Consider the following 287,990-nt stretch of genomic DNA (forward strand, 5'->3'; position numbering starts at 1 on the left):
CCAATTACATTGGACTTAACCGAACATCAGCGAAGCTGCCAGAGTTAACATCCAGCGTGCAGCATAGTGTGTTGGCCTGAGAATCGGCCCTGTCTCCTCTGTGGTGGCCTTCTTAGACCTGGGTTGCAGAACACCTGACTTAGTCTTTATTCCATAGGCTGATTCACTCTAACACATTTATTGTCCTGTATGGGACCTAGAGAACACAGCGCCCCACGTCTATCTCAGAGGCCAGGTGGGGCCAACACGCATGTTTGATGTTCTGCAAACCTCTGTGGATGCTCTAGATTCTTTTGAGAGCCTGGATGGAAGGAGTTCACCAAGGTTCTTCAGAAGTCATTTGGTCTGTTTTACAGACTCCCCTAAAGATGAATCTTATTATATGCCAGTTGATTCTCCACAGCTGGAAGATTGGGAAATATGTGACATGAGCTCCAGCCATGTTTGAGTTCTGTACCAAATATAAAAGCCTTCTTTCAGGCAAGGTGTAACATATATATATATATATATATATATTCATATATTCATACACATATGTATATGTAATATATATATATATATTCAATGGAATGTTACTCAGCCATACATAAAAATAATTTGTAGCAATGTGGATAGACCCAGAGATTATCATACTAAGTGAAATAAGTCAGACAGAGAAAGACAAATATCATCTGATATTACTTATATGTGGAGTCTGAAAAATGATACAGATGAACTTATTTACAAAGCAGAAATAGAGTCGCAGACATAGGAAACAAACATGGTTACCAAAGGGGAAAGCAGGGAAGGAATAAGTTAGGTGTTTGGGATCAACAGATACACACTACTGTACATAAAATAGATAGATAACATGGATTTACTGTATAGCACATAAAATATCTTGTAATAACCTACAATAGAAAACAATGTGGAAAAGAATATATATACACACATATATATAATGAGTCACTTCGCTGTACATCTGAAATACCATGTTGTAAATCAACTACACTTCAATTAAAAAAAAAAGATACTTACAGAAAATAAATTTTGAAAACTTGAAACACACAGAACAGGCTCCTCAGTGACTGTCTTTCTCTGAAGCTAAGGTGCCTGCATGGATCGTATTAAAACTTAAACCATATCTTCCATACTATGCTGCTGCTGCTGCTGCTAAGTCGCTTCAGTCATGTCTGACTCTGTATGACCCCATAGACGGCAGCCCACCGGGCTCCCCTGTCCCTGGGATTCTCCAGGCAAGCTTTCTTTTCTAAAAAGCAGGCATGCCCCACAGAACATAAGTGACCCATTCATCTTGTGCTCCATCCTGTATTCTTAAAGTCATTCTTGGTATAATTTGATACTCTGCTCTGTGTTTGAATTTTCTTTTTCTTTTTTTTTAAAATCATATGAGGCATGAAAGTTGAGGTGTCCCCTAGATGTCCATTTAAAGAGAGTTCAATATGCAAAATTCAACAGGTTAGTTTAGGAGTGGTTATGCATTGTTAAAAAGGGTTTCTTTACTTTTCAAGAAAGTTTAATACGATTTTTTTAATTCATCCAACAACTTTGGTTTACTTTTTTAAATTCCACTTTAAAAATTCAGTTTCTATTAAGTGTTTAAAACTGAGGTCTATTATTTATGTTGTGATCTAACCAGAATGATATTAATATTTCTTTGAACTCAATGGCTAAACCAAGCAATAGTACAACCAAAATAAAGCAGAAGTAAAGTATTTCCTCATCTCTGAATTCTATGTTTTTAGGTTAAGTGTATCAAGGAAGAACATTGATAAACATTAAGGAATTAATGAATTGTCAGACAATGCAACAGAGGCCAGCAGAATGGTGACCAAATGAAACAAAAAGAGAAAGATCTCTTTTTATGTGTCTTTGATAAGTTTTATCTGCAATCCTGAATATAAGACTGGGTATACTGATGCCAGAAAAATAATAGGTTTACTCGAGGGAGTTAAAAGAACAGGAACATATATGATTAGAAATAGGGAGAGTGATTTATGAGCAAAGACCCACAGAACTAAATACTGTCCATGTAGGTTACTCAAACAGGAGGCCAGGCGTGGAAGTGACAGCTCAGTAATTGAAGAATGCAGGAGGGAGAATAATCTTTGAAGGGGGTAGAAAAAAAGGTTAAGTAGGGGCAATGGAATGGAATAAAATGCCTTTGTTTATGTATTTAAAAGACCCTCAGAGACAACCTTCTGAGTTCCAAATTAGCTGAGTCATCACAATGATCCCTCAAACTTAAAAAGATCAAAATACCTAACCATAAACCCTTGAGATGATTGTGTTTGCAGCTCAGAGAAGAAAAAAAGAGGTAGAGAAGAAAAATTCTGGTTAGATGTCGGGAAAAATCTTTCCACTTCCAGATGGTGAGAAATATTAGATCATGAAGGTGGTCCCTGAGGGAATGGACAGAAATCACTGTGAAGCTCTTAAAAATCAGGCTCCCCAAAGCGATAGAAAATCCAGCAGGGAGAGAATGAAATGACTGTATTAATAAAGAGATGAAACAGACTCAGTGATGCCCTTCACTTCTCCCCTCTTCTAAACCACTGGTCCTTACTGTCAGTGGCCCCAGCATGTCCCCAGACACCGAGTACTTTAATGTCCTTTCCTCTGGTCACTCAGCTGCCAGCTCCAGGTTCCATAGTGCATTTTGGTGATCAGTTTCTTCCTTTTCATCATCATCCTTTTTTTTTTCAAGTCACCCATTCTCTCTCACAGAGATAACTTATAGGAATCCTGAACTTGTCTTTGCCCCCAGTCTTCCTACCTACCTACCCATTTTTCATGTCACTATCAGATTTATCCTCCTAAAGTACAACTTTGATTATGTCACCTTCTGCAGAAAACCCTTTTCCTTAAAAGAAGCATTCTGGCTAGTAAATCATGAAAGTATGATGGGATATATTTTTAAAATATATCTTGGAGCCTGTGCTCCCCAACAAGAGAAGGCACAGCAATGAGAAGTCCCCGCACCACAACTAGAGAGTCGTCCCAGCTCACCGCAACTAGAGAAAAGCCTGCCCGGCAACGAAGACCCCGCAGAGCCAATACATAAATAAATAAAATATAAAAGAAGAGAGACAAACAGTGATACTGATGGAAGTATACCACTTAACTTACGGAGAATTCTTGCCAGTAATGAAAGCTGAATCTAATCAAATATCTAGATATAACTACCAGTTTCCAAGAAAAGATAGGGACAGAGAACTGTGTTAAACTAAACCCTGGTGGTGCAATCAGTAAAATCCAGAATATGGAAAAAATTTAAGGGATCAAGGACCCAGTTCCAGCTAATAAAAGGCAAGTTAAATGAATAAGAAATAGATGATGAAGCAGAAGACAAACCATACATAGATGCAGAAGGATATAGAAGATTTGCAAAAAGGAAAGATACTTTTCTTTCCCTTAGTTTATAATATTTGAGTCTGAAAAGAAGCAATAAAATGTACTGAAATTTTCATCACAGCTGCCTCAGTTTTGATGGGTTTATCCATAAGAAAAATTTTCTGTGTATTCCTTACTGCCAAATCCTATGTTTATGAAAACTAGAACTTGATTTTTCTAATTTTTATGCTGATAAATAGTTTTTGAATTCTTAACAAGAGGTTATTCTTTATTTTCTGTGTGGTCTGTCCAGACAGCATAGATTCCATAGCTTATCGTATAGTTTCCTTTAAATGTATTTAGACAAAAACATTAGAAGATGAGCTTTATGTAAGTTTTCTACTCTTGTTAAGCTTTTGTATTTGTGTGTCTTTGAATAGTAACCCACTACTGTCAAATCCAAACAGTCATCAAATAGGAAGAAATAAAAACAAGAAGAAAATGGGATTTCCCTGGTGGTTCAGTGGTTAAGTCTTTGCCTTCTAATAGAAAGGGTGTGGGCATGATCCCTGATCAGGGAGTTAAGATCACACATGTCTCAAGGCTGACAAACCAAAACATAAAACAGGAGCAATATTGTAAGAGATTCAATAAAGACTTTTAAAAAAAGAGAGAAGATGATGAATTAGGAAATACAGGCTAAAAAGGCAAGAGAAATAGGAGGAGTCATTTATTTCTCTGTATCATTTTGATATGAAGCTATAATTAGTAGCTTCTGGAAAGAACTGTAGTAAAGAAAAATAGTTATTACCCATGTAGAAAACCAACTTGCATTTTGAAAGAGAATTTAAAAACAGTAATAGACAATAACACTACTTAGTCCTTAATTTCTTAGTCAATATGGATGTTAGTGGCACATTTGTTTCAGCTGTCATCTATGGCGTAATACTTTATGGAGAGCCAGGAGAAGGCCCTTGGCTGTGTGCTGGAGGACTGCACACATAATTACTCCCGAGTCCTATCACCACCAGTAAACAGAGCATCAGTGTAGATCATCAAATTCACATAACAATCTGTTGTGCTGAGTTTTCCTGATGCATGTTAAAGGCAAATTGCTTTATAGAAAAATCAGAATAAATGAGAAAGAACTCATGGTTTTCATGTTGATAAATCAAAATTATACCAAATATCTAGAGACTTTCCTGGTAGTCCAGTGGTCAAGACTCCTAGGTTCCAATGCAGGGGGTTCAGGTTCATTCCCTGGGCAGGGAACTAAGATTCCACATGGTGTGCTGTGCAGTCAAAAAAAAAAGAGAGAGAATGAATGAAAATTATACCAAGTATCTAAAACAAACTCATCAGGCTAGTTATATGCAGTTTGGTACATCAATGTCATGGCCACTGCTATAAATAATTGTTTTGATAAATACAAGCTTTTTCACAATAATTTGCTATGCCTTTGCCATACTATATCCTGAAATGACACAAAAGGAAAAAATATATATCAGATTTCTTTGAAAGCTAGAGAGATTTTGGAAGATTCTCCTCAACCACTCATATAATAGAAAATAAATGAAGTCCAGAAAAATTAGGCAACTATCCCAAGGCTATGTAGCTAGTTTTGTTTTTTTTTTTAACGAACTCCAGAGTTCATTTTATCTGTTCAAATATGGGAGTGAGAGCTATATAAGAGTTTTAAGATGTTTAGTCCAATAATTTATTTTTTCTGAGAACTTAAAGAGATATGACATAATATAACAATCATCTCTTCCCTCATACTTCAAAATTGGAAACTGTCAACCTTTTCCCTTGTATTTGCTCCTATTTTTCTTTAATACAATTAAATCTTACTAAAGTAAACAATTTGTTAAATATCATTCTAACTGCTACTTCCTCCCCCTTCTGCTAAGGGTAACCAGTGGGCTGGATTTGAGATGTAAACCTGTAGCCCAGCACTGTCCATAATAAATATAATAGGAGCCATATATGTAAATTTAAATGTTTAGTAGCCATATTTTAAAAAAATAAAAGAAACAGTGGAATTTATTTTAGAAATATATTTTATATTTTATTTTATTTTTTTTTACTGCTATAATCATTTTTTTTAATTTTATTTTTTAACTTTACAATATTGTATTGGTTTTGCCATATATCGAAATGAATCCGCCACAGGTATACATGTGTTCCCCATCCTGAACCCTCCTCCCTCCGCATACCATCCCTCTGGGTCGTCCCAGTGCACCAGCCCCAAGCATCCAGTATCGTGCATCGAACCTGGACTTGTTTCGTATATGATATTATACATATTTCAATGCCATTCTCCCAAATCATCCCACCCTCTCCCTCTCCCACAAAGTCCAAAAGACTGTTCTATACATCAGTGTCTCTTTTGCTATCTCGTATACAGGGTTATTGTTACCATCTTTCTAAATTCCATATATATGCGTTAGTATACTGTATTGGTGTTTTTCTTTCTGGCTTACTTTGCTCTGTATAAATATATTTTAAATTACCCAATATGCTTAAGCTATCATTCAGCAGGTAATCAACATCAAAAGAGTATTAATAAATTATTTTTAAATTAATTTATTTTTTCATGAAGGATAATTGCTTTACAGAATTTTGCTATTTTCTGAGTATTAATAAACTATTTTGACTTCATTTTTTTGTACTAAGACTTGAAAATCGGTGTGTAGTTTCACTTACCACACATCCCACTTAGGATTAGCTGCTCAATAGCCACATATGACTAGTGGCTAGGAATTGACTAGCCCAGCTCTCATCCATTTTTAAAGTGGCCATATATATATATATATATATATGTATGTATAAAAATGAAGGAAATATGAAATCTTATAGGGGCAAGTAAAGGAGGGAGTCAGGAAGAAGGATGCACAATAAGTCTCACAGGATTCCCAAGGGAGGATAGTCTCATCTCACATATGTGAGGGCATCATGGTCCTCCATGGTGAACCATGCTATGCTATGCTAAGTCACTTCAGTCGTGTCCGACTCTGTGCGACCCCATAGACGGCAGCCACCAGGGTCCCCTGTCCCTGGGATTCTCCAGGCAAGAACACTGGAGTGGGTTGCCATTTCCTTCTCCAATGCATGAAAGTGAAAAGTGCAAGTGAAGTCGCTCAGTCGTATCCGACACACATATAGACATTTATGACGTAATGTTGTTTCCGTATTGTGAGTTAAATGTTCATAAATAGTGATAGATTGTTGATATCACTTTCTACTTTTCTTTGCTTAACATTGTCAGTTTAAGACCTATTTGTGATCCTGTGTGTAAGTGAAATTAATATATTTAACCTGCCATATTGTATCTTATTGTGTGAATATAAAGAATTTGATATGTTAATACCCCAATGACATGCATTTACATTGTTCCTGGTCTTTTGCCTTTTATGGACAAACATACAATGAATGTCATTGTGCCCATCTGCAACCTTCACATTTTGCTGGCTAGGAGAGAGATGCTGAGAGAAATGGAATATCAAATGTCATAGGTCAAAAAGGGACATGACTATATAAATTGCTGACTTTAAGGAACTTAAAGGATAAGAGATTTTAATTTGAGAGGTACTTTTCCAAATTAAACAGCTCCACTTTTTCATATGTAGCCCAGACTCTAAGCCCTGACACCAGGTAAGATCTACTAGAAGGTGGGAGGTGACTTTGCTTACCTTTAGCTGAATCCTTGGGTTTGACAGGGTTCTGCCCATTCGCTTTGCTGCACAGTAGAACCCAACTTAACATTGTAAAGCAACTATGCTCCAATAAAAATTAATTAAAAATAAAATAAATAAAATTAAGTCAAATTGTGAAAAAAAAAAAAGAAGAAGAAAAAGCCTGCCCGGTTGTTTATGTTTTGGGAAATAGCTCACCAAGGAGGACCACAATGCCCTCACATATGCGAGATGGGAATCCCATGAGACTTACTGTGCATCCTTCTTCCTGACCCCCTCCCTCAAGTATTGCCTCTAAAGATTTCAGATTTCCTCCATCTCCTTTTCAATGTTCCTCATTCATGAATATTCTCCCCATTGCAATAGCCTGAGTAAAATCACCCACTTCATTTTATAGTACATTTGCCTTTCACAGTTCTGGTGTAATATCTTGAACAGCCTTGTACCTTGCTTTCAAATCCCTGTTTATTCCACCCAAGCTGAGAGGTCTCATGGAGACCTCTGGGCTCCGTTCCCACCTGGGATCCCCAGCAGTGTCTGTGCTTTGTGCGCTTATCCACTGGCAAGGATTTGACTTTGATTCCTTCTGAGTAGTCACTTGATTTCTGGTTTTGGCTTCTTCAGGTTTCATGACCATTCGGTGATTTCTGTAAATGAATGAATGGTTTATAAAGACCTTTCACTTGGGTGAGAAACAGCAGATAATCCGGTTTGTTAGTCTTTTCTGTTTGTCTACCTGTCCATATTGAGCTCAGATAAATTAAAAATTCATACCCACTGTGAGGAGAACGACTCTTTGATATGGATCAATGAGTTTTGTAATTATGTGTTTACGCTTGACTCATGGCTGAAATTTCAGAATTGAAGCTATTAGGTATTTCTATGCCTGCAAGATTATGCATCTGCAATTCAGAAAGGCTTTTACCTCTCATTGTTTGTGTAATATTTCTCTACCTCAAGATGGTATTTCTAAATTAGGTTATAAGATTTCCTAAAGGAGTGCAATCTGATGGCTTAATGCTAAATTAGCATTGTATAGATTGAATATTCCTTAAATTCCCAGAAGTTAAGGAAATTGAGTTTCAAATACTTTCAATGTACTTGATTTAAAAATATCTTTACAGGAACCAACTTGAATATGTTTTAGGAATTCAAGTATATGTAATTTGGATACAGTTTTGGCAAATAAGAACAGTTTAATACTTTAGGTTTAATAAAAACAGCTCTTCTCTCATTTATTAGGATTAAGCATAATATATACATAGATTTTTATTCTACTTAGGAATGTTCTGTGCAGACAGACAGGTTTATGGGTTGATTAAGCTAGCATTACTAGTGGTTAAGATTGTGAATGTTTATAATTCTGAAAAACATAAATTTGTGTTTAACCAAATAAAGGCATTATAATGACAAGTTGCATTTCAACTTGTAATGGTATTTTATAATATGTGGACAGGAAGATCTTTGGGGAACTTAAAACCTTAGATTTACGCTCAATTGAGTTGATAGTTATTAATTAAATACATAGATCACTTCAAAGTAAGATGGAATACTGAAGCATTAATTTATAAGCATCATTTTAAGTTTCTATACTTTTATCTTCTTATGTTATATGGTGTAGAGAAACTATATATTTGAGTCTGTCTGTGAATATGTTCATTTTTACCACTTTGAGAAGTTGTACTATGGGTGTGTGTAAGATTATAGATGTGTATTCATGAGCTCAGTTTGCTGAAAAGTATTGGTGTGTGACAGACAGTTCAGAGTTATTTGCCTCCCAGTTTTCTTTGTGAAACAGAAGTCATTGTGGTTAAATAATACATGTGCATGAAACTCTACCAAGAGTAACTGTGGCAGGAGGCACAACTTTGTGTTGAAAATGTGTAGGATGTGTTTCTGTTAAAGAAGAAGATTGTGGTTTTGTCCTAAGGTAGGTTTTGTCCTAAGGTAGGGCTTCCCTGATAGCTCAGTTGGTAAAGAATCTGCCTGTAATACAGGAGACCTGGGTTCGATCCCTGGGTTGGGAAGATCCCTTGGAGAAGGGAAGGGCTACCCACTCCAATATTCTGGAGAATTCCATGGACTGTATAGTCCACGGGGTCATGAAGAGTTGGACATGACTGAGCGGCTTTCGCTTTCACTTCCTAAGGTAACCTGCCTGGCTCCTCTGTCTGTGGAATTCTTCAGGCAAGAGTACTGGAGTGGGTAGCCATTCCCTTCTCCAGGGGATCTTCCTGACCCAGGGATCCAACTGGGGTCTCCTGCATTGCAGGTGGATTCTTTGCCATGTGAGCCACGAGGGAAGCCCTCAGTCTTTCAAGACAAAATCTGAGTGGCTATAGAGAGTTCATAGAAAAGGAATTTTATTTACCATGGTTAATAAAGCTAATGTATGATGGTTCATTTATATCAAAGAGCTTGTGTTTACATTTGTTTTAGCCAAGAGATTATAAAATATGTCTTTTTTTTTTCTGTGTCCTTCTGAGTAATCTGATAAAATGAACAATGATATTCTTCCTGAACACAAGGAGAGGCCGATAATATTGAACTTTAATCCTCAGCCCCTTTATGTTCTAGGGAATGACAAAGTAAAAGGACCAGTCTGCTCACTCATATTCCAAAAAAAGGAAGGCCTCCACCGTCTTTTCCAGTCCTGTAAGACTCACCGTCAATCCTTCCTTATGGCTCTTGTTTACTTTACCTGCCTCTGTAAATCCCAGGTTTTCTCCCTCTTCTTTGAGAATCTTTATTAATGAATAGTCCCCCTTTGAAAAAAAATCATAAAATCATATCTTTAGGGACTTCACTGGCAGTCCAGTGGTTATGACTTCGCCTTCCAATGCAGCGGGTAGGGGTTGTATCCCTGGTCCCAGAGCTAAGATCCCACAGGCCATGCAGCCAAAAAACTGAAACGCAAAACAGAAGCAATATTGTAACAGATTCAATAAAGACTTTAAATATGGTCCACAACCAAAACACAAAAATCTCAACAAAAATCATCTTCCTACTCATCTAGGGTTACAAACCTTAAATTAAGTGACCTCACAAGTTAATACATGTAGCAGGTAATGCATGTAAAAAAAGATGACAAAATGGCATATTTTGTGGCAACTGTAGAAATGAGCTTCAGAAAAAGGGTGACTCTGAGGTGGGGAAGGGGAAGTTTAGCCCACTTGTAGGCCCAAAGAAAAACAAAACCATCTTCCATACGGACCACCACTAGGGAAGGTCCAAAAGAGCCAGAAACAAATTATTACTGAAATTCCAACACCTAATTAGAAATTTTCAAAATATCTGAATAATAGTCTTTACTGCAAGTTCTTCCACAGTATGAGCTGGAATTTTTGATTGAGAAAAAAGATTTATTAAGCTCGAAAGTGTTGTTAGCCACCGAGGACTCACAGCAGAGCATTTATGTCATGAACCACAGAGTAGGGCATTATAAGTAATGATCCAAGAGCAGTTTCCTGCCCTAAAAACAAAGGTTCATCCAATGTAGGAAGAATCAGGGGATCAGGAATAATGGGTAGGGTTTCCGGGTGGTAAAGAATCCTCCTGCCAATGCAGGAGATGTAAGAGACTAGTGTTAGATCCCTGGGTGGGGAAGAGCCCCTGGAGTAGGAAATGGCAACCTGCTCCAGTATTCTTGCCTGAGAAATCTCATGGACAGAGCAGCCTGGTGGGCTACAGTCCACGGGGCTGCAGAGAGTTGGACAAGACTGAGTGACTAAGCATAGCACACACTTTAGAATGAATCCACAGTTGAGGATGGATTTACATAAGCATTGATAGAAACCCTAGGTTCTAGAAGAAAAAGCACATTGCCTGGGCTACCAGGGTGTAGCCTGGGGAACTGGAGGCATCAAAGTAGAGTGCCAAGTCAAGTCTAATGGAAGCTCAGGGAGGTATCTGAGAGGCATGGCGTGGATGTTAACACCCACAGTGTGGCCTGAAAAAGGCAGGTGAGAATTCTCCAGCCCCCAAGAAGGACCACTTTCCTGTTGGGCAGAATGTAGTCTGAGGTCCAGGCAGGGGTGTTGATAACCACCATAGATGCAGCAGGGTTCGTAATGGATGGCCCAGACCAGGTGAGACAAGGGACAGGCCAAGAGGACACATGGCAGCAGGTGGACCAGACAGCCCTCATCAATCCCAGAAGCGTAATTCACAATAAGTCAGCTTCCTTGAAACTTACGTAACCTCCAGGAAGAAAGGCAGTGAATTTCTGGATTGATTCAGTAGGCACAGAAACATACAGTTTTTATCCAGAAGGAAATGAATGACTGAAATCACAGGATTAAGTTTTTGCCTACCTGGTGGAAACAGGTACTTACAAGCTACATTAGATTCAGTTAAAAAAAAACAAAAACACATCTTTTCACACTTGCATATGTGAATGTGAAATGTATACCCACTGCAAATTATCAGGAATGAGAGAGATTGTTTTTGATGGAAATAAGGTTAATCATAGCATCCATAGCATAGGAATGATACTTAGGGCTTTCTGGATCATGATCCTAGATAAAGGTCCAAGTCGAAGGAATTTAACTTTTAAAAACGGCATGGTGCAAGGTTCATAGATCTCTTCTCTAGGAGAGGAAGCATAGAAGACACAAATGATGGATGGATTGGTTGGATCACATTCTAGTAGACGGTGTTTCTTTTTCTCTGACTCCAGGATCACCCAATAAACCTCTGTAGCTGGGGTGCCTTCCTGAGTAGATAACCTTACTAAAAGCATTGTGCTAAGTATAGGGTTGACATTTTCTGGACATTCTACCAACAATCTAGACATGTAGATCTATAGATAGAAGTGCATTATATAGAAGACATGACTTAAAACTCGAAATTCAATATAATCCTTGAAAATCCAGGCTGTCTGATTATTTGACCCATGCAGATAAAAGATCACAGTTCTCTGGCCAAATAAGCATAAATAAGAGAGCTATCAATACAGAGAGCTGCCAATACAGGAGACACAGATTTGATCCCTAGGTTGGGAAGATCCCCTGGAGAAAGGAAACAGCAGCCCACTCCAGTATTCTTGCCTGGGAAATCCCAGGGACAGAGGAGCCTGGTGGGCTACCGTCCATAGGATCACAAACAGTGGGACATGACGTATGACTAAATAACAACAGCAACAACAATCTGATTTGTAGACGGTCCCTTGGATGCTTGGTTTACAAGCATGTGTTTCTGAAATTATTTCCCTTGAATTTTTGTGTAAATTGGAAAAATGATTGGGTTTTTTGGTTGTTTATTTCTCAAAAAATATATATCTGAACACATAGAAACACACAGCCACACACACATCCTACCCTGACTGTTGCAGGGGCTTCTTCACTGACCTCAAGTCCATCATATTCTGTAGACTTTGGTCTGTAACACCTGCCCTTATAAAAATCTTCACGTTGATACACTGGAGTGTAAATTGCAAACTGTTTGAAATGCACACCTCTTAGGAAGAGAAAAACCCTTTAATAATCACACAATGTGAAACTAAAGGAAGAAATGCTAATAATGAATTAGTGGGCTGCCTCCAAGTAGGTGAGAGAAGTCTCTGGAGACTATACTTACCCAGACCAGCCTGAAATCATGCTACCTATTTGGTAACCTCATCCATGAATAAGTTGGCCCTGGTGGGATCATGAAACTTTTGTCTAGTTAGGGATCAATGTAAAGCTTGTTGGGAATGAAGAGAAAAGTGAAACAAAGTGAAAGTGAAGTTGCTCAGTCAAACTGACTCTTTGCGACCCCATGGACTGTAGCCTGGTAGGCTCCTCTGTCCATGGGATTCTCCAGGCAAGAATACTGCAGTGGGTTGCCATTTCCTTTTCCAGGGTATAGTGTGTACAGGGATCGAACCTGGGTCTTGCACACTGCAGGAAGACTCTTTACTGTTTGAGCCGCCAGGGGCTCTTATGAAGAGAAAACAGTAGTGCATTTGATGGGAGCTTGGAAATATATGACATAGAGTATATTAATGAGTCCACTGGTATTCATGATCATTTCCTAAATAGAAACAGAACTCTAAGAAAGAGTTCTTTATGCAAAAAACAGATCAAAAGGAACAGTGGTTGATGGCAGACAAACTAATATAGCACGTTTCTATTGGGGCATCTATACAGTTCTGTTGATAGACTCTCCATGAGTCAAGTCCCTCAGCGCAGCCAGGCAGGCTTCCTTCTTAATAGAAAATTCCATGTCTGTGTTCTCTTGCCTAATGATGACTTAGCCACAAGTATCCAAACTTCTGTGATCATTTTGATGTGGAAAACTTAGATTTTACTGGAAAAGGAAGAAGATTCCATGGTATCAATAATAATCCTGGTGGCATAAGACAACACAGCAACAGCCCTGGGAGACAGGTCCCATCGCATCATCAGAACCCGAGGCTGCGTCACTTTGGCTCTGAGCCTCCTGCTCATCTTTCTTTTCTTTCTCTTTTTGAATTACATTGGGAGCCCAGTGCCATTAAAGTGCACTCCATCTGAGCAGCCTGTGACAAAGATGTATAGGCTCCTCGTGCAGGCTAATAATTTAACACTCTGAGCCCGCTAATACACTCACCCCTTCACACTTGTATCCTTGGGTCATTTGTTCACGTTATTTGGAGGAGAGGCTGAGAGCTTCTTGGGGGGAGGTCAGAGGAGGACCCTGCAGCTATGGTCAGACTCTCTGCCTTGTCCTGCACAGTTCTGAGCCTAGGCTTGTATAACTGTCATACCAGCACAAAACCCTAACCATTCCTGGGCCGTCACTGCTTAGCAAGGAGTTAAATGAATATCTTAAGTTTCAGGAGCATAACCTTATGGATTGGGAGGGTCTCAAGCACCTTTCTAAGAGGTTTTTGAAGTACTTGTTCTAACACCTACAATTTCTCCATATGAGATTAACTCTCCTAGCTCTGTAACTCTGGCCAGTTATTTAACCTCTCTGTGCCTCAGTTTCCTCATCTGTAACATGGGAATAATAATAGCAACTCCATCATGGGGTTGTGGTGAGATTAATATAGTATATGTATGGCTGAGCCCCTTTGCTGTCTGCCTGAAACTATCACAACATTGTTAATTGGCAATACTCCAATACAAAATAAACAGTTTGATAAAAAAATAAAATAAAATGAAATAAAACAAAGCAAAACAAAAGACATTTATATAGTTAATGCCTGGCACAGATTGAGCTACATATGGGTGTTTGCTATTATTAAGGCAAATATTAGCAGTATTATTATTATTATTGTTATTGTTAGGAAGAAGAATTGGGGTAATGGCTATTTTCTCAACCTCCTTTCATTTCTCGAAATGTCTGGTAATTTTTGTTGCTCCATATATATTTGCATCCTAAATATCTGTTTGACTGGCCCATCCTTTAGGTTGCCTCTGAGTCCTAACAAACTGCCATGCAGAAATATTTATGTAAGAAATAATTAAACAAGACAGAAAGTACACTCTCTTTTCAGAGCATGGGGCATTAAAACGGTTATACAAAGCCAGTAATCCTTTCATGGGTGTAGGAAAAATTGGGAGAAAACCATTGGTGGTAGCAGAGTGAAAGGTCTTCAAGGGGCTATTTATGAGAAAATAAACCCAACCGTACATATTAAAATACTGACAACAAATTTATCTCTCAAAGGCTAGACTCTTCTCAGTGATGCTGCTATATTTAAGAATTTTTTTTTTTGAAATATGGACATTTTCAGAAAGCCAAATTGGAAATTGAAAAGATCACTATTTTATTTTTTCCCCCTGATTTCTGTTAGGCAGTGGGGCTATTCCCTGTATTCACTGGACTTGTCTCTGAATTTCCTTTGGTTATTTCTAAAAAGCCAGAGGATGGAGAGGCACTTCCACCCCTGAGGCTGTCCAAATCCGAGTTCTGAAAGTGGCAGCAGAATTTGAATAAGGATATTTAATTAGTATTTTAGGTTGTGGTATAGAATCTCTTGAATGTTTGTAAGGAAAATGAACTGCATACTCTTCAGTCATTTTTGCAGCTTTTGATATCTTTAAATGGCTATAGTTGACCCTGAAACAACACCGGTATTAGGGATGCTGATCCTCTGTGCACAGTTGAAAATTCCAGTATAACTTAGAGTTGATCCTCAATTTATATGCTTTTCCCCTGTACCCATGGTTCTGCATCCTAGGATTCAAGCAACCTTGGATTCACTGCTGCTGCTGCTGCTGCTAAGTCGCTTCAGTCATGTCTGACTCTGTGTGACCCCATAGACAACAGCCCACCAGGCTCCCCCGTCCCTGGGATTCTCCAGGCAAGAACACTGGAGTGGGTTGCCATTTCCTTCTCCAATGCATGAAAGTGAAAAGTGAAAGTGAAGTCGTTCAGTCGTGTCCGACTCTGTGCGACCCCATGGACTGCAGCCCACCAGACTCCTCCATCCATGGGATTTTCCAGGCAAGAGTACTGGAGTGGGGTGCCATTGCCTTCTCCGTGGATCCACTAGTACTGAAATATTTACTGAGCTTCCCTAGTGGTCCAGTGGTTAAGAATCTACGCTGCAATGCAGGGGACACCTGTGTGATCCCTGGTCTGGGAAGATCCCACATGCTGTGGGACAACTACCGAGCCCGTGCTCTGGAGCCTGTGAGCTGAAACGACTGAAGCCCATGCCCTTAGAGCCCGTGCTCCACAATAAGAGACTCCATTGCCGTGAGCAGCCCTGGCAGCACAGTGAAGAATAGCCCCTGCTCACTGCTACTGAGGCTTCCCAGGTGGCTCAGTGGTAAAGAATCTGCCTGTCAAGGAGGAGACACAGGTTGGCATCCTTGATCGGGAAGGTCCCCTGGAGAAGGAAATGGCAACCCACTCTGGTATTCTTGCCTAGGAAATCCCATGGACAGAGAAACCTGGTGGGTTACAGTCCATGGGGTCCCAAAGGGTTACTCACAACTGAGCAACTAAATAACCACACTGCAACTAGAGATTGTGTGCAGCAACGAAGACCCAGCACAGCCAAAATAAATGATTTTTTAAAATTACTACTGAAAAAATTCCTAATATAAGTGAAACTGCGCAGTTCAAACCCATGTTGTTCAAGGGTCAACTGTGCTTTTTAGGTAGATCAAACTCAGTGGCATGTGGTCCTGCCTAGAAAAATGAACAAAATACAATTAACCAGTTATTTATTTCACAGCAACAGACTACCTTTTAAAGGAAATAAATATTTGCAAAGTAATTCTGAGTTCTTACTCTATGCATGTAAACCATCAATATCAAAGTCGGCAAATAACACAGCTGCCTCAAATGGAGGCAGTCAGGGTAAGAGCTTTAAGAGAAGTGTTTAAGGAGCTATTTCTCTTCTCTCCTTTGTGGAGAATAACTTATCCTTTGTACTACCTAGCTGACAGGAATGGAAGCGTGCTGCTCTGGGAATGCTGACTGTATTGCATTTAAGTCATTTGTGACTATTAAATGGTTTGCATCCTAGTAGGACTGAGACGTATCAGATCTGTGTGGGCCCACACATTTCCATGGCAGAGATGCTGCTCAGTGGACTCCTAGGCTTTTGTCGTTATAGCTTTCACCCTGATGAGGTCGTGAGCCAAGATTTGCCTTCAGATTCTGACTGGTATTGAAACCAGGAGCCTATGGTGCTTGACTCCCATGTGCTCCACCTGCCTTTTGTATGTGGAAAAACTTTAGTCAAAGAATAAGTTTAATGAGAAGTAAGAACATGCAGAAACAAAGGAAAACAGAAGAGACCACATGGTAATAATTTAGCCATGAAGCAAAGTCAGGGACATTTAATTCCTTCTCAAGGGCTATAGATATCTTCCCTGGTAGCTCAGTTGGTCAAGAATCCACCTATAATGCTGGAGACTCCGGTTCAATTCCTGGGTCAGGAAGATTCCCTGGAGAAGGGATAGGCTACCCACTCCAGTATTCTTGGGCTTCCCTTGTGGCTCAGCTGGTAAAGAATGGGCCTGAAATGTGGGAAATCTGGGTTCAATCTTTGGGTTGGGAAGATCCCCTGGAGAAGGGAAAGGCTACCCACTCTAGTATTCTGGCCTGGAGAATTCCATGGACTCTATAGTCCATGGGGTTGCAAAGAATCAGACATGGCTGAATGACTTTCACAAGGGCTATAGATAGTATTCTGAGCCATATCCTGTGAGCTGTCTTGTATATACTGAAAACCCCACCCCCATTCGAAAAAGTTAACTAACTGATGACCAGACTATACCCATGACATAAGCTTCCACAATTCTGAGAACTGGCTCAAGAAATGGAAACAAACTGTCCCTGGAACTGAAGATTAAGTGTACTTAAAACAATCAAGATGACGTTGATCAGACCACCGATGACCAATTTCAAGATGACTGTCAGAGCTAACTGTACTTTTTCTGCATGTAGCCCCCTCCCTCAGTCTATAAAAGCTCCAGCCCACTGATTGTCGGTGGTGGGGGGAGTTGGCCTTTGGACATGTGTCTGCCCACCCACCACCACCCCTCTGGGTGGCTAGCATCCAAAATAAAGTGAACTTCCCTTTCCACTAACCTGGCCTCTTTAATGGCTTTTGATTGGCTAGCAGCCAGACCCCATTTTCGGTTACAGTGTGAATTTGTGGAAACAAAACAGGCAGGGCACATGTATTAAGATGGCAGACCTGAGGAAAATTACAAGCAAAATCCACATCTTCTCATGCCCAACACCAAGTCTAATTCTGGAAAGTGTGAAGAACATGCATCATTAGACTGCTGTACAAACATGTTGGGACTTCTCTGGTGGTGCAGTGGATAAGAGTCCACTTGCCATGCAAGGGACACAGGCTCAACCCCTGGTCTGTGAAGATTCCACATGTCATGGAGCAGTAAGCCTGTGCACCCCATCTACTGATCACGGGCTCTAGATTCAGGCACGGCAACTACTTAGCCTGTGTGCCTAGAGCCTGTACTTTGTAACGAGAGGTGCCACCAAAATGAGAAGCCAGTGTACCACAGCGAAGAGTAGCCCCCCACTCGCTGCAACCAGAGAAAGCCCGCACAAAGCCAGTAAGACCCAGTGCAGCCAAAAATAAATTTTTTAAGTGTAAAACAAGAAACCCAAAACAACAAACACCCAAGGGTTGACCCTTGGAATGGCTATACACTAGCCATAAAGCTGGAGACGCTTCCTCCAGCGGATATATGGCTAATTTTAGACACTGGATATAAAAAGTGCCATCAGTCAGTTTCACTAGTAGGTTGTATATTACTCTCTTAAATTAGGTTCTCCCAGATGTAAACCTTTAATGAAGGATTTGCATGCATGTCTTTTCTTTGGGAGGTGATTCTAGGCAGGCTCCTTAGGGAAATGGGGAAGTGATATGAAGAAGGGAAGAAAGCCAATAATGCCCAAGTTGATGAGCAGATTATCTCTCAGAGTAACTGGGGCTCCATCCGCGCGTGTTTCTGGGAAACTTACAGAGGGCACTTGTCAAAGCTGGAGTGAGCTAGCTGGGGTGTCTGCCACTAACTCCCGTTAGTTACTAGTTGAAGGTTGTTCCTGACAGCCTTAACTCCCTGGCTTAAATGGCCACAGAAAGCCCTCAGGCAAAGAGCTGAAGGTGCTTGCATCCTGAAGTCCTGTGGAATGGCGAGTTCCAAAATGAAAAGGGGGTGGGCAAAGATGCATGGGGTTTGCTGCAATTGTTATCCTCATTTCACACACAAGGCAACTGAGGAACAGAGAAACTAAGCGTCTCACCCGGTTATTCGGGGATGATGAATATGCAGACGCTGACAAACACTGTTATGTATGCCCCCAAAATGTGTGTGTGTGTTTGTTTTATTTTATTTTTTGACCTTGCTGTGCCTAGTTCCCCAACCAGGAATTGAACCTGTGACCCTTGCAGTGGAAGCTCAGAATCTTAACCACTGGACCACTAAAAAATATATTTTCAGTGGTGGAAAAGGATAAATGTATTAACTTCTCATGGTGTTTCCTTGTGAACACATTTACTCCCCCTGGTGAGAAGTTGTTTCCATCTCCTCATTCTGCTTTCCTTTCCGTTGTCAGCTCTCAGCTCATCAGCTCTCCCCAGCTTATGGGACACTCCACACAGTCTTCACAGGGCACTTTCTCTGCCTTTTGTAGGATCACCCCCACCTGTTTTAACTCATCACCTCTGTAAAGATCTTTGCTCCAAAAAAGGTCACATTCTGAGTCACGGAGGGTAGGAGATGAACATACGACTCTGGGGGTGATACAATTCAAGCCATAACAGTACATACCTGAAGAAGTAATTTAGACCCATGGAATGATCATTTATTTCAAATTTAGGAATAATCTTCATTTTTTGGTATTTCAAATGATTATAGTATTTCAAAGGATTTGGCATTTTGAAATTCTGAACGATTAATGTTACAAATCAAATGTAAACCATGTAACTGAGTCATTGATTTTGGATTTGGAATTTTAAGTTGAAAAGTATAAGTCTTTGGCTAAATTTGTAAATAATATTAGAATGTTTTAAAGAGCTTGAGAGTCCCTACATTTTAAAGTATAAATTAATAGATGTATATGGAATATCAAAGTATCTGGGAAAGTTTTGTTTGTTGAACATTTATTTTAAAATATGTAAAAATAGGATCTATTATGTTACAGTTATAAATGAAGTTTAAAACATTTTAAGACAGTGTAGCCAAGTTTGTAAATGGTACAGAATATTTAAGAGAATGTAAAGATATTAATCAAAGTTCCTGTGGAAGTGATCATTGAATGGTATTAAGCTTATAACCATAATAACAGTTTTCTAGGTTGAGCTTAAAAGCTTAAGCAAAAACGACATTTTGCAATTTCTCACTTCATTAAGTTGAATATTTGATTTTTAAAAAGCAGCCACCAATAGTATTTTCTGTGTATCAGTCTGCCCTTCAGAACACAAAAATCTCCTATTGGTATTAAGAATATCATGTAAAAAAAAGAGTTGCCTCTTTCATTTAAAATTATAATCTTCTCTTATTACAAAAGCAACACGTCCCTATTATAGAAACCTTTGGGAATTCTTTTCAAAGATTTGAAAACATTCATAAAAATTGTTACCATCCAGGAGACAATTACGACAGTAAACATCCTTGAAATAATAGTGTCTGCATGTGTCAGTCTTCGCAGTCTGTGGTTTCCAGGTCAGGGCAGTGGGGGCGCTGGGGACTAGTAAACTCTTCATCTCTCCCCGACATCCCAGATGTACTGAAAAGATTCTGGGAGTGGAGCCCAGCAATCTGGTTATCATAGTGCTTCCAGGTGATTCAGCGGTATGCTAAAGTTTGAGAACCACCCATACACATCAGAATTGTATACTTACAGGATAAGTACCTGGGAGACATATTGTTTGGTCAGTGGAGTATTATTTTTTTTAATTAAACCAAACATTTTATTTAGATTGTACCAATTTTTCCACTAATGTCTTTTCTCTCCTGCGATCTAATCCAGGATCGTATATTATCTTCAGTCATCGCGTCTTTTCTGTCTCCTCTGGCCTATGGAAATTTCTCAGGCTTTCCTTGTTTTTTTCGCAAGACCTCAATATTTTTGAAGGGTATTTTTCAGATGTTTGTTGAATGTCCTTTATTTAGGGTTTGTTTCATGTTTTGTCATGATCAGATTGAAGTTATGAGTTTAAGGGAAGAATACCAAAAAGGTAAGGTACCCTTTTCATTGTATCATATCAAAGGGTGTGTGATATCATCCTGATTTATCCCTGGTGATGCTACTTTAACCAAATGGTTAAAAAAGTTACTATTTTTCTTTTTCTTTGAAAGCAAGTCACCAAGTCCAGTCAACACCCAAGTGAAGGAACATTAAGCTCCACCTCCTAAAAGGTGCATCCTGCATCTGTTCAACCTCCTGCATCTGTTGTTTGGAATTGTTCTCCCAAGAAGTTCCTCTTCCCTATTGATTGACTGGTTAGTTAGTTTCTATCAGTATGGATTCATAGTAATTTATTTTATTCTTTGGGTTATAATCCAATACAATCTTTATTTGTTCTCATTCTGTTCTAGTTTTGGCCAACTCTTTCAGATTGGTTCCTATCAATTTTTTTTCCAGTTTTATTGAGATATAATGGACAAGCTAAATTTTAATATATTTAATTGTACAATGTTATAAAATGACATTTAATAACATGCATATATATTGTGAAGGGACTCCCAAGATCAAGTTAATCAACACATCCATCACTTGACATAGTTACCTATTTTTTTTTCAATGAGAATGCTTAACAGTAACTCTCTATGCAAATTTCAATTTTATGATACAATGTTATCAGCTGTAGTCACCATGTTATACATTCAGTTCAGTTCAGTTCAGTCGCTCAGTCGTGTCCGACTCTTTGCGACCCCATGAATCGCAGCACGCCAGGTTTCCCTGTCCATCACCAACTCCTGTTGTTTACCCAAACTCATGTCCATCAAGTCAGTGATGCCATCCAGTCATCTCATCCTCTGTCGTCCCCTTCTCCTTCTGCCCCCAATCCCTCCCAGCATCAGGGTCTTTTCCAGTGAGTCAACTTTTCACGTGAGGTGGCCAAAGTATTGGAATTTCAGCTTCAGCATCAGTCCTTCAAATGAAAACCCAGGACTAACCTCCTTTAGGATGGCCTGGTTGGATCTCCTTGCAATCCAACGGACTCTCAAGAGTCTTCTCCAACACCACAGTTCAAAAGCATCAATTCCTTGGCGCTCAGCTTTCTTCACAGTCTAACTCTCACATCCATACATGACCACTGGAAAAACCATAGCCTTGACTAGACGGACATTTGTTGGCAAAGTAATATCTCTGCTTTTGAATATGCTATCTAGGTTGGTTATAACTTTCCTTCCAAGGAGTAAGCGTCTTTTAATCTCATGGCTGCAATCACCATCTGCCATGATTTTGGAGCCCCAAAAAATAAAGTCTGACACTGTTTCCACTGTTTCCCCATCTATTTGCCATGAAGTAATGGGACCAGGTTCCATGATCTTAGTTTTCTGAATGTTGAGCTTTAAGCCAACTTTTTCACTCTCCTCTTTCACTTTCATCAAGAGGCCTTTTAGTTCTTCTTCACTTTCTGCCATAAGGGTGGTGTCATCTGCATATCTGAGGTTATTGATATTTCTCCTGGCAATCTTGATTCCAGCTTGTGCTTCTTCCAGCCCAGCATTTCTCATGATGTACTCTGCATAGAAGTTAAATAAGCTTAGATCCTCAGAACTTACCCATCGTATAGCTGACAGTTTGTACCATATTACCAACCTCCCCATCCATTTCCTTCTATCCCCATGACAACCACCAATCTACTGTCTGTTTCTATGAGTTCAGTATTTTCCCCCTAGATTCCACACATAAGTGATGCTGTGAGGTATTTGGCTTTTTCTGTCTTCTATGACTTTGGTTTATTCTTTCTTTTTTATGTCATAAGATGCTCCAGACTTCTAAGAATTCCAATTTTTTCAGTCCTACAGTCAACCATTTCTCCATGGAGCCTTGATTCCTTTTAACTGGAAAATTGTGTTTAGTGACTGAGATCTGGGCACTGGGTGTGTTTGTTGCTATTAGGATGTTACTCATCCTAGATCTTCTGAGTGGGCAGAGCTAAGAGATAGATACTTTTAAGGATTCCAATATTTTTCCAAATTGCCCTCTAATTTTTTTTGAGTTTACATTACATTACATACCACTAATATATGATAGAGAAGATTTTCCTATCAAAATTCCTATCAAAGGAATTACATAAATCTTTGCAAAAAATTACTATGATTTATTTTAACTTTATCAATAAGGTGCATTTTTTAAAATGGTGTGACCATGCAGTTTATATTTCTGTGCCAATTAAATACTATCCATATACTTAACTGGATATTTTATTTTCTCCTTTCATTAATTTTTTCTTTGTGGCATTTTCTTAATATATGTATATGTATTTTAATTGAAGTATAGTTAATTTCCCTACTGGCTCAGACGGTAAAGCATCTACCCAAAATGCAGGAGATCTTGGTCTGATCCCTTAATCGGGAAGATTCCCTGCAAAAGGGAATGGCAACCCAGTCCAGTATTCTTGCCTGGAGAATTCCATGGACAGAGGAACCTGGCAGGCTACAGTCCATGGTATTGCAAAGAGTCAGACATGACTGAACAACTAACACTTTCACTTTCATAGTTAACTCAGTGCTGTGTTAATTACTGCTATACAGCAAAGTGATTCAGTTGTATATATATATGTGTATATATATATATATGTATTTTTTAAAATATTCTTTTCCATTATGGCTTATCATAGGATATTTAGTATAGTTCTCTGTACTATACAGTAAGACTTTATCATCCTATATATAAAAGCTTTCTTTATGGCATTTTCTTATTCATTTTTCTACTACTGGTTATTTTCTAACTAATGTAAAAGAAAATATTTAAATGTATGCTCTTCAGATGTTAAGATGACAGAAAATGAACATACTAATAGCCATGTCTAATAGACCTCAGGGCTCAACATATTTAGGGAATGAACGGACAGCCGTTCAGTTATCTGTTTGACCTGAAGCTCACCTGGAAAGACAATTGTTAGAACAGACTCCAGAGTAGAATGAAATACTGCGGCATCTCTGGTTGAGCTTCCGCTGCACTGGCCACTGACAGCAACCACTAACATCTTCTGAGTTTGTATGAAGTATGGGGTGATTTGAAGTTCTTCTCCCCTCTTGGAGAAAAGTCATGATTTAGCCGATGGCCTCATTTATAAGGATTGGCAGTCTGTACACACTTCTTCTTCTGAACCTACCTGGGGCACATGAATTTTGCTATACCTGCCAAAGAAAGTTAAGTCGGAGTCTGAAGCATAAAAGTGCGGTACAGAAGATCATAACCAGATCTTCATTTCATTTTTATTATAGTGACTTTGGTATAACATACTCAAGGTAATAATAAAATTTAGCATGGGCTTTAAATATGAAGATAATGGGTGTATAAGGTACAAGAACAGGTCCAGAGCCTAGAATAGTCTTATACGTTTCTCTAGTCCTGAAAAATCAGGCAGTACCTTTTTTAACTTAATTCATCCCCTGTTCTTTGATCCAATTTTTTGTTGTTGCTCTGTCCCTAAGTCGTGTCCAACTCTTTGCAGCGCCATAGACTGCAGCATGCCAGGCTTCCCTGTCCTTCACTGTCTCCCAGAGTCTGCTCAAATTCATGTCCATTGAGTTGGTGATGCTGTCTAACCATCTTATCCTCTGTTGCCCCCTTCTCCTCCTGCCCTCAATCTTTCCCAGCATCAGAGCCTTTTCCAATGAATCAGCTCTTCACAGCAGGTGGCCAAAGTATTGGAGCTTCAGCATCAGTCCTTCCAATGAATATTCAGGGTTGATTTCTTTTAGGATTGACGGGTTTGATCTCTTTACTGTCCAAAGGACTCTCAAGAGTCACCTCCAGCTCCACAATTTGAAAGCATCAACTTTGGCATTTCACATGATATACTCTGCATATATGTTAAATAAGTAAGGTGATAATAAACAGCTTTGTTATACTCCTTTCCCAATTTTGAACCAGTTCATTGTTTCATGTAAGGTTCTAACTGTTGCTTCTTGACCCACATACAGGTTTGTCAGAAAACAGGTAAGGTGGTCTGGTATTCCCATCTAAGAATTTTCTACAGCTTGTTGTGATCCACACAGTTAAAGGCTTCAGTGTAGTCAACGAAGCAGAAGTTTTTCTGGAATTCCTTTGCCTTCTCTGTGATCAACAAATATTGGCAATTTGATCTCTGGTTCTTCTGCCTTTTCTAAACCCATCTTGAACATCTGGAATTTCTTGGTTCACCTACTGCTGAAGCCTAGCTTGAAGGATTTTAAGCATAACCTTACTAGCAGGTGAAATAAGCGCAATCGTCCAGTAGTTTGAACATTCTTTGGCATTGCCCTTCCTTGGAATTGGAATGAAAACTGACCTTTTCTAATCTTGTGGCCACTGCTGAGTTTTCCAAATTTGCTGGCATATTGAGTGCAGCACTTTAAAAGCATCATCTTTTAGCATCAGCTGGAATTCCATCACCTCCACTAGCTTTGTTCGTAGTGATGCTTCCTTCCTAAGGCCCACTTGACTTCACGCTCCAGGATGTCTGGCTCTAGGTGAATGATCACACTATCGTGGGTATCCTAGTCATTAAGACTTTTCTTTGTATAGTTCTTCTATATTCTTGCCCATTTTTCTTAATCTCTTCTGCTTTTGTTAGGTCTTTACCTTTTCTGTCCTTAATCTGCCCATCCTTGCATGAAATGTTCCCTTGATATTTCCTATTTTCTTGATGAGATCACTAGTCTTTCCCATTCTATTGTTTTCCTCTACTTCTTTGCATTGTTCACTTAAGAAGGCCTTCTTATTTCTCCTTGCTATTCTCTGGAATTCTGCATTCAGTTGTGTGTATCTGTCTCTTTTTCCCTGTCTTTCACTTCTCTTCTTTCCTCAGCTATTTGTAAAGCCTCCTGAAACAACCGCTTTTCCGTCTTGCATTTCTTTTTCTTTGGCGATGTTTTTGGTCACCGCCTCCTGTACAATGTTACAAACCTCTGTCCATAGTTCTTTAGACACTCTGTCTACAAGATCTAATCCCTTGACTCTATTCATCACTTCCACTGTATAATTATAAGGTAGTTGATTTAGGTCATACCTGAATGGCCTAGAGCTAGCTGTAGTCCTGGGACGATGCCAGGTCATGCTTCTGCCTTAAGGCTTTTACACATGCTATGTTCTCTGTCTGGATCATTATCTTTGATTTCTCCCATTTAAAGTATGAAGTTTTAAATTTTTATTAACATTGGAGTAGAGTTGATTGAGGGGCTTCCCAGGTGGCCCTCATGGTAAAGAACCCACCTGTCAATGCAGGAGACACAAGAGACACAGGTTCCATCCCTACAACAGTAAGATCCCCTGGAGTAAGAAATGGCAACCTACTCCAGTATTCTTGCCTGGAAAATTCCATGGACAGAGGAAGTTTGTGGCCTACAGTCCATGGGGCCACAAAGAGTTAGACGATTATAGCCACGAAATTAAAAGACACTTGCTCCTTGGAAGGAAAGCTATGACAAACCTTGACAGTGTATTAAAAAGCAGAGATACCACTTGTCCAGCAAAAAGTATAGTCAAAGCTATGGTTTTCCCAGAAGTCATGTATGGATGTGAGAGTTGGACCATAAGGGAGGCTGAGTGCTGAAGAATGGGTGCTTTTGAGTTGTGAGGCTGGAGAAGACTCTTGAGAGTCCCTTGGACTGCCAGGAGAGCAAACCAGTCAATCCTAAAGGAAATCAACCCTAATATTCATTAGAAGGACTGTTGCTGAAGCTGAAGTCCAATACTTTGGCCACCTGATGTGAAGAACTGACTCATTGGGAAAGACTGTGATGCTGGATGGGTTGAAGGAAGAAGGAAAAGAGAGAAACAGAGGATAAGATGGTTAGATAGCATCACTGGTTCAATGGACAGGAGTTTGAGCAAACTCTGGGAGACAGTGAAGACATAGGAGCCTGGCATGCTGCAGTCCATGGGGTCACAGAGAGTTCCACATGACTTAGCGATTGAACAATACAAGTTGATTAACAACACTGTGTTAGTTTCACTTATATAGGAAAGTGATGCAGTTATGCATATACATGCATCTATTCTTTTTTAAATTCTTTTCCCATTTAGGTTATTACAGAATATTGAGCAGAGTTCCCTGTGCTCTACAGTGGGTCCTTGCTGGTTACCTATTATATATATATAGTAGTGTCTATATGTCAATCCCAAACTCTCAATTTATCCTTTCCTCCCACTTTCCCCCTTTGGTAACCATAAGTTTACTAAATAAAAGATGCTTGCTCCTTGGAGGAAAAGCTATGACCAACCTAGACAGCATATTAAAAAGCAGAGACATTACTTTGCCAACAAAGGCCCATCTAGCCAAAGCTATGGTTTTTCCAGTAGTCATGTATGGATGTGAGAAAGAAAAGTGAAAGTGAAGTCAGTCGTGTCTGATTCTTTGCGACCCCATGGACTGTAGCCTAACAGGCTCCTCCGTCCATGGGATTTTCCAGGCAAGAATACTGGAGTGGGTTGCCATTTCCTTCTCCAGGAGATCTTCGCGACTCAGGGATTAAACCTGGGTCTCCCTCATTGTAGGCAGATGCTTTACCATAAAGAAAGCTGAGTGTTTCTTTATGCTTTTGAACTGTGGTGTTGGAGAAGACTCTTTTGAGTCCTTTGGACTGCAAGGAAATCAAGCCACTCAATCCTACACGAATTCAGTCCTGAATATTCATTGGAAGGACTGATGCAGAAGCTGAAACTCTAATACTTTGGCCATCTGATGTGAAGAACTGACTCATTAGAAAAGACTCTGGGAAAGATTGAAGGCTGAAGAAAAAGGGGACGGCAGAGGATGAGATGGTTGGATGGCATCACCGACTCAATGGACATGAGTTTGAGCAAGCTCTGGGAGTTGGTGATGGACAGGGGAGCCTGGTGTACTACAGTCCATGGGGTTGTAAAGAGTTGTACACGACTGAGCGACTGAACTGAGCTGAATCGTAAGTTTCTCCATCTACGTGGTCACAGGGCTCCCTCCCTCTGCTCTCAATTGTCTGCTCACATGTTACCTTCTCAGTAAGAACTCCCTGACCTTGATGTTAAAAATGACAATCCATTACTCTCAGATTTCTTTATTAATTGGGATTATGTTAGCAGCTATTACAGATACAACCTTAACTCTCAGCAGTTTACCATAATAAAAGTTTTATCCACTCAAAAGTCCAAATGGTGAATTGCCCTAGAAATCAATAAAGAAAAGAAGGAAACTGATCATTGTAGCTTTTATTTATTTATTTTTGGCTGTGCTGGGTCTTCAGTGCTCTGCACAGGCTTTCTCTAGTCACTGCGAGCAGGGGCTACTTTTTGTTGTGGTGGAAGGGCCCTGGGGTGCATGGCCTCAGTAGCTACAGCTCACAGGCTTGGCTGCTTTGTGGCATGTGAAATCTTCCCAGACTAGGAATCGAACCCATGTCCCCTGCATTGGCAGGCAGATGCCCATCCACTGTACCATCAGGGAAGTACACAGCAGATTTTTATGTGCCAAGAAAGAACCCATTCAGCATCACTCTACCCACATATAATTGGCCTGAATTTGGTCCCATGATTGAATGTAACTATAATACAAACTGACAGATGAAGGCTAGCTGAATGCACAGGAGGAATAGCAAAAAGGATGGATTAGCAACTAACCAGAGTCTTCCACAGACATGCTGCTGCTACTGCTGCTAAGTCGCTTCAGTCGTGTCCGACTCTGTGCGACCCCATAGACGGCAGTCCACCAGGCTCCGCCGTCCCTGGGTTTCTCCACTGGAGTGGGTTGCCATTTCCTTCTCCAATGCATGAAAGTGAAAAGTGAAAGTGAAGCCGCTCAGTCGTATCCGACTCCTAGTGACCCCATGGACTGCAGCCTACCAGGCTCCTCCGTCCATGGGATTTTCCAGGCAAGAGTACTGGAGTGGGGTGCCATTGCCTTCTCCAAACAGACATGCTAGGGTTTCTTTAAATATCTCCTGATAGATTGAATAAGTGAATGGATCAAGGCTGTGGGTGGTTCATCCCAGAAGGTTCAAAGGGGCTTTGAGAGATTCAATAATAAGCATGATTTCAGATTATTTCTAGGAATTTGTGTTAAAGTAGAAAAAGAACATGTGCTCCCTTGAAAAATTAGCACACCAAGCAGTAGATGAAAAACTAAAGAACTTTCATCATCAGGACTTCAGGAACTCAGAGGAAGGATTTAGCTCTGAGTACTGAAATGGGCTTCCCAGGTGGCTCAGGGGTAAAGAATCTCCCTGCCAATGCAGAAGACGCAAGAGATGCGCGTTTGATCCCTGGATCAGGAAGATCCCCTGGAGAAAGAAATGGCAACCCACTATAATATTCTTGCCTGGAAAATCCCATGGACAGTGGAGCCTGGTGGGCTACAAAGAGTCAGACATGACAGTGACTAAACCACAAATGAAATGGCCAAAGAAGGTTTGGGAGGAGGTAGGACGCTCACGTTGAGTCTTTACAGAAAGGTTAAGAATTCAGTGAGTGGAGAGGAAGAAAAGGATTAGCCAGGTTAAGGAGAAAGCAAAGAACGTTGAGGACACGGGAAACTTGAGATGGACCTACTTATATACGTTAGGTCAAGAAGCATATCCATCAAGAGAAGCTACGTAATCTTATGGTAATACAACACCAACATCTCAGAGCTCTTAGACAACAATGGTTTATTTCTAGCTCATATAACATGTCATTGAGGTCAGCTGGGGGCTCTGTTTACTTGCCACTGTCTGCTGCGGGGTGGGTGGGTTGATAGATTAGTCACTCATGGGAACATTGTCAGTCACTGTGGCAAAAAGAAACACAGAGAGTCTTACTTTTCCAGTTAATAGTTCTGCTTCAAGGTGATATATGTCACTTCCACCTAAACTCATCGGCTAGAACTAAAGTCACGTGGCCTATCCCCAAACGGAAAGAATCTGAATATTTGGCGAACAACGTCAAAGACCATCATAGAGGGCAGTGGAGACTCAGGTTGGATCAGATGTACCAGCATTGCCTATGTCTGTACAAACACCATGATTGGGCAGAAATTAGTTCAAGTCGAAAAATCCGGGGAGAATCCCAAACATATCTTTTCACCTAGATCACTTTTTAAATTCTCCAGCTATTGATCTGTCTCCTCACTACAAATCTCCACTCAGGTATGTGTGACTGTTTCAATTTATCAGTTGATTATTCAGTAAATATTTGCATACCGATTACGCTAGGTGCTGGGAACACAGCAATGAATAAAGCAGTGATATTCCCTTCCTTGGATGAATGTGATAAACCACAGGTGACTTTGTGGGTAAAGAAGGCACTGGTGAAAAAAACAAGACTCGTTGGAGAGAGGCACAACCTCGTTGCTCACATGTGCGTGGTGACCACAGAAGATGACCGTGCCATCTGTTAGGCAGGCTGGGTCTTTACTTCTTCCACATTCCCTAAGATTCTAAACAGGATTCAAGGCACAGAGCAGATGCTTGTTGCTGCTAACTGTTCCCTCATGCACCCTCATTTCTTTTCTTTTGCTCTCTCCCTTCCTCTCCACCTTTCTCATTCTCTTTACTTGCAGTGACAGCACCATCCCCGATGAAATTCTGTTTTGCGAAAAGTACTGATCGTTTTCAGAAAAGAAAAACAACAAAAAAACTGGCCAAGAATTTTGGTTCAGCCTTTTCATTCCTTAAGTTGGCAGAGTGATGAATTTACTTAGAAAAGAAAGTGCCAAAGACAGATTTTGTGGATAATAAAAGTTAAAAGCAGGTGGATTAATTTGGGTTCTGCCAAACACAGATGTCTTGAGGACCTGCCCTAATTCTACAACTCAGTGCAGAGGGAGCCATTTATCCAGTGTTAGATCAGATCAGTCGCTCAGTCGTGTCCGACTCTTTGTGACCCCATGAATCGCGGCATGCCAGGCCTCCCTGTCCATCACCAACTCCCGGAGTTCACTCAGACTCACATCCATCGAGTCAGTGATGCCATGCAGCCATCTCATCCTCTGTCATCCCCTTCTCCTCTTGCCCCCAATCCCTCCCAGCATCAGAGTCTTTTCCAATGAGTCAACTCTTTGCATGAGGGGGGCCAAAGGACTGGAGTTTCAGCTTTAGCATCATTCCTTCCAAAGAAATCCCAGGGCTGATCTCCTTCAGAATGAACTGGTTGGATCTCCTTTCAGTCCAAGGGACTCTCAAGAATCTTCTCCAACACCACAGTTGAAAAGCATCAACTCTTCGGCGCTCAGCCTTCTTCACAGTCCAACTCTCACATCTATACACGACCACAGGAAAAACCATATCCTTGACTAGATGAACCTTTGTTGGCAAAGTAATGTCCCTGCTTTTGAATATGCTGTCTAAGTTGGTCATAACTTTCCTTCCAAGGAGTAAGCGTCTTTTCATTTCATGGCTGCAGTCACCATCTGCAGTGATAGAAGAGTGGCTTAAAACAACAACAACAACAACAACCTCGTGACTGGAATTTGGAAAATAAGCTTGCATGGAGAGAAAAAGAACTTGAACCTTATCTCCTTTATTTAGGGAAAAAAATGCTAGATCTCATTCTTTGTCAAATCTGGTGAAAAACCTGAACTTGGTGCCCAATGGCTGATCAATATTGTTTGTTTCTCTGAATTTATGTTCTTGTTTTTATTTCCCATAAGAAGTATTTCCCTAATACTACACACACACATTAATACACACTTTTCAAAGGGCTCTTGAAATAAGAACCTAATATGTAATTAGGAACACCATGACAAAGTACCTCCATCCCATCCCTAAGAATCGGTAAGTACTATATTGCAGTAATGTCTTTTGAAGTCTAATTTTACAAAATTTACATTTTGAATTTTAGCCCAAGAGGTTTAGAAAATTACAAACTGAACTTCTCAGTTTTCCAAGATTCAGATTCATTTTCCAAGCAATGCTGTGAGTCAGCAACCTTAAATCTGTCACGTTAGATTACTAGAATATGTATATTCATGTTACTATTGCTCTAACATTAGAGTACCAGTTCCCTGCTATAATGAGCTAAATGTGAAAAACAATTAATTCCAAACAAGACAAATACGCACAACTTTCTAAAGGAAGCCCATGCTGTGTAGCTTACTTGTCATGGTCACATTTAATAAAATAAATCAGAGCATAAATAAACAAATAGACAAGCAAGCATACGACAGCCCTTATGTTCAAGTTTCAGCAAGAAATAAGGACTTGGGTTGTTTATGGGGTACATGTTTATCCCTGAAAATCCTATAGCAAGGTCATCTGTAATTTCACTCCTCATAGGCAGAGATTTTTGTTTTCTCTTGTTTGGTCTAGTTACCTCAGCTTTCTTTACTTCTGTAAAGGTTTTCTGAGCGCTGAGGACTAGTGGGTGCATTTATTAGCAGTGGGCAGTTTTAGAAGTAGGTGCAGTGGAGAGAGAGGTGGACAAGGGACCAACGGTAACGAAGGCTCACGAACCCTCAGCTGAATACAGAGACTGGAGAAGAAAGGAAGGAGCTCAGCGACGGGAAACAACAGGGACAATGGATTGGAGAGGATTTGATGAGGTCCAAGTACTGTTGGTGGCTTCCCTGGTGGTTCAGTGGTTAAGAATCTGTCTGCCAACGCAAGAGATGCGGGTTCGATCCCTTGGTCTGGAAGACCCCCTGGGGAAGGAAATGGCAACTCACTCCAGTATTCTTGCCTGGAAAATCCATGGACAGAGGAGCCTGGTGGACTACAGTCCTTAGGGTCTCAAAGAGTTGGACACAAATTAGCAACAAAACAGCATCAACAAAGTACTGTTGAAGTGAAAGGTGCCTTGGGAAGGTAGGAAGACAGATGCATGATGTATTAGGGAGTGAGCATCCGTGAACAATTTTAGAGGCAATGAAAGCTGGAGTGCTTCTGAGCACAGATAACACAGCATGAGTGGGAAAAAGAGATGAGGATAGGGTGCCTTGTCTGTGCCATCCTCACAGCTGCTAAAACCATGAGCTTCTGTGGAGAAGAGAACAGTGGTCCCGTGGACCAGGCATAGGATTCCTCAGTGGACAAGGAGAATGTGTTTGGACAGTGAAATAATGAGAGGGTACCCCCTGGCCAGGAGCCCTGCTTCTGCATATTGCCCCAGATACACTTGAAGGTATGACAATAGACAGCATTACTGAGAAATTTCCACAAGCCAGACACTCACCTAAAAGCTTTATATTCAACTTCTCACTTACTCTTCCCAACAATACATACAAAGCTATATGGGGAATTCTCTGGGGGTCCAGTGGTTAGGACTCTGCGCTTTCACTACCGAGTGTGCAGGTTTGATGTCTGGTTGGAAAACTAACATCCCGCAAGCTGTTCTGTCCAATTTTAATAAATAAACAAAGCTGTTTTCCCCCTCAATTTTGCAGGCTAGGAAAGGGATCTAAGAAAGATGAACTTTGCTCAGTCAACAGGATTACATTCTGGACTCGTAATCTATTCCAGATTCTGTGTTCTTAACCATTAAGCTGTATTGTCACTCAGTTTGGGACCCCATCTAGGTGAGGCTAGTGACCTTGTGTGGAGACTTTTTCTGGAACCATCGTGAGAAACTTCAACCACCTAATCACTTGATCAGGACCAGTTTGCTAGATTTCAGAGGCAGGTGCTTAAACATGAAGCATAGAGACCGTGGTGCTAAGTAGTGTCCATCTCTTTGTGACCCCATGGTCTGTAACCTGTCAGGCTCCTCTGTCCATGCGATTTCCCAGGTCAGAATAGTGGAGTGGGTTGCCCTTTCCTCCTCCAGGGGATCTTCCTGACCCAGGGATCTAACGTGCATCTCCTGTGTCTCCTGCATTGCAGGTGGATTCTTTACCATTGTGCCACCAGGGAAGCCCTCAAACAAACCAAAGTGCTTTATGATAAATAACAGGAGAGAAGGGAAAACCTGCTTCCCATCCTCCCTGGCAGGCATCACTATTAGCCTGATGAAAGTGTGGGGATGGAAGAGAACACCATGTTGACCAAGGAAATTGCTTAAGTGGCCGTGTGGTTGCTGATTTGGCAATTCTGAGACTACTTGCAGCCCAGAAAGGGAGGAATAGCTGTGGAGGGGCATGGGGAGGGGAGGTTCCCCAAGCTGCAATATGCTCAAGCCTGAACTAGTTCAGGTTATTGAAGAAGATGATATTTGCTGCCCTAAGTGATCTCTAAATGGCTATGAAAAGCTGTGGATTCATATCTGAGTCCTATTTTACATCTGTATAAATTTGAGAAAGTCACTCTCTTTTTTTGCCTTTGAAGATTTTTTTAATATGGACTATTTTTAAAGTCTTTTTTGAAGTTGTTACAGTATTACGTCTATTTTATGCTTTGATTTTATTGGCCCCGAGGCATAGGGGATCATAGCTCCCCAACTAGGGGTGGATCCTGTGCCCCCTGCATGGAAAGTAAAGTCCATGGAAGTCCCAGAAAGTCAGTCTCTCTTAGTCTTCATTTCCTCAGTGTAAAATAATAATAAAATTGCCTATGGTTGTTGTGGTAGTAGAGTCGTATATGTGAAAGGACTTGGTTTGGTCCCTGACACCAAGGATCTTAGACTTTAATTTCAATTTCCCTGCTAGCGAGCAAAATTATAAGTGAGTTTTATTCAATCAAAATTAATTACTTAATTTGTTGGATACCAACCATCAGAGAAAATACCAGAACCGAGGTTTGAGTCCTGGAGGCCCTGTCCAGTGACCCTACCTCTCTGGCATTAATTTCCTATATGATCTTGAGAAAATTGCCAGCGCTTCCCAAGGTCCATTTTCCTTGCCCCTAAGACGGTAATGTGTTCTAAATCAACAAGTCTCAACCTAAGGCTAGTTTTTATATATATGTGCTTTTTAAAATAAGCTCAATGCAAATGTAGAGGATGGTCTTGTAGACACAGCAGGGGAAGGGGACAGTGGGATGAAGTGAGACAGTAACGCTGACATATACGCAGTGCTGTGTGCAAAACAGAGAGCCAGTGGGGAGCTGCTGTGTAACTCAGGGGCACTCTGTGACACTCTGTGACAATCCGAGGGTGGAATGAAGGGGTGGGAGAAAGGCTCAAGAGGAAGGGGATATATATATATGGCTGATTCGTGTTGTATGGCAGAAACCAATACAGCATTGCAAAGCAATTATCTTCTGATAAAAAAATTAATAAAACCTATAGCTGTTAGCCAGTTTTCAAAGAGCTCTGTAATGCAGTCATGGATAGTAGTATCCTAGAATCTACATAGCCTCTAAAATTTCATCTGCTATCTAACACTCCCATTCTAGCCAGGCTCCTAATTGACTCATCCTTTCGGTTCAGTAGTATCCATCAATATATTATAAGGTGATATAATATTTTATTGGTTATTTTCCAGTCAAAATGGAAAGGTTCTTTCCTGGCCTCCCTTCCTTCCTGCAGCATTCTCATAGCTTCTGGGAAAATGATGTAGTCCTGGTGTTTCTACACCAAGGGTTCTGATTACCCAAGCGGTTTCCTAAACTTGTTATCCTTCTTATCCATCTTGGTTCATTTTTTTTTTTTTTTAATGTTCTCTCTTTTGGCTAATTCACCAGAATACAGATTTAATTAAAAGGTGGCAACATATTGCAACTCTCACTGCCAAGATACATGATTAATAAGAGAGCCTGTAGGCTTCCAGATCATTTGATTGTGTTTATTTTGAACATCTTGAAATGCACAAGATCACATTGAGATCAGTGTCAGATTACAACCTCACCATGCTAAATAAACAACTGCTAATATTCAAAAGTAAACTGAAGACAAAATACTAGATGTAAATGAATGTGTTAGTAAGCAATATAGTAATTTGAAATGAAAATTACAGTGTTAAACAATTGCATCGTGGAGTTGGAAGAAGTAAAACATTCATTCTGTTAATATTTACCGAGTCAACAATGTGCTTTGCAAGGAGATGTAATGCTGAGCTTGAATCCTCCAAGAAATTAGTTTATTGCGATGTACAAGAATATGGTATATGTATGCAAATAACTAAAATATAGGGTTACAAGTGTTAAGTTCTGGCTCAATACTGATAGATAAACTGCTGCAGTTGTCAAAGGTCAGAGAGAAAACTTTAAAATGTGGAAAGATCTCACACAGACATTAGCCCTTAAGCTGATCCTTGAGTCACAGGTTGAGTTTGGACATGTGAAATACAGGTGTTGGCATTCAAATAGAGGCAATACGTGGACAAAGCAAAGAGAGAAATCTGGAAGGTTACAGGATTCTTCAGGATGTGCATTTACTCCTGGTGTCGGTACTCCTTGACTTCCTGGAGCTGGGATTCAGAAATGGGAACAGGCAGAAATAAGAGAAGCCTCTGTCTACTCATCTCAAAGGGAGACTTTGCTTGTGCTCTCATCTCAAGCACTCTGATGGGATCCCTGTCTATAGGGACCATTTACATGATGAACTGCCGTGGGGAAGGTATCCAGAGGAGAGATGGTCCCTAACACTGAGAATGCACAGTCTCTGTCTGGAGATCACCCTTCTTGTTACTTCCTGAAAGGCAGGAGTGATGAGTTAAAGGGACCAGTGACAATGGAAAACGTAACTCGGGAAACTTCAGCTGAAACCTGAGCTTCTTTTTTTTTTTAAAATAAAAATTAATTTATTTTAATTGGAGGCTAATTACTTTACAATATTGTATTGGTTTTGCCATATATTGACATGAATCCGCCACGGGTGTACACATGTTCCCCATCCTGAACCCCCCTCCCACCTCCCTCCCCATACCATCCCTCTGGGTCATCCCAGTGCACCAGCCCCGAGCATCCTGTATCATGCATCGAACCTGGACTGGTGATTTGTTTCACATATGATAATATACATGTTTCAATGCCATTCTCCCAAATCATCCCACCCTCACTGAGCTTCTTTAAAAATAGGAAGACCTAAGGACTTCCCTGGTGGTCCAGTGGCTAAGACTTCTCCCTCCCAATGCAGAGGGCCCAGGTTTGATCTCCAGTCAGGGAACTAGATCCCGCGTGCCCACAACTAAATACCCCACACAACAGCAATGAAAATCGAAAATCCCGCATGCCACATCTAAGACCCAGCGCAACCAAATGAATAAATAAATATTTAAACAAAAATTGGAGGATCTGGAAATTCTGGGCAGTTTCCCTCATGTATGTTACTTCACTGGCCTTTATAGGAATTTGAGGTTTATCTCCACAAAATAGAGAAATGTGACATCATATGGGCCAGACTCAGGGGGAAAAACTACATGGAATGGGTGGGCTACATGTGTTTGAAGACTCACAGGCTGAAAAAAGGGCTTCCCGAGTGGTACTAGTGGCAAAGGACCCGCCTGCCGGTGCAGGAGACATAAGAGACGCTGGTTCAATCCTGGGTCAGGAAGATCCCTGGAAGAAGAAATGGCAACCTACTCCAGTATTCTTGCCTGGAAAATCCCATGCACAGAGGAGCTTGACAGGTTACAGTCCATGACGCTGCAAGGAGTCAGACACAACTGAAGCAACTTAGCACATGTGAATTGAAGAAGCTTCTGTGATAAATGGTGAGCAGATCAGATCAGATCAGTCGCTCAGTCATGTCCGACTCTTTGCAACCCCATGAATCGCAGCACGCCAGGCCTCCCTGTCCATCACCAACTCTCGGAGTTCACTCAGACTCACGTCCATCGAGTCAGTGATGCCATCCAGCCATCTCATCCTCTGTCGTCCCCTTCTCCTCCTGCCCCCAATCCCTCCCAGCATCAGAGTCTTTTCCAATGAGTCAACTCTTCGCATGAGGTGGCCAAAGTACTGGAGTTTCAGCGTTAGCATCATTCCTTCCAAAGAAATCCCCAGGGCTGATCTCCTTCAGAATGGACTGGTTGGATCTCCTTGCAGTCCAAGGGACTCTCAAGAGTCTTCTCCAACACCACAGTTCAAAAGCATCAATTCTTCAGTGCTCAGCCTTCTTCACAATCCAACTTTCACATCCGTACATGACCACAGGAAAAACCATAGCCTGGACTAGACGGACCTTTGTTGGCAAAGTAATGTCTCTGCTTTTGAATATGCTATCTAGGTTGAAAAATTAAGCACCTTGGGACAGAATAAGAGTAAATCTTCCCTTTCTGTCCACCTTCCATTATAGCTGCTGGCCTCTGTTCCTTCATAAACAGGCACACTTTCACCATACACACTTCCTATGAACTGCTGCGGCCAGAAATCCTGGCGAAAGTCCGAGTGATCAGACAGTTGTCTGTTGTTTGCCTGTTCTAGAAAAATATTCGCCAAAGGCCAACGGGGAACTTTGCTTGGCCCTTGGCAGCCACCATTGATTGCAAACTGCCTTTATTTGCCCTTGGCTAGCATCTCTCTCTCTCTCTCTTTTTTTCCCTTTCTGTATTTTTGGCCTGAAATTCTAAATTTAATGAACACGATTCAATTGTTCTTTTTCACCACTTGCTTTTTTTCTAATGAATGATTTCACAGCATTCTTTTTTTTTAATGGGGAAATTGTCAAAGTTTAAAACAAAGCTTCCATTTTGCAGATCCATTTTCTAGGTTAATCTCATTAGTAGGTCTAGATAAGGCGTAATATTTGTGTCAAAGAAAGGAAGTCAGCAAGCTCCCGTATCTTAAGAAAATTACATTCTCTGAAAGCAAGTTTGCCTCTATCTAATCACCAAAGACACCTTTTTTTTTTTTCTAGACAACCAAACACAAATTGGCTGATCCCTTGAAAAAAATAATTCAAGGGTTAGAGAAGGAGGTTAGAGTTTATGTAAAATAAAACAACCAGAAAAACACATTGTCATCCAAGTTACCAGTCATCTGAATAGACAGGAAATACACGCACGTATCATCTAGACTCAAATAGTAGAAGTGACGGCCAATATTTAGAAACACATAATTTCTTGGGTAAAAGTCAAAGCTCAGATTCCAAGCCAAATTGTGCTGCACATGTCATGATTTGTTATGGAGTTGAAGGGGGAGGTTGTGCTCATAAAGACCCACAACTTCACTGGGAGGAACCTTATGTCATAGAGAGTGAGGAGCAGACTATAGATAAAGTTGTGATGCTTGGCTGTGGGTTTCCCTGTGTTGATTTTTGAAGATGCCTGCTGGCTGAGTCAGAGTGGAGAGTGACAGCTAGCCACTCGATGGGGTGGGGAGTGCTCATGAAAGTCCAGGCAAACCAAAAGGAAACAGAGGACCAGACCCTAGAGCAGATGTGAGCGACTGGAACAGCCCCACACCATCCAGGAAGGTCCTGACTGCCCTGGGCATCAACTTGTAGGATGTGCTAGGGGGGAAGGGAAGGTTTTGGTCTTTTTTTTTTTTTTAAAGAGCCATTCTTTTTTCTTAAATTTTACTTATTTGTTTAGTTTTATGATTTGGCTGTCTTTGTTGCTGCCGGGGCTTCTCTCTAGTTGCGGAGAGCGGAGACCACTCTCCAGTTGGAGTGTGTGGGCTTTTCATTGCAGTGGCTTCTCCTGCTGTCAAGCACAGGCTCTGGGGCTTGCAGGCTTCAATAATTGTGGCACGTGGGCTCAGCAGTTGCAGCTCCCAGGCTGCAGGGCACAGGCTTAATAGTTGTGCATGGACTTAGTTGCTCTGAGGCACGTGGGATCTTTCCGGAGCAGGGACTGAATCTGTGTCTCCTGCAGGCGGCTTCTTTACCACTCAGCCACCAGGGAAGCCCCAGGGCCTTGGCCTTGGCTAACATTCACTTCTTACTCTTTCTTTCCTTCCCTGTGCTCGTAGGAGCTTCCCCAGTGGCCTGTGTCACTACGTGTGTTACACTGAAAACTTGTGAACACTTATACTAACCCTTATACTGATGAACTGTAGCAGTAACAGCAGTCAGTGATATTAACAGCGAATACTCATACTGTACCCACTATTTTTTATTCACTGTTCTAATTACATATATTAATGGAGCTAACCCTTGTAGCCACTCCGTGAGATCGGTACAATTTTTATTCCCACTTTTCAGATAAGGAAACATGAGCCCAGAAGTGTTAAGTGACTTACCCAAGGGTGCACAGCAAGATTCACCACTGCAGGGGAAGTGGGATGGTAGCTGGGAATATCTAGCCTCTGCCGTCTACTCCGTTCACTCAGTTGCCACTCATGGCTGGAGTGGGGGGAGCATGAAGCCAAGCTGATGTCCGTGAGGACCTCAGAGCTCTGTCTTGTCATACCCCTGCCCTCGCACTCCGGACACCACCGTCATCTCCAGGGTCCATTGGCCACGTGAGATGGAAAATGCCAGGCCTGGAGAGAGAGCCCTTAAGGGTGGACGGAACAGGAGAGCTGACAGGCACGTGAGGATGAACGGAAAAGCAGGGCTCTTGGATGGCAAAGAAACACCACAGAGAATGGATTTCATGTGCTGAGAGAATAATACTGAAGTCTACTGTTCACAGGGAGATCACAAACAGGACACAGGGTCACGAACAGATCCGAAACAGGACACACGGTTTGAAACAACATCTAAAAATGAATGAAGCAGGATATTTAGAATTGGGACTGTCCCCCCAGTGTCCTCAGGTTTGTTTTTTTTTCACTTTATTCTTTTTTTTTTTTAAGTTCTTTTTTATTTTATTTTTTTAATTTTATTTTATTTTTAAACTTTACATAATTGTATCAGTTTTGCCAAACATCAAAATGAATCCGCCACAGGTATACATGTGTTCCCCATCCTGAGACACAGACACAGGGTACACAGGTTGAGAAGCAGCCTGACACCTCCCAGTGAGAAGCAGGACAATGGTAGCTGGAGTCAGGGACACCGCAGTGGCCAGGCCTAAGCCCAGCTTCCCCAAGGGAGGAGAGGAGGTAGAACCTCCCACCACCACTGTCCTGCCTTCAAGTCACCTCCTGAGTGGCTGACTGCCTTCAGCCAAGGAACCAGGGGTGCCTAGTAAAGGTGTGTATGTACGCATGGAGGCATAGGAGGTTCCAAAGGGCTCAGCCAGCCACCAAACCAACCAACAAACCAATAAACAACACTCTTGAGAACTTGGGGCTTCCCTGGTAGCTCAGGTGGTAAACAGTCTGCCTGCAATGCAGGAGACGCAGGTTCGATCCCTGCGTTGGGAAGATCCCCTGGAGAAGGAAAGGGCAACCCACTCCAGTCTTCTTGTCTGGAACATCCCATGGACAGAGAAGCCTGGTGGGCTACAGTCCATGGGGTCGCAAGAGGCGAACACGACTAACACGTTCACACAGTTTGTGAACTGCAGGCTGTGAGACACGTCTTTCATTTGCTCTCATAGGCTGTTTGACTCATACACGCCATCCTCACTGCTGAATCTCTACAAATGTGCAGCGAAAACTAAAACCAGAAGCCAAAGCACTTGCCTCGTATTCATGGCACACGTCTCTCGGGCTTTCGGGAACCTTAGGAAGATTCTTTAATTAATTACGACAGAACAATAATCCTGACTGACCTCTCTCCCCCTGCAACTGCCTGTGGCTTCCGCCAGCAGCGTTCTGGAGAGCTTTGTCTTCCGATAATAAGAGACACTTCAAAAGAAACGTCCCCTCTGACATGGAGAAGCGCCAGGGGAAATTCCCTTCAGAACATCTCCCATAAATGCTTCCATTTCCTGAAACAGGGACAGGAGGCCACAAAAATGAGCTCCCCGATGAGGCGCCATGGTGGCATTTGTCACAATCTATTATCATCATTTATGTGGTTTTCTGTTTCTCCTGCATGGGCCTCTGTACTAACCTGCATTTCACAGGGTAGCAGGCACAGAAGAGGTACTCTCTGAATTTTTTATCCAAAGGGATGAATGCATTCACTGGTTCTGACATGAAAAAGGATTTTAAGCTCAAGTGAAACACACACGCGCACATACACAAGGTACAAAACTGAAATAAATCTTTTACTTCGTTAATTGTAAAGAAAGTCAAATTAGTAAACACAATAATTCCCACAGCTATGACAACATTTCTTTCTGGGTTATCTTCCTCATTTATCCCCTCAAAAAAAAATCTGGCTGATAGCTTTAAAAATTAACTTTTATTATTAATAGAATACTTCTTCTAAGAAGTCCACAGTATGACTCTTCTTCCTCAGGGATAGGAGACTTTCAGCGAGTGCTAACCAATGACAGGTCAGTTCTCATAAAGAAGGCTCAGCTATGTCATTTGGTGACTGAGAAAGTGGGTCTAAGAGACTAAGACAACTTCCTCTTGGTCACAAAGTGAAGTGGCAAAGTTGTGATTCAAACTCCAACATCTTTTTTTTTTAACTTTTTATTTTGTATGGAGAATAGCTGATTAACAGGGTTGTGATACTTTCAGGTGGACAGTGAAGGGACTCAGCCGTGGATATACATGTATCCGTTCTCCACCAATCTCCCCTCCCATTGAGGCCACCGCATCACATTGAACAGAGTTCTCTGTGCTATACAGGAGGTCCTCATTGCTTATCTATTTTAAATACAGCACTGTGTACCTGTCAATCCCAAACTTCCTAACTATCTCTTCCCCACTTGTTACCGTAAGTTCATTCTCTGAGTCTGTGAGTCTCAAACGCCAAGGTCTTGGTTTCATCATTGCAAGATATGTCTTTGCCAGTTTAATAAACTTGCCTTTTTTAATCTCAGAGAAGAAATGAGAGGGAATCAGGAAGGGGTGAGGCGAGGGAGTAGAGGAGTAGTCAGAAACAAGAACACTGTCTTGGAGGAAGATCACCTTAATAGGAAGCAGAGCAGACAGTAAGACCTCAAGAGCCAGAGGCCATGGGTCATTTCTGAAACTGCCAAGGAGTCATTTTAGAATGAGTGAATTTTAAACCTGGCCATAAGGATAAAAAATACTGGAGTCATTTCCTCCAGGAGGGCACAGGAGAGATGATGACATCAAACAGCATTGAGCCCCAAACTTACTGAATGGTAATTCAAGCGCAAATAGTAGGGCATTGAAGCTGTGTGTTGGCTGGAGGGCTTAGAAACATAAGGCTCATGTCAAAAACCTGAAAAGCTCCTTTAGAAGCGTAAGGCACATAAGAACAATCCTTTGGGAGGCAGAGTAAGTAACTAAAACAATTACAGAGGTGCTAAGATATACAGACTTCAGCACTTCTTAGAGACCACAGCTTGTGGGGTAACTGGGTCTCCTGCGGGTGGCACTGTCTGATTTCATAGGTTTGGCCCAATTGATCTTGGACACAGACACAGGTGGGTTTCAACCTGGTACAATTTTAAGGATGTCAAATGTCAGTTTCCAAGCTCAACTCCCCACTCCCTCCCGCCCACCACAGCTTGCTACAGCATTAAGAAGTCCATATCGGGAATCATTGTGGGTTTAAAGTATAGGATGCAAAAAACTTGTGTTGCTTTGCAAATTCCCAAGAGTAAAAACACACTAAATTATTTGTCAAGTAATATGGCCGTTTCCAAGCAGAAAGTAAGTTGCTGATGCAATTGGGCAAGACAGGTGGTTTCTGAAAGAAGCCAGAAAGTATCCAAAGTACCCAGCACACAGCTGTGTCAAAGAGAGCAGGAGCCAGGCGAGAGCGTGGAGTGGGAGGTAGCTTAATGCAAATCATTCAGTCAACAGATATGACGGTCTTGGTGCCAAGAACTCTCATAGCACTGGACATATGTAATGGACAAAATAGGCAAAAATTCTGGCCCTCATATAGTTTATGGTTGCTTGGTTGGTGAATCACTAAGTTGTGTCTGGCTATTTGTGACCCCGTGGACTGCAGCACACCAGGCTCCTCCGTCCATGGGATTTCCCAGGCAGAATACTGGAGTAGGTTACCATTTCCTTCTCCAGGGGATCTTTCCAACCCAGGGACTGAAGCTATGATTCTTGCATTGGCAGGCATATTCTTAACCACTAAGCCACCAGGAAGCCCCAAATAGCTTATAACCAAGGATAAATGTAGATAGACCTTTCTTACTTGGCCATTTCCATTTGACTAAACCAACTCCGTGATCTCAGAGTCCTTGACAGAGAACACCAATGATAATAGCAAAATCATGTATAAACCTGATCCCCTTTAAGCTGCCAGTGGTCTGTTAGTTATGTATCACCCCTGTTTCACCAAAGAGAAAACCAAGGTTACAGTTCTCATGAGATTATATAGCGAGCAGAGCTGGAGTTACCTATCAGGACTTACTGGATGGAGAGGCAGCCCAGAGTGGGACATGGACTCTGGGGTCAACAGAACTAGATCTGTGTTCTGGCTCTGCTGCTTATGTGACCTTGGACAATGTATGCATTTTCTCCTTCACTCAGCATCCTGATAGATAGGCATAGTTGGCATGATAAAACCTACTTCAAAGACTGAAGATAAAGCTAACATGAAAAATGCAAGGAAAGTACATAGAAGAGCTCTTGGCATGGACTAAGTGCTCAATCAGTGATGGTTATTGTGAGAGCACCAATTAATCAGCGTTTCTTTTCTTGTTCATTACTTGGCACTTGGTACCTGGATCAGGGTCTCCATCATCCCCAGACCCACTTTGATCATCTCCTTCTGCTTCTGTGATCTGCGAACCCAGGAGCAGACTCAAATATGCCCAGCCATTTTGAGGCTCCATTTCCCAGGCACAAGGAATTACACAACATCAGCCAACCTGATGTGCTTTTCTGTGGGCTAGTTTTGAAAGCTTGTCCCTTTGAACACACAGAAGTCAGGAAATGCAAAATGAAGGTTCCCAGAGTAACCACAACTCACCCGCATTGCACATCGAGGCATAAATTTCCCGGGAAGTACAATAACATAAAACCCTGAGCTTACCAGTGTGGGTGAAGTTAAGGCTGTTGCTGAAGTCGTAAATTTGAATGTCCTGACTGGGGTGTATTTTCATTGTCACCCATGATACTGCATTAGCATAGTATTCACACTAGAAATGGCAACATAATTCAGAGGCCATTGTGCCTGTGACTGAGATAGTTATCTCTAGAGGGACCTCTCCTCAAACATTCACAAGGATTTCAAGAAAAGAACCCTGAGAAGAAACATTAGTCCCCTGGGGGAATGCAGCTAAATCCATCCAGCATGAAAGAATTGAGCCACATTTATTTTCTAGCAAATTCTGGAAGCAAGCAACCTCTTTCTTTGCAAGTGCTACATGCCTGAAAGAAGGTAGCTTACCTGATTGCTGCCTTTATCTGAATCCTCCACCTGGGTCTTGAGGGATTGTGGGCTATAGATATTCTATCTCCTTGCCTGGGATAAGGAAGATCAAATAAAAGAGGAATAGATAAATTGGTGCATGCAAGTTGATGATTTGTACATTTACAGAGAAATTGATCCAACGTTCCCACAGATGTAAAAATGAGAGTAAGAACTGTGCCCACTGGTCCTCATGGTTTACAAACTCTGGTGAAGACTCATAGGATTAAGGGATCTGAAAACAAGTCACTACTTCAGTTCCGGCTCTTCTACCTGGGCCTGGGGGCCTTGTATCAGGAGGTCTAAGGACAATAATCCTTCATCTTCATAGAAGGAAGAAATCACAGGAGCTCTTGGACCTATTGTCTCTGTGATCAAATGTTCTTTGATCATAATGTGTTTCTTAACACCCTCTTTGCACAGATTATATTCTGAGACTCGCATATCCCCTAAAAGTTCACTACTCTTTATCTTGAGCGTTCTCTGTGTCTCAGAGAAAACACACACTTCCTTCATAAAGAGAATGCTTATTTCTCTCCGGAAAGACTTTCCAAGAACTCTTAGCAATCAAAACAGTCAATGGGGTACTTATTGCACTTATCTCAAGTCTCACTCTTCCTTGTTGGATTTTTGTAAGATTTAAATAAGACAATGTGTCTAAAGTGCCTGACACCCAGTAGAAGCTCAACAAATGTCAATTTCATATAAGTTACCTGCCCCAGGTTAATTAGTTCCTTCTGTACCAAGAGGAGTGGCCTCTTGTTCTTCTTCTGTATACTCCCCTCCCCATACAGAGCATGGACAGAAGAATTCCATACTATACCTTGGGCTTCCTCTGCTCAGAGTATAAGCTCATCCTTAGAGGACTTCCAGAATCAAACTCTGTGATAGTCACTCCAGTCCGTTTTGACATTTTCCTCTTTCGTTTCAGTAACCAGAACACAAAATCTACTTGAGATGTACTTTCGGTCTTATTTGCTCTGTGCTCCATCAGGAGTGCACCCTTGGTTTTCATATTCCCTTCCATGGCTATCACACATCTGTGCTTCTCGTATAATAAAAAGATGTGACAATTGAATGCTGGTTTGTTTTTGTTTTTTCCTCCAAGTTGCACCTGCCTGAGGACTGGGGCTGCTAAGTGCATTACGAAGTCAAGGAGAGTTCAATCCCTGATATCTCATCCATCACCAAGCACTTTTCCAAGCTCTGCAATCCTTCCTGTCCAGCATTTCTCTGGCTCACCCTCTCCTTCTCATTTCCACTGCTCTGCCCCAAGACTGGTCATAAGAGACTTGTACTTGGCTTTTTCCCAGTCTTTTCACATACAGCCTTGTGACTCAAAATCTTCTTCAGATTTTTGGTTTGGGTCATGATACAACGCTTATTCAGAAACGGACAGAGGCTCTTTATTTCCCCTCATGTCAAATCCTGACTCCTAATCCAGTTCTCTGAGGCTCTTCGCTAGAAATAGCCTCCTCCCTAAGAACAAGGAACTCTTAAAGTTGGAAGCAAGGAGGTCAAGGAGTGTCTGAATAGTCATCCTCAAACACTTAGGCACTTCGTATGTGAAGGATGTGTTTTTACTCAGAAGACATAATAAGAAGAATGCTTAAATAACCATAAGAATTGCCTTTGGTTGTGATAAGAGAGTATCTTGACCCTCAGATGTCCTGTCACTTCCATAAGGGTTTCCTTAAACCTCTAGCTGTCTCCATTTGTGTTTTACTTCATTTGACCTCATAGCCCTTTTCTGCACCATTTATTTTAAAGGGTCTGCCACTTGGCTTTCTGACAGCTCTTGTATTGTTGCTCTGCACACCATTTACTGTGTTCGATATGTATGTTGCATTTCTTCTAGGCATGTTATAAATTTTGTCATATGAAACCTTTCCAAAGCATTTGAGCTGCTGCTGGCTCCCACCATTTCAAATTGCCTTCCACCAAATTCTGTCGCTGTGGACTGCCCAATTGTCCTTAGAACTCCATGTCTGTTTCTTTTCATCCCTCATGCACCCTAAAAGCTCATGCACCTTGAGTGTCCTCTTATTAGTCAACATTATCTTCTGATCATATACAAAGAAAATGTGAACTTTAAGATTGTGGGGTTTGGGGGAATCCGTGAACTATTATAGACCACCTTACCTGAGAATTGCACTTACTCACAAAATTGGGCTTCTATGAAGTCAGAAAATACTCTGTGATGAGATGGATCCCAGGAAATGAATGCCTGCTCTGACCCTGCTGCTGCTGCTGCTAAGTCGCTTCAGTCGTGTCTGACTCTGTGTGACTCCATAGACGGCAGCCCACCAGGCTCCCCCATCCCTGGGATTCTCCAGGCAAGAATACTGGAGTGGGTTGCCATTTCCTTCTCCAACACATGAAAGTGAAAAGTGAAAGTTAAGTCGCTCAGTCGTGTCCGACTCTTAGCGACCCCATGGACTGCAGCCTACCAGGGTCCTCCATCCATGGGATTTTCCAGGCAAGAGTATTGGAGTGGGGTGCCATTGTCTTCTCCCTGCTCTGACCCAGTTCCTACTGATTGCATTCAAAGGACAGTCAAACTTATCTTCCTTCACGATCTCGCCTTTATGCTTCAGACACTCAAATGGCTTGACCTTCTAAAATATGGTATTTGACTCCTGTCTTTGGTTAGTAAAGGATTTTTCTAATATTAATTTAGTTACTGCATCATCCATATCTTGGCATTGTTTCTATACCTTAGGTGACAGGGAATTAATTTAATCCTTCTTCTATGTGATGCCTCTTCCCATATGTAAAGACATCTATGACAAACCCAGCTGCTTCCATCTCTCTTCTTAAAACGAGCATCCCTCAGATCCCTCATCTTTCTCTGACTCAGTAGTTACTTGTCAACTTCCCTCTTAAAATTGGGACCTACACTTGATCACAGCATTCTAGGTAGGTTTTGACAGTGTAAAGTGTAGTATGACTGTCATCTCTTACATGAGACATATAATGTCTTAAAATTACTCTGTTTTTCTCACTTGTCCTTCCTATTAAGACACCAACCAGAACTCCAAAGTCTTTTTCACAAGTGTTGCTTTTGAAACACATTTCTTACATCCTGTATTTTTATAGCGTGATTCTTTTAAAATTTATCAAATTCATCTTGGTGATTTCCACCTAGTTGTCCAACAGCTAAAGTCTTTTTTTCCCCCCCTCAGTTTTATTGAGATATAATTGATAGACAGCACTGTATAAGTTTAAGGTGTACACATAACAATTTGACTTATATATACTGCTAATCATAACCACGATAGGTTTAGTTAACAACCACCATCTCATGTGAATACCAAAAAATTTCTTTTTTCTTGTGCTGAGAACTTTTATAATCTCTCCAAGCAACTTTCAAATATACCATACAGCAGTGTTAATTATAGTCATCATATTGTATATTATGTCTCTAGTACATTTTTATCTTATAAAATATCTAGAAGTTTTATATCTAGATATATTTATATGTAGAAGTTTGTACCCTTTGACCACCTTCATCTTATTCCCCCAACCCCCACCCAGGAAACTGCCAAAGTCATTTTTGAGTTTTTATTGTCCTTCAGGTTTGTGCTGAAGCCCTGTGACATGCCACTAGGAACATCCTCCATTCTGATGCTGATTCACTGACCTCTCAGTTCTAGCAAAGAGCTTCTCTCTAGGCAACAGTTGTAAAACCAGTTTGTCAACAGACATAGAGTGAAAGAACTTTGCAAGTAGCTGGTGGGAAAACAAATACACCGAAGGCAAAACTTTCTCGGTTTATCAGTTAAGAAATTCTCTCCCAAAAAAGAAATTGCCCATCTTGTTCTTAGTGTTATTCCTATAATCACCACTTCACAGATAATGAAAACATTAATCAATCATTCCTAGAATTTCACAAGAGATCCATTGCAAGCTCCTCAGATAATAGGTGTCAGAAATTACCTCCCCACTGACAATTCTAAAATTATTTGTCCACATGTCAGTCTTCTGATACCATTCTCATTCTCCACGAATTCTCAGAAATGTGGTCACTGATCATAAATTCTCATCTGCAAACATTCGGGAAGGCTGGATAAACTCTGCATAGGACCTCTCTACATTTGTTTGTGCATTCCTGTGAATCTATAATTATTTCAAAATAAAAATAGTTTTTAAAGAAGTCCCATCAGTTTTGTCAATATCTTGGGATATAATATATCTGGACCTAAAGCTTTAGATGTAGCTTTTAATTGAAGTATAGTTGATTTTTCAATACAACAATGTGTTAATTATTGCTGTACAGCAAAGTGATTCTGTTATATGCATATATACATTCTTTTTTAAGTATTCTTTTCCATTATGGTTCATCAATGGATATTGAATACAGTTCTGTGTGCTATACAGTAGAGCATTGTTATTTATCCATTTCCTATATAAAACCTTACGTCAACTAATGACAACCTACCGTGCCATCCCTCCTCCAACCCCTTGTCCCTTGGCGACCACCAGTCTGCTCTCTATCTCCATGATTCTGTTTCTGTTTCATTGACATGCTCATTTGGGTTATAGTTTAGATTCTACATGTAAGTGATGTCATATGGTATTTATCTTTCCTTTTCTGCCTTACTTCACTTAGTATGATCATCTCTAGTTGCACAGTGCAGTTTAAAAGTGAGAAGCCTTTTGAAGTAGCTCACTTCTCTGAGGCTTCAGTTTCTTCTTCACCAGATTTGTTTTCTTTTTTCTAGTTTGAAGGCAATTGTGTTTTTTTAGAGAAGCGTGAACTCCATGGGAGGAGGACAGCCCAGCCCCTTCCATGCCATCCACTCTCCATGCGATGCACCTTGCCTCCCCTGCCCTCAGTATCATCTCTTTATCTCTGATTCCCAGCTGACACAAGTTGGAAAGGGCTTCCCAGATGGCACAAGTGGTAAAGATCTTGCCTGCCAACGCAGGAGACACAAGAGACGCAGGTTTGATCCCTGGGTGGGGAAGGTCCCCTTGGAGTAGGAAATGGCAACCCACTCCAGTATTCTTGCCTGGAGAATCCCACAGACAGAGGAGCCTGCTGGGCTACAATTCATAGGGTCGCAAAGAGTTGGACATGACTGAAGCGACTTAGCACACAGCACACCCAGTTGTCACATCTTCCAATAACTTTTCTCTCCCTCTGGACCATCCTCTTGACTCTGTTTCTACCTAATTTCATGTCATTCCTTTTCATTTTGTCTTGACCATGTGCTCTTCACTCTGCCCTTGACCTACATACTTTAAAAACTCAACTTCTTCTGTGACCTTCCTGGTGCTGAGGACACCATGACTTACTTTCCAGGTGCCGTGACCTGCTACACCCGCTTTGCTTCCCTTCTGTTACCATTTTAGTAACTCTTGGGTAAGGGTTATCTTTTTATCTGTGCAGTTTAAATTATTTATATGCTAGAAAATTGCTCTGGCTGAAACGAAGAAAGAGGAGATTTTAACATTTTGTCAGTGGGCCAAGATTTAAGGCCTCCTGGAAATGGTAATTTTTTCTTCTGAAGCTTCAGACTGCTTTATCTAGACCCTCTTAGAGACCTCTCCCTCTGAATTCAACTTGTTCATGCGCATGTATTTCTGACTTCATCATTCTCTCTCATTAGGGGTCTGTGAAGCCCAGCTGAGACTCTTTCAAATGATTTCTCACGTGAAACTGGGTGTAACCTATTAGAAACCATCTGTCACGCCATCCCACAGCCACACATGGAATACTGAGAGACTTCTTTCTTAGCTAGACTTCTCCTGCTATGATTCCTGCTTTAGAGTGACTTCTCCCAAACATTGAACTGAAATCATTTCATTCCATCCACGTCCCAGTTGGGCTGTGGAATTCCTTACAGTGTATACTAAGGAGAGTGTGAATGGAGAGTTTCTGATAGGCCTTTATCTGAACTCCTTAAGAGCTTGATACTAGAAAAGTACAGATTAACATGTAGCAAGAAAATAGGTTCAGCAAACATAATCCCATCTGTAACTGCCAAAATCTTCCCTTTGCTTTACCAACATCCTTGTAATAACATTGTTAAATGGCTCTGGCACTTCTTAGATAAGCGCTTCATTCAGCTCCCTGCCTCCTTCCAGGAGGAAACAGGAAAATTCCAAATACAGTCAACCTGGTTATCAAGTTCTGCTTATCCACTCTGTGAAGTAACCAGGCCCTTTGTTTCTCTTCCTCCTCCCTTTGACCCCCTCCATTTGGGATGTATTAGTTCTACTCTGTACCAGCACTTCAGGGCACTTTGAGAGAAAAGAATAGGAGGTTGCCAGAAATGTTTGTATTTCACTTTTTATTAGCATGCCTAATAAAGGGCTGGGTGAGCGAGGTCTTTGGAACCAAAAAGCAAAATGAAGCCTGATGGATCCAAGTAAATTTGACTTGAAAATGCTTGGTTCCAAGATATTGTGACTTAGCAACAATAATAGCTACCCTAAAGGGGCCTCCTTCCCATAGAAATTGCTGGAGATTTTTTTTTCCCTTTCTCTGCTGTGCCATTTTCTTGCTCTTTTCTTTGTCAGCAAAGATAAACTGTGCATAGTGAAGCAAAACTTTATAATAAATAACCCGTGTCATTAGTCTCAAACCCTCGAATGGACTCGCCTGGCGACCCAGTGGTTAAGAATTCACCTTCCAGTGCAGGGAGCGCGGGTTCAGCCCCTGGTCAAGGAGCTAAAATCCCACGTGCCTTGAGGCACAAAACCAAAGCATAAAGCAGAAACAATATTGTAACAAATTCAATAAAAACTTTAAAAATGGTCCCCATCAAGAAAAAACATCTAAAAAAAAAATTAAAATTAAATCCTTGAGGATGTGGGCATACCTCAATCAGGCAATCCCCTCAATTTCCACCAAGCTCTTATCCTGTTCTAATTAAGGGATAAATGGAGGGGGAATAAACCAAAAGAAGTTGATTAATTCTAACTCCCTCCCACTCCACCCCAGTCCATGTTCTGTGTGATTCTGCAACTGTCGTTGAGTTTTTATATAGTAGAGGGGGTTTGACCCATATGTGGTTTATATTGACTTGGGAAGGTTTTGGGTTTTCCCAGGTGGTGCTAGTGGTAAGGAATCTGCCTGCCAATGCAGGAGACGTGGCTTGAATACCTGTCCTTGGGTCAGGAAGTTCCCCTGGAGGAGGAAATGGCAACCTACTCCAGTATTCTTGCCTGGAGAATCCCATGGACAGAGGAGTCTGGTGGGCTCTGGTCCATAGGCTTGCAAAAAGTTGGACAAGACTGAAGTGACTTAGCACACAGCACATGGGAGGGTTAGGAGAGCCAGAGAGCCAGCCAAACTGTGTCTACCTGTTTCTTTACATAAAATGTGCTTAGGTTTCCAAAGAAATGATTCATAGACAAAGTCTGGGACACAATTTGTTTATCACGTGGAGTCTACCTAGGTGCTGGGTTTTTCCTTGCTGCCGCAGCCCCTGTAAAGAGAGAGTCCAGGGCTTCAAGTCCCAGTAGAACTGACTCTGAAATGTTTTAAAGAAAAGTTAGAAATTGATTTAGGCAGTTCGTTAGAGCATGCAGGCTAGGATGTTGCTAGAAGTTGTATTGCTTCCTATGGCACCTGGGACTGAGTTACTTTAAGTACATAAATCAGCCTTTTGAGAAATAGTATTCAGTTTCCTGAGCTTAGTTTAAGCTGAATTACAAGTGACCCTATAGAATTATTTTATTCCCCTTTTGCCTGAATTCCTGTGGAAAGGATTAAAAAACCACGCTGTCTGTTTTTATTGGCATGTTTTCGCTCACCCCACCCCTTTTTAATAACTTCGGCCCTTTAAATCTATATTCTCTATGCAGCATTTTATAGAATTTTGCCAAACATGTAAATGCCCAAAGTGAACTAGGACCTCACTGTTTCTACAAAAACTGGTGCATATACAGAAGATGTGATGGCCCTTGGGTTACCAATAACTTCTCAGGAACATAAAGATGAGAATCGCTGCTTTTACCAGGATCTCCCAGGGCTTTATGACATCACCAGGCATTTTGTGACACCATCACTTTAAAATACAGACTTTGGCCCTAGACTGGAAGCAAAGAAACATGTTTATTGATGGAAGCAGTGGAGTCAGAACTGGAAATTGGAAAGGAAAGACTCTGAAGGTGCCTGGAGAAATTATCCCAAGGAAAATCAAGACCTGGACACTTACAAACAGGAGACGAGGCAGGGAAGAGCAGAGAGGGTTGAGGGTTAGGCAACACTGAGTTTAAAATCATCCAATTTGGAAAATTCCAATTAAATACCAGTGCTTCATGCTGGTGGTATTTTTGTTTTTCTTTTTTTCCCCTATTTTAAACAAGACATGCATGAAAGTGTCTACTTTGTTACCAGCTCAGATTCTAAAAGAAGCAATAAAAGAGAGGTATCTGCAGTAAAATGTCAACTAACAAAAAATCAACTTTGCTCTCTCCTCATTCACTCTCCACCCCCGCTCCCCATTAGTTCGAGATTCACTGGGTTGTGGACAGAACCCCTTTCATTGTGGGATTTCTGACCTCTACGTTCTGTGACCCTCATCAAGAATGAGGTTTCCCCTTCCTATCAAACTAAAGTTGAAAGTCTTTAAAGAAATATTGCTTTCCCCGTAGCTCAGATGGTAAAGAATCTGCCTGCAATGCGGGAGACCCAGGATGGATCCCTGGGTTGGGAAGACCCCTGGAGAAGGAAATGGCAACCTACTCTAATATTCTTGCCTAGGAAATCTCAAGAACAGAGGAGCTTGGTGGGGCTACAGTTCATAGGGTTGCAAAGAGTCGGACATGACTGAAGAGACTTAGCAAAGTATTATTTCCTAGAAATAAAAGCTTAAGAATTTATGAATCACATAGAGCACATGCAAACGTGTATAAAGTGTTGGTCTGTAATTACAGTTTTTTTCATAAAGTAGCCAAAATTTACCATGGCTGGTAACCATTGAAGAGTATCTGGACTATGAACCTTTTTCTACAACACAGACAAATGAAATGAATATTAAACCAGGTCCACCCTCATTTTTTTTTTTAAACCAGAAGGCAGGTTACAGTTAATGTATCCAGATTTTATGAAAATGTCAGTTTCTCTCATCATATTCTAGATATGATTCTGGATTATGCCACCTATGGAGATGCTGCCACTGAAAGAGCTCTGTACTGTAGAGAATGGGCATCCGATCGCTGGGGTAGTTCTTAGACTTTGTGTGTCATAAAGAAGAACCTCTAAAGTCCCTGGGTCTTTCAGTTACAGACTCAGATTTCTGCCATCTCTCAGTCCAATCCTGAAAACAGGTAACAACGATAAGTATGAGAAAAGATGAAAAACACAATAGCCTCCACACAACACCCAATACTCATTCCTGCATACTACTTAAATCTGCTTTACTGAGTGAACCCATCAATTCCCTCAGCTATTGAACCTCAGATAAATCCATATTCCTTGTATTCAAATGACAGGTTGAGGGGGGTCTCCATTTCCATATATGCTAAGTTGCTTCAGTCGTGTCTGACCCTTTGTGACCCCATGGACTGTAGCCCACCAGTCTCCTCTGTCCATGGGGTTCTCCAGGCAAGAATACTGGAGTGAATTGCCATTTCCTTCTCCAGGGGATCTTCCCAACCCAGGGATCGAACCCACGTCTCTCATGTCTCCTGCATTTGCAGGTGGGTTCCCAGTAGCACCACCCGGGAAGCCCCCATTTCTGTATGGTTGTGCCCTAATCCCGGTCTTACTAACTCATTACTAAGAGACCCCAGCTTCTTGGTGAAATATCAGTGGACAGAAGGAGGAAAAAAAAAATATGCAGAGCTTTTCAGCCAGTGCTATGAGATTTGTAGTCTGGTTACTTTTCTCCCCTGCAATGAAAATAAACTGGAAAGAGAAAACCGGTAAGTGAAGTAAAATGATGATGCGGTCTCGCCTCTTGATAGACTATCTTCAGGGAATAATAATGAAATTCACACTGGAGAATTTTATGACACACGATTTCCATTTGGGAAAATATGCTCCTTGGAGCAACCAGTTTAAGGTTTGTTTGGAGTTAATTTTCTTCCTTTTTGAGGGGGAGAGTGAAATGCTGGTCTAACACTGATGTTATAAAATCCTGGGAAATACATAAAGTCTAAGAACCATAGCAATTAGAGATGGAGAAAGCCCATTATATCATCCCTCAGGCCCAGGGGAATCAGTGGAGAGTCTGTCCTAGGATAGATTTTCTAGTTCTTTATCCTGTTGACTTTCAAACAACTCCTGGGATGGGGTTTCCACCACTTCCTTTATTACATGTTTCCCCAATCTCATAATTTTTGCTGTCATAATTCTTCAGGATGCTTAGTCTAAATCCTCCTTTTCTGAAAATTACAACTGCTCTCTTTACTCAAAGTTGTGTCCACTTGTTGGAATGAACACTTCACTCTTTTGAAGCTGCAAGCATTTTCCTTTTTTTTTTTTTAACTGGGATTCTCTGATTCTCTCTTCTCTAGAAACCACTGTAGCGCAGGTGGGGCAGGGAACGTGTTCAAGGAATCTTGGCAAATGGAGTGTTAGCCTGTTTTGAGCTTCGATGTTTCAGAATTCCAACACCAGAGCTCCTCTGAATGTTTCAGGGAGTACGGTGCCAGGCTGAGATTGCTTAGTGCCACATGTGGAGTGTGCAGTTCACACTAGCATCCCTAGCATGAACCTCAACAAACGTACACCGTCCTATATAGGGTAGCCTATCCCTTCTCCAGGGCATCTTTCCAACCCAGAAATTGAACTGGGGTTTCCTGCATTGCAGGTGGATTATTTACCAGCTGAACTACCAGGGAAGCCCATGCATATATACGCCCCCCCCCCCCTTTTTTTTCAGATTCTTTTCCCGTATAGGTCATTACAGAGTATTGAGTAGAGTTCCCTGTGCTATACAGTAGGTCCTTTTTAGTTATCTGTTTTGTAATAGCAGTGTGTAGATGTCAATCCCCATTTCCCAATTTATCCCTCCTCTTGGTAACTATAAGTTTGTTTTCTATATCTGTGACCCTATTTCTGTTTCATAAATAAGTTCATTTGTACCATTTTTAAAAATATTCCACAGATAAGTGATATTATATGATATCTGTCTTTCTCTGTCTGACTGTTTCTGATGCCCTACGTCCTGTGCCTTTGAGAGTGTCTTTCCCCTCCTCTGGTACTCAAGTTTCTTAAAGTCTGAAACAGAGAAGTTTTGCAGATAAGAGGTGGCAAGGGAATTTCCACGGAATGACTTTTCCTGCTGGGTTTACTCTTTTTAAATTGTATTTATTTTATCTCTGGTTGTGTTGGGTCTTCCTTGCTGCATGCAGGCTTTCTCTAGTTGTGGCCAGCGGGGTTTCCTCTCTAGTTGTGTGCACAGGTGTCTCTGGTTGAGGAGCACAGGCTTTAGAGCACTCAGGTTTCAGTAGCTGTGGCACACAGGCTTAATGGCCCCATGATATCTGGAATCTTCCTGAATCAGGGATGGATCCTGTGGTCCCCCGCACTGGCAGGTCAGACTTTTAATCATTGGACGCCACCTGGAAAGCCCATGGTTTTTTTTTTAAGTCAGTAGATTTTTCATATAACAATCTGGCTTTTTCAACTCTCCCCGATGCCCCCTGCTCACCTCCTCACATTCGTCTCCATCCCCGCTCCATCTTGTAGCACCATAGCTCTTGCCTCCACACTGCAGGTACCCAGCTCTCAGATTCTGGCTGTATCAGCTCCTCCTCTTTGAGCAATTTTTTTTCATTATTTGCTGGTGAAAGCCTTCTGAACCACTGGCTGATTTTCTAGATGAAAAGATCTGGCAACCCCTAGCCAAAATTTGCTCCTGGCCACAGTGAGCTGGAACCCGTAGGGGCTGCTGGCTGCTCCCTTTCATGGTCCATGTGCCCTCCAAGCTCGGGGCTCAGTCCTCTCATTTGGCGACTTGTTGGCCCTGGGGGTGGATTTAGTCTCTGACTCCTGGTTAAATGATTACGTGCTACGTGATTTTATACACTTGATGGATGTAGCACATGTGGATGTGACTCTGGGTGGGCATATTGGGATTCGGTTGTCTATTCGATTAGGACAAATAGCAAGTTTTTCCTGACATGACCAGGCTGTATTTTTAACTGACCAAACAGACTGGTGGTTTTGGCACCTTGCCGAGGCCGCCTGAGTGAGGCTCTGCTGAGCTTTGTGGAGAACTAGGTGCCAAATCATATGCAAATTTGTGTTTTTCATGGGAGCTGAGAGCTTTGGTGCTTAATTTTGATTTTTTTTTTTCATAGCTAAGTATGTAGCATTGGCCAAGTTCTGCATGTTTAATCCTTTTAATCATTCAACATAAATCATGTTCTCAGCCCCTTAATCATTTTTGTTATTCTTCTTTGAACCTCCTCCAGTTCCCTTACATCCTTCATTGCATAAAGAAGAGTTTTTTAACAGGCCTGTTTCACTTCCAAGAATCCACTCCGTGATGGAAACAGTGGGGGTTCAGAAGATCCAATGCTGGGAGAGACTCCGAGGGAAATTCAAGGTTTGGTGCTTGGAAAGTCACAGACCTTCATGGCACATGGATTCAGAGGTGACCAGCGCCCACTTCTTTGCCACATCTGACACAGAAAAGTGATTTTTTTATCCTTTTTCTCTTCAGGAATGCAGAGAAGGGTTTGTAGGGTGACCCTTGGTGACATAGTCTAACATTTTTCATTGGATCATTTTTTTAACTTACTGAGCATCTACTATATGAAGGAGAGCATTGTTGCTTTTCCCATGTTGAGTGAAGAGAGGGAAATAGCTAGTGGAAGAAAAGCCACTTGTCACATATCTTAGGATCAGAGATTTATCATTGATCCACAGTTCTCCCTATAATCTGCCTATTTATCATGGTGCCAGAGAAGAGTCTCTCAGGGAAACTCATGGAGGAAAAAAAAAAAAACGACTCTAGAGGAAGTGGCAGAAAAAGTTGATGGAGAAGGGTTAACATGCACCCACTTTTCCTTGTATTTGCCTTTTCTTCTGTCCACAGATCGTTCCTTGCTTCCAGCTAGAATGCAAGCTCAAGAGGAATTTTATCTTGCTCATCAGTCTATCCCAAAACCTAGAAAGGCGTCTGCCCCAAAAGAAGTGCTCAACAAGTGTTTGTAGAATGAATAAACAATTGCCTTCAGCTATCAATTCATACTTTTGAGACAGGGTGGGACCTGGGACCCATTACTGAGGTGCTTGCACCTGGACGAACGTCTCCTCAAGAAACAAAATACAAAGAAACTATAACGTATTAAAATAATTGCATGTGTGCCCATTTGGGGAAAATTATGGACAATAAGATACTATGAAAAGACCAAAGACCCTGAGGAGGAGCTGGGAGCAAAAGCAGGGTACTGCATACTGCACTTGTATGCTGCACACAGCAGACCACCTAAACCACCCCTCTGACCTGATCCCTGGGCCCACCCCTATCCTTACTCCATTTAAGAAACCAGCCCACCCCCTCTTGGAGAGCTAGGGAGCAAAGGAACCTGTTACTTGTTCTTGTTTCCCCCCTGCTGCAACAGAGGCCCCAATAAAGCCTAGCCTAAATTTCTTGTTTGGCTTCTTATCAATTTCTATTGATTCTTAAGAGGCCAAGAGGGGCTTCCCTGGTGGCTCAGCAGTAAAGAATCTGCCTGCAGTGCAGGAGACATGGGTTCAAAATGGTAACCCACTCCAGGATTCTTGCCTGGGAATCTCCATGGGTAGAGGAGACTGGTAGACTGCTGTCCATGGGGTCACAAAGAGTCAGACATGACTTAACGACCAAACAGCGGCAATGAGAGGGCGAGAACCCTGGTCGGTAACAGTTTGATAAGGATAATTGGTACTTAATTTTATGTAAAGCACAATGCAAAATGGAGCTTCAAGACAGTTATGAAAGCCACACTTACTCTCCAATTTACCTTTTAAATTGGATTTTGACCTAAAGATCCTCTTACAGAGAAATTTAAAGCCACCACTATCGAAGGCCATTTGGTCCAACTGATGCACGGATCCCCTTCTTGGCCATCCTGCTAGTTACCCTTCAGCCTTTGATTGAATACCTCTAGAAACAGAGGCTCATTTTTTTCAAGAGCAGCCTTCTTTGCGGCTCTGACTGTCAGAATGCTCTTGCTTGAATTTAACTAATTTTTTTTTTCTCTAGTCTTGGTTGTTGCTGCTGCTAAGTCGCTTCAGTCGTGTCCGACTCTGTGTGACCCCATAGACGGCAGCCCACCAGGCTCCCTCGTCCCTGGGATTCTCCAGGCAAGAACACTGGAGTGGCTTGCCATTCCTTATCCAATGCATGAAAGTGAAAAGTGAAAGTGAAGTCGCTCAGTCGTGTCCAACTCCTAGCGACCCCATGGACTGCAGCCCACCAGGACCCTCCATCCATAGGATTTTCCAGGCAAGAGTACTGGAGTGGGTTGCCATTGCCTTCTCCGAGTCTTGGTTGTTAGGAGCAAATAAATCTTTCTTTCCACTGGGCAATACTTTAGATATCTTGAGACATGTAACACATCCCTCCCAAACTTTCTCTTCCATATGTGAAATGTTCCTTGTTCCTTTCTACACCTAGAAACATACCGCAGATCCTCCAACTCAGGAGTCGCAGGTATTCACCTTGAGGACCCACCTGTGAACAGCAGGAATGGCCCTGCTGGGCATCTGTTTATGGGAGGGACTGAAGAGCGTTATAGGGAAACTGGTAAGTAACTAGCTGACCAAGGACTAGTTATCTGTCCAGAGCTATGAGTCAGAAAGAGGGAGGAGGAATGTTAGAGGCCTTGATTCTGGGATCAGCTTTCTTTCCTCCATGAACTGTAAGCAGACAAGGTGAGCGGGTCCCCGAAGACAAAGAACTGGGCAAGGCTTTCTTGACAGAAGAGAAACCATTTTTAGCCTAAGCCATTTTGTGATCTAAGCCTGCCCGCACTGATTGCCTTGAACAAGTCTTGGTAATTAAAGATCTTAAGGGAAGCGAGAGAATCCAGAAACAAAGACAAAGCAGTCAAGAAACAATAGTTCAGCGATTAAACAGAGTCCCAGTTCCTCCTCAAGGGAAATACACGACAGTCTGATATATGCCTTTAGGCTCAGTGGGAACAAAAGCCCTCACCCACGTGAGGATGGAAAGATAATGTTGGCCTTTTCTGACCCTCTTGACTTCAGTCAAATAAAGCTTGGACTCTGTTGACCTTTACTCTATGCTGAGTTTTCTATCCTATGCTGAATTCTCCTGTGCTCAAGCCCCTTCAGGAATATGCATATATCCTTAGCCTTAGATGGCGGGGTCCAGCCCCGGCTGATCCAGGGTATTCGAAGTGGGGACGGCGTCCGCGACCTATTTAATTATTTATTCATCAAAGATATAAAGAGTAATAGAATGAGGATAGCTCAGTAGGAAAATTCAGTGGAGAAAAGAGGCTGAGTAGCTTGGTTTACGCGGGGGACCAATAAAACTTCAAGACAAGAAGCTTGCACCACTTACGTTGGCCACAGGCGTCCTTCCGTTCTCCCGAAGGAGAGGAGACACTGAGGCCTCCCCGGTCGGATCTTAGAAGCCCAGGCATAATTAGTAAGCATGGTGGGTTCCGCGCTCCAGATGGAGACTCAGCCAGAGTGAGAGAGAGACATGGGGAGACCAGTCTTTCGAGGAACTGATCCCAATTCTTTATTTTCCATGGTCTACTTTTATACACTGAGATGTTATGCAAAAGTCACCCGGGGTCAGCAGTCCTGACTTTTATCAAAGTCAGGTGCTTCATACAAATGTATACAGAGGTCTTAGGGGTGTTACATCATCTTCTGGCCAGGGGGCCTGCTGACAATTTATGACCCTCTCCTTGTGACAGCGGTCAGTCAACCAGGACACTTATTTCTCCTGGGGTGATTATTCTTAAAACAGACGCCACCCAAATAAAGTTACATTCCTATAGGGTGAGGGTATAGTGGGTTTTAGTTAAGGAAAGAATTTACTTAGCCTAAGGTCTAACGTGATTTATATCAAAGGTTAATACTTATTTCTTCTATATATTCATTAATGTGTGTAAGGGCAGGGGATATGGAGACTTAGCAACAAACATTGGCTCAACAAATGAAAAACCCTTCATCAATACAATTTCTAATCAGCCCGTTACACTTATACTAATAATTTTCTAACTTTTCTAAGGAACCTGTTTTTAGAAGGTTTAAAGCATCTCGTGCCTCTCACGGTTGGGAGGCTGTGAGCAATCACATGTGGCCGGACAAGCCTGTCAAGCAGGCTAGAGAACCTTCAGAGGAGTTTGTAGGTTAAAACACTCTTGTCATGCCCAGGAGTTTTTATTAACTGGAGCTCTAGGTTAACGCCTTCTCCAAAAGAGGTGGTGGGGGTTACAGTGCTTTCAGAAAGATCTCCGGTGTTCTCTTTACTGGCCGCATGTGATAAATCCTTCCTTCTTCTGCTCTTTGGCTTGGTTGTGTCTTTTGGCTCAATGCCCACCAAGGGGGTAATTCCAGTTTTTCAGATTCAGGTAACAGAATCCAAAATCTGCTTTTCAGGTAATAGAACTAGTGCCACACTGGGGCAGAGGCAATATTGGGCATCAAAGGACAAAAATCTTTGGTCAACCTTGTGCTGACAAAGAAAATGCACAACATGAGAGCTGTGACTTAGGTTTTCTTTGGATCAAAATGAGGACAATAGCCCGGGAGACAGCATCTCAGATAGATCTCAGAAGCTGCTCCAAAGAGGTAGGGGGAAAGCTCAGCGTATATGTGATTTTGGTGAAGGGGGAGTACAGGCAATTAGGTGCATATATTTTTTGCAGAAGATTTCTTCTTGTCAAGAGCAGACATCACCATGAAGGAATTTAGTGCTTTTCTAGATATGAGATGTAAGATTTGGGCTCTTAAGCAGCTCCTGAAAATACCTGACTATCTAAAGAATGTTCTGCCAGTTTTTCCAGAGCACAGAGTGCCTCATTCCTGACCTCCACCCTGAACTCCCTTCAGGGGGTGTTGAAGGTTGGTAGCTAGAGCAGCACGTAATTTAACCCTTGCAGAGGTGGATGGCAAGTACCCAAGGTGAGTGCCAGTGTGTAGTTGACCCTGAGAAGCAAGGGGCACAGTTTTGAAACTGGGTGATGTTACATACCACTGTAAGTGGAGAAGTGGAAGAGAATGTCAGATCATATCATATTAGAGTAGGAACGAAGACATCAACTTGGCAGCAAGGCGGGAATGAGGATGGAGATGTGGTGGAATAAACAGCATCACAGCGGCAGGTGATGGTTCAGGAACAGCTGGAGTAGGAACGGGAAATGGTGGCTGGGGTGACCGCTAGGAGGAAAGGAGTCTGCATGTGGCAGGCACAGCTGGGTAGGGTTTGAGGGGGTCTGGGGTCCTCATAACTCTGCTATGAGAGATGCTGGTTTGTTACTATTATTCCCCCAGCACTAGGAAACTTGATTATAAGTCATAATGATTCACAGTCGCTTCTATTCACTCTATTGAGTCTGTTTTATGTGGCAGGCACTGCAGTAACGCTGGGGTAACTCACAATCAACCTATCCTGTAGATACAATTCTTATTCCCATTTTACAGATGAAAAAATTAAGACAAGTTATCACAAATTACACAGTGTGTCACGGCAGAGCTGTGAAACAAAGCTATTTTTGCCTAACTTGTAAGCCTGACTTCTGAAATGAGATTTAAAAGTCTTCATTTTAGTACCATTTCCTTGACTCACAGCTCAAACTGCAATAGTAAAGTGTTTATATTTCAGTTAAACACATTTGGTGTCCTAACCAAAGTATATTTTTTTAATTGCTGAATCTAAGTATTTACATACAGTGCATCTTATGGAAAAACCCAAATGAACTTTTTGGCCAACTTAGTATATTCAGCACGTCGAGAAAAAGACATATGCAGGGAAGTGAGGTTAGTTGGTTTCTATAGGAACTGTTCTCATCAATGAAGAGTACGGGGTAGCCATCCCCTGTCCCTGAGCTCGAGGTTAGTGACGTGAGTTTTCGCATCAGTACAGCCCTTTCAGCCCCAGAACTAGCAGTTTGCAACGTGCCATTTCTCTAAAGCAGCCTCCGCTTGTTACCAAGGCAACAAAAGGAGGGAGGTAATGAACCTGGTTCCACATCTCACGTTTCCATCACCATCTTCTACTCCCTCAGCGATCCCCTGGACTGAGAACTTCTCGCTCTAGCCTAATGAAATCTGAATCTTCTCATGAGTATTCTGGGGCATCTTGTTTTATAAAAACCTATCATGGGACCATAAAATGCTTCACCTCACTGCCTAAGAAGTGAGTCTCAGAAATCTTTCATAACAAGGCTTCATACGATATTGGTCACAATGTAAACTTTGTTTCCCTGAGCTAGACAAGTTCAGTAAATTGACATTTCCCTGACTGAAGCACATCCAATGTCCTCATTGGATTACATGTGAAAGAAAACAATATTGTTTTAATATTTAAGTTGTAATATGCCTATAATTGTTGAACTTAAAAACTTCACGGAACTATAAAACTTATCATATAGGAAGTGAATCAGAGATCATTTATTTAGGTCCCCTCCGTTGTATGGCCAAGGAAAGAAAGACCCCAAGAGTTTAGATAACTTCTACAACGTCCACAATCTACCAGTAGTAGAAAAGGAAAGAAAAATTATTTTTTAAAATAGGAGAATTCAGTAATAAGACTAGAATTTTCTATGGTTACTTGATAACCAGTTTTTGAAGACAAGTTTGCTTAGGAACTTCCCTGGTGGCTCAGATGGTAAAGCGTCTGCCTACAATGCAGGAGATGTGGGTTCAATCCCTAGGTCAGGAAGATCCCCTGGAGAAGGAAATTGCAGCCCACTCCAGTACCCTTGCCTGGAAAATCCCACGGACGGATGAGTGTGGTAGACTACAGTCCATGCGGTCGCAGAGTTGGACACAACTGAGTGACATTCACTTCACTTCACTTCACTTGCTTAGGAAACAATGTTTTAATTGCAGATTTTTCTTTGCAACAAGCAGATCCTTTTAAGACTCGCATAGTAAGACAGGAGAGACTCCGGTATACAAAGCAGAAGGTTCTAGACGTGCTGATACTTTACCTGCCAAAGAACAGGGCCAATTACAACCCAGAGGTACTTTACTGCTAATGATCTTTGAAGTTAACAAGATTTGCGGAAGCTTCTCCGCATGATTATTACTATTTATATTAATAGCATTAGTGATCCCTTTTATTCTACTAAGACTTAGCACCTCTAATTGGCATCAGTATAAACAGAGATATTAATGTTCTCCTGCAATGCAGGCAGAGCCGACTCTGGCAGTTTCACAGGTTTAATATGGAAATGTTTGCTATCTAATGAGGACACAAAATGTTAATCTGCAGAACAAATTGTATTTATAGAGAGACTAATTATCATATGCAAATGTGACACACAGCACTTGCAAAATTCCTGTCTCCACTGGGCCAGGCCTCTGTGACCTTTTTGAAATGCCGCACCTTGGAAGCAGTAGCTGATGGTTTCGTGCACTGAGGCTGGTTGCTTTTATTTCCATACAGAAATTAGCTAAATATGAGAGCCTTGGGATACACACAGCAGAGTCATCCCTTCTGCAGCTATCACTTGCACTCTGCTGATGTTTTATCCTTTCCTTTAAAATTCAGAATTTTCCTGCAGTTTTTTCTGTATCTGAAAAGGCAGATAATAGAGACCAGACAGAAATAACAAATATATAGATACCAAGGGGGAAGGAGGAGGGGGAGGAATTTGGAGATTGGGATTGACACCTAGACACTATTGATACTATGTATGAAATAGATAATTAATGATATAGTGTATACAGATGCCCAAGGAACTCTACTTAATGCTCTGTGGTGACCTAAATGGGAAGGAAATTAAAAAAAAGAGAGGTTATATGTGTCTGTATGACTGATTCATTTTGCTGTATGATAGAAACTAATGCAACAGTGCAAAACAGTTATACTCCAATAAAAATTAATTTTAAAAGAGAATTATTATTGATCCCATTAATTATGTTATGAACCCCATTAATAAAAGAATTAAGGTGTTCTTATAAATGGAGTCTTATTGGGTAAAAGCTATTTTGGTATTATTTCCATAATTAGTTTTGGGGGGATTTTTTGATCTTTCGTCTTCCTTGAATAAGAAGTGATTCTATGGCACAGATGGTTAAATCTAGTGAATATAGTGTTAATGCCTTTTCTTGATACTTTTTCCTCTTCTCTTTCAAATATTGCTGTTTAGTCGCTGAGTTGTGTCCCATTCTGTGTGAGTCCATGAAACATACAGCCCTGCCAGGTAAGTCCTTTTATGGTTCCATTTTATAGGTACAGAGAGGTTAAGTTAGTTGCCAAAGGTCACAAAGTAGCAAGTGGCAGAGCCTTGATTCCACCCAGGTGTCTGGCTGTGCTCTGACCGTCTGGTGTTCCTGCCTTTAAGCACACTAACAAGTCAACGTGGTTTGGCAGGTCACCATGTATAAAATAGATGGCTAGTGGGAAGCTCCTGCATAGCACAGGGAGAGCAGCTCTGTGTTCTGTGGTGACCTAGATGGGTGGGGGGGACCCAGTGGGGAGAGGGGATACATGGATACATATAGCTGATTCACTTCTTGTACAGCAGAAACTAACACAACATTGTAAAGCAATAATACTCCAATAAAAAATAGTCATCCCTCGTGTGATTCTTAGGGGAAGCACCCTGATTGAAACCGCCCACCCTGGCCATGCACCATAGTAACCATTTGCATGAGTGGTTTTATGACAGGAGGTCCTGATAAGGAATACGGAACTAATAAGCCACCACCAAGCGGAAGAGTTCGGGAAAGGTCGAAAGGAGACACCGCCTGTCCGTCCACTTCCCAGAATCCCTCTCGCTAGGATCCATCTTGGCTGAGCGATGTGTGCGCCACCAGGAAAGACTCTGAATTAGAATAATTGGCCAAAGACCACCCGGAACCTAATCCCATCAAGGTAAAACCCGAGACTGCGAGCCACGCGGCAGAGCAGTTCTCCTGGGTTCCCTTACCCTACTGCTCTCCACCCGGGTGCCCTTTCCCAATAAAATCTCTTGCTTTGTCAGCACATGTGTCTCCTCGGACAATTCATTTCCAAGTGTTAGACAAGAGCCCAGTTTCGGGCCCTGGAAGGGGTCCCCCTTCCTGCAACATGATGAGGGTTTGAGAAAATAGGCACTCTCCTTTGCTACCTGTGAAGATGGAAACAAACCCTTCTATAGAGGTTTTAATAATATATATCTGAAAAAAATTTTTTAACCACATAGTCTTTAATGTAGCATTTCTTTCCTGCTCTTTTATCCTGATGAAGATATTAGGTATGTATAAATATTTAATTGGCTTTTTAAGCATAGCTGTCAAGTTCCTCATAATAGCAAAAAATCAGAACAATATTAAAAATGGAAACAACAAACCAGAAGCTACATCAGTTATGTTATATTCATTCACTCAGTGAAAGTCTATGCAGTTACTGTCACCATAGTTTATATTTTAGAGTATTAACAGGAAAAACTGTACTGTATATTAGGAACCAAAAGCAGATTGCCTTATAATATGTAATTGTCTTTTTTGTTTTTAAAAAGTCTGCATATATGAATACTAAAAACAAGGTCTGGCCTGGAAATACATTCACCAATTAAGTGTGATATATTCAAAAAGTGATAGAATTATTAGTTCAGTTGAGTTCAGTCACTCAGTCGTGTCCAACTCTTTGCAACCCCATGGACTGCAGCACGCCAGGCCTCCCTGTCCGTCACCAACTCCCATCACTCAAACCCATGTCCATGGAGTCGGTGATGCCATCCAACCATCTCATCCTCTGTCGTCCCCTTCTCCTCCTAGAATTATAGGTGATTCTTTTTAAAGAAAAATTTTATTTTTGAGTATCCCTTTATTCAGTACGTGTCATATAGTAAGAAAAAATAATGTAAATTTAATTAAATGCTCTTTAAAAGTCCTTTTATAGTACAGTTTGAGATCTACATTTTATAAGTTGTTCTGTAAAAGCGGTTCAACTGCATGCTGTGACATCAAGATTGAACTTAGAGTCTGGTGATCCATCCTCTGTCCTTGGCCAGGTTACACATTAAGTCCAAAAAGTTAAAACTGGAAGAGATCCTAGAAATCAAGTGGCCCAACACTTCTGTTTTTCAGATGAGAAAGTAAAGACCACAGGGAGCAGGTGACTTTCCCAAGACTGACAACCAGTGTGGGGCTATCCAGGACTTGAAGGCAGGTCTCCATGCTCACAGGTTGGTACCAGTTATCACCATACTCTTTCTGGGTTTGAGTGTCTTTAGTTGTGAAATCAGACCCCCGAGTCAACAGTTTCTTGGGGCAGAGTGTGATCCTCATACACAGAGTTCAGGATCAAATAACCTAGTGCAAGGGCTTCCCAGGTGCCTCAGCGGTATAGAATCCACCTGCCAATGCAGGAGATGCAAGAGATATGCGTTCCATCCCTGGGTCAGGAAGATCCCCTGGAGAAGGAAATGGCAACCCACTCCAGTATTCTTGCCTAGGAAATCCCACGGATAGAGGAGCCTGATGGGCTGCAGTCCATGGGATCACAAAAAGAGTCAGGCACAAGTCAGTGACTAAATAGCAACAACGCATTCCTATGCCAGCTCTTCTGTTTCAGAGAGATCTTAAGCAAGAAGATTGACTTTTTTGAGCCCTTTTCTCAACTGCACAATGGTGATTAAAATAATCACCTCTTCACTCCACTGTTCTTGCCTGGAGAATCCCATGGACGGAGAGGCCTGGTGGGCTGCAGTCTATGGGGGTTGCAAAGAGTTGCATACGGCTAAGCAACTAACACACACAGTTAGGATATAGTGATGATTCTAATATAATAATGTGTGTCAAGTTTTCGGCACAATACCTGGCTTTCTTGAAGTCTCAAGAACACAAGCTCTTCTCCAGCTATTTGGATCTCTGGGCATGGACCCCTGTGCTGACTCTGTCTTCTGGCAGGAGGAACACTGGAATGATGATTGGCTGCCAGGACCACGGTCCCACTTCCGCATCTTTGCAGACGATTAAAAGCCTCATCCATCTTCCTTGGTGGAGGAGAAGTTACATTCCGTCTACTGCCCGCCCTCTGGGGAAATCACTTTTGCCCCACCACCGCAGCATACGCCATCCAGATTTACAAGGAACATAATTTATGATGTAGAGGACGTCAGCTCCTGGTGTAAATAAGTAATGAGGTTGGCTAGTAAAACAGTCACTGAAGTTGGCGACTCTGGAGAATACGGCTGATGCTCGGGTCACTGCCTGCAGGACCTGTGCAAGTGGATGCGTGGATGAGGGTCCCACACACTCACAGCCCTTCATGCACCCGCCACTCCTGGCTTGTGCAAAATCACAGCAGTAACTGGTGGTCAGAACTAGGGTTACAGGGCAGAAGGGAAAGTGAAGGTGAAAATGTTCTTCACTTCAGTCGTGTCCGATTCTTTGCGCCCCCATGGACTGTAGCCTGCCAGGCTCCTCTGTCATGGGGATTCTCCAGGCAAGAATATTGGAGTGGGTTGCCATTCCCTTCTCTAGGGGATCTTCCCAACCTGGGGATCAAGCCTGGGGGAGGAACCTTGTCTGCTGCTTTGGAGACAACAAAACCAAACCAATGTGATGCTGCGTGTGTGTGCTCAGTCGCTTCTGTCATGTCCGACTCTTTGCGACCCTATATGGGCTGTAGTCTGCCAGGCTCCTCTGTCCATGGGATTCTCCAGGCAATAATACTGGAGTGGGTTGCCACGCCCTCCTCTAGGGGATCTTCCTGACCCAGGGATTGAACCTGCACCTCTATGTCTCCCACACTGGCAAGTGGATTCCTTATCACTAGAGTCACCTGAGAAGCCCATGTGATGTTGTATCACAGCCCTACCCTGTCTTCACTTTGCTCTGTTGTGTGGGTAAATCTGGTGACTTGAAGATGCAGGAAGTAGGCTCGATGGTAGAACAAGGCATCTTCTGATCATCTTCTGATCTAACATCTTATGATCGTACGACTCAGGATCTAAGGGTCCGTCCCAGGGCACTCAGAGTATGCACTGAAGTTAGAGGGCAAAAGCCAGTTGCTATGGGGCAGAAAATCTCCCTCAGACAGTTCCCCAGCCTTTGCTGGCCTGCAGGTCAGATCTGTGCTTCCATCACGGAGAAGCCGGTAGAGTTTATCAGGATCTCAGATTTCCTAATCCCATTAGCCGCCTGTCCAAGGATTAGCCTTCATTCTCCCATTGCCCCTTGTCCAATATCTACATGCAATTAGCTTCCACTTGGTTGACTGTTGAGCTGCTATTTGGAAATGGTGATAAAAAGGACTCATCACATTTGGCTAAGTCATGTTGCAAGTTTTCCAATTGTTCAGTTATGCCTCTTATTGGTGCTCAGAGGAGTCAGAAGCTCACACCGCTGCCCCCCCACCCCCACCCCCCCTGCAACCCTGTAATGCAACCCTTAACGTGAGAGGAAGGAAAGCACTGTGGTCCCTGAACATTTGGGACCTGTTATAACCAGATGACTTCCAGAGGGTTTGGGCCATCAGAACAACTCTACACATGATTCTGATATGTCACAAAGATGCTATTTTTCATGGTCATTTCAGGTTTAGAAGAATTGACTATTTAACACGTTTGTTGCTTGTTTTCCAGGTGAAATCATCAGTCAGACCCATTGCCTTCAAGCTCAGAAAACATAAAAAACTCACCCCCACCAGAGACTTCCTTGGTGGTCCAGTGGTTAAGAAATCTGCCTTGCAATGCAGGGGACATAGGTTCTATCACTGGTTGGGAAACAAAGATCCCACATGCCTTGAAGCAACTAAGTCCATGTAGCCCGTGAACCACAACACCATGACGAAAGATCCTAAGACCCGACACAGCCAAATAAATCATTTTTTTTAATGCACCCCTGCTGAAAGGTGAGCTTTTTAAAGATTCACAAGAACTTATAACCTTCTATTGAACTTCCAAGGGGCAAAGAAGATCAATTTTCACACTTCATGGAGCAGAGCAAAAGGCAAAATAAACGACTACCTGATAAGTGCCCTTGAAAAATGTTCAAATAAAAGCTAAATGGTGTGAAGACTGCAGCTAATCCCCTTATCAATTCCAAGGTCCCAAATTACTAATGTTCTGGAGAAAGTGGTCCAACAAAAGCCATCCAATCCAGGTGAAGGGAAACAGAGACACAGGGTCTCCAGGCCAGCATAGTCCTCGAGATGGTCTAATTAAAGAAGACAGTTAGGAGGCTGGCTTCTGTCCTGCCATGATTCCCCCACTGATGAAATCCCAAGGAATGGCAGGGAGCCAGCATTGCTCAAGTGACTTCTTGTTTAACTCAGCCATTTAAGTGCTTGTCAAGTGTTAAATTTAAATGTGTGTAAAGATTATTACCAACCCCACCCCCCAAAAAACCATCAGGGGGAAAGTGGGAATATGTTCACACACAGCCACACATATAGGTCAAGGGGGAAATAGCTTCAGGGGTATTTAGAGATTTCGCTTTTAGCAAAAGTCATTTTTCTCCCTCCAGTAAGCCTGTGAGCTTTTAATAGCCACTTTCCTTGATTGCTTTCTAGATCATCGTTTGCTGCCAAGTGGCCCAATATGAACGCACAGACTGGAGGTCTTGAGGGGGAAGGGGGCTTTGAGAGGCTCTTCAGACCAGAATTCTGAAAGCTTGCCCAGACTGAGTCAACCACGTCACTCTCCTAAATCATGTAATAAAATAAAGTCTTGAATATTTTTTGTTTTGTTTTGAATATTTTTCTATTCTGAGTAGCCCAAAGAAGTTTGGAAAAATGCCCTCCTCCAAGTTCCTTATACATTTCTGAAAATACAATGATGATATTGCAATTAAAATAGTTTAGGAATATCATGAGATTGCCTAGAGAGTGAATTAGTAAAATAATTTATGATCTTGAGAACTCCGGATACTAACGTGCTCTTTATTTTCTTATTAGTAATTTGATTTTGGGAGGGGTAGAAATTATTCAACCTTGGACAGTTTTTTGCTTAGCTGTTAAGTATGTGGTTGAACTAGATTCTGTAATTTGGCCCAGGTTTTTTTAAGAGTAGAGAAACTCTGGCATAACGTTTATTTATTTTTTAAAAATATTTATTTATTTATCGAATTTTATTTATTTACTTGGCTGCACCAGGTCTTAGGCACACAGGCTCTTCCATCTCTGTTGCCCAGACCAGAGATTAAACCCGGGCTCCCTGCATTGGGAGGGCAGAGTCTCAGCCACTGGACCACCAGGGAAGTTCAGTGTTGTTTTAATACAAACACCAGTCAGTAAGGAGGCAGGGGACCTACCGAAGATCAAAGGCACAAGTAATCAAACACATTATCTCCTCTCTTAGCTCCTCCCCAAAGCACATGACTTACTTGCTTATTGACCACTGGAGAATTCTGTGGACTTGTGCTCATTTATACCGTTTAGTCCACATATCAGAGTAGGCAATGGCACCCCACTCCAGTACTCTTGCCTGGAAAATCCCATGGGCGGAGGAGCCTGGTGGGCTGCAGTCCATGGGGTCGCTAATAGTCAGACACGACTGAGCAACTTCACTTTCAGTTTTCGCTTTCATGCATTGGAGAAGGAAATGGCAACCCACTCCAGTGTTCTTGCCTGGAGAATCCCAGGGACGGGGGAGCCTGGTGGGCTGCCGTCTATGGGGTCGCACAGAGTCGGACATGACTGAAGTGACTTAGCAGCAGTAGCAGCAGCAGCCCACATATCACTTCCAGCCGCTCCAATCAGCACTCAGGTGTTCAGATGTGCATCCTATATCCAATAAGGGTTTCCTTGATTGACACTATTATATTCTACCCCTGCTTTGTTTTTTACCAGGACACAACGGGTTGGGCTTCAGCAACCACTGTGGTGAAATAATAACCACCTTTGAAGACTGCACTGTTCTTCCTTTTGAAACACTTGCTCGTATTAGTTTGCTATAACCACTCACATCATAGAAACAGCTAACAATTCTCAAAAGGACTTGGGGCTTCCCTGGGTGGCTCCATGGTAAAGAATCTGCCTGCCAAGGCAAGAGATACTGGTTCAATCCTCTGGGTTGGGATGATCTTCTGTAGAAGGAAATGGCAACCCACTCCAGTATTCTTGCCTGGGAAATCCCATGGACAGGGGAGGCTGGCAGGCTTCAGTCCATGTGTGCATCCTAAGTCACTTCAGTCGTGTCCAACTCTATGTGACCCCATGGACTGCAGCTCCTCTGTCCATGGGATTCCCCAGGCAAGAATACTGGAGTGGGTTGCCATTTCCTTCTTCAGGGGATCGTCCCAACCCAGGGATCGAACCCCCATCTCCTATGTCTCCCGAATTGACAGGTGAGTTCTTTGCTACTAGCACCACCTGGGAAGCCCATTCATGGGGTTGCAGAAGAGTTGGACATGACTTAGCAACCAAAGCAACTGAAAAGGAAGTCAATATTTGGGTCTGTGTCTTAAATGCTACATTTACTGAATACCTGGCACTAGAATGGGTATTGAGTTTCCTGCCAAAGTATCCTGAAGACAGATCTTACCTTGAGTACAGTTTGGAAGAGGAGCATTACCAAAGCCTTAATAAGAACCTAACATTGCAAACCAAGGGGCCCACTTTTATTGAGCACATAGTACGTACCGGGTCCTGAGTGAAGCACTTTCCATATATTATTTCTAGTTTCCCCATCAATTCTTCACAAGTTATAAAGGCCACTGGCTAGATGAGACAAATTACATTCTAAGAGACTGTGACTTTTCAAATATCACACGGAAGATATCACTATTAGGATTAAAATTAGGAATATTTCATCCAAAGCTGATATATCCTCCACTATACCCTTGCCTCTACACAGAGTTCACAATTCACTTTCCTATCTGTCCTTTTGAAAAAAATCAAATAGTGTAACAAAAAGATGTTTAAAATTTTTATTAAAATATTCTAGTTAGTATTTACATACATCAAATCATCATGTTATATACATTTTTAGTTTATTGTGATTTTATTTATCAAATATACTTCAATAAAGTTAGAAAAGAAAGTTGAAAATAAAGCTTTATATATGTCACTCAATAACTGATTTTCAGTTATTGATCCTCAAGCATTGAAGATTCTGTGTTATCCTCAAATGATGGTTAGTTATGCAACCTTCATTTGTTCTCATTTAGAGCCAAGGGTCTTTTGTCCTTCTTATTACTGATGGATGGGAAAAAGGGATTCATCCTTCTGAAATTTTATAAAATGTGTTAATAGGGATGTGACCAAATATTCTAGACTCCTGTTTTGGAACTTAGAACATAAAATAACTTAAATCATTGAGAGGATAGTCAGATACAGGCAGAAACTAAGGTCAGCAATTGTCCTGGGCTTCCTGGGACTGAGGCAAGGGACCCCTGAGGGGTTCCTAGGACACAGGACTTCCAGAGCTAAAACTGGTAATGTGTGTGTGCTAAGTCGCTTCATTTGTGTCTGACTCTGCAACCCCCATGGACTGAAGCCCGCCAAGCTCCTCTGTCCATGGGATTCTCTAGGCAAGAATGCTGGAGGGGTTACCATGTCCTCCTTCAGGGAATCTTCCTGACCCAGGGATTGAACCTGAGTCTCTTACGTCTTCTGCACTGGCAAGTGGGTTCTTTACCACTAGCACCACCTGGGAAGGCCCAAAACTGGTAAAGTCCCAGGCAAACCAGTTTAAGGTGATCACGCTTACTGAAATATGTGAGACTTCATATAATTCTGAACCTAGACAGGACTAATAAATGCAATGTTGAGATGAAAGTCTATAAGGAGATTAACTTACAGTGCAGTTTAAACAAGAACAAAAATAATAGCATCCCACCATTAAAGTATTAGGCATCTTTTATATTTATGAAATGTCAAAGAGTTTATATTTTCTTATTCAAAACTGTTCTCTATTTTTCTGAATTCCACTTGCCCTTTTGGGACTTTGGGATTAGATACCTCTCCTGGTGGACCCCACACTTATATTCATGCATGCTGAATTGCTTCAGTTGTGTCTGACTCTTTGTGACCCCATGGACTATAGCCCGCCAGGCTCCTCCATCCATGGAATTCTCCAGGCAAGAATACTGGAGTGGGTTGCCATGCCCTCCTCCAGGGGATCTTTCCAAACCCAGGGATCAAGCCCAGGCCTCCCACATTGCAGGCAGATTCTTTATCATCTGAGCCACCTGGGAAGCCCACACTTATATAACAAATGGTAAAATAAGTGCTAAGATAAAGTTTGGCAAAGAGAGGGGCTGAATTGATCTCGGGGACTTTCCTGGCTCCTGCATTGCATGGAAATCATCTGGAAACTCCCATTCATTCTGTGAAGGGATGTGGAAAGTAGCTGATGACATTTGTCTGAGGAGCAGGGCATGTGTCCTTATAGTAGGGAAGAAGGTGAGGTGTTATTGCTAGGGAGTGGGTGTTGAATGGCAACCTTATGCAGACCTCAAGGTTATATAACACTTCTAAGAGAAGAAATCAGGAACAGGCCGCCGACCAGTTGAGAGAAAACAGGCTCCTGGGCTGTTTATCAGCAACAGACAGCAGCGTGAGGTGAGACAGGCAGGGGCCACCACCTTCCAGAGACTGTCATCAACAGACTCACCCAATTCTCACTTAAAAGAGGCAGGACCCTGCAGCATCTCAACAGACTGAAGATTCAAGGCTCTCCTCCATCCCCCGCCAAGGACACAAGCCCCTCCTCACCCAGACATCGAGACTCATCTTGGGAAGAAGAAAGATGGAAGGCTCAACTCTGAAAACTTGGGTTTTCAACTTATCACTACGAACTAAAGAAAATCGTTTAAAAAAGAAGACACTGAGATACTGTCAATTAACAAAGTTGAGCTCCTCAGCTATCCAGTAGGAAGGGGAGCATGTAAGGAAGAAGATGCAATAATAAAGAAATAAGCAAATAGATGAAGGAATGAATATAAAATTTGTTTTGATATTTGCATATCTAAGTAGCAGTGAGAAAATCTGCCTACTTGCTACAGAGCAATTCATTAGAGGATTTGGAAATTAAAGAAAAGTATAACAAAATTTTAAGAATTGTATCTCAGTGATATTTTGGACAAATGGACAGATAGGGATAAATATATAATATATATGTAAGTAAGCTCTATACACAATTCTGTGTCTTAACTTTCACATATTAAGATTATGGAACTGCATAAAATGTGCTGTAATAATTATTATTGGTTTCATAGCAGTCAGTCATCTGGAGGGACCACAGTTCATTCAGTTATTTTATTATTGCTGAGCATTTGTTTGTTTACTCCCACTATTATAAACCATGCTGTAATGAACTTGATGGGGCTTCCCTGGTGGCTGGCTCAGTGGTAAAGAACGTGACTGAAGTGATTAAGCAGCAGCAGCAGCAATGGACTTGATAAATAGATCTTTTCCATATATTTAACTGAAATCATTGAATGAGAGGATATGAATTGATTTTAATCTCTTAATGGGTTTGGCCATGTATTTCCTGCAAGGCTGTACCAGTTTCTCTGTCAGGAGTGTACAGATTTCAAGGTATCATTGTTACCAATTCTAAAATCCCTTGATGGGAGGAAAATAGTATCTAAGTTTTGTTTTAATTTATACTGTTGGCTGTGATTGAATATTCTGCTTATTAGAAACTTGAAATATATGAAATCATTTTTCTACATTTTTTGAACAGCTTTTTTGTTTGAACAGCCTAATTAAAAAGTGCATTGATCCTTGTTGCATATATTTTTAATATTTTCTTTCTCAATTTCTGACATGCTCATTTTTATTTCCATGTGGTCAAATCTCATCCATTGCCTTTTGCTAAGAAAAATCTTTGTTCTTAAATAACCTAAATAAATGTTCTTCTATACTTTGCTTTTCACATATAGCTTTTTAATCTATCTAGAATTTTTTCTTAGTGTAATGAAGATTTAGTTTTCTCTAAATATTTAATTAGTTGTGCCAGCTGCTTTTACTTCCTTCACACCCAGTAATGTGAGATGACTTCTTTATCAGATAATGAACTTGTGTATGGGTTTTCCCAGCGGCTCAGTGGTAAAAAATCCACCTGTAGTACAGGAGACACGAGTTTGATCCCTGGATTGTGAAGATCCCCTGGAAGAGGGAATGGCAATCCACTCCAGTGTTCTTGCGTGGGAAATCCCGTGGACAGAGGAGCCTGGTGGGCTACAGTCCATAGGGTCTCAAAGAGTCAGACATGACTGAAGAGACAACCGAAGCAACTCAGCAGTCAGGCAAGCTCGTGTATATGGAGGTTGTTTCTATGCCCTTTACTTCATTGATCTGTCTGATGATTTCTGTTCTAGCAGGATACTATTCTATTTATTTTAATTTTATAATGTACATCAATACCTTCCATTGCTGTTCCTTTTAAAAAATTTCTTGGGTATTTATGCCACTTTATTATTTTACTTTGTCAAATTTCAGGGGAGAAAACAAGCTTTTAGGCTTTCCATTAAAAAATTCATCTGGGAAAATTTTTGTCTACTTATCAGTTAAGAACATGTTTTACCTCTCCAGTAACTCAATTCTCCTTTTATTTCCATCAGTAAAAAATTTGAGATATTTTTATATTTGTTTGTCAGGTCTCACATATATCCCTTGAAATATCACTTAATATTTTTGGCAACTATTGTAAGAATGAGAATTTGAAGATACGTATTATTGGCTGTATCTGTTACATAGAAAATACTTTTACAAAGTCCTTAACTTTATATGCCAGACTTTCAGAACTCTTCTTATCAGCACTAAGGGTTTTATGCAAATTTTTGAGATTCTACTCTGTATTTTCAACATGTTCCTGCTATAATCACCATTTAATTTTCTTGTTCTCTAGTGGATGCAAGGTTTTGCTACTCATTGAATTAATTACAACAGGACTGTTGATGCTAAACTGTGTGTTAAATATTGAAATTTTAATTTCATATTCAGTTCAGTTTAGTTCAGTTCAGTCGCTCAGTCGTGTCCGACTCTTTGCGACCTCATGAATTGCAGCACGCCAGGCCTCCCTGTCCATCACCAATTTTACTCATATATAATAAAAAGAACAACACTTTTGTATAGCAAACAAGTAAACTAGCATCATTATTTCAAGATTAATACTTCTCTAATCATTCATTGAATTTCAAGTAGACTGTGTGAAAAAAATAAGCCCCAATTAAATAGAGCTGGGATACCAGAAGGGGGAGCTCTCAAACCCCTGTGAAGTTAGCTGAACCCAAAGGGAAGAAGAAAGACACCTCTTCTTTCCTGGCTAGAACTCAGCCAAGGAAAAGTCACTGACTCTGGTTACTAGAGCCCTGCCAACTGCTTTTTTCTCTCTATAAAACTGTTCCCCTTTCCTTGTCCTGTGGAGGAATCACGTGTGGTTGACTGTGCCTGCAGACCCCAAATTGCGTTTCTCTGCTGATCCCAAATAAACCCATTTTCACTGGAGAAATATCTAGTAGTCTGTTTATTTCAGGCCACTAATTCTCACAGCAGAGTTTCCTGAAAACAAACTGGACATGCTTTAATATTCTGATGACAAGATATAGAAGAAATAAAAATCTACTAGAAGGAGCTTCACCCTCATTTTTTATAAGAGATGATACAGATTGCTGTTCAGCCAACATGTTCATTCATTTAACAGATTTCTGTTTTTAACCCTCTGACCTATTTCATCCATTTCTCTCACCCACATTCCCTACCTCTGGCAAGGCTGCTGAAATTTGAATATTCTTCATATTGCCTTTCAATAAATTTATAAATTTGCATGTAAATATATATATGTATTTGTTGAATTTATAATAATTATCTAGACTTCATGCATTAAGCTTCCTTTCAATGTTTCTAAGAATTGATGGCACAGTTCAATAATAATGCCAAAGATAATAATGTGAAATTTAGGGCAAACCATGAAATTTTTGAATATGTTTAGTTTCTGATGAATTATATCCATAAGACACACAATTAGACATATTTTTGTGTATTGGGATATAGGCAGTTAGAGTGAAAGATCAATATCAAGGCAAAAGGTAAACATCCCTGGAAAGAAGCTTGTGGTCACTCTTTACAAGGCAATCTGGTGAATAACCCAAAGGCATCATGTTTACAAGGTCATGAATTATTAATGTCTGGATCTAATTCTAGAAATCTGTTGGAAGTTCAGGTTACCTCTACCTGGACTAATGCTCATTGCGGCTCATGCTGTATCCCATTGTACATGCATCGATGGAAAAATATACCAGTGGACCTCAGCCAGAGATTCTTCATGCATCCCCTGTGCATGGTAGACAGCAGAATTAGTTTGGAACATGCCTCTGTGTTCCTAATTTATTCAATGTGTGTGTGTGCTTAGTCACTCAGTCATGTCCGACTCTTTGTGACTCCGTGGACTGTAGACCACCGGGCTTCTCTGTCTGTGGGATTCTCCAGGCAAGAGTACATGAGTGGGTAGCTGTTCCCTTCTCCAGGGGATCTTCCAGACCCAGAGGTTGAACCTGGGTTTCCTGCATTGGAGGCAGATTCTTTACCACTGAGCCACGAGGGAAACCCAATTTCCTCAATACTTTCCTGCATAATTCTTTTTCTGTTGCCACTTGTTTGTTGGTTTGTTTGCTTTTGGCCACACATATGGGATCTAAGTTCCCCAACCAGGGACTGAACCTGTGCCCCCTGCAGTGGACGAGTGGATTCTTAGCCGCTGGACATCCAGGAAAGTCCTGTCCAGAATAATCCTTCATTGAGCTTGATTTTTCTACATGTAGCTATCTGGACAGAAAGATGATTAGCTAAGATGCTAGCTACATATGGACATTAGCCCCTCTTTTTATCAAAAGTTTATCAAGGCAGCTTTTGCTGCAATGGAGCTGCATAAAGAAACGTCTCAGTTGATGGTGACAGCAGACACTTTTTCTTCACTCTCAGTTCTGTGAGTTGGTGATGGTTGCTTTGCTGGTTTGGATCAGCTTTATATGCCTGGTCCTTCTCACTCCACAGTAGTGTGAGTGGCTTCTATCCAGGGCATGCTATTACCAGGATAGGGGCTGGAGTGTAGGAAGGCTGTCAGAAACCATCAATGTTGTGTAAAGCCTTCCTTACAACTAGTACAGTATCCCTCCCTATACTGTTCTTAGTGAGTCATATGGCCACATGGCCAAGCTGACATCCATGGGGCTCAGCAGTATTTTCTTCCTGTAGGGGTGGATAAGGAGAGAGTAAATGTTTGCCAGTGGAGTTCCTTCATCAGCTCAGTCTTAGATGGAACAGAGGGGTCTTGGGGGAGGGGGCAACTGGGCCAAATGAGGGGGGGGTGGGGGGTCTACGGAGACCTGGCACCCCACCGTCCACATTTCCCAGCCCACTGTGCTTTGGGGAACGGATTTGGGATGTCAGTGGAGGTGAGCAGAGCTCACCAGAGTCTACCCTCTTGGTCTCAACTATCGATAGACCTCTCTGCATTCAAAATAAGCTCATGCACTTCCGGAGGCAGGAACTCCAAAGGGCATCTAATTTTAAATTCAGGATCTTGTACTAGCATCTGCAGCAGGTCCAGATTTGATTTCTCTTGATCCAGACACTTATGAGCGGAAAACAAAATCTATTTATATCCTCTTTTGACCACATACACCACCCCCTCCCCGACACACACATACACATATATCATATAAAGGTGAAAGGAGACCAGGATGACGGCAATAAACTGTCCTATTCAAAAAGGTGAAAAGTGGGACAGACACAGCAATCAATGAGCCATAACAATTCTGAATGGCCACTGGGCAAACATTTCTTATGAAAATGCTTCATAAGAAGCAACCCCAGGGGACTTACATGGTGGTCAATGGTCAAGAGTCTGCGATTCTACTGCAGGGAGCACAAGTTCCATCCTTGATTGGGGAACTAAGATCCTGCATGCCACAGTGAGATTAAAAAAAAAAAAAAGTCCATCTGTATAAAATCTGCCTGCAATGGAAGAGACCCTGGTTCAATTCCTGGGTCAGGAAGATCCCCTGAAAAGGGGATAGGCTACCCACTCTAGTATTATTAGGCTTCCCTGGTGGCTCAGACGGTAGACAATCTGCCTGCAATGCAGGAGACCCAGGTTTGATCCCTGAGTTGGGAAGATCTTCTGGAGAAGGGAATGGCTACCCACTCCAGCATCTTGCCTGGAGAATTCCATACTGGAAAAGACTATGAAAAAGAATATAAGTGTATGTATAGCTGGGTCACTCTGCTGTCCAGCAGAAATTGACACAAGGTTGTAAATCAACTATATTTCAACTAAATAATTTTTTTTAAAAAGAAGCAACCCCAAATCTCAGAGGCTTACAACCATTATATTTCTCCACATTCTGACCTGGTTTGCAGGTCAGTTATATCAACTTTCTACAGGCAACAAGTCTGGTTCAGAACTACCCCACAAGTCTTCTTACTCAAAGTCTCAGAATGAGAGATCAGCTACTACCTAAGGCATATTGCTTCACTACAGTACCCCGCAGTGCAAGCAGAATGATGTAAACATGCATACTGTCACATCTGATTTCAGTGTCGGCCAGCTGGTGATGTCCACATGTAGAGTCTTCTCTTGTGTTGTTGGAAGAGGGTGTTTGCTGTGACCAGTGTGTTCTGTTGGCAAAACTTTGCCCTGCTTCATTTTGTACTCCAAGGCCAAATTTGTTTGTTACCCCAGGAATCCCTTGACTTCCTACTTTTGCATTCCAGTCCCCTATAAGGAAAAGGACATCTTTTTGGGGTGTTAATTCTAAAAGGTCTTGTAGGTCTTCATAGAACCATTCACCATCAGCTTCTTCGGCATTACTGGTTAGGCATAGACTTGGCTTACTGTGATGTTGAATGGTTTGCCTTGGAAATGAACAGAGATGTTTTAATGATCTATACAGTCAGCAAAAACAAGACTGGGAGCTGACTGTGGCTCAGATTATAAACTCCTCATTGTGAAATACAGACTTGAGGAAAGTAGGGAAAACAACTAGACCATTCAGGTATGACCTAAATCAAATCCCTTACGAGTATACAGTGAAAGTGACAAATGGATTCACGCTGGGAAAGATATAAGGGAGGAGGAGAAGGGGACGACAGAAGATGAGATGGTTGGATGGCATCACGAATTCAACAGACATGAGTTTAAGCGAGCTCTGGGAGTTGGTAATGGACAGGGAGGCCTGGCGTGCTGCAGTCCATGGGGTTGCAAAGAGTCAGACACAACTGAGCGACAGAACTGAACTGTCACATCTGTTCACGCTTTATTAACCATGTCATGTGTTCAAGCCCAACACGAATATTCTATTCTTCCCATGCCGGGGAAGGGAGAGAGAATATTTGCTAAACAAGAATAGAGTCTACCACAGAGGATGAGATATGTTTTAGAGAATATTTCCTCTTCCAAAGGAGCCCAGTGGAAATAATCTTTCCTAATATCAGAAGATCCCAGTGAGTAGCTAAATGTCCTTCATGTAAATTATTCTATAAGCACAACAGTAAGTTATACGTACCTATTGGAAAAACATAAAGGGCAAGTACATAGCAGTACATAAATTTCACTTTGTATAGAGAGCTGAATAACATACAGTTCAACAGAGAATTGGAAATCAGTTTGAATTACCAAGAAAAAAAAAAGGCAAAGAGACAGAATGAAACAGATGAATTTCACATAGATCTGGGAAAATCTGATTAGGTAACCCATAATTCTTCCTCTACCTGTGTTGCCTTAATGGAAAAAAGATAATTCCAGGGAATTGGACTGGGTTTATTTGAGGGGCCAGTATTGGAGTGCACAGGAGAATTTGAGCAGAAAAACTCACAGGAAGAATTAATGAAGTTACATAAAGACCTATTCCATGGGTAGGGAAGTTATGTGTCTGTCTCAGAAGAGTCTGTCTGGATAAAATCATCACAATATTTCTTAGCAACCAATTACTGGAGTGAGCCTCAGAATCTTACGTAGGTTAAAACTATACATTAATGGGAGTTTGTGATAAATCTCTGAGACCCTTAGGACAGAGCAGAGTGTGAAGAGCTAAAACAAGTTCATTTTACTACCTCTTTGATAAATGCAAACATGGACCATGTTTGCTCGAACATGAACATGTAGATATGAGAATCTGAGAGTCATATTCGTGAGCATTACAAATTATAGTGTCACAAATGTTAGAACACAAATGTTCATCCCTGTGGATACATGGATACTATGATCATATTAACACATCAGATTTTGTGTATTTTCTGAGTTTGTCCATCCTTTATCATTTAAGACCAGTTATGCTGGCTGCGTTTCTGAGTCCAACTCGTAGCCACTTAATTAACACTAGTGTTAGTCGCTCAGTCGTGTCCGACTCTTTGTGACCTCATGGTCTGTAGCCCACCAGGCTCCTCTGTCCATGGGATTCTCCAGGCAAGAATACTGGAGTGGGTAACCATTTCCTTCTCCAAGGGATCTTCCCAACCCAGGGACTGAACCCTGATCTCCTGCATTTCAGGCAGATTCTTTACCATCTGAGCCACCAGGGAAGCTCTTCGATGGGTAAAAATACAATTTCAAATCAAGGGAGAGGTCATAAGGGTAAAGAAATCACACAAGTGGTGAAGTCTTCCTAAGAAATCACTGACACTAAACTATATAAAATGTCTGTAAAATCTAAGCTGAAGTGGTGGTTGGGACTAAGGAAAGTTTGAATTCATTGTTGAGGAAACTAGATATGGTTATTTGCATATCTTCCTTCAGATTTTACAGAGTCCCAAGTTGAACTTCAAAATAACTTAAATTTTCATCTAGGAATAATATTGGTAATGCTTCCGGTACAGAGTGGTCAGACCTTATAGGAATACATCTTTCACAAAAGTGCCTGTAGTAAGAAGGATAAGTCAAGGAAAGCAAAATGAGAGTAGAGAAGTTGCTTGCCACAGATAAGGGCACCAGACTTGCCTGGTGGTCCAGTGGTTAAGAATCTGCCTGCCAGTGCAGAAACATGGGCTTGACTCCTGGTCCAGGAAGATCCCATATGCCGCAGAGAGGCTAAGCCTGTGTACCACAGGGACTGAAGCCTGCACACTCTAGAGCCTGTGCTCTGCATCAAGAGAAGCCATTGGCATGAGAAGACTGCTCACCCCAACTAGAGAAAGTCCTTGCACAGCAATGAAGACCGAGCCCAGCCAGAAATAAATAATTTTTTTTTTAAAAGAACACATCTTCCGAAAAGGTGCCTGTAGTAGGGAGGTTATATGCAAGCAAGTCAAGGAAAGCAAAAATGAGAGTGAGGAATTTGCTTGCAAAAGATAAAGGCACCATTTATTTTCTTGTTTAATGTGTTTATTGAACAGTTAATATGTGCAAAGTACTGTACTGTATGTATACATACATATATAGTGTATAAGCCAAGGGAAAACCACAATAAGGCAAATGTGGACACTCACACTTCAGGAGTGGAGATAAAACACACACACACTCACACACGTGACTGTGATACAAGAAGAAAATACAAGCCTTTGGGAAAAATCAATCAGCAATTTAAAGTACAAGACATGAAATCATGATATTCTCCCAGCTAAAATGAAACCCAGATGCTGAGAGAAAGGTACAATATTAACCTAATATCCTGAAAATGCAGGGAAAAGATTAACTTTTAATAAAAGGTCATCACACATGAGCAAAGGGGAAGAGTATTGCTAGCAATGATGAAATAGGAGAAACTGTAGAGTGGGAGGAAAAACATTGGAAAGTATAGAAAAGAGGCTATTTCAATTAGTTAAGTATATGAATGTTAAATTAATGATTTCTGCATATTGAGTGAAATTAATGAAATTATCAGTGCCTGACACTGCATTAGGGTCCTTAAGATAATTGCAAATGTGATTAGAATGCTGTAAGCTAATAGAATTTCATGGAAGAGAAAAGAAAATCAGATCAAGAATGGATGAAATATTTTCTGAATATATATTCAAACACATAGACACAAATTGATATAAATGAATAAGAATACTGACCTAAGGTGGGTTTAGAAATTAAACTGCTGGGAGATCTTAATAAGTATAGATTAGTTGTTTAATATTTGAAACCTGGCATTTATCAGCATAATTGATACACCAATTTATAATCATTTCAAAGAACTCAGAATGCAATATGGCAGATAATCCTGCTTTTCTCAGTGTCAGGCCCATTTAGGTGACTTCTATAAGGAGATGACCAGTTACATAAATAAGGGAGAAGCAAAAAAAAAAGTATTTTATAGTATTCTGCTTAGCTTTTAGCTATGGTCTCACACGATATTTCCTTTCTATCCCATTCCATTAGAAAGATATGGATGAAGTTCACACATTCAGCAGCCTAATTAGGTAATCAAAGGTAACTTAATTTTTTTTATCATCTTAGAAGAAATACTTCAGTGTTGTGATTGTTTACTTTAATTCTTTCTTGCTAAAAAAAAATTTAACTCTTAATATAGTTTTTTGCCTATCTTTAGATATAACCTGCTTCAGTTCAGTTCAGTTCAGTCTCTCAATCATGTCCAACTCTTTGCAACCCCACGGGCTGCAGCACGCCAGACTTCCCTGTCCATCACCAACTCCTGGACCTTGCTCAAACTCATGTCCATTGAGTAGATGATGCCATCCAACCATCTCATCCTTTGGCATCCCCTCCTTCTCCCACCTTCAATCATTCCCAGCATCAGGGTCTTTTCTAGTGAGTCAGTTCTTCGCATCAGGTGGCCAAAGTATTGGAGCTTCAGCTTCAGCATCAGTCCTTCCAATGAATATTCAGGATTGATTTCCTTTAGGATAGACTGGTCAGATCTCCTTGCAGTCCAAGAGACCCTCAAGAGTCTTCTCCAACACCACAGTGTTGGATAACATGCTTATCTGGCTTATCTGGCTTATCTGTCTGCATATAAAAATATTGTTTTTATTTTTAAAATTTTTATTGGAGTACAGTTGCTTTACAATGCTGGGTTAAAACAAGTATATTAATGCATATATGTAGAATCTAGAAAATACTGTTTTTAATATATAGCTTCCATTGTCCTTGTATTACATGCAATTATTCTTCTACTTATAATTCCTTCTCTTACTTAGGAATTGTTTCGAATTGTGTTTTTTAAAATAGAGACTGAGTTTGGAGAGAATTATTGATTTTTTTGTGCTACTAAAATCTGCTAATTTTAGAGTTTATTTTCATCTATAAATATAGCTTGCATAGTTTCTGGTTTTCAACATTTTTATTTTTGGCCCAGAATTGAACACAGTCTGTAAGCATTTCATGGATGCTTGAAAAAGGAAGGTGAGTTTTTTCTTTGTGTATAGCTATAAAAACAAAGTTTATTATAATACCAATCTTCTGCTTGTTTCTTATTTATATTTGCTATTTAAACATTAAACATCTAGGGTTAGGCTATTTCTTTCCATAAAACCCATCCCCTCCCCTCCCCCACCCCAGCATTGTGTCATGGTTGGTTAGGTCAACTGGAAGTCAGGCCGCCTCTCTGAAATCCTGGTTGTGGACTCACCAGCTGTGTCATCTTGATCAAATAAGTTAATGTTTCTAAATCATAAAATCATTTATAAAATGAAAATAATAATCCTCTATTTCATAAGACCAGCCTCAGAGTAAAAGATATAATGGAGATACAGTGTCTGGCACATAAGGTAGTCAATAAACATTCGTTTTATTATTACTGGTATTGTCATCTTGCTCAGTTCATTTCTAACACTGTTTAAGTTTCTTAATTTTCTTCGCCCCTTTATTGACAGGCACTTGCAGGGAGATGGAATGGTTGATCTTTGATCAAACTGCTCAGAATGCTTTCTCTAGAAAGCACAACAGAATGAGGGCCAGTAATTCCACAGCATCCATTTTACAGCCAAGCTACCAAACCAAAATATCCAGAGAAGGACCCTCTGTCCTGCTGCATTAAAGTCTTCTGAAGAACTTTTAAAAAATAATTATTGCCCCAGTATTTTTCGAATCGTTGGATAGACTGTTGGAGGCAAGAATTTTAAGTAGCAGAAACAGCGATAACGGTGGTCCACAGCGAGACACAGGTCTGGGTGAGACTTAGGAGTGGCCTAAACCTATCCATGGCTTTCCAGGTGGCTCAGTGGTGAAAGAATCCATCTGCCAGTGCAAGGAGATGTAGGAGACTCAGGTTGGATCCCTGGATAAGGAAGATCCCTTGGAGGAGAAATGGCCACCCACTCCAGTATTCTTGCCTGGGAAATCCCATGGACAGAGGAGACTGGTGGGTTACAGTCCATGCGGCTGCAATGAGCTGGACATGACTGAGCACAGCACACGTACACAAACCTAATCACAGCCAGCAAAGAGCATTGCTGTGCTGGTGAGCGCCAGACAAAACAGATAGAAACCAGGCCTTCCAGTTGACTCATCAGAGCAGGAAAGACAGGGAAGGACCATGTGACCTACCAATTGGCCCTTGCCATCTACCTCTACAAGGATTAAATTGTGAGCTGCCGCAGCTGCTGACCTTCAACAACACCCGAAAGGAGTTCAGGGTGAAGATCAAGAATGAGGCCCTCTGTGCTCTGGGAAAAACTGGCAGAATAGGTCTTCAGATGGTTAGGTATTTTCAAGAGCTGATTTTATGAGCCCAAATCTTGTATCTTTTCATATCTAGAAAAGTACTAAAGTCCTTCAGGGTGACTTCTGCTCCTTCTGACTAGCAGTGACCTTCACGAGATTAACAGAAATCTGCAAACATATGTGCTTGATTGCACATACTCCCCCTTCACCAAAATCTCTTATATCCTGACCATCCCCCTACCTCTTTGGAGCAGTATCTCACACCTAACTGGGATACTCCAGGGCTATAGTCCTCATTTTGCCCCCTGAAAACTTAACTCATAACCTTCACGTTGTGCATTTTGTTTTTTTTCAATTGTCAGCTGGTAGAGAAAAATAGACAAAAACTATAATAGCCTTAAGTCAGACCATGGATGGCACATTTTTTTCTGTTCCAGCTGAGCCCACACTTTAGTTGGAAAGATCCATGTACCCTGAAGTCGTTACATTACCTGTATGATGGGGCTCTAGAACCATCAAGATGAGACAATCACTTGAGGAAGAGGATGACTCAGCGAAACCTCACAGAGAACCGGTGTTTCAACTCTAAAGGCTAAGTGAAGCCTTCCCCACTCCCCACCCCCAACAGCAAAATAAAAAAATTAAAAAAAAAAAAAAAGAAACAGATACAGGTACAGGAAAACCAGACAAAATCTGGAATGGATTAAAGTCAGCAAAGATAGCATCTCAATTTTGTTTATGTATTTGTTTATTTTTTTCTCTTTCAGCTGGTCTACGAAGCATGGGGGAATCTTAGTTTCCTAGCCAGGAATCTAACATGCACCCTCTGTATTGTAAGCATGGAGGCTTAACCACTGGACCATCGGGGACATCCTAAATATCTTAATTTTAAATGAATGAAGATTTGATAGGTTAGTAAATAAGTTAGAAATACGCATTCCAGCTACTTAAACTTGAGCCAGTTTACTTAACCTACGTGCCTGGACTTCCTCGTTTGTTAACTAGGCATAACCTGACACCTACCCAACAGGGGGAGAAGACCAGAGTTCGGGCACATCAAGTCTTTAGTCCATAGTAAGAGTTCAAGGGCCAATTTTCAGGTGGTGCTAGTGGTAGAGAATCTGCGTGCTGATGCAGGAGATGCGAGAGATGCAGTTTCAATCCCTGGATGGGTAAGATCTGCTAGAAAAGGAAATGGTAATAACCCACTCCAGTATTCTTGCCAGGGGAATCCCATGGGCAAAGGAGCCTGGCGAGCTACAGTCCACAGGGTCACAAACAGTCTGACACGACTGAGCACACAGCACACAAGCAAGAAAAGTTTGACTGTTTTATTATTTTTGTTGTGTTTTTTGTTTGTTGTTGATTTATCATTAATATCTTTCAATTTGATTAGAGAGTATGAAATTAGCAACCTCTTAAATGAAAATATACAGTGCCATTAAGGATTGAGTGAAAAGGACACCAGCTATTGCTGGTGGGCATGTAACTATTTAAAAAAAAAAATACAAATCAAGAGCCTGAAAAATTAGGTTTCCACTTGAATCCACTCATTCTATTCCTGGCATCTATCCTAAGCAAATATTCTGAAATAGAATTAAATACATTCAATGCACAAAAAGGTACATTACATATAATTTGTAATAGCCAGAAAACTGGGAACAAAAAGATTTTAATCAGGCAACTATGAAAAATGATGTTTACCAAGCATTTACAACATCATAGAAAAGGCCTGTGAATAAACAAAACAAGGAGACACATTATAATCACACCACCAAAACTCGGAGGATCAGCGCAAACAAAAACGTAAGAATCTGCCTAAAAGTGTTCATGGGGTTTCCCAGGTGGTTCAATAGTAAAAAAGCTGCCAAATAGGAGACACGGGTTCAATCCCTGGGTCAGGAAGATCCCCTGGAGAAGGAAATGGCAACCCACTCCGGTATTCTTGCCTGGAGAATCCCATGGACAGAGGAGCCTGGCAGGCTATAGTCTATGAGGTCTCGAAAGAATCAGACACGACTTAGGGACTAAGCAACAATAAAAATGTTCATGTCTACTTGGTGTGGTAGGATTACCTGTAGCTTTTCCCTTCTATTTTGTTACTTTTTCAAATTTTCCAAAAGGAACAATTTATTACCTCCATACTAAAATTACGTTTTATGCAAGCAGAAATTGGGTAATATTAAGCCTTAGGTAGCTAAGGGAATATCTCTGTAGAGATGCGTGCTGGAAATAATTTGGAATGGCTCCCACCTCTATGTCTTCCAGACGGATTTCCTTTTGAGTGTTTCCTCTCTAAAGTAAGACAGAAAGGGATAGCCATGCACATGCGCTCATGACCCTCAGCTGTTTCCCCGGCAGGTGACAGGAACGACTGTGGCCTGGAATGGCTCCCAAGCAGGCTTCCACGCCAGCAGTGACATGTCACCAGGTAGAGCAGACTTGTGCAAGGACAGCACTCCCTGCTGCTGTGAAACTTCCTCGACGTGAAGACACACGCCGCCTGCCACCCCTCTCCTTTCTACCTCCACTGCCCTCTTTCCCAACATTTCTCATGTCTTTGCATTCAGCTCCCCAGCACACGCCACATGCTACCCTCCTGCCCTGAGCTCATCCCCTATTCCTGATGGAGACCCTGAGCTGCTTTCATGCTTGTCAGAACCTCATCCTCCTCCAGAAACAAGATGTCAAAAATCAAAGTTTACATGGTCCTCTGTCACGGACAAGTGAGCTTTCTCATTAATTGGCATGAAAGACACTTGGTTGCCTTTCTTAAAAAAATATTTTTTTATTATAGAACTATAGTTCTTATATTATAATCTCTGGTAACAAATTTCCATAGGAAAATTATAGCCTATGGTAAACAAACTTCCATAGGAAAATAACTCCTCCTATGACTGCCTTAACACACATGCTATTTGATTATTGACACTCTATAGTCTGGGCTTCCTTTGTGGCTCAGCTGGAAAAGCATCTGTCTGCGGGAGACCTGGGTTCTATCCCTGGGTTGGAAAGATCCCCCCTGGAGAGAGGAACTCCAAAATTCTGGCCTGGAGAATTCCACGCAGGGTCACAAAGAGTCAGACACGACTGAACGACTTCACTTCACTGTATAGTCTGTAATACAATGAATATTTTTTCTAATAAAAACAGTATTTAAGCAAGGAAGTGATGAAGTAAATAGGTGTTTTTCCCCTCTCCAAGACAATTCCTTACTTATATTCAGTGGTTATATTTACAAGGCTAACCTCTGAATGTATGCAATTTTTAAATTTTATTTTATTTTTGGCAGCACTGGGTCTTTGTTGCTGTGCAGAGGCTTTCTCTAGTTGCAAATAGGGGATACTCTCTAGTTGCGATACACAGGTCTCTCTTTGCAGCGGCTTCTCTTGTGGGGGCGCATGAGCTCTGGGCACGCTGACTTCAGTGGTGGCATCACCTGGGCTCTAGAGCCCAGGCTCAGTAGTTGTGGCGCGTGGTCCCAGTTGCTCCACGGCATGTGGGATCTTCCCAGACCCGGGATCAAATCCGTGTCCCCTGCATTGGCAGGCAGATTCTTAACCACTGGACCACCAGGGAAGTCCTTGCAATCTGGAAAACAATGAAAGTTGAAAAAACCTCAGGATTAATGTTCTAAATCTTTTTCAAGAGATCCGTGATCGTCAAACTTTGGAAAGCAAATGTCTGAATTGTACGCCTCGACGTTTTCCAGGTGGTTATGTCCCAAGGCCTGGAGAATTTGAGAACCCAGCACCACATTATAGTTGAAACCTATGGCAACTGTATGTTCATATCTTTAAGGTGCACGGTCTAGAAAGAAGTCATTGGATATCATGAGATTCTGCTGAAAACTTCTGTCGCTTTTCTTATGACATTACTGATTTTAGGGGTTTCTTCATTTCCTTATTTTAAACCATTCTTTAACTTTGCATTTTTAAACACATTTTCAGTTTTCTTCTGGGTGATCTATATATATCACCAGAAGGAAGGATGGACACTGCCCTGACAAGAACACCAAGAACACTAACAGTGCTCCTTTCTTCTGCAGGTCAGCAGCTGTCATGACTAAGTTTGAAAGCCTTTGGTCAATCTTTGGAGCATTCAAATGGCTGTTTTTGATCATTCTGTCCAGCTTTATACTGCTTTTTCAAGAAAGTATTTATTGACCTCTTCAGTACATCGTAGGGGAAATGATTCTCCCTCCTGCTTGTAGTTTTTAAAAGTGAAACTCAGGTTAGTAGTATAAGGAGAGGCTAAGATTGGGAGCAATAAGTAAGAAAAACAGAGAGAATCTTATTACCTGTTAGAGTATGACTGATTTCCCAAGATTTGACAAGCCTTCACACAAGATGTCTCTTATTTCTCTCAAACTTTAGACCAACCCAGAGTATATGAATCAGAAAGGATAAATTTATCTTTAAATTAGAAGACAAAAACAACCCTTGTGCAACAATTCTTAGGGATGCAGCAAGGTATACTGTAAACATTCTGATAGAAGGCATCTAGTAGATCAAGACTTAAGATAAATCTTGGCTATGTCAGTATCTCTTTGGGCAATTAAATGCAGCTTTCTATCTCAATTTACCAACTAAGAAAAGGAGGGACTTCCCTGGTGGCCCAGTGATTGGGTAACTGCCTACCGATGCAGGGGACACTGGCTCAATCCCTGGTCCAGAAAGATACCATCTGCCATGGGGCAGCTGGGCCCATGCGCCCAAACCCCCAGAGCCCATGCGCCCTAGAGCCCACGCTCCACAACAGGAGAAGCCACCACAATGAGAAGCCGGAGCACTGCAACGGGAGAAAGACGGCGTGCAACAATGCAGACTCAGCATGGTCAGAAATAAATGAACATTTTAAAAAGAAAAGGAGAATGATGTCTAGTTCATAAGGATGTTGGGAGGATTACATATGATCACAATTATGAAACAAATTTGTTCATATCAGCAACTAGTAATTGTTTCACTGATATTTATTTCTTACTATACATTACCGCCCCCCGTCCCCCCCAGCTCCTCTGGTTAACTTGACATCTAGGAAAGGGTCTACTTTATTCCATCTAGAAAGCCTTAATCAATGTTTCACTTTTACTGGGGGCATTCTCTTTTGAAATCACAGGTCTGAGTTTTGAATCAGAGCTCTGATGATGAAGAGAAGTTTTTCTCTTAGGGAGTTTAGGTCTCAGAAAGAGTATAGTTTTATTTGCTTTGTTTTGTCTTTTTTTTCTCCCCAAAGCACCCTTAAAATTGCATCAAGGTGGGCAAGATTATTAGGTTAAATAAAATGAAATTAATGATATTGCATCATTTCTGATCTACAAAAATGGCAATTTCCTATGGTACAGTATAATGTGTTGCAGAGAGAACTGAATTAGGGGTCAGGAAAGGGGATCTTAGTCTACCACTAATCAGCTGTCTGAGAAGAGCAGGTCATATACTCTGTGGTCCTGAAACCCTCTTGGGGAAGCAGCGTGCTTCTGATCAGATCTCTACATAAGCATTTCCCCTTCCTACTCTACCCAATTTGATTTCTAATAGCATTTGAACTGCACTCAAAGATCAATAGTCAGCCAGTCAGGGAAGCATAGGGAATTTGTAGTGTCCTGTAGAATGACAAAATTCTCACCCTGACCAAACTTGAACCAAGCTCCTCTGAGCTCTCTGCTCAAGTAAGTATTAACCTTGTCCCGTATGGCAAAACCAATACAATATTGTAAAGTAATTAGCCTCCAATTAAAATAAATAAATTTATATTAAAAATAAATAAAATTAATCAGAAGTAAAAATCAAGATGAAAATTTAAAAAAAAATAAGGACTTAACAAAAGCTGACATAGCTTCTAATAGTTCAAAGTCACATCCCTGGAGTGCTTGCCTGAGAAAAACTCTAGGCTCCCTTAAAATATATGGTTTGTTCTGGCCAATACTTGAAGATGGGATCTCTGTCTCCCAGTCTCTGTGGGAGGTTTGTAGTCCAACTTTGAGACATACCAGGTAACACATCCAGATGGCTTTCACATGGACCAACCCTCCTCTTTCCAGTTTTTGTGACTTTTCACTTCCCTGACTACTCAAAGCCTCTGTTCACCTCCCTTCTCATTCCCTCACCCTCCCTTTAAAACATCCAGTCACTTCTGTAAAAATCGAAATTGAATTCAATTGCATGCTGGACACACCCCTGTGTGGTAGTGTGTTACTGGTTAAAATCTGACCTTTCGGTTTCAGCTGGTATCTGGCTTTGTTTATATTTGATGCAAATGACCCTTATGTTTTGGACACTTTCTAGATAGGGAGGAAAATTAGCAGTGGCCTGTCATCTCCTACGAATTTTGCCAGATGGCTGGGCTGCATAGAAACAATAGACGTTTGGAGTGATGTGCACCATTTTTCTTCATAAAAGCATGTGATTGACTAGTGGATAAATCAAGAAAATATTTTTTTCAAAAATTGCTTTCTCAAGTTAAAACACGTATTTCCTTTATAAAAGAAAAAGAGCACTAACAGTATCATTATCCAAAGAAAACCACTATTTTCATTCTACATAATTACAATAATGACGTTTATATAAGTTGCTTACAGTTTTTCACAAAATACCTTGGCATCACCATTTTTCTGTGTTACTGCAAAAAATTACATAATGGTATAGTATTTCATCATCTGAAAGGAGTTGTACTTATTTTTAATAATTTTCTATTGTAGTGTATGTAGATTGCTTTTATTTTTTCAAACCATATATAATGTTGGGGTGAACATCCTTTGGCAAAATTTTGTTTTTCTTGCCATAGAACTATTTTGTTAGGACAGAGTTCTAAATATGGGTCAAAGGATGTGAACAACTGCTTATGTTGAAACAAATATTTATTGGGTCTAACCTGCACAAAGTTGAGATAGATTGGCATTGCATCTAGGGTAAATTATTCATAATAACAGAGACATCATCGCTCAATCACTAGGAAAGATGAGGGGTAGTTTTGGGGACCAGGTGTGTGAACTAGATTGTACTGATAGCTACAGTTTAGTCTTCATTTGGCACCAGAGATAGTTACATTAACTTGGTATCGGAGAAAGGAGTGAGACCTTTCGATCCTAAACTTAGGAAGTAACACAGATTTATTAGTTAATTCATAACCTACACAAGTGGTACATGGCATAAAACAATCAAGCCCAGAAATATCTCCAGAGCATGTAACCATTTGTATATCATTCAATCCACACCGTGGGGTGCACTCATGTAAAAAAGACCAGGATCAGGAAACGGTAATGATGAGTGAGGAGCAGCGATTGCCTTGTTAATGATTCAAAGCTCATTTTTCTCAGGCAAGCAAGATTTATGCTGAGGTTTCACCGTGTTCATTCTTTTCCCTGACGGCAGGTATCTAGAAAAGAAAAGTGATGCGGGCATGCTGCTGTAGGGGTTGAAGGCCAGCTTACTGGGGAAACTGGGACCTTCAGGCTCCCCGGCCTTGCTGCCCCCTCACTCTCACTCCATCCTCTGACACCTCCTAAACACCTTGCCTCCATTCTGACTGCACTTCACCCTGTGGACTCTGCTTCACGACGGTCCCTCGAGAACCTTTGGCTTAATCTTCTCCCTCCTACAATGAAAATAATCGTTGTCTACTTCCTGGGCTATAGTTCTAAGAAGGCAGAGATATTATCTGTCTCCTTCATGATGCTTTTCAGGTACACAGAGAATGACTGGTGGACAGTAAGTCTCCAGTAAAGATTATTGAATGAAACAAAAGAGCTATATCTGATTCTTTACCCTCTGATCTTTGAATTACCCCCTGATAATTCACCCCCAAATCTTCGTGCCTTCTTTTACTCCTTTCAAGTAATTATGGCATTTTACTAAAGCTATTCTGTACATTAACCCAAAGACATAAGAAATGTGGGAACTTTAACTATAAAAGTAATATAAAGAAAGATGAGACAGAAATGAGAATGATTTGTTCCTTTATTGTAAATAATTTGAAAAATACATAAAAGGATAAAGAAGAAAATAAATATTACCTCTCGCTCTGCCATCCAGGAATATCCATTATACTTTGCTCCAGCTTCTTGCCCTAACAATCACATCAATCCTTTTCTCAAACTCAGTGGCATTTTGTTGCCTTTAAGAGTCTGTCTGCCTGCTTAAACAAGACTTCAAAGGCCATGGCCTCTGTAGTACAGGAAACAACAAGGCTCCTTAGGGGCAGAATATCACTGGCTTTGGAGTTCAACTCCTTTTACAATATCTCAACTTTGAGCAGCTCACTTAAGCTTAGGGGGCTTCAGAGTCTCATCTATATGTGGGAAGACATAACAAGAATCTCACAGGCATCAAGGATAGTGAGATGCTGCATATACAGGAACTCAGAGAGTGTGGTTTCCACGGGAGGTTCTGACCCTTCTGGGGCTCCTCCTGGCTCCCACCATGCTTCTCAACACCCGATAGCGTGGCCATGTGAATTACCACTTTTCTGCAGTTCTGTGCTGACCCTTAGGAATCTCATTCTTCTGTTGTTTCTTTTAGGGGACCATCTTGCTCCTCATCATGGTCTGGTGCTTGCTCAGTCGTGTCCGATTCTGAGACCTCATGGACTGTAGCCCACCAGTCTCCTCCATCCGTGGGGATTCTCCAGGCAGGAATACTAGAGGGGGTTGTCATGCCCTCCTCCAGGGGATCTTCCCAACCCAGGGATTGAACCCAGGTCTCTTGCATCTCCTGCATTGGCAGGCAGATTCTTTACTGCTGTGCCACCTGGGAAGCCCAAATTCCTCATCACTGTCTTTATTCATTCATCCAACACCTATCTATTGACAGCCTACCACGTGCAGATCTCTGTGCCACTCAACACACACACAGTGATGAATGAGAAAGACAAGAAGGTCTCTGCCTTCATGGACCTTAGGTGGCAACAGAAGATACAGAATTACAAAAAGGGACGATTTGCCCAAATTCCACTCAAGCTGCAGATCAAACTAGGTATGTTCTGACTGGACTGTTTTTTTTTTTTTCATGAAAGCATTTATTCTTATAATTATAAATAAGTGCATGTTAACTGTAAAAAAATTTTTGAATAAAACATGAAACAATAAAGAAAATAAATATCACCTATAGGTCTACCCAGGGGCTTCCCAGGTGGCTCAGTGGTGAATACTCCACCTGCCAATGCAGGAGACTCAGGAAACTCGGGTTCGATTCCTGGGTCTGGAAGATCCCCGGAAGAAGGGAATGGCTACCCACTCCAGTATTCTTGCCTGGAAAATTCCATGGAGAGAGGAGCCTGGCAGGCTACAGTCCATGGGGTCACAAAAAGTCAAATACAACTGAGTGACTAAACCACCCCAGTAAAACACCAACAGATCACATGCTTTCCCTAAGATAGTAGAGTAAGTCCTGAAGTCTTCTAAATTTTAGTCATCATATCGTCTCTGTATTCTTATATTTTCTTTCTCTGTAATCCTGGAATATAGTATCATTTTTAGTTCAGTCTCAAATAAAGCCAGGATTTCTCAAATACCATGATCCATGATCTCTGATTTTAAAAATTTAAATGGTGGGTCCCTCATATTAGAAAATGACTATGGTGTCATGGCAGGGCCAGGTTGATTGTGGCTTGCTTACATTTCCCTTGGCAGAGTCCCCACGGGAACCTTGAATAGCCAGCCTTCTGGATGGCCTGGCACTCCCTCCATCACACGTTGTGTCCACGCGATACCAACACAGGAAAAGCAACAACAAATGGCATTTTTTCTGCTTCTTCGTTTCGATATCTTCAGGTCTGTTTTATTAGAGCTGTCTAGTCCCAGAAGCCGACAGTGAGCCAAAGATGTCAGGGCAGTGATTTATTAAGGAAGAGGTCATGGAAGAAATCAGTAAGAAAAGGAGAGAAGGAGAATAAAGAAAGAAGAAGAAAGCAAGTTGGACTTCCCTGGTGGCGCAGTGGATAAGAATCTGCTTGCCAGTGCAGGGGACATGGGTTTGATCCTCGGTTTGGGAACCCAGAGCCTACATGCAGTGGGGCGACTGAGCCCATGGACCACAACTACTGAGCCTGTGCTCTAGAGCCCGCGAACCACAACTACTGACGCCCAAGCATCTAGAGCCTGCGCTCTGCAGCAAGACAAGCCCCCGCTGGCCGCAATTAGAGGAAGCCCACGTGCGGCAACCAAGAGCCAGCACAGCCAAAGATAAATAAATAAATAAATTTTAGGAGAAGGAAGCAAGCAAGGTCATCTTGATAGTGTCAAGAATCCTGGTATGAATGAAGACTTGGAGAATGTTGCTGCACCTTGAGGTTAAGAAGCTGGACTCTTTTAGCACCGTTCAGTCATTGGCCATGGACCAACAGGAGGAGCAAGGTGGCTGGATATAAACCCCCAGGCCCAGAGCAATCCTCTGAAGGCTGTGAGTAGAGGACATTAGCCATTTCCAGCAGAGTCTGCACTCCAGCATGAGAGTGCAGAGCTGGACAGAGACATGGGAGGGGACTGGGGCAAAAAAAAACGAGTGTCTGATAGACTTTCTAAACCGTAGACTGCTGTCTCTGCTGTCCTGTTTGCTGCCGGCCCAGGAAGTTCACCGCTATAGTCTGCTCCCTCCCCAGGGGTCAGCTCTGGCTCTGAGACCAGAAACCCACCTAATTGATAGGAACCCTAATCCTCTCCAAGTCTCCTGCAGCTTTCTCATCTGCTGACTCAGAGTTGGTATATATCTTACAAATGTGCTGGCTTATGGGACGTCTTTCTAAAAAGTGTCCCACTAATAACCTTTAAATACCTCTGCAGAAGACTGCTCCAACTCGGGGAGATAAAGCAGGTCTGGAGAAGAGAGCCTACATTTCATTAATTTGAGCAACAGAACCATCTCTTAGGATTTCATTTGGGCCTGACAGGCTGGGGTCAAGGAATCACTACTGAGGAGAAATATCAATAACCTCAGATATGCAGATGACACCACCCTTATGGCAGAAAGCAAAGAAGACTAAAGAGCCTTTTAATGAAAGTGAAAGAGGACAGTGAAAAAGTTGCGTTAAAACTCAACATTCAGAAAACTAAGATTATGACATTTGGTCCCATCACTTCATGGCAAATAGATGGGGAAACAATGGAAACCGTAACAGACTTTATTTTGGGGGGCTCCAAAATCACTGCAGGTGGTGACTGCAGCCATAAAATTAAGACGTTTGCTTCTAGGAAGAAACGTTATGACCAACCTAGACAGCATATTAAAAAGCAGAGACATTACTTTTCCAACAAAGGTCCATCTAGTCAAAGCTATGGTTTTTCCAGTAGTCATGTAGGGATGTGAGAGTTGGACTATAAAGAAAGCTGAGCACCGAAGAATTGATGCTTTGAACTGTGGTGTTGCAGAAGACTTTTGAGAGTCCCTTGGCCGGCAAGGAGATCCATCCTAAAGGAAATCAGTTCTGAATATTCATTGGAAGGACTGATGCTGAAGCTGAAACTCCAATACTTTGGCCACCTGATGTGAAGAACTCATTGGAAAAGATCCGGATGCTGGGAAAGATTGAGGGCAGGAGGAGAAGGGGACAACAAAGGATGAGATTGTTGGATAGCATCACCGACTCAATGGGCATGAGTTTGAGTAAACTCTGAGAGTTGGTGATGGACAGGGAGGCCTGGCGTGCTGCAGTCCAAGGGGTCACAAAGAGTTGGACAGGACTCAGCAACTAAACTGAACCAAGGACTCCCACATGGGGGCGATCTTTTCCTTAAGACAGCTTTGGTGTCTTTTCAACTTTAGGCTGATGGAGGCAGGATGTCATTTACCAAAGAATCACACACTGATACGGTTTCCAAGTATATACTCTCTAATCCGAAGGGACCACTCAGTATCATCACAGTTGCTTTCAAAGACACACCTCTCTGGGACTAAAATGTAATAGAAAAGCAGATTAAACCTTTTTTTTTTCTTTCTTTTTAAAATTTTAAATTTATTTTTTAATTGAAGGATAATTGCTTTACAGAATTGTGTTGGTTTCTGCCAAACATCAACATGAATCAGCCTAACCACCTAGATGAGTGGGATGGGGAGGGAGATGAGAGGAAGGTTCAAGACGGAGGGGACATATGTAAACCTTTCCTTTAATAAAACCAAAAGGAATTATAGTAAATAAAGCATGCACACAGAGATCTTATATTTCTCTTTTTTCCACTTGTCCTCTTTCCTTCTCTCATTCCTATGCCCAGGAACCCAAACTGTCTCTCCCTCCTCAGTCCAAACACCAAGAAAACCTTGTCTTGTGAACTCAGACCTGGAAGGGGCTGTTCTTTCTCTCACCCTTCTGTTTCCATACCTGTTGTCCTTCTGTGCGGTCAGGAAGTTTCTCTAGCTACTCAAGTTCTCTCCTCACCTGTTGTCCTGATGTATATTACAAAGTTTCAGGAAATGATGAAGGGAGGATGGCCCAGTAGAGGATTCTCGAAAGTGTGGGACAAGGGGGTACATCTTGCCTCGCTAGCCTTTCAGTCCCCCATGGATTCACATGAGCCACCAGGGTGCTGAGGGATGGACGCGTTCAAAGGCCCTGGGGTCACTCTGGGTTGCACGGTCAATCACAGTTAAATGAACTCTGAGATAGCCTCCTGCGAAGCAAGCCTGCAGCAGTGTCCTTGGGTCCCTCTGCTGACACTAAGTTATCTTGGTGAGATCTCTTTTTCTCATGACCTTCTTTAAAGGTGACTAAAGTGGACAACTGCAGCATAGCGTGACCTCAGGGTTATTCTTCTTTTTTTAAATTTATTTTATTGAGGCGTAGCTGATTTACAGTGTTGTGCTAATTTTTGCTATACAGCAAAATGATTCAGTTATACATTAAACATATATGTACTTTTTCATATTCAGGGGTTCTTTGTAAGGCTCCCTGGACCCACAAACACCTCATTCACTTGACTTTGCTGTTAAAAATCATTTAAAAATTTTAAATTGTCATATTGAAGTATAGCTGATTAACAATATTGTGTTATTTTCAGGTACATAGCAAAGTGGTTCAGTTACACATGTACATCTCAGAAATTTTTTGATTGAGCCAAAAAAATTATAGAAAGGATCCCGGATGGAAGCGTGCTTAAAGTCTTTCCAGAGCAGAGCCTTACAAGTTGCGGAGTCACAGAGGTTGGGAATTTTCAGGGGAAAGTGCTCATTATGTTGGGGAAAAGGAAGAACAAAAGAAATGTTAAGATATTCAAGTACATTTTGTATTATATAGGACTTGTTTATTCCTTCCTTGTCTCTACCTCTATTTCTGGATTGATATCACATCTATGTTTGCTTTGTCAACTATGCCAAAGCCTTTGACAGTGTGGGTCACAACAAACTGGTCATTTTTTCTTTCTTTTTTCCAACTTATTGAGATATAACTGACATATAACTTTGAAGAAGTTTACCGTGCACAATGTGCCTTGCTGTACATATATTTTGAAATGATCACTATAATAAGGTTAGCCGACATCTCCATCCCCTCACATAGTTACTACCTTTGTGTGTGTGCATGTGGTGAGAACACTGAGGATCCCCTAGCTTACCAATTTTCAAACTCACAACATAGTACTGTTAACTAGAATCACCCTGCTGTACATTATATCCCCAGAACTCATTCATCTGATAACTAGAAGTTTCTCTTGAAAGCAAATTTAAAAAGTAAAGTAAATGTCTTCCATTACACAAATTTTGAAAAATATTTTAAAATATATGAAAAGTAAATTCGCTGTAAATAATATTTTTGCTATTAGCTTTAGGTAAAGGAGTTTTTAAGCATAACATGCACATTTGCCTTTGGGACATTGGTACTGATGGTGATTGAAATTGGATATTCTTTTCTTCACCTCTGCAAGCATCAATTTGCATCCTGTAATATGTATGGTGACTGTCAGTTCCTCTGGAGAAACATGGAATGGAATAGTAACACCAATTGTCTTCAAAAATTAAAAGGTTCATTGGGCACAAGAGTTTCCCATCAGCCCTCTGCTGGGTACCACTTTGTTACTTTGCTGCTACATACCAGGGGCAGACATCTCCCAGTGAGTATCACCTGGATACCCTCACATTCTTTGGGCATTTTTAAGATTATTTTTGAAATTTACTTATGTCTTCTGATACCTAATATTACTGATGATAATTCTTGTGAAAAATAATTAAAAAAAATTTTTTAAACACACCCCATGGCATGTGGACCTTTGTTTCCTGACCAGAGATCAAACCTTCACCCTCTGCATTGGAAGGGGGAGTCTTGACCACTGGCTCACCAGGGGAGTCCCACTCCTATAGGAATTGATTCTTAATGCTTCACTGGACTTTGGAGTCTTTTCCCTCTCAACTGTTGCTGCTCAGCCACAGACTGTATTGAATGTTTTGGCGACATCACAATACCCAAACGGATTTTTAGTGAGAAAGGGGAAAATGCCTGCCTTCCGTTGAGGTTTGAGTCTATCAGAGGACTCCTGAAACACAGCAGCGCTCTCCAATGTAAGAAATTAGTAAAGCAGATTTGTTTTCCTCGTTTTGTTCATTTAGACTCTCCACTTTCTGTGACACGTCGGCATATATTCCTGTGATCCAGCTGGGAGACAGATCTAGATGACAGACCACACTGTACACAGGCTTCCTTGCTCCTCTGTTGGGTAAGGCTGTCTCCATGGGTCAAATTCTTGTTGCCAGGCAACTTCTTCCTTCAGAATGAGAACTGTCCCAAGAGGACCCTCAATCCATATGCAAACAGGCTCCAGGCAGCTGCTCTCACCAATTCAATAGACAAGCCCAGGCATGACTGACTCTCTCTTGAGCTAAATTGAGATTCCCCATTACATTAATTGAAGAGACCACAGATTCTTCTTTCTTTCTACTCTTTCTTTGGTGAGATTTTTTTTTTTCTTTTAGGATGTATTAGGTCATAATAAAAGAACAACATTACAATATTATAATCCATCTTCATTTATAAAATCATCCACCTTCCCTTTCCCCCACCAACCCACATATTCTTTGGCCATTCATCTTGGGTAAGAGAAGTGCAGAGAAGACTCTAGAGTGAATTAAATTACTTTCTTCTGTGAGCTTTATGATCGTCCCTGTCGACAGTTAAGGCCTAAAGTGGTAGCTCTGAACAGTATTTATTAAAGACTTTCTAAGTTCCAGGTGTAGTGCTAAACATTAGAGCTAAAGGTGAATCCAGCATAATCCCTAACATCTAAGAAATCACAACGACTTGGAGGTCTGCCATAAATATAAGTTTTCATTTGACGCGGTATGTGCTGCCGTGAATAATCTGAAAATCAAAGACAAAGCAGTGTTCCAGTCCTTCTAGAAATAGTTGCACTGATTTATAGAGAAGCAATATTAAGTTGCCCCTCCGATCCCCCACCTTGAGCTCTGGAATTTCTTATTCATGGTGGTCAGGCTTACCTATCAGCTGCAGTAATGACGGTATTTTGATGGCCACCCAACTGCCTTCCATTGCCACTTTGACATTGAGACCAGATCCCCTAATTTTAATTTTCGAAACAGGCATGGACATCTCATTTTCAAGGCAGGGATGAATACGCGGGTGACGGAGACTTCCAGTGGCACTAATTCCACAGACCCTTATGTTCCATACATGCAAGTCACAGCTGAGGCATCTCCACCCAGTGGGAGGCCAGCATGGTCCTCCCTGACTGGGAAGATCTGTTTCTCTCTGCGAAGACTGAATTGAGATTCAAACTGTCAACTATAAAAATTTTCACAACTTGGGACTTCCCTAGTGGTCCTGTGGTTAAGAGCTCACTTTCCAATGCAGGGATCTGATCCCTGATAGGAGAGCTAAGGGGCTTCCCGGGTGGCAGTAGTGGGAAAGAATCTGCCTGCAAATGGAGGAGACACTGGAGACATGGGTTCAAGTCCTGGGTCGGGAAGATTCCCTGGAGGTAGACATGGGGACACACTCCAGTATTGGATGTGTGCATGCTTAGTCGCTCAGTCATGTCTGCCTATTTGCAACCCCATGGTCTGTAGCCCACCAGGCTCCTCTGTCCATGGGGATTCTCCAGGCAAGAATACTGGAGTGGGTTGCCATGCCCTCCTCCAGGGGATCTTCCCAACCCAGGATTTGAATCCAGGTATCCCGCATTGCAGGCAGATTCTTTACCATCTGAGCTACCAGGGAAGCCCAAGAATACTGGAGTGGGTAACCTATCCCTTCTCCAGGGAATTGTTCCAATCCAGAAATCAAACCAGGGTCTCCTGCATTTGCAGGTGGATTCTTTACCAGCTGACCTAGCAGGGTATCTCCACTCCACTGAAAAATTTCATAGACAGAGGAGCCTGACAGGCTACAGTCTATGGGGTTGCAAAGAGTTGGACATGACTTAGCGATGAAACAGCCACAGGGGAGCTAATACCACATGCCTGTAGCCAAAAAACCAAAACATTAAGTAGAAGCAATATTGTAACAAATTCAATAAAGGCTTTAAAATGATCCACATTAAAAAAAAATCATTCATGACCTTAAAGTTGAGAGTTACGTTTTAAAAATTCAGCAGAAATTTTTAGGACCTCAAAGGAGGGAACATCTCAAGTAACACAGAGAACTGCTCTGAGGAGGTGAGAGGGGAGCCAGGACGTATGGGTCCAGGAGTTTTGCAACAAAGGGCAGGCAGTCTGAATGTCAAAATATTACTCTTCGTTAAAGAAAACCAGATATCTCAAGTTAAGGAATTTAGCACTTTTCCTTGTATGGGAAGATGCAAGAGTCTGGGCTCACTGAAATCACTCCTTTGATATGCACCTCAGTTATCTGAGGCCAGTAATCCTGTGTTTTCACATCCTGAGGGTCCTCAGGGCTCAGCAGTTCATGGTAGGCTGTGGTTGCAATCCCTGATGACTGTGCCATCCTTTGTTTACTGATATGGTAGGCAATATTCCATTTATCTAAACCTTAATTTTCTGGAAGACTGGTGGGCAGGACCCAATACAGTTCCTCAAATGTTAGATTAAAAATAATCTGCAGTATTTTCAGCAATTCCAGAAATGAGAGACTCCATGATTCCTCTATGAACTATCAGAATCCCAAAGGGGTGACACTTTTTCCGTGAAAGTTGTTAAAATGGAGAAGAGCAGCCCAAGAAGTTTCCAAAGGCATCCCAGACATTGTCAAACAACTGACAACGTGCCTGGCACAGAACAAGAAAGCAGAGAAGATCAGTAGGCTACTACCAGCTGAATGAATGAATATAGATCTGGGGGACATTGTGAGTTTCGTGCCTGGCTTAGTCAAATGTTGCTTCTATAATAAACAAATTGAAAGAAGGAGACAGCCTGGCTGCAGTCAACATTTTCTCTCCCATATTAAACCCAGGAAAAAAATTGGTTACTGTGAAGAGATATTATCTTCATTTGAGGAGGGTGATCCTCTTAAGTGGCTTTACAATATGAACCCTATAAGGTATGCATCTCCAAAAGAGAAACAGACAGAGGGAAGTGGTTAAGGGGAGGGGGGCCGACATCAAAAACATTTTTGGTTGATTTCCAGCTCCAGTGTTTGCTGGCAGTACGACATTAGGCCAGACTTTTCATTTGGTGAGCCTCAGTTTTCTCATCTGCAGTCTGAGAATGGTAGTACCTGCTTCAGCGGATTGTTGGATTAATTGCGGATATCCCTGTAAATGCTGGCACAGCACAATACTCATTGCCCATGGCTACAACCAGGATAGGACTGTGCTAATGAACAGGGTGTTGGACTGGTTTCAGCCCCTGCCCCGTGGACTCCTATAAACTCATAAAGGATGCTCCACTGAGTTTCACAGCCCAAGCTTGGTGACATCCTTGGATCCTCTCTCATCTCACATCCCGTGTCTACTTGGTCATCAAGTCTATTTCTCTTCACTTCACAGATCCCCCTCCATTTCATTTCCCAGGCTCATCTTCCTTGTCTCTAGTCTAAATGAGGTGCTGACCATCATCATTAACCTACAACAAGACCTTCATCTCCTAATTCACCCTCTCTCTTTACTTTATTGCCCTAGTGCCCTGCTCTCCAGAATTAATTCTATCAATTTGGAGCCAGTTAGCCTCCTTCTTAGGCACCCTCTGTGATGACACAGTGGTCTCCTTCCAAAATTTAATTCCAGCTAGCCACACCAGCCTTGCATTTCTATCTGCCTTCAGGGCCGCCTACTCTTTGCACCCTCCATACCAACCTGAATGGACCCTGCTCTTTCACTTCTCCGGGTTATTTTCTCATGAAAATCAATTGATAGTCATCTTTCCTTAATTTTTTGTCGGGTTAGCAGCAACTCTTCTAAAACCTGGCAGAATGATAATTCTCAAAGTAGCTGTCTGTTCTCTGCTTTCATCGCGCTTTGTGATGTCATTGACACAGAACTTTCAAATTCCCAGTGAGATCGTTACTGAGTAGCTACTCTGTGCCAGATGATAATTTGGAGATAGATGTATATATACATATGTATATGTATGTATATCCCTAATGATATCATTTTGAGACTATTCAACTCTTACAGGTAAATATACTAGGGTCCAAGAGGTTTAGTAACATGCCAAAATTCATATAGCACCTATGTGGCAGGGTGAGCAGTAAACATATGATGGAAGATCCAAGTCCCATGTTTTTTATCATTAAAGCACAGCTCCTCAATTCACCAGTCAAATTGCATTTGTTCATGCATTAGTCCCCAGAACTAGATCTGCTCTCTTGGAAGGGTTGCTGCTGCTACGGCTGCTGTCGCTTCAGTTGTGTCTGACTCTGTGCCACCCCATAGAAGGCAGCCCACCAGGCTCCCCCATCCCTGGGATTCTCCAAGCAAGAACACTGGAGTGGGTTTCCATTTCCTTATCTAATGCACTAAAGTGAAAAGTGAAAGTGAAGTCATTCAGTCGTGTCCCACTCTTAGCGACCCCATGGACTGCAGCCCACCAGGCTCCTCTGTCCATGGGATTTTTCCAGGCAAGAGTACTGGAGTGGGTTGCCATTGCCTTCTCCACTTGGAAGGGTTAGATGTGCCCAAATGAGATGTATTTTATTCTTCTTTGCATCACCAGCTTTTAGCCCAGCATTATGCATGTTCCATGTACTCAGTAAGTGAGCGGAGTGAAATAATGAGTTTCATGTCCGCAGATGAGGTTTGAACACATTTCCTTCATGCATCTATTCTGGAAGGAGTGGCAGGACAGCGTTGGAGATTGATATTCAAACATCTAATGGGCAGGCAGTGTGGCTGTGGCTGTGAGTGTGAACAGAAGGGGATGTGTCTGTTCCAACCGGGCACATCAGTAAGTCTTGTGTCCTAGGCCATCTCTGGCACTGGGTCTGAAGTTACAACCCTGTTCTTAAGTGGAATGACTGGTTCCCTGTAGCCTCTCGGGAAGTCATTTGTCAGTAAAACCTTCCTCATTTCCATCTTAACAGAAAATCGTTATCGCTCATCCTCCACCCAATCGGTTATCTCTCCATCTTCTCTGTCTGAAGATAGCAAGTGAAATGGATCCAGGCAAAAGCTATGCTCCCACAAGGATGCCTTTATATCCAGCCTGAACACAGCTGCCAAAATATCCTGCAACTTTAGGGCCTCAGGTTTTTTTTTTTTCCACTTTTGAAAAACAGTATCTGTGAAGTTTCATGTACTCAGTAAGGGTAATCAATGTCAGAGTCTCCACACATCTGAAATCTTGCAAAGGCATGAGGTAACTCCGTGTCTGCCAGAATGAGAAAGAGCATCTTGGTCTCCTGACTTCTCCGCTTGGGCCTTGTGCCCTCGAGAAGATTCCAGCTAAGAGGTCCTGACTGTTCCGCGGGGGGCAGACACAGTTGATCAAAGTCCCAGACGGCTGGATTTAACTGCCTCCGTCAGAGTCTTCAGGGTCCAGCGGCCGCAGAATAATTTCAAGGTCAGACAGTTGTTTTGCTGATTACTTCACTGTAAGCCTGTCTTGAAATGATTTGGTAAATGTGGAGTTACCAGGTGTCTGCGCCCAGGGGAGCTTTCCCAGTCACCTTGCCTGATCCCGTTGAAACAGAAAAGGTTTCACTGTATTTTTCATCAGCTGATGAGTCATCCAGCAGCTCTCATACTTGCCCTTCTCTTCAAGTTGCCCGTGGGTACCTTGGAGCCTGTCCGGCAGAGTGATTCTCCCACCGAGTTATTACTGGAGGTCTAATTAAATGAAGCCGTAAGGCAGGAGAAAAAAAAAAACTGCCATCATCCTCATAATCTGTGAAACCTTGACTCTTTTGCCAAGCATTGATTTCCTGAAGGTGGGGACTGCCGCACATCACCAGGAGATGAAATCCTAAGGTGGAATTCGTGATTGTTTACAATGCGTGCAGGGATGCTGAGCCTCAAAACCAGAGAAGGAGTGAAGCCAAAGCACGAGGCGTGGGAAGGAAGAGTACATCGCCCACAGTGACCTTGAAATCCAAGGGAGCTCCTGCTAATTGGCTGGAGAGAACCGCTGTATCCATTTCAGAATTTGTCAAATTGTTTTCTTCTCAGAGAAAAGGGAACATCTGTTCTACTGGGCTAATTCTGTTCTGAGTCACTTGGTCTCCCTGTGTTTTGGTGAGGCTGGGTGAGCCAAGGAAGGACTCCATGTGGGCAGCAGAGCCTGGGATCCAGTTTTCTGACAACACACCTCCTCAACTAGCTTCACCCAGGGGAGTTCTCCCAGCCGGGAGGCCTGGCTGGGTCGCTAAGCTTGGGAACACTGTCTGTCTTCTCACTGGCAGACAAGCTAGAATTCCTACCCAAGAAATTTGCCACCAAGTAAGATATAATATTTATTGAGCATCTACTATGTGGCCAAGCCCCATACTACAGCTTACATGTATAATGATTTTCTCATTTAATCCACACAATGAATCTGAGACTCGGGGATGATGACTTGCCTTAAACGCCCAAGTGAAAGATGAAGGACTTAAACCCAGATCTCACTGGTTTCAGAGCTCATCTTCTTTACACTGTATTATTCTTGTATGGTGATGTAAGAAGATGCTAGGGGAAGCTAGGCAGTATTTCTCAGCTTCCAAAATGGAATGTGAGGGGGACTTCCAGGTGGTTCAGTGGTTAAGACTCCATGCTTCCAATGCAGGAGTTTGATCCCTGGAAAGGGAACTAAGATCCTACAAGCTTCAGGGTGTGGCCAAAAAAAAAAGAAGAAGAAGAAGAAGAAAGAAATATGGATAATGAGCACAGGCAAGAAGGAGCAGAAGATTTCTACTCTTTGAACTTTCTTCAAAAGTTTTAAGGTCTGAGTAGCAGCGTGGCCTGAGGACAGGTGAATTTGCCAGTTTCTCTTTCCAGTCTTCATCTTATGGGCTAGGTGTTAACAGGCAAACCCACTCATTTGATGGAAGCTGTGTATCCAAAGGGAAGAGGTGTAATCATCTACGTGGTTCATTCTGAACCTCTTGGTTCTTGATTTTATAAGGAAAATAAACCTCTGACATTGCCCTGGTGCAAAGATATTTTGACTTCAAAGATTTGACCATGTACAAGCTCCCCTGTTATTCGTATTTAAATATGTTTGTAACCCTGGTGCATTTTAGGTGGGGAATTTAAGATGTCAGGAGTGATGTGGGATCTGCTGTCCTTTGTGATACACAGAACACTGGCATCGTAAAGCATCTGACAAGCACAGAGTTTGGCAGGGTTGCAACTGTGATCAGCTCAATGCTAGTGATACCCCATTTCACCAAAATTTTCAACTGCTACTGCTAAGTCACTTCAGTCGTGTCCGACTCTGTGCGACCCCATAGACGGCAGCCCACCAGGCTCCCCCATCCCTGGGATTCTCCAGGCAAGAACACTGGAGTGGGTTGCCATTTCCTCCTCCAATGCATGAAAGTGAAAAGTGAAAGGGAAGTCGCTCAGTCGTGTCCGACCCTCAGCGACCCCATGGACTGCAGCCTTCCAGGCTCCTCCATCCATGGGATTTTCCAGGCAAGAGTACTGGAGTGGGGTGCCATTGCCTTCTTTGAAAATTTTCAAAAGTCTCTGTAAATATTTACAATCCAACTGTCCTTTCTCAAAAGTTTAGAGTTGCCTAGATTTCCATTGATCAGTAAGTAGCCATAACATTGGGCTTGTTTAGTCCAATAAAGCCTAAATAACTACATGGTTATATGTTTTTAATCTTTGGATAACTAAATTTGGGATCAGCCTTAGGTTCACAAAGCTATAAACAGCAACAAAAGAGCTTTACTTTTTAAACAGATAATTTGACAGTTGTTGTTGTTGTTGTTTTTAATCAGTGAAGAAGACTACTTCTAGACTAGGTAAACTATTAGGAAAAGAAGTCTTGAATAATAGAAGGTAGATGCCCTTCCTCTGCCTTGCAACTAGTCAGAGTAGACCTAACTGTGAAATAGAATCATGTAGAAAATATCACTAAACACTTGGTCTTCCAAATATTCATTCTACCCTGATGAGAAATTATATATTCCACTGACTTATATAGTGTGTTGATTTCACATGTCGTATTCAACCTGGACATTCAAAATTCTCTTCGAAAGCTTGTTATGTGCCAGGCTTCCTTGGTACCATTTCAAAGGATGGGGGCCTTAGGTTGGCTTTAATGCAATGGGCAATGCAGGAGTTAGTGTTACAAGACTGACTGAGTTGAATAACACTCAAGTCAAAGGCTTCATTTTTCAGGACCTTGTAAAGAAATGGGAGGGAAGAAGGGAGAATAAAGGGTTAATTTTAAGCCAGCAATCTTGGGCCTTGATTTTATAAGAAAAGTAAAGCACTGGGGAGGAAGCCCAAACTAAAAGCACCAGGCACAGGTAGGATTTGCTACAAGATCTAGTTAAGCCATGGAACTTTCATCTCTTAAGACTTTTACTTTGGGTCTTCTCATCATGATTTAGCAAGGTTGGTTCCACTCTTTTCTTGATCTTGGCTTTTCAAAATGCCTGTGATCACCTAGGTCAGGGGTCTCCAACCCCTGGGCCACAGACCGCTCTGATCCGTAGCCTGTTGGACACCAGGCCACACAGCAGGAAGTGAATAGCTTCCTCTCTATTTCCAGCTGCTCCCCACACTTAGTGTGCCACTGCCTCCCATCACCCCCAGATGGGACCATCTAGTTGCAGGAAAACAAGCTCAGGGCTCCCACTGATTTTGTATTATGGTGAGTTGTATAATTATTTCATTATATATCACCATGCAATAATAATAGAAATCAAGTGTCCAATAAATGTAATGCACTTGAATCTTCCCCAAACCATCCTCCCAACCCAGTCCATGGAAAAATTGTCTTCCATAAAACGGTCCCTGCTGTCAAAAAGGTTAGGAACCCCTGGCTTGAATTCTTCACATGCTTGCCAACCCATGTAAATATCCAAGTCTCTGGTTGCCGATGATCTGTCTCTAGACAGCCAGCATCTACTGTTCCAGGCACTGTGTTAGGTATACATGTAAAACAGCCTCTCTGCTTTGAAAGAGGACATGGTCTACTGAGGGTGGAGTTTGGTTCACTAGAAGTTGTGACTAGGTGAAAATTTTTGTACAGAAGAATGCATGGCTTGCATTGAGTCAATAAAAGAGGAGCATTTATCTGGGAAAAGGGGGAAATTGTTATGGATGGATTCCCAGACAAGGACCCTCTATCTCCCCAGAGAAGGAGTAAGAAGTGTTTGTCAGCTTTCACTGTCATGGGCCCGAGTTTGATGTCTGGTTGGGGAACTAAGATCCCACAAGTCACGTGGTGCAGCCAAATAAAAATTTAAAAATACAATAATGCAAAATTGACTCAAACCTCAATAAATTTGGATAGGAAATAAAGTGCATCACACTAAAATTTTTATCAAAGGGTAGAAAAAAGGAGATGGGAGTTTCTATAAAACCACACGTGCCCATGAAGGCAAGGATATATGAGAAACAACACCGTATGGTTTTGTAAGATATGTGAGTGATTGAAGGCTGCATCCAAAGTGATTTTAGGATTTAGCATTAAATAATATTGAATAAAACAGTAGAAGTAACTCACTGTCAACTGCCTCTCAATTGTGGTTAATTCAGGGAATAAATCTTGTCGAGTTCCTGAATCTATTTCCCATTTATCTAACACCTGCCACTCTCCCCTGCTGTCACAAGGAGAACAGGCTTTCAGCTCGCATACTTTAGCAGGCAACAGTGTCTTCTCAGAGCTTGATGTCTTTGTTTCCTTTTTATTATATTTATTTTTACAGTTCTATTTTCATTATGGCAACTGATCACAGTTTTCCATTCACAGCATTGATACAATGTTTCATTGCAAATGATTTTATTTTTGTTAAAAATGCAATCAATTGAAAGAAAAACAATAAGCGAAAAATAATACGGGTGACCATGAACATGGTAATCGTCGTGAAGTCGGTATAGCAATGATCGGAGTTTGATAAACACTGATGGGTTGTATTTGGAAGACAAAAAAGCAGATGGGGTGAGGGGTGAGAGGAGGGGATGAGCTAGAAGAGTTTGACAGAAGCCAGCCTGGGAAGAGCCTCTCACGTCAGGCTGAGTTAAGCTGTGAGAGGAGCCGTGGAAGGAGAACGGCTCAACAGGTTTGGCAATTGGAAGCTTCTGGCAGAAGGCGAAGGATGCCCTAGAGGAGCGGAAGGAAGTAGATCAGTGCAGAGGTGAACAGAGCCCTGTGATGAGAGTGACCCAGAGAAGAGCAGCGGGGTTTGTGCAGAGAGGAGGACGTGTGTGTGACGAATCGGTGGTATGGTCACTGTTGTCATTGATTAGATGAGGAGGGAGAAGAGGACAAGGTTGCTGAGGTCCTGGCTTGCTCCATGGGGGACACGGGGCTCCCTTAACCAGGGGCAGGGTTATGCTCCCTTAGTTGCTCCTTTGCTTGCTAAATGACATGATTTTAACCCTGAGTGGAGCCCTAAGCCTCATGCGTTAACAGCTTAATGGGAAGGACCCCAGGTTCTTCCTCTCACAATCCTAGCTAGAGATCTAACTCCTCAGACAAACAGAGCCATCCATACTCCTAACGTGGAGGGGAGTCAGCATTGCTTCAGGTCGTGAAAGAGTTTTTGGTCAAGCTAATGGGATGTCCTCTGACTCGGTCCAAAAATTTTCTGTGGTGTCTACCACAAATCAAGAAAGGTTTCCTAGTCTGATAAAATGACTTTAAATCCTAAACTCCATCATTTCTAAATTTTTGATCAAAATATGAAGACGCATGGCCCTATGACTCCAGAATTTGGAGTCAGAGCGATCAGAGATGGTCTAGGAACTAAGCAGCTATTAAATGAGGGGTTTATTTTGAAAACAACAAAAAAAGGTTTTTCAGAAGGGAGGATGGGATCTTTGCAGGAAGCTTCTCACACAAGGGCAGAGTCATCTTATCATCAGCAGGAACCTGGGAACTGGGAATTGAGGAACTCAGAGCAAGTGGCTCTCACTCATAGCGTTTCCTCTCTTCCTGATCCATCATGGCAGAGAATCTAGGATCCAGGGGGGAAATTGCTTGTTTTGTTACTTTATTAGCTGCTAAAGTACATACCCATGAAGACTCATTCTCTGAAGAAGATGAAAATTTCACTTTGGGTTCAACTGTGGGAAGCTGGAGGGGCTCTAGAAAACGACCCTGGCTTGAAGCCCCCAAGCCTGGGGAAGCACTCTAAGCACCTCACTTCAAGAGAAGGGCTCAAGGTCAGGCAAGAAAGAATCACCTGAGGAAAATCATGCAATCGAAAACAAGTGTTTGCTTAATTCTTGATTATTGCTAATAATGAACAGGATACAAAGCTTACATCTAGATTATTTCCTTAAAATTATAAGAAAACTTCCTTATATATATTTTTTTCATAGGGGGTCAGGATTATTTTCAATAGAATACATTTTAATTTAAAAGAAGGATTATATATGGGCAATGATTTTAGACTTTCTTGCCTTTAACAGTAGAACTATATTAACTATATCACAGATCTGATCATGGGTGTAATAACACCAAGTCACCCACCATCCTTGATGTAGGATGCAAATCTGAAGGGTGAAATCCAAAAGCTCAAGTCTGTAAATTATTCATGGCTTCATACTCAGAATGAGAAAAAAAAAAGTATCCTGTAGTGTATGCATAAAGAGTGACTAGAGCGTGAAGAATTTTGGGAGAGATAACGGAAGTGAGTGAGAACCATCCATAAATAATGTGGCTTCTTATATGCACACGACTTCGTCTGGGGAGCTGACTCCTCTAATTTTGTCACTGCAGATCTTTGCCTAGGTTACAGTTTTTTTAAGGAAATGGACATCCAGAATGCAATTTAATGGTTGCGTTTGAACATCCTGGGTGCAAATTAAGGCAAATGGGTATGTGTGGGTGTTATATCAACTTAGGATCCTTTTGTATTTATCAGCTGTTTGCAATGAAGCTTGAAGACAGTATTATGAAAACTCTACCAAGAGTTATGTTTCAGTAAATTCCCGTGAAATTATGAGACATTAATGCAATGTCATTAAAAATTAGAGACTTTACGGGAAGCAGTGTGGCTACACCAGAGGCACATAAATAAAAGAACTTATTGGAGCTACAACTTTATATCTTTTTAAGTAATAATGCTGCTCAACATACAGTTGTTATTAAAAACAGATTTGGCTATTGGTGCTAGATTGGAGAAATGATAAAATAAATTTGATCAGTTTGTGCCATATAGACTGTGTCATTTGGGACTGAAAAGTTTAGTTTCCAAAATAACCTGGAGGGGAAGGAGCAAATGGAAGGTAGCATTTGAATACTCACCATGTGCTTGACGTTTTCTAGCTTCCTCCAAGTGTTCAAATGTAATTCTCACTACGCTACAGCTTTGTAAAGTCATTTGAATTCCCGTGTTAGAGATCAGGAAATAATCTTGGAGGAGGAAACTGTCCAAATTCACAAAGTCACTAAGTGGTGGGGACAGCACTTTGACAGCAAAGGCCTTCCCTGTTGCACCATAGGATGCTACCAACATATTGAAGTTGTGAATTCATCTTCCTGGCCACACTTCATTTCCTTGGGAAGTGACTTTTAGGGAAAGAAGCATAGAGTTACTCAGCCAAGCAAATTGGGCTCCAGAGTAACTTGTGCTGAGCCAGAGGGGCTCATATTCTTTCAAGTAGAGACTTGGTTTTGCATGGAACTTGTACTGTGCACATGATGAAGGGCTGAGAATGAAAGAGTTGTTTGTGCTCGGCTCAGGGGAAGGGGAGGAATACAATTAGAAAACCTGGGAAAACATATTACCTCTGCAACTCACTAGATGAGTATCCTGAGGACAGTTTTTTTTTTTTTTTTAACATTTCTGAGCCTCAGTTTTCCTGATGATTTCACCTACCAACACCCCAGGGTATTAAGAGAATAATAAAGAAATAAAGGATGTTGTAAGTCATAAAATAGCATAAAATGTTATTGTTTAATAGTTTCTCTGCACAAGAACAAACACATAAATCTATTAAAGATGTTTATGTTGACAAAGGTAATAATCCTCTAGCCTCTTTGACATGTTGTGGGGTGGGAAGAAGTGTTGTTTTTTTCATCAAATTCTATCCCCAAAAGTTCAGTTTGAAGGAAGAAGGTTAAGGAATGATCCTGGATGGAACTATTACTCTATATTCTGTCTCTTCCTTAGGATTCCTACAGTATTCCTCTTTAGGAATTACTGGTCTCCCTATCCTGATGTATTTTTAAAAGGATTAGGTAGATCATGATAGATTTTCTCCAGGTTAAAAAAAAAATCCCTTTTCCTGTCTCCCTGGTGGGTGATATTTGGGAGCTTGAAGTTCAAAACCAATAGCTCACTGAGAAGTCCAACAACTGTTATGTCAGGAGATTAATAGGGGCCACAGGTACACACAGAGGTGGGTCTGACTACTCTTTCCAAGGTTAACCTTTCTTAAAGGTTAAGAATACGGCAGCTTCCTAGAGCAGCAGAAAGGTTCTCTCGTAAACGGAAAGCTTTTCTGTTTCTAAATTAATCTTTTGGAGCAAGAATTTCCATCAATTTATTTTATTCCATCCATTACAGAAAGAGCAAGTCAGAGTGCAAAGTGATACTACATGAGATCATCAAAAATTTCCACTCCATCCAGCATCCCAAACCTCTAGATTTCAGAATTGCCTCACATCACCCCAAATCTCTGACATTAAGTCTCTTTGTCATTTATCGTAAGGACGGAGAGCCAAGAAATCTAATGATGGGGAGGATATTAGGTTGGAAAGACAGACTGTTTGCTAGTTTGCAAAGCTGGCCTGTGCGACATTCAGGTGTCTACACGGTTAAAATAAATGGAGGATTGTAATCATTATCCAGATATTGAATGTGGACGTGAGTGAATCTTTGCTGTCTCCACACCACCCTCCATCACCCATGCTTCTGTCTCCAATATCAATGTATCTTAAGGAGGGCATGGCAACCCACTCCTGTATTCTTGCCTGAAGAATCCCATGGACAGAGGAGCCTAGAAGGCTACAGTGCAAAGTGTCCCAAAGGGTCAGACATGACTGAAGTGACTGAGCATGCAAGGACTCAGTTATAACCCAAATGTCTAAGACAGCTGCCTGTAATTTTCAATTCTGGGGATGGACCAAGCCTTAGTTGTAAGCTGAATACAAAGGGAAGTGTCTTCACCTTTAATTTTTAAGTATTCTGTGCACTCCTTGATTTGCTCAATGGCTGCATGCGTGGATTGGACACGTGAGTGAACGTCATGACTTTAGGAGAGTGTGTTAAGAATTTGTAAGTGCTTGTGTGTGTGTGTGTATTTGTGTGCGTATCAATGTTAACACAAATATGAGGATTCTGAATAGCTTAAAAACTTTAGTAATACCAATAGAAAAAAACTAGCACAAAGGCCCCTCCTTGAATCTCCTAGACATCCAGATGGCTTTGGAAATGATGCTAGTGGATCTTTCACTAGGTAATAGGAATTGCACACAGATACGGAGGTGAGAAGACTCAGGGTACCCTCAGACTCCAAAGGAGGCCGATGGTCACCCCAAAGAACTGCTGACCTCAATTGCATACACTTTGGAAGTCCCAACCCTATTTGGAATAATGAGTAAGATGCTTGAAATATACAAAAAGTATCACTCATGCAAATATCTATTTGCTAAAATATGGCTTTTGTTGAGGCTAATTTCAAGAAGAGAAGGAATATCCTCACTCCTATGACTGAGTCTTAGAATGCAGGACATTTCTCATGCCTAGGTCCTTCCCTGAGCAGTAAGATGGACACTGAGCTTGATTTACTGATAGAATGAGGAGGAAAGAACCCAATTTAGCCTTATTTCCTCTTAGAACTGCGAATCGCTCAATCATAGACCAGATGGAGAAAGCACACTTACTTAAGCTCTAGGAGAGCTTAGCAGGGCCCAGTTCTGACTGGCTGCCTTTGAGCCGTGGTGGCCACTGGATCCTTTGGACCACGGTAACACGTTTCCGTCTCACGACTGAATGGGTTTCCATACTGACATTTCCATGAGTTGGAAGAAATTACATGCTGTCTCTACAGAACATGGTGACAATCGGGATCCAGGCAATCAGGCCCTATGATGTCCTGTCTACGCTCTCACGTAAAAAAGTCATATTGCTTGGTTGTGGTTCCTTCAACAAGGAACACAGTGGTAAGCAGAACCGACAGGCAGGAGATGATGTGCGGACAGGCAGGGTGGCAAAAGCAATGGACAGACAAGATGAACACGGGATCCATCAAACAGGTCCTGAATTAGCACGGCCATCAGCAAAAGGCAAGGTGCTGGTCCAACAGACTGGGCCCTTCGTCTGCTGACCCACACTCCCAGATCTCCGCAGAGTAGCATCTTTATTGCAGTATGTCTTTCATGGAAAATGGACAAAACTTTAAATAAATCACAATTACTTATTGCTTAGTATTTTGGATAATAAATTCTTTAGTTTATCAGTACCTCACGGCCTTCAAATGTGCATTCTTCAAATAGATTCAGTTACATATACATTCTTTCTCCTGAACAATAAATTATTCTTAAAAAAAAAAAGCAAAAGGAAAAGATACATAACTTTAAAGCAAAGAAAAACCAAAAAACATATATTTTTGACATTTATCTTAAACTTATATGAAAACAACTCTATGTTAGATGTTTAAATATAAATAATAAAGGACATTATGTTATTTACAATGTTACACAGTAAGTTAAGAGAGTTAAAAAAAAAAAAAAGAAACTGACATGAACTCATAAAGACAGTAAATGATTTAGGAACACATCCAAGTAATGTACAATGTGTATTTACAAAAGAATATATAATAGAACTTGTGATATGTGGCCATTTCCTTTTGTCTGCATTTCTCTGCAATGTTTCATGGGCCTTTGTGGATAGACATCTTTGTGGCTGGTGGGACGCAGCCAGGACTAAAAAAACTAGGTATTTTATATTTTTACCAATGTGGGCCATATACCTTTCAACCCAGGCTAAAAAAAAAAAAAAAGTTACAGAGCAAATGACCCTGGATAAACTCTATCATGACAGTCACACTTAAGGAAAATATGGCATATTGGTCTTTGGGACACATTCACAAATTCCCAGGCAGAGTGCCATTTTGTAGAAAGCAGGAGACTGTCCAGACACTCTCAGAAATAAAAGTCCTACCAGGCAAGGAGGGAGAGCAGGATGTAAAAGGAACCCGGAGTAAGAAAAAGGCATTTTTCATATTCTACGCTCCCCTGCATCTTCCTCAATGGGACATGATCTCAGACCCAGGAAACAAAGTCACTGTCAAACGTCTCAGCAATTTCCACCATCTGAAGACCCAGAGAGGCTTCCCTGAGGCTGGGAATGTTGGTTCACATGCTTTCTTTGCATCGCCACTGCACTTCTGAGTTTATAAACAGGGATGGTGGCATTTGAACATCCCAGAGATGCCCCTGTGGACACAAATCTGGTGGCCACAGCAGGGAGCCCCGAGTAGCCTGCTGGCCTTTCCTATGAAGGAAATCTATCATTCTATGGACAGAAAGCCTGTCCTAACTGATATATGTCACCTTGATGAGTGACCAGAACCAAGTTGGCAAGAAAACTTCCTCTTGTCCTCAATTGTCATCTATTTTTGCAATCTGAAAATTGACAGAGATTTTTAATACTGAGGAACATGTTGTTTCTTGCCCTCGATCAAAGATTTTATTTATTCCTGAAATTCTCCAGAACAAGACTCCCATGCCTGAAGAATTTGAAACTAAAATTCTAGAGCTTTAATTATGGTAGGATTTTTTTTTTTTAATTGAAATAGTCTAAGAAGGAGTCCAGGTCTTCAAAGGCAATTGAGAATAATTTGGAGAACTTCTTGGGGTTGACTCTATTCTTTCCTCTCTGTGAGCTTACTGATTTTACAGAATTGGGAAATCAGTGCAACTTGGGGAGTTGTCAAGGGCTCCTTTGGAAAGGTGAACAAGCACACGAGGACACTTCTGAGCACAGAGAAAGTGGCATGGAAGCATGAAGGACGCTTGGGATACGAAATGCCAAGGGCCCATAGATGCTCTCTGTGAACTGTAGAAACACTTAGGAGCTCAATGACATGATTCATGCTCAGCCTGCACTTTTCTTCTAAGATCTCTTTGCATGTCCCTTCTTCCTTTGGATTTTAACATAGAGATGTGGTGAGGAAATAGACTCCATTTACTTGCAATCAACAGAGTCACTCTCCTTAAATTCATGGCTGGTATTTTGAACCCCCTGCTAACCTATTTCCCCATTTTGTCCCATGGCTCCTAGGAGGCCGCTTGGAACCGAAGTAAACCTCCAGCCCAATGTGACAGACATGGGACTACAATATTTTATAAAATTCTCTTCTTTTCCTGGATTAGCAGTTATTTCAAGTATTTCTACCTATAGACCTTCCTTGGATTGCTTACCACAAGAGAACGTGCCAAAGGTGGACCCATCTTAATCCTATTTTTGTTGACAGTAAAGCAAAAAGTAAGAAAGGGGGAAAATGGATGATACAGCTGCCAACGGAGAGGTTAGCACACGTGGGGGTCATTTCTGCAAGGAAAGGTGCAATCTTTCAGAGACTACTGCTGTTTCTTGATTCATCCTCGTTCATGGGAGGTTCTTCCTAATCACAAATTACATGCACACAGGCCATTCCTGACAAAAATGTTCATGCATAGTACGATCTAATCAAGGTGAGATTGAAAAACAAGAAAAGAATAATGCGGACAAAGGAATGGGCAAAAAAAACTTAAAAAATGACACACCGGGTCACATGGCCACTCTTCCCCTGTGTCTTCCACATGTTTCCTCCTCTAGACAATCTATGGCAGAACTAGTCCTCTATAATGATGTCACCGCCATATACAACAGGCACACTTCATTCCAGAAGTATTCCAGACAAATTGCTGAGTGTGCTGTTGAAGCTGGGGGTTTTTGTGCCATAACATGTCTGTCCTTGAGCCGAGAAGACACAACCAATCACTAGCTCCCAAATCAGTGAAAAAACACAAGTCAAGAATGATTGCACCTTTTCCAGCCATGGTTTGCTCTTCAATTAGATGAGCCACTGTATCATTCCCCCAGAGACAGAAAGTGAAAGCGAGTCCTCAGCTTAGGGCGGGACCTCACCCTGATCACTAGCCAGCATCCACTTTGCGTGCTAGCCCCAAAACTTGTTTTTTTTCTTTTGTTGAGAAAAATCAATCTGCATAAAGTAAATGGTAGCTTCTTTTAAGTCAGAGCGAGCTGTCTTCTGATGAATAATATAGTTTTTGAAAAAAATCACAATATTACTTTCTTCCTAATATGTAACATGACTTAATGCAGTTTCCTGCCGTAATTAATAGTAGCATGCTGCTGGATCTACTATTATCTCAGAGCCCAGTGAAGCAAACCTTTGGCTGGCAGAGTAGACACAACTCATTTCACATACGGAAAGCAAAAGAAAAATCTCATACAGAGGGGGAGTATTGGATGGATGCGCCATTACAAGACATCCTGATTGAGTACTACTCGAAGCAAACAGAGAGACAGGTGCAAATCTTGTAAATCATACATCCAGTCAACATCATAATGCAATGCACGAGAAGCCAGCAAAAAACAGAATATTATGGGGTGGAGGGTTGCTGAAATACTGTGAAAAAGCAGTCACGGAATGATACAAAACTTGCTCTGGACATAACATAACATAAAGGCACCATTGATATCTTTCTCGTTTGGAAATACTGTAAAAAAATTGCTACATATGGCACATAACACATTTGTACATACATATATTTAATTTATAAAAGTTTTTTTTTTCCTGTTTTCTATTTGCAGAACTGCTAAAATAAAATAAATTGTTTAATTTAAGGTGGAATACTTTATTATATAAAATAAAGTTTTACAGGTGAATCTATGGGTGTATTTCGGTTTTAGACAGCGATAGGGTCTTGGTTAGCGATTACACCGGAGAGCCTGGCCTGCAATTCTTCCTGCGGAGAGAAGCGGCCTGTTGGGTTAGTCCTGCTGTCGACCAGGCGGAAGGCAGGGGCCGCCTCGAGACTGGCTGCCAGGGGGTTCTGTATGGCCAGGAAAGGCGTATCTTCTCCTACTCTTTCATCCTCTGTTTCGCTCTCTGAGTTACTGCTGTCAACGCCTGTGTTGTTGTCCATTTCCAACCTGTGGGCAATGTGACCATTGGGCTTGGTTCTTTTGGCCCGCCGGCTGCTGTTGGTGAGTTTCTTAACCGGCTCTTGAGCTGGTTCGTACTCCTGGGTCGTTTCATATTCCTCATCCTCCACTATCCTCAAGGGGCTGGGGGGCAGGCTGTTGCTCTCATGCGCGGGGTTGCAGTGGAATGAGTTGAATTGCTGTGCGTGGTGGTCATACTTCTCCCGCAGCCGTGGTGGCGTCACAAGAAGCAGGGGTCTCTCCTCTTCCACGAAGGGACTGACCGCCATGGAGGGCATGGAGACCGTCGTGCTGGACACGGGCGGGGACATTTCCGAAGGGGGTGACTTGGGGGAGCTTGGCGTGTGGAAATCTACAGGTGACATACGAGCCGGGGTGGTCATTGCTGATACATACCTGTGTGAGCACAGAAGACCCCAGCGTAAGTGCGGTACAATGAGAGAGGCAGAGAGTGAGGGGTGGGGGGGTCAGGGGGCAGAGGTCATTCTCTTATCATCAGATATCATCATCAGACAACAGAGTAATTCTCTTCATTGTAGGCATCTCAGGTTTTACACTAGGACATTTGGAATCTCCAATTAGGTGGTCAAGAGTCTCCTCACAGGAGTGCATGCAAAGATCAGCTAAATTGCCTGGCTTAGCAAAACGTTTGAGATTTGTTTCCATCTCATCGTGATTTTCTTTTTTTTTTTAAATCATGATTTTCAATAAAAGCATGTGAGTTAAGACAAGAGGGCACAGGGTCCTGGAAACCTCTCAGTTTGTAAGGACCAAGGCTCGGGGATTTGGAAGGGGAAGAAGTATTACTTAAATACTATACCTTCCTAAAGGCCAAGGGGTCTTAGAGAATGAAGCCCAAATGGGGAATGGAAGAAGCTCTAAGATGAGTTGCGGAAAGCTGGATCTGCATGCATTTGGATCTGTGGGCCTTGTTTCTCCTTAGCTCAGCTATAAGGTTATGTCTTATGAAAAAAAAAGAGCATAGTAACTTAGATTTATTCCTGAAAACAGCGTAACACATTTGTGCGCTTTTAACTTTTCCATGAAATGCGACTTCTTAACATTCCATTTGCAACTCTATATCCCACTGACCATGACATTCAAAGATAGCTGACGCTTGGCTTCATCGTTACGTCCAATCCCTGGTCTACCTCTCTTCCAAAACCCACTGCTGTATCCAGCTCTGGCTTATCTTTTCTGACTGCTCAAAGGTGGGCTGTACCGTGTCACCTTATGTTGCGCTATGTTTGATAACGCTCAGGAAATCTCGTTGTCAAGACATCGAGTGCACTGTTTTTACCATACCGTGCTTTCTTCCCCCCAAACAAGAAGACCTTACGTGGCACTGAGAAAGACGTGGCTTATTCAGAGTCACATTTCTCAGCTTAGATAAAAATGTCACCAATGCGTAGCACTAAAGGACTCTTTCCTTCACGTTGGCATTTGCAGAGTCTAATTTGACATGACCTGTGATGACACAGGACACCGTCTTCTCATCTCCAGCTAACAGGAACAAGAAACCTATTAACCCTCCTGCTTGCCATCCATGATTCTGAGTCATACAGATGTGAGATCTGACTGTGTCTAAAATGGGAAAGTGTCTCCAGATGGAAATATCTGGGGCTCGAGTCTCCAGACTTATTATTTTGGGGATACTTAAATTAAGCTCTCTGAGAAATGCTAATCCAGATTCAACCAAACCATAGCACGGCTTCATTGTTTTTCTCCAGGATGCTAGGTACATTCTGATGGCCTAAATAATACCTGGGGTATAAAAGGAAGCCTATCCCAGCAGGAAAATGTCAACCTTTAAAGATAAACATCACCTGTGGTGATGGAGAAAGAATTTATCCCTATCTTCTTTCTCAAGTTTCTAAAAGGATTGACTCGGAACAGGCTTAATACATATACACTTACATGAATTTAAGGCTGATGTTTTAAACCAGCTTTGGACCAAGCTTACTTTTTCATAGATGAGTCAGAGCAACCACTAATTCCATAAAATTCTGAAAAGCCATTTTGGAGTAAAGGCCCTTGAAAAAGTAATAAGCAGGCTCTAAGTGACCTGCAGGCTCCAAACTGGTAATCCTTTGCTGTATGAGTGAAGGAGTGTACCCAAATCATCTCCACCCATGAAAACCAAGTAAGTATGACTTCAACATTATGTAAACCTTTTAGCAAGTGGCCAGAGATTGGACTGAGAAAACAATAAAGTAAACCAAGAAACAGACAAAACCCTGCTGGATTTGAAAACAAATGAGTAACAGCTTCTTGATGGACTAGGAATGCTGGTTGGGTATAATTTTCTCCCCCACTTTAGGTGAGAATGGATCGGGAGAATCTATGAATTCAGTAATGCTATTAAGCATCTCTTTCAGGTTACTCTCTTCTGATCTTTATTTTACATTTGTCTTGACTTCCCCCACCCAACCCAATAGCCCCAGAAGAAAGCCAACACATTCTGGAATAAAAGCCATATCAAAGGCAATATCTGCTTTGAAAACCTCCTGTGAACACTGTGAGCCGCAGTGGACAGGAGATTGATGGATGCATTCCTTGCTGGAATTTCACAAAGGGATACGGTCTGGTGGAACGCAAGCCATCCCCATGACAGTTGGCAAGGTCACAGCCCTTGATCTGATTTAACTGAGGCTGGAAGGTAAGAAAGGGTTAGCTCATGAGAACAGGAGGCCAGCTTGACCAGACTTTGGATAACTGGCCACTTAGGATTCTAGAAGGGTCCTGATCGATCACGGAGGCCAGTGTTCTCAAGTTCCAGTTGAGGAAACTGAGACTCCCCCAGAGGGTCTGAGCCTAAGGTCAAAGCTGGGAACTCCAAGACTGCTGCACCTTCCACATCAAATCATTCAGCTCTTTTAAGAGTCTGTTGCCTGTCAGCCATTGGGATGATGCAAGAAGCTCAGAAGAAATGAGTTCAGTCAAACCAAAAGATGCCTTCATCAACTAGGATCACTCCTAGACCAGGCAACTGGCACCCCTTATTCTCATGAGAGCAGCTTCCTTAGGTGGGAGAGCAGGTGCTCACGGGGATTCTCTTACTGGGGTGCTTTCTTCTCTGCAGTAGCTTTGCCCTTCGGTTTTACCTTTCACTATGAGGAGAGTCTCGGTAGGAGTCAGGGGTTTCTCTGGCATGCCTGAGGAAGCTGTTACATTCACGAGGGCCTCCCAAGCCATTGAGACGTCCTCTCGGGCCCCCAGTGGGGCTGCTGTGCCTACTGTTTTCTACGGATGACATCACGATGACAGAGTGGCTTTCTGAAATGATGCTTTCAGTGTGTCCATTGCTCCAGCTACAGGGGAAGTGTGAGAGGCAGAGACAGAGAGGGAGATTTTTAATTCTATGCACACATGGACATGAAAGGGAGGGAAGTGACAAATCTTGCAAATGACTGATGTTTCACGCTGGCATTACTTGTCTCAGAACAGGACTGTCGATTAAGATGCTTGTGATGCATAGGATAGTGATTTAGTTAGCTTTGCAAGGATACACTTTATTTACATGTTCACCCATTCAACACACATTAAGCAAATGCCATTTTGTACTAAATATTTTTAGAGTCTCTGTTCTTGAGCGTCTTAGATTAAGGATACCCTGGTCTTACGTGCTCCATTTGGAAGTCTAGTGTTGCCCTTGGCAGTACGCACTCAGATATCACCAGAGCGTTTGAGAGTTTGAGGTTCAGCTAGGTAACCAGTTTTCATGTGCTATTCCAGGGCAATCCAACTACTGGAAGAAGTCAACTTGTAAGTGTTATATAGTATCTTAGACAAACTCTTTCCAGTACAGCAATTCATTGGAAAAGACCCTGCTGCTACAGAAGACTGAAGGCAAAAGGAGAAGGGGGTGCCAGAGGATGAGATGGTAAGATAGCGGCACTGACTAAATGGACATGAATTTGAGCAAACTCTGGGAGACAGTGGAGGACAGAGGAGCCTGGCGGGCTATCGTCCATGGGGTCACAAAGAGTTGGACAGGACTTAGTGACTGAATAACAATAACAGCAACTCTGCAAATGGTCAGGCATGAAAAAAGACAATCTCTAAAATGGGGAATAACACTACTGTAAGGTGGGTATTATTTCCCCTTGTTTTGGTGACAGAAAAGTTGAGGGTCAAATTCAAATAGCAATTAGTGGCAGAGTCAATTGGATGTTCAAAGCCTGTTTTTGTTCCAAATCATACACACTTTAGTACCGCCCTGCGTTATAAGTACCTCCTGTTCCTTTCGTAGGCAGGGAGAACAAAAGGGAACGTGTAAATATTCGTTCTTGGAGAAATGTCACCAGCTTTTTATTCTCATACCTGTGACTGGGAGTCTGAGTGACAGTAGTGGAATGATGAGCTGTCGAAGTGTAGTGACTGGTGGAAAAAGACGTCTCCGCCTCTCTCTCAACAATATGCTCGCTAGAGATGACATTTTTAGATACGTATTGCTGGATAAACAAAGAGACACAACTTGAAGATTTAGGGAAGTCAAAATTCTAACAATGTCACACACACACACACAAATCTACTCTTCTAATACACATGCTGCATAATAAGCTCTATTTCTCCAGTGGCCATATGGCAAAGCCTATCCTGGTTAGTATGATCGTTAAATTAGATAAATAGAATTCATGAAATTCTCTTTGGATATACACGCACAATATAGGTCCTACCATAACAACTACATTTGATCAGAGAAGACCTGTTTCTTCTCTTTCGTTTCCAACTGATAACATGACTAGAATTCAGTACAAACACCTTCACAGTACTTACTTTGTAAGCTGGTGCAAGCACAGAAATTGTTTGTCTTATTTTAAATTTTAAGTCATTAGAAGAATTTTTAAAATAATCTCTATGTTTTGAATCTACGTTTCTCTTTCGATTTCCCAGCATCCATGTTGCTCTAATGGTATCATTGAAATTTTTACCTCGTTGTCCATGGTAAGACTAACAAGCCTACTGAGAGATGTGAAGAATTTATAACAGTGGCCAATGTCATAAACCTTAACAAGCCATACAATAGATAGAGGGTCTTATATTTGGTACAAGTAGATTCTACTTTATTTTTCACCACTGAATCACAGCAGTTATTACCACCTTTATTAGTAAGAGAGGGACATTTTAAAATTTTCTTTTAAACACTGTTAGTATTTACACCAAATTGAGTTAAGTAATGGGAAAAGACATGCATAGGAATAGTCTTAAATGAAATAGGACATTTGATGATCTGATAGGTTATGGGCCCTAAAAGAAACTGATATATTCATGGAAACAAAAACAATACAATCTGAATTATACTTGAAACTCTGGCTGGTTATCTTAACCATAGAAAGGTTTATTCCATGTGGATCTTTGCTTTAAGGTAAAGATGGTGTTGTCATATGTAATGAGCTATTTTAGTCTGTGTAACAAATGACTCTTGTTCCCTGGAAGGCAGTGTAAGCTCAGTGAATCTAATGAAAATAATATTTAACAATTATACAACACTCACCAACTGCCACTGGGCTAATGGATTATGTGGATTATTTTCTTAATGCCCACTGGAACTTTCTGAAGTAGGTATTATTTTTATGATGAAGAAATAGGGGTTAGAAAAGTTAAAGCTCACAGTCATGTAGCTTGAGCCATGATCAGAATTCAGGCAGTCATTCTGCCTCCTCCATATTATAACATACAATGTGACAGACTATAGGTATGTCAACAGAGAATGTACTTAGCAACTGTGCAGAACATTCTAATGAACACACTGGTAGGGGGAGGAAAGGATGTTACTTCATCCTTTCCTTAACTACTTCATCCTTAACTACTTCACTGGTAGTGAAGGATGTTAATTTATCAGCACCTAACAGTCTTCTGACTTCCTGGTGGTTGAACTACTAGCAACCCTGAACTTGGGTCTTTTGATATATTTGCTCCACACAAAATTCATCTTTGACTTTAAGATTGAAAATGGTACTGTCATATACTCTTTCAGCTCTGCTTATAAAAAGCCAGTCATCTAAGGGAAATGAAAACAAAACAAGAATGATGGTGATGTAGGAAGAGTAATACTCCAGAAACCAGGAAAGCTGAGTTCCCTTCTGCCTTGGCTCTTATAGTAAGTCCCCTCCCTACATTAAGAACCTTCAAGTTGCAAACTTTCAAAAGGATGTGAACGGATTATAAACCTATTATAGTACTATATAGCCGGTTGTGTTAGTTGGGTATGTAGGCTAACTTTGTTGGACTTACCAACAAATTGGATTTACAAATAAGAATTTGTTCGCATGGAACTTGTTCGTATGTAAAGGACTTACCCTATCTGTAAAAAAACCAGGGGAAGCTTTGGAAGATGCTATCTAAAGATTCTCTGAATCTAATATTTAATGACTTCATTATATTTAAAAGCTAGATGATTGGTAAATTTTAAAAATACATCTTTGAATGGTGAAGGATATATTTCCTCCAAAGGGTTTGGTATCTTGTAGAAAGAGTCAAGGAATCAGAAAGTATTAAATTCTTTTGTTTTGGCTACTGAGAAGCAAGTCTGGTAATGCCCTTAACATTTTCCATGGCCTAATATCTCCCTTCTCAGAATCAGTAAATCATCAGGCACCTCAAAATGCCTCTAATTAAAAAAAAAAGGATTCTAGAGCCTTTAGCTCAGTTATCAGTGCTAATTAGTTAGATAGACTCAAGCAGCCTTCATTTCCCAAGTATAAAAAAATAAAACATTTCCTTCTGATTCTTGTATCATGAGTTTTATTATTTTCTTTGTGTTTTTTTCTCTGCTCTTTCTTCCGGTTATGGCTTCCTTACAGAACAAACGCAACATTATTATTCCGACCCGTTAATGAACACTTTATAAGAGGAAATGTGCTGGTTTTACAGTCACCAAATCCACTTTAAAAAATGTTCCCATTATTTTCTCTTGGCGAAACCTTGGCTTCCTGGAAGCCCTGGTGATTAATGGCAGCAGCTAAGAGCCTAAGAGCTTTAGAAAATAAACTTCAAGGTGCCTGAACAAGGAGAGATGCTGAACTTTCCCACTGGGCAGAGTCAACATACATTCACCAGCTGCACGTTCTCGGGGGGTGGATTGGGGTGGTGGGGCCCGTTGGCTACATTCATCATGGTGTTTCTTTCAGACCGAAGGCTCTGCCGAAGCCGGTCATGAAGCTTTTTCCGTTGTTTCCTGGATAGGGAAAAATGGAGCACTGATTTATTTTTTTTTCTAATTATTTACATTTTTCAGTACAGTCAGTTCTTTCTTCTACCAACACAACACTTAAGGCAGTGGATTCGTGGGGAGAGAGAGAGAGAGAGGGCATGCCACCCCATCTCAGAAGTGGAATCATCTGTTCTTAGCAAACAGATTGAAGAAGCCGGTGGGATTCTTACAGAAATGGAACTGGACTGCTGAGAGATAAGGAAAAAACAGAGGAGAAGACGAGATAAGTCAAGTTGAGATTTGGCTAAAACTCAGCCTTTCATAATCACTCCATCTTTGCCCAAGTCTTACAGATGGTTGTGTGTCTTAGGTTACAATTCATGCTGTGCAATTGATAAAGCTGATTTCATTTATAGTTTTGCCTGTCTGTGTGTCTTTGAAGAAAATGGAGTTACTTTTGAATCTGTGTATCATAGTGTGTGTATGTGAGTGAAAATGTGTACATCTTTTGCCAGAAGATTTTGGCACAATTATAATATGATCCTATTCTAGTACATTTTTGTATAACTAGGTAATGAATATTCAAATATTGAGACTGAATCTAGTAAAACTCATAAGATGGATTCCATGAAGGTTTATTTTTCTCTGTCGCTTGCTCAATTCTGGCAACACGCTACATCCCAGGACATTAAAGAAATGCCATCCATGTCCTTGTTTCTATGGCATAAATGCAAATTGTCTGTGTTCCTCAATTGAGATCACAATAATATTCCCATGACTAGTTTTGGCATGAGAATTTATGTGATGAAACGACAAAATAAAATAAAACTGTGAATAGCATTATTTCAAAGTAGAAATTTTACATATGATACAAAAGTGAAAGGAATTCATATCATATAATCATATTTGTTAACAAGGACCCAGCTTCAACAGCCAACAAAGTGAACACAAATCTATTTTCATGTTTTCTCTTTTATTCTTTCAAAGCAAGTTTTGCTTGCTTCTCCTCCCATGAGAGTCCTTTTGTAAATCTCACACTGTGGGAGAATTTGAACTGGATGCAACTGACTGGATGCAACTGAAAACTCCATCATGGTTTTTAAAAATGCCTGCCTTTCAAACGCCACCAAACGCCTCCATTGTCCCCTATGTCTGAGTGCAGATTGGATGTGTCTTCAGAATTGAGATGACAAGCTCACTTGTGGTACCCACCACACTCCTTTCAGGAGGGATCCACATCCACAGACACCCGCGTGGGTCCCTATGTAACCCTGTCCCTCCAACCCTTTTCTTGGGTCACGGGACTGTGGTCAATGAGCAAAAGTCTTCTGAACATTTTCGCACAAATAGGCAAAGCTTTTTAATGCCTGTGGTTAGGAAGGTCCTTGAATGGGTTATTCAGGACCAAAAATAAGGAGGAAATCCCCCTGCCCTTCTAATCTTCCAGGACAAGGCTGTGGAGCCTGGTTTCTGCCAAGCCTTTGCCGCCCAGGCTGCCTGTGAGCTCAGGGGGAAGGAGGCCGGGGAGGTGTTTACTTGGTTTTGCAGTAGGCCACCACACACATGATGCCAACCACGAGCAGCGCGATGCAAATGCCGGTAATGGTGAGCACTCTCTTCTGGTAGAGCTCCTCCGCTTCTGGAAAGGGATGAGAACAGACGTCAGCGAAGCTAGGTCCCTGACCCTCACCCGGACTTACAACTGAAGAGTTGGCATGCTGCATTGTCCATGTTCACAAGAAAATACACACGGGACAATTCATTCCTTCGGCAGATAAGACTTAAGGTGCAGCACGCTCTGCACCACATTTTGAGCATAAAGCTGCAAAGCCCATTGGAGGGCCATTTATAATTTAAAAACTACTATCTATTCAATGACTTTAATGTTAAGCCATAGATGCGTACTAAACTGACAAACCATAAACATTAATGGTAAAATAACGATTTTGGTTAAAATTGTAGATTTTATTAAAAAAAAAATCTCTTGCAAAGACAACAGGAATTGATGCCAATAAGAGGAGCTGGCATCGGCACCACTGGGACCCTCCCCTTCCCCCTTCTTCCCAGCCTCCTGTCCCCTCCCCTCCCCCATCCCAAGCCTTTTTTTATTTCCCAGCTAGGTCCTATTCCCGTGGTCTTTACAAAGAACCACTTTTAACTTAAAACAAAAAAAGAAAAGAAAACTCAAAGACATTTGCAAACATGAGCTTGACTTGTAGTTAGAAACAAAACTGAGGCAGGATTCCTATGATTTAATAGGAAAACAGGGACAGAAGCAGCTGGACATGGAGTAGCTCGGCACTGTATCAGAGAAACTCCAGTAAGATGGATGGGATAGTCCTGGGCCACGAGGAAGACTTGTCCTTTGAAGAACAATTATTATGACTTCACCAGTTGTACTTAGAGATCTAGTTTATGACACTACAAAACCACTGGCACAAATGATATAAGATTTGGAATAGATTGTACCTTCCTGCTTTGGACAAGTTGGAAAATTAGCTAATGTCGGTTGCACCATGGAGGTGGGATGTTTAGAAATTTCAGATGAAGGTACTACTATACTCCCACTGCAACCAGTTTCTGATTCATGGAAGGTTTTCGATTTGCAAATCGGCTTTGGAGGGGGATAAATTGCTTATAGAATGGTAGTCAGGTTCTTAGTAAGATTGGCTGATTTAATGGTGAACCTGATCCTCTTAGGAACGAAGCTTCCAACCAGTCTAGTCACACTCACTGGAAAATATTCACAAGTTCAGTGAGAAAGAGAAATTAACCAATGCATAATAAGCAGTCTAAGCTGCATTTGCTATTCTGATTAACAAGCTGGTCAAGAACTGGGAAACATTTTGCCAATGAAGGTCTCGTATCTGGATATCAACATGGGGCCTTATAGAACAATTTCAATTTACATTCTCTGTCTCAGCAGCCACAGTTTTTTTTCTTTTTCCCTCTACTGATAGAGGGCAAGTTGCCGGAAGTCTTCTTGAAATGAAAAAAGGTGCAATGCCATTTCTATGATACAGCAGACTTTATCATTAAACAAAAACATTTCCTACAAGCCAAGCCCATGGTAATCAAATTCCAGTTAACAGGTCAGGAACATTGTCAAATCAAATTAATAAGATCACTGATTATTAACAGGAAGAGGAGGAGGAGAAAATAGTCAGTGGGTAAAAAAAAGACCAGAATGCTGCAGAGATTATACGAAAACAAACAGAAAGGTTTGGAAGAGGAAAAGAAAGCAAATCGAGAGAACAGACAGACTGACAGAATGACGGAGAGAGGAGGAAGCCAGGTAGGAGGGAAAAACGAGGTTAAAGAGTGAAGGAGCCATCTGAGGTTCCTGGCACAGCATGCCTGATACTAAGGGAGGAAAAATAAATACATAAAAGAAAACCAGAGGGAGGAAGTGCTGGGGTGGGAAGCAAGGTGGATACAGATTTGGAAGGGTTATCCCATACAGCATAACTCCTAACCTAGGCTGGCAGTCACGTGGCAGCCACAATTAGAAAGCAAAGCAGCTGGTGCATTGCAGGGGCGACAACGGACCAGGAGACATAGAGCCCTGTCACGTTATTTCTGTGCCGCGTAAGTCAAATGAGGACGTGACGTGTGGATGCTTGTATGTTAATTGAGAGTGTCTGCTGCCTCCCTTCCCCTAGAGCCACAGGACAGGGAATTCAATTTCATAAGGTGCTAATCTGTGAGCTGATGTGGCTGGAATGGGCACCTGGATGTTTTTAGCACTAAGTCTAAGCAGCAAAGGCATCACCCCACTGGTCTTTCTCTGGGGAAAGCAGAATGCAGAGCAGGAATCTTTTGTTTGGGATGAATTGGTTAAGAAACAGGAGTGTAAAAGCGTCACTGCCTAGAAAGTGAAGACCCTACTGTACTTCTTTTACTTACTCTATTTTTCCTTCTTTTCAAATGGCAAGCACTGGTAGTGCTTCCATCTTCCACTTCTATCTTTAGAAAAACCTGGGAAACTGCTTCCCCAAACTGCAAAAAGAGGACCTATCTAAGGGCTAAAAGTGGGGAAGGCATCATGCCATCTTTTCCAAGTTTTTTGGTGGTTGTTAATTCTAAAAGAATAGACTGACTAGGGTTTGTGAAAAAATGGCATATAATGACTTGCTCATTTTCTCCCGGTTATGTCAGCAGATGACACTCCCCAGGAAAATCAATCATGGAACTGGAAAGGCAGCCCAGTCAAAGCCAAAGGGCAAAACAAAAGTGCTAAGATGAGCCAGTTGAAACCAAGGCCCCTAGAGCATAGATGTGGCTTAGGATTCTATAGATGGCCTGAATGCATTAAGTATTTTCAAGTTTCTATCAGATCTTTCAATGGTTCCCTAAATCAGGTGACCCTCACAAAATAAATATGTTCAAGGAGAAATACTTGGTGAACAACAATATAAAAAATGTTTAAAAAAAAAAAAAACCACCCTCCTTTTTCTCCCTTATTTTTTCCCTGTGGTACAGGGTCAACTGGACAAGAGCAAATTAGAGACAGCGTTGAAAAAAGAATCCATCAGTCCTGTTGGTGGATCTGCCTTAATGAGTCGAAACACTTCTAAGCCTTTATGGTTTGGCTGGATGCATTAAATGAATCAGATCAAGCACGTTTTTCAGACTGATCTGGCCAGGCCGAGAGACAGAAGCCTTGGCCGTTTCAATTTTAATTGGCCTGTAAGGTCTGATTTTCCTTAAGGATGGAACATTCTGGCTGGCTGGAACCTCTGGAAGCCTTTCCTGTAAGAGGTGTGTGGGTATCAGCTCAGGGTGCCTTTACTAAACCCTTCAGGTCTTACCGAGGGAGGTCATGTATCTGAAAAAGCCATCACCCTACTTCATTGTTTGGGAAAACAAACATTAAATTTAATAATTAGACCCTAAAGTGATAACGCTGGAAGGATGCTGTCAGGGAGAAGAGGGGAGGTGATGGTGGGATTTTTTTTTTCTTCTTCCTTTCAGGTAAGGCCAATATGCCTTTTGAAAAGGGGGATAAATTTCATCCCGAGGGAAGTAACCTGAATAGATAATGCCCCTCATGTAGACCACCTGCCACCTGTGGGATGTTGGTGGGGCTTCTTGTACTCCTTACTCTCTAGTGACATTCTCTGATGTGCAAAGGACCATTTACAGGAATGTGGGGCTTTCCCCATCACATGAATAGTTTTCTCTTGGAATTTTTTTTCTGGGGGGAGGGGAATGTACAAGTAATTGAGTTTCTATCCCTGGCAACTGATAGCTTGCAACAGCCTCATTTTCCACAGATTATGGAAAGTACATGAGGTGTAGACTGTGATGTTACCATTGAAAAGAAAGCAACAGCTATAAGATGCTCTTGTTGCATGATGTCACTGACACTAGCTGATCAGGGGCCAGACAGTCCTTTATTCAGGACATTGCTTTATTGACTGATACGCACTTCCAGGGCTGTTGCATTCAGGAAGCCTGGGGACCTGCACTGCAGAGCCTCTGGGAAGACAAAATGGCTTCCCCTTCCTGCCAAGACTGGCTTTTCTCCCAACTATCTAGGATGTTGACTAGTCGCTAAGTTGTATCCAACTCTTTGCAACTCCATGGACTGTAGCCCACCAGGCTCCTCTTTCCATGGGATTTCCCAGGCAAGAAAACTGGAGTGGGTGGCCATTTCCTTCTCCAGGGGATCTTTCCAATCCAAGGATAGAAGTTGAGTTTCCTGCATTGGCAGGTGGATTCTTTACTGCTGAGCTACTGAGGAACAGTATGAAAATTTGTATTTGATTACTTGGGATATGGTGACTCAAATTTAATTCTATTATGGCTAGAATTTCCATCTAAAATAGCATAGGGTATTTTGTTCTGTTTTTTATTTCTTTGCTCATAAGATAATGACGCTTAGTGCAGTGCTTGTATATCTCCAGAAAACCAGAGTAATCCATGTCTGAAAGTGGAAAGTGAAAGTTGCTCAGCCATATACAGTCCATGGAATTCTCCAGGCCAGAATACTGAAGTGGGTAGCCATTCTCTTCTCCAGGGGATCTTCCCAACCCAGGAATTGAACCAGGGTCTCCTGCATTGCAGGCAGATTCTTTACCACCTGAGCTATCAGGGAATGTATGTAATATTATGCTGCAGTGTAAGAGCTTTCTAGGTTACAATATGAATAGATGATTTTTACATTGTATATAAAGCTCCCATTAGCTGAAAATGCAGAGTGTTCTTAAGTCGGTGTATGTTAAGCTTCTTTTGTTCTCAGGCCCCTGGCTTGGTTCCTCCTAAAGCCTTATGAATCACTCCAACTTACCCAGCTCTGGAATAACAGCATGGTCAGATCCGATCAGTGGGTCAAGGAACATGGGATGTATGTGAATTGTACCCAGTAAGGTGATTTTCAACTCTAAGTGCAAGTTTTGAGTCTAAAAGCTGCTGCCCTCAGTACCTCGTTGGTAAACTAACCATAGATCGAAAGCAAAGAAATCATTGTTATAGCTGTATGATCCCTTCTAAAGAGAAAGGAAATTAGTTAGGAACTGAAAGGTAAGAGTAGACAGGGGGGAAATATAAAGGTTTCAGCTCATAGGCTCTAAATTCTGCAGGCTAAAAGGAATGATGATTGGTCCATACCCATAAATTCAATCCCAAGATGCTCTGCCAATGCAGAAAGTTGACAACAAAAAAAAAGAAAGAAAGGGAAAAAGTTTCAGAAAAGAGCAATACACTGCACTCCAAAACACATTACACATGACTATTACGGCTCTGTAGGCGTGCACATCGAACAGACAAATGGTGGATGGTTAAGGAAGCAGTGCTCAGGTACGCGCCCACGAGTCCACAGAGGGAACTTCTCTTTCAAGAGGTGTGCAAATTCCAGCACACGGTATTTATTAACCCTTAAAAGACCTTACTGAGGGAGAAGTGAATGGCTGACCCCTCCTCTATGCTATGCGTTATCTGGGAATCGAAAAGACTGGATTTATCATCAGAGATGGCATTTGGTATCATTTCACCCTGCTGCTTTCAAAAGGCAGGCGTGGAGTTCCAGGGAGGTGAAGTCATTTTACCCAAAGGCAGAGAGTGGCAGAGCAGGGAGGTGAAGCCAAGAGGAGCAATTAGGTTGGAAATTTTTGTCACATTAGATCGCTATTTTTCATTGGGGCTAGCTATACTCTAATATTTCCTGTTGTATTATTTACTTATTTTTAAACTATTTCCTTTCCCCCCAAATCTTCCACTCTCTCCATCATGTGTATGACATGGAGAACACTTCGGCTCAGAAAAGCCAGCCAGGGCACTGAAGCAACTGGGAGCCTGCTTCCAGCTTTTCTGTATCATCTGCATAGGATAGCAGTGACTGCCTCACTTTTTCAAATGGTTAAAAAAAAAAAAAAAAAAAGTTGGCAGGGGGAGGATGCAACTCCTGGGTTCTTTGGTTAATTTTAATTTACCACTTCCTCAAATCACAAAGAGCCAATTAGATGGGCACTTCCCAGCGCTGAGCCCTGATGCCCAGATGCTAGCTGATGGCCGTAGGCACCCAGGGGGCCCGCAGCGCTGCCCAGGGGAGGGGGCTGGAAGCTGTGCGCCCCAGCCCACAGTCCTAGCACACCTGACTGAGGACACATCAGAACTGCAGGCCTGGCCGGACCTGCACAGGCTCAAGTGGAGAAGTGGGGAAAATCAGGCAAATTAAAAAAAAAAAGAAAAAAAATCGAGAAGTGACGCTTTCCATTCTTGAAACAAAAAACTGTTAACCAAATGTCATCGTCTGGGGCCCTTCGGAACTCCCTTATTTGTGTGTGGGGGGTGGAAAGGCAGGTGGGAAGGTGGGGCAGGATGAAAAGAGAGGGGTTCTGTGGTCTATATTTCTTTTCCTTGGTCACTGACTAGAGAGATACCAGGACAGTCCCCGAATCTGACAGGGCATCTCTTCAGTTTGAAAGCACACGCTGGAGGGGTACTTCTCTTCCAAAACAGCTTGGACATGAACAGATCTCCTCATAGAGTGTGTTTGGAGTCATCCTGGTTTCAGGTCCTTTCTCTGCCATTTACCTGTTCAGTGACTTTGGACAAGTTCATTTCTCATTGACCAAATGCTTATGGTATTGACACACGCCTCACAGGGTGACCCTGTGGAATAAAGGAGACGTGAAGTGTGTCGGCCAACAGCAGAGGGGTTTTAACAGCTTGGCCGACAGGTGTATCTGGAGATTTACTTTGGGCCACTGATCGCAGGCATGCAGGCTTAGTTTTGATTAATTTCCGGGCCCTCAAAACTCTGACAGCCTCTGTGATATATCAAGAATTTATATTTAAAAAAAAAAAACAAACAAAACTTGCCACCTCTTAAGGAAATGAAGTTTCCCAGATTTTATATATGTATATATATATGTATAATATGTATGTATAAATACATATCAAATAGTACACTGACGAACAATGATAAAGAGGCACTTTATATAATAGAATTTTCTTTGCCTTAAGTCCAGGGTACTCAGGCAAATCACGTACATTTTTCATAAATTTAAATAAAGAGGATGTAGAGTGACTTTGGTTGCACCATGTTCACAGCAAAATTAACAGTTTTTTCCAATCCATATTTCTCTTGCCTCTGTGCAACACTGAATTGGACATATTGACATTTTCCCCCAATTTGTTTCCTCCATATAAACTTCAGAACATCAAGGTACCACAATTCATTTTCTGAGGAAGTGATAATAAATTTCCTTACACGTTTCCATGAGCAACTGACTCAATATTTCTCCCTAGAACCCCCTCCGTGTCTTGCCTTTTCCTCCTACGTCAGTAAAAATTTAAGGGTTAAAATCAACAGATGACTACAGAAACTCTTTCCAGAGAAGAGAATCATGATTCCATGCCTACATGAACACTGCTAATTGTCTATATTAGTTGCATAGAAAGCTTGGTTAAGTCTTCAATAAAATTAGTAGCATGCTCATGCATACATATTACTGCATTTACAGTTTTATAGGTAAGTTGGTGAGCCTAACTCTAATTTCATTTCATGGGAAGTCATTCATATCAGGCAGCTCCAATTTCAAATAATTCAAAGGGAAATTGGTACTTAAAATTGTACTCTCTTCTGGCCATAAGCCCTAACAAGGAAACAAGCAGAAGAAGCATGCATCAGTCACCCAAGTCCTGTAGCAAACAGTACTGTAATTTATTTGAGTATTGGTGGCTACATTTCTTTCATTGTAAGTCAAGAAAAGCAGAATACACAAATACTTTTCATTTTCTGAAGAGGTTATTACTTTCTATCTGTTCTATTTAATCTAATGTTGGCTTAGGCTTATTACATATCATATGTTTCCTATTGAACATCTGCCTAGCCACTCCATTTTTCAAATTAAATTAATAATTCAAAAACACGAAGGTTACTGTAAACAATTTAGCTTCCTTTTCTACATGTGATTTCCTGCTGTGCAGTAAGCAATATAAAAAATTAATTTAAATCTGAGTCTTTAGAAACTATTAAGTATTGACTCACTAATCTTTTGCTGTAGGATTTTATAATTGTTTGAAGAAAACTGATTAACCTGTAGGTTAATTTAAATTTTCAACTGCCTTAGAGAAAAGAACAAGAACATTTCTTGAAAAGTTGAAATTGTCCATACATGCAATTATAATTTCTGTTAACATTTGAAGACATTCTTGGGTTTTCTTAAGCAAGTAATCTCAAAGAGGTATGTGTCCTCTTGACTTTTGCCCCCCTGAGGTTTCTAGAGGAGTCTTGTCAATGTCATTTCTAAATGGGACCAATTTAGCCACTGACTTCTAATTTTCAACTTACCTTTACAATAGTAGATGCTTTTTTTTTTTTTTTCCACATATACCAATCCACATTGCCACTGAACCCTTTGAAATGCAATAGGAAACTCCTTTCTTCCAAGTTTCCCTATGCCATGAGCAAGTATGTTCATAAAAACACACACAGTGAAATCTCACTAATGCTTAGCTGGGGTTAATAATTCTGTTATAGGCTGATGTGTCTTTATTCTACTTTTAGCAAGATACACATGTTTGATAAAGAAACTAATAACTTTAGTGAATTTAAAAAAAACATTTGGAAAAATCAACACAAATAATTTAGACACTAGTAAACTATGAATCAAAAATACTTTTAAGGCTATCTGAGTTTACTCATTCTGAGGATATGCCTGTAAGTTCTAAAATTGTACTCTTTTAAATAGTCTATACTTTGGGCTATTCTAGAATTACTTCCTATTAGATGTTAGTTTATATATGACCTATTTGCTCCATACTGCTTGAAACTATTGAAGCTGTGAGTGTGTTTTTTCCTATAGTCTATAAATTATTAATTGTCTGTATATACAAACACAGACACACATGCACCCCCCCCCACACACACACACAACACACACACCATGATGAAAACAATCCTTTCAAGCAGGAACTCTGTGTTGAGAGGGGTGAAATCTAAAGCTTACTAACTTTGACAGTATTTTCCAAGAAAGTATTGTAAATGTTTTATTTCAAGGCAAATGGCTTCCTTCAAGAAAGCCCTATAAAAGATACATGTGTTCCTTTTTTTTAATATTTTAAATCAGTTTTTATAAATCAATACATGTCCCATAGGACACCCTGACCAGAAAAATTGTATTAAATCCTAATAATGTAAGTTATGTGTTTAGAAGCATTTAAAAAATTGTATGTTCTTTTACAATGTGATTCATCAACTGAAAATGTGGTTTGGTAAGTTGAACAATGTGTCTCTCTGAAGCTGGGGAATATTTTTTCTTTTAAAATGTATGATATGCATTTCACACTTTATGAACAAAAATAAGTAAATTTTAAACTTTACCAAGATGGCAACACTTTTTAGCTTTTGTGTAGCTTTCATTACTAGTTGAACATAAAGTTCTTAGAGCAGCAAATATTTATTTCCCTGCCTTCGATGTGAAGGTCTGTGGAAGTAAAAACTGAGAATTTAAGACATGTAAGAAAATTAACTCTGGGCAAGACAATTTTGGAAAGCAGTTTCTGAATGGAAGCTCTTGCTTTTCCAGACTCGAGGCAGGACTGATGCACAGTCATTACAGACTTTGTTTATAAATGTGCTTCCTATCTATCTTTGTTAAATCAGGTTAAATCTGAATGCTGTTTTCCTGGACATCTTCCAAAAGTGCCACTGAAAGCTTACTAAAGAATTTATTCAAGGAATCACATTCCGATTAAAATACAAAATGGCTATTTTTAAATTATATCTTATGAAAGAGAATATGGTCTAAAAGAGAAATTGAGAATATTTTTTCAGGTTCTACTGTCAGATCTCACTGCATCATTATTTTGGAAAATGCCTTCATTTTTACATTGCTTTCAGTGCACAATGATATTCCAAAAATTTAAGTACAATACACATGTTCAGAATTTTCATTAAAGTTTAAAATATAATCATACTGAATTTATACAGTCACAGGGATTTGTAAATCCATGTCATTTGAATACAAACATTTCTAAAAGGAATGGCTGTATTAAGTAAAATTCTATTATTTACCTTCTGTTTTTATGCTCCATCTTATCTAGCTTTATAACAATAATCTATAGCTATAGAGAGAACAATTCTGTCCAGTGAAAGCATTTTATTTAAAGGTTTTGAATAAAGAGGAGACTGTGTTTGAAAATTTGGCAATGCCAATTTATCACTTTTTCACAACAAAAAATGGTCTGTAATGTGATTTTTGATATGCAGCTTTTGTAAATACATCAGAAGTACCACGCACTAAAAAAATGATAGAATAGTATGGGTCCAATCTCCTCATAATGCATATGAAATTTCTTTTTTGATAGAATTTATTCTTCCATAACTGTTAACATGAGAAACAGAATGTTATTCTTTGCATGAATACAAATAAGGGTCAAATCTCATTCTTTTAGGGCCCCCAAATGACCAATTTCTATCACTGTTTCTTGTGTTACATGAATTTATACCACAATACACTATGTGAAATATTTTTTGGGGTAAGCAATTGACAAGCCGAATCAGAGGCTGACAAATCCATTATAATGCTTTTGTAAATAAAATCTAATAGCACATGGCCATACTTATGAATTGCTTTTGTGCTCCATAGGCTGAGTGTTCTGTGGTTATGACAGTAATGGTATGGTCTGCAAATGCAAAAGCATTTACTATCTGATCTAAATTTTCAGAAAAAAAAAATTGTCACCTTTGATCTAAATGGATAACTATATGGAATCTTTTTTAAAATAATGTTTTGAAAGTTCCAGAATTAAAAGCTAAAGTCCTTGTTCACAAAAGAAGGACAGATACGTAGTTTAGTTATCCATGCAGTTATATACAATGTAAATGGTCTTTTAGGAATGTTCAAAACTTCATGAAGCCACAGAAATCCATCAAAATTTCCCGGTTCTCATTTTAAAAGTATACATCTAGCAGTGAACTGTGATATTTCATATAACTAATAAATATTTTAAAAAAAACAACTTTTTCCTAAAATTATTATTGAGAGTAGAATAACATAAATAAGTGATTTAACAATTCATCTAAAAATCATTTAGACCTGAATCCCTTGTTTCCTAAACAAGGTCAAATAGAACCCAGGCTATCTCCTTTGCTGTGAAATGTTTGCTTTTAATTTTCTTACTCAGTGCTTTTTTTTTTTTTTTTAATGCAAACTGTTTGGTTAATGAAGAGAAACATCTGAACTCTTTTTATTCTGTTTATTTGTCGGAAAGAACACATTCTGAACTGAAGCGAACTTACCATCATTTCAAGTATGTACTGGTTACAACTTAACACACCTCCTTTTCAAGGATGGGGTCATTTTATAAAGAAGATGGACTGTCCCGTGGAATGATTTTTATTTTCTCAATAAAAGTGAGACTTTTCAAGGCCTTTATTGTCATTGCATTGGGTGAGAGAGACTATCATGTTGTATCACAGTAATTCAAGATCAATTTCAGAAACACTGGAGCCTCACGCACCTATGAGTAGCTCAGAGCCCACTAGTCACGAACAGAGGAAGTCATACAATCGCTTGTGTTAATGTTCTCATGCGACAGGCAGAGGCAGTCAATGTTAGACCTGGTAAAACGCATCTAGCTCTAGGTGGAATCTGAGGGGAGATGCGGCAACAAGAAAGCGGCACCAACTGAGCATGCTCCTATTCAGGCAGAGACAGAAAGGGAGTGGACGTACTGTAGAAGCTGGCCATTACGTAGTTTTGGCAGCGATCACCAGTAAACTCATTTGGGCACCTGAGAGAAGAAACAAAAAAACAATGGTAGAAAAAAAACAGAGAAAAAAAGAGAAGAGGTGAATATATGCTAGAAAGAAGCTCCTTCAGTGTCATTTGACTGAACTTGGTGAGTTCACTCTCAGGAACTGAGTCTTTGTCCTCATCATGGCTTTTAGGCTCTGGCGTTTCCCCCAGTGGGATAAAAATTTGGATAAACATGATAGAAAGATCCCAGCATTTTAAGTGACCATGTTCTCTCAAACAGAGCTACTTAAAATGAGAGCTGGATGTTTTCTTCAACTAGGTTCTCTGCTTGATAGTGTTGGTCCAACGCACTGGAAGGAAAGGAGTTTTGGTGGGCCCGCCCACCATGATTGCCAGCGTCATGGACCATCCTGATGGGTTTTATGAAATTGATGACCTTTGTGGTTTGTTGGGGAGACATAGCTAGACAAGATCATATTGAATGGGTTTCTGCCCTGAGTGGGTTAACCATGATTAGAACAAAAGGCATCAGTCACAACTGAGCTGTAAAGGCACCAAGCGGTAGCGATTGTTGCTGTAGTTTGGGGAGAGAGCAAATTTCAGATTATTTTAACATACTTTCTTGGGTTTGGACTTTCATGGGCACATTCTCAGTACATCTCGCTCCAGTGAATCCAGGTTGGCACCTAGAGGGTAAAAATGTAATAAGCAATCGAACGCTAAAGACACTGAACTTTCAGACTGGCAATTTTCCTCCTATGGAGTATGGAGAGTCCTACAAATGACCTGGTAGCTGAACAACATAAAGAAAAGAAGACAAAACATTTAGAAAACCATGTCCCATGAAAACTGTGGGGTATATATTTCTGTTGTTTGCTTCAGTCTTCATAAAGTCAGTTAACTGAAATTTAACTAGTGTGAGGCTGAAAGGTTGAAAGGGCTTGGCAAGGTATGGGCAGATAAGTCATTATCTCTTGGGCATTTCCGAATTTGTCAATGATCACCTGACGCTGAAACACTGGTTTTGGTAAGAGCTTATATGGTTCCATCCATCATCATTTACCATTTAAATAATTTTGAGTTTTTTCTTTTGTAGACACAATTTTGTACTTCATTTTGTTGTTGTTTAGTCATTAAGTCATGCCTGCCTCTGAGACCCCATGGACTGTATGTAGCCTGCCAGGCTCCTCTGTCATTGGTATCTTTGAAATCATCAAATTGCAATAGAAGTCAAGCACTTTCACACTCTAATGATTACTGACAAGAAAAATGACATCCTCCTCCTTTTTTTAAAAGATAATACAAAGTAGGTCTTATTTTTAATGGTGTAAAAAATCTATAGAGGGGCAGATTTCTAGTAGTATAAATTTCACTTCATGCAATCATCCCAAATCAAATACAAATACATTTAAATAATTTAAACAGTTATTCTTCTACTGAAGTATTTAATGAAAATCATTTTGCATTTAAGGTAAACTGTTTTGAAACTATAAAATTTACATTTTACTCACTCACATTTGCCTATCAAAATTCCAGAATCTTGGTAGAATATTGTTCTCAAGGTCTTGGGATGGGGCTGTACCTAGAGATGGAAGTCCTTTAAAACTGCTCTTTTTGTTGCTGTCACTCCAGTAACTAAAGCATTTCAGAATGGATTCATTTTACCCCAAATATCATACTCAAAGAAACAGGGTCATCAAAAAGTTCCAGGACACAAATATACTTCTTACAGGTGCCCCACACTGATAGCTATGATTATTATCAATAGTTCATCCAGACCATAAACATCAGGCATGATTTATTTTCCAGAATAAATAAAAATAAACACACCTTTTGGCATCAAAGAGATGTGAATAAAACTATTCATTTTTGCTAATATCAGGTTGATTTTTTTTTCATCCCCCTTAAAGCCAAATTCAATGCCAAAAAAACATTCTTAAGTGATTTGGTACATCTGCTTTAGTAATTTCACGAAGAATGGCTTGTAAGAAAAAATACTAACAGTTCTATATTTTCAGCCCTATGAGTACTTGTGTCAATAAAGTATAATTATGACCATTAATAATATCAATAAGCTTAACAACAAATATCTTGTTATTTACATAGTTTTTTTTAATTCTTCAAAAAAAGTTTTTAAATGAACTGGTTATTTTTGTATAGAATACTTTTGCTGAAATGAGTAGAGGAAGAACTACCTAGAGAAATACAAAAATAAGAACTATAACCTGTCAGGTTGGGTCATTTCTTATGAATATGTCATTCTACCTCCTTCAATTAAGAATGTCTTTCCATGTAATTTAAGAAAAACACATGGAACTGTGTTTTCCATGTAACTTATTTGATGTAAAAATTTGTGAAGTATATGATATTTTATTTTTATATTTTTTCTGAACCAGGACTATAAATCCATATAGACATACAGTATAATTAAGTAGGTAATTCCAGAACTAAGAATATATTCTATAATGACCATTTCATCTTACCTGTTTGCACTCTTCGTAAAAATTTAAATTAATTTGATCACATAATAACCCATTTGCTTCATAGAAAGAACATAGTAGAAGATGTGTGACTATGGCCTGTGTGTGTGTGCACGCGCGTGTGTCTGTGTGTGTGAGAGAACTATTAGAGGTAAGAAATACAGTTATTTAAGAATCATGAAATTCACAAAGAGCTCAAGAATCATGAATTCCTTAAGATAAGAAATACATTTATCAGAAAATTGCCAATTATGCATCTTAGATGACATTTTTGAAATAAGAAGGCATGGGACAACTATATGAAGGGGAGCAAAAATCCTACCCAATCAATTTTCTAATTAGTACAAGATTCTAAAATGATGTTTCCTAGGAAACTAGTATTATAAGATGGTGGTTTATCTCTATCATAAAATGATACAGAATATTTGGTGCAGTAACAGTAGATCTGCATAAGGTATACCAATCCTTTTTGGAATTACCTGCTATGTCTGAACCAGAGCTATCCTTTCACTAACGTTTATCTTCACTTGGAGGCATTTTCTTAGTGTAAATCCTTATTATTATTCAAAGTGGGGTCCAAGGACCAACAGAGTCAGCATCTGCTGGAATCTTGTTAGTAGACACATAGAGTCTCAGGCCCCAGTCTAGAACTATGGAATAAGAATCTGCATTTTAACAAGATCCCTAAGAGATCTGTATGTACATTAAATATAGGATGTCAGGGATCTTCCAAAGATGGAGACTAAGGCCCTCTATCCTGGCACTGCAGAATCTTGCTGTTTGGATGTGAGCAGAATCTTGCTGTTTGGATGTGAGAAGTCCATTTGGCTTCACTGGGCCACAGCTGTCTTCAGTGATAAAATGAAAAGATTTATCTAAGTGATTATCAAAGGTTTCTTTTACCACAAAGGTTCTGGGAGTCACTCTCCTACATGGAATCACTGTGCAAAAACCTGGCATCATCTCTTCTGAATGTATTACCAGTCAGGAAGGACTCAAGAACTTTAAAATGATTCTTCTGATAGAACTGATATTTTAAGACAATCATGGATGCAAAACAAATGTCAAATACCTATTCCTAGGCCAGTTAAGGATTCAGAGCTATAATCATTATGTAACTTTTGTGGACATCTGGAGTTGTTGCCCAATCAGATGGGAGGAAGTGGAAACAACTTCTGCATAAGCAAACTGCAGACTGCATTGATTGGGCAGAGAAAGCATATGGAAATGGAAATGCACTTGATCTATAAGGTGTGAGTTACTCAGTCGTGTCTGGGTGTCTGACTCTTTGTGAACCCATGGACTGTAATCCACCGGTCTCCTCTGTCCATGGGATTCTCCAGGCAAGAATACTGGAGTGGGTTGCCATTTCTTTCTCCACGGGATCTTGCTGACCCAGGGATCGAACCCAGGTCTCCCACATTGCGGGCAGATTCTTTGCCATCTGAGCTACCAGGGAAGCCCATCTGATTTATAGGCTCTGATTAAACTCTACAGTATGACTCCTAAAAGAACAGGGTGACTGTCTGGCTGCTGGCATACTTTTCTGTTAGCATTGTCCTTTAAGCAGCCAATCTGTCACCTTCTTCGGAGACAGGAGTACAGTAGCTTTAATCTCATTGTGGACAATGTGCTCTGGCCTGAGTCTGAGCACCTTCCAAGAATTCTGTCTTAATCTGTCTGAATAACAATTGAGCCCTTACTGTAGCTTCAAATCTATATATACCAATTGTTTTACCCATCAGATTAGAAGATGGAGATATTTTTAAAAATTTTAGTATTTGCTCTTATACAAAGATAAATGAAGATAAGCAAAGGTAAGCAATCTTTGTTCTATATTTGTTCTTCAGGAGATGAAAATTCACACAGTTTCATCTGAATGAAGCACTGTCTCTTCCAATACAACATCAACTCCTTCCTGAGTGTCACCTCCTCACCAACCCATGTCCACGCCCTGGGTGAGGGATTCCTTATTTGGCTCTCACTGCATGGTGCCTCCATCTCTTCCACTGCCCTGGCCTGTTGGTCTTGTGATTATCTCTTTGTGAAGACGGTGAACAAATTCCGATCATTTTATAGCTCTAATGTTTCAGCCCAGTGCCTGGCTCTTGAAGGACTCTCATAAAATACTGGTTAAATTGAACCTGATTGAAGGTTAGAACATAGTGTCCAGTAAAGAACTGTATCAAAGAGACCCATATAGCAATTGATTGGCCAAGTACAGGTCAATATTGAACTTTTGGCTTTCATTTCTATAGTTTGTGACCAACTCTCTCCTCTGTAGACTTCCAAATAATTTTTTTTTTTTAATAGTACCTTCCTCACAGACTCCTTCTCCTATACAGAAACCTTTAACATTGAGTCTGGAATTTGGAAAAGACTCCATATAACTCTTTAACAGTAAGTCTGCTACCTCAAATTTAAATCCCATTACTGAAATACCATTTAACCCAGGATTCAATAAACAGTTACAGTCTAGTAACCAAGACTTCTGCATAGTAAAATAAAAATGGTTCTTAATAATAACCTTAATACATGGTGATTATCCTGATATGCTTACTGTGTAATCGATTATCAATTCATGTCATTTTCTGAATCAGTTTAGTGTTTGGTATATTTTTTACATTCTAATTGAATAAATTATCCCCCCCTTTTTTTTTTGGTGGAGATACTAGATATCATTAAAGATATTTCCAGAACCCCAAGAAACTTTCAGTTATTTAGGATTTGCTAATTTTATAAGCCATTATAAATGGCTTAGTGGTTTTTGAAATTTATGGTCAATTTATAAACCACCCTTACATCCCTTCTCTTCCTGTCTTTACTTCTTGGTTTCATTAATTTTCATTAGGTTCTCCCTTGATCCGACAGGAGAAGGGAAACAGGTTTACATGTGGTATTTCCCCTCTATTTACGCATCTCTCCACCAGGAGATGTTTTAGACAATCATCCAAAAAAGAAGCAGCCTTACTGTCTTTTCACTCTACCTCAATACTAGCTGGGGTATTTCCTTCACATAGTACAACATCTGAAGCAATTTCTCTGGGGTCCATGTTTACAAATAGTAGGTAATGGAAAGGCCAACATATACGCGTGAAGGGTTATCGGTGAGTTTAAACGTTAGGCTTTAAGGACTTTGGCTCTTCCTCTGTAAACCAGACTTGGCAATGTACACGCTGCAGTGCTGGCTTGTTTTTCTACAGGATCCTGTTGCAAGGGCTGACTTTTCACCCCTTCACTCGGGATTCTGACTAGAGCTCGCCCACTCACTGGCTGAGTATCTGTGTTGTACATTATTCTTTCCCAAATGGATTGTTACTATTAGTCTGCATTTTTCCAAGATGATCTGCATTCTGTTATCTACTGTGAAGTGAAATTTCTTAAGGTTCATATATGCTTTTCTAATTTGTGTTTTAGTGTTCCTTATGGTATCATCTGCAAAATACATTTGTTTCCTCAAGGAAATGCCTTCTTCAACATCATTAAAGAAAATATTAAATATAATATGTTCCTTCAATAGCATTTCCTACAGATCCAACCTTAGACCTCCCCATCACTGTTCAGCTAGTATGGATCATCCCATTGCTTTTTTATTATGATCTGGGGACTAGTTCCCAATACTTGAGATAACGGTACACACAGAGTGGCCACAGTGGACCCATGGATAAATACTGAGGGGGGAAAGAAAAACTAAGTCATCCTGGATCTGCACTGTTGGTTTTCAATGTCTAAGACATACAATCCCACTAATGAGGTGTCGGTGTTTATGAACTAACCTCTCCTTGTTTGAACCCTGGTGCCCTTCCCAAAGTTCTGTTTGGACAGCTTGTTCTGAAATGCTCATCTGTAGATGAAAATCCTTGCCATTGTTTACCCTAAATGATGTATCCTTTACTTTGGGGTCAAACAATTTCATCGGATATGGGCTCAGTCTATAGCCCATACATCTCTCTGTCCTTGTGACAAGATGACTTATGGACTCGGCTAATTTGTGGTTTGGTTTTGTCTCTGGAGGATGCCCCTATACACAGCATAGCGATTCTGAATCTTCCATCCACTCCAGCCTCATTTGATGATGAAACCTCTAAACACTCACTTTTGACTTAAATCTTTCAATAGAAATATTTCACAATGATGCATTTTAATTTTTGATTTCCCCCCAGACTTATGGAGGTATTATTGACAATATTGTATACACTTAAGCTGTGCAAACTGATGATTTGATATATTATACGTTATTTAATGATTACCACCAAGAGCTAATTAACTCATCAGTCACCTCATATGGTGACTATTTAAAAATTTTTTGGTTATAAGATAAATAACTTCAGTTATAAGATAAATAACTTCAGTTATAAGATAACTTATAACTTCTTCATTTATAAGATAAAAAAAACCCCTGGGATCTAATGTGAAATTAGTTCATAATATGGTACTGTATACTTGAATTTCGCTGACAGATCATTTTATTTTAAATAGACTATATACTTCTCAAGGTGAGGGCTGCATAAACGTTTTTTCCCGCATGGAGACTCTGCTTCCATCTGGTTGGTGTCCTCCATGATACATTCCCTTAGCTCCCTAAATACTTGTCAAAGCACTCAGCACACCTATCATTTACAGTTTAATTAATGATCTGAAATTTGTCTGCTACTCACAGGCCTACGGACTCCATGAGGGCTGAGACCATGCGATTTTGTTTACTACTTCATAACGAGCACAAGCACAGAATTTGCCTCGTGGAAGGAGATCAATAAATATATGTGGCTGCCTAACTGATTTCAGGAGAAAAAAAGAACCAGGCTATTAAGAACACAATGCAACTGCTTTTAGGCCAAACTGCCGCTAAATTGATTTCCATAAGAACCAAAATATTTCCTTCCATCTGTCTTCATGAAAGTCAAAATGAGTTAATAAGCACCTAGGAAGTACACAGCAGGATTGTAGATACAGAGAGGGACACAGAAGAAATGAGTATTCCTTCAATAACACTTTCTACATGTTACTGTAGGAAATGACTACAATGACCATCGCTGTAGGTAGGTCGTCTGAAGAGCTGACTCTCTAGATCTTTGCCATATGAGTCCCACCCACTCACAGAGGTTTGTCTCCCTGCTCAGTGTGATAGCAGGTAAGTGTCTCACTTGCTCTGAAGGATGAGGTCTCCCAGAGCTGGCTGTTCTTAGGCACTCCAGAACTAACCCCCAATATATTCCTTTGCTCTATTCCAAATGTCTCCTTCCACAGCCACGATGATGAGGCCACAGGACACAACTTGAATCTGAACCACCAGCTACTAATGTGCTATAAATATATTATTTTCATCATCGTTTTTACTTGCATCAATTACTAAGCAAGGATTTTATAAAACTTTAACCTTAGCTAATGTCTTGACTTTTTCTCCCCATCTTATCTAGTGCCCAGGTGTATCTAATCTGTATGGAAGTCTCTCCTCCCTAAACATCTTCTAGGTTTACGGTGTACCCAAACTGTTCCAGAAGGTACTATGACTCTTGATTAGTTGTCACAATGTCCAAAGTCCTCTCCCTGGTTTTCGGAGCTCAGAAACTGATTCTCCTGTCTAACTTGACTTTTTTTGTTTGTTTTGTTTTACTTCCCAGAATGGAGTTGCTGGTCTAGGTATGCATGTCACTGCATCTAATGAGAAGATTAGATGGTATGGTATATGGTATATTTAACCATATACCATATGTGGAAAAAACCCCATAAGTGATGTCTATGCTTATAAAGTCTTCAACATATTCCAGTCTTTTCTTTTCTGTCTTTAAACTCTTATTATCATAATAATCAGTGCTCTACTACCTGGGATAAAGACACTCTAATTGATCTACTATTTTAGTTACTCTATTTCCATAAATAGACTAAGTTCCCAGGGACCAGACACCATGCTGTATATTTTCATTGTGTTTACAAAAATGCTTGAGATAGATGTAGCTGTTTTATAAACAAATTTTAATTAATATTTCATTTACTGAGTTTAATTTATTATAGCACATTTTTGTGACTTTATCTCCTATGGTTAAATATTTTTCATAACTGTCTCTATAATCATGTGTAATACAATATAGGCCCTTATATGTACCACATGGTTTCATAAAAATTAATTAGACAAAATGATAAGTTCATGTTTAAAGGCACCTCCCACTTTCCTATGCTTTGTTTGTTTTCTGTTTCTGTTTTTAAATATAAGGAAATTAATGATCAGAGATACTACATGATTGAATGAACATCAAATGCAAAGTTAGAAAGCTAGCTGGTGGCCCCAACAAATCAAATAAAAATGGCTGGTGTTAAATAAAATGAAGAATTGGGAATTAAACATGATAACACAGTCTGTTAAGACAGGTGTATATATTTTTCCAGTGTCTACAGAGAGAATGTAATTCTACCATTTATTTTTTATTGTAAGGAAAAACTCACTTCCCCAAAGTTAGAAGTGCTTTCACAGAAATAAGTTCATTTAATTTCATTGACTCCTGGGAAGAAATTTGGAGAACATATTAACTCTATGTTATAAATAAATTGTCCAGAGAGTTGAAGTGAAAGAGCTCAAGACTAGTCACCAAAATTGGTGGTTAAAACTCTAATCCCCACATGGGGATGCCACATCTGTCCACAGGACAGCATCATGGGTTTATAAATATGGCCCAGTGTAAAGTCATTTTTAGATTTAAAAAAATCACATCAACATGTTCCAAAAGAGTTCTCTTAAGTATAACTACTCAGAAGAGCAGATATACAAGAACAAGGGGAGAAAACCAAGAGGATAATCTGGACAATGTCAAGTTCAAAGTGTCTTGTTTCTTTGAACCATGTGACTACATGGGGCACCAGAGGGTAAAAGATGGAATGATTCTTTTCTGGTCTTTATGCAATCTTGAATAGAAACTTTTTTTTTTCCTCCCCCTCAGGATAAATTTTAAATTACTATAGAGAGAAGAGAAATATAAAAGATGAGAAACACCGCGGAAATTCCCACACTGTTCCCAGGAGAGAAGTCCAAGTAACAGCAAAGCTCTCCTCAGAGAAGTGTTTAACTGTTATATGGTTAATCCATTTGGAACACCTTGAAATGGAGAGACAAAAGAGATTTGCTGTAAAGTCTTCCACTTCAGCTCCCAAGAAGACAACAGTGGATTAGGTGACCAGAGAGACCACTTGGAAACTTACACGCTTGTGGTGTTTCTGAGTCATGTCTTAAGTCAGGGATAAAGCTGATTTTGAACGATGTGGCTCATGCTTCAGAAATGTTTTGCTCTAGACAGATGGACCATATGGAAACTGTGAACTGGCTTCCTACACAGGGCCATGATGAGCCAATGCAACACTTCCACGTTTTCTTTTTCTATTCAAGTTGTCCAATGAACAACATACTATTGTAAGACTCGGTATATGACGTGCCTTTGTTTCATTTCTGACTAGTGATTGTTTTTAATGTTATACGTGTTTGCAACACAGGGATTAAAAATATACTCATTTAACAAAAAAGGCATGAAATATTTTGCATATTGACTATACTCAATTCTTCAGTGTTCTGGCTTGCTTTCATGTATCAATAAAGGCAGTGCAAAAGGGGGATAAAACTTATCAAAATCAGAGATGTCACAGGTTTTCTTTCCAACAAGAGCTAATGATAATCTTTAACAGTTTTTTGAAAGATCATAATTACCAAAAAAAATAGATATGATTAAATCATAGTGCACATTTTCTGAGAATTGGTACAGGATTCAGTTGGGGGACACAATATTTATTTGTGGTTTGCTGCTTTAATAACTATTAGAGGAATCCCAAACATTTCTCATTAAGATTAGAAAAATATAAAAGTATTTCTTTATAGATTGGGCTTAATGTTTAATGAAAAGCTGTGTGGGTGAAAAAAACACTCCCAGCTGTTGGCACAGTACCAAAATGGAACCAATGCACAGCACTTAGGCGATAGCATGTTTTGTATAGATCGTGGGAGGGCCACAGAAGAGCTGAAATTAATATGTGGGGAATAACTGCACTGGTTCCTAAGAGGTATTCAGAAACTGTCATATGTACTCACTCAGCTTGCAAATCTTTTTGCAAAGGCTAGGATGAAAAAGATCATGTTTCATTATTATAATTAAAATCGAGTGGTCTCAGATGCTTTTTTAAAGAAGTTAAAAAAAAAAAGGAGGCACAGATTTAAATAATCTGGGTATGATTGTTTAAAAAGGAGAAGCATCTAAGGAACTGTAATTTAAAGGTTTTCTTCCAAGGAGACTTACTGAAACATAACTAGATTGTATGTCTAAGACTAGGGCAGACTAGCAGGATGTATCCATATAGTAAATGTATCTCATTTTACAGATTATAATTCTCAGCTTCTGACATTTTCTATTTTGATCAGAGAAAATCTTATAGGAAATTACAGAATTTATTCATTTCCACTCACAATGAAAAATTCAGGGAGGGAGGAATGTTTGGGATATATTCACAGCAAACTGGCAGAACCAAAGGCTAAAACTGACCCATTTTAATTCTCTGCTATAGGTACATAGATTTGATATGCTGGTGACCAAAAAGGTGAATCTTTAATTTTCAAGCAATAAACATGTTGGCATAGGAAGCTGTTCGGTGCTGTGTGGCAGCCTCATGGGAGGGGAGTCTGGCGGAGAATGGGTACGTGCACCTGCACGACTGAGTCCTTTTGCTGTCCACCTAAGACTGTCACAACATTGCTAACAGGCCAAATCACAATATAAAATAAAAATTAAACATCTGACAGTCATAAAATCATTCGGACCTGAAATAAATTATTTTTTATATATATGCTTTCAGTTTTTAATCTTGCTTCAAAGTTTTGAAAAGACTCTTACCTATTAATTTTATCTTGGCTTATAACTATTCTCTATATTTATGAAAGATACAGCTTCTAGTTAACTACAAAATAAACATCTATTTTTAATCATTTCAATGAGACATTAAATATCTTTTAGCATGACAAATTATTTGAGTCCATGGACCACACAGACCCTATATATCAAGCATAAACTAAAAATGCATTGCACAATAAGTGTGCTTTTAATGAGATCTACTAATTTTAACTGCAGGGTTTTAATATTTAATGTCCTGACAACATCTTTGTTTAATTTTGTCTGTTGAGAGAGAATAAGTGTGATACTTCTTAACGGTTCATCAACTCCTTCAGGTCATTGGAGAGGGCACCATTTTAAATATATCTATAAATAACTACAGTGCATGAAAAAACACTCTGCCTTCTACATGCAATGATACTACCCATACTAAGTGCATTTCCAAACTAATACACATCACTGGTTTTTCATTAGTGAGATCAACTTAAACTCCATTTTTAAAAAGGAGCTATAAAGCTAATGCCAAGTTTAACAGATCAGTCAGCAAATAATTGCCGGCCCTTCTGCTTCTCTTAGTTGTCCTATTTGCTTCACAGGTGACACCAGGGTAAAAGGGAACATTATCTTACAGCTTCAATCATACATTGGATGCAGATGCAGGGATCCAAAGTTCTAGGCGTCTAGGATATTTGCACATCTCTCTTAGGTAACACAGAGGAAAACCACAAGGAAAGCAATTTTATAAATATGAAGGCAAACAAACAAACAAAAAAACCACCAAACACCCACATGGAAAAAAGCAAAAAACCATTCTGGATATAACAGAGTAGATAAATGGTGTGACCTTTCACAACACTCTACAAATAAAACAGCATTATTCAAAGGATGCAACGAAACTGGAAAAGGCAGCAACAATACATCATGAGACACGGAATCATCTGAAAGAAGCGGTCATGGACAGAAGTCACACAGAGGATTTCTTTTCTTACTTGCACAAGTATCTTGAGGGATTTGAAAGGTCTTTCACCATGAAGCACTCGCCTCCATTCACACAGAAAGTTTTCTCCTTCTCTGCACACTTGACAAGATGGCTTGTCCCAGCTGTAGATGTGGATGTGGCTGGATAAAAGATAAACAAGGGAAAGTTTTACACCCATCTTTCCCTCTTCTGAGCAGCCTTTAAATGCTCTTAAAAGGAAGAGCTCATATAAGATAAGATGTACTCCACTAAAGTTTCTGGCTTAATAAACAACAGCATTAAGACTTAAAGACATTAAGTAATTTCTACCTGTAAATAAATAGAATAAAATTATAAAAGGGTAATTATAGTTAATTTAATTATAATTAAATAGGAAACAAACATTTCTTATAACCAATACTTTATCTTCTAAAGAAGTGGAAAAGAGAAGATCTACTAAGAAAAATACATTTTCCATGTATGGCTGAGTCCCTTCACTGTTCTCCTGAAACTATCACAACATTGTTAATTGGCCATACCTTAATACAAAATAAGAAGTTAAAAAAAAAAAGAAAAATTTTCCAAGAAGGCTCAAAAATAATGATATAAATTCATATCAGTGCAACTGAATTTAGGTATCAATGTTAAATGGCAACTAATTGATAACATTATTTCATTTTGAAATGAAATATTACCTGACACAGTCTTAGTGATTTTTAACCCTTTGTCCTCTATATTAATTTCTATTTTAGTATTTGCAACTGGAATTCAGATCCCGCTATTTACTTATATTTGACCTTTCACGTATTTTCCCATTTTCTCCTGCCTTTCTTTTTCATTTGCTTCATCAGGGCACATTGTGCTTTGACATTTAACTTAATTGCTCCTCTAATTCTGCTTGATTGTTACTCTACCTGATCAAAATACTTAGCATCTGATTATTCACTTTCTGAATGATTCAATGCCTTTCTGGTCTCTTATTCTTCTGTCTAAGGCATGTTTGGGACCATTTTATGGTTCTCACCAATGACTTTTAGGAGGAAGAGCAAAGGACAGTCAAAATGATTTGCATTTTGGAGACAGATCTGGTTCAAATACTATCTCCTACTAGCTTTGTGTTCAAGAGTAAGTTTCTGAACCATCCAGATGGTCAATTTTTCCATTTAGAAAACAGGGGACTCTTACAGGACTTTTACAGAGATTATCAATAATCTAGGTAAAGGATCACCGATTCAGTGGACACGAGTTTGAGCGGGAGATAGACAAGGACAGGGAAGCCTGGCGTGCTGCAGTCCATGGGATCATAGAGAGTCAGACACAACTCAGCAACTTAACAACAACAAGGTAAAGGAATTGGTGCTAAACTGGCATCTGATGAATAATAGCAGGTGGCAAAATGAAACAGATATGGAAGAATCTCAATTTTGGTATCTATCAATCAGATGTAAAGCTTAATAGAAATCTGAAGATTTTCAAAGAGGCATGCTTTTCTTGAATCATTACTATGGTAATTAAAAATTGGGTTCATTTTTAAATTGTTCCAACAAAAAGTTCTTTTCAGAATGCTTTTCTAAACGTCCAGCTCAGGTCTATAAATCTAACCAAAGAATCACGGAGTGATTTTCTTACCCTCTCTTATCAGCTACCCTTTTACCATTTTTTTTTTTTTTTTCAGGAAGAAGGGAACATAATTTGCATCATTTGGCCTATAAAATCATTGAGTAGGCAATTTCTATATACCACTTAGCATGAATTTTGACATGTATCTTCATGTGAAAAACTATATACTTAGGTACTATGAATATTTTCATCCATGGCAACTGCCTTTAAAAATATTAGGTGGGTGTTTGTCTTCAGTGTTAAAGGTTTCGTGCTTAAGAACTTTCACTGCTGACAGGGATCTATGGAATGACAAGCTGGGCAGAGTATTTCTGCTGAGGGGACCGCCCACAGAGTTCTGTCACCCTCATTCCTGCAACGGAGCTCTGAGCCTCCAACAGACCCCAGCAGCAGTCCTTGAATCCCTCCTGCCAGTCTGCTAAGAATTCCCCCTTACACACGCTGGGCAGCAAACACTGCAGCAGGCTCTTCCAGAACAAATGCTAAGGCTTTCACTAAAAACATCAAAACCAACATTCCCTTCCCCGCCAAAGCAGACACTCCATATTCACTGCAAACTAACAAAGAAAATTAGCTGTGATAGACAGAAGAGACAGATACATCATACCTATTCCTTGGACTTTCTGATCTTGTTTTATCAACTAGGTAGCATTAAGAAATGTGGGGTTAAAACTTGAAATAATCTATTTCCCCTCCCCAATCCTTTAAAAGTATTCTCCCTGACATGCATTATCCTTTGCATGACACCCTCAGTTATGACACAATCATTTGAAAAGTCCTTAGATCATGGAATAGGATCACTAGGAATAGGAAGAGTTGATAATAAAATAACTCTTGGAGAAAATGAAGTAGCAGCTCTCTTATGCGGTCAGGGACTATCTTACTTAGTGCTTGAATCCTTTAGCAGCAGAAAGAATAAAAATGATCATGGAATTACAAAGCAGAAATTAACTCCCAGGAGACACAAAGTGTGGACTGACTTGGATACAACTGTTCTGAACCAACAGCCAAACACAGGAATAAGTTATAATTAATTGTTAGAAGAACCGGGGTTGGAAATGGTGATAAATGCACCTTTCAGATTTTTGCCAGGCTTCCTTATATTCTCCTTAGTTGAACCCTGTGCACAGTCAGCCCAAAGCAGACCTATAAATTTTGCAGTGATATCCTTTGTCTTTGGCCTATACATGCTATATTGCTCAGTCAGTTTCCGTTTGGTAATTCTGCCAGAAATTAATGAAACAGACAGAGCAGGTTCTTCAGCCAAACTGTAGAAACAGCATTCTTTTTAAGGCAGCTGGCAGGAATTTATAAGAGGTAAAGATTACAGTTCTGCCAAGAGAATGTGCTTTTGATATCTAAAAGATGACCCTCATAGCTGCTTTTAAAAGAAGTAGGAGACAGAGATCTCACTTACTCAGTCCTTAATAAACTCTGCCTCGTTCTGCTTTGTAACTAGTTTGTCAAAATTTGCTGGTAGAGTCAGAAACAACTTAGCGACTAAACAACAACGACAACAAAAGTAAGTGCTAACTGAACAGCCATTAGGAATATGTAACTATGACTTCATTACCTTACGTTTGGATTTATATGGACATTTTATCCCACACATGCCTTCTCTGGAATGTTACCAACTTCAAAATTCTAAGGAAGAACCTGTAACTGCAGTAGCTGCTTTCAAGTGTTTCCCTCTCAACCTGGTCTGTCAGGATAGACAAGTGACTGTCAGGACTAGTGACTAGTGACCATTTTGAGGAGGTCTGGACAGTTCTCTGACTTAGCCAACGATGTGGAGACTAAAATTACCACTTTAAAGACTCCCCAAATCCTCCACCCTGCAATAGGATTCCCTCCTTTCTAGCCTGCCTGCCTCCCACTGGCCCCCCTCCCCCACCCCCACCCCCCGCCTTTCTTCTTTCCATCTATTCACAATTCTTTAGTTGTGACCACCTAGACATAACAATAGCTAAAGTCACTGCAGTGGAAATTTGTAAGGCTGTAAACAATTCTCCCTAAAAGGAGATCTTTATAGATAGAAGGTAGTGAAAGCACCCTGGAGTTAGCTGAGAAGAATCAGGTGCAAGGCACAATTTTGCCAAATATTGTCTGCAGGACTCTGGTCCCAGCTACCTGTCGCAGAGTATTCAGCTACAAAAATGAGATATCATAGCATTGCTGCAAAGTTTGATAAAATGCTTTGCCAGCTGCAAAATTACACACAAAGAGATGACATGTTTCCATTACTAATGGCATAAATGTGGAACAAAGAGAGGCAAAAACATTTCTGTCCAGACTCTGTAATTACATATAATCAGCCTCGAATGTTGTTTCTTGGTAAATTATTCTTTTACAAAATGTGAAGAGATGGTTTGATTTGGAGGGGTAACCACTGAGTGATTACAAAACATGAAGTAAATATTAATAAATTATTCTTTTTCAAAATCACTGTCAATAATTCATACCTATTCCATTTGCTTATAAAATAAAACTGAAGAACAATTGAGCTAGAAGAAAAAGAAACTATCTCAAATATGTAATTATTTTCAACTTTCCAGATCCACATAATTCTATAATAGTTCTTAAAATTTTTTTATTGAAGAATATGATTTACAATATATTGTAAGTTTCAGGTGTAATTCTCTAACATTTCTGACTGAGCTTCCAAGTTACATAAATTCAATGTATTTGTAATCTTTTGTGTTATCTGAACTCTGAAATAGTTAAATATATTAATAGCAACATATCCATAGAATATGGGCCATAGTATCAGCAACTAAACATTTTGGAAATCACATACTATTGCACACTTTAGTAAACATGCAGAATAAAATTTTGAGAAGTAATTAAGTGTTGGCTGCTCATTACTAAATATTTTCCCATAGAATCACACAGTGTATTTCCTGTAGAATACTAGACTTTTTCTGCTCAAAGACAGCCTAAAAAGAAAATACTGCTGGAAAGGATGGTTCACTTTCTTTCTGGTTTTAAGTGGTGTTTTCCTTATCAGTGAAGTAGATAGCACCAACAAACCATAGCTATTACACAAAAGCAAACTGCTGATAAGAAACCAGTCTATTCTTCTTTGACAATTAGCAGGAATTAGTATGAGTATATAGTGTTTACCCCAAGGAAGGATCATTAGATCCTGTTTTCCCTGAGGGAATGAGCCCTAGTCCTAGGAGTTTTAAGGACAATTCTTAACAATTTACTTGGCAGAAGAGGAAATTAAATCACTCCACGCAGTTTCCTCAATACCATATACGAATACTAACAATTTTTATATTCTGACATGAAAATGTCAATCGCTGCAAAGTTGCAGGGTTTTTTTTTTTCTTCAATCCTTACCTGTAATATTCTCCGTGGCTATGTATTTAGAAATCTGCATGCTTCCTTGATCTTCCATCTCCCAGTTTTTTAAAATAAATCTGAAATTATTATTTTTGCTTAGAATGTAGCACCTCAGCAATTATGTACCAGAGCACTTTGAACTTCTACTAGGAAAAAATGCTTATGTTGTTCCTGAAAATGATGCTCTGGCTCAGAAGATGAGCAAGAAAAGCCACGCCACCTAATGCAGTTCCTATAGATGCCAACGGATGGGTGGGGAAGGCATTTGCTCTCCAAAGGAAGATCCAGAGCCAGACAGAACCACGGAAGCATCATAGCTCTGGGTTGGCATTTTTTTTTTTTCAAGTAGTAATTCAATCCTTTGCTGAATAGCAAATAGATACTTGGGGGAAAAAAAGTGATAAGAGAAGATCAAAGAAACCTATCCTGACCTGGGTACTCCCAGAGCCCATCTCCTTGGCCTCTCCTCTTCTCAACTCTGCTATAGAAACACTTCCCTCTTCCTAAGGGAAGAACCATCATGAGACCATAAATGGAACCAGAACTTTCTAAAGTAGAATTAGAGCATCTCACTTCATGGACCTCAGCACTCACTAATAAACTGGAAGTAATGTTTTTTAAGATTTTTTTTTTTTTATGGAGACCATTGTTTAAAGTCTTTATTGAATTTGTTACAATATTGTTTCTGTTTTATGTTTTGGTTTTTTTGGCCTTGAGACAGGGATCGAACCCACACCCCCTGCATTGGAAGATGAAGTTGTAACCCCTGGACTGCCAGGGAAGTCCCAAGCTGGAAATACTTAGAAGCTGGTAGATTACCCAGAAGGTAAGCATCTGTCCAAAGAATAAGCTGACAAGGGCTGATGGAGGTTAATTGGTTAAGTGACAGACTTGAGCTTTAGTATCTAATGTCCCATATTGAAAAAGAGGATACAAATCATCTCAAAAGAATAGTTCTGCAGGCTTTCATAAATTTGCTCAAGCAAGTCACAAAAGTGTACAGGATGCCCAAGGTCACAGAAGTAAATCGGGACACGCTTATTTTCTATTTTCTTATATGTATTTTGGGGCTGAAGTCGGTTCATAGGATTGCCTTTAGATTCCTCCCTCCCTTACAAGCTCTCTGGGAAGACTCTAGTATTATTTCTTCATTCTTTGGCAGAATGAAAAATGACCCATGGGGGTTTCTGCTGGTAAAACAAAATTCTAATTTTTGTTGTAACCCTGAGCTCATTTGTAGCTAAACAGAAAACAGATTCTAAGTTGCCAGCAGTTGCTGAGCAAATGCTTGGGTGTCATTAGATAGTGTTATCCTTAGAAAAATAAAACTTGTCAAGAAAGGTTATTTTTCAAACAATAGATGTTGCTTTTTTTTTTTCTTTCTTACAGCACATTTCACTCACAATGATCACAGGGTGATCATTCTAGTCAACTGCTTCTTAGAGCAACAAGTTAATGGCATAAACACCTTTTAGGATGTCTTTAGCTTTGCTAAAGGAGTCTCCTGCAGTGGATTGCTGGCTGGGTGGAGTCACACGAAAGCTACATTTTCTTCCTTAAGCCAGTAATCTTTTCATAGCGAAGAAGCCACTCCAGATATACAGGTCTGCTATATATTTTCTATTAATTGCTGACAGTTTTATCTGAGTATAAAATTTCCATAGCCAGAAGTCAACAAACTTTCAAGCTGTTTGTTGACTCTTTTCCTATCAATACCTTTCCTAAAGGAGTAAAATCCATATAGCCTACAAAGCAAATACTAGCAGTACACCTGACTGGCTTAATTTGATGTATTTATAGATCTCGCCAGGCTAAATGTAGAAGGGGCACATTCTTTATTGTATTCTGCATTTTCTACCAGTATCAATTTGGCTGGAAGAAGGTCATGCCATTGTAGAAAACGTTAAACTGTCATTTTCCAGGTTGGCCAAAAGTTTGGAGCACCAAACCAATCACATCAAAACAAAGGGAACTGATCAAGGATTCAGTTATTCAGGGAGATGCTGAAATTACCATGTAACGTTTAATGACATAGGTTATTTTATTCATCAAGTAAATGAAATGAAAGTAGATTAAAGGTTAAAAGACAGAAACTATGAGGCAAATTCATTATCTTATTCATCAAATTAAAAAAATCATGGCATATCAAAATAAAAGTCATATGGTCATTTCAAGAGATAATCAACACTGATGAGACTGAAAATCAATTTCTATAAAGGTATCTATAAAGTATTTTTATCACCCAAATCAAACCTAATCAAGCATCCATATCCAGCTACTAATTTACAGGAAGAACATGGGTCAGGGGGAACATATAAAAGAATGTCACTGGATGCAATTGGAAAAACCCAAACTATGGAGGCTCTACAGGGCAAATAACCCGATTTCTTTAAAAAAAATTAAAAAAAGATAAAAAGACAAAGACAACTAGAACTTGATACAGATCCAAGGGTGAGAGAAAAGAAAAACCTAAAATATAGACATTAAAAAGAGATACATAACCCAATTTCAATGAGTAAAACTTACTTAGATCCTGATAAAAGAGGCACTCTGATCATTGATTAGATAACACATATTACTAAAGGGTTATCCTTAATTGGTATATGTGTCAAATGCATTATGGTTATGTTCTAAAATAGTCCTTATCTTTCAGAGATACATGCTATAATATCTCTACACTGAATAATAAGATGTCTGTGATTTACTTGAAAACATTAAGAGGAAAGGAAAGTGCGTGAAATCAGGACAAAACAAAACTGATCGCTGCTGAAGCGGATGATGGCTGCATGGCAATTTGTTGCATTATTCTCTGCACGTTCATACGTTCAGTATGCATGTTTATCTATAGGTACATGTTTAAATGTATGCTTACCAATGTTTAAAACTTAAAAATGCAAAATATAAATTTCAGGCTTTTTAAAAAGATGTCTTTATAAACTGGAATTAGAATGATACTCTATACTACCTAAAAATATTGACTCTGGCCACCAATCTAAGTCATACTTAACTGTGAAACTCTTGGGAAGGTGGTTTCCTTAATATCAAGACTAAGCCAAGAATGCTGACTACTGCTTTGAAAGTTCTAGCCAATGCAACAAGGCAGGAATAACAAATTGTGGTATAACTGTAGGAAAGATGAAATAATCATTATTGGAAAATGATATAATTGGATACTATCCATGGAGTCGGATGCCACTTCCTTCTCTGGAGAAGACTCTTGAGAGTCTCTTGTACTGCAAGGAGATCAAAACAGTCAATCCTAAAGGAAATCAACCCTGAGTAGTCATTAAAAGGATTGCTGCTGAAACTAAAGCCCTGATACTTTGGCCACCTGATACAAAGAGCTGACTCACTGGAAAAGATGCTGATGCTGGGAAAGATTGAAGGCCAAGTGGAGAAGTGGTGGCAGAAGATAAGATGGTTGGATGGCATCACCAACTCAATGGACATGTGAAAGTCACTCAGTCGTGTCCAACTCTGCAACCCCATGGACGATATAGTCCATGGACTTCTCCAGGCCAGAATACTGGAGTGGGTAGCCTTTCCCTGCTCCAGGGGATCTTCCCAACCCAGGGATTAAACCCAGGTTTTCTGCACTGCAGGTGAATTCTTTACCAGCCGAACCACTAGGGAAGCCCAAGAATACTGGAATGGGTAGCCTATCCTTTCTCCAGCAGATCTTCCTGACCCAGGAATTGAACCGGGGTCTCCTGCATTGCAGGTGGATACTTTATCAAATTTGAACAAACTCTGGGAGATAGTGGAGGATAGAGGAGACTGGAGTGCCACAGTCCAAGGGGTTAAAAAGAGTGGAACATGACTTAGCAACTGATGAAGAAATGGTTGGATACCTGTATTAACTAGCAAGAAAATCTAATAAAATAAAAGAATTATATTTACAACAGCAAGAGTAAATATCAACCAATTAGGTCAGGCAGGTGTGATCCTAACAATAAATATGCAGAATGGGAGATACTTTGAAAGGGCAGTATAGAAGGGGAATTGCATCTGTACTTTGGGTAGAAGAAGGCATTCTATTAAAGGGAAATGCAAATGAATTTGTGGATGTAGAAAACTAAATCTCACATTCAATGAAAAGCAGTAGTTCAGTTTGGGAGATGGATTGTAAATAGGGAGGTGAAGTTAATGAGGCTATAAAATAATAATACATCCATATTAAAGAAGCCCTGGCTGGAATTAATGTTTAATCTGTAGGTCATGGAGGGAGTTGAGCTTTTGCTCAGGGCCATCATTAATAAAATTAATGGTCTATTCTATAGTGTTTGGAAGGGGAGAAAAATGGAGACCAGGAGATCAGTGAGGAAGCTGATATGAAGGCCTAAATGAGAGAGAAAGACTGCTCAAACTAGCACAGAAATGATGGGAGAGGAACTGGTGCCCTATTGAAGAATTAACACTACTTCATATGCATATACATTAAAATTAAGCAAGAACTAAATGATGAAGTTTGTATTTCACACCTTGTATTGCACCTCTTTCTAAAGCATTCAAACAGCCTAAACACACATTTTCTCATTACTCTTCACACAATCTAGGAACTACCCACGATACTATTAGACACAGGGACTGAAGCCCATTCTGAATACTCAACACTCATTGGTAAAATTAAAATGTCAAGTCTTGCAGCCAAACCTACATGACTGATGCTTTCCTAATGTAACTACCACATGTCTGTTGATATCAAGGAACCTGTTACAAGCAGACAATATTCTAGTTCGCCCAAAATTCTAAGTATTCAGATATGTACGTAGTGATAGTCTTAGGATTTATGAAAGCATGTCCTTGACAGGAAATGACTCCCAACAAATCATTTTAAGTAATCTACATGTGCAGTATTTTGTGTAAAGGAGTCTTTATAAAAGTATAGGTAAAAAACAAGGTTCAGACAACACAGACATCATCTTTCAAGGGTTTCAGATTGGAGTCAGACCGCTTTGATCAGTGGATCTCTAACACAACAGACCTGAAGACGATCCCTTCAAACGTTACCTTGGCAGCTCTAAACCCCTAGACTGTCCATCACTACACGCCATTTAGCCAAATTACAGCAATTCTGTGTTTGTGTGATGACTGTAGACATAAAGAACCAGACTCCAGTTCCATAAGCTCCGTATTTTCCACACTGAGGCCAAAGGTTGTTGTATATAAAGTAATGAAGCGGTAAAAGCATGTTTGACGATAGGAATCTTGCTGTCTTACACTTGGTTAATTTCAAGGCACAGATTTTCCCAGAACTCCCAGGAGTTCCCTTTTCCCAGGTTCATGGCCAGAATAGCAAAACATCACTTCCTGTAGGATGATGCATCCATGAAATGTGTTTCTGTGGTTTTTAGGGTCCTAGCACAAATTCTAGGTCACCAAATAACACACAGAAATCTTTTTTCAATGTTGCTATGGCCATTTACATATGGCCAGAAAAAAAAGTTTCAAACACACAACTTTATTTTTTCTTAAATTTTTCTTTTATGGAAGTATAGTTGACTAGAAGAGGAAATGGCAACCCACTCCAATATTCTTGCCTGGGAAATCCCATGGACACAGGAACCTGGTGGGCTACAGTCCATGGGGCTGCAAAAGAGTCAGACGTGACTTAGCAACAAGACATCATCATCAACAACAACAAATAGTTGATTTGCAATGTTGTGTTAATTTCTGCTGTGCAGCAAAGGGATTCAGTTATACATATGTACATTCTTTTTAAATATCCTTTTCCATTATGGATTATCATGGAATACTGAATACAGTTCTCTGTGCTGTACAGTAGAACCCTGGTGTTTATCGATTCTATAAATGAATCGATACATCTGCTAACCCCAGCCTCCCCCTCCATCCCTTCCTAAGCCCATCCCCCTTGGCAACCACCACTCTGTTGTTCTCTATGTCCCTCATTCTGTTTCTGTTTCATAAAACAGGGTCATTTGAGAAACACACATAATTTTAAATGCTTTACCTCCAGAGAACACTTTGCCCTGCTGCCCACAGGACTAGCTGGTCTCATAATACTTAGTTCACCCTAGGTCTTATTTTTCTAAAGAACATATTCTTTTCAGGTTAGAGGTGGGGATGGGAAATATGACAGGCAAATCCCGCGCATTTGCAGAACTGGGCCAAAATTATAAATTAACCTCCACTACATTATGCCTGAAGAAGCTTTCCTTCAAGACTTGGGATTTTTTTTTTTCTATTTTGTTTTTCAATGTCTAGGCCTTCACGCTCAAGCTGAACAGACACCTGTTTTCCTACTGTTGCCATTAAACCTTGTTGTTCAATAAAAAGAAAACAGACAGGTGCACGCTTCGAACTCTTTTTCCAAAGTACACAATATATTAAAAAAAAAAAAAAAAAGACAAAACCTGGAGCCATGTGTTCAGTGTCCTACTCTCATCATCTGGTCTAACTGTTTTATATACTGACATCATTTGCTTGTTGGAAAAACTTGATGGAAATCATCATTCCGCTTAAGCTAAACCAAACAAGGGCACCTTGAAACACGTTGTATAAGAAAGGCAGAGGAGAGGCCAGGATCTTATCGAAGCTGCCTGGCTGTTCCCTGCTCTGGAAGAAACAGGGAATATTAAGAAGGTTCACATGTAGGGTCTTAGTTATAATTTATTGTTTTTTTCACATTTCTTTTTTTTAATTAATTTTTAAATTGAAGGATAATTGCTTTCCAGAATTTTGTTGTTTTCTGTCAAACCTCAACATGAATCAGCCATAGGTATACATGTATCCCTTCCTTTTTGAACCTCCCTCCCATCCTCCTCCCCACGTTTTCCTTTTCCTGGAGGTGATATATCTAGCTGAGGAATAAAACACTTCTACCTCCTGATGCTGTAATAATTCAGAATGGCTATGGTCTTCCCGCTTTTCAAATATAAACCACAGACACTGCAAGTCTGTATCTAATACAGATCTTTGCTCTTTCCATTCCTCACTGAGGGCTCCATACCTAAATACTGATGAAGGAAAGAGCAGACAGCAGGAAATCAGGGCTGTGTAGCCCCTTAGCTCTGAGGGAATCATGGCTCTGCAAAGCTACCCCAAAACATTGAAGCAGGCAGAACTCAACCCAACCCTAGCCCATGTCCATTTTGCCAGTTTAATTCCTCCTGTTCCCATGCAGTTTCTGGAGAGGTACCAAACGTCTTCAGTTGAAATTTGTCACTTATGCAAAAGTTTTTTTTTTTTTTAATATCATATGATGCTAGGTTATTTATTTATTTAGCACTTGCTATGCAGCGTGTGGGATCTTAAGTTGCCTGACCGGGAATTGAACCTGTACACCTTGCACTGGAAGCACAGAATCTTAACCACTGGACTGTCAGGGAAATCTAGGAAAAGCTTTAAAGAAGTCAAACACTTTGCAGAACCAAACGGTAAGTCTCAGTAGGAATCTGCGCTCAGATAAGCAATTCCAAATACCTAGTGAGAACTCGCCAGTTCAGTTATGAGTGAATCCAGTGACTACCATAATGGAGAAATCCAGCCAGTGCTAGTCATGATTCTGAGCTCCACTAAGGGCAAGTTCACAGACCACAGGCAAGTTCTGGTTATATTTCTTAGTGGCAACAAGCCATCCGAGACAAAGGCGATCTTGTTAATAAGAAGAAACCAGAGCTTGAACCCTATTCTTTGAAAAGACCTGTTTGATTCATGGCTTGTCCCTTAAGGATGCCTTACTTCCTAATAATACTGGAATATAGAGCTCTTCTGTTAAAAGAAAGGTTTTTTTTGCGTGTGATTACACACCTTGCTAGTGTGTCCGATACTTAATCCCAGGGATGTAAATATCTTCACAGACATCAGTCCCAGATGGGTGATCTTTTCTGTTGAGGAGCTTGCTTCTCCCTGTACCTCAATGCCTCATGTTCTATGCCCAACATTTGAGTGCTTCCATTTTTCTCAGAGTCTAAAGAACTCACGGAAGTGAGTCATTATTCTACAGATGCCACACAAGTTCCTGGAATTACATGGTGATAATGAGAAAAGGATCTTAATTACCAGACAGATGTTGTTAGAACTCAGTAATCCTTCACCGCTCCTCCACACTGTTCCCCATAAAAGGTGATCACAACCCGTCAAATGGCTGCATGGATCTATCACAGCCACCAGACCAGGCCTGAGGTCACTGCTTGGGAAGTTAATTCCCCACTTGCCAGAGCACTGTTCGTGTGTTTGCTTGTGACTATTGCTTTCCTTCCTTAGAAAATCAAACTGCACTCTGTTACCCAGTGACTTAAAGCTCCTTTCTACCTTTAGATTTTTTTTTTTTTTTGTAGAAAAAAGTGACAGGACCTGAAGAATTCATTTGTAAATAAGGACGGTGGCTATTTTGTCCTTAACACAATCTCATCAACCCTGGAATCAAAGCTCTTTTCTTAGAGCTTATAAACAGACAATGTGACCTATGCTGCCCAAGATATCCCATGATTTCCCCCCATTTTTGTTTTCTAGACTTCTTGTTTTGTTTTCAGTCCAATTAGTTGACATTTTTTCATCATAAAGTCAAATACAGTTTTCAGCAGACTGAATAAAAACTAATTCATTGTTTACCAATACGGGTAAAATATCTGAGTATTCTTTAAAGTATTTCGAATTCAATGTTAATCCTTTGCCTGATGCAATCCTTCAAAGAGCCACCTAGTGATTCTGTCTGTTTTCATTTTTTGTCTGTTTGTTTATTTTCAGGATTTGAAGGCCATTTCATCCGTGAATTATTTCAGTTGTAAATAACACATTTTAGTCGCTCAAAGGTGAACAAGCTGAACACATGGAGGAACAGATGGAAATTGTAAGCGAATGCATAGTGTCAAAATATTTCTTCTAAAGTCAGAACTAGACATTGGCATATCCACAGTGATTTACACCGAAAATGCTGGCCACACATATTTTTAAAATTAGAAAAAAATCTTACCCATGAATGTTAGAAAGTACACAAAAAAGCAATCCGATGGCAGAGGGAAGAGAAAGAGAAAACAAGAAGGATGTTGTTGGTTCTGGGAAAACTTAGCACTTCTTGGGCCCTAAAAGTGAACCTGAAGTTCAATTCAAATAGGAAGGTCTGGGATGCCAGTTCTGTGATATAAAGAAGGATGTAGCATCCTTCTGGGAATAAACTTAGTCACAGGAGGATTTATTGCAACTGGAAGGATTTTTGATGCCAAAGTGAAGTGTGGTTGGTTTCCTTGGCTTCTTTTTCCCTGTTGAATGCACCATATTCCTTAGGCTGAGACACTGGAAAATTGCAATTTATGGTAAAGTCTAGCTTCAAATCCTGACATGAAGTTGGAGTTTCCTACACAGAACCAAAATAATAGCAACATGGCCATAAGAAAAGTTACAGAAATTGAAGAAGTGATGAAATGGAGTCTGTTAAACAGGCAACGTGACCTGTGCTGCTGGAATCACATGCAGAGAGAGGTAACCCCAGGACATATTCACAGGTCAAAGAGAGAAGGGGACTGAGCAAGGAATTGCTCATTGTTCAGTCGCTAAGCTGTGTCCAACTTTGCAAGCCCATGGACGGCAGCACGCCAGGTTTCTCTGTCCTTTACTATCTCCTAGAGCTTGCTCAAACTCATGTCCACTGAGTCATGTCCGTCTCACCCTCTGTCGCCCCCTTCTCCTCCTGCCCTCCATCTTTCCCAGCATCACGTGAGTCTTCTTACTTGTGGGACCAGTGCTCCAGGCTCTAAAATGACACTCCTGACCATTTGAGAAACTCTGTGAGAGAAGTCATGAGTGACCCAACTCTAGAGATATGAAATATATCTGATTTATTGAAATGTCTCCTCTATTTTATAAGAAATTCTGTGACTTGGCATAAAATGAGGTCAGAACAGAGTTCCGACTGTTCTTAGATCAGACGACCAAGGGAGCAGAGGTCCAGACAGATAGGATCCATCACTCTCATAACTGATGACAAGAAATACCAGGGCTGGCACTGAAGTCTTAGTCACAAGTACCCTGAAAAACCATCAGGAGCATTTTATAATCCCAGTAACAAAGAGATCACACCCTCATTGCTCAGCTAAACCTGATGACTTAATAAGGTAAAAATGATATGCTCGAAGCTGGATAAGAGAAGTTATCATTTCAGTGAGATTGACAGGCATCTGTACCAAATCCAAATATAGAACTTGCAACTGTTAGCATTTCCAGTTGCTCAGGCATAAATTAAAATAAGAGACAAGTACCTTAAAATTATTCAGAAGTTGAAGAATGGGCATGATTTGTGGCTAACTAGGAAGCAAATGCTAAATTCTCCATCAGGTTTCTTTCATTCTCTACTTCTACATTTTCTACTAAAATTCATTCTACTTAATTTTCATTCTCTACTTCCAACTCTTTTTTCATAAAATATATATATTTACATATTAAATATATATATATATAATGATAATAACAAATATGCTTGGTTATCTTTCTGAATAAAACTCCCAGACTCTTTAAAGGCAATTCCCACTATATATATCATCTAAAAGGGAAATAAAAAATGAAAAAAAAAAAAAACACGTTGTAAAGGATTACATTGAATTGTCATCATTACCTGTGATAGGAACTGCCCTTCTCTGTCCCAGAAGCATCAATGTCAGAAAGACTGTCCCGATTCTTTAATCTTTTGTAGATTTGAGGAATACAAAGTACTGTTAGGAAACAGTTTCTATACAATGTCAGAAAAAACCCCCACCAGATTCATTAGGGGCTCAAAGAGAAAAGTACACAGACAAGGGTCATGTCAGACTTACTAGTTACTCAAGTGAATTCTCCTGCCCAGTATCCAAGTGTGAAATCTTAAAAAGCAGTGCTTTTCTGGGAATACAACCCTTCTGTTGCCTTTCTCATTAACAGAATAAACAAATCTATCCATGATTAACAGTCATACTTCTAGAATATGACCCAGAATAAATTATACCACAATGAAGCTAAGAGTTAAACAGCAGAGATCACATTAACTATGTTCACAACTACCATTTCTGTTGGGCAAGCTATTTACCATGGTCTGGCTTTAAGGTAATCTTCAAGGTAAGTAAGGGAAAAGCACAAAAGAAATGAGAAGCAGAGATAGAAGACATTTTATGATTCCAAAGATGGAAGAATTCTCTAGATATTATATTTTTATTCAAAGCATCTTCCTCTTGATATCATAAAACTTCATCCTTCTCTTTAGTTATCTTGTCTTTTGCAACAGAAATCATATCTGCCTAACCCAATAGGTATCTAGAATTGGTACTTCAGGATCGATCCCTGGAGAAGGAAATAGCAACCCACTCCAGTATCCTTCCCTGGAAAATCCCATGGACAGAGGAGCCTGACAGGGTGCAGTTCACCAGGTCACAAAGAGTCAGACATGACTTAGCAACTAAACCAGCGCTATCCTTTTTACAGATGAAGAAACTTAGGTTGGAAGAAAATGAACTGCAGGCCTGTGTTCTCAGAGTAATAAACAAAGTGGAGAGAAATCCTAAAGCAAGTTGACTGCAAGCCCATAATATATCCACGAAAGCTTTCTGTCTCATGATTCTTTCAGTCCAGAACTACCTGTGACCGTGTAGTAAAAAATAAACAAACAAACATAAAAAACTAACATCCTTTCCACAGACTGAGAAGTAATCTTCTTCTACCTTCCATAAAAATCACTTTCTGAGTATGTCTGTATGTTGGAAATGAGACTCAAAACATTACTTTTATATCATGGATTCTTAGCAGAAGACAGGAGGACAATGTTAAGTCACATCAATGCTATTCTAATCTTAATTCAGGTAAAATGTTCAGTCCATGTTTTCTAATATAATATTGTGTATTTCATAATATGCAGATAAAGTGGTTGTCTTTTCAGTTAAAGTTTTCTAAGAACCAGAAGACTAAACCAATACTGAATAGTCTAGGCTGAATTGGGAAAGTGATCAAAAAATTTGGTGATATGACCATCCGATGTGACAGTGTTGTAATGGGTCTTATCTAACCTCCATTCAAATTATCCTTACTTTTCTTTTTAAAGTTCTTTTTTTGGAAAATAATTTAACTTTCATTTATTAATAACCTCCAAGTTAGAAAAACCCACCTCATTTATTTCTTTCTGAAGCCAAAGTAAGAGAAAATTATGCAGGTACATATTACAAATGCATGTACAAACATAAATACACAGATTTATAGACATCATTGGAGAATTATGGCAGCAGGAACTATTCCAAATGAAGTGCCAAATTTAGTTATGATGCTTGAGCAATATTTAATATTTGCATATGATATCTGATTGACTTCAATGCATGTAATACCACTAGATCCTTTAAAAGTTGACTGAATTCAGCAAAGAGATATGGAGAAAAGAAAAAAAAGTGTATCTATAAGAGATGCACATAAATTATATAAAATGAAAATTATCTCCAGTGACATTTGAAATTAGGCTCATTTTGTCGACCTGTAATTTTTCTCTAACTTCATTTTCATACAATATCTAAATCACCTATAAGAAGGTTTTAAAAATGGGTCCTATGGTAGCACTCTTAATTGAAAATCAAACGCTGGGACTTCCCTGGTGGTCCAATGGTTAAGACTTCGCCTTCCAATGCAGAGGGTATGGATTTGATCTCTGGTCAGGGAGTTAAGATCCCAAATGCCTCAAGACCAAAAAAAAAAAAAAAAAAAAAAAAAAAAAACACCAAAATATAAAACAGAAGAAATATTGTTAAGATTTTTAAAATGGTCCATATCAAAATAATATTTTTTTAAAAAGGCAAATCCTGACTACCAGCTAGTTTAAATGAATAACTATTTTTAAAAAATAGACTTTCTAAATAGTCTCTAAATGAGACCACCTTCTTTTGGTTAGATTTCACGTAACCATCATCTAATCAAAACTGCTTTACATATTCATCCCTAACAAAATGAAGGCTATATATCAGAGAGGGATGGACATGAAGTGTTCACTAATGACAAAGGACTGCAAAATTGAAGAAGAATGCAGTTGCTTAATTTTTGTCAACTTATTCTCTATTAGTAATATGGTAGGAGAAGGCAGTGGCAACTCACTCAAGCACTCTTGCCTAGAAAATCCCATGGACGGAGGCGCCTGGAAGGCTGCAGTCCATGGGGTCGCTGAGGGTCGGACACGACTGAGCGATTTCACTTTCACTTTTCCCTTTCATGCATTGGAGAAGGAAATGGCAACCCACTCCAGTGTTCTTGCCTGGAGAATCCCAGGGACGGGGGAGCCTGCTGGGCTGCCATCTCTGGGGTCGCACAGAGTCAGACACGACTGAAGTGACTTAGCAGCAGCAGCTCTCTTACTAATTTTTTATTCAGTTGACACTGTCAAGTCTTATCTTTACTTATTAAAACCTTGAAATATTGCAAATCATAGATTTGCTCAAAGTCAGTTAAAGATTGTATATTTATTTCTTCAGTAAGATAAGACAGTTTTTCAAGCTATAAGTGTGCATAAGAGACATGACTAAAATATTGAATTTTGTACTTCCAAATGCACCATTAACATTTTTAGGTTAGCATCCTTTGTTCCCTAAAAATAAGCAGTCAATGTTAAGCAGAAATGTCGAGAAATCAATAAAAAGTAATTAGGAAGAGTGTTTAATGTCCTTGAGAAAAGCTTTGAAGGCTGAAAGGGGAGCTTTGATGGAATGAACAGTCAAAATTCTTATGTTCTCCCCCCCTCCCTAATAAAAAGAAACGGCAATCATGTAAATTACTTTATTTAAAAAATAACCATATAAGTGCCAAATGTCACCCTGGGCCATACTGCAGTTAATGAGGTTTTCATTATAAAAATTCATAGCTGAAAACTGTCTTGCAGAACTGATTCCTCTACAAAGTAACTGGATATACCCATGCACATTCACAGACAACAAAGAAAATATCATTTTAACACATAGATGCTTGGGTAACTATTTCTATCGTCTCTGAGCAAAGACATTGAAGCAAAGGAAATAATTATTGAGTGACTTCAAGAGGCCAGTGAAAAATGACCTCACAGAGTTCTCCCAATAGCCTGTACGTTCTGTATTATTTCTCCTACTTATTGGAAAGCAAAATGATGTCTCAGAGAGATTAAAGAGCTTGCCAGCATTCTATATATCCTTATTTTTAAGTTGGGACTAGCATCTCTTAGGGCTTTCCTGGTGGCTCAGTAGTAAAGAATTTGCCTGCCAATGCAGAAGATGTGGGTTTGATCCCTGGGTCAAGAAGATCCCTGGAGAAGGAAATGGCAACCCACTCCAGTGTTCTTGCTTGGAAAATCCCATGGACAGAGGAGCCTGGTGGGCTACAATCCATGGGGTCACAAAAGAGCTGGACACGTCTTAGTGGCTAACCAACCAACCAAGCCTTATTTAATACAGAAGCCCAATTTTCTAAAAGGCAGCTGCAGCGATAACTTTAACAAAAATCACATTCCTTCTAAAAGGAACAAAACACAAAGGCCACGAACTTCTTAGACATATTTTCACTTATGTGATTGTTTTGAAGCACACAGCTTCAAAAAACAAGGGGCTGTACTTAAAACTCCTTTTTCAATATATCTTTAATAGAAACATTGAAGTTGAATTATCTTAACATACAGTACAGGAAATCCACTCATGTAATTTCAAATATTGTTGGCCATGAAAGAGAAACGTTATCACCTGACAAGAGGTAACACTTTATTTCACATCCAGTTTGGAACAGTCCCTAATTTTTTCTTTCTCTTCTGAATCTCTCTGAAAACAATTCTGAGGAAGCATTTTGCCTTACTGACTTCTGTGCCTACTGTCCTTCTCTCAAGAGTATGACAAGATTGGAAAGAGAACCTAGCTCTTGAGTTTGTACAACTTTCTTACCTAGGACACTATTACAACTAATTTTAGGTAATATTTTCTTATTACTGCTAATCTAAATATAACAGTGCATGTTTTCTTTATAGAAATAGATTACAAGTCTGCTGTATCTAATACTTGGCTATCAGTTCAGTTCAGTCACTCAGTCGTATCCGACTCTTTGCGTTCCCATGAGTCAAAGCACGCCAGGCCTTCCTATCCATCACCAACTCCCAGAGTCCACCCAAACTCATGTCCATTGTGTTGGTGATGCCATTCACCCATCTCATCCTCTGTCGTCCCCTTCTCCTCCTGCCCTCAATCTTTCCCAGCATCAGAGTCAGCTCTTCGCATGAGGTGGCCAAAGTACTGGAGTTTCAGCTTCAATATCAGTCCTTTCAATGAACACCCAGGACTGATCTCCTTTAGGATGGACTGGTTGGATCTCCTTCCAGTCCAAGGGACTCTCAAGAGTCTTCTCCAATACCACGGTTCAAAAGCATCAATTCTTCAGCACTCAGCTTTCTTATACTTGGCTATAAATTACTTAAATTAAGTGAATTCAAAGTATCATTTATCAAGTGATAAATAAGCATTGCATCCAAGCATAAAATTCACTTTTTCTTGAAATGTATTGTTTTCTCTTTATATGGGTTGCTTTTCATTTTTCCAGAATATTCAGATAACATTGGAAGAAAAGAAACAAAAAACTTCCTTCAAAATAGGACTTGGTAAACTTAGTGAATAACTGAAACTGTATTTACTTGATAATAAATACCACTTATCTATAAAAGAAGATTCATTTCTAAAGCCTTCTTTCTGTTGAAATCCTAGTCCACAGGATTAATTCTGACTATCGGTTTTAATGACACACTGAATCAAGTTATACAAGTGAGACTAATATTTGGTAAAACATGATTTGAAAAAATTTAAAATTCTAAAAGAAAATCGCCAAGCCTTCCTTAGGTCTTCAGTTTAGGACTACTACAGAGGAATTTTAAAAATCTTTTTGAGGATCACACATTGTTTGTCATAATTAAAGGCTAAAATTCCTAAGAGAAAATGCTGGTTACCTTTTCCTTAAATTACTATTATTTTATAATTCTATAATCTTGGGAAATCACACACACACTTATGCACACTTGCAACGCCTCTTTTAAAGGTTTTAATTTTCAAGCTTAACTTTAAAAAAGGCATACTGGCCGTCCAATGCATTGAACTCTTTTCTCAGGCATAAGGTCAAAATGATTCCATTTGACTTGCTCTGTAGGATATCACACAATGCTTCAGATCAAATGAGAAAACTATACGTACATTTTTTTTTTTCTTGTTTGCCTACTCAGGATTCTTACAAGTCCCAGGAGAAGAAAGATCAATGAGTGAAGATACAAAATCATTCAAATTCGTCTATGCCAACATAAGATCAACTTATAAACAGAGTTAACATTTGAAAATCTTCAGTGAAGTTTTCATCCATGATGGATTTCTCCCTCATCCATCACAAACTTTTCATCTCATGACCCTGCTATGAGCTCAATCAGTCCTGAGAGACAGATGTAGTCTCTGTGAATCTAGTCTAGGTGTCTATAAACTTTGGTTTGGATAATTTTAAAAAAATTTTGTTATATTTCTTTTGGTGGTGCATGGGTTTAATTGTGCTGAGGCATGTGGGATCTTAGTTTCCCTGACCAAGGATCAAACTCACGTCCCCTGCATTGGAAGGCAGATTCTTAAACCACTGGGCCGCCAGAGAAGTCCCTGGATCATTTTTATGAGTCCTGTTCATCTCATTCTGCTAGAGCATCTCTCTGTAAGCCAATTCCTCTGACTCAGTTTACATCCTTTGCATCCATGGGTGTCTCCTCCAGTCCCGTGGTCTACATTCAGGCAATCCTTCCCCGTGCTGTTCACTGCTGCTGCTCCTGCTAAATCGCTTCAGTCGTGTCCGACTCTGTGTGACCCCATAGACAGCAGCCCACCAGGCTCCCCCGTCCCTGGGATTCTCCAGGCAAGAACACTGGAGTGGGTTGCCATTTCCTTCTCCAATGCATGAAAGTGAAAAGTCAAAGTGAAGTCGCTCAGTCGTGTCAGACTCTTAGCGACCCCATGGACTGCAGCCCACCAGGCTCCTCCATCCATGGGATTTTCCAGGCAAGAGGACTGGAGTGGGGTGCCACTGCCTTCTCCGGTGCTGTTCACTACCCATTCCTATGTGTTTGGGTTCCTGAAGGAATCTCAGTCTTTCTTTTCTTTTCTCTAATTTACAGCCTAGGACTAAACCTTTTGTCTTTAATGATAAACTTGGTATTTCTGGCTCAGATCAGACTCTCCTCTCATTCTTCCTGGTCTTCTGGCTCCTTCTACTCCCAACCGCTTTGTAAAACCATCTGTCCTTTTCAGCTACAGCCCTCAGGAAAGGAAAAATCTTAAACGCTGGCTCCTCTGTTTGGCCCCAGCCTCCCAGCAGTGTGGGTTACACAAGAAGGCATGAGGCTTCTTTCGCCAATTAATAATCAATAGTCCTTGTTTCTTAAAAGATAATCTCTCAAAGGCAGGGCTCGGTTTCCATCTCTAGGTCTAGAAGTACTGGCCCCTTCTTGGATCAAGTTGACAAAATCTGCCCCTCCCGCACCCTCCACACACCCTGGCTTGCCCCTTTCTTTGTGTTTTCATGGTCTCAGGATTCAAGTCCCAAGGCAGTTATAACTCCAGGGTTCATCATACTGTCAATGGAAAGGCTTGCTGTTGGGCTCTGAGCAGTCCAAGGACGGGTCATGCACAAATTCTTAGCATCAACAATATTTATTCCATGTTTACAGGGCTCATTATGAGGACACGAAAGCCCATCTGGAGTTCACAAATTAGGCTGAGTTTGCAACAGAACTGTTATGCCTGCAGCACAAGGACCACAGAATAGAGAATAACCCTGTGCTGTGAGTCAGAGGGAAGAAGATGAAGACAGGCCGAGACAACTTTTCAAACTGTATGCTACGAACATAGTGACCAAGGTTCCCCAGAATGGAAGCCCAGAAGAGGAGGCGAAATGCCTCAGTCATCACATCTTTATTTCACTTAGTCATTATGCATGTCATGGACGCAGTCATAACTGGAAACAGTCTTCACACAGAAAAGAGTAGAAAGAATATTGGATAAATAGAGCCAGTTCACAGGACAGAGATTTGTTAAGGGGCTCAAATTTTGCCATATGCAGAAGGTAGATGAAATTATCTTCAGGTAGATGTTTATTGCTGCTGCTGGTGGGGGTTTAGTAGCTAAGTCATATCCAACTCCTGCGACCCCATGGACTGTAGCCTGCCAGGCTCCTCTGTCCATGGGATTCTCCAGGCAAGAATACTGGAGTGGGTTGCCATTTCCTCCATGTTTATTGCTGCTTCTGCTGCTGCTAAGTCGCTTCAGTCGTGTCCGACTCTGTGCGACCCCATAGATGGCAGCCCACCAGGCTCTCCCATCCCTGGGATTCCCCAGGCAAGATCACTGGAGTGGGTTGCCATTTCCTTCTCCAATGCATGAAAGTGAAAAGTGAAAGTGAAGTTGCTCAGTTGTGTCCGACTCTTCGAGACCCCATGGACTGCAGCCTACCAGGCTCCTCTGTCCATGGGATTTTCCAGGCAAGAGTACTGGAGTGGGGTGCCATAGCCTTCTCCGTATTTATTGCTAGTGGTAATCAAAGCTGAACATATGAAACAATTACATATTTAAGTGGTAGAGACTGGGTTTAATTAATGGAAGCTATAGGAACACTAATTCTCAGCTGAATATACAAAAAAAAAAAAACAACAAAACTGTAGAGCTAATCAAAGATAAAATAGATGTAGGCTGGTCATTTTTTGTAACAAAAAAGAGTAGAGTAGTTGACAATTGTTTGCCAATGGGACTCATTCAAACTCAAGATTGCTTCCAACTTTGAAGTTCTATAGTTTTATTTATTTTTGTGTTACAATAAAAACAAAACTTATGGACATTGAAATTTACATTTCTCATAATTTTCATATGTCTTTACTGAGGTTCCCTTCACTCTCCACATTTATTTGCCAATGGCACAAACAGAGGCTGTAAACTTCTGATACAGAACTTATCGAAGTGCACTAACATTTTTTTTGTTCTTTTTAAAAACTGAAGTATAGTTCATGTGCAATATTGTATAAGTTACAGGTGTACAATATAGTGACTCATAATTTGTAAATGTTATATACTCCACTTACAAAATATCAGCTATATCCCATGTTATACAATATATCCTTGTACTTTATTTTACACCTAAAAATTTGTACCTCTTTTTCCTCTGCTTTTATATTGCCCCACCCTCCTAGGGGTTTTACGGTTTTAGAAAGGGGATTAAACAAGAATATCAGTGATACTAGCGGTTTGCACAAAACTCAACGATGTTCACATTTAAGCATGATCTGACACGATTATTACAGATCACAAAGTGCTACATCTTAATCTTAATTTCAAGCGTCCTGATTCTAATTCCTCAACTTGCAACTGGTACATATTGGGACAGGAAGCCCCTCACATATTTCCTATCTCTGCAAATCTTTAAAGTGAAAACTGTGCCATTTTAGCAGGTCTAGGATAGCAGAAGCCAGTTGAAATATGTTGTCATTTATCATATGCTGATAGCTATTCTTAAAAGCTATACTTTATTAACATTAAACAAATTCATTTGGCTACCAAAGAACACTTTTTTGTGTTCAGAATTTCAAAATACATATAACAATAGAAACAAGTGCATTTTATTAAGTCAAGCTTATAGTTTCAGTGGTCATAAAAAGCACATCCCAATTATCACAAATCTAGAATGACAGGCAGTAACTGCATCTCTGTCCCCACAGATTACTAATTTCATTGATGAGACTTCCTATAGCTTTTACTGGCCGTCAGCAGATGAGTGGGGGTGGGGGTGACCAAATGCACCAGGACCAATAAAACCTTCCTATAAATGATAAATATGAACTTGCTTGTGCTCTGACTTGAAGAATCAAGTCACTATATTTTAGTGGTGATTTTCAAGCAGAAATACTTGAACTCACTCCACTAATTTTATGACAGTAGTAGCAAAATAAAGCATGGAATAATCAGACACTCTACAAAACACAAGCAGTATTTCTGCATTTTTCTCAAGTCATAAACTGGTTTGAGCCTTGGGAAATCAGATTTTGCCTTTTAATACAGATTTTGAACTCCTTTTGTTAGTCTGTCTATAATGCTGCTGTCTCATCATAAAATACGTGAGAACGTGTTTCTAACTTTGTCTGTGTGACATGGAGATTCATCTTCTACCCATTACACAAAAGTTCTTTTCTTGTGTCTTCTGCAAAGCAATTTATAAAATTAAGTAAACTTTAGGAGACTTCAGCCTGATGGTATCATAGCTCCTCAAAGGAAAGTATCCTGATAATAAATAGATTCTTTAAAAAAAGAAAGAAAGAAAGAAATGATCATTTCAAAGATGCAACTCTAAATTCATTCATTCAATCCAGGTCAATAAATGGCCATAAAAATTCACAAGTCTGTCACACTTTTCATTTAATATGCACCGCCCCCCCCCCCCGCCCACCCCTTGCTCTAACCTGAACTGACTCCTCAGAGAGATAAAGGATAGAAGAAGAAAATATTAAGGAAAAGACTCTTTTTAGCCCACTTTGCATATATCATTCCTCTCTAAGATGGCTGGTGGGCAACTGGCAATTTGTTAAATTAAGTCATTTCCTTGGAATCATTCTTCGTGACGGAAGGGCCACATTTCTGGTCTATAATGAGCCATTAGTTTAAAAGTGCCTGTTCAGCATATTCCTTTTTCGCTGATGGTATCTGAAACTAATCAGCGTACGGCCATCAGCACATGCAAAGAAGTCAGAAGGACAGTGACAGTGAAACCATCTTTATTAGGAATCACTACTGCATGAGGCCAGTGTGTTCTATAAAAGACTTCCTTCTTTAATGGCTGAATGTGTTCTATCAATAGCTTAATGCAAACAATAGGTATTTAGTCACTGATCATCTTAAAAGTCCCCCAGTTAAAGACCAGAGCATAAACTTTAAGTTGTGTGAATACTTTTATTCCAAATTCTTGGTTCCAGATTTTTTAAATAGCTTGCTTTATTAAGATTTTTTTCAAAAGAAGCCTGTACATAGGAATAGATTTTCATTTTTATCATTTTCTTTTCTGTACAGATTTTCATTTTTATCATTTTCTTTCCTGTGCATAGACTGACCAGAAGGAAATAAATTACACTTTGTTTACATATCAACTTATCAAAAAAGGACATGAAAAACTGCCACCAGAACAGCCTCTTACTTATCAACAGCCTGAAATCCTAAAAGAAACTATTTTAGAAGAAAAATAAGTAGACGTTAAAGAGAAAGTAATACGATAGTCAATTGTATGTAAGACATAAGATTTGTTTACATGTGTGTATTTGGTAGGAAAAATTCTTTTTCTTAATCATATTGCTATTGCTATTAGTACTATTGCTACTTCAAAGATATACACCTGATAGCCAGCTGATGAAAAATCCATAGATTTCTTTCACTGCAGGCTCCTCCCACTTTTTGGGGGATATTGGTATCAGGTACAATTAAGAATATTAAACTAAGCAGTGAACTTTGCATGTCCCTTCATGAGCAGAATTTTTGGTTTACTGTAATTACAGGGAAAAAGACTAATTTTATTTGATTCTGTTATTGATTTTCAGACTTTCAACTTGATGTCTCAGATCCCAATAGAAAAGCCTAAGGCATCAGAATAATGCACGTAAGTTTTGTAAGTATGGCATTATAATCCAGGTCAAATATTTGTGAAAAGAAAAGAAATTAAAAAAAAAATCATCACAACAGTATCATAGGACAAAAGAGATCAAAGTACTTCTCCGCTCACTGGGGGCATGAAACAGATGAAAAGATGTTTCAAAACCAGTAGTATTGATGAGAGTATTCAGGCCCTCTACAGAACAAGAGAAAAAAAGGAAATCTGAAGACTCCTTGGAGGTCATGGCAATCCCTACTCTGATCAGTCCTGTTTGTGTTCAATTTCTAATTGGCTTAAAATCCTGTGAGGCCCCAGGGCCTGCCAACAAGGGTGCAGAAGTCAGGGATGCCGCTACGATCTTCATTTAGTATCTCTGAACCCCATTCACCCTTTGACCAAGATAAACACCGTTTTAAAGAAATCCAAATAAAAATATATTTCTGTAAACAGCAAATATAATTAAATTCTACCCAGTTAAACTATTGATTCAAGTAAATCAACATCACACTCAAACAAATTTGCACTTCTAAGGTCTAGGTGGGAATATTTATGCTCGCATGCAATACTATTGAAAAATTCAGTCATTAGGGAGAGGAAAGCATAAGAAAAAAACAAAAATAGGGCTGTGAGACCAATTAAAATAGTCTCAGCAGTTTTATCCTTCACCTCCTTTTCTTGATTCTTCCATTCCTCAAGTTCCAAGAGCTGACTTGCAAATGAAAATGCACGATAATACTGAAAACACTACTAACATTTGTTATACCCAGGAATCCATTCTCCTCTGACAGCTCAACCCTACCAACACAAATGACCAAACAGCCTGTTTCAGCAGGTTCATTTGACTTTTCCGTACACGTATGATTTCATGGATGACCGTTAGGCTCATCTGAACTTAGGCAGACATGCTTTTTAGAAGCACAAATGTTTTCCCACGAGCTGCCTGAGAGACATAATTGAGATTGATATCCTGGAGTCATTTTTCACATGTGGGCAGTCTCTGATCAATGTAGAACAGGTTTTTCTGTGTCCATTTCTTACTTTTTTTTGGGGGGGGGGGTCATAATTTACTTCTATTCCTACAGTAAGAAAAAGAATTCAAACATATTTGATATTAGGTGTACAAGCCAAGTTTCAAAGATGAGATAAACACTACCACAATTCTTTTAGCTGATGTTCAGGATTAACCCAAAGTACCACCTAGCAGAGGTGAAGAAAAGCAGGATTTATTGTATTTGTGGTGAAAAGGAAGCATTTGTTGAATAAATTTAAAAAATGGCTGTGCACTTCTATCTAAATTCTGTTTACATAAACAATTTGTGTAACAGTTTGTACATGAGTGAAAAGGTAATTATCTCTTGAAGAGAATTTATCTTTAATCTACCTAGATCACTTGATTTCCGTTATGTCAATTTTGAGTTACATAAAAGCATTCATTTTCTTTCATTTCCTTCACAATATGGCTAAATTACTTCATCAGTTATACTTATGAAAAATATCCCATTATTCATTATCTCATTTCATTACAAAAGAAATGGAAAATAATATAATACACTATATATACCAATAAATATTTGGACTCGGTTGCATTGAATTAATAACATTTTTTCCAGCAACAACTGCAAAAAGCAGACGCAGGGCTTCAGTGAGAACAGCTGTTTCAAAAATGTCCAGAATCGCTGAGGGGCGAGAGGAAGAGGAAACAGGAACTAACCACATTGTGAGATTTGTTCTGAGGTGATGAAAATATTCTAACTTAGTGGGTTATGGGTTGTACCACTTTGTGAAAATACTAAGAGCAATGAGTTGTGCTCTAAAAGGTGAATTTTATGGTATTGTCGCAGATCACAATGAAGCAGTCAGCAAAAAATCTTTTTTTTTTACTTGAACTCTTAAACTCTTAAGGGAGAGATGCACATTTGAATATTTTCTTATATACTTTGTCCTGTTGATAACAAAATCCGTATATTTTCAAATAAGGATTTCCACAGCGACATCACAGTAAGATTTGAACCTCTAATAATATTGGCACATTTCCAGAGAACAGATGGCTGAAGACAATGAAAGGCAAGAAATTCTAGAAGAATATTCTCAGCTATAATAATCACATTCAGGGGTGACATAAAACAAAAAATAAAGGAACCTATAACATTTTTTTTCTCTTACATGTGAAGCCATCTTTCCACTCTTTCTTCAGGTTCCAATATTAAATTACGTCTACATTTAACTAAGTTCAAAGATGGTTCACACAATCAACAACTGTCACATAACTCTATCACATTTAAGGTTCTCCTTCCTAATTTTAATTGGAGCATATTTGATTTACAATATTGTGTACAGCACAGTGATTAAATATATATATATATATGCATATAAATGTATATATCCTTTTCCATTATAGATTATTACAAGACACTGAGTATAGTTCCCTGTGGGTCCTTGTGTTTACCTGTTTTATATATAGTAGTGTGTATCTGTTAATCCCAAACTCCTAATTTATCCCTCTCTACTTTTCACCCTTTGGTAACCATAAATTTGTTTTCTGTGTCTGTCAGTCTATTTCTGTTTTGTACATAAGTTTATTAGTATCATTTTTTTTTAGATTCCACATAGAAGTGATACCATATGATATTTGTCTTTCTCTGACTTACTTTACTTAGTATGATAATCTCTAGGTCTTAAAGGTTTTCTTCTGACTTCTCTAGGAAAACAGATTTTACTCTTTACAGCTGTATTACTCACCAACCCAGGCAAGCTGTTAACTAATCAGAATCTCGGCCTGATAACTGCTCTAATTTATTGATTCTATTTGGTGCCACCATGGGTCCATCAAGCTCCTCAGTCACTGTCAACTACAGAATAAGAGAAAGTAGACGAGTTTCATTTTTAATGATTACTTAATTAAAGGCCGAGTTTCACTTGCGTCGCGGCTCTATGTATGCAAAATTACTCAGACAAAGCCCCAAACCAATTGACACACACACGTATATGAAGTGGGGACCTAAAGAAGAATTCACAGGGATGAAACAGACAGAATGAATATCATTTAAGATATTTAAATATACTTGGCAAAATAACAATGGGAGAGTTAGCTTTAAGGGTTTTGTTTGTTTGCTTGTTTTTTGTTTGGGCCGCACTGCGTGGCATGTGCGATCTTAGTTCCCTGACTAGGGATCGAACCTGCATGCCCTGCATTGGAAGCATGCAGTCTTCACCGTTGGACCACCTGGGAAGTCCCAGCTTTAGGGTTTTATCACTAGAAGCAGTAATAACAGCAGTTGTGGAATTTCTCCTGGGAAGATTGATCTCTTATTTGAGAATGGATGCGCTGGATAATGTACTTCCTTGATCTATCAAGGTAAAAGTTGTATCTGAAGGTACTGGTTAGGCTCAGTGCCTCTGGAAATCCCTCCTACCTAGCCTTAAGATTGAGTATTATATGAACAGTCAAACCCAACTAATTTTATCATCTCATCTCCATGTTATATTTGGGCCGAAAAGGATAGAAGAGAAATTCTCTGAAATTAGCCTTGGGAAATTGGAATGCCATAGAGGATGCAAAAGCTTCCTTGGTGGCTCAGCAGGTAAAGAATCTGCCTGCAATGCAGGAGACCTGGATTCGATCCCTGGGTCGGGAAGATCCCCTGGAGAAGAGAATGGCAACCCACTCCACTATTCTTGCCTGGAGAATCCCATGCCTACAGTCCACGGGGTCACAAAGAGTCGGACACAACTGAGCGACTAACACTAACACAGTAGAGGATGCAAAGGCCATCCTAAAGTAAACTGGGATGGGGAGGGTTGCGTGCTTTCCTTTCTTACCCAGGTCTCCAGCTGAACTCCTCTGAGACTTTCATCTTGTCATTGGTGGTGGTGGTTTAGTCGCTAAGTTGTGTCCGACTCTTGCAGTCCTGTGGACTGTAGCCTGCCAGGCTCCTCTGTCCATGGGATTCTCTAGGCAAGATTACTGGAGTGGGTTGTCATTTCCTTCTCCAGGGGATCTTCCCAAGCCAGGAATGGAACTCGGGTATCCTGCATTGCAGGCAGATGTTTTACCAACTGCGCTACAAGGGAAGCCCCAATTTTGTCATTATTCCTTGTTATGGATGCTCAGGGCTCTTTCCTGGGCCCCTTATTTCCTAAGACTTTTTACTATCTGGGTTTTCTCTCCAGTGCAATGGGAGACAGGTGTGGCTGCTACTGTACCACCTTAAAGCTGCGCTTATGTTTATAACATCCTTGCTTGAATGTGGCCACCTCCCAGACAGTACCTGTAGAGCTAGAATACCCTGTCTACCCTCATAATTCTCCTGCAATGAACTTTTCTTACAGTTGAATTATCAATATGCATTTCTTGATGCCACACTCCTTCAACCCATCTTCCCATCTTCCACCTGTCCCTTGAATGCTATATAAAAAGACAATTTTATTCGATGTGCTTTACTTACATGTTTACTCATTGAAAAATCACTGTTATCTTTTCAGCACACTGAAGCCTAACAGACTGTGCCGTATTACACTGAGGTATCACTGACAGCACTGAAATTTGTTTTTCTAATTCGTAATAAGCCTAAACCATAATTCAGATGCTATAAAAAGCAACAGAGCCATACTTCCCTGATTTATGAAAATCATATCAGCTTTTGCAATTTATTTTTTGTAACACAGTTTTAAACCGATTGCCATGCCTTTAGATTGGTCGCCTGTTGATATATACCAACCAGTTCCAACACAGACATATATAGGTTAGCTTTTCAGCTCTCAATTGAATCAGCTCTTTCAGAGAGTCATGTAACTGAGCTGAAATTCTACTGCACTGTGCATTTATTCTGAAGGACTGTATCAGTCCCAGGAAAGAGTCTTGACACTTGAGGGTAATTCAACGTCACCCTGTCGGGCAGTAAGAAAGCTTTTCCAGTTCTTTCTATAGGCTGAAGAAGTACTTCTTTAGCACACAGCAGTCTTCTGGTTTTTCAAGCCAAAAACGAATGGTTAACTTTGGATATGAAGTAGGAGACATTTAATAATTAAATTTAGAATTTCTCTGAATTATTATGATAAAAATTATAGGCATGGCCAACACCAGGTTGATGACGAGTCCAGGACTGTCTTCTCTGGAGTGCCATAGTAATTCTTCAATGGAATAGACTAACTCAAGCTCCGCCCATGATGCTACCTACTTCAGTCCACGTTTATGAAGAATTTGCTCTTTCAGCTCTAAGGTTCAATGCCACTGTAAAGATGGTTCTCCAGACAGAATGGCAGGCAACATCCACGCAATCCTACAGTTTCCAGAACTTTTACTCTATTAACCCACATCAAGCACAACTCAGACATATGAAACAACCATTAAGGACTGACTACGCTGCATTTCCGGTTCTTGGAAAAGAATAATGAGAACCTGTGGAAAAAAGTTTTAAGAGAAAAACAAATATCATATACCAACGCATATATAAGGAATCTAGAAAAATGGTAGTGATGAATCTAGTTTCAGGGAAGGAATGGAGATGTGGGAAAAGGAAATGGCAACCCACTCTAGTATTCTAGCCTGGAGAATCCCAGGGACAGAGGAGCCTGGTGGACTGCTGTCTATGGGGTCACACAGAGTTGGACACGACTGAAGTGACTTAGCAGCAGCAGCAGCAGCGGAGATGCAGACATAGAGAATGGACTTGTGGAAAGAGGGGGGCGGAGAAGATGGGATGAATTGAGAAAGTGGCATTGACATATACATACTACCATGTGTGAAGTAGATAACGAGTGGGAAGCTGCCATAATAACACAGAAAGCCCAGCCTGGTCCTCTATGGTGATGGAGAGGGGTGGGATGCAGTGGGGGTGAGAGGGAGGAGAGTTAAGAGGGAGAGAGAGAGAGAGAGAGAGAGAGAGTGTGTGTGTGTGTGTGTGTGTGTGTGTGTGTAGTTATGACTGGTTCATGTTGTTGTGCAGCAGAAACTAACGCAACATTGTAAAGCAATTATCCTCCAATTAAAAAATAAAGTAAAAGTTTTCAAAGACAGGAAAAGGTAAAAGCAGGAAAATATTTGAGGTTGCTTAACATAATCAATATAATCATAATCACAACCTCAATATTTCTGAGACAATAATTTTCAAGACTCTATTATTTGTCCAGAAGTGGCTGTGAAAGTGAAAGTCGCTCAGTCTTGTCCAATTCTTTGCCATCCCATGGGCTATACAGTCCATGGAAGTCTCCAGGCCAGAATACTGGAGTGGGTAGCCTTTCCCTTCTCCAGGGTCTCTTCCCAACCCAGGGATTGATCCTGGGTCTCCCGCATTGCAGGCGGATTCTTTACCAGTTGTCACAAGGGAAGGCCCAAAGTGACTGTGGATGGAGTTAAATGTGGATGGAAAACAACTTGAGACATTGAGGTAGGTTTTCAATTGAAGAGCACTACACCCTTTTTTCACTAAGGAAAAAAGAAATGTAGATTTCCACCACTTCTTTATTTTTGCCTCTCTAAGGTCAGTAAAGAACTTTGAAAGTGAAGAGGATCATGACATTATCCAATCTGATCCAGCTCCTGGAAAAGTTTTTCTAAGACATGAATGGTCTTTTCCCTTTTCCTGTCTCCCCGAGACTGCTGGTTTTGATGGGAACATTTTCCTTCACATTATACTTCAGTGACATCAAGCTCTCTTTCAAACAAAACAACTGAAAAAACCATCCTCTTTTCCTCCTGGGGCTGGGGGTGAAGAGGGGAAACACAGAAATGGAAAACTGGAAAATACTCTTGGAAAGGAGGCTAATGCATTTTTGGGGTCAAAATCATCTAATTTTGTGGTCACTCTCATTGACTAGTCAGTCTGATTTTTATAGCATCCAGACACTGGCTTCAAACACTGAGGACATTCCTCTGCTTCACTCCTGGACTGTTTCGTGTTGTCTGATCACATCCTTATTCGGTTATTATACTTTGATAATAATGGGACATACACTATTTTGCTTCCTCCAATTATTTAAGTAGTCTCGTTTGTAAGCATCTGATTTTTAACAGATGGCATTTAATACTATTAGCAAAAAAGGAGTGGTACTTCTGATCACGTGGCATATCATGAATCCGGAGACTCACACACGCCCAGCAGAGCATCACCACTCGACATCACAGTGACTAGGTGGTCACCCAACTTCAAACTGGATCTCAAACAATTGTGATTTCCACCGTTCTGTTTTTCAGTTCCCTAGTAAACATCTGCCTGGAACTAATTCTTCCCTGATTGCTCTGTGATATCTCCATTTACCAGGTACAGAAAGTACCAGTATTCTGCTTTTGAGTCATGTCTGTATTTCCCCACAGAACTATGATAGATATACACTGATAATCTCCAGTTCTGTCTAGCGGCTCTGGAGTTCCCATCATTGCTGGTGAATTTCACCATCTCAAGATAGCCTGGTAGGCTAAGACTTCACCTGCCCTCTCCTTGGGTATCATCAGTAGTTAAGTGGGTGACTGTGAGGCAGTACTGCAGGTCTGATGCAGAGACGGCTTCAAGTAAAAAAGGATGGGATTAAGAGCAGCCATGGGAGACAGGTTCTAGCTCCACGTGCCCACTGTTGTGGCATTTCAGGCAAATACCATATTCTCTCTGGGCTGTAAGGTCCTAATCTGTAAAAAGAATACCATGTACACTGCAAAGCTCCTTTCATTTTACTACAAGGACACTGCATACGGGCTGTCTGAGGAAGTATTATTAGCATCACCGGCTGTGTGCTCAAATCCTTTCTTTCTCTCACTCTCTTGCTCACATGTGCACACACCCACACACATTTTGCTTGATTTGCAGGATGATTTCTTTGAGACATGACCTAATTTCATTTAGGCTCAGGATCTTCTCAGTGTGGGTTTTCAGAGTTGCTTTATATAATTAAAATATGGAATATGAGACCGGAGCTCAGACTTTATTACCATTAGTCATGCTCCAAAGAAAAATAAGGAACTGATCTAGTGCAATGATGGGTCAGAAAGAAAAAAAAAACTCACAATAAAAAGAGTCCTTTAAACACTGAAGCACCTCATGAGACTAAATATTAGGAAGACTGCAATCTCTGACATGTCAGAATAGTTACATAGTGGAGACTCTTGAAAAGAAAACACACTGAAATTGGAACACTCATCTATGGGAAGCAAACAGACATATGAATCCTGGCAAAGTCTGAGGATGGACATCTGCATTCTAGGATTTACAATTATGATAATAATTGATACTAACAAGTGTTGGATATAATCTAGGACATATATTTTTTAAATATGAGTTTTAACCAGATAAATTCTAGGGGTGAAAGGCAGAAAAGAAGATGAAGTTACAACCCTCTACCCTTTGTGAAAAGAAGACACTTGTTTCCACCTGGTAGAATGGGCTCCAGGCACAGTGTTTAAGAAAGCACAGCTGAGAGGAAGCCAAATCTGCTCCCTGAGCCAGATAGGAGGAAACCAAACACAAGGAAAAACAGACCAGCGTGAGAGATGCATCCTTATGTTAAAAAATGAATCAAAGTGCCAAGGAGTTGCTCTTGTTCTTTCCACAAAACAAAGTGGAATGTCTACACAGCTCAGAGGTCTTTTACATACTCATAACACCTCATTCAACTCATTGGAAAAGACCCTGATGCTGGGAGGGAGGGACTGGGGGCAGGAGGAGAAGGGGATGGCAGAGGATGAGATGGCTGGATGGCATCACCGACTCGATGGACATGAGTTTGGGTGAACTCCAGGAGTTGGTGATGGACAGGGAGGCCTGGTGTGCTGCGATTCATGGGGTCGCAAAGAGTCAGACACGACTGAGCGACCGAACTGAACTGAACTGAACAAGTGTCATGTAGGAATAATGGAACAGAAAACTTTCCTTATCCACGGGAACATCTCTCTCTATGCCACAAAGGTTCTCAAGATTTTCATTTTTCTGGATCAAAGAGAAGAAAATGAACAAAGTAATCTACATATGAAACCACAGTTTCTCCAAGGGGAATCAACATTTTGTAGTTAGCCTCAGCACCTTCCATCTAATGATTTCTGAAACGGAGAATGCTGGATAAAAAGGAAGAGCATGTTCCTTCTGTCCTGTGCTCTGCTCATGATACTAGGGCCACTTAAAGAATATATATTCTTTGAAACTTTAAATATCCATTTAAAAATGAGTGACCTGTAGAGAAGACAAATTAAGCTGTCCTTGGAGCTATTAGCTAAAACTATCCTTTGTTGCATATAATGTAGCTTTTTGCATAATGAAATCTCTTCTAAGATTATGTATATGTGCAAGAAGCAGCCCCCACCTCAATATCCTCTTTAAGGAAAAAAATTCATTTTCCAATGGTTCACAACGAGTCAAGGCAGCTACCATCAAAAGCACTGGGTGACAGGCTTCCCCTCCACAGGGACTGTGATGACCTGCTTGTATTTTAAAACCTTGACATGGATGATGATGTCTTCCTCCCTGGTACTTAACTGCACTTGGAGGTCAGTGGAATGGTCCCTGAAAGGGAAATTCCATACATGACCATCTTGGAGGAGCTGGAGCCGAGAAGGCATGTTTCTCACTCCTGCTCAGTCCTGTGAAACTGTTAGTCGCTCAGTCATGTCCGGCTCTGTGACCCCATAGACTATAGGGGAATGGAATCTCCAGGCAAGAATATTGAAGTGGGTAGCCATTCCCTTCTCCAAGGAGTCTTTCAGACCCAGGGATCGAACCGAGGTCTTCTGCACAGCAGGCAAATTCTGTACCACCTGAACCACCATGGAAGCCCTGCTTAGTCTTGGTCCCTTGTCAAATGCATGGGTTGGAATTTCTTATGAGGAGCCACAGTGACTCTTCAATTCAAGACTATGACTCAGGTTTATCAGCAAAAGCTATTCAGTTCCTTCCGGATATACCTTGCATTCATTATCTTCCTGCAACTTAGAGTAATCCGGCCTCAAGGAATCAAAAGGCAAATGCTGTTGTTTCTTGTACAGACACATCTTAAGCCAACTTATTCATACATTCATATGTTTGTGACCCACTTTGGAATATCGGTGAATTACAGAGTCTGACTAATTTTTCCAGGAAGCTTTCATTACACCATCTTTCTTCCCTTAGAGGGGACTTCTGATTCCCTGGACCAACTTTCTGGGGCTAAAGCCCAGTCGGAATCTAGAAATGCAGAAACAGGGAGACTCTGCTTGTCACAGCTGTGCCAGGCAAAGAGCCTACATGACAGAAAATCGTGTGCTGCTGGACAAAATGACTTTGCTAAGAGGCTGAATGAAACTGACTCACTCATGATCCATTAGGCAACTGGCTGGCATCCAAGAGGCCAGAAAAATAGCTGCACAGGATAAATCTTTGTGTCTGTTGCCAGCGGCCAACTGTGCTAAATTCTCACAGTGGATGTATGTAATAGGTAGTGCTGGTTCTGTCTGGAGAACGTTAAAAAAAAACAAAAACCTGATTTAATTTGAAATATACTTAAAGTATGCATAGTATGCCAAGTATCTTATGCATATTAGAATTGGACTTTGGAGGTTAATTAAGTTATGGAAATAAAGTAGGAAGAAGAGGAATTAGACCTCAAAGGTTGATTTATTTGCTTGTCTTCCATTAGAACAGTACTGTGTATACAGGGGCTGCTCAGTAAAGGTGTTTTGCTGCTAACTATGAAGATGATGCGGAGAAGGCAATGGCACCCCACTCCAGTACTCTTGCCTGGAAAATCCCATGGATGGAGGAGCCTGGTGGGCTGCAGTCCATGGGGTCGCTAGAGTCAGACACAACTGAGCGACTTCACTTTCACTTTTCACTTTCATGCATTGGAGAAGGAAATGGCAACCCACTCCAGTGTTCTTGCCTGGAGAATCCCAGGGACGGGGGAGCCTGGTGGGCTGCCGTCCATGGGGTCGCACAGAGTCGGACACGACTGAAGCGACTTAGCAGCAGTAGTAGTATGAAGATGATGATGGTGTGATAAACTCAGTAACATTTTTTTCTTCAGGGAAAACACGAGATATCTAATTTAATTATCAAGGCAGAAAACAGATCAACTACTAATATCAAAATCTAAAAGAAGGAAGCCACTAAAGTATCTCTTTTATACCAAACCTGAATGCACAAAATTAGTTAAATTACCAGGAAAAAATACAAATTTTACCACTGAATCATGCCGACAATTCTCCCAACTTTTTTTGTTATTCCTGTTTAACTTCTGCATAATAAAGCTGCTGCTGCTGCTGTTGCTTCTGCTAAGTCGATTCAGTCATGTCCAACTCTGTGTGACCCCATAGACAGCAGCCCACCAGGCTCCCCTGTCCCTGGAATTCTCCAGGCAAGAACACTGGAGTCAGTTGCCATTTCCTTCTCCAATGCATGAAAGTGAAAAAATAAAGTGAAGTCGCTCAGTCGTGTCCGACTCCTAGGGACCCCATGGACTGCAGCCCACCAGGCCCCTCCATCCATGGGATTTTCCAGGCAAGAGTACTGGAGTGGGGTGCCATTGCTTTTTCCAAAGTTTTAATCAGTTAAACAAGAACAGATAAACAGGACTTCCCTAGTGGCATAGTCCGATTGCCAATGCAGGGACACAAGTTCGATCCCTGGTCTGGGAAGACTCCATATGCACAGTCCACAATGACTGCTGAGTCCGCGTGCCAGGGCCCGGGAGCCACAACTACTGAGCCCATGTGCTGCAACGACTGAAGCCCACAGGCCTAGAGCCCGTGCTCCACGACAAGAGAAGCCTCCACAATGAGAAGCCTGCATATCGTAACAGACAGTCGGCCCTACTCACCACAACTAAAGAAAGCTCACACACAGCAACAAAGACCCAGTGTAGCGAAAAATAAAATAAGTAAACACATAAGCTTTTAGAAAGTCTATCACAATGTATATGAATTAAAAAAAAACCAGATTAATACTTTTCAAGAAGTGCTTAATATGTCACAATAAACATCTTGACTCAGTAGTACATTAAAAAAAACTGGTGGTTGCAATTAAAATTCTCTTATCCTCAGACAATATTCAGATTCTATGTTTCTTAACAGCATGCCTAGTGCAAGTTGGAGAGGTGAGGGACAAAGGGAGGGAAGGAAGGAGTGGGGAAGAAACAGAGATTATGACAAAACCCCTAGATTTCCACTTAACATTCGAAAGGATACCTCTCCAGTAGTAGTCAGATGACTCCTACCAGGAATCTATGAGCAAATAAAATCACCTCAAATTCCTCCATCCTTTGTGATGGCACCCCAGACTCAGTGTCAAGATCCCTGATAAAGGGTCATCCGTTCAAGGTTACTGTCGATGTTGAAAAGGTAAAAAAAGGGCCATGTGTGTGCATCCCTTGCTTTCTTTAGGTGCCCATGGAGTTTGACCTTCACCAGGAGACTTATGCTGGGTGATTTTAACGCCTTGGTGCCCTGGGTCTTTACTGCCATGGAGCTTTACTGAACTGTTAGAGAATATTGAACAGGGCTTAAAATGCTGGGTTGAGGGTCCTGTAGGAAGAGCCCACAGGCTCTGAGGAAGGCAACATTAGGCATCTGACATGTTGGACCTCTGGATCTGTGTTGCCCTCACTGTACACGTGGACACGATGGGCAACCTATGAAACCAGAAAATGCAGGGCGCCCAGCCTGGCTGGAGAAGAGCTGACACCTTCACATGGTGATGGGCGAGCTGAGGAGCCCTGAAACTTGCTGCAGAGAGTAAGCACATGCGCCGTGGTGCACTGTTGCTCAGCCGCTAAGTCGTGTCCAACTATTTGCGACCCCCTGGATGGCAGCATGCCAGGCTTCCCTGTCCTCCACTATCTCCCGGAGTTTGTTCACACTCAAGTCCATTGACCAGGACCTTTGTGGGCAAAGCGATGTCTCTGCTTTTTAATATGCTATCTAGTACACATGGGGGCAATGCCATTATGGGTTCCTGGGGTCCCATCACCGCTTTGACAAGAGGAAATCTGATTCTATTGTTTTAAAGCAAAACCACAGGATTTCATTTGCAGAAAACAAGGATTCAGATACTTCAAAAAAAATTGAAAATAAGAAGGCAATGGCACCCCACTCCAGTACTCTTGCCTGGAAAATCCCATGGGCAGAGGAGCCTGGTAGGCTGCAGTCCATGGGGTAGCTCAGAGTGGGACACGACTGAGCGACTTCACTTTCACTCCTCACTTTCATGCACTGGAGAAGGAAATGGCAACCCACTCCAGTGTTCTTGCCTGGAGAATCCCAGGGACGGGGGAGCCTGGTGGGCTGCCATCTATGGGGTCGCACAGAGTTGGACACGACTGAATTGACTTAGCAGCAGCAGCAGCAGCAGGACCTAAACTAGCATCAAGTAGCTAGCTCTATTGGAAACTGACTCATTCAAGGTGACATGACATCCAGATTCTTAAAGTTGAGGATATATTAAATTTGGACTCAGGAAAGGTCATGGACATCTCAGACCACTTAAGATAGACCTACAGTCCTAGACAGACCCCAGAATTAAATCAGTTTCCTACTGGATCCCCTCTCCTAGGCCAGACCAGACAAATAATACAATTCAAATGATTAAGATTAGAAGAGAAGCCAAAACATTTTCAGAGGCAAGAGGTTGGACTCAATTTGACTAGGGTATTATCATGAGATGTACAGGAAATCCCACATTTCTTTAAGATTTGCTACTCATGGCCATGAACTGTATTAATTTAAGAAAAAGATGTGAACCATTTCATAAAATAATGAAATGAAAATACAGATGTAATGTTAACGTTTCTTTCTTAATAGGTAGGTAATCCAAACGGTGGGCTTCCCAGGTGGCAAAGAACCCATCTGCCAATGCAGGAGACGTGGGTTTGATCCCTAGGTCAGGAAGACCCCCTGGAGAAGGAAATGGCAACCCACTCCAGTATTCTTGCTTGGAGACTCCCATGCCAGAGGAGCCTAGTAGGCTATAGTCCACGGGGTCACAAAAGAGTCGGGGTATGACTTAGTGACTAGATAACAACAACCCAAAGGGTGCCCTCACCACAGAAAGATATAACTTAGCTATTAAAGAACAAACACAATTACAAACACTCATGACTTACTGAGAAAATTTGAAAGGCAAACCTTGTCAGGGAGAAAAACAGAAACAACAAGAAAAGCGGCTTATTCACAGCTGCAACAGTCTATAGTTCCAAAAGCGATCTTTCTTCATTCTTTGTATTACTTGCAAATATCAGGAAAGGTGATTTTTATCACATTGCATTGATCCAGAAACAATACACACTCAGCCCACGAACTCTTCTTTTTTTTTTTTTTTTTGTTTCTCCTGCTGTGGCTATAATCCTAGATTTATCTACACACTGCCAAACACCAAGTCCCTTCTAGAAAAGCAGATATTATGAGAATCTGTGAAGCAAAGTATCTTATCATAAAATTTTTTTCAAATTTCTACTATTTGATCATAAAAACCCCAATGATACAAAGAATAGGCTCATTATTTCTTGGACCACAACAGAGTTGGCTATATGGTTGCTTTTTCAGTTCTATCAATCCCTTTGGGTATTCAAGATACTATCTTGCTTTTCTTGGCGGCAGCATCCCCTCTTGGAAAACATCTGGACCACAAGGCACATGTTGTGTTTAAGATTATGGTGTGACGACCCTAGGAGGCCGGCTAGAGCCTAGACAATACAAGAACAAATGCGATGCAGAGTGATTCAACATTTCAAAAGCCTAATAAATGAACCAGCAACAAGCTGGGCATTCAGGAGTATCATAAAAACAGGAACCATAATTCATAGAGAATCAAACTGATTTAACTGAAAAGAGAATATTTACTTGTCTTTAGGAACTAACAACCTGGAGCAGCAATCATTTTAATAACTTAATATGGAATTTAAATAATTGTGGAGAAGCTGTCACTATTTTTACACTGGGTCTCCTGGGGCTTACGAAAATGATTTTCTGAGAGTTTTACCAGGGAGGGAAACTCCTTGGATATATAGATTTGGGATTTGATCATCACTCAACAACTATATTTTGTGCATGTACCTCACAAGGGTTCAGGACTGGGCCCAAGGGGAAGCAGACAGGTGAAGATTAAAACTAATAAATGGTAGTGATAACAGGATTTCTGTCTTAAAGACTTTACTGTCTACTAGGAAAATAGGGTAAATTTTAAAAGAACCTTTATAAAAAGCAGCTTTTGGCAAATCCTTGTAGCTGGGAATAAAAGTAGTTTTGTTCTATGCCTTGAAAGATGAGTATAACGCCAATTCAAGGAGACTGATTATGCATTCCAGCTAGGAGGAGTAACACAGGTGAAAAAAAAAAAAACACAAGGTATTTGAAAATTATAATGAGTCCTGAAGGACCATGAATCTTAGCTCAAGCTACAACTTTTTTATATAGTGAATATTTTAGTCAATTCATTCGTTTCTTATTCTTTCATTAAAAATGTTATTTGCAGCAACAGATTATCATACTATGGTAAATAAAGTAAGTTACACAAAGAAAGACAAATATTACTAATATATATCACTTATATGTGGGATTTGTTGTTGATTAGTCACTCAGTCATGTCTGACTCTTTTGCAACCCCATGGACTGTAGCTCACCAGGCTCCCCTCTATCCATGGGATTCTCCAGGCAAGGATACTGGAGTGGGTTGCCATTTCCTTCTCCAGGGGATCTTCCCGACCCAGGGATTGCACCTGCATCTCCTGCATTGGCAGGCGGATTCTTTACCACTGAGCCACCAGAGAAGCCCCAATAATACATGTTTTATGTATTTTATACATATAAAGCCAAATCACTTTGCTGTACATTGGAAACTAACACAATATTGTAAATCAACTATACCCCAATGAAAAAAAATTAGTAGTCTTATTCTACCCTTTCACGATTTCCCTTCCTATGTACCATTCAAAGTAAATTGTTATTTTCTTTGTAAGAACTGGCCAGGATGTTGGGAAGCTCATTTCTGCTTCTCCCGCGACAGCTACATAACCGCCCGTATCAACCTTTGCCCCAGGCCTGTGGATACATTACTTCACATGTGTACCTGCACGTTGCTCGGAGGATAACAGAAGAAGTGATGAAGACCGAAAAAGACTTTTCTGGTGGTGGTGCTTGCTATGTGGCAGACACTGTTACAGTGCATTACATATAATTACTCATCTCAACAACTCCCTGATGCCAGGGCAATTTTTATCCCTATGTTACCGATGAAGAAACTGAGGCCCCCAAATATTAAGTAAATTGTCTAGGGCCAACAGCTAGTAAGCCGGGGCAAGAATTGAACCCAGGCAGTGTGCGTTCAGTCTGTGGCCTTAAATACATCCCTATGTGGTCTCTGATCAAGATGAGTCAGGGCCAGTGGTGACATAAAACACAGAAAAACACCACTTCTAAAAGTGACGACACCAGCTCTCCTTCTCCCCCAAACACCTAATAAAGTATTTCATTCACACGCTGTGATCATCAAAGTCCAGCACAATTACAACTGCTGTAAAAAAAAGGCGGGGGGCTTGTGTGTACTCGGGAGCCGCGGGCTGGCTGTAGCCAGGATTCTCTTGAGCCATGTGCTCCATTTTTCACAAGAAAAGTTTGTGGTTTGGACCCGGTGATGTTCTCATGACCGTCATGTAAGCAGCTATAACTGCTCCTAGGTGGACCCTGATCGCCTCTCCAGGCACTGAGCCGGGTCCCAGGCTGAGAGGATTACAGTCTCGGCTAATGGTTTGGAGCTGCTTGGTTTCCACTGGTAATGGATCATCCGTCTAGTTTGACAAGCTCCTTAATAGCTCTTCCTCCTCCCAGTGAGTTCAGGCTCATGCTCAGCTTGGCTAATCCCATATGTGGTTTCCGGTTTTTCCTTTGTTCTCTTTCCTTTTAGAATAACTTGAAGTGACTTTAGAGGCTGGTGCTCTGCTACACTGTCTTTCAGTGCACATAACCCTTTAGCCCCCATCCATCTATCCATCATCCATTTATCCATCCATCCATCCATCTGTCATCTATCTGCCTCCCCTCCTCCTTAAAGTAAGCTCATCTAAAATTCCCACTGATGATACCGGGGCAATCTTGTTTCAGGCCTCTAATGAAATGCTGGTAGTGATAATATATTTTATTTATTTACTTTTACAGTTTTGAAATGTATTTAATACTTATCACAACACATTTTTTAAGTGTTGGGAGATAATCCTTTATGGGTCTCTTGCATTTCTTTGCTTCTTGTGGCCAGAGGTAATAATTGCTCTTTTGGGGTTCCTGTTTACCTTCTCAGCTAGGATTATATAGTGAGTATCTTGGAAAATAGATCTTGTGTCTCTCTCCTGAGCCAAGAGCTGGCTTTTTTTTTTTTTCTCCAGTACAATAAAGATCAATGATAACACATTTTAGATTTTACCAGTTCTTCTTAGCTTCTCTTGTCTCCCCTGCTAAGGATCCATACTATCTTTTCTAGTTTATTAAGATAGAGTGGTGTGCTGAAGATGGCTGAATGTGGCTGATACATCTTTGTATAGATTCGGAGTTTTAAAAGAAACTTCAGCAATCCCCGAGTCTGCCAAATCTGGCACTCATTCAAGATTGAGAATATGAAGGGTTTTGCAGCTGGCACCACCCAGGTTCTTGCATCCAGACGCAGACACTGGGTAATACAAACCAGTTCCTTACTTCAGTGGTAACTGCTGCACTTCCTGTTTTCTGCAGTATCAGTGGGTCATTAAAATCAAATGATTTGTCTTATGCACTACTCTGACGCTGCCCATAAATTGAGCACATGTTCCTCCACTTCCCCTGAGTCATCACTGGATGCTCTCAAGCCCAGAGCTGATTTGCCCTTCCAGTCTCCAGGGCTCCCCGACTCAGACCTCTCACGGAGCATCTCATCTCTGAGGACAGCTGTGTCACTTGGCTTCAAGAATTAGAGGAACTTACTTGAAAGCAGAGGCGCCAAGTTGACACTGCCTTCCCTAAGCTCTGGATAGCTTTTAAATTGCAATCACGGGAGTCAAAGACAATGCTGCACCTACATTTATATATATGTATATATATCTTTTGAGTTATTCTAAACCTGGAGGTGACGGACAGGGAGGCCTGGCGTGCTGCGATTCATGGGGTCGCAAAGAGTCAGACACGACCGAGAGACTGGACTGAACTGAACCGAAACCTGGAGGCTGACCCATGGGCAAATACTTTCCTCTCCTCCCTATTCCTAGCTTCACCTCCCTGTCTTGGTTCCTTCTAACGTGGGTCTAAAAATCTCATTTAGCTGTCATTTTGCAGACTTTATGATAGTTTCTGGCATCCCTTAATTTTTCTTTAACATACCATCCCTAGCGGGATATGGAAAAACTTTATTTCCTTTTCTTTTCCTTGTCTCTTTGGTTATGACAGACTAATTTTTGTTGTTGTTGTTGTTCAACATTCCAATAAGTTAGCTGTAGTTTGACATCTTAGATTTTTTTCTCTCCCTTTTCTGTATGTCCTGGTTTCTTAAGGAAAGAAATAGAAAGGAGTCATAGTGGTAACTTGTATCTGCCACACTCAAGGAGGGAGCACCCACCTGAAGTGTAAAACTAAGGAGGTTTAATAAGCTAGGCTGAATTCTGGAAAACAATATTTAAGACAGTCATTATCATGATACAAACAATGGTATCTTTCTTTTATGCTATAAATTTACAATGGATCCGTTTTGGAGATAGGTCATCAAAGTTATAGAGAAAGTTCTCTATTTCTAAAATCAAACTATAAATACTAAAATGTCTTTAAAAACAGACATCAGACAGGGTCTGAATAGGGTCAAAAATCTCCTACTGAGGGACTCATTTGCTTTACTTTCTCAAGCTGGGTGATTCAGTTTCTGTCGGAAATTCCCCAGTAACAACTACATTTCCTCAAATCCCTTTTCTCTCACTCACTCTTGGAGGCAGTCTTCCACAGACACCCCTCTGAACTTGGCTCACAGGTTGAGCACATTTTCCTCCACTCCTATGAGTCATCAGCTGGATGCTATAAAGTGGAAAGGTTTTCAGTGTTCTTTGCGGGTTTTTTTTTTAAATCATTATTTTTAAGTCGAAAAGTAGCTAAGAGATGCTTGAGATTAGTTGTTGGCCAACTGTAAATCTACAGCCCACTAGTACCTTATCTAATTGTTACATATCCGATTTCGTAAGTAATTCTCAACAGAGGATGAGGGGGTTGAAATCCTGGAAGTCTAGGGGCAAAGACAAATCAGCATCTGCATGTGATGGAGGGGGAGACAGACGCGGAAGTGGAGGGATGAAGGAAAAGGTGTTGGACTGTGTCTGGAAAATTCCTCCAACCCAAGATCCTGAAAAGTCTCCACGAGAGGTGGAGGAGGAGACAGCCTTTCCTTTCATTCCAGTTGAGAATCACTGATTTGGAGCAAGTCCCTACAAAAGGATGAACTAAAGCATCATGAGACTGTGACTCCCCAGGTGTGATGAAGCCAGTTATAGTGGCAGAACTGAGAACCGAATTCAGGGTCACTGACCCCGAGTCATATCATTTTTCCTATAAACTCGTTAATTGGCCCAGATGAAAGGATATTCAGTACTAAAAAATTTAAGAGATGAAATAGTCCTCAAAATCTACTTGAGTGCTATTTTATAGCCACATTCCTTTGGTGACAGGAATGTTCTAAATCTTGACTGAATCAACATCACTGCACTACTTGCGATATTCCACTATAGTTCAGAAGTATGTTACCATCGGGGGAGACGCTGGGTAAAGCGTATATGAGATCCCTGTGTGTCATTTCTTAAACTCATATGTGGATCTACAATGATCTCAAATTCAAAAATGAACTTCAGACAAAACTTCACTTAATTATCAGCTGGATTCACTAGGGTATGGGTAAGTGTATGTTTTTTTTCTGCAAGGGTCAAAACTATCAAAAATATCACACTATACCCCTTATAGGCAGAATCTAAAAAGAAATGATACAAAATTTATTTTCAAAATAGAAACAGACTCACAGACTTAGAGACTGAATTTATGGTTACCAAGGGGGAAGGATCAGAGGGAGGGATAGATTGGAAATTTGTGATTGACATGTACAAACTTCTGTATTTAAAAATGGCTAACCAACAAGGGCCTACTGTATAGCACAGGGAACTCTGTTCAATGTTATGCGGCAGCCTGGAGGGGAGGGGAGTTTGGGGGAGAATGGATACATGGATATGTACAGCTGAGTCACTTTGCTGTCTGCCTGAAACTAGCACATCATTGTTAATCACCTATACTCCAATATAAAATAAAAAGTTAAAAGATAATTAGATAATGAACATAAAAATTTTCTTACCACCCACTTAATAACCTCTTCACTCTCACAGCTACTTTAGTAGGTATCTCACAATGCAGTGTTCAAATTGATATGTTGTCAAAAGAAAAATCAATATGAAGTGCTGACTAAAGAAGACTGTTTGAGAAACAGGTTTTTCCCATGCACATTTGAAGAACTGGTTAATTATCAAAAAACAATGTTTTAGGATTACTTCCCAAAATGATACTTCTCACTGCTTTCTGAATAATAGAAACTCTATGAAGAAGGAAAGCAGACACATATACACAGGAGATGAGGAAATCTCAGTTGCATCAAAAAGTAAGTCATTCATCTATATAAATAACTTACAAGTGAAAAAGTAAATTCCTGCTGAGATCGCTTTCTTTCCTAAGACTCTTTCTAAAACTGGAATACCAAGGAAGAGAGCAAAAAGAAAACCCTCCTATTCTGATGAGATACAGCAGAAGCAAAAATTGTAGTGATGAAAAGTTCTTTTCCTAGGCATTTATCTCGTAAATGAAAGAACTCCTAAAATGCGGGCAACACATTTTATGAATGTGTTGATAAAATAAAAATTTAAAAATGCTATGTGCCTTCTGGTCTGTTCCTTTGTCCCTCTGAGCTAGGGACTCCAGAATTCATTTTTCTTAATGAAACAAATCAGAAGAACCTGGAGGTTTGTAAGAGTTTAGACCCGGGTTCCTGGCTACAGGGCATGATGAATCAGCAGGAAACATCAGCAAGATTCAAGGGGAAGTGAAACACGACAGCCGTTCATCACAGTCATTCATCAGCGTAAAGGTACAGCGGTTACAGAAGAGACTGGAGTCAGAGGGAGCTTTTCCTTCTAACCCTAAGGAGTGGGAAGGGTTGGAAGATTTCCCTGTGGAGGAAGGAGGGGAAACATTAAAAAGAACTACAATGAGGCAACCCTTCTCCTGGGAACGTGGCAGGCTCCAATAAAACAGGGGGAAGGCAGAGTGTCAGTGTCGGGTCTGAATGTCTATTGTGAATGAACAAGTGGGATCCTGTTTTTGTCTTCATGAAAGCAGTTACGCCTAACAGTGCATTCTGACTGTTTGGCGGCCCCTCCCTTGCCATCACTTTTGTTCCAGAGCCTGAGGAGTGGAGGCCAATTTGCATTTAGAGTCAATTTCCAAAACTTGACACTGAATCTTCCTGCAGATGCTTTTCTTAAATTGTGCAGTTCTGCAGAGCTGAGCCTCCCTGACAGCGCAATAGCCTGTGTTTCCCTGCTTTATGGCAATTTACATCAACATAAGCCTGAATACTGTCAACTGACAAAACACAGTCAGACAAGGAGGAAATAAACATGGAAATTGACTCTGTTGGCTTCTGGTCATACGTGCAGGAATGGTGAGGTTCTCAAATGGCCTGCACTTAACGGCAGTATGTTTCTTGATGGAGCTGATCCCCCAAATTTTAAGCTAATTTTCAAGTCAGAATTCTTGTTATACGTGAACAACAGCTAAAGGGTCTAACCAATTAAATTGCTCACACTGGTTGGAATAAATTATTATTTTAAAAATAAAAGGTTAAGTATAAATTATGCTGAAAGTATTGTTCACATTGTTATTTCTTTTCTTTTTGGTTTCAAAACTTATCTATGAATTTTTAGATATTTGTGAAGTATGTGCTCTATAAATCAGTTTAGAAAAGGTACATAATTTTTATTCTAAATTAAGTTATGACAAAGGACAGTTGCTTCAAGGAGAGCAATAACTTTTCCTACATCAATTTTATATCAATTATAGATTTATAAAAGTTTTCATTTCCATAAGCCTTCCCATAATTACTTATTATTCTATTATTTTTTATATGGGAAGATAAAAACCAGTATACACTTGGGAGATGGCACCAGCTGCCTTCCCCATGACAACAAGAGAGGTATTCCAGGAAGCACAATAATTGTTCGTATAGCTCTAGAGCATTTGAGATTTGACATCTAGAAAGAAACTGATATATTCAGAGAAGGAAAAGGGAGCATCAGACACAGGTATTATGCAACTAATGGTAAGTCACAAAACTATTTTACTTGTGACTAAGTTTTAATACACTGATTCCATCTTTTAAGCATCATAAAATCTTTTTAGTCATGTCATGCTGAAAGCCACAAGTCTCACAAAACTATATAATTAATATCCCAAATTCTAATTTAGTGATGACAACTTTTACTTTGCTGAAACTTAAGAAAAGAACACCTTATTCTACAAGGAATTGGAATAAAAGTAATAGCAAACGACTATAAGCTTCAACACGATCAAGAAAAATAGGTATGATTGCTCCCATTTTATCACTAGAAATATAGAACCAAAAGAACTTTACAAGACTTCTGTTCTGAGATTCTCCTTTTTGTTTGTTCATTTGTGTTTAGTTTACTATTTCCAAAAGAACTTTAAAAGTAAATAGATGTTTGGGAAAAAAATAAACATCATTGGCAAAAATCTTGAGAAACACTGGATTTAAAAAAGGGTGTGTGCTTGTGGGCGTGCTCAGACATGTCGAACTCTTTTCCGCCCCATGGACTATAGCCTGCCAGGCTCCTCTGTCCATGAGATTCCCCAGGCAAGAATACTGGAGTGGGCTGCCATATCCTACTTGGGGGGATCTTCCCAACCCAGGGATCAAACCTGCATCTCTTGCATCTCCTGCATTGGCAAGCAGATTCTTTACCATTGTGCCACCTGGGAAGCCTTAAAAAGTCAGTAGATTATTTTAATCCAGGAATTCTACCTTGTGTATGATTGAGTGCTTTGTGAATCTCCAATAAAGGGGGAAAATTGTCAAATTTTGCATTGAAAATTTCATTATTTTTCTGTAGTGTCCTTATTAAGGTGTGCTCTGATGAATTCATTGTCTGAAATTCTTCAATCACAAAACTGCTACCTGGTGAGGATACTCTGTTTGGCTGTTAATGTTGAATTTGAGTCATCAAAGTAGTGTTCTGCATTAAATACTGACTACTCGCCTAACTTCAGAACCTTAGGTTTGCTAGAGAACATGAGAAGAAAGCAACGCTGGATTGGGAGACAGAACAGCTGAGTTCAATGTCAGTTCTGCCTCTAACAAGCTTTGTGGCTCTGAGGACGTCATTGAACTCCGGCAGGCAGTAGTTTTCTGCTCTGATATCAGGAAGTTCAGCTAAAAATCTCTGTAGCTCTTCCCTGGTGATTCTTGCAACAGCAAAGAGCATGTGTATGTCCCCAGGGAAGTATTTCTTTATCCAGTCAACGCCTGACAGTTACTTAATCAGTGAATACAGACTGATCGCATTTCCATTGTATCCAAAGCTGAAGTCAGATTTCTCTGCCAGTAATAAAAATGCCAGAAACAGGATGTTAACAAGCAATACATGATAATCCAGTTTCAGAGTAAGTAATTTCTATGGGTTGTATTTTTAATAATAAAAAATAAATTCTTGACTGGTGCAAAACTTGTGTTTCTTACCTATTCTCAGATCAAGACTACTTTACAAGTCTGACCCTAAATAACATAGATCACACTTGCTTTACAATTTTTTTTTTTCTGGAAGCATAATGGTCAATATATCATAGAAGTATAGAAGTGTTTTTGCACATTACAAATTATTTTCTCAAGTATACCAGAATATGTTCATGTCTGTGACCTTGGACTGAAGGGACAATAATGCCATTTATAATTTCATAATCACATATGAAAATATGATATATAATAAGGAAGGATAACCACACAGAGTATGATACTACTCTTACTTATGCAGTAACAGTATAATAGCTGAAAAGAAAAGAAAAAGTAGAAAGTCTCAGTTAACTGCTATGAGCATGCCTTTCATTTGATTCACTGCGGTCAGGGTAACTGTGTATGATTATACATATAAATTAAACAGGCAAAGGCTATAATGAACGCAAATGATTCTAGATGTTGAAGAAATCAGTGGATGTGATCTGTTCAAATGAGTTGAAATTCAACTGAAAACCAATAACAAATCTCAGAAAAGATTTTTTTTTAAGTGGAAACAAGTAAAATGATGATGCACACTAATAAGAGAGAAAGATATTTGCTATTAGAGTGGGCTTAAATTAGTATTGCTGCTGTTACTGAAAATTATAGCATTATGGCCGCTATTAATCTCCAGACATGGTAACTAGGCCATCACCCATCCAAGCATGGAATAAACACATCCTTTTGTTACACAGACATGATAGGGAACTATGATTGCCCTATTTTTTAAAACTTTTTAAAAAACACATTTTTTTTAACTGGCAAAAACAAACAAACAAAACCCAGCAGGACACTAGTTTTGCGTGTCCATGCCTACAACTGACTTTAGAAGAGCCATCTGACCATGCCTATCCCTACTCTGAATTTCCCTCTATAACATCATTATCACAAGTCAACAGTGGTCAGGAGGACAGAGAAGAACTCAAGATACTGTGACACATTATCAAATGCTTCCAGTCACTGACTGGGACACAATGAATTCAGTTCACAGGAACGAACTGTATCTTATTTTAGTTCTTTATTTAGGAAGATTGGACAAAGAACTAGAGGTGCGGGGAAATAAATTATTTAAAAGATAAAAAGCAAGTTGTTCTGATGTCAAGGCACTGGCTGTTTTTCCCATGAAAAGAGACAGTGGAGAATGAGTAACTACTTGCAAGCCTATGAAGAGTTACGAGGAAATGAAAAGAACAGTTAACTGTCCATGTGAAAGGGAGACAATGGAAATAATACACTTTTGGCTCATAGAACAAAGTATACTACTCAATTTTAGATTAAACACTTCCCTTCGGGGAAAATATATTTAAATTTATATTCTCCAAGTACATAATTCTTACATAGCCTGTCCAGTTAAGCTTAATAAGCTAAATACTCCAAACTCCCTTACTAAATAAGCATAGCATCACACAGTCTCCAATTCAACCCAGCATTTCAAGTCTTTTACAAGAAGATCCTAAATTTGATTCTAACCTTACCTTCCTCCTTGTCCCTATGGGGCTTCTTTACTTGAAATCATGTATCTTCCTGCTGTATGAAAACGGACTGCAGACTCTTCTGTCTCTGAATCTTGGAATTCTGCTTTCATTCCAATAATTTTTCCTTTTTAAAATGTGACTGTTCTGTTGAGATCTCCCTTGACTTCTTTAATCAGATACGATACTATGGAGCATTCATCTTCTTCCTTTCTCTGTCCACACTGAATTGTGAAATTCTAAACACCTGAACTATGTTGGACATTGAACTACAAACAACTACAAAGTTCTCTGCACTGCCTCTCTTAAGGCATCTGAAGACGCTCTCAAGGTATTAAGTCTAAATTTTACTGTATTTTCTGCGACAGTGGTTAAGCAGAGGGACTCTGGAAGAAGACTGGTTGGGATCTACTGCTTACTAACCAGGTCAAATCTATCCCTCACTTAAAAGAGTAACAGGGTTAGTCATAGAATCTAACTCATTTAGGGTGGATAAAAGGATTTGATTAGATGGCAAATATCAAATCTTTAGAAAGAGTTTGATACATAAGGAAGTGTTCAAGATTTATTAAACTGGAAAAACTATCTTGGAATACTCTTTTTTTTTTTTTTACTTTTTTTTTAATCTTATTATTTAACTTTACAATATTGTACTGGTTTTGCCATATATCAAAGTGAATCCACCACAGGTATACATGTGTTCCCCATCCTGAACCCTCCTCCCTCCTCCCTCCCCGTACCATCCCTCTGGGTCGTCCCAATGCACCAGCCCCAAGCATCCAGTATCATGCATCAAACCTGGACTTAAAAATAAAAAAATCCATTGTTATACAAGGTTAGGTTCAGATAATCATTGACTTTTACATCTGACTCAAGTTCACTGTGCATTTTTTATGTGTAACTGCAAATTTACTATATATATATTAAATATATGAAATGAATGTAGACTGGACTTATGGGAGCTTACAGTACATTCAGTTCTGAAGAAAAAGAGCAAACCTAAAAAATGCATAAACATTCTGGAAGTACACAATAGAATGTAGCTTTTTAAATAGTGAGAAGCAATTGTGGCTTTTAGAAGTTACTTTGGGGGATTATATAAGTCTACTGTTTGAATTTTTTATGTTCTATAACCAACTTTTAGACCTATTTTTATATAGAGAACTGCCTATTTATATTTACTAGCCTACCAGCAGGGGCTAAACAGGATGCTAGCTTGGGTTTCTTCCAGGCTTATTATATAATTTGACTCAGAAAAACAGATTACACTCATCAGTAGCTCTCAAGTTTGTGTATTATTGATGTTTATGTGAAGACAGATAACTGATGGATAAAGGAGTAAGACATAGATACCTAAGTTAGAGTGCTGAAAATTAGATATTTAAGGTACAGTGTTGAAAAATCTAAATATTATTACTTTTGCTTAATTCACATGAATGGGCTTCTTAGTAGAATAAAAATAGCATCATTTCCCAAGATGCCAAATCACCTGTAAAAGTGAAAAGTGAAAGTGTTAGTCACTAAGTTGTGTCTCTTTGTGACCCCAAAGACTGTAGCCTGCCAAGCTCCTCGGTCCATGGGATTCTCCAGGCAAGAATACTACTGGAGGGGGTAGCCATTCCCTTCTTTAGGGGATCTTCTCAATCCAGGGATCAAACCTGGGTCTCCTACACTGCAGGTGGACTTTTTAATGTCTAAGCCACCTTGCCTCCCAAAAGGAACTATTCCAATTTTGATTATTTTAAAACGAAACACTTTGCAGTGATCTTGTCACTGACAATACATTTCATCTATAATCATTTTCTTTTTAAATGTAAAATATAACGAATGAACATACTAACAAATTTAATTTTATTTGATTGCAGTTTCCATTAATACATTCCTGGAATGCAGTGCCCTGCCCATAGTAAGTCCTTACTATATAGGTACTAATATAATGTATTTACTCTGTGTACACGTTTACGTGTTGTAGCTCATTTTGCACTGAAGATCTGAAACCTTAAACATTTAATTCCTGGCAAATATACTGTGATGTCTTTAAAGCCCCTACGGCAACTGCATAATGAACCTTAATGAATGGGTCACTGTTTCCGTGTCATAGAAACAAGTCATATTTTCAGGTTTATTTTCAGATAGTTTCCTGTGAACATCCTGAATTTGCCTGAATCATCACACTTCTATGGTAACATTATACCAAGAGCTTATTATTATGAAGGTCTGTATACAAATGTTTTCCGGGCAACTGGGAAACTCTTTGTTTGGTTTGGTTTATTTTTCAGTTCATCACTGTGGGAAAGAAAAGGTGCTAGTATAAATATAGTCTTCATGCAGGTCTATGCTGTCTTAATATACTTTATAATACTGACATACTTTCTTATTTTGAGTCCCAATTTAATAAGTAAAACGATGTGATGCAATACATAGGAGAAGATGCAGAAGGATGAGGATGCAGTGAGTTAAGGTTCACAAAGGGTTTCTTAACATAGATATGGTTCATTGTGTCTAAAAAAAGGATTTATTAAAAACAGTATGGACGCTTATTTTTATTTTTTTTAGTGTTTTCTTTTTTTTTTTAATTTAATTTTATTTTTTAACTTTACAATATTGTATTGGTTTTGCCATATATCAAAATGAATCCGCCACAGGTATACATGTGTTCCCCATCCTGAACCCTCCTCCCTCCTCCCTCCCCATACCATCCCTCTGGGTCGTCCCAGTGCACTAGCCCCAAGCATCCAGTATCGTGCATTGAACCTGGACTGGTGACTTGTTTCATATATGATATTATACATGTTTCAATGCCATTCTCCCAAAGCATCCCACCCTCTCCCTCTCCCACAGAGTCCAAAAGATTAAGACTAAAAGCAGAGGTGCCATATGATCCAGCAATCTCACTCTTGGACATATATCCAGAAAAGATAAAAACTCTAATTCAAAATGATACATGGACCCCAATATTCATAGCAGCACTATTTATAATAGCCAAGATATGGAAGCAGCCCAAGTGCCCATCAACAGATGATGGGTGTAAGAAGCTATGCACAGGATAGACTATTACTCAGCCATAAGAAAGAAGGAAATATAGCCATTTGCAGCAACATTGATGGACCTAGAGATTATCATACTAAGTGATGTAAGTCAGACAAAGACAAATATGATATTATTTATATGTGGAACCTAAAAGCAAAATACAAGTGGATTTATATATACAAAGCAGAAGGAGACTCACAAACATAAAAACCAAGCTATGGTTGTCAAAGGGGAAAGTGGGGGTAGATAAACTAGGTGTATGAGATTAACAGACTACTACACATGAAATAGATCAACAACAAGGATTTACTGTATAGCAGAGGAAACAATATTCAATATTTTTAATAATCTATAATGGAAATAATATAAAAAACCCAATCACTTTGCTATACATCTGAGACTAACACACTATTGTAAATCAACTATATTTCAATAATAAAAAGGTTTACTCGTGACACAAGAAAACAGATACAGAATCTTTTATTTTAGTTGTGTGACTGTAGCACGCATTTCTATTCCTCTGTCTAAACGTACCAGCCCTGATTGTATTTTACATTTAGTCACTTCTTTTCCACAGTAATAACCTATAAAATCTATTATGCAGATTACCAGAAAAGCTTAATCAGTATCCATTACCAGACTAACAGGATTTTCATCTGTATTGCTGATTCCTATTCGCATGGCTGAAAGAAGGGGTCTTCCAAGCATTGACAGTGACCAGTTATTTAACACAGAGTTAATGGAAAGAGAGGGCTTCCCTGGGGGCTCAGTGGTGAAGAATCCACCTGCAGTGCAGGAGCTGCAAGAGACGTGTGCTTGATCTCTGGGTCGGGAAGACCCCCTAGAGGGGGCAATGGCAACCCACTCCAGGAATTTTGCCTGGAGAATCCCATGGACAGAGGACCCTGGCAGGTTATATCCATAGGGTCGCAGAGTTGGACACAACTGAAGGGACTTAACATGCACATACAATGGAAAGAGGATGGGCTTTGCAATCAGATAGATGTGATTTTCCATCTTGGGCTTCATTGTTTTTCAACACCGTGTCCTTATGCTTGTTATATAACATCTTGGATCTCTGAGTTTTTAATCAGTAAAATAGCGATAATAAAAACCATGTATTTTACTGTAAAGTAGAACAAACATAGGTAGTATATTGTAGAGTAGAAAATACATAGGTAATTCATTCACTCATCAGACGCTAGATACTTGGGGTCCAAAGACGAATAAAAAAGGCTTCTATCTTCCTCAAGAAGCTTACAGTCTTGTAGTGCTCAGTTGCCAAGTTGCATCCAACTTCAAGCCTGCCAGGCTCCTCTGTCCATGGGATTTTCCAGGCAAGAATGCTGGAGTGGGTTGCCTTTTCCTTCTCCAGAGGATCTTCCCAACCCAGGGATCAAACCCGAGACTCCTGCATTGGCAGGCAGATTCTTTACCATTGCGCCACCTGGGAAGCCCACAGTCTAGTCAAAGTGAAAGTGAAGTCACAGTCGTGTCTGACTCTTTGCGACTCCATGGACTGTAACCCACCAGACTCCTCTGTCCATGGGATTTTCCAGGCAAGATACTGGAGTGGGTTGCCATTTCCTTCTCCAGGAGATCTTCCCGACCCAGGGATTGAACCCGGGTCTCCCGCATTGTAGGCAGACGCTTTACCGTCTGAGCCACCAGGTAAGTCGCAGGAGACAAATAAATAGTGAAGTTCACCAACACTGTAATAAACTTTAGGTAGAGGGCACATTGGGTGTAAAAAAGAAAAAAAGGTAAAATCTGTCTGAGGGAAGGATATCAAGAAAGGTTTCAGAGATAGTCATCTTTGGCTACATTTCATAAAGATTCAGTGCTGTGATTACTAAGTGGTGTCCTTTGTTAATATCATCATGGGAATCTGAATCATATGTCTCCTTCATTAAGCAAAATCCTTTATCTTAGTTGTCAGTGGTTAAATCTACAAGTTCATCGAAATCATGTTCCAGTAGGGTCGAATCAGGTGATGGCTAGCAAACTCAATTCATCGGAATTACCTTGTGCAGTAAGCTAGGTGGGGTCACTCACTCCTACTTGCCTGGGACTTTCTTGGTTTTACCACTGAAAGTCCAGCAACCCCTGTACCCTCTCAGTCCTAATTTTAAAATGGAAACTCCCCTGGGCTGGGAACTCTTACAGGCAAACAGGTGCAACTGGTCACCCTAGGTCTACGTTAATAGAGAATATAGTGTAAATAGTGGATTTACCATTCTGCTCACAGTGTATTCATCTTGAAAATGTGAAACTGGAGAGTATTTCTAGTCAACCAACCATCAGACCCATGAACGATAACAACCTTTCACTAAAGACATGGCAATTATGTTAGACACCGTACCCAATTAAACTCATTACCTTAATTCATAGTTAAATGTTATTGAAGGTAAATCTGAAGGAGTAACAAAAAGGTGAAATGTCATAGGTTAATTTATAAAACATCATCCTCAATGTCTAAAATAATTTGACATTTTTACTGTTTTGAAAGCTATCAAATTTTCTTTATCTCTAAGAAATTAGAAAGGAGCAAGGTTATAACCTTGTGAGGCTGTTTAGCTCATAGAAGTAGATTCCTAGAAATTCATTAGCAAAATTTCCTTTCATTCTGATCAAAATGTGCATGTGTTCATTCAAGAACCTCTGAACTTACTATTTTGCCCTCAAAATAGTGAGTGTGGGAGACTGGAGAAATACAATAGATTAGGTCTGCAATTTAGTCCTTATTCACTATATGTTGAATTAAAATCATTTTGACTGACTTGATTAGTCAACTTAAAAAATAAATATCAGATTATTTTGGTAACAAGTGCTCCAATAGTCAAATTAATCCCAGATAGTAATGTGGTATTTTGTAATGCACAGTAAGTTGGTATTATGCTATCGTACCAGGAAGGGGAGAGGAATCCATTTAATTTGTCAGTGTATTAGGGTAAAAATTAAAGTGACTATTTTTGAGAGAGCTAAAAGTTTAATTCTTTTTAGAAAGACAACTAAAGTTACCATGCTAAGATGATTACTGGGTCACGGAAATAAATAAAAGGAAAATGGCTAGAATTTTTAAAAGTTAAATTTCAATTATAACATTAGAACTACTATCTAGCGAATAAACATATACTATACACTGTTATGAATTTTACTAAACTATTCATTGATAAATTTAAGTTGCTGCCATTTATAGCTCTGAAATTCTGAAAACCATGATGGCTACAAGACATTTCATCTTTCATGCATAAAAATAAGCATAAAAATACAAATTACTGATTTGTATTTTCTGAAAAATACAGTGACTGTTTAGAACTGATAGCTTAATTTCTAGTGGAGCATAAGTATTTACTTTTTCCTTTTCTACACTATGAAAAAATATTTTTGAATCTTTATCCTGCTCAAGCAGTTGTCAGTATTTAATAGTTAGCGTATTACCCAGCTCCATTCACCAATGAATTGAAACCTTTTAATCCTGAGCAATTACAATTAATGACATATCTCTTGCAATATATTGATTGAAAAGATATTCAGCATGGGGTAACTTTGCACTACTCTGTTCGCTGCACATGTGATAATCTCTTGCAAGTAAAGTAATGAAAGTGGTTATCTACTTTTTGTCCCCACTGGTAAAATGATATTAATTAATTTCACCAAGGCCCGGAAGTCTAATTTAACCTCCTTTATTCTTATGTTAATTGCTTTGAAGAAGATGAAGCAACTGATGGAGACAGAAGATTATTTGAAAAGCCTAGCATATAATGAGAGTACTTCTGAGCACTCATTAAAACTGACCACCACATAATGCTAGAAATGAGAACTTTAAAGAAACTTTAATTGGAATCAGAGTAAGAAAGTCTACACTAGACATTTCAAAGACGACCAGTAAAAATAGTACCAAATGGAGGCTGTAGGACCAACAGCCCAAATCCCCTATGCTGGCAGTGATCCTGGACCACAGGTGACATTGATATTATTCTTCGTCTCTGCTTCCCAAATCTACATCCCATTCCTTGTCTCCATCCAACATCCCCTGCCCAAGAATCCTCTTTAAGCAATCCCTTTCCAATGATATCAATGGTCATGGAAACACCAGAATGACAGAGATGGGCTTAGCTCTACTGTAGTATTGATCTTCACAGCCGTGCTCTGTGCTCAGTTGTTCAGTCGTGTCCGATTCTTTGTGACCCTTAGACTGTAGCCTGTCAGGCTCCTCTGTCCACGGAAATTTTCAGGCAAGAATACTGAAGTGAGTTGCCATTTTCTCCTCCAGGAGGTCTTCCTGACCCAGGGATCAAAACCATACCTCCCCGTGTCTCCAGCACTGTAGCCAATTCTTTACCCGCTGAGCCACTGAGGAAGCCCTTCAGAGCTTCGCTCATCTATTACGGCTGTTAAAATAATAATCATTGCTATTCTTATTATCAGCTTTATTAGTTACTATTACTGTCATGCTGTCAGTTATACAACCTGAACAAGTTAGTGAAAAGAGTTAGCCAAGTATGCAAGTATTCTGATCCTCTTAATTTGTAGTCAGTTAAGCAGAAAAGGACTAGAAATTTACTTTTGTTGACGAAGCTCAATGAAGTCCAGATGAACATACTAAAGTAACCCTTGAGTACTTTACAAACAAAAGATTATGTTTCAGTTCAGTTCAGTGGCTCAGTCGTGTCCGACTCTTTGCGACCCCATGAATCACAGCACGCCAGGCCTCCCTGTCCATCGCCAACTTCCGGAGTTCACTCAGACTCACGTCCATCAAGTCAGTGATGCCATCCAGCCATCTCATCCTCTGTCGTCCCCTTCTCCTCCTGCCCCCAATCCCTCCCAGCATCAGAGTCTTTTCCAATGAGTCAACTCTTCGCACGATAAAATAATAAATACTGTATCTGCCCTCACTTAAAGCTTCATTGTATATAACATGTCTCTTACTCTCCTCAATAACCGGATATACCCACCCATGTCAAGCAGGTGATTCCTTCTCTCTAATCTCTCCTCTTAAGCACTTAAAATAGTTGTGTAAAATAGCGACTGTTATAAAATAACAATAAAAGATGGACTAAAAATATGTCATAACTAAGCAGAAATGATAAAATTCAGACAGCCCAAATTGGATTTAAATATTTTACTCTAGACCTCTGAATACAATCAAGATGTTTTTATCTGTAAACTACAGGTAAACCATCTTCATTCAAATCAGAGCAATAAGCATTTCCTAAACAAAAGACTCTGATGAAAGATCAGATTGACCTAGACTTAAGCAAAGTCAAGCCCACACCAGTCATTGTCTTAATTAATTCGTTAAGTCTTTTTTGATTAAAACAGTAGAATTCTAGTGCAAATAACTAGATATACATGAGGGAGGTTGCAATCCTTGTTGGTGCAAAAACAAAACAAAACAAAACAAAACTAGGAAACACTGAACTCAAAATTCTCAAGACAGATGGCTTAATTTGGGTGGGTGACAAAGGAAGATGAGAGAGTAAACTTCAACCAGAACGCTGGTGGCTGTGGTCCTGCTCTTTTCATGGCCAGCAGAGGAGTCCATAGGCTACAGTCCATAGGGTCACAAAGAGTCGGACATGACTGAAGCGACTTAGCATGCATGCAATAGCGCCGGGCTGTTGTCCAGTCTTCAAGTCAGTACTGGGAAAGCCATTCTCTCTTCCTTGCATTTTTTGGTGAACTAGTGCAAAAGGATGGAATGCACCCTAAGGAAAAACGGTCACTCTTACTGTTTGCAGTGACATCTCATGTAATACAAAATCCAACTGCTCTGGACACTTGGTCCACAGATATGATTGAGAAATACCTTAGTGTAGCAGATAGGGTGCTAGATTGGGAAGCAGACTTGGGCTCAATTGAAACATGTCACAATCTCTTAGTGGGATGAAATGCAATGACTGCTCAACACCTCTGAGCCTTTGATTCATCACCTTTAAAGTGCCCCAGGCCAGGGAGGGAGGGGAGGAACTGTTTATACTAAATGACATCATTTGCTATTTTTTATAGAGGTAGAATTTACACCACTTTCAAAATGATATTTGTTATGAATAAAAAAGGCATGTATCCAGTATCATGGGTGTGTGCATGCTCAGTCATGTCTGCCTCTTTGTGACCCTATGGACTGTAGCCCAGCAGGCTCCTCTGACCATGGGATTCTCCAGGCAAGAATACTGGAGTGGGTTGCCATTCCCTTCTTCAGGGAATCTTCCCTATTCAGGGATTGAACCTGGATCTCCTATATTGCAGGCGGTCTTTACCACTGCACCATCTGGGAAGGCCTATGTATTCAATATTACATTCTGTAATTTCTACCTTGCCTGGGTCCTTTGGATATTCAATGCTTTTCTTTTGTATCAGTCACTCTAAAAGAACATTGGAGAACTTATCCAGGCAGTTTCCTGAGGTCTGAATGAAATTATCACCAACTTTTCTCAGTTACCACATGCCAAGTTACTAGAGAAGTTTTTTTTACAATGCATTGAAAATCATTGCCTTCACTCTTTGCTCATTAATTTCCTCAATAGTCTTTTAAAAGGGGGCAAAAATTGAAAGGAAATTCAAACTCTTAGTGAAAAGAGATTCTGGTGAAATTTTTCATGAGCTCTTCAGCAATATCAATGAGCTTCAATTAAGCTTTCTTTGATTTATTAAACATTACCATTTAGATTTTGCATGTCATGGACTTTGATTTCAGGTTTGTTTCATAAAATAAAATTAGACAGCATGGATAAATCCTTAGATGTGAAAAAATAGTTAAAAAATAAAACTGAACTACAGTGCTAAAACAAAAATACATACAAAATTATATTTAGTTCTTCTAAGATATTTGTATAATATAGGCAAATATTAGATGCTTCCATAGACATACCTTTTGCTCCTTTGTATTAGCATAAATACACAGAGTTGGCATCACACATGAGTAAAATATATTAAAAGTGATTAAGGTTGCTTTCTTCAATTTTCATCATGATACAGTAAATTTCTGCCTCCTAAAAGGCATGTCATAGCATTTTACCATCCACACATGGAACCTTACATGTATAAGTGACACGTTTCATCTGTGCTCTTATGGCAGCAGACAAAGAGCATTCAGCTCAAATGTCATGGTGGGGGGTACAAGGTCAAATAACCTCAATTCTGAAACAGAACACTTTCAGCTCATTGCTCAAGTCACAGGTCCTTAAAAATGATGTGAAGGGATGTGAAAGATTTTCGAGAGCAAGATAGTCAGCAATTCATTGTAGCACTCAGCCCAAAGTAGGCTCTTTTTCCAAGGGCTTGCTGTCTCTAGATAGGGATGGACCATGTGGGAGAAAATACTGGACTGAATGGGTTTGTTTTTTTTTAAATCCATTTTCCACTGTCAAGAGCCATAATTGAAGATTACAACTTACTATTTATTCTTCTAGCCCATCAAAGGAAGTGTTGACAGTGGAGGAACACAACCATTTTATAATTATTTGCTATGTAATTAAACATTTAGCAATTGTTACTTAAAGCAATTGTTATCATTCGTTGCATGAATATCATTTGATCTACTCAACAACAGAAAAACTAGAAGGCTTCAGAATATCAGATTCTATTATTACTGTACTCAGAGGTGTCTTACCTGATAAACTGAGAGATAAACTGTATCATCTACCTCTTCTTAGGACTGTACCACATCTATTACTGAAAAAATCAATTTAAATGAAAACTTTATGAACCTTTGAAAGAGATTTTACTTTATATAGTATGATATACAATCAAATCACATTGACAAGAAGGGCGGTTATCTACTCTGTTGCTAGGTTCATCTGGCTGCTTTAAAATAATTTGCTTTGTAGTCTCTGACTGACACTAAGCCATGTGAAAGACATGTTTTTGGCTGGTTGTTTGAATTGTATGGGTAAATAGTATGCTCATATTGAGCACTTATTCTTACACACAATTTAAACTTTTCAATTCAGTGGGAATAATTCGCACATTCCTGTTTTATAAAGTAAATAATTACTTTGTCATCTGTAGTTAGTTAAAAAAAGAAAAAGGAGTTCTTTGCATACATGCCTAAGAAGAGGAGGGATGGGTTAGGGTTAGTACTTGGGTATTCTGTAAACCCATTTCATTAAGTTCTCTGGGCTCATTACTCCAAAGAACATAACAATCATAAGCACAGCTGTTATTGTTAGTGTTATTTTAATAGGGTAGCACAAGAGTCGTGTTGTAAGGTCAATATTGCAAGATTTTTCTCTTTTTGGTCTTCAGATGAAAGATATTGCATAAGTGAAAAAAAGCTTTCAATTTAAAAAAAATGTACTAATCCATCCACTGTGTACATATGCAATTGAATTTCCATTTAACTAATGAATGGTAGACACTGGATTGGTTGAGACTATCAACTGTTTATACAGTTGTTTTTATAAACAGTAACATTAACTGTAGGCTGATCTGTCTAATCTAGAATTTGGGGCTTCATGTGGGATACTGTCATGATGAAGGGATTACAGAAATGACAGCAAAATGATGAAATCAATACAAAAAGAAGATGGGAGAAGTAGTGAATAAAAAGTGATTGAGAATAAAAAAAGAAGTGGATGAAAATCACACATTGGAATAGGGGTCAGAAAAAATGGTTCTCATTTCAAGGCAACCAGAGGAGAAGTTAAATTCAGGGAAAAAAATGACAAGATACCTGTCACTTATACAATTTGATGCCAAAAGAAAGTTTGGAAACACAGTGTAGAAACTGGCATCTTCTATTTTCACTTCAAGTGTATATGATGATTTTCTAATCACATAAATATGTTTATGTCTCATTAGTCTGCTTTTTATTGAATTAACTAACCAAGCTGCTGCTTAAATAAAAGTACTTTATTCATAGAAGGATTTCAGGGAGTCCATCTTAAACGCTTACTCTTTAGGAATCCATGAAATACTGACACTGTTAGTTTCTTTGAGGATTTTCTTTGCATTTGATCAAAATAAGAAAAAGATTTGAAGAAACTGTGTATGTGTATGAATGTGTGTGTACGTATGTTGCTTAACATTTATTTTAACATTTTTTAAGTATTTTAAGATGAAAATCACCTTGTTGATTATGAAGATGACTCTATTTCATGATTCCATCTCAGCTTTAATTAATTAAGGCAAGGTTTTCCCTATAGTGTAGATCACAAATTATCTCCAGGAAACCCTTAATCCGCCTCTCTCATTTGTCATAAAGGCTCTCTGATGCAAGATACCTGGAACAAAGAAGTCTCTAATCAAATCAGCCTTTGCATTTCCGGATAAGGCCCCACTTGTCAACTATTCCTTCTGCTTAAAAAAAGCAGAAGGAATCCTGAAACAGAATGCACTGTAACACAATGAAGATGAACAAAGGCAGACATAAAGAAAAGCAAAATAAACCCGGGCCTTTGTCACTGAGCTCTGTTCCAACCACCACTAGCCAAAAGAGTTAAGCTAGACAACATTCAAGGATGATTTTTCCTTTTAATCAGTTTAAGAATATAGCAGCAGAGAAACAAACCCATGAACAGTGAGTGTTCAGGAGAGAAGGGATAACAACTAAACAACACAAATGTCCTAAGTGATCGTCACTGCCAGTTTCCTTCGGTAGCTGTCCCAGCCCTCAGGGGCTAATAGAAAGAGGGCCTGGGCTGCCCTCCTCTCACTGGGAGATGGATGATTTGAAGCAAAACATAGACCCCCTGGGAGGGATGAGGGCTCTAGTCTCCTGGGTCAAACAGCTTCGGTGAGGGCTCACTTCCTTCTCAAATGCTCTCTGAACTTTCTCCACAGGCTCAGAAGTAGTATGTATAAAAACACTCTAATATTTTTAAAATGCTGCCCAAACAATTTTTAACTTTTCTAAACTTGCTGATTTTTCACTCTTTCTGCATGCATCACATTTATGACTTCTAATATGCTTTCCTGTTTTCAGAGATGCCGAGTTTTGATGGAAGCGGGAGGGTAGAGGTGGGCAGTGGAGAAGGCGCTGGCACCCCACTCCAGTACTCTTGCCTGGAAAATCCATGGATGGAGGAGCCTGGTAGGCTGCAGTCCAGAGGGTCGCTAAGAGTGGGACACGACTGAGTGCCTTCACTTTCACTTTTCCCTTTCATGCATTGGAGAAGGAAATGGCAACTCACTCCAGTGTTCTTGCCTGGAGGATCCCAGGGACGGGGAAGCCTGGTGGGCTGTTGTCCATGGGGTCGCACAGAGTTGGACACAACTGAAGAGATGCAGCAGCAGCAGCAGCAGCAGAGGTGGGCAGGGTGGTGGAGACGAATGGAATAATCCATGGAAGACCAGACAGAACATTTACATCCAAAGGCACAGGGAGATCGCTTGGACTCCGTTCAGGTTGGAAGTTAGAGGGAAAACTGAATTTTCTATTCTTTCATTTTCTAAAACATGGCCATGGTTAAGGGAAATACAGACCTACAACCTCAACAAATAGAAGACTTAAACTGTTTTTCTTTTTAAAAAAGAATAATCCTCAAAATATCACTGACAGCCTTTTCAGCCATTCTCTTAGGAGCAGATGGAGTGGGGAGAGAGGACTGGGAGTCAGGTGAAGAAGGTTAAGGGAAAGTTGTGGACTGTGTTTGGAAGGACCTTCTGTTGACTCAAAATTAAGTGAATTTTCAGCTTCCAAACCCTTTCTCTCTCTTGGTCCTCAAACTGGTACAAGGTTCAACCTTAAAATCCCCTTACTTAAAACCCTGAGTATATCTGCACTCGATCAAAGAACCAAAGAGCTTGTTTGTGCTGGAGTGTCGTGGCGTGATTCATCTAGCAAGGCAGAAGAGGAGCATCAAGTATTTTAATTAAAAAAGAGAATCCTTCTACATCAACAGGAATACTTGGTTCTACAATACATAAAATGTAAAAAGTTCAGTGTTTTGAAAATTTAATGACATAAAAAATGTTCAAAACAGAATATTCAATTTTTAAAAGCTAGGAAATTGAATATATAGCTAGATATCATTTTGGTAGACACATAATTTCATGGGATAAGAATAAGAGACTGTCATTTTTCTTTTTCTTTTTTTGTAATTTTCATTTTTCCAATCCTCTCTAATGAATATAAAAAAAAATATTTCTAAACGACAGGTTAGAGTTCACTCTGGCTAGATAAATCAAACTTACCTGTATTAGCACATGCCATGAGCCAAAGCTATGGATTTTTGAAAGCCCTGATTCAATAAGACTAACTTCAATCATTTCTCCAAAGTAACAAATGTAACCACATGCCAGATGAACTGTAATATGTTAAACAAATCCGCTAGAAACCACTCTATTACCTCAAATGTCAGTACACAGCAAAGAAAAGCTACTTAACTAGATACCTGACTCTAATACGACTTGAGTTGGCTGATCCACTGCTTTCTGGGCAGTGGACCATCGGATTTTAAACACCCTGAACAATTCAAAATGAATGTAGCTTTCAGAGTTCTTATTTTTGTCTTTCTTCTTTAAACTTCCATAGGAAAAGTGTCCTGTATTTATAAAATGTGGGATTTGCTAATCTAGAGAGCATTTTTGCTATTTCCATTTGGGCCTGCGGGGGCGGACGGGGCATGGGATGGGAGATCTGGAGTGGACCTCAATCAGAAGGAAGTGCCAAAAGATGCTTGCCGAAAATTCAACACATCTCAGACATGATGAAAGGGTCCAAATCAATACTATTGGCAAAAACATCAGGTGGTATGCATGCCATATTCTATCTTTCACTTTCTGCCTTTTTCCCCTATACATTTGCATATTGGCCCTTTATCATCCTCATTATGAATGAGAAATTGATAATGAACATCTAGAATCATGTAAAATAAGCAGTATGACAACAGGGACATTTTTGAGGCTTAAACAAGTCATTTCCAGAATGCATTCAGCTGTTAAAACATCACTCATGTTACCATATACATCAGCAGTACACTGTGCCTTGCAAGCTGTGAATATTTTACTACCTTATATTAAAGGGAATGGGCTTCCCTGATGGCTCAGAGGGCAAAGAATCTACCTGCAGAGTGGGAGATCTGGGTTCAATCCCTGGGTTAAGAAGATCCCCTAGAGAAGGGAATGGCTACCCACTCCAGTATTCTTGCCTGGAGAATCCCATGGACACAGGAACCTGCCAGGCTAGTCCATGGGGTCACAAAGAGTCGGATACAACTGAGCGACTTTCATTTCACTTTCATTACAGAGAATAGTCTTTATCAAGAAATGTTAAGGAAAAAGGTTCTATTTTCTCTGCATAACCCAAAGAACACTGTTATTAAATGGGGGAAAAAGGACTTTATTGTTGGTGGCAGAAGTTGGATTCATACTGATTATAATAACAAGGGCCATGGACACCAACATGTCCTCCTCTTTTTTCCTGCTTCTAAAGTTGTACGTTTGTCAGAGTCAACAAATGCTTATAGACAAGTCACCTGTCTATGTCCTCAAAACAGCAGGAATCTTATACTAACAGTACAGAATTTAAAGAGAAGACTAATGCTTTGCTCTGGAAAGTAAAAAAAGAGAAAGAAAGAAAACAGCAAAATATAAGAGTGATGCTTGGTATAATTAATGATGCCTAAATGTGCTCTGGGATTACACTCTGCCTCTGGCAAGCGCACAGCAAGAAGCAGTCCCAGTCCACCAGGTGAGACACCTGGGTGGCGGCAGCGGTAATCCAGGAGCCTCGCTAACAAGAAGACTCCCTGCACGATTTTATCCTCGTCACGCTAGCCAAGACCAACACAACCCGACACTTCAATCCCCTGCACTCTTATTTTTCTGATCGAGACCCACGACTGATATAAAAGGATGACTTTCATGAGCTCGGCTGCACAGAACACTCTGATGACAACACAAAGTACAATGCATCTTACCAGGCAATCCTGGCTGGGGCTGAGGAAGGGGGAATGTGGATCTTTAACCAAGGCCCCACATGTTAAAAAAGTAGCATGGTAGCCTCTCCTCCCTTTTCAGCACCAACACCACGTTGAAAGCAAGTCTTCTGCCCCTTTCCTGTCTGCCCATTTTTGTCTCCCTCTAACCTTGCTGCTGCTGCTGCTGCTGCTAAGTCGCTTCAGTCGTGTCCGACTCTGTGTGACCCCATAGATGGCAGCCTACCAGGCTCCTCTGTCCCTGGGATTCTCCAGGCAAGAACACTGGAGTGGGTTGCCATTTCCTTCTCCAGTGCATGAAAGTGAAAAGTGAAAGTGAAGTCGCTCAGTCGTGTCTGACTCTTAGTGACCTCATGGACTGCAGCCTACCAGGCTCCTCCGTCCATGGGATTTTCCAGGCAAGAGTACTGGAGTAGGGTGCCATTGCCTTCTCCGCCCTCTAACCTTAAAAGGAACTAATCACAGGACTGAGATCACCAAACAATCGAAACTAACTCCTGATAATGCCTTCCTGAATGCACACCATGCCTTGTCTAGCCTGTTTATTCTTTTCCTAGATAAAAAGAAGCAAGACGGAAAAAGTAAGCAGTTAAAAAATGACTAGTTTTCCACCCCCAAATGCCTTCCCTCCACAAGAAATCCTGCAGGCAGATCACGCAGGAATGATAACCTCTGAAGAGGGAGCTAGCCTGCACTCAATGGAAAATAATGCAGAAGCCAACCTTCTGCCTTGACTATTCAGAGATTCCTCTCCCCTCTTGACAAACTGTCCTGGCTGTGCAGAATCTTCTGTTGGCCTCTGGACACGAGTTCGTTTTCTCCCCAGATTGCCAGATTTTCTAATTAAAGCACCTTTCTTTTCTACTGACATTTGCCTCGAATTATTGCAGTTGAACCTGCTTATAATGTATGGCCAAATGAGAGCAGACCCTGTTTATAAAAAATTCAAAGCGTCAAATGCATTTCAGAATGGATAACTTGTTTGAAATAGTCTGGGTGTGTCAGTCATCAACATCAGTCAGCCAGTTTTAATGATCAAGTTGGAGAGAAGACCTTATAAATGATCCAGTAGAGTAAGAGGAAGAAGTGAAGAAGTGAAGTCCCTCAGCTGTGTCCGACTCTTTGCGACCCCATGGACTATAGCCTACTACGCACTCCCGTCCATGGGATTTTCCAGGCAAGAGTACTGGAGTGGGTTGCCATTTCCTTCTCCAAAGAGGAAGAAACAGGTGAATTCTAGGTCTTTGCCCTAAAAAAAAAATCCTTCTAGCAAGCACTAACTTCATCTCCACCTATCCACAGTACCTTTATTTTATAATTTTATTTATTTTATCTAGTCTATTTTATTTTCTTTTACTTAAAAAAAATAATTTGTATTGGAGTATAGCTGTTTTACTGTTGTTGTTAGTCTCTAAAATGAATCAGTTATATGTTACATACATAGAAACAGGGGTAATTTTAATATATGATAAGGAAATAACATTTATCACTATATTTCCCTAGGAAATTCTACTTTTTCACAAATTTGACTAGCTTCATTAAAAAAAAATACCTTTGTTTTTATCTTCACACATTAGATGGACAAAAATAGACTGAAAAAAATCATCTAGAATTTGGGTGAGGTTTTCAGAGTTTAAATTGATATAATAGGAACAGGGAATGAGGCTCTCACTTTTTCCCTTGAAAAATAGGAAAAGGTTGCTTTTATTTGAAACCAAAGATGGAAATCAGTGAATCTAAATAGAACCATTCGTGCATTGCTCCTATAGGGGTTTTTCACTTGGACTTATGGTGACTTCCATTCTTCTCTTGTGCAGGGCACAAGAGGGTAGACGGTGAAATGCTAAAGAACAGTCAGTCGCAGTTCATATTCATCTGAGCAAGTGATTTAGAAGTTTCTCTGACAAAGAGTTCCATAAACTTCTAGAGTTCACCAACTCAATATGCAGAAAGAGGAAGTAAGAACCAAATCCTAATTTCCAAGCTAACCTGAAGAAATTCAGCTTTCTCTTTCCTGCTTTGGACCCTAAGAAATTTTGGTGCAAAAGTCAAAGAATTATTAACAAAATAAGTTCCCTTTCAAGAAACACAAGGTCAAGATCAGACAGCAGATAAGAAGGAATAGAAATCAGAATTTTTGCATTGCAGAATGAATTTTAATTCAAATGAGAATGTACCTTTGGATAGAAAATATTAAATATTCTAACCATATTAAAATATGACATGCAATTTCTTGCTCAAGCTTTTCCTCATTGTTTAAACCAATCAAGTATTTTCATCATACTTAAAATTATTTCCTTATTTTTACTAACTTAACAATCACTGCTTGAAATAAACAACTCAATAAAGAAATGTTTGTAATATTAACTGCCTACATCTGCGGTCACGCTATGTATGATGCACCTCTAATATCCATGGCTTGTTTTTGAACAGTGCAGGTAGAAATTGTGTTGTCTCTTCCCATTTACCAGTTTTGAAAAACTGGATAAAAGCACCAACATGTGAACTGCCTCTTTAATCTTGAAATGTTCCTTTCCAAGGAACATAGCATATATATCACTAAAATTACATGGATGAAGGAGCTACAAATTGAGAATGTTATTATTAATAGGCTGCCAGAAATCTTATATTAACTGCAGTACTTCAGAGCTCATACTTTGAATAAACTGAAAGATCTAACTTGTGGAATTTAATGAATATAGAGCCTTATTTGAATATTCAATGAAAAAAGAGAAAAATATTAATAATGATTTTGGAGGAACAGTACTTCCTGCAGTAGCTGTACAATTATAAGCTAAGAATTCACACACAGCATTACTAAATATAAAAGAATCTGTAAGGCTAAGTAGTATGCTGTGGAGATAATACATAGAGATCTTTAGTAGAATGGGCTGACTATAAATCCAGTATGGAATTCCATATGCAACTTCTACATCAAAATAAAGTTCAGTACACAAATTACTGGCACTTACTAAAGAGGATAGATTTGATATATTCCCCCCAAATTCTGATTCACCAGCATCAGTGAATAATGTCAATAAAAAGTGAAATAAAAGTGCCTTTAATTTTGAATTTTATCCACTTCAATTTTTAAATAATATTGAGGGAAGAAAAATTAATATTATTTAACTGACTGGCCACTTCAGGAAGCAACAATGAATATTTCCTGGAAGCACAAGTCACTTATTACAAATCTACTTCATTCTGTAAATGTATAAATATGCAAAGATGTAGCAGAAGACAGTAAATACATGTTGAATAAATATATGACCTTGTCATTCAGAAACTCATTAATTTAACAACCTCTAAATCACTCAAGTATGCATAATCATTTCCTTTCTTCCTCATATTCAATTAGTGTGGAGGAATTCTTTATTCATAGTCTCTCTTATGGTTTTCTTCCCACTCTCTTGCACTATTCAGATCATCATTGTCATTATCATCATCCTTCTTATTATTTTAACTTCTGGACCATCAGTTTCTTCTGTGCCATAGTTTTTTACAGAAGAAGGACAAGGACAGCATCTAGCCAGTGTTTTTTGTGACGACTGGATGATACATGTGAAAGATGGAGCATACAATTCATGCTTCATGCTGCTAAGTCGCTTCAGTTGTGTCCGACTCTGTGCGACCCCACAGACGGCAGCCCACCAGGCTCCCCTGTCCCCGGGATTCTCCAGGCAAGAACACTGGAGTGGGCTGCCATTTCCTTCTCCAATGCATGAAAGTGAAAAGTGAAAGTGAAGTCGCTCAGTCGTGTCCCACTCTGAGAGACCCCATGGACTGCAGCCTTCCAGGCTCCTCCATCCATGGGATTTTCCAGGCAAGAGTGCTGGAGTGGGGTGCCATTGCCTTCTCCGGCATGCTTCATAAATACTGGCTATTAACCAAACCCTCATACCAATCAAACTGGTCTACTATGTGCCCAACATGTCCATTTCACTCTTGACCTTCCTTTCATCTGAAATAAAACTAAACCCATCAAAACTGCATATATCTTTCAATGCCCACTGTGATTCCTTTATCCGTAAGTGAACTAAGTGCCCTCCTTCAAGTCTTTATTAACTGCTCCCTTCTTGAGGCAGCCTATTCTAATCATTCTATTTAAAATACTGTGCTTCTCCCTGAGAACTCTGACCACCTTACATGAGCTATTTTCTCTATACAACTTGCCATCTTCTATATGGTTCATGATGGACTGACTGACTTGTATCCTTTTGTATGTTTTCTCCCTTTAGAAATAAACTCTTGGAACAAAGTCTATTGAGTCACTCAACAAAGAATAGGTAAGAATGGAAAAACGGAAGTTTTTACAACTCTAAAAAATTAACATTTATGTAAAAGTAGCATTGTTGTTTAGTAGCTAAGTCATGTCTGACTCTTTGCAACCCCATGGATTGTAGTCCGCCAGGCTTCTCTGTCCATGGGATTTCCTAGGTAAGAATATTGGAGAAAGTTGTCATTCCCTTCTCCAGGGCATCTTCCCTTGAATGTGAGTCTCCTGCACTGGCAGGGAGATTCTTCACCACTGAGCCACCTAGGAAACTGAAAAGTAGCATAGCTTTTGGGGAAAAAAAGCACAATGAGGTGGCATCTCCCTTTTTTAGGTCAGTCTCTGTTTCTTACAAAGAAAATACATAAGGCCCAATCATTTCACATTTCCATATCTTGGTTTCCTCAGTAGTAAAGTAAAATATTTCAACCAGGTTATCTGAAAGTACTCTGACATCTTTGAAATGTCAATGGTTTTGCTGTGATCCTGTTTCATAAAATTCAGATACCTCCAAATCACTGTTATCGCATCATGGACACTCCAGTCATCACATTCATTTATTGACTCCTACATCTGGGTAATGAGTAGATTTCTGGCCTGCTGAAATGAAAGCATCATGGAATCTGAAGCTTCTGCAATTGTTCTCCAGCAACGAAGAGCATTCCATTGCCTCCCTCCCTATAGACCTGCACACCATTTTATGACAAAGTAAGAAGTCACAGCAATAAATTTAAGCAAACACCCACATGCTTGTTCACAGCCATGTTAACAGATGGCAATTTGCCAGCAAGGAGGGCTTCCTGTCTCAACCCATCTATACCAGGCAGCTCTACTTTTGGCTGACAGGTGGAGTGATGATTATCCTTCTCAACTCCCCTTCTAATTCCTGAGAACAATGCAGATAAGATGGTAACACAAATCACACAAAGGAAAAAAACCCACACAAGCAAACCAAATGAAAATGGTAGTACAGCCACAGCTTTGTCAGTATGTTCCTTGAAGTCCCTATTCCTTTCTTCAAGCCTGCTATAAGCCATAGCAAGGTGTCAAGTTTGGAATTCAAAGAAACGCAATTTAACTTAAAAAAACCTGCATAATGGCAGCTTGGGATTACATTAGTATACATTATACATAATGCTTATATACCGGGGTGACTCTAAATATTTATATACATTAACTTATCTGACCCTCATAACAACCACAAAAGGGAGGTATAATTAGTGCCACTTCACAGTCAAGGAATTGGACGGTTTATATTATTTTTCTCTCTGCTGAAAGAAAAGATTTGGTTTAAAGACTTTCCCTGAGGCCTTGAAGCTCTGAAATTCTAGCTGCATCCATGCAATAACTCAGTGCATTTAAAATATATATAGATCTGGGATTAGAATACCCAATATAACTCAAAATGTCCTAATGAGCTCAGTTTTCAAGAAAGTTATAACCTAACCCACTATGTCCTCAAGATACCACAGGATTCACCATTATGAAGATCTTATATTGAATAAATCCCATTAACAAGTAGCATAGATTATCAAATTGATGCTTTTGAACTGTGGGGCTGAAGAAGACTCTTGAGAGTCCTTTGGACAGCAAGGAGACAAAACCAGTCAATCCTAAAGGAAATCAGTCTGAAATATTCATTGGAAGGACTGACGCTGAAGCTGAAGCTTCAATACTTTGGCCACCTGATGTGAAGAACGGACTCATTGGAAAAGACCTAATACTGGGAAAGATTGAAGGCGGGAGGAGAAGGAGATGAAAGAAGATGAAATGGTTGGATGGCATCACTGACTCGATGGATATGAGTTTGAGCAAGCTCTGGTCCGGGAGTTGGTGATGAACAGGAAAGATGGGCGTGCTGTGGTCTATGGGGTTGCAAAGAGTTGGACAGGACCGAGTGAACTGAACTGAGAGATTATCAAAAGATTTTGATCCAAAATGGATAAAATTAAAGTTTCAAGGTGACAAAGCATCAGCTATTTAAAAAACTAGGCAACCTGGAACAACTAATTCCCAAGGATTTTGAGAGGCCAAAGACTTACTATATTGATCCCAATGTTTTTATAAATAGTTCACTGATTAGTAAAATGTAGGTCATGGGCTATGTGTACCTCAGGTTTCAGAATGCAGATAAACTATAATTAGAGGATTCAGTCATATGAAACTGAACTTCCTAGGCAGGAGTTAATGTAGATATCTCTCTGCTGTCACTGAAGTAAAAAGATAAAAAGATTGAAGTAATTATTTTATATAGTGTTGTTTTTTTTTTCCCTATGTAAACCCAAGGCTTCACAGATGACATGATGTTTTTTCTCTTCTCTTTGAAAAGTCATGAGTTGTTTGATGGGAAAACTGTAAAAACCCAGCTTGCTCAAGGATTATAGCCAGGAAAAATCAGAGCTGTAACACTCGATGCTACCACTAATCACTCTTAAGATTTGCTTTGTAGGCAATACTTAGCATCATGTAACAATCAATGGTTACTGATTCCTTTTGCTCCCAGAAGAACAAGCAATTATGACCCAGGAAGCTCCACCAAGGGATTACAAACAAATGCTAACAAGGGTTCAATTCCACTGTCTTTAGATCATTCCATAGATCATTCCATTTATTTATGGAGCTTTTATTGCATGACACGAACATATTTCATAAAACAAATACTTCCTGTTACTTAGCAAAGGAAGAGGCAACAGTGAAAGTCATCAGGCTGTTCGTGGTCAAGTCTGCGGTTCAGGTCTTATTCACTCTCCATCCCCCACCCCATCTAGTGAGAAACCACAGGTCTGGACCATCTGCTCCACATCCTCTGATGCTCTGGGACCCCGGTTTCTGAACATGGTGGGAGAATTGAGGAGGAATGAGCAGAAAGGTCACTGGAGAAGAAGAAATGATGAGGAGAGAAAAGAGAAAAGAAACTGTAGGATAGCAAGGAGAAAGGACTTCCTTGGTGGTCCAGTGGTTAAGACTTGGTCCTTCTACTGTAGAGGGCATGGGTTTGATCCCTGGCTGGGGAACTAAGATCCTGCATGCCATGCGGCATGACCTCCCCAACCCTTACCCCCCCCAAAAAAATGAGAGGATGGAGAAGAGAGGAATATTAGAGAAATTAGATTATATCACCATCAGACACCAACATTTAGACACCAAGCTGCATTTTGAAAAGGCAGAGGAACCAGAGATCAAATTGCCAACCTCCGCTGGATGATAGAAAAAGCAAGAGAATTCCAGAAAAAACCTCTACTTCTGCTTTATTGACTACGCCAAAGCCTTAGACTGTGTAGATGGCAACAAACTGGAAAATTCTTCAAGAGATGGGAATACCAGACCACCTTACCTGCCTCTTGAGAAATCTGTATGCAGGTCAAGAGGCAACAGTTAGAACAAGACGTGGAAAAATAGACTGGTTGCAAACTGGGAAAGGAGTATGTCAAGGCTGCACATTGTCACCCTGCTTATTTAATTTATATGTAGAGTACATCACATGAAATGCTGCGCTGGATGAAGCACAAGCTGGGATCAAGATTTCCAGGAGAAAAACCAAAAACCTCAGATACACAGATGATACCAGCCTTATGGCGGAGAGTGAAGAGGAACTAAAGAGCCTCTTGATGAAAGTGAAAAAGGAGAGTGAAAAGTTGGCTTAAAACTCAACATTAAAAAACAAAGACTGTGGCATCTGCTCTCGTCACTTCATGGCAAATAGATGGGGAAACAATGGAAACAGTGACAGACTTTATTTTCTTGGGCTCCAAAATCACTGCAGATGGTGACTGCAGCCATGAAATTAAAAGACACTTGCTCCTTGGGAGAAAAGTCATGGCCAACCTAGACAGCATATTAAAATGCAGAGATATTACTTTGCCAACAAAGGTCCATCTAGTCTAAGCTATGGTTTTTTCAGTAGTCATGTATGGATGTGAGAGTTGGACTATAAAGAAAGCTGAGCGACGAAGAATTGATGCTTTTGAACTGTGGTATTGGAGAAGACTCTTGAGAGTCCCTTGGACTGCAAGGAGATCCAACCAGTCCTGAATATTCATTGGAAGGACGGATGCTGAAGCTGAAAGTCCAATACTTTGGCCACCTGATGTGAAGAACTGACTCATTAGAAAAGACCCTGATGGTGGGAAAGATTGAAGGAGGGAGGAGAAGGGGATGACAGAGGATGAGATGGTTGGATGGCATCACCAGCTCAATGGACATGAGTTCGAGCAAGCTCTGGGAGTTGGTGATGGACAGGGAGGCCTGGCATGCTGCAGTCCATGGGGTCGCAAAGAGCTGGACATGACTGAGCAACTGAACTGAACTGAACTGGGATACCAACACAGATAGCAAAGCTAATAACTCGAAACTTCTGGTGTCATTTGTTTGCCTGTTAATTACGTTTCCTTCATGGCCACCATCTTTGTCTTCATTGTGGTTGCCATTTTCAAATGCATATGAATAAATGGACATTTGCTTTAATTTTAAATAACAAATTTTTAAAATAAAATGAGTTTGGAAGATATTTTTTTAAAGTAGCGAGTTACTTCAGTATTAAATTTCATAGTAACTTTTGATTAAAACAGAGCTCATAAATTTCCCCTTTGTCTGGGATGGCAGTACCTCAAAGAAGGCAATTCAAACACTCAAGTGCATATCACTGAAAATTACAGTAAATCAAGTCTCATCTTGTCACCCCATCTTCGTGATGCAAAATAAAAAATGCTTTATCGTAGGAAGCTTTCCATGATAATTCATCAAATTTCATTGGATCTCTCAGCTTATTTCCACTGCACTGTCAGAAAAGCCTCTGCCCTAGTATGTTATCAAGTATTTTTCCCCTTAAAAGTGGTGGCCTCACTGCTCCAATATTGATTCAGAGTTCAATTTCTGCAGCAAATCAATCATACTAGAATAGATAAGAATCAAAATGACCAACACACACAAGTTTTCCCATGTCTCTGGTTCTACAGTAAAGAATAAATGAAAACACATATACTGTGCTGATTATTATACATGTTGGTAAGTGACAAGCTCTTAAAATTACATCTCTATGCAAGAAAGATCATTAGATGTACAACAATATCAAAGGCCCTTAAGTGCATCCAGAATTGCTTATTGTTTTCTTTTTGTAGTACAGGGACCAATATCTCAGCTAATAAGATTTTATTTTAAGTTTACTGTAGCAGAATCTCTAGGATATATTTAAGATATAATTATCGTCTGCTGCTGTAACAATTTTTTTTTTTTTGCTTCTTTTAGTTTTTACAAACCTCTAGCATTTAGATACAGGGCTAGAGTTTTGATTTTATTTGTGTTTTGAAATTTATTGATAAACAACCTGTTCCACTACACTTTAAATGATTTTATGTACCAAATTTTAGTTATTAGGTAACCATCAAATCAATTCTCCTTTTACTCAGGATATTATGGGCACACATGAAACAGATATATTATTTGTAGAATTCATATATATGTTTATGTTATAATTTTAACCAAATTAAAACAACTGCTATGTTTGATTTGGCTCCTGTAAAATTAGGAGAACCCCATGGACAGGGGAGTCTGGTGGGCTACAGTCCATGGTGTTGCAAGAGTCAGACACGACTTAGTGACTAAACCACCACCAGCCACCACCAAAATTATTCTACATAAATTATTATTTTTTATGGGTTTTGCAAAAATGCTGAGAACAGCTGCATTGCTATCTTTTGGGGGTCCAGAAATTCCAGTTTGGAACAATGAAAAACATTTGGTGAACATCATTTCCATTCAGATAAAGATCCATGATCCTCTGGGTCCAGCTCCTCCCAGGCACCATATTTACACTGTATAAATTCCTGTTCGCTACCCTGACCTTCCCTAGAAGGTACTTTCTTGACAAAAACAACTTGAGTTACTACCTGTCTTTTTTTCTCTTGCAGGAAACTCCTTATCATTCTCCCTGTAAGAAAGTCCCTCACAATGTGACTTTTTGACATTACTCAAAGAGAATCAATCTACGCACCCTAACAGTTTTTATGGGGGAAAATCACTCTTTTATGATACTAGAGTTCAAGAAATCAGTAAAGTTCTATATCATTCTAAGACATAACAAATTAATCCATCTGTTAAGACTCTCTACAATTTATTCCTAGGAATGTTAACACATGTAGATAGTGTTTATATGAATGGTGCTAGAGAGAGGAAGGAAGTTAATATTTCTTAAGTCTTGTCCTAATATCCTAGTATTTTTTACCATAGAGTAATTTATGTAGCCCTCAACACAATCTCACGAGCATTTAAGGGATTAACATTCCAATTTGTTCCGATGTAAAAACTGAATCTCAAATGGTGATGTAATTTTCTCGAGGTCATACAGCTTATAAATGGTAGAACTGGGATTTGATGACAAGTTTCCAGTACAGTTTCCACAGCACCATGATGCTTCTTCAACTCTCATCTTCTAAGTTTTTTATAAGCTTTCCCAGACTCCCAAACTTATTCTCCAGATTTTGTTATAAAACTATATGGTCAAGATCAAAAGGGGAAACGAATAAAGTGAAAAAAGGAGTCTAAGTAGAATGAGAGAGAAAAAATTGGTATTGGTTTCATATTTACTGTATCTTAGGCTTAGGACTTCTTTCTGTTTTCCACTAAGTCATTGAATCCCCCAAACATCCCCAAGAGAAGCACACTACTGTTCTCACGAATAAATGAGGAAACAGATTCGGACAGATGATCTAACTTGCTCAAGCCTATGAGGAATGGCACATGGGATTAAAATTTCGGTCTCCTCCTCACAGCCATAGAGAAGAAATTTATGGTAACCAGAGGGGAAGGGGGAGATGGAGGCATAGAGTGGGAGTTTGGCACTGACACACTACTATATTTAAAACAGATAATCAACAAGCACCTACTATATAGCACAGAGAACTCTGCTCAATATTCTGTAATAATCTAAGCGGGAAAATAATTTTAAAAAGAAGAGATACACATATACATATAAATGAATCACTCTGCTATACGCCTGAAACTAACACAACATTGTTAATCAACTATGCCCCAATATAAAATAAAAAATTTTCAAAAATTCCCAACTAGAAAGCTAAGGCCTAGGGCAAGACAAAAATCAATGCTGTAAAAGACATCAGTAATAAACATATTTAATAACCTGCTAGGAGCATGAATGTCCCTCAACAATGTCACTGACTGAATATTCTACTAAGAAGATACTAAATTCTTTCCAAACAAGGAGTACACTTCAGTTGGGTTGGCTTTGATTGTTAAAAAATTCTCCCATATCTAGACCAAAGGAACAAGATAGAAAACCTAGAGATAAACACACCTATGGGCACTGTATCTTCGACAAAAGAGGTAAGAATATACCATGGGGAAAAGACAGTCTCTTCAATAATTGGTGCTGGGAAAACTGGACAGCTACATGTAAAAGAATGAAATTAGAACACTTCCTAATACCATACACAAAGATAAACTCAAAATGGATTAAAGACCTAAATGTAAAACCAGAAACTATAAAACTCTTAGAGGAAAACATAGTCATTACACTCTTTGACATAAATGACAGCAAGATTCTCTATGACCCACCTCCTACAGTAAAGGAAATAAAAACAAAAATAAACAAATGGGACCTAATTTAACTTAAAAGTTTTTTAAGAAAAGGAATCCAAAGAGAAAACTATAAACAAGGTGAAAAGACAATCCTCAGAATGGGAGAAAATAATAGTAAATGAAACAACTGACAAAGGATTAATCTCCAAAATATATAGCAGCTCATGCAGCTCAGTACCAGAAAAACAAATAACCCTATCAAAAAGTGGGCCAAAGATCTAAACAGAGAATTCTCCAAAGAAGACATACAGATGGTTAATAGATACATGAAAAGATGCTCAACATCACTCATTATCAGAGAAATGCAAATCAAAACTACAATGATGTATCACCTCACACTGGTCAGAATGGCCATCATCAAAAATCTACAAACAATAAATGCTGGAGAGCTTGTGGAGAAAAGGGAACCCTCTTGTACTGGTGGAAGGAATGTAAATTGATATAGCCACTATGGAGAAGAGTGTGGAGTTTCCTTAAGAAACTAGGAATAAAACTACCATAGTATAGTATAGTGTATAGTGAAGTCGCTCAGTCGTGTCCGACTCTCTGCGACCCCATGGACTGTAGCCCACCAGGCTCCTCCCTCCATGGGATTCTCCAGGCAAGAGTACTGGAGTGGGTTGCCATTTCCTCCTCCAGGGGATCTTCCTGACCCGGGGATTGAACCTGGGTCTCCCGCATTGCAGGCAGACACTTTAACCTCTGAGCCACCAGGGAAACCCAAAAACTACCATATGACCCAACAATCCCACTACTGGGCACATACTGTGAGAAAGCCATAGCTGTTCAAGACACATGTGCCCCAGCAGTCACTGCAGCACTATACACAATAGTTAGGACGTGGACGCAACTTAGGAGTCTATTGACAGACGAATGGATCAAGAAGCTGTGGTATGTACATACAATGGAAGATTACTCAGCCATAAGAGGAATGCATTTGAGTCAGTTCTAATGAGGTGGCTAAACCTAGAGCCTATTATACAGAGTGAACTGTCCGAAAAAGAAAAACAAATATTGTATATGAATGTATATATATGGACTCTAGAAAGATGGTACTGATGAACCTATTTGCAGGGCAGCAATAGAGACACAGACATAGAAAACAGACTTATAGACACAGTTAGGGAAGGAGAGGGTGGGATGAACTGAGGGTAGCATGGAAACAGATACATTATCATATGTAAAATAGATAGCCAGTGGGTATTTTCTGTGTGACTCAGGAAGCTCAAAAGGGTACTCTACAATGTAGTGGGGTGGGATGGGATGGGAAGTGGGAGGGAGGTTTAAGAGGGAGAAGACATATGTATACCTATGGCTGAATCATGTTGATGTACGGCAGAAACCCACACAATATTGTAAAGCAATTATCCTTCAATTAAAAATAAATAAATGCAAAAAATTCTCCCATATACTTATGTTTTGGGGAACGGCCAAACTGATTTCCTATACGGATCAAAATCAGAAAGGGAAAATTGTCTTCTTTAAAGAAGAGATCTGTAGTGGAGTGATGAGTCTTACTAGTTAGTATTTAAATAATAAATAGGAAGGCACACTCATTTGAATTAAGGCAATACATACTATTTGAATATAAAGGCTAAAACTAATTTGGACAAGAAAAGCAGAGTGTAGAGAAGATAAGAATTATTTCTGTTTTAGTCTCAGCACTGACAGCACTTAGCTATAGTGTTTTTGGGTGAGTTCCTTCACTTTTCCAGATCTTAATTTCCTCCCTCTAGCAGACACTTGGATCATCTCTCCAAACGTTCACCATATAAAATTCTATTATTACCTAATATCAATTATATTTGTCAGAAATAATCTTTGAATGCGTATACATACACAAAACTAGGTTCAATTCACTGCAGCAAAGATGGCAACAAGGTTTGAGATAATGAAGACTGATCACTCCTACTCGTGTGAACGGTGTAAGAACCTAAGTTTTACTTCAATTTGAGAACTAAACAACTTAATGACACATCCAATCCTTTCTTTGCACAATGAAACTAAAAAATCCTCGGGAATATTTTAATACCCTTGGTTCAGTAAGCCATAAAAATACATACAAAATATGATGAAAAAATATTTACAGCTATCAGGTTGCTAGAATCTACAAGCAATCTTACAATCTTTACATGGTGGAAATATGGAAATATTTTCTATCTTAGGGATTTCCTCGTGGTTTAGCAGTAAAGAATACATCTGCAATACAGGAGACAGAGGTTCAATCCCTAGGTTGGGAAAACTCTCTGGAGAAGGAAATGACAACCCACTCCAGTATAATTACCTGGGAAATCCCATGGACAGAGGAGCCTGGAGGAATACAGCCCATGGGGTCTCAAAGAGCAACTAACACACTTTCCCATTTTAAGAGAGTGTTCTTAAAAGGGCTAAACACATTTCACCTTCCTGACCACGTCAATGGTTTGGTTAAATTATGTCATACAGGTTGAACAGGAATCAGGCAAAGTTACCAGTAGCAGAGACGGAAGTGGTTTCACTTTAAGATACAGGATAGCATTGGTTAAGTGTTCAGCATTCCACAAAGAGGAATACTAGCAAGCAGGAATGGCAGTCAAAATGTGAATAAAACGAAAGTGAGGAGAAGAAACACTGAATTCAGTATTTATGTAGCAAAGTAAAGAAACAGTTGTGCTAATCGATTCTAAAAATCCACTAGAACATAAGCTTTATGAGGGTAAGGGCTTTTATTGGTTTTTATGGTGATATGATGCATTTAGAACCATGCCTGGCACATAGTAGGTGCCTGATATGTATTCATTGAATAAAGATAAAGAGGAAACAACAGAAGCAAACTGAAACATGAACATAACAACAATAATAAAAATGGAAAAACAAGCATAAAAGCAGACATGGTATCATTTATGGCCTGGTAGAAAGTTCAGGATGAGAGTTATAGATCTAGTTCTCAGGGGCTTCCAGCTCAACATCAGACAAGTCATAACCTTTTAATGTCTTTGTTTCTCAATCTACAGATTCTCTCTTCCTTCATGCTTTAAAAGGATACTATGAGACATTATTTAAAGGGCAGGAAGACAAACAGAGATGCATGGTCTGGGACATGATTTTCTGGGAATGTGAAAATGCTGATATGTATATTTATATGTCAATATAAAGGAAAAGAAGAAGGTGAGATAATTTTGAATCAGTGGTGGCTGTAACAAATCAGTATGTTGTTCATCCAATGAAGACATTTTTTGGTATGTGTTTTTGTAAAATGTGTAAGTATTGTTCAGTATTAAAATGCAATAAGTTTCTATAGGAAAGAAAAGACAGGTGAAAATGCTTTGATATCTCAGAGTGTACTAGAATTTTGACATAGAAAAGCCAACACGGCATAATTAGGGAAGATTCAAGATACAATTGGGAGAGTGAGAAGGGAGAGGAAGGAAGCAAAACTGGGTATCATAAAGGAATAAGGAGAAATAATTAAATTGGGATGTTCAGGAAAGAGGTGAGCCATATAGCCATCTGCTGCCTGTCAGGAAAGAGGTCATCTGAGAAAAACTAAGCTGTTTTCTCAAAAGCAAGCTGAATACTGTATGAGTGATGAAATAAAAAAGATTGTATCTGCCGAAAATTTAGTAAAAGAAACTTTAATATTAATTTTTTTAGTGGGAACTCTATACACATGACCAGTGGTCCCACTTGAAGTACGTCCTGTAACTAGCAGTCAGATGCCACTTAACTACCAGATTTAGTCTCCAGCTCTAACTCTCTTGGGCTTCCCTGGTAGCTCAGATGTTTAAAAATCCCCCTGCAATGCAGGAGCCCCTGATATGATCCCTGGGTTGGAAAGATCTCCTGGAGAAGTGAATGGCTACCCACTCCAGTACTCTTGGACCTCATGGTGGCTCAGATGGTAAAGAATCTGCCTGCAATGCAGGAGACCTGGGTTGGGGAGACCCTTATCTAAAGAGTCAGACATGACTGAGTGACTTTCACTTCTCTTCACATCTAATCCTCTAGAACAGGGGAAAAATGATAGGGGAAAACAGCACTGTTGGGATTAAATTCTGGGAGATAGGACATTGCTCTATTTTCTACTATTAGGGTTTCCCTAGGAGAAAGCAATGGCACCCCACTCCAGTACTCTTGCCTGGAAAATCTCATGGATGGAGGAGCCTGGTGGGCTGCAGTCCATGGGGTTGCTAAAAGAGTCGGACACGACTGAGCGACTTCACTTTCACTTTTCACTTTCATGCATTGGAGAAGGAAATGGAAACCCACTCCAGTGTTCTTGCCTGGAGAATCCCAGGGACAGGGGGAGCCTGGTGGGCTGCTGTCTATGGGGTCGCACAGAGTCGGACACAGCTGAAGCGACTTAGCAGCAGCAGCAGCAGGGTTTCCCTAAACTTTTCAGAATTTTGTGAATTTTAATAAAAGGGTTCATTTTACTAAACTGTTCAGAGTCTGGCTTTCTTCATCAGTAAATTAATAAAATTATTTAGCTCACATCAAGGATCTACCCGTTTATTCCAGTTTTTAATGTCTTAAGCTTTCAATGAATATGGTGAAAGCAGAGAAAATCTGGAATCACCATTCTGGAACAACTATAGGTACAGTTGAAAGGAACTAGAAGAGTCTACTGGGCTTAAAGTGAATGCCACTTTTCAACAGAAGGGGAAAAATCCTATAGTATAGTCAATTGATCATGCTGAATTTTGCATAGTGTAGTAATTCATATTGTTACTCTGGTAACAATGGTGTGCCATGAAACTCAACAATACAAAGATTTAAGAAAAAGCAAAACAAGTTTGGCCTAAGATGAAAATACTAATACATTCTTTGTGTGAGTGTGTATGTGTGTATATACACACACACACACACATATATATATATATATACATACATAATTTATTTATTCAGCTGCACTGAGTCTTCGTTGTGATATGTGGGATTTTTACAGCATATACGATCTAGTTCCCTGCAGGGGCTGAACCCGGGCCCTTGCATTAGGAGCATGGAGTCTTAGCCACTGGGCCACCAGGTAAGTCCCAGAAAATACTAATACATTCTTATACCCAAGAGTCAGTTGTCAAGCAGGCTGCACCATTCAGAAATACATTTTCTTTCAGGATGGTACCCTAGTTTCCTGGTTACAACTTAATTAATCAGCTCTTTTTATAGTCATCTAAGTTTGCAATCTCCCAGCGTCAGATCTTTCCAGATAAACAAAAGGTAAGAAAAATGTTAAAGCCCAGGCAAAGGAAACAAATGACTGGTTCCAGAATTGCCTTGATGAAAACTATAAACTTAACTATTAACATGATAGTGTAATTATGGTGGGAAACCACTAACCACACACAGAAAAACTTCAGAATTACATATACCTGTTTTAATGTTTTCATATTTTATGTATTGTCTAAATAGTAAATTCAAGCCCTGTATTAGATTGCTTACTCTCTACTTGTACGCATTGTCGAAGATGGTAAGAACATGCAATTATATTGCCTTATGAAAGAAATACTCATTTTAAAATAGCTGACATAGTCACTATACCTCTAGTCTATTTAAAAGGTGACACTTTGCCTAATATAATAAAGACAAAGAGTGTCTTGATTTTAGAAGAGTCAGTAAGGGAGAGAGTAATTCTAGTATTTATGGAATAAAACCCTGATGTGCTAATAGGTAGATTGGTTTGGGAAATAACACAGCAGACACAATTACCGGGATTGTCTCTGTTCTACTCTCACCGGCTCCAGGATAAAGAAGAATCAATTAGCCCTCCACAGACTATGACCTTGAAGGCTACAGCTCTGTGCATAATACACTGAATATGCTGAGCCAGATAGCAACAGAGAATCAAGTTCTAAGACCACGGAAGAGCACAGATAATGTCTTTTTAAAACATAAGCTGTGACAGCTTCAGGCATGTCAAAAGCATGCAGGATGATGAAAGAAAAGCCCCGTTCTTTCTGTGACTAAGCGATAGTTTCTTAGCAGAAGAGCAACACGCGAAAGAGATTGCAAAATGACTATCTAATGCCAAGCTTTTCTTTCTTTCTTTCTTTTTCGCCGTCCTTTAGTTAATGTTTACAAGCTTTTAAAACAGCTAAACAATCACTTAAGAGTGTTTAAAACCAAAGCTCCCTGGACCAGTGCCTTTCCAAAATAAAAGAAATATAGACTCATAATTTTTAGGATATTTATGTTTTTGTTGTTTTCAGGCACTAGTTCAAAAAAGGAACCCTAAGGGTCTCACACAGCAAACCCTATAGGTGGTAAAGTGTTAACCAACTGTCTAGCCCTAACTTTCCAGAAAACTACATCCCAGACAGCTTTTGTAGGCTTATCTCCAATGCACTCAGAGTGCTGCAGCTGTGTATCTGGCCAGAACGGGCTACTATGATGCTTTTAGACAGTAGTAAATCTTTTCACTCAGTAGAAACGCCAGAAAAATCAATGTCCTGCCTTGGAAAAAAAAAAAAAAGAAACTGTATGGAATGTATAATCTATTAAAACACTTAGGAAAAGAATTTACCTTAGAAAAGAATTTCTCAAAACATCACAAGATACTTTTTAAAACAGTCCTGGATCAGGAAAATGTGCTGGAGGTTTCTTTGTTTGCTTGTTTTCCTCCAATGACAAAATTATAGGATCAAGTTGAAGAGTTTTTCAAAGGGTCTTCTTTCTTTTTCTGAACAGCTGAACTGATTCAGGCACATTTTAATTCAAGACTGAAGTTGAAAATGATGAAAAGACAAAAGAAGTAACCTTGTCTTCACAGTGAATTCTGCTTCTCTTTGCAGGATCTGTACTTGCTTTTTATAGCCTGTCATTTCATCTGGGTATTATTTCCCGGTCACTTTGCCAGGTGGGAAGAGGCGGTGAATACAGCGATGGCTGTCAGATCTTTAATGATGCTTCAGGGATTTGATAAAGATACAAAGCAGTGTCTGCAGAAAGGAGGTTCTTCCCTAATTACACCTGAAAAGCAAGCCTCTTTTTTTTTTCTTTAAATCTTTGCCACTGAAACTGGTGTGTATGAAATGAGACTGAATCACAAGCACAAATCAAGTTTTTCTGCATTTCTAGAACATATGGCTCTCCTGCATACTGAACAACATGTCTGCAAAAGATATTTTTAATCTTCATTACCATCCAGAGGGAAACAGTAGGGGTATTTCACCACAAAATCTTTACCCTCACCTCTCCTTTAGAGACTTTACACACGGTCTTCAAACAGAATTCTCTGATATTTTACTTTTTTCTAAGGAAACAGTTTCAATGGTGAAAAGAAGACAGTGAAACAAAAGTAAATTAGAAACTTTTTTAAAAGCTATAGAAAATGCCTCTCTTCTATAATGACGTTTAAAACAATCTGACTAGTCATGGTTTCATCCTTGTCAACTTTTCCATTATAAAGCATTGCAACGACCCAGTACAGACGGCAGTAGGACTCCTCTGTATTGTTTTAAGAGCATGGGCTCTCTTCACTCACAGATTATTAAACAGGATTGCTGCAGTCTTATGGACAAAAAAGATGCATCTGAAAAAAAATGATTTATCTTACTAATGCATCTTGTACTTTCTAATGACTGTCAAGGAAGCTATTTAAATATTTGATTCCAGAAGGCAAAACTAATTTGGACAAACCATAATAGGCAAGAATATATATACATATACATATACATACATATACATATATATATATATATATATATATATATATATATACACACACACACACATACACCAGAGTCACTTTGCTGTACAGAAGAAATTAACACAACATTGTAAAATCAACTATACTTGAATAAAATTTAAAAAAACCTAATTTGGGGAAAATCCTTTCATGTGGAATTGTACCAGATCCTGAATAAAACTGCCCCTAACAAGTGCTCAGCAACTTATACTATAATCTGAGCATGACAGCATCCTGCTGGTAAAAGGTGAGTGCTGTAAACATCTAAGACTTCATGTGGTATTGGGAAGAAGCAATTAAAGTACAAACGTGGGGAGAAGTGGTTTAGGGAACAAGAAAAAGAGATGGAGAAAGATAACTGGTAACTTGGGCTGGCTGGAAGGCAAAGGATAACAGAAAGGTGAAGAGAGGTAATGGAAAATTTACATGGGGAAAAAAAATCAGGATCCTACTCACTGTACAGAAGTCATATATATATATATATCTAAATATATATATATTGGTCTGATGTTTTCATCTTAAAAAGTGTTAGAAACCAATGGAATGGAACTGAAAGTCAAGCATGGCTCAGAGATGCTGCAGCTCTGGGTCCTCACCCCAGATTTCACCATCCAGGAAGAGGGAGCTGCTGTGATAGCATCAGTTCTAACCAGCAGTTTGTAAGGTCTTTTCACTCATCTCTCCCGGAGCAACCCAGTCACATGATGCGCTTAAACCAAACCCTGCCATTCAACTCCGAGAAGACAAGGACCCCGCTCCACGCTCTAGAGAACACTTTGGATGACCTCAAGCCCACCCATCTCCTCTACACATCCTCACCCGTCTCTCTCTACTTACAAAGTTTAGGAGCAGTTTGGAGATTAGTTTCTGTTGATGGTGGCTGAGTGGCTGCCTTGGGTGTTCTCACGTCAGGGCTCCGAGTGGGTGAAGGGAGGGATGGAGCAGTGGACGGCCGGAAAGAAAAAGCGAAGATACGGTTCTTGGGGGTGGGGACCGCCGAAGGCTCGGAGGACCCAAGGGCATTGTCAACTTGCACTGTAACTCGAACCTCAGTTTCAGACTGAGCCCTGGAGACAGGTGAAGTGTACGCCTTGGCTGATACCCACACAGCAGCTGAAGCTGCAGTTGGATCCAGAGAAATAATAGGATCCTGGCCTAATCCCCCAGGGTCAAGGTGAGTGGGAGAGTCATACTCAAAAATCTTGTCCACAAACACCCACTTGAGGCCAGCGATGCAGAGGCAGAGGCTGACCAGGCAAGCCAGGATGGGGACGATGCAGATTTTCTCTGAGTTGAGGCAACCTCTCAGGCGCTCGGTTTCCAGGCAGACGCAGCAGGGAAGAGTCAGGCCCACGAGCCCTGGGGACCTCCCATCTTCAGTCTGGGTCTCCGGCATGTCTTCGGCTGCCGGAAGCCCGTCCAGAGATGGGTCTGCACTCAGCTGAGTGGAAGGGCTGGAGGACCTCTCAGCAGCTCCCTCGGACATGTCTGGGGAATAAATCTCCATCGGCTCACCTCCAGGAGGCCTGGCCTCTCACACTGTCCATTACCATGCAGAGCCCCCCCCAACCAAATGATACAGCATCTTACAGGGAGAAATCGATAAGTCGTCCAAGTCCAAGGCCATTATCAAAAGCAAGAGGAGTTCAGGAGGAAGGCAGGGGAGGCCAAAAACAAAAAAACAAAAAAAACCTCTAGCAACAACCAAATAAAAGTATATTGTAATTCTTGACTGCTGTTTCTGGGCCACTTTTGCAGTTCTTTTATATGCTTCTCCAAACCATCCTGGCTGGGTCAGGAAGACGGGAGGCCAGCGGAGAAACCCAGGAGCTGATGTGGCGGCGGTCGGTTAAGTAAACCAGTAGCCCAAACTGAAAGGCATGTTTCTCACCTCGAGCAGCTGAAACTGGGGTCTGCTCAGATGGAGAAAGCAACTGTCATGCAGAAGAAGTAAAAGCAGGAGCAGGACCAGCGGCGGCGGCGGCAGCAGCGGCGGCGGCAGGAGCGGCAGCAGAGACAGTAGCAACAGCATCCTGTGGTGTGAGCGCGGCGGCTGAAAGGGGCTGAATCATCACAGAGCAGCAGGTGCCTGCCCTCCGAGCATCACAGCGAACCGTCTCATCGCAGAGCGAGCTGGAGGCGAGAGCGCGGCCGGGAGGGGCGGTCACCGCGCTCGCCGCCCTGCCTTCTCCCCCACCCCACCAGCCACTCCTCTTTGTCCTTCCTGAGCGCTCATTCACTTTCTTCCTCTGCGGCTCCTGCCTTCTCCACTGTCTCTTCCCCTTGCCGTCCTCCTCCTCATCCAGAGACTCTCTCTCTCCCCTCTCTCTTTCCTTTTTACCTCCCTCCTCTCCCAACCCCCACCCCTCTATCCGCACTCTGGGGCTGCTGGCTGGTCTGAGTAGAATCAGGATAACCCAGCAAGGCGGGACTGCCAGTGACTTCCTATTTTATCCAATTAGAAGGAATAAAGGCCATCAAATCAAAGAGAAGCAGGCAGACAGCAGTTAAGCTGAGTCCCCATGGCCCTCACCCGGCTAGCCTCCTTCTCTCTCTCTTTTTTTTCCTCCCTACCAAAGCTGCCCTAATCTTCCATCCCCACCTCCTATGCTCTAAAGTCTCCCTGGTGCTCTCTTCTGCACCCACTGTTGGGTCAGAAAAAGCCAGCGATCAATGCTAGCAATCTAACAAAGCTAGGATGAGGCGGGGGGTTGGATGTAGGTGGGACCTTATGGGTTGGACCTGAGGCTTGGCAAAGTCTGATATCTGATTCCTCCCTAGAGAGGTAAGCTTTTCAACAGCAATTTCTTCCTGCCTGCTGCAGAGAGATAGCATTCCGTCCCCAGCCCTCTAATAAGTTTTGTTCACCGAGAGGACTGTTATTGCCTGGTGTTTCAACCAACAGCAAGAACATTGTTTTTTTTTTCCTCCTAACCATGGACAGCTCTGCCTTCAGCCCTTGTCACAATGATTGGGTAAGACTTGGTGATGCCCAAGTGTGAAGTGTGGAATATACATTGGAGAAGGGGGTGCTCAGGGAGGGGAGAGAGGTCTTTATGTACATACACTGGTCCCCTTTAAATTTCCATCCTTCTGTCCCACTCACAGCAGTCCCGGACTGACGTCCAGCCAACAAGGAACACCAGTAAGTAACAGCTAGAGAGGAGGCTCCCGCTTCGCCTTGAAATTAGCCTTCATTGTGACTCCACACTGCGGAGGCTGAATTCCCTGAGCGCTGTAATGTATACCACATGTCCTCAGCTATAACTGCACTGCAAGGATTAAGAAGACTTTTCTGTAAGAGCACGCCTTTAGGGTTAAGTTTCAGGAGCTTTACCTTAAAGATAGTTTCACTGCCGACTCTTTTCTTTTTCCTTTTAAAACAGCAGTGGTTAAAAGGCTGGAAGAAATGCAGTGTCCTTAATACAGAGAACAGGCAGCCCAGACCCTCCTGTTCACTGCATGTCTGCATCTGAATCTTTAATCCATGCTTTACTGTGACTGGACACCTGAATGGTTTCCAAGGAACCATTTTGTTCACCTATGTCAATAGGAGTCTTAAAAGCTGTCTCTAAATCCATACTACATAAGCATCATGTGAGTCCCAGAAGCAATAAAATTTAAAGTTGAAGTCCGGAGAGAATCTGCTTTTTAAGCACGTTATATTTGTAAAACACAATCTCCACTGCTTTGAAATATTTTTAAGCTTCTAAGTGGGCATGAGATAATATTATCATTCTTTCAAAATGAAATTAGCCCATAATTATAAGTGATTTAAAGGGTACTGATATCTTAAAATGTGTTTGCAGTACTATAACTAACAACAACAACAAAAGCCTGAACCAATTTGCATAATTGTAATTATGGCTCTGACAAGCTTCTGGGCAAAATGAATTATCCTTAAGTTCACCTTTACATAACCTGCATTTATATAGCAGTAACTCGTACTTTAAAATAATTCCTATGCCCACTTTCTAACTTTTAACTATTTGATTTGAAAGCAGAAAGATTTTTCGTAAAGATTCAAGCAACGGACATGCAATTTCACATCATCGAAAATCTATAGGGAGGCATTTACAGAATTCAGACTGAGAGGAATTAAGATTTTAATGATCATTATTCATGGAATGCTCAAAATCAGTTAGGCAAGTAAATACTTATGCTAAATTAGGATCATTTATAATTCCTTTAGATATCACCCAGGTTAAATTTGTGGTACTTAATTTCATGATTCTGCACCAAACCAGTATTTCACGCAAGTATCATACTCATACACTGGCATTTCACCCATAGCCAAGGTCACCTGGATTTCAAAGACTAACACAGAGTTCAGAGCCCAGATCAGGTAGGGAAGCGAAGGGACTGAGAAGAGTAACCTGTAATTAAGATAAGTGCTCCTTCAGTTGCGCCAATACCAACTATTTGCCTTGCCTTAAATCATTAAGAACAAACATATTCAGCAGACAAAGTAATTAGTGGGCATTGCTCTAGCCATCATATTAAAGATGACCAGCACTTACAAAGGAAAAGAATGGATTATGTAAAGGATAGGAACTTAAGAGACAGACTACACAAATCACACTGTGGGATATATATGTGTCCTCCCTGGAGAGGCAAGTGGCTTCTTGGAGCTAAGATCAGTTTGCAGAAAGCCAGCCTCCCATGGCGTTGCTTCCCACGCAGTTGGAAGGTAAATGTAATTGAGAACGGGAGTAGGACAGGAGGTAAAGAATAAAAGGAATTCTCCATTAGGTCTATACTTGAGACGAGGAGTCAGAAGTTGCCTATATCCCTTTAGCAAGTCTTACTAGCAATAAAGAAGTGAATACAGGGTGAAATGAATGGGATTGAGGGTCAGAATTTCTTTGACTAGAACATACATGTTTTTAAGAAGAATTGCAAGCATATGTCACTTTAACCCTTTAGCCTCCATCTTCAATAAAGCTCAGGAACACCCATATTTCCATGTCCCCTTAAACAAACAATTAACAAGAAACAAATTATTATTACCTTTTTAAAACCACATAACCACCTCTTCTATAACAACAGAAGCTACCTTTGTAGAGCTCCACTGTGATTCCAGGCACTCTGCTAGGTTCTTGCCATACACGATTTCCGATCTTCACTAAATTCTATACAGAACATATTATCTTTTTTGTTAAAAAAAAAAAAAAAGGACCCAGGCAGCTTATATAATTCAGCTATGAACACATAGCTTTTAAACAATAGCACCAATAGCACCGATTTTGAACAAAATTGTGACTCATGCTATTTCTACCAAATAATACTGTTTCTTGTTTTTAATCAAAAGAAGGCATCTGATTACATATTGTTTACCTATTACTTCAATAGGAAAAATAAGAGAACCAGAAAGTGTAACAATGAAATAGGCATTTTAATTTTACTTTAATGTAGTTGCTAAATGAACTTAAAGGTGCCGAGTTTCCAGAACAAGAGCCTTCTAAAATTCTGCCTAGTGATCTTGAGAAGTTGCAAGAATTAAGCATATGTTATTTACATATGATCTGTTTATAGTTTAAATAGAAGAGCTCTTCCATAGTCTCTGTTCTGAGATCTTGGGAAGATCTCAAGATTTCAGTTACATATTGCTATGAAACAAATTGCCCTGAAACACATTACATTTGTTGTTAAACTAACAACCACTGTATTACATCTCACTAGCCCACAGGATTACTGGGTTCAGCTGAGTGGTTCTTCTGCTCCATTAGATATCAGCTAGGGCTGCAATCCATTGGAGGTGTAACTGAGCTGAAAAAGTCAAGATTCACACACATGACTAGCAGCTGATGCCAGGTGTCAGCCAGGAACTCAGCTGGGACTGTCAGATGGTGCACCAACATGTGGCTTCTCCATGTGGCCTGGACTTCTCACACACGGCAGCTGCGTTCTGAGAAGATACAGCCCAAGAGCGAGGAAGCATAAGCTGCCAGTCCTCCTTAAGACTGACTTTGGAAGTGGTACAGGCTCATTTCCATTGCATCCTATTGGCCAAATAGTCACAGTGCCAACTGAGATTCAAGGAAAGGGGAGATAAACCTTGATGGAGAGAGTGACAAGGAATTTGCAACCGCAGTTAATCCACCACAACAGTTAAAGTCAATGTTAGTAAGTCAACCTGGGTCAAGAGGCTCTGCAGTAATGCAGAATGAGATTCAGCAGAACCAAGTCAAAACGCACTTATATTTCTGATACACAGTATTCCAGCTTCCTTCTAAACCAGCTTCAATGAAGAAAACAATCCCATTATGTTGTGCATACGTGAGTGCTTATGCTCAGGTGTGTCCGACTCTTTGCGACCCTTTGAGCCCACCAGGCTCCTCTGTCCATGGGATTTTTCAGGCAAGAATACTGGAGTGGGCTGCCATTTCCTTCTCTAGGGGATCTTCCTGACCCAGGACTGAACCTGCATCTCCTGTGTCTCCTGCAGGCAGATTCTTTACCCACTGAGCCATCAGGGAAGCCTTCTATTATGTTGTCCAATAGAAAATACTAAAATTCCTCTGCTACTTCAAGTCAAGCTAGGCTACTACATCTGCATCCCTTTTATTTATTTTATTATCAGAAATATTTAGCATACTTCCAGCAGATGAAAGAGGATGACCATATTACATAAACTTACTTTCTCTTTTACTTTTTTTTTTGGTGTATTGGTTATTTCCCAATGAAAATGTTTATCTCTGAAAAAGCCGACCCTTGCTCTGTAAGTTTATGGCCAAAACATAGAATTTACTTTGTGATATCTAATACCATGATGATAGCAGTGATTTCATTTTTTGGATTGCAATCTTTGAGGATGACTATGTATAAATTATAATGATTTATTCATTGCTAATGAATTAATCACGATTTTCACAAGAAAGCTTCAGGACTTAAAAGGATCCCTAAAACTTGCTGCTTCTTATGAGAGGACCAAGTACTCAAGTGGATCTGTTAGCTTCTTCCCATCCATTTGAAAATCTTCCCCCAGCTCACATCTCAGCCCCTCCATGGAACTCCTTCATGGTCCCAAGTCAAAGATACATCATTCTTTAACTTTATTTTTGTTGGGGTACATCTTCCCAGGTGTTACTACTTAATTATGTGACATATATAGGATGGATGGGGAAAAATGCAATTTCTCTAAAGGCCAGGGCTATTAGTATCTGGCTGTCGCATACTAGAGCTATGCTAGCCATTCAATACACATGTTTTGTTTGGTTTTATTTTTAATTGTAATTCAATTACACAGATCATGGCACCTCTAATAAATTGGTAGACTTTTTTCATGTCCATCTATCTATTCAAAATGCCCTCTATACTCCACTCTATTTGTTCACATCTTCTAATGATCAGTTCAGATACATGCTTATCAAATTTATAACTATTTCCAAATATGGCTTTTATGAATTTATTTTCATCCAGGGAAACTTTGTTACCCCAACTATATTAACTCTCAACTGCCATGGTATTTTTCAGGCAAGAATACTAGAGTGGATTGCCATTTCCTTCTCCAGGGGATCTTCTTGACCCAGGGATCAAACCTGCATCTCCCATGTCTCCTGCACTGCAGGCAGATTCTTTACCTGCTGAGCCATGAGGGCAGCCCCTTATTATATCATCCAATAGAAAACACTCAAATTCCTCTGCTACTTCAAGTCAAGTTAGGCTACATAATCTTATGTTTTGTATAGATCATTTTACGAGATGGAAAGTTAGGAATAACCCAATATTGAACTGTTTTTCCTGCAGTTCTCTCTTCACCTAAACAGAAAAGTTCTCTCAGGGAAAACCAAATTCATGGGCTTGCCAATGTTCTTCTATTTTACTCATAATGCTAAACAGGCTAAGATGAAACCCGTTTCACTTTACTGGGCAGGTATTTTTCTCCCCACTTTGAGGGTGAATCAAGACTCTGATTCTCCTTTATTTTTACCCAGTGAAAATTATTTCAGTAAAGATAGTTTGACTTACTTGTAAGAATCATGTTGTGAGAAGCTGTATTGAATGTCTGATACCGACTCTGGGACTGTGTCCTCATTTTGTAACAAATGATCTATTTACTCTGGCACATTTTGTTCTTTATAAGTTTAGGTCCTTTGATCTTCAGCTGCAGTTCAGGAGACAGTAAAGGATCTCAAAGATGAGGATGTGAGAATTTTATACAGACATGATTTTTTTTTATTAAATCCCATGTTTATAATCTGATTACTTTGAGAGAAACTATTATTTTCTCACTCCCCATGAGTAAAATCATTAGTTATATACAATGATTTTCTTCTTAGTTTTACAAGTTACCTTTCTTTTAATATTATCTTGGACATGTTTGGAACTAGATGGAGATCACTGCACATCACTGTGATAAATTCCAATGAACTGTTCCTAGTAAAATGGTTAATTTTATGTTATGTGAATTCCAACTCAATAAAAAAAAATTTACACTGCACACTCATCATGGTTTCAGCTTCTCCAACATTTACTTTTAAAAGGAAAACACAATCTGACCAGTTTTTCCAGTGCACTGCACTAAAATAATCAGACTTTGTCATGTATAGATTGCTCTTTCTTCTACAAAATCTAACAGGTCATGTAGCATTGAATCTCTGACAATTCTTAATTATCTATGGACTCTAAATTGATGTTGATGATGCAATACTGCATCTCAAGGAACTCAAAAGCACAAATAAGGATGTAATAAATTGATCTGTCATTGAGAATTTCAATACAAAAGTTTTATGAGAAAATGAGCAAAGGCTTATAACTCTAGCTCATTTTATATACTTAAAATATTATTTCTCATTCTTCAATGTCATTCCATTTACATATTTAGAATACATTAGAAATATAAGCCAAAAGATGGGTAGACAGTAGCAGGTATTTGAATTATCTGTATTTTCAACACAGTGTGGTTTGTTATGGAAAGTGTGATAAACTCATTACCAGAATGTGAGCTCCATAAGGGCCAGCACTTGTGACTGTTTCCATTAACACATCCCTACTACCTAGAACATGCCTGGCACACAGAGGCCAGTAAGTATTACTGTGTTAATGCATCAGCATGGACACTACTAAAGAAGGATGTAGTTTGGAAGGACTGATGCTGAAGCTGAAACTCCAATACTTTGACCACCTGATGCGAAGAACTGACTCATTGGAAAAGACCCTGATTCTGGGAAAGATTGAAGGCAGGAGGAGAAGGGGATGACAGAGGATGAGATGGTTGGATGGCATCACCAACTCGATGGACATGAATTTGAGCAGCCTCCAGGAGCTGGTGATGGACAGGGAAGCCTGGCGTGCTACAGTCCATGGGGTCGCAAAGAATCAGACATGACTGAGTGACTGAACTGAACTGAAAGGATGTAAAAACTATTGAAAAAATATCTTAAAAGACATGGATACATCATCAGTTCAGTTCAGTTGCTCAGTAGTGTCTATATGGATATACCATATAGAGTTTTATTTGTGTGAATGAAGCAAATAATATTAAATTAACTGTGTATGATGGGAAGAAGAAAAACCAAAAGGAAAATCATCTTTATAGTGACTACTCTGAGGTTATATGGATGGATGGTCATTCATGATTATTAGACAATACATGTGGAATTAGTTACCTTGAACAAGTATCTTTGCTTCACTTCATTAATATTCACTACTATAAGCTCCCAGCACAAAGCAATACAGCTAACAGAGAATTTTTGTTTGTTATATTCTTAGGTATTGTGGCAAATTGCACAAATATACAAGAAATAATCTATATTTTTAAGTGCATGGATATGTATAATAGTATTTAAGGAAAATTATAAAGGCTATACTTTGGTGAAGTAAGAGAAATTAAATATAATAAATAATTAACTAAACATGAAAATCAATGCAAATGTAATATAATTCAGTACAGTTTCAAAAAATGGAAGTTGTTGAACTTGATTTATACTTAGGCACTAGCTATTTGTTTATAGTTGGGTTGCTGATCAGCTGACTGATCTCCAGAGGAATTAAAAAAAAATGCATTGAGTACATTACCCTCACAAATGCCCTAGCAATCTGTTAATTTGTTTTGAAAATCTTCTGTTTCAAACAGAAACTGTTAAGCATGAGATGGTCCACATGGGAAGGCAGTTGTGAATTACTTACAAAAGAGTTCCATCTATTAAAGACACTCTGAAATGTCATAAAAAGCCATGTGTAAAATAAACCCTCAGTTTACCTGAAATAAAGGAAGCTTGGGAAGGGAATGATCTGAATTGTTCTACTTTTCAACACAACCCAAACCTGTATATCTGAGAAGACTTCAGCCAGAGGAAACATCTTAAAAATATACATTTTCCACAGAATCTACACAGTTCTCTCTCCTTTTTGCTGATTAAAATGAAAATGCAAAGTTGTGCCAAAAGGACAAAAAAAGGGATAAAAATATATGCATTTTCTAGAACTGATCTGGCATCCCAGTGAGCCATCTAACCGGCAATTCTGCTGTAAGGTCATAAGCCTTATGATACTCTTACAAGCAGAAGTATTCCATTTAAAATCAGATGCCAGCTCCATATTTTCCGCAGTGTCTCAGTTCAAGGGGTGGAAACTTTTTCTGCATTGTGGGACAATTTTTATTACTTTCAAAATATGAATTTGAAAATTGTAAGACAAAAATATCTTATGATTGGAACTCCAGTTCAAAACTTTGTATCATAAATCACACCACACCACGTATTGTTAGTTAGATTGGTTTAAGAATGACTTGTATCTTTTCTATCTCAGAAATTATCTGGAGTGAAAGGATGTAGGCTTAATGCAAAGATGAACTGTCATCTTGAGAATAATTAGGTTTTAAATTTTTCATTGGCTGACTGTTGGAGCTGGAACAGCCTTGACCCATGAATTTTATCTTACACAAAAAAGATCTCTGGAGATAAAAAATAATCTGCCTGGAGCACCAACATTAATTTCAGAGACAAGACTAGAAGTCAAGGATATTGCTCCTCCCCTTTCAACTCATTCCTACAAAGCAAAGCTTTTTAGTTTCTCACTAACCATATAGATACCCTTTAGTAACTGCCATAAAGTGAATGGTTCAATTTCGTCACTACTACCCTCAGCTATCCCTATAGCAATATCTTACATGAACTTTTACTGTGACTGTTTCTACTTCAAAGTTTAATCTTTTTAATGCTCCTCTGACTACTTTTGGTCACAGCTCTACTGAATATTCAGACCCTTTTTCTGGGAGTTATTAAGAAGCCAGTATTCATATTTAGACTCAGTTATTAACATTTCATCACTAAGGGATATAGAATGCAGAATGCAGGCAAAATGTAGGCTCTAATCACTTACATGGGAAGGTATAGAATCAAGAGACTCTAGTGGATAAAATGAGCTTATCTTCTGGAAAGAAGATTGTCACCCGAAAATAGCAATCAGGGGACTCCCTGGTGGTCCAGTGGTTAAAATTTCACCTTCCAACGCAGAGGGTACAGTTAGATCCCTGGTTGGGGAGCCTAAATCCTGCATGCCTTGTGTCCAAAAAACCAAAACATAAAACACAAGTGATACTGTAACAAATTCAATAGAGACTTCAAAAATGGTCCACATTAAAAGAAAATCTTTAAAAAAAAATAGAGATCAGTCCAGTATTACTGCAATGATTCAAATACATACAATGTCAAATGTTGTCAATATCTGAGAATTGGTAAGCCAGGGTTACATCTTCTTTTAATCTGGAGAATTAGAAATCTGGGACAGGGGAAGGAGTGATCGTCAGAAACAGGAAAAGGAAGGCTTCTGATGACTGAGTTAAAACCTGAAATACGATGACTAGAAAATTCCAGGTCCAAATATGATGACTTATTCCAGGGAAACACGTGTTCTATTTGTTGACATAATCCATCAAACATATATTATTTTAAATAAAGCAATTAAACATGTACATCATTCATGCTGGGATATTTGGGGATAAGATGCATTCACAAATGCAACTTACTTCAAATTGCATCAAAAATAAAAAGGTGACTGATAGATAAATGGATACACATTTGACAAAGCAACTATGGCAGAAGTTAACTGTAAAATCTAGAGATACAGCCTACATTGTTCACAAGTCATTCAACTTTTCTACATGTTTCAAATTTTCATAATAAAAATGCTAGAAAAACTTAAAAAGATTTTTTCATGGCTATTTCTGACCACGACATATATCGTATGTTTTATTATAAAACCTTGTAGTGAAAGTGAAAGTTGCTCAGTCGTGTCCAACTCTTTGTGACTCCATGGACTATATAGTCCATGGAATTCTCCAGACCAGAATACTGGAGTGGGTAGCCTTTCCCTTCTCCAGGGGATCTTCCCAACCCAGAGATCGAACCCAGGTCTCCTGCATTGAAGGCGGGTTTTTTTACCAGCTGAGCCACAAGGGAAGCCCAAGAATACTGCAGTGGGTAGCCTATCCCTTTTCCAGCGGATCTTCCCGACCTAGGAATTGAACTAGGGTCTCCTGCAGTGCAGGCGGATTCTGTACCAGCTGAGCTATCAGGGAAGCCCATAAACCTTGTAAGGTGATGCCAAAGAAAACAAATAATCTACCAATCTCACATTCAGTAATCTTCACTGAATTATTTTCTTTCCTCTTCTGCATAAGCCCTCCCCACCTACCCTCCCCTACCACACTTACTTTAAGATGAATTCCAAAATTATATCAGGAATATAAGTCACACAATTTGAATCATTATCTAATGGCAAAGGAATATCTTTCTATGACAAACCATTAGCTGCTACAGAAAATCTAAGATCTCTTCCTGACCCCTCCTTCCATACCATTCCTTTATTGAGAAGAGATTTTGCTTAATGTGATTCTTTAATCACTAGGGAATTGAAACATCTATGAATAATGTGAACAGGGAAATTGTAACATTCATTCTACTGACAAAATCAGAAGGGTTGGACAGTAAGCTTCATTTTGTTGGGGGGAAGAAAAAAAGAAGCCTTTTATTGTTAACAACACTCCCATCCTGAAGATTTCTTTTTCAAAGGTCAACTGGTTAGTGGACATTGTGAGGTCAAAGGCTTTGATGCAGAAGTTGAGTTTCTCCACTGCTGTATCTCCCTTCCAGTTCGGCATACAGAAATTTTATAAAACTATTAAATATTTATGATGCAGTACAAAGCCCCTCTAAAAGCATCTGTATTTAACTAAATCATGTCACTGACAGCAAGAGGCACGTACAGCAATTTAACCTAGCAGGAAAAGTACTTCTTTTACATAACACTGCAGTGCAGAGAGTTTCAACCATATGCTTCTTTCTGTCCCCACATACCTCCTGTAATAAGGGAAAGCTTAACTTAAATGGTTCAAAGGGCTTTTAGACAGGCTTCTCAAATGAAACATAAATCTTTTGAAGTGCTTCTCAAAAATTCTTCCCTGAGGCTTTGCCAGGACTCTGTCACTAGAGGTCAGACAAATAGTCCATCCTCAGGTTAAGCCTCCTTAACCCCAGGTTAAATACCTGGATTTAGTCCCATCTTTTCTTCTATCACCATGTCTTTCCAAATGTTTACTATAGTCTATCACTGATTGATGTTAAAGGCACCTAAAATGTATCCATGTCCAACTGGATCCCCATCAGCCTTCCCTTTACTCACAAAAAGACTCCAGGTTTTGTCTGGGTATGCATGCTAAGTCACTTCAGTCATGTCCAACTCTCTGGGAACCTATGGATTGTAGCCTGTCAGGCTTGTCTGTCCATGGGATTTTCCAAGCAAGAATACTGGGGAGTGAGTTGCCATTCCCTTCTCCAGGGGATCTTCCCAATCCAGGGATTGAACCTGCGTCTTCTGTGTCTCCTGTGTCTCCTGGCTGAGCCATCGGGGAAGCCCCTTGTATGGGTCTATCTAAAGTTAAATTATTGTTAACCATTCATACCTCTTAATACCAAAGAATCTATTGAGATATGTACTACTACTTAAGGATTTTTTAAGCTACCTAAGCATTAGGTGATGCAGAAGAACAGCAGAGAGAGATCTCTAAGATGAAAAAACATTTTTAAACATCTGAGGCTTAGAACTAGCTGTACTTACTCCTGGAGACAGGAGGTTTCAAAATAACCTCTGGCTGGGAAAAAAAATGGGTACAGAAATTATTATTTTAGTGATGTGTATGCTGTCAAAAATCAGGGCTAAATGCTTGAGTTGTCCAACTTGAAATGATATTACTGTAATTCTGCCAGCACACAGCAAGTGATTAGGAAATTTGCTGCTCAGCATTTAAACTAACTTCTTTTCGCAGTCTGGTGGGAAAAAATGGAAAACCTCAGGATGACCTGCTTCTCAAAAGCAGGTTTCAAATTTTAAGGCCACTGTATTTTATATAATGAAAGTAACTTAAAGCCCCATGATATATGTTAATTTATCTACCTATCCATCCACCCATCCATTCAAAAAATTGTTTACTGAGTGGCCAGTTATGTGCCTGGCATTATGCTGAGGTTTACAGATTGGGTAGCAAGAAGGTAAAAGAAGTTCCATCCCATAATCACCCTCTTCTCTGAAGCAGTAAGCAAGGTAATCTGCTGAGAGAGACAACATGATTCAAATTTTGAGAGTGGTAAGGTCTAAGTCACCTTGGAAAACAGAAGAGAAGACTAACTGTAAAAACCAGAAGCAGGTCAGATATTGTGGCAAGTTGCACATACCCATCTGTTGCTGCTGCTGCTGCTAAGTCACTTCAGTCGTGTCCGACTCTGTGCGACCCCATAGACAGCAGCCCACCAGGCTCCTCTGTCCCTGGGATTCTCCAAACAAGAACACTGGAGTGGGTTGCCATTTCCTTCTCCAATGCATGAAAGTGAAAATTGAAAGTGAAGTCGCTCAGTCGTGTCCGACTCTGTGCGATCCCACAGACAGCAGCCCACCAGGCTCCCCCGTCCCTGGGATTCTCCAAGCAAGAACACTGGAGTGGGCTGCCATTTCCTTCTCCAATGCATGAAAGTGAAAAGTGAAAGTGAAGTCGCTCAGTCGTGTCCAACTATTAGCGACCCCATGGACTGCAGCCCACCAGGCTCCTCCGTCCATGGGATTTTCCAGGCAAGAGTACTGGAGTGGGGTGCCACTGTCTTCTCCATATACCCATCGGTCCTTCCTTATTTGCTATCCTCTCAGGATTGTAAATCATTGTCTCCTCTTGAGAATTACATTTGGAAAGTGCAACCAATGGAAGAAGACTTTAAAACAGTCATTGGAAGGTAAATATATGCCAAGTGAAATAAGTCAGACAGAGAAAGACAAATACTGTCTGATATGACTTATATGCAGAGTCTAAAAATACAATAAACAAATGAACATAAAAAATGCATAATATAAAAAAGAGGCAGACTCATAGCTACAGGGAACAAGCTAGCAGTTACCAGTGTGGGAGAGGATATACGGGTAGGAAGACTAAGAAGTACAAACTGTTATGTGTGAAATAAGCTATAAGGGTATACACTACAACACGGGGAATATAGAGGAACTTAGCAATTATTTTATAATAATTATTAAGGGGGTATAACCTTTAAAAATTGTGGCTCACTATATTGTATGTCTGTAACTTATACATCAACTATAGTTCAATAAAAAATAAATTTAAAAAGTCATTGATGACATAAGAAACTACTTTCTGTTGAGCTCTACAGAACTTGAACTCAAACAAGACTGAAGTGGGGATAGGAGGAAGAAAAGAAAACAAGAACAAATGAGATCATGAGAAGGTGAAAGTTCACATGCATATCACAGTTTCCACTTCAGATTTACTTCTCAGATCAGTGCACTTTTTCCCAGCACCAGAATTTAATCTGCAACATCAGGTGATCCATTTCATTCTGCTGTGTGGCTTGACTCTGGCCATGATGAATCCCACCCATTCAAATGATGTTTCCAGGAAGCCCATGAATCTAAGAACTTTAACCTATAAAGAGCATGATGCCCCTCTGTTGCCTATTTCTTTTGTGAATAAGATGAGAGAAGAAGATATACCATAAACGCAGAGTTCAGCTGCTGCTTCTGCTGCTGCTAAGTCGCTTCAGTCGTGTCCGACTCTGTGCGACCCCATAGACGGCAGCCCAGCAGGCTCCCCCGTCCCTGGGATTCTCCAGGCAAGAACACTGGAGTGGGTTGCCATTTCCTTCTCCAATGCATGAAAGTGAAAAGTGAAAGTGAAGTCGCTCAGTCGTGTCTGACTCTTTGCGACCCCATGGACTGCAGCCCACCATGGGATTTTCCAGGCAAGAGTACTGGAGTTGGGTGCCATTGCCTTCTCCAGCAGAGTTCAGCAGGAAAGTTTAATTTCTCTCTTTCAATGATTACTTGGGAGAAATTAAATCAGTATTTGAAAACATTGTGCATTTACAGCAAGTTCAAAATTATTCATATTAAACTGAAAAGGGAAACTTTGGTCTTTAATGACTCTTCCGCCATAGATTTCCCATATATTTCTCTCTTTTTTGGGCACTTTATTTCTATTTTTAATTGAAGGGTCATTGCTTTAGAGAATTTTGTGGTTTTCTGTCATACATCAACAAGATTTCCCATGTATTTCTTAAAATGTGTGCTCTTTCTCAGATTTTCCAGATGTGTTCTAGATTGATTTTGCCCCTACTGCCTTTGGGAATTTCATTAATTCATTCAGTAATTGTTTGGTAAGTGCCTAGTACGTTCTAAGGGGTCACAAAGAGTGGGACATGACTTAGCGACTGAACAACACAATATGTGCCAGGCCCTGCACAAAACTGAGAAGGGGGAAGGGACTGCAGTGGTTCCTGCTTCCAAGGTGTTATATTCTAAAAAGGGACTTCGTTTTCTTAATCCCAGTCTGGCACAAATGCAAACACTGCAGAAGCGAGAGTCCGCAGTCTTAGAATAGATTCTATTTGTGTGGCAGACACATTGTGGAGTGATTAAAAGGAAAAAAAATAAAAAAAAGAGCCCAGCAAGAAATACTATTTGTTGTATAAGCATGCATAAGTTTCCCAGATTTTCCTTCACTGAGGGTCCAGTTATGAAAGCGATTACCTCTGAAGAGTTTTGTCTTGATGAGTGTTGGAAGAAAAATGCAGAAATTCCTTTCCAGAAAGGACCATGCCCTAGAGGCTCTGGAATTACTGTGACAATTATGCTATTAGAAAAACATAATCCATCTTTTTCATTCTCAGTCACTATTAATATCAAAACAAAACACCCATCAAAACCAACTGGGCTATAATAGAAAATTAATGGGTGGGTTGATTTTTTTTTAAGTTTTTTAAAAAAGTTTTTTGCTTGATTGTTTCTAGCAGATAGAGTAAAATTAAAAAAGTATTAATACATTTTATCATTATCTTTTTTGGCGGCCACACCATGTAGCATGTGGGATCTTAGCTTCTCAACCAGAGACTGAAACCATGCCCTGCTGCATTGGAGGCGTGGAGTCTTTTAACTACTGGACCGCCAGGGAAGTCCCTCTTCTTGATGAAGACTTCTTACTTACTGATGATGCCAATGCAGTTTTAAATTTAGGTAGACAAGTCTCCTGAATTATTCAGGAAATGTTTTAAATGCATAGAAATTCTGACATTTCAAAACATAAACATCAAAAAGAAAAAGCCATATTACATACTTACAGATAGAGATCTGATGTTTTGATTAAAAAAACTGGTTGCTTGTAGAAGATAGTGTAATCAATAAGGAAGTTATTTGAAGAAATAAGCATTAAACATTTTGACTAACATTAGTTCTGATAACTACCTAGTCTCTGCAAAAGCGCTGACCTGGCAAGATTAAGATGACCAAGTGAGTTTTACTAATTCAAGTTATACGTTATTATCCTCATAAATATATCAGCTCTTCAAATATGAATGGATGATTATTAAAGAAACCAACAATAAAGTGATTAGAATTAATTTCCTTTATCAAATTAGAAATATGATTTTTCCTTTTTTTCAATTAATTCTGATGAAAATATATAGAGAAACACACTTATTCAACATCTAAATCAATTTAAATATTTTATTCTTATAATTTTATAAGTGTTTATAAGCTAAACATTGTCAGAATGTGAATGTCCAGTGATAGCATATTCAATGAAGAGAAGGATATATACTGGGGTGAAACTTTCTTATTTTATATTAACATTGTCTGAAGGTGCATTTGAAAGACATTACTAAAACAGTTTTCAGTTTTAAAAAATGGTGTCTCTTGTTCAAGTACTAATATCTTTTGTGTTCAAAAATAAAACATTAATTTTTAATCCTATAAGTAACAACTTGAAAGTTAAAAGTATGATGTACATTTCTTGCTTTGCTTTTAACTGTTCTTGGGTAATTTTTGGCTGCCCCAACCAGGATTGGACCCACACCTCCTGCAGTGGAGGGCAGAGTCTTAACCACTGGACCACAAGGGAAATCCCCATTTTTAACTCATTAACATAGTTATTTCCCTTCTTCATTTCAAATCCAACAGTGTGTTACACCATCAAGATACCTGGAGCATCAGGTATCTGTACCCAATATCTCATCTCCTTATTGTTCTTAAGGACAAGTCTGCACACACCCAAAAAGTCAATGAATTCTGTGCAAACTAAAAGACGTTCTTAAAATGAGGAGCAAATTAGATCTAATTATGGGTGATAGAATTTTGAAAGGTCCTAGATTAACATTACAAGCACTTTCCATGTTAAACTAAGCGTGTAGTTTAGTCAGCAAAGATATTCTTTTTATATATCTTGTTTATGTCTACTATAAATATCATAAGCATTCCATTAGCATCTAACCCAGTGATTAATGCATATATGATCGAGTCAGGTTCTAATCAGTGACAATAACTGCCTGCAAATATTTCCACAACTGTTCATCTCCCAACTCTTTTTCCCTGACTAACAGTGACATGCCTACCAAAGTCGAAGGGTTCATGTAGTTACAGGAAACCAGATGCATTATTTATAAGGATGCAGAGGCTAGAAAGTTCGGCTATGCTGCCTACCCCAGCAGTAGTAGGCTCTAAGCTATTGGCGACAGGAAGCTTGCCAGTGCATTAGAAGATGAGATTGAAGGGATTCCTGCCAAATAAAATAGCTAAGTAATAACAAATGGTAAAGAAGAGCCTTGGAGGTTGCAGAGAGTCCTGAGCTCACCGCTGAAGCACAATTGGGATCACCAAGCTTTTGCAGTCAATGCAGAGAGTTGTAATCCCAATTAATTCTTTGTCTCATCTCTCTTGAGTGCTTGCTTTTTAATTACAGTTATACATTTAAAAATAAATAAATAAACCAGTCGATTCTAAAGGAAGTCAACCCTGAACATTCATTGGAAGGACTGTTGCTGGAGCTGAAGCTCCAATACTTTGGCCACCTGATGCAAAGAACTGACTCACTGGAAAAGACCCTGATGCTGGGGAAGATTGAAGGCAGGAGGAGAAGGGGATGACAAAGGATGAGATGGTTAGATAGCATCACTGACTCAATGGACATGAATTTGAGCAAACTCTGGGAGGCACTGAAGGACAGAGGAGCCTGGTGTGGAAAAGAACTGGACACAACTTAGTGACTGAATGACAACAACAAATGGAATCAATATACAAATGAGAAAATTACAACTGCTATACATTAGGCATGGTGTACAGTATCACATTTCAAGTTCAGATAGAATTCATTCTGTATTTGTATAGTCCACCCTATTTATAATTCCACTTCACTGTTTTAGTGATTCTGGACAAATTGGTATATTTTCCCTTTTTGATTTCAAAGAAAAGTAAATCTGGCCCCAAACAAAAAGCCACAATTTTTTATTCTTCATGTATTCAAAACTGATATATTGCTACAGCAATACCTACATGACATTAAGTAGATTTTGAGGTAGTGCCATTCAAGTTTCATTTTCTGTTTAATCATTGTCAGGCACTTGGAATTTATACCACGGTGCAACAAAAGGCTGCCTGCTAAATGTTAACAGCAGCAGGGGATGAGAATGCCATCTTGCCTGGGGAGAAAAAGACCCTAAGGATGGACAAAAAAATGCCAATCTAAACACACAAACAAAATTTACTGAAGGAACTGTTAAAACAAAATAACCTTCCCTATCACTCTAATATATAAACAAAAAGCTATGGTTTTTATTCTGTATCTCAAAATTAATCTGAAAATTATCATCAAAATCAAAGATGAAGTAGTTGAAGCTACATAGCACATATTATGCTTAGTCTTATCTTGAGCAAACTGAGTTTCAGATATTTAATATTTAACAAGATACTTTTTTAGGTGGAGGAGGAATGGTTTATGGTATTCCTTCTACATTACCCTTGGGCTTCACCAGTGGCACAGTGGTAAAGAATCCACCAGCCATGAGGGAGATGCGGGTTCGATCCCTGTGTCAGGAAGATCCCCTAGTGAAGGAAATGGCAACCCACTCCAGTATTCTTGCCTGGAGAATCCCATGGACAGAGGAGCCTGGCAGGCTATAGTCCATGGGGTCACAAAGCGTCAGACACGACTCAGCGACTGAGCACAGGATCATCAGTTTAGGTCTACATTATCCAAGTATCTAACAAATATAATCTGTTACCAAAAACCATCTAGTTTTAACTCCTTTTATCATAATAAATGTGCATATATATTTCTGTACCTTGTTCAGGAACCCTGATCCATAGAATTGATCTGGTCCAAGTGATCTCAATAGGGGAAAAGAGCATATTTAAAGGTAGCTGCAATGATTACACGGCCTTAGAGACATATGATGGAGGTCACAAAAGGAACCTTCTGAAGGTTTTTTTGTTCACCTCGACCTCTACTCTCAGTGGTCAAAAAGAACAGAGGACATGGAGTCAGAAAGGCTGGTGTGGAATTTAGATATTAAAATAACCTTGACAAATACTGAGTTATCTAAGCCTCTCAGTGTCTTCATCTATCTAGTGGGACAAATACTATCTGTTCTCAGATGAAAGTACCTGACACATGGTAGGTCTTCATTAAAAAATACTATTATACTTCATTATTACCTTTTTAATGATAACAAAAGAAAAATCCACCTTATTAATGCCCTGGCATTCCCTCACTCCCAAATAACTCTTCAGCACCACAGGGAGGAACAGCGACCAACCAGTTAACTTGTAGATTTTCAGATAATTTGCAATAATCCCATCTAAAATGAAACGGGGGCTTCCCAGGTGGCTCTAGTGGTAAACAAACTGCCTATGGATGAAGGAGATGCAAGAGACAAGGGTTCGATCCCTGGGTCAGGAAGATTCCCTGGAGTAGGAAATGGCATCCCACTCCAGTATTCTTGCCTAGGAAATTCCATGGGCAGAGAGGATCCTGGCAGGCTACAGTCCATGGGGCTACAAAAAGTCGGACGTGACTAAGCGCGCACACACACACACACACACACACACACACACAAGGTGAAACAGTCTTATAAATCACCATGTAAAAAACTGATCATAAATGGAAGAAACCTTCAATCTATGATTTAAGTCAATGTGATATGTCAATGTGAATTTTTCAACCTTGATTTTTAAATATTTAAAAGTATTTAAATATTTAAATATATTTTTCACGATTGAAGGTTAGTTGGTTTTCCAATAATTACACCTATGTACAACTTTTAGAAACTATGACAATCTAACTAGAAAAATCATCTCACTATTAATGATCATTTCCATTTAAAAAATCCTTCCTAGGAATCAGAATCGTGGTGTGTTATGGGGATGGAAACACAAACCAAAATTTCTTCATTCAAGACCTTACATTCCAGTTTGGGAAGTGATGTAGACACCTGTGACAATTAAAAGTGGCAAGCTTGTTGTCTGAAGCAAGAGCAAGGAAGTCACCAAGATAATAAGGCTGGGCATTGGAAGATAGATCTAACATATGGGTATAACAAAATACAGAGTTCACTTTTATTCTTTGATTAGAAAAAGACTTTTTTTTTCCTTACAATTTCAAACATCCTTTTTTTTGACACTTAAAACTTGTTTTATTAACATTTTTTGTTCAAGAGACTGCCTAAAAATGTCTGAAATTTACCTTTAATAAAATCATAAAGAAAGTTTGGTGATAGTTTGTGTGTTTTTAAAACACTCAAAAAATTTTTTTCTTCTTCATTCTTACTTTCTTCTTCTTTTTTTTTCCTTCATTATTTAATAAAATATACCAAGGTCTGCACCTCTTCTAAAAACGTGGGAGAGAATGACCTTTTAAAAATTATGTAGACTATGCTGCTGCTACTGCTGCTGCTAAGTCGCTTCAGTCGTGTCCGACTCTGTGCGACCCCATAGACGGCAGCCCACCAGGCTCCCCCGTCCCTGGGATTCTCCAGGCAAGAACACTGGAGTGGGTTGCCACTGCCTTCTCCATTGTGTGAAAGTGAAAAGTGAAAGTGAAGTCGCTCAGTCCTGTCCGACTTGTAGCGACCCCATGGACTGCAGCCTACCAGGCTCCTCCATCCATGGGATTTTCTAGGCAAGAGTACCGGAGTGGCTTGCCATTGCCTTCTCCGATGTAGACTATAGCTGACCCTATTCTTCATGAAGTCTCACTCTACCAGAAACTTCAGTTAGACTTATCCTCGATGCCCTTTTTACCCAAAAGGTCACAGCCAACATTCTAGAAACAAACAAAAAAAGCAGAAAAATTTGCCATAATACTTGTTCCTATGTGTACACATGGAGTGGATGTGATGTTTCATTCCTATTTTTGCACTAAGCTTAACAATTTTAAATCTCGGTTCCCTTTACCTGCACCATAAAGACATTTTTAAAGGCTCGAACAAACCGCTTATGTGCCCTTTAGCTACCTATTTTCTTCCTAAAGCTTATCTTGCTTTCACACAGCCTCATTTGCACATACAAGCTAATTCTCCTGCCCCCATCATCTATTCATTCTAAAACATACCCAAGGACTCTTTGTGTGGCTTATTTTTTTATAGATAGCTTGAGTGAACAAAGATGTATTTCTGCTTTGGAGCATTAGGGACATGAAATTAAGAAGCTTCTACAAGGAGAGAAGAGGAAAAAATTCATCTAGGTCAACTAGAGGGAAATGTACATAATTTATAAAAAATCTATTATGGCCACTTAATTTTTTTCTCAGGTATATGTAAAGTTACTCTTCTTTATATTCCCTTCATATCACATTTTACCATAAAAATATCCTGTCTGACAAGGTGGGTTCCTCCGGGCACATTTTATCAGAAGGAGGATATATTAGATTTTACAGCATTAAAAAAAATAAACGCAGCAGCTTCCTTATTTCTTATAGCTCTGTAGGCTGAGAATTATAAATAATTATGACTTGTTCTCAAAATTACCTTATTTTTGAATGACACAGATTTCTGCAGGTTGACAAAATATATCTCTGAGTAAAAATGCAAGACAACAGTTGTACAGAACATTATAAAAAAATTTAACATATTATCTCCTGTAGATTATTGTTAATATTTCTTTCTTCCTATATGGCAAATTTATAGTTAAAAACTTGATCAAATGACACAGAAGCTTGTCAATTAATCACTGTTCTTAAGAAATGAAGTTTAATAAAATTGAGAGAGAAATCATCTTAAAGGATAATTTTACTTTTCAATATTTAATAAGCAATAATTCTAATTAATTTACTATTTTAATTTACTAGAGTATCACTCCATTATAACTAAGATACATTTTAAAGTTTGCCATTTCTGATAACTTTGGACCAATTAAATGGCCTTTAGGAAATAAAAATAAAAAACAAACTTTACCTAATGAAAATAAAATTCAAGAAGCTCCAAGCTTTCCATATACATTTCTGCTGCTGCTAAGTCACTTCAGTTGTGTCTGACTGTGCGACCCCATAGATGGCAGCCCACCAGGCTCCCCTGTCCCTGGGATTCTCCAGGTAAGAACACTGGAGTGGGTTGCCATTTTCTTCTCCAATGCGTGAAAGTGAATAGTGAAAGGGAAGTCGCTCAGTCATGTCCGACTCTTAGTGACCCCATGGACTGCAGCCTACTAGGCTCCTCCGCCCATGGGATTTTCCAAGCAAGAGTGCTGGAGTGGGGTGCCATTGCATTTCTAGGCCACCTAATAAAAAATATCTCCTTAGATATATAATGTATCTTTGTAAGTCCATTTGTGTATCATGGAAAAATTTCTGATAATCAAAGAGTAATCTCACTGCAGTTAAACTCCTCTAAAATACCCAGTTAAATTTCTAAGTTCTTTAGAAAGTCTCCAAACTTCTTTCAGAATCCTACATAGTATGACATAATTTCTGATGCTGCTTAATCTTAGACTCCTACTTTTTATTTTATTTTATTTTTTAACTTTACAATATTGTATTGGTTTTGCCATATATCAAAATGAATCCGCCACAGGTATACATGTGTTCCCCATCCTGAACCCTCCTCCCTCCTCCTACTTTCAATGGCAAATGATAGATTCTCATCATCTTTTTAAATGAGATAAATGCCAGAATTCTGACTTCTTGGAAAAATGACAAAACTTTAAATATGAGGCAGAAACAACAATTGACTACTTAAAAAAAAAAAAAAAGACAACAGTAAAACAAATCACTACCCAAACAATACTTTATTTTAAACAATACTTACCACAGAGTGAATAAACATATTCTATCTGAAGCAATATTATTTAAAAAAATAATTTGATTTAAAGCAAATCACTACCCAAACAATACTTCATTTTAAAATACAGAATGAATAAACATATTCTATCTGAAGCAATATTATTTAAAAAATAACTTGATTTAAAAGTCTGCGCCCCATGTTCTACTTTGTACTGGTGCACTGGGATGACCCAGAGGGATGGTATGGGGAGGGAGGTGGGAGGGGGGCTCAGGATGGGGAACACGTGTACACCCGTGGCGGATTCATGTTGATGTATGGCAAAACCAATACAATATTGTTAAGTAATTAGCTTCTAATTAAAATAAATAAATTAAAAAAAAGAAAAAATAGTAAATAAAAAAAGAAAAAATAAAAGTCTGCGCCCCACGTTCTACTTTGTTATACTATGTATTGTCACATCCAAAGAGTACAATTAGCCACAACCTCTTCTACTTTATTGCAAACTCCTTCAGCCCCAGGACTATTCTATACCCACCTCTCCCACCCACCTCCTCCACCAAGAAACACACATCACAGTTCCTAGCACTGTGCTGGGACAGAGTAGGAACTGGGTTATTGACTATTTATTTTAATTAAAGGGAGGTCAGTCCTCAGTGGTCTAAGAATCAAATAGTAGAAACAGGCCCATCAAATCTGCATCGTAAATTTACCACTTACTTGCTGTTTGACCTTAGTAGACACTTAGCTTATCCCTATCTATATATTATTATTCTTACTATTAAAATGGAAATATTAATAGCTCCCAAATTTCTTTTAAAACTTAAAAGAAAAACTGATGAAACAGTTTATCATTACAGAACAAAGTCAGTCTGTCCTTCCTTCTTGCTCCCTCTCTTCATGTCATGTTTTACAAAGCTTGAAGAAGAGGTTCTGGAATACCTGAGTAAAAACCAGAACAACAGCTCTTGTTTGATGAGCTAACCCAATCTAAATACCCAATCTCCTAAAAAGAGACACTTATGGACTTGAAGGAAGATGGGCACAGCTTTAGGCTACAACCCACACTGGCCCATGTTATTGGTTTTTAAGATTTTGTTGACCTCTGACAGAGATAAAATGGAAAACGCCACTCCAGCATTTCTTTGATGATTAGTTGACCTATGTATACACAGCCTCTCTATTAAAGAAATGAAGTAAGTACCCAAGCAATGGCTATGCTAGAGGCATTATAGTAAGAATAAGGCAGAGAACCGTGGGAGATGTTCACAGATGAACTACTAGAGGCATTATTCCCTCTGGGTTTTAGTGCTAACATCTATGAGGTTGATAAAGCCTCAATCAGTGTGAGTTCACACTTTTCAAAAGACCTGCTGGCTGTTCTATGCAATCTTAAATGGAATGGACTAAGCATGCTTCTTTTCCTTTTCTTACTGGAAAAAAAAAGAAAACCCTAATCAACATGCAACTACTCTAGTGAAAGAAACTAGTAATTTCTCAAAATCTACTTAATCATAGGTTTTTTAAAAAAATCTGAAGTACTTTCTGGCTTTTAACTCTCAAGTCTGAATATTTTACCGATTTGAAAATGCATTCCATGCATTCAGATTTGAAAACTGTAACCCATTTTTCTACTCTTTTCTACTTTCTTCAGAAGAGGCTAAAACAGTTTTGAAATTAAAAGAGGGCATTCCTAAGAATGATGATAGTCAGCTCTTAGGTACTAAAAAAGAGTCCTTTAAAAATGATATTTCAGTTGTCTTCAATTTTTTACCTCATTATTTTCTTTACAATGGTAAATTTGCTTTAATTTTGTCTGCCCAATTAAATAATTTTCAATAACATTTATTGTTAACTTTCCTTTAAAATTCTCTCTCTTTTTTTTTTTTTTGAGCCCTATTTCCTGACTCTTCTAAATTTGTCTGCTCATCAGCTATAGAGGACCATGTTGGTTTTGCCTGGCTGGTCCACTTTCTCCTTGTTTAGGTACAGAACCCTCCTCTCTATAGTGAACCCACAGCATGCAGTTAGTTCCCAAGGGACTGAGCCCATCTGTCCCACTAACCCAAACGCACACACAGCGGTGGATATCTGACCCAGCCCCCACCCAATTGGAGTCATTAATCTCCTTGGGATACAGTCATTATTTTAGGGGTAAGTATATGAAGCAAGCAGAGCCAATCAGATTCTTCCTTAAAATCTGGTATTCACATAAGAAGTGGATTTTCTCTTCTTAGATTATGAACCAAGAGGAAAGAGGCTTCAAGATATGAGCAGCTATACCCCTATCAGACAGAGAAAACCCACTAAGAACAAAGCCAACATTTGTAGAGAAGCAAAGCATAAAGACTGAGAAACTGTCATATCATATCATTTGAGCCTCTGGATCAAATTGGGCCAGTTTTACGAGCCAGTACACTTCGTTTATATTTAAGCTCTATGCAGTTGAATTTCTATCACCTGCAGTTGAGAAACTTCTAGTTGAATCACCATCCATATTTCTTACTGCTTTATGACGTTGTTCTTAACCCTTGCTGTACCTATTCCTCCTTTTTGAGGGGTGGGGGTACTGCTTCCTATAGCATTGCAGGTCTTTTAATAATAGATAGGCCTCTCTTCCCATTTTTAAAAGATCCCTAGACAACTTGAAAAAAAAGTGAAGACTGAAGAAATCCACCAAGTCAATCATTTACTTTGATAAGCAAACATCAAAATCCTGCTAGCTCTGTTTTCCTTGATGCTTTCTTTGTGCCTCTCTGACTCTATTTTCTTGTCTTCACGTCACCACTTAATTTTCTTTTAATTTTTATATATAATCCACCTCACTGCTCTATTCCTAGTGATTAAAAACACTTAATTATAGTTTTAATTCTTCTCTAAAAACAAGAAAAATAGAGATGTCCTTCCTCTCCCAGCTGCTATACAAAAAGATGGAGGATCTTTTCTAATGTTCAAGGGAATATTCTAATAAAAAGCCCCCCAAAGAATGAATTACAGGAAAATAATTGCTTTGGGGCTGATAATTTTATACTAACAAATATAGCTATCATACAAATTATATCTAGGATTTATGACATTATGCAAGGCTTCCCTGATAGCTCAGTTGGAAAAGAATCTGTGTGCAATGCAGGAGACCCGGGTTTGATTCCTGGGTCGGGAAGATCCCCTGGAGAAGGGAAAGGCTGCCCACTCCAGTATTCTGGCCTGGAGAATTCCATGGACTGTATAGTCCATGGGGTCATAAAGAGCCGGACACGACTGAGGGACTTTCACATCACATGCAAGAGGTTAAATAGTAATCATCCTAGAATAAGGTTACACATCTACCTCCAACATCAATGACCACTGGGGAAGATTTCCCTGTTTGTTGAAAATCCGATTCCTACTAGCACAATGGCTCTTATTCCCACTTCTGTAAACAGCAATGTTTTGAAACAGGTAAATTCTCAAAGTCAAAGAGCAAGTCATTGGAATGATTCTAGGCTGTTTTCTGTCTCCTTTATAGTATTAAAACTTTGAATTATGTTGCTAGTAACTCAGGGCTTTCCTGTCCATTTCATTATGTAGGAGATTGTAGAGAGTATATTATTTCACCAAAAAGTTGACTCTGAGATAACTGGTATAAGTGTAATTATATACCTAGACTCCATTTTGATGCTTTTTTAAAAGAAGCTCTCTTTTTTTCTTTTTTTTTTTTTAAGAAGTTCAAGCTACACGGATAGACTTAGAGACTGTCATACTGAGTGAAGTTAGACAGAGAAAGACAAATATCATATGATATCGCTTACATGTGGAATCTGAAAAAGGGTATAAGACAACTCATCTACAAAACCAAAATGGAGTACAGATATAGAAAATAAACGTATGGTTATCAAGGGGTAAGGGGTGGGGAGGGATAAACTGGAAAGCTGTGAATGACATACACACTACTATATATAAAATAAGTAACTAATAAGGATCTACTGTATGGCACTTGATACTTCACAATACTCTGTAATAACCTATATGGTAGAAGAATCTAAAAAAAGTGCATATATGTGTAACAGATTCACTTTGCTGTACAACAGAAAATACCTCAATAAAAATTTAAAACTTTTAACTATTAAAAAAAAAAAGAAGTTCAAGGTAGTTGCATGGATCCTGTAAGACTTTTTAATTTAAAAAAACAACATGATTTAAATCAGATGATTCAGGCTTAAATTTCTGTTTTACCACTTACATAGTTTTTGAATTTGGATATGTCAGAAATTTCTGAGTCTCAAGTTCCTTATCTAACAAATAGGATGAAATCTAAGTCATAGAATTATTGAATTATTGTGTGAATAAATGACTCAATATATGAAAATATACCTTATAAAATTTACAGTATGATACAAAAATCAGTTATTTATATATACACAGTACACACATATTTGTATGGGTCAAAAGAATAATTTTGTAACAGATTAATTTCAACAGGATACAAAGGGTAAGGATAATTTAGTTATAAGCTTGATGAAACGTTTTATCAAGTAGTGGAATGCAATGAGGGACACTGAATGCCTTTAGAAAGGCAGAACTGAGGAATGATATTCCAGTTGCCGGGAGTACAAGGGAAAGTTGTAAGGGAAAACGTAAGACATGTTCACATAGAAAATGAAAGAAGTGGGCATGAAGGTAAGAACACGAGCACTGTGACATACAAGCCCCGACTCTCCCCAAGCCCCTCTGCTGCCCTAAAATCTGCACCTCACTCTCCAGGCAAGCAGGAAAGTGGAGGTAATGCCAGTTGGGCAATCTCCATTGAAAGTTTTTCTTTTATTGCCAAAGAGCATGGCATTTTTTTTGTCATTCTCCACAAGACACAGAGTTACCACACCCTTGAAAAAACCATGTTTATAGAAATCTGGAAGCACAGTTTGCATTCAATCAGAAGTAGCTCTTCAACCATCACAGGATAGAGTTCATATTTGGTACCAAAAAAGATCTGAAGTTGGAATGACATTTTTTTTTCCAGCTGAGAATCATTTAGCAAAGGTCTGGGCAGTTCTGTCTACATTTAGAGTAGGTCAGTCAGTTATAGATGAAGGGGGAAGTAAGAACCATAGCTCTGAAGCTCACGAATGGACCAGTAGACCTGGTCCAATCTATTCAATCCAGAGCACCAAGCTATCTCCCAGGGAACATGCTGTAAATCTCATTATAACAGAAATGTTTCTGCAGACAAAAGGCATTCTTCCTTCAGCTAGCTTTTTTAGGTGCCAAATTAAAGATTGAGTTGTTCATTTCATTCAGAGATTTCAAAGAGGACTTCCTGGATAAGTTCCTTTCCAGTGCAGTCTTAGCTGAGAATATATATTATTTTGGAAAAGACAGTGATTTCTTGGCATAGAACTTCCAGCATCACCATTTAGACTGAAAAATCATTAATCCCTTCCTGTTCCAACAATAAGGATAATTTCTTATGTTGCTCAAATAAAATGGAAGGACTCCCTTCATTTCTATTTTCTTCAGAGACATGTGTATTGTTCAAGTACTGGCTCTCTTCTGTCTATAGGGAAGACCATCTAAGTGCTAAACGATTCACATTCATTTGTTCATATTAGGCTTCTCAGTATAGTTTAAGATAAACATGATTATACAGACACAGTGACTGAGCCTTAAGGACATTGAATCACTTGCCTAAGAATACACAGTAATTAACAGCGCTGGTATTTAGACTTAAGAACATGAGTCCATCTGATGTCTGTGTTCTTTTCATTTCCTTCACCACCCTTTGATGCGTAACATAAAGATTACATGGGCTCAGCTGGTTCAAGGCAATGCATTTACTTTAATCTACTACACATACTTTCAATCCACTTTGTATCAGTGACAACTTTTCCACCCATTCACAGAATCTCATTCCTTTCAATATTAAAGTCTTCTTTTTTTTTTTTAAGGCAACAAAATGTCATGTGTTACAACAGGCTAGCACACTGCCTGGGTTTGAATCTTGCTTGAGAAACTTTAGACAAAATACATCAGTTTCATCAGCTGAGAAATGGAAGAAGGTTTTATGAGAACCATGAACCATGTAAATCACCTTATACGCTGTCTGGCATGCAGTGAGCCTTCAATAAAGGTTTGCTATTACTATTACTATGATTTGAAACATATATTACTATTTAAGACTGTTTTCCAGAAAGTTCTCTTTATTTTCTTTCTTGTTATTATTCATTAGACTTTCTATTTTTGTTTCTCTCATTTTTATATTAAATTGGAATGGATGGGACTTAATTCAGTAAAGTGGTTGGTATAACAATTATATTTTTTATAGCATTTGACAAAATCGTCTGCAAAATGGGGTCACCAGCAGCTGGCAATTCAGAGAGAAATCGTTAAGGTTTGTCCTAAACAATCCATTTACTTTTTTGCTGATGCTGTGTAAAAGAGGAACAAGATAGTCCTACTGACTTTTGCAAATTTGAAGCTCTTCTTTTCTACAACCTGTTACTTATGTGTAACAGGACACTCATTTAGCAAAGTATTCATATGTTTTAAGTCACAGATGCCTCCTTTACAAAAGGATAACATAAAATGAAGGGAAACAATGCTAATTTTTACCAAAAGATTATTATAAGGCACTTTAAAAGAATTATAAATGAACAACTCTAAAAAGAGTGAATGTATAATGCAAATTCACAGAGGAAGTAGTTAAGATGAGCCTTACAATGGGAAAGATTAGTATCATATCTTTGCTATTTCACCAATATTTATGAAATGCTAGGAAAAATAAATAGAGGGCAAAAATGATAAAGTGTTTGCAGATGAAACATAAATCTCTTAAAATCTCCAGTCACATACAGGTATTTTACATGTCTCCTTTCTGGCTGAAACAAAGCGAAAAGAAACCTATTCAGGGCTGATTATTTCTGACCTGTGGGAACTTTTCCTGGGCCTTTGACACTTTTATATATTTTGAATTTTTAAGTCCAGGGTATTATGACTGCTGGTTCTTCAAGTTTCAGCTCCAGCCTTTACTAAGCTGAGATATGCTTGCATCAGAGCCCTGCCCCAGTGCAGAATTCCACTGAATATGGCCTTTGGAGGAGCTGAGTATTGCATGCTGCTAGCATGGACCTAGGACCCTGCCACTATTGGCTTATATTTCCAAAATACAGAACATAATTTTGAGATTAAAAAATGTATTCATTAAATGGATACAATATGCCAAAAAAAAATTCATTAATCAACTCAGCAGTATTACTGAGACCCCACCAGGAGTGGGGAGTGACATACGGAAATGGGTCACTGAAATGTTTTAATGCAACGGTACACAAAGCCTTCTTTCTTACTTTTAAACCCTGACCAAGTATCAGGAACTAATACTGCTGAGAGTTAAAGATCAGAGTCAAATTTCAAAATGACTTCTCTCTCCACAGTGTTGCAGTGAACAGAAATGTAAACTGAGAGATTCATTTCAGTTCCCTAAGTATTTCTTCCATTCCCAAACTACTCAGATATACTTAAGAATCACATCCATCCCATTAATGATAGCATGAAGGGTTCCAATTACAAGAGTTTCAATAACTTTTTTCAATGAATCATGCAGGGGGGGAAATGATTCCCAGACAAAATGACAGAGAGAAAATCCTAGTATTTGCTTTTGCTTAATAAACACTCAAAAATAGAAAACAAGGCTCAATATGATTCCTCAACACTAGTTAGCTAAAATCTACATAATTATTCTAATCTTTTTGTAATGAGAATTAAATAACAAATATCCCAAACTCCCCAGAAAGGATTATCATTTTGGAGAATGTAATGCTTATCCTTAGGGGAAGTCAATCTAATCTGAGCATTTCCTTTCCTGTTTGATCTTACTAGATTATTGCCATCAATCCAGTTAAACGATGCTTTATCTAGTTAAAGTATAGTCAAAACATCATACTTCATGTAATAAAAATACATTGACATCATATTGTGACATTCTGGGTATCACCAACCCAAATGGATTTTAAAATCAAACTGGATATTTAGACCGATTGGCAAAACTATGGAAATTGCCTCAAGTAAATTCAAGTCTTATACAAGGCTGATAGAGAAAGGAAATTGTTCATTAAACACACTCTCTGGGCTAGAATAGAATACTTAGGAATATCTATGTAATGAAGAACTTATCAAACTGAGAAAGAGCTTTAAATAAAGAGCTACAATCAGGGACAGAAAGACTGTAGTTGTAAGTTTTATTTTCAAGGCCTGATAAACTCCTCTGTTGCATATCAAAATTTAATTCTAGGCTATTCACAATTTATAAGTATCAAAACTATTTTTACTAGTCCTTGCTAACTTCTTAAGTTCCCCTGATACAGCGCAAAGCACCGATCAATCTAACAGTTGTAGACCTCCACAAGCACAAAGCACATTTCACATTAAACATTTGAAAACTAATCTGAGATCTTGCCTAGGGACTTGCTTTCAAACATTTTCATAATTAGTCACTTGCTATCAAATTTGAATCAAGGGCATCTATATATAGTTTCCATAATCCATCACAACAGACTTTATATGAGAACTGAGGAGCTCTGGAATAAAGATCCCAAACAGCTGGGTATCACGCCTTAGGCAGTTGCTGAAGGCATCATGAAACACTAAAAAAACAAAAGTAAAGAGACAAAGAACAACCAACAATGTTCTCTGTTGCTCATCCAGAACTAGGCCTCAGAATGGGTGCAATTATATTCCAACATTCACAGACATTACATTACCTTAAAACTGTATGTATGTATCTCAGGGGGAGGGGATATCTGGTCAATCCCAAGCAGAGCAGGAGTTCATTTCTATTCCAAACAGCAAACACCATTCTGTTCCCAAACTTGATACCCCATTCCCCAATAAGGGTAGAGGAGAGATATGAACATGATCTTCAGAAGCAGATACTGTCTTGGGTTAAACACTAGTGAACAGAATATTTAAATATACTTACATGAAGAAGTATTTGTTCCTTCTGTTGATACTGATATTCTAATGGGAGACTCTATAAAAAATAAAAGTGGAATGAAGCTTTATTGAGTCATGCCACTTGGATTCTTAAATTAGAAATTTTGCCAGCCTTGAGTATCATCTAGAACAAGAGGTCTAGAAAATGGTGCAACAGAAAAGCTGAAAGCATCTCAAAGTCAAAGGAAGGTATATGCAATATTCAAAGAATATCTGAATATTCCACAGAGGAATGTTTCTACAGTCTGGACACAAAGACTTCTGAAAGTTGCAAAAGGTACCCATCTGCAAAGATACCCCTCCACACACCAGCTGCTCTTCAAATTTCCTAGAACCACTACTCTGAACAGATCCACACTCCAGGTAAGACAGACAATTCCTTTTCTTAGGTTGGTCTTGATTTTAAGAAACATGAAACCAAAGAGAACACTCTCCACATTCAGAGAGAATGAAAGGCAACTTTCATGCTTAGAGGAAAAAAAAGAAAGATGAAAATATTTTCAGGCAAACTGCTCTGCATAAACATTCTGGCCAAACACGACACTGAATATAGTCCATGCAAGGTCCACTAGAGTGATTACATTAGGAACGAACAAAATTTACTAAATAAATACATAATACAATCATTGGGGTTGCACAGCAGCTTGATTCTCTTAGATGGTAAGGCTAAAGGAAGGAAAACCAGTATTTAGGTAAAGCAGAGTGTAAAACATACCTCATGCAAAAAAAAAAAGCATGAGACAGTATTTAGGTAAAACAGAGCATAAAACATACCTCATGCAAAAAAAAAAAAAAAAAAAAGGAATGAGACCTAAAGGTTTTTATGAGTAAGAACTAAGAACAACTCAGTATCAAAGAAGGATTGAAATTCAGCAACCATAAAGCTACAAAGATTCAAGTCACATATCTGAAAATAATAGTTACAGTCATTCCAAATTCCCAAGGTAAGCAGACCATAAATCTAAAAGCTCAGATTTGTAACAGTACCAACTGGGGTCAGAAAATGAAGTCTGTACATTAAAGAAATGTCAGAGTGAAAGGTGAGGAAATTCAGAAACTACAAATTTTTTCTTATCTCCATCTCTCCATATTCCTTCTCTCTTTCTCTCATTCTTTTTCTGCTACTCAGAAAATTGAGATCCTCTTATACTCCAGGATCATACCACCTTACAACACAAGCATATGCCCTAAATATGGTCAAAGTGGCTAAGACATAGAGAAAGTTAGCTCTTATGATTTTGAACAATGGCTTTGAAGAGAAGAGGCTAAACTGTGGAAGGTAAGATAGAAAATGGCTGTTAAATCACATGGCCTCTGAGATTAAATATTTATTTGTAAATATGCTAAAGGTTTTGTTAACTACAGAATCACAAAGGATAAAAAAAAGTAAAATAAAAAAATTAAATTCACACCAGATGAATGACATTCACGGCTAGTGGAGAAATCAATGAATTAGGGTTATACATGGATTAGTAGAGTTGGGTTTTAAGTAGCTAATATACGCTCAGATCACAACTGCTATTAGCAAATATTACAGGCAAGTGAGAAACAAACAAAACCAAGCAAACCAAAAAGAAAAAAGCAACAGCATTTTAAAAAGTCAGGCCTATAACAGTGCTTCTGCCCAACTTTAGTGACTGACAACTGAGCATTAAGAGCCCAAAGGTCAGAGGTCAGACAGTGATACATTATCCAGGAATGAACTGTGATGGATGAAGGAGGGCAGAGCCCACTAAGAGAAACACCTAGAAAGATATAAAAGCTGAAGTTACAACCCAGATATCTCCTTTCCTGGTGTAGTACTCCTTAAGTTGCATCTAGTTTTCTTTTTCTCATGCATGCCTCTCAGGTCCAAGTTCAGACACACAGCAAGAACTGTACTCCTTTAAAGAAAATCCAAAAAAGGCAGAATGAACTGGAGAAAAAATGTTGGCGCAGAAAACAGGAGCAGCTGAAATGTGGATGCAGAAGGGGTTCTGATTAGTAGAAGGAAGAGCCAGCTGTGATGCCTGTCGTTCTGGTTAGTAAAACTCGACAAGCTTATTTTCCTTACCTGAAGACACATACGCTGTCTCAGTTGAGGCTGGCATGCCAGTGGTGATCTCTGCAAAAAAGAAAAGTTGATAGGACATTACGATGTACAGTCAGGAGGCTGGGAGTCAGCTCCACAGCCTGCCTGCAAACCAAAAAATGTGTTTAAAGAAGGAAGTATTGCAAGGAGGTGATGAAAGCCCCGGCTTTATCCACACAGAGTGAGAAACGCGAAAAGAAGACTGTCCAAATAAGTAGTTTTTCTTTCTTGGGCCAAGAGCAGGAGATGGGCTGTGACAGAATAATTAGCAAGAAGTCCCTGCCCCCACTGGGCTCAGTGGAGAAGAATATATAGCAAAGAGACAGTGCACTCCTCTTCAGAAAGGAAGATAGAAATGGCCAAACCAGGAAAAATCAAAGCTGGGGGATCAAAGTTCTGGTCAATATTTTTAAATTAGAGAGCTCTGGAGAATTCCACGTCTGCCCAAATCAAAAGCAAGTAATGTTTCTAGTTGGGATTGATGAAAAACATCAGATTCTGGCATCAAATGCTACATAAAATTGCCAATGGTAATCATACAAGTGTCTGATCATTTCAGCTACTCAGGGCAGGGTACAGAGCAAGTAGGCAGCTTCCAACTCAAGGGCGTGCAGAATTGACCTGCACACTTCTGGACGCACCATCATCATGGGAATTGTGACAGAACTGTTCAAACTTTGATGTGCTTTCTTACTGCCTTTTATGATGGCCTGAAGGATGAATATGTTGTCTAACTCTGTATTCATTCAGTCCTTCTGAAAAGAGCTGTTAGAATCTAATGTTTTCAGTAAGGCAAAGGTTAATGAAGCCTGGCAAGATGTAGAGATGCAATGTGGATATTATTCAACCATCACTGTGTGTATTATTATTGTCAGATGACTTAATGATATTCTATTATTCACTATTACTAACCAGGACAAAAAGAAAAGTTGAATCTGTGAGAGAGAGAGATATATATATATAAAGTTACTAGATTCTACTAAAATACTATGTTGTTTAGTAGTTAAGTAATGTCTGACTCTCTGGTGACCCCATGGACTGTAGTCCGCCAGGCTCCTCTGTACTAAAATCTTAAGTATGTCATATATTATCATTTTATGTTGGAATTAATAGCCTGTTAATCATGTAGTTGGAAAAGTTCATGACCAATAGAATCATCTTTAAATACAGATATGACCACTTAGGGTTTCCTTGTTAGAACTAGACTAGTAGGTAAGATGAATTAATTTAAGTGTCAATATTTCTTCAAGTTCAGAGGCTCGAAGGATAAATGGTTTGTGGAATTGGAAAAAAAAAATGGCTTCTGAGATTCAGTAGGTATGTTTAAGAATAAGCATCAAGTTAAATGAGTATATATAAACATCAGAAATACATCTTTAGTAAGACCAATTATATTTTCTCTCTTGCAAATTAATACGGACGGTCCTCTCTAATGAGGCATTAGGAAGACACACCACTCAAGGTGCAAGATTATCAAGCTACCAGTGGCCTATATCAGCTCTTATACCTACTGAAAATGGGACACAGTGAAAGGAATCTGTATGTGAAGATGTATAATGTTCTTGGGGCATTCTCAAGCAGCAACCACCAAAGAGGATATTCCAGGGGTTTTGTTTTTTTGTTTTTTTCGGTCAAGCCATGCAGAAGGTGAGACCTTAGTTCCCCAACCAGGGATGGAACCCACGTCCTCTGCATTGGAAGAACAGTCTTAACCACTGGACCACCAGGGAATCATGAACCCTGGACAGGAAAGCCATTGGCTTTATCCTCTTTAGAGGTAGCCTGCTGGCATTGGATATAAAAGATGGGGTCTGTAAAATCACTCTTTCTTGGAAATTTATTTCTTGGCTCTGTAGAAATGGTTTTATTAGATGTCCTGTATCATTTCATAATATACTGGTGGACTAAAAGATATAAGTGATATATAATATCAGTCAATTATGTTGAACTGACATGTCTGCCGTATTGTGTTTGTCATTAGCCTGAATAGGAAGGCCTTTAAAATTGATTTTTTTATGAAAGCCTTTGAATACATCTTGCTTGGTATTATAATCATTCAGTAAAATATTTAATCAGCACCAAGTGTGAACTAGACCCTGTTGCTAAGCCCTAGCAAGCAATCATCCTAGGTAGAGTTAAACCCTTAGTAAAACTGCCATATTGCACATGTCTTAATGACGTCTGAATGTTAAATAAATTGTACACTCACTTAAAAAAAATAAAACAATAAAGAGGATACTCCAAGTTGGTAATATGGCAATAACTTGTTTCTGAAGTGGGTACAAGTAGCTTTCTTGATATGGGCTGCAGAAAATAAAAGTGTTCCTTTTGGGGGAAAAAAATCTAATCGAAGAAAAATATTATGAAAGATTCACAGCATTTGTCTTTTTCTATAAGTTTCCAAGCAAGTACCCACATGGGGAGCGATGCTTCCTCATTCTGTGCTTGGACTCATCAGTGACACAACAGCCAGACAGAAGCAGGAAGCTCAGGGTCACAAGAACTGGGCCAGAGTCCCAATCCTAGTATGAAGATCAAGACTCTTTTAAAATTTATTTTTGACAAACCAAGTAGTTGTTCACTGTGACCTTCCAAAACAAACCAAAAAAAAAAAAAAAACAAATAAAGAAACCCACAAACCCACATTCAGAGCTATTCTATCTCCAACATAAAAGATATCTCAATGGGAGGAAAAGTTAAAAATATTTCCTTTTTTAATTGAATGACACATAAAACTACCAGAACAGGAGGTTAGTACAAAAATGTATCTACACACAGAAAACTTAAAATAACCTCCTTTCCTAAAATTAGATATTTATCCTGGAGACATTAAAAATATCTTTAATGATTATGGTTTCAAATAAAAACCTTTTGAATTATCTTGGAGGTAATACAAGCTCATGGGCTTCCCTGGTGGCTCAGTGGTAAAGAATCCGCCTGCCAATCCAAGAGATGTGAGTTCGATCCCTGAGTTGGGAGGATCCCCTGGAGGGGGAAATGGAAACCCATTCCAGTATTCTTGCTTGGAAAATTCCACGGACAGAGGAGCCTGGTGGGCTACAGTACACAGGGTTGCAAAGAGTCAGACATAACTTAGTGACTAGGTAACTACAAGCTAAGAACTTGTACACATCTATACTAAAAGAATCTTGCTAATAAAAAAGTTAATCTTTTTGATTAAAGCCACTCAGGAAACATTTCTATGTGTATTTGGGGTAGAATGTACAGACTGAGCACATAAGCTCTTGTTATAGTGGTGATTGAAAATAATCTTGTAACAATTACAGATTTTTTAAAAATTATCAAGTCCTGCAGTCTCCTTGATATTTAAGCAACATATTTTCCCCCTGAGTAATTTGGTAAATTTTGTTAACTGATAAAGGACACCCCCTTCATTAGGGAAAATTAATAAAGACTTAGAATCATCAAGAATTGAACACAGCTGAGCAATTTATGCTGCATAGACAGGTAAACATATGAAACATTAATATATTTGTAATGTTTGCTTGTTTAATAAACTGGATCTGGTCTCAAGAAAAATTGCCCTGTCTTAAAAATAACACCTTCTGGAAAGGAATTTTTCTAATTATTATATATGCATGACTTGCTTGAGAATTTATCGTGAGCACAATATACTAAATATAACTATTTAGCAAAATACATAAACAACTATAAGCATACATATGATGTGTCTGTGTGTATTTAAAATCCAATTATGTGACTCTTTATTATTCTAAAATTACAGGTCATTGCTATACATTTGAAAATAGTGATAAAGTATTTTTAAAGATTTAAGATGGGCATACTTATTTATTAGCACTAGTAAAAATGACTTCAGGAATATATTTAAGCATCTGAATTCTTGCTCATAATGAGTGTTAGTTTTAGCATGGTATTGACTGGGGGATTTTTGTAGAAACTAATGCCTGTGGCCTGTGATTTGTTATGTAAGTGAATACTGCAATGTCTCTGGTCAATAACATTTGAGCAAGGAAAGACACTTTAATATGTTTCTAGTCAATAATGAGTTAAGCAATTGAGAAATTTTGGAATTAACAAATGGCATAGAGGCAGGATGAATACTATGCATTGAAAAGAGAGTTCTTTTCCACTCAAACTTCTCTTGCATACCACCCTTCATGGGAATCCTATGTGATGCAATATACATGGAGATTGCTACACAAACTCTGTACTTCTTAGTATCACTATAGGTTGCTGCTATAGTCAAAGATCCATCTAGTCAAAGCTATTGTTGTTCCAGTAGTCATGGACAGATGTGAGAGTTGAACCATAAAGAAGGCTGAGTGTCGAAGAATTGATGCTTTCAAACTGTGGTGCTGGAGAAGACTCTTGAGAGTCCCTGAGACAGCAAAGAGATCAACCCGGTCAATCCTAAAGGAAATAAATTCTGAATATTCATTGGAAGGACTGATGCTGAAGCTGAAGCTTCAGTACTTTGGCCACCTGATGCGAAGAGTCAACTCACTGGAAAAGACCCAGATGCTGGGAAAGATTAAAGGCAAAAAGAGAAGACGGCGACAGAGGATGAGATGGTTGGATGGAATCACCGACTCATGGATGTAAGTTTGAGCATACTCCAGGAGATAGTGAAAGACAGGCAAGCCTGGAGTGCAACTGCTCATGGGTCAAAACTTTGTGACAGAACAACAACAGCATAAGCTGTTCACCAATATCATGGCATTTTTAACAACACTGTCAATGTTGGTTATCCATATGAGCCAACTCTTTAAAGGAACAATTGATACATTAATCAAATTTTGTGGAAATAATTTTTTTCTGATCATCTAAAATGAAACAGCTATTTTATTGCCAGGAGCCCCACGGCTCCTGTGGAATCTTGAATCTCACTCAAATAATTTTTCTCCTGATTAAAAAAAGAAAACCTTGTAGAAAATATGATTGATTAGTTGTATAGTCTCCTGTATTAATCTTTGAAAAGACAGCAGTACTTAATTAATTTGAAAACTAGTTAGGTCTATTATTCTCTTCCCTAATCTGATGCCCAGGAGTTTTTAAGAGCTTCTTAGATACGAAGTCATGGCTAAATTAATGTTTCCTCTATAAAGACCAAGCCAAATAAAATACAACTGAAAATGAACATATAGCGTAGGGTCTATTTGAGCATGGTGTATGCGGCCTTTTAAACCACTATATTTGAATTCATGAAAAGAATTCACCTATAATCTATCATGTAATGATGACTGCCTTTGAGATCCTTCTTTGTATGAAAACTCAAATGGACTGTGTTAGACTGACATAGTCTCAGAGGTCATCAGCAGACTGCATAGGTTTATATATGCTTCTGTATGACAGGTTCTTATTTCCAAATAAGGTAGGGGTTAAAAGGCACTGGAAAAGGCAGAAAACATATAAATTTCCAAAATACTTAAAAAAATGACTAGCCAAATATACATTCTTTTCTAAATGCTTGAAAACATTGGAAATTGGGTCATTGTATCACTCACGCATATACTGATTCAAGGGGAATTTCTCAGAAAATTTCTCAATCTTTTTGTATTATTTCATTTATATCTAGTTGTTATCCTAAGCAGATCTAAACAGTGAGTTTCATTTTAGGATGTTTATAACATTAGATGGAAGATCTTTACGATCTGTGCTAATTTCATTCTAATAGTTACATAGCTGTCATAATGGGATTAAAAATAGTGTCAAACAGTAAGCTCAACTTGCTAAATTTTTCTTTCTCCTAAGGAGAAAAGAAAACACAGTCTCTCATGTATTTCTCCCTCTAACTCCTGCCATTTCTCCTAGAATGTTGTCCTAAAATATATTCTAAACATCTTAATGCAAAGAAAGCACTGGTGTGAGAATTTAAGTAAATCAAAAGAAATCCTTTGCACAGAGCTAGGATAATTAGCTCAGGGCTGTATTCCAGGATCTTTCATCAAGGCAAGCTATATAGAAATTATCAAGCCATAGTTATATATTTATTGGAGAAATTTGGGAGAGATGAGTGAGACCACGCAAAACAAACAAAATGACTAATATTCCACAGACAGCATAAAATCTCAAGAGGAGTTCTACATCATATAATATTTTGGCAACACGTTCTTATTTTTAAGACCTTTTTTCCCCCTAATACTCTCACCATGGTAGGGGGTGGGGGAGATTCTTGAGAATTCTACTCTCTCAGCCCAAGTCAACGGTAAATACATATCTAAGAAGAGATGGTTTGGCTGAGTGACAGCTTACAACCACAGTAGAGTATTCTTTTTCTCTCTGAAAGAGTGTTTCTGTGCAACCTCTGCTCAGAATCTTGGAAGACAGGAACCTGACAACATGAAGGTAGTGAATTTGACTCCCTGAGAGCTCAGGATCTGAACTGAGACTTCTTGGATAACCAACCTTGAGCTGAATATAGCAAGTTCGTAGATCACGGTAGAAAAGGGTGAACATCAGAATGATTACGTATTTTCCTTCTGGTGGTGCTACAACCAAGCTGCTGAGATGCAGGGAGAAAAGAGCATTTCCCAATGTGCAGGATGCTCTGGCCCTGTCTGTCCTGGTGCCTGAGAGTACAGGCTCTGATGAACTGCATGTCTGACCCACAGCCTCGGAAAAGAGGAGTATTTCTAGGCAGCCATGTTTCCGACTTCACTCTCCTGGGTTGGGCCCGTGGTGGGGACCTGGGGAGAACACGCTGATGAGCTATAAGCTCTATGGATCTTCGGACGTGATCAGCTCTGCCAGTGAGATTCTTATGGGGAATCTGATTTGGCCCCTGAGGCAACAATCACATAGCCGGAGTCAAAACTGAAAGGATGCTTTCAAAAGAACCATGAAGAAGAATATGGCCAAATGGAGCCGTAATCAGGTCAAAGTTTGGAATTATAAAGGTGCATAATTGAAAGCAGGAGAGGTTGGAAAATAAAAGAAAGAGTCGGGGAGTCAAGAATGCATCTGGGCACCTGAAGGGCAGACTTGAGAGAAAAGCCAAAAATTCCTGATGTTTAAACTTGTAAAGACACCCTAGGTACCACTTTCTCCTGGAGCCCCAGTCATAATGAAGCTCTAGTTCATCCCAGTGGAATCCTTCTCTCTTTCCGCCTCACACCATTTTTGTTTTTTTCAGTTTTCGTCCTTCACAAATCGAAGAATCTACCTTAAACATTCACAAACACACAGCCTGGTATTGAGCAAGCTGTACTGAACCAGGAAGTAAGGACTTTAAAACAAATCTTAAGTTTCTATTTCTTTTTAAATACAACGAGAAGGTTGGATATGGAAGAACTAGTCTTAACGTTCTAAGAAGAAAATAAAAACCACCACCATGCCCAGTAATTGAGATTCTTCATTCCTCCCTTCTAGTCCTTAAGGAATTTTAGTTGATTGTTTTAAGGATGATTTCCTTACAATATTTCATAACCTTCTCTTTTTTCTTGTCAGGTAAAAAAGATTGATTATCCAAACATCCCTATTTTCATTTCTCTACACTTTATAATTCAATACTACATTCAAATTTGAGATCAATTCTTAAATAAATTAACATGGAAAATAAGCTGAATATCTCTCCCATGAAAGGGATGTGAAAACTGTTATTACCAAAACTTAAGCATCCCCAAATTAATAAAAAGAAATCCTATGAGTTTTTGCCAAGAATAAAATAGTGGTAAGTAATTCACTGCTTGATACTGCAATTCAGAAAATGTGGAATATTAAATATAATCCTGCTGTAAGCACTCAGTGAAACTATGACACTTTAATTCTATTTTCTTGGGACTTTACAGTATACATAGCTACACAAATCTAATCTGAGTGTCCAAATCATAATTCAGGAGCCTTTACCAGGAGAAGATGCATTGAAGCAAGTCACTGACAAACTGAGAAAAAGCTATTAAACATGGTATTATAGAAAGAAAAGATAAGTCACTGAAATTTCAAATTTGCATTTCTAGTTGCATCCTATAAAATTCCAAGTGGAAAAAAATAACACAAGCAAAACCCTGTTGCTTTACCTATGCTGATTAAAAAGTAAAGGGACGTTATATTTACTCACATAAATTTTAAATGGCTTTTACACTTTATAAACAGTAAACACAGCCCCTAAAAATAATCATGGAAACCAGTTTTCACTGTTGTCTTTTACTTTCTGTGGAGGGAGGTATTTAAAAGGAAAGAAATGAATTTTGATTACACTGCAATAGAGCAATGCATTGGGAAGTCCACAGAAGACTAGGAATTAACCTGAATACTCCCATCCCTGTTCCATATTTTTATCTCACTCCCTTCTCCCTATCCTGTTATCAACTGAATCAAACCACACCAGTCTCCTAAGGAGTTAACCCCTAAGAGTACTTTCGCTCTTCCCTTCTTGGCTCTGTAATTTTATCTTATCACTTAAGAGATCAGGCCTTTGCAGTGGGCATTCTTTCTCATCACCTGCCTAGAAGTGGTGCAGTCATGCTTGGTTTTATAATAGATGACAAGGCTTGTGAAGACAGCGGCCCAGCGCCATCATCCAAAACAGCACCAAAGGTTTCAAAGCAGCATTTTATTGTTGCAAGAGATGCTCACTGCTAGCTCGTCATCAGCGTCTATAGATGAATGACTCCATCACTTTGTGGAGTACTAAGGGATCGTGAACAGAGAGCCACCAGCTATGCCCTTCCTTTACCCTTCCTCAGATAACTCAGAGGGGTTGTCAGAGGATAGGGGGCACCTTCTGTCTCCAAGGTATTCATTTGTTTAACAAAGAGTCCCTGGCACTGCTCTTAGGAAAACAGAAGCTGAAACCTATATAACGCTTATTTATAAAGCCTACACAAGTGAGTAAAAAAATGCTTTGCCTCTAAGACTCTCTTGATTTCTGAATTAATGGGCTCAAAAAAGCCCTGATAACCTTAACTTTCTACTATTTAGAGCCAGACATATTGAAAACATATATAAGAACATAAAAATTGCCAGGACTAAGTCAGGATTGTATTCTGTTTACACATCCACAATGTACATATATTCATACATAATACACATTAGCATGAAATATATACAATATATATTCTGTATATAAATTTTATATATATATATATACACACACATACATACATACATATTCTGTTTCGACAGAGCAAAAAACTTACCTGACGTCCCTGACTAACTTAAAGTGGATGTATAATCTCTTTCTTTTAGCAATCCATTCTCTCTCTGCTATTCATGATATTATTCCAATCCTTTTTAAATAATCTATGTATATTTCAGGTCTATTTCACCTTATGGAGTGAAGAGCTTTACAGGAGGACCCATAAGATATTTCAAGCATAGAGTTTTCCTTTCATGATTTTTATTTGTTCACAATGAGATTTCACACACCTGTGTGATTCAAGTGTGACCACATACCTTGATCACTCCTCTTAGAGACTGAGAAATAGCACGAAGTAGGCATCTCTTACCGTTTGACTCCACAATGGTGATGTTGGCAGAGGCACTGTCATTTCCTAGTTTGCTGATCACTTTGCACATATATTCTCCAGAATCAGCCAGTGACGCTTTGCTAATGCGAAGTTCTGACTTCCTACAAGATCAGGACCAAAGCGGTTTAAGTATATTTCACAGAAATACGATGATCATCAAAATACAGTCTCTGTAGTTTTAGAGTTTTCAAACTCCCCCCTTCTCACTCTACATACACAACTGACTGGACTTCCCTGGTGGTCTAGTGGTTAAGAATTTGCCTGCCAACGCAGGGGACACGGGTTTGATTCCTGGTCTGGGAAGATTTCACATGCCTTGGAGCTACTGAGGCAGTGCAACACGAGGAGGAGAAGCCCCTGCTCTCTGCAATGAGAAAAAGCCCTGGCGCAGCAACAAAGACCCAGCACAGTCCAAAATCAATCAATTAATTAAAAAATGGTCTACATCCAAAAAAATCTTTAAAAAAAAACCCACAACTGACTAGTAGATATATATACATATATCTATATATACATTCATGATTTTACCAAAATCACACCAAAAGTGAGATACATCTCATTTAAATTATACCCTGGACATAGTCTTAATTTCATCACCCAGATCAGCAATTTGAAGGAATTCTTTTCTAAGTTTTCTTTTTATTCCTCTAACACTACCACTAACCACATTACATTTCAGAATTTTTTTTTCACCCAAATGTTAAGTTTTCTTTCCTCTCTATATCTCAGTGTCAGTAGCCAATAGGGTTAATTAAGGAAGATAAAAGTGTAAAGCCGTTTCTTATAAATCTGGTAAGGATAGATACTTCACTGAAGGCTAGACTAGATTAAAATGCTCTACACTTCTTTTCTTAGAATGACATCAAGAATTATGTTAATTTTGAATGAAGAGAATTTAATACTTTCAAAAGAAAGGGAATTTGTCATTCTTTGAAACGATTCTCATTGCTGGGAGCACCATACCACACAAATGGTTCTTAATATTGAAATAAATATTCATGCAACAATAACACACACTTTCATAAAACTACATATTAAATCAATATTTGGCACTCTTTCTGAACATGGGCACCACTGTGATTTGCATCTGTCTATGCTTTACTATTGCACAAGCCTATAATTTAAGCAGTGCCTATGATTTAAAAACTTAGAACTACTGGGATTGGCTCAGGATTTATTAAAGCCTTTCTAAAGTGTCCTTATATACAGGAGCCTGATATTGACAGTCTGGATTCCTGAGAGGAGGACAACAGGGAGAAAACAAGGCAGGAAGCAAAGATAGCAACTCAGAATTACACACAAACCTCCTGTAAATTTGTTGATGGTGTTACTGAGTCACTAAGTCCTCTCTGACATTTTGTGACCCCATGGACTATAACCTGCCAGGCTCCTCTGTCTGTGGGATTTCCCAGGCAAGAATACTGGAGTGGGTTGCCATTCCTTCCCCAGGGGATCTTTCTGACCCAGGGATAAGAGCCATGTCTCCTGCATTGACAGGTGGATTGTTTACCACTGAACCACGAGGGAAGTCCTCCTGTAAATTACACCTTCCTAATTTTAAGTGAATTTTCTGGTCCTTCTTGTCATATAATATTAACTAATCAGGTTGGATCAGTTGTTTCAAATTTAATTTAAACTCTTCTCCTCCTCCAATCCACTGAATTAATCCACCCTCCACGACCTGCATGTGTAAGATTTATGGCTTGCCATCTTCGTGCTTTTTTGCTTGTGTATTTCTTCTTCCTAAGAATGCAGACCCTGTATTCTGACCCATCAAGATATTAGCTGATCTTAGTGAAAGTTGCTCAGTTGTGTCTGACTCTTTTTGACCTCATGGAATTCTCCAGGCCAGAATACTGGAGTAGGTAGTTGTTCCCTTCTCCAGGGGCTCTTCCAAACCCAGGGATTGAACCCAGGTCTCCTGCATTGCAGACACATTGTTTACCGCCTGAGCTACTAGCAAAGCCCCAGCCGATCTTTAAGGACCACCTCAAGTGCCAATTCCTGCATCAAGCCTCTCATGATCATGTAGCTGGAGCTGCTCGCTCGCTCTCTCTCTTTGGTCTAAATTCTGCCAGCCTTGAGTACCTCTCTCAGGAGAATCTTCTTAAAGAAATAGGGTAATGAAATTTACAGTTAACATTAACTTATAGTTAATCTGACAGGAATAGCTCTTAAACTCAAACATCTCCTGAAAGACCTGGGCAGTGTTTATTGGAATACTCTTCCAAGGAATGTAAATAAATGTTATGCTTAAAAAGAGAAACAGAGACACAGATGTAGATAATGGACTTGTGGTCACAGGGAGAGAAGGGGAGGGTGGGATGAACTGGGGGATTAGAATTGACATACATACACTACCATGTTTAAAACAGAGAGCTAGTGGGAAGCTGCTGTCATACAAGGAGCACAGCTTGGTACTCTGTGATGACCTGGTGGGGTAGGAGAGAGCTGGAGGGAGGGAGGCTCAATAGGGAGGATGGATATATATATCTATATATCTATATATCTATATATATATGTATGCATGTATACATTTGTATATATAGATATATGTATATAGAGATATATATAGATAGATATGTATATAGAGATATATGTATATAGAAATATGTATATAGAAATATATGTATATACAGATATATGTGTGTGTGTGTGTGTATATATATATATAGCTGATTCACACTGTTGTACAGCGGAAACTAACACAACAATGTAAAACAATCATGCGTGCATGCTCAGTTGTGTCTGACTCTTTGCAACCCCCATGGACTGTAGCCCACCAAGCTCCTCTGTCCATGGGATTTTCCCAGGCAAGAATACTGGAGTGGGTTGCCATTCCGAGCAATTACACTCCAATCAAAAAATTAAAAAACAGAGAAATAGAAAAACAATAAGAAAAAAAAAAGAAATTTTCTGCACTCAAATGTTTCGTTAAACAAACAGATTTCTTTACAACCTACCTCTTAGTCATTTTTATACAGTTACAGTGAATTTCTAAGGCAGGCATGAGAAGTGACTAAGAAATCTGTTCTGTAGAGACACCCTTGGAAATTCTAGGACTGTGCATCAATGGGCCAAGACCAAGAATCAGTGTAATCAAGATAAGCATAACAAATACATTCAGGTTCAAAAATC

At 39.7% G+C, this 287,990-nt stretch overlaps 3 protein-coding genes and 3 long non-coding RNA genes across 10 annotated transcripts; 3 read left to right on the forward strand and 3 right to left on the reverse strand.

The window, feature by feature from the left end:
• The first annotated feature begins 56,017 nt into the window (after positions 1-56,017).
• On the forward strand, positions 56,018-57,851 carry LOC129644612 (uncharacterized). Of its 2 annotated transcripts, none has more exons than XR_008710877.1 (3): positions 56,018-56,210; positions 57,093-57,274; positions 57,719-57,851. It is a non-coding gene; the product is annotated as an uncharacterized LOC129644612 (long non-coding RNA). The 2 variants fall into 2 exon arrangements; XR_008710876.1 differs by having other exon boundaries at positions 56,033-56,210; positions 57,136-57,274.
• Positions 57,852-65,510: 7,659 nt separating this feature from the next.
• LOC129644613 (uncharacterized) lies at positions 65,511-70,807 on the forward strand. 2 transcript variants are annotated; one of them, XR_008710879.1, is made up of 4 exons: positions 65,511-66,056; positions 66,892-66,989; positions 69,393-69,661; positions 70,322-70,807. It is a non-coding gene; the product is annotated as an uncharacterized LOC129644613 (long non-coding RNA). The 2 variants fall into 2 exon arrangements; XR_008710878.1 differs by having other exon boundaries at positions 65,511-65,695.
• Positions 70,808-118,973: 48,166 nt separating this feature from the next.
• On the reverse strand, positions 118,974-128,701 carry LOC129643050 (pro-neuregulin-1, membrane-bound isoform). Its single transcript, XM_055567126.1, has 5 exons — positions 128,605-128,701; positions 126,966-127,092; positions 124,236-124,366; positions 123,017-123,223; positions 118,974-120,308 (listed from the first exon to the last, which is right to left on the reverse strand). The coding sequence occupies exons 1-5, from the start codon at positions 128,631-128,633 to the stop codon at positions 119,654-119,656; spliced, it is 1,149 nt and encodes a 382-aa protein (XP_055423101.1). The 5' UTR covers positions 128,634-128,701; the 3' UTR covers positions 118,974-119,653.
• Positions 128,702-130,093: 1,392 nt separating this feature from the next.
• On the forward strand, positions 130,094-151,056 carry LOC129643059 (uncharacterized). Its single transcript, XR_008710044.1, has 4 exons — positions 130,094-130,363; positions 147,771-147,798; positions 148,177-148,260; positions 149,692-151,056. It is a non-coding gene; the product is annotated as an uncharacterized LOC129643059 (long non-coding RNA).
• Positions 139,763-241,667, reverse strand: LOC129643051 (pro-neuregulin-3, membrane-bound isoform-like). Of its 3 annotated transcripts, XM_055567127.1 has the most exons (4): positions 240,670-241,650; positions 152,610-152,739; positions 140,898-140,965; positions 139,763-140,313 (listed from the first exon to the last, which is right to left on the reverse strand). In XM_055567127.1, exons 1-4 carry the CDS (start codon positions 241,337-241,339, stop codon positions 140,270-140,272), a joined length of 912 nt encoding a protein of 303 aa, XP_055423102.1. In that variant the 5' UTR covers positions 241,340-241,650; the 3' UTR covers positions 139,763-140,269. The 3 variants fall into 3 exon arrangements, with proteins under 3 accessions (XP_055423102.1, XP_055423103.1, XP_055423104.1); XM_055567128.1 differs by lacking the exon at positions 140,898-140,965 and having other exon boundaries at positions 240,670-241,635; XM_055567129.1 differs by lacking the exons at positions 139,763-140,313; positions 140,898-140,965; positions 152,610-152,739 and adding an exon at positions 239,165-239,676 and having other exon boundaries at positions 240,670-241,667.
• Positions 241,668-241,681: 14 nt separating this feature from the next.
• On the reverse strand, positions 241,682-242,192 carry LOC129643054 (uncharacterized). The gene has a single exon (XM_055567131.1). The coding sequence runs from the start codon at positions 241,862-241,864 to the stop codon at positions 241,682-241,684; it is 183 nt and encodes a 60-aa protein (XP_055423106.1). The 5' UTR covers positions 241,865-242,192.
• Between the last annotated feature and the right edge of the window lie 45,798 nt (positions 242,193-287,990).

The sequence above is a fragment of the Bubalus kerabau genome, chromosome 2 (genome assembly GCF_029407905.1).
Source record: "Bubalus kerabau isolate K-KA32 ecotype Philippines breed swamp buffalo chromosome 2, PCC_UOA_SB_1v2, whole genome shotgun sequence".
Lineage (NCBI taxonomy): Eukaryota > Metazoa > Chordata > Mammalia > Artiodactyla > Bovidae > Bubalus > Bubalus kerabau.

Excerpts from the sequence above, each read along its gene's own strand:
- LOC129643054 (XM_055567131.1), bottom strand. The coding sequence starts at position 241,864 with ATGCTGTTGCTACTGTCTCTGCTGCCGCTCCTGCCGCCGCCGCTGCTG.
- LOC129643050 (XM_055567126.1), bottom strand. The coding sequence starts at position 128,633 with ATGTGTGTGGTGGCCTACTGCAAAACCAA. Across the intron at positions 127,093-128,604 it reads GTGGCCTACTGCAAAACCAA|GAAACAACGGAAAAAGCTTC; the intron begins GTAAACACCTCC and ends TTCCCTATCCAG. Across the intron at positions 120,309-123,016 it reads GACTCTCCTCATAGTGAAAG|GTATGTATCAGCAATGACCA; the intron begins GTAAAACCGAAG and ends GTGCTCACACAG.
- LOC129643051 (XM_055567127.1), bottom strand. The coding sequence starts at position 241,339 with ATGGAGATTTATTCCCCAGACATGTCCGAGGGAGCTGCTGAGAGGTCC. Across the intron at positions 152,740-240,669 it reads CCAAACTGCTCCTAAACTTT|CCACATCCACATCTACAGCT; the intron begins GTAAGTAGAGAG and ends TCTTTTATCCAG. Across the intron at positions 140,966-152,609 it reads CCCTCAAGATACTTGTGCAA|GTGCCAACCTGGATTCACTG; the intron begins GTAAGAAAAGAA and ends TTTACCCTCTAG.